This window comes from Hyperoodon ampullatus (genome assembly GCF_949752795.1).
Source record: "Hyperoodon ampullatus genome assembly, chromosome: 7".
Taxonomy (NCBI): domain Eukaryota; kingdom Metazoa; phylum Chordata; class Mammalia; order Artiodactyla; family Ziphiidae; genus Hyperoodon; species Hyperoodon ampullatus.
This window is the reverse complement of record NC_136920.1, coordinates 93916518-94204875: the sequence shown is the minus strand read 5'-3', so window position 1 is coordinate 94204875 and position 288358 is coordinate 93916518. Positions and strand designations below refer to the sequence as shown.

The 288358-nt window shown below is 42.6% G+C and overlaps 4 protein-coding genes across 6 annotated transcripts; all 4 read left to right on the top strand.

Moving 5' to 3' along the window:
- Nucleotides 1-21753: 21753 nt before the first annotated feature.
- Nucleotides 21754-37957, top strand: OAF (out at first homolog; the record flags this gene model as incomplete). The annotated part of the gene is made up of 4 exons (XM_079708683.1): nt 21754-22026; nt 35780-35914; nt 36805-36985; nt 37692-37957. The coding sequence occupies 4 exons, from the start codon at nt 21754-21756 to the stop codon at nt 37955-37957; spliced, it is 855 nt and encodes a 284-aa protein (XP_079564809.1).
- Nucleotides 37958-49975: 12018 nt separating this feature from the next.
- On the top strand, nt 49976-126922 carry POU2F3 (POU class 2 homeobox 3). The gene is made up of 13 exons (XM_079709574.1): nt 49976-50118; nt 56801-56869; nt 80093-80127; nt 107767-107871; nt 109107-109209; nt 111678-111760; nt 114061-114243; nt 114648-114789; nt 116734-116870; nt 118408-118569; nt 124079-124145; nt 125222-125357; nt 126356-126922. Exons 1-13 carry the CDS (start codon nt 50091-50093, stop codon nt 126393-126395), a joined length of 1290 nt encoding a protein of 429 aa, XP_079565700.1. The 5' UTR covers nt 49976-50090; the 3' UTR covers nt 126396-126922.
- A 7152-nt stretch (nt 126923-134074) lies between these two features.
- TLCD5 (TLC domain containing 5) lies at nt 134075-138361 on the top strand (the record flags this gene model as incomplete). Of its 3 annotated transcripts, none has more annotated exons than XM_079707536.1 (3): nt 134075-134100; nt 135851-136050; nt 137823-138361. In XM_079707536.1, the coding sequence occupies 2 exons, from the start codon at nt 135852-135854 to the stop codon at nt 138359-138361; spliced, it is 738 nt and encodes a 245-aa protein (XP_079563662.1). The 3 variants fall into 3 exon arrangements, with proteins under 3 accessions (XP_079563662.1, XP_079563661.1, XP_079563660.1); XM_079707535.1 differs by lacking the exon at nt 134075-134100 and having other exon boundaries at nt 135786-136050; nt 137823-137895; nt 138253-138361; XM_079707534.1 differs by lacking the exon at nt 134075-134100 and having other exon boundaries at nt 135786-136050.
- A 6351-nt stretch (nt 138362-144712) lies between these two features.
- ARHGEF12 (Rho guanine nucleotide exchange factor 12) lies at nt 144713-287501 on the top strand (the record flags this gene model as incomplete). Its single annotated transcript, XM_079708175.1, has 41 exons — nt 144713-144744; nt 209753-209776; nt 211311-211396; nt 213002-213058; nt 231568-231666; nt 232346-232395; nt 234514-234571; nt 237527-237705; nt 239360-239437; nt 239624-239743; nt 241260-241400; nt 246478-246552; nt 249084-249176; nt 250965-251075; nt 251361-251459; nt 256722-256764; nt 257054-257159; nt 257590-257727; nt 258222-258254; nt 258569-258683; nt 259404-259509; nt 260976-261188; nt 265871-266003; nt 266306-266341; nt 266715-266869; nt 267843-267989; nt 269085-269170; nt 271880-272005; nt 273617-273731; nt 275594-275694; nt 277544-277621; nt 278747-278822; nt 279351-279518; nt 280374-280461; nt 280943-281029; nt 281167-281246; nt 281543-281776; nt 283954-284424; nt 285332-285648; nt 286771-286840; nt 287409-287501. The coding sequence occupies 41 exons, from the start codon at nt 144713-144715 to the stop codon at nt 287417-287419; spliced, it is 4635 nt and encodes a 1544-aa protein (XP_079564301.1). The 3' UTR covers nt 287420-287501.
- Nucleotides 287502-288358: the final 857 nt, after the last annotated feature.

The following is a 288358-nucleotide window of genomic DNA, read 5'->3' as shown; positions in this document are numbered from 1 at the left end:
TTGTGGGCAGCCTCTACCCATGGGCATTTCCCTCTGCCCGCGTAGGAGTAGGTCAAGGCATGTGGCCTCACTCCCACCCCACAGAACTCTTTAGCACATCACCCTGTTGTAGTGTATGCATATAGCACTTCTCTAAATTTACTTTGTGTATTTGAATATCTTTTTTTTTTCTTTTTTTTTTTTTTTGCAGTACGTGGGCCTCTCACAGCCGTGGCCTCTCCCGCTGCAGAGCACAGGTTCCAGACACACAGGCTCAGCGGCCATGGCTCACGGGCCTAGCCGCTCCGCCCGTGTCCCCTGCATCTGCAGGTGGACCCCCAACCACTGCACCACCAGGGAAGCCCTGAATATCTATTTTTATCTGTGTCCACCCCTGTAATGTAAGGGAAAGCAAGTCCATTGCACTTCGAAAGGGGTCTGGTGCTCTTTAAATCATGAAAGGAAGATAGAAAGGGAGGGAGAGAAATTGGGAGATTGGGACTGACATATACACACTAATACATATAAAATAGATAACTAATAAGAACCTGTTGTATAAAACAATAAATAAAATAAAATTTAAAAATTAAAAAAAAAAGAAAGAGAGGGAAAGAGACTCATGCCAGCACACAGGGACACGGAATGCATGGTGTGACCGGAGGAAGATGGTGCTGGGCCTTGAAGGCCAGGCTGAGGAAGCCATTAGGTCTGCAGCAGGGCACTGACGTGAACAGACCAGTGAGACCCTGTGTTACAGAAAGTGGTGTCCAGCTGCTCGCCACTCAACAGCCAATAAAGAGGCAAGGCTGGAGGAGAGGAAAGTTTGCTTGATTTCAGAGGCTGGCAACCTCAGGGGGAGGGCGGACACCTGTCCAAAGGCCGACTCCCCCCCGCACCCCGCCACTGACAATCGGTGGGCAAGAGCTTTTATAGGTGGAGGGAGGGGGCTACGTGCAGAAACGGCAGGGTCAGCTCTGACAGTCATCTTGAGATTGGTCATGTGATGATCTGATCCGCATCATCTGGATTGTTTTTTAAGTACAGTTAGTCTTCAGTTCCAGGGTCGGTTTGTTTCCATTTCTTTCAGCCCAGTTCTCAGAATTGTGGCAGCTTATGTCATGACTACAGTCTGCTCATCGTGTAGCTAACTTCTTCCACCTGGTGAGGGTTTCAGTATCTATAAGACAGCTCACAGGCTGTGGCTCAGAATAGTATCTATAGCCCTTGAGGAGGACCTAAAGGTCCTTGACTTTGCTTAATGACTAAAGTATTATTAAATCTTGTTGGACTGTTTTCCTTTGTTTCTGCATTTTCTCACTTCTCCGAGTAAACTTATTCTTTAGCTAAATTTCTTCTACAGACAAAAAGCAGGCTGAGGACATGGGGGTCAAGGACCACAGGGCCCTGCTCTGTTTCACCTGGGCCAGCTATGGAGAGTGCAAAATGCTTTTGACTGTGGGGCATCTGGGTCTCAGGGGGAGTCAGTTGATACGTAAATTCCATACAGTAGCAGGATTCACGTGTATGACCTTTAGCGTTATAGGGTTCTAGATAAACCTATTACAGCATCACAACTTACATTATAGGGGTAGGACAGACCAAAACAGATGATCAAATAAACAAGATAAACTCAGGACTTCCCTGGTGGTCCAGCAGTTAGGACTCCACATTTCCCATGCTGGGGCGGGGGGTGCAAGTTCGATCCCTAGTCAGGGAATTAGGATCCCGCATGCCATGCAGTGTGGCCAAAAAATTTAAAAATAACAATAATAATAAGATAAACTCAGATAAGTCTTCTCTCCTTAGCTTCTCCCTCAGACCAGCCAAGAGAAATCAGTCCTAGGTGGAGATGGGTTATGATGCGAAAGTCCTGTGTTGGAGAAAACACATTTCTATGGAGCAGCCATATCATTGTCTTCATCTAGAGCACAGGAGGAATTCGGGCATTCTCCAAGAGGAGAGTGGCTTAGTCACTCATCCTGTCCTAGGAGCCCCTTTCCACCCTTTAGAGTGTGGACCAAGCCAGCACCCAGGGTCTCACTCTCGCTGGGGAACAGCTTGCTCGATTTTAGAACCAAAAAGGTAGGTGGGAGCTGAGAGAGAATCCTTTTGTGAGCTACCTGCCCACTTTCCCAAGCTGGGCAGGACAAATGCTCTGGGGAGGTTTCGCTCTAAACTTTCTCCCATTGGAGGGAGGTTTTATCTCGGCAAACATCACCCAGGAAGGCCTGGAGGTGCAGGAGCGGGGCCCTTTGGCACCTTCAGCACGTTAGTCTGCCGTCCTGTGTACTGAAGACTCCCCAGCCCTCCCGCTCCCCGTCCTAGAGCCGAGAAGTCCAGCAGTGCACGGGGAGGCTGCACTGTCTACAGCGTCCAGGCCCGGAGCCAGGAGGAGGGATCCTGGGTTCTGGTCTTGACCCCTAGGACTCCCCTCTGAAGCAGGGCATCTCTCATCGCTCTCACCAGAGCCAGGGCAAGTCAGAGAACCCAGGGTCCTGGAGAGAAGGGGCGGAGCAGCAGAACGGAGCAGACAGGAGAGACAGAGTGGGTGAGGGCACAGGCTCTGGACCTGTCAGATAAACGGAACTTCAGCCCCTACTCTAACCCGGACCAGCTCTGCCGTCTTGGTCAGGTCAGTTCTGCTTTCTGCACCACTGTTTCCTCACCTGTGACATGGAGACAACCATCACCACCCTGCCTGCTGCAGAGGGATGCTGGGTAGGTCAAAGGAGACAGGAGAAGAGAAGCATTTGTGCTGCACACAGGGGGCAGATCAGGCTGCTCCCTCCTCTCTTCTGCACTGGACATGGTAGCAGGACAGACTAGAAGGCCCCCCACCCAGAATTAATCAGGACGCTCTTGTTTCTCGACACGTGTCTGGAGTCTGAGTCCCAGCACCACCACTCCCCAGCTAGGTAACCTTGAACCAGACAGCTCGGCGCTCTGGGCCTTTTCTTTGACCTGGGAGAGGAGGAGCTGGTGCCGGATGACTGCTAAACCCTGCCTTTGTCCCCTGGTCCCTCCATCTCAGACTCCAGAATTCTCCCTTCTGTCCTATCTTGCTCTCAGCCCAGGGGAGCCTGTGGACGAGGCAACTGGGCTTCCAGTGAAGGTGCTGGCTGGCTGGCAGCTGAGAACGGCTGCAGATAGCACAGGGGATGGGACAACAAAGGACCAGAAGTGAGCCTTGCAGTGCTCCTCGCGCAGATAGGCAAAAGGTGGGGGGCTGGGGGGTGCCAAAGGGGAGCCCCATTTGTTACCCTGGCACCTTGTCCTGAGCATCCTTTCTTTTTTCCATCTTTCATGTTCATTCATTCACCTGCTTCTGCAGCAAACATTTATACAACATGCCAGGCACCATCCTGGGTGTGGGGAATACGGAAGTGAGTCCGCTCACAGCCTCGTGAGGGGACCACACGAGGTGTAAACAGATGGTTCCCGGCTGGTGCGAGGAGGGCTGGGAGAGCAGCCGGGTGCCTGGGGCATAGGGTGGGCCTGCCCCCGGCCACATGGGACAGCTCTTACCCAGACACGCAGTCGGCTTGCTGCAGTGATGGGAAAATACAGAAATTGCTTGGTGCCCAACAGCTTAGGGGGTAGTAAAAAAAAAAAAAAAAAAAAAAAATGCCAGAGAGAAAGGTTACCGGGTGGGATAATTAATGTTTTGCTAAGGAGGAAAATATTACTGTGTGTTGCTCAGCATGGAAACAACTCAACTAACAAAACGGCTCAAAGAAAACAAGTGGAACCACAGGGGTTTTCTCACAAAAATTTAAAAAAAAAAAGAAAAGAAAAAGCAGTCACAGACATACCTCCTCCAGTGGCTGAAAGGACATTCCCTGCCAGGTGAGAAAACCAAGGCCCGGCGCTGGGCAGGGCGGGGCCTGGCTGCCGCTCTGTCCTGGGTGAAGGCTGACCAGCATCCAAGGCCCGCACTGCAGCTCCTGACCCAGGCTGCCTTCTCATTTCAAGGCACTCATCCATCACTGAGGCGAGGGGAGGTTCTGCCCACGCTGGTCAAGCATCCTAAGGAAATTAGAGATTTCTAGTTCCCGAGGGAGTATTCAGCCAGTGTCACATCTGGACGCCTGGGGTCCCACTTTCATGGGAAGGGTTGCATTGTCTGCAGCTCATGGTCACAGCAGAAGGACCTGGTTAATAGGAGGAGAGAAGCTATTTTTGTTTCTACTTGTATGAACTGTAAAAAAATGTTCAGAATCTCCAGGCGACAGTACGGTCCCAATGAGCCTCTCTCCAGTTTGATGCCAAAGCTGACAGGGGCTGCCAATTAGTGCCAAGAAAATGAGCCAGACCCAACGTGCCTGCTCTCTTCCCCAGGTGCGATTCCAGGGCCATTGCCACTCAGGGGGATGGCTCTAGCTTTAAGCCTCCCTCTAGAATCTGGTCCAGGCCTCAAGAGACAAAAGTTCAAGAAGGATCCTCTTCCCACTGTCTCCAGATGCTTGGGGGCTGGAGCCCAAGGGAACATATATAAGACAGGCCTGTTGCTGCAGCAGCAAGCCGACCTGGAACTCCCTTTTCTGCCCCTGACTACCAGCAGATCAGCCCCAGAGTGCAGGCAAGGGTGAGCCCTCGGCTGTGTGGAGACGAGGGAGAGAGCATCATACCCGCAGAGAAGCCCAGGGAGCCCCCGTCCTCCACTGGGACAGGATCGGGCCTGGGTCTTGCCATCAGGCTTGGGCATGGGTGACCCCTCTTTGTAACCCCAGAGCAGATGCAGAGCCTGCAGTCCCCACCATGCCTGGCCTGTGGGGAGCGGGATTGGGGTTTGCCATTGGCAGCGGCTTAGTGTTGATTGTGGCTCAGCTCCAGGACCCACGGCCAGCCTGAGGTCTTCCTCCGCCTGAGCTGCCTGCTGCCCCCTTAGCCATCAGAGACTGCCACATGCGGCCACTGATCTTCCTCCCTTGCTTCCCCTCAGTTCGTACCCAAGGTGTGAATGCCCCTCTCGTGCGTGTTTACATCGCTGCTTGAGCATGTTAGGCAGGTCTTTGGTTGGCCAGCTCTTTCCACTATAGACCCCACAGGTCAGGGTCCCTCGGCACTTTCTTTTTTTTTTTTTTTTTTTTTGCGGTACGCGGGCCTCTCACTGTTGTGGCCTCTCCCATTGCGGAGCACAGGCTCCGGACGCGCAGGCTCAGCGGCCATGGCTCACGGCCCCAGCCGCTCCGCGGCATGTGGGATCTTCCCAGACTGGGGCACGAACCCGTGACCCCTGCATCGGCAGGCAGACTCTCAACCACTGCACCACCAGGGAAGCCCCCTGGGCACTTTCAATGTCAAAGTGGATCTGCCTTAGAGTCCCAGCTTTGCCAGATATGAACTATTTGGTCATTACAACAATAAAATAGCAAAAATATTATTTTACAGATTTATTATATTAAATAAGACAGTCTAAAAAAATAAAAACCCAGCACCCAGTTGTCGTTGCCCCCTTCTTCTTCTGCCTTAAGGTCCTAGGAAACAGACTCTAAGAGACTGGTACACACTTACTGAGGTGCTCTTGGGATGAAGCTGGTGGGGGAGTGAAGGAAGCAGGACTGGGTAGAGGGAGAAGTTGGTCTGTGATGCAGTGGCATCCAAGGCCTCGGCCGACCCCACTGGGAGCTTTGGAGCTGGGGTGGCCCTGCAGAGAGGACCCACCTTGAGGCAAGGGGGCGAAGCCTTGTACCCGACGGCAGCTGGTCACTGGATGCAAGGTATCCCCCAACCTAGGAAGGGGCATGACCTTGGGCAGTGCAGCCCCCACGCCACCCCACCCCCACCCCGGGCTGAGGGCAATTCTGCAGGGACGTGACTCTAGGCAGCAATGAGCGCCTCCGTCCTAAAGGGGGCGCTGGGCTGCGCACCTCAACACCTCACCCTACAGCCTCTCAGCTCTCTCCTCCTGCCCCAAACCTAATACCAGTTTCCAAGAAGTGAGTTAAACTCACTCTAGTAGGAACACAGGCTGGGAATGAGAAGGCCGCCATTCCTCTCTGGGCCCAAACTCTTAAATGTGGGGCTTTGGACAAGTTCTTTCATTTCCTTTGCCCTCAGTTTGCTCATCTTTAAATAGGCTCTGCTCACTTCTCTGCCTTTCCTAGGGGGTTGCGAGAAGCTTAAAAGGCCATCATGCAAATTGTGAAATGCTCTGAAGCCGGTGGGATTTTTACAACATGGTGCCCACACAGACCATAAATTCAGAGTCAGTCCTAACCCCAGTTACGCTTACTTGTGCGCCCGTAAGCTCATGCCTTCCTGTCGGGCTGTGTGTCTTTCTCTGAGGCGTGGAGCATGGATCACCCCAGCCACAGCCCACCCAGAGGGCAGCGGAATGAGAAAGGTGCTGCTTGCAGGACCCGAATGGGTTTGGGTGTGCGGACAGCAGGGCCCTGAGCCTCTGGACACTGTCCTTTGCTGGGGGGTTGGGCTCAGGCCTGGCTTTTCCAAGAGGCTGAAGAACAGTGTTGCGGTGCCCGGACAGGAGGCAGCAGGTGCCGTGCAATGGGGTGCTTCCTCGGAACGCCTCGTTTCTTGGTCCTCATGGTGGAGCAGGTGGGCCTCCTGGTCGGCTCCTGACCGCTGGGAAGTCTCAGCCGCCACCTGCATCCATCATCAGCTGCCCTCCCTGGGAGTGAGATGCACCCAGAAGCATCCTTTAATCAGCAGGCTGCTTCTACCCACACCGTGTCTGTCTGGCCCTCGACAGAGGTGAGTCACATTTTCTCCCCCAAGCCCAGCTTTGGGCATCATTTCTAGGTGTTTCAGAAGCCTGGTTATAATGCTTTTCCTTTCCACTGATTGTGCCTGGACTCCTCCATCTAAGCCATTTTACCCAGTTTAGTTCCTGCTTCTTTTCTCTCCTCACCCTCTTTTTCTCTAAGTCTTTGTGGTGGGGAAAAGGGAGGAGGACCCTCAAAGGACACTGAATTTCCAAGGCCAGTGCCCTCTGTGGCCGAGGAACTTGTTAAAGGTTCAGGATCGGTGTTCTGCTAAGGCCTCCAACACCAGCTCTTTGCGCATCTGTGAAGGCTGGCCTCGGAGGGACCCAGGTGACTCGGAAGTCTGCACACTGGCCTCTGGAGGCCGCCTCAGCTGCCCATTTGCTTCAGCTGTAGGTCTGCAATAAGAGAGGAAAGGAAGCCTGAATTCTGGCAAGACCACTCCAGTCAGCAACAGCAGCGTCACCTGAGAACTTGTCAAGATTCCTGGGCCTCACCTGAAAACTGCTGAAACAGAACGTGGGTAGGGGGACCCCGCCACCTGTCATTGAACAGGCCCTCCAGGTGACTCTGATGCCCACGGAAGAGGGCCACGCAGAAAGCCCCCTTCATCAACCTCAGGAGAGCATGGTTGGCCTTGACCCTACCTCAGAACAGGCCAACCATTAGCGCCACTGCCACCGGGACTGGAGAGCAAAGGTGGGTGTGGCCTCCCAGCAGAGTGTCTGAGGTTCCTGGTGTAGTGGTGAGGAGGGAGTCGAGGGGAAGGTTCTGGAATGCAGCCCAACATTCCTAGGGACCTGGAGACCTGGGCCATTCCACAGATCCCCAAGGCAGCACCATCCCCTACCCCCCAGAGTCAACATCTTAAAACCCCTTCATTTCCCAGGAAAACCCCAAAGCCTTGGAAAGTTAGGTCACTTGCCCAAAGTCTTTCAGAAAGTTAGTGGCTGAACCCAAACTCAGGCAGAAGGAAAATTGATCCGAATGCAAATCCCAGCTTCTGAGGCTACAGGGATTTGTTAGTTCATTCAGTCATTCAACAAACAGCACCTACAGCCTGCCTGACTCGGTACAAGCTCATCTACACCCAAGCCTGTGTGGCAGAGGTGACCGTTTCCATTTTTCTGATGGAGGGAAATTGAGGCTTCCAAGGGCGAAGTTTCTCTCCCAAGGTCCACAGCTTGGAAGCAAGCAGCAGAGTCAAATTAGAACCCAGACGGCCAGCTACAAGCGCAGAGCTTGACCCATGACTGATCTTTCCCATGAAAAAAATCCTAATGGCCAATGCCAACAGCTCCTCTTGTCCCCGAGAAAGCCCATGAACAGTGATATGTCCCCGGCAGTTCTCCCAGGGACACAAGCCAGCTCTGTTCCCAGCGCCAGCCCGAGAGTGGACAGAAAGGGCAGAGGAGAATCATTACAGGGAGGGGCTTTGGCTGCGCCCTTTCACTTCACTGAGACTGAGCCCCCGCCTCAGGACCCTCGGCCCTCCTTGGCCCGGGAGTCCCTCCCCACCCCCAGTTCAGCATGGCCTTGGGCAGGGCTCCACCATTAATTCCAGACACCATGTCTCCTCTATTTATGGGTTTTTTCTTTGCTCCTGCGGTTCTCCCTGGATGAATGCCCCCTTTCCCTGGATTTATAGCATCCTCCTGCGGTGGGGTTGATGTCACTTTAATGAGAGTTACAGCTGCCTTCAACTGGGACTGCTGCATTCCAATTTATGACTTGGCCTCCAGGAGTACAGCAGGACTTCTCCCTGGCAGGAGGGGTGGCCTGGGATTGGGGTGGAGGGTGGAGGACTGCAATCTCCTCCTCGTGCCTGGGGACAGCCGGCCCCAGCTCGGAACTAGGGCTCCAGGCTGGAACTGGGACAACAGGGAACATTAAGAATGGGGCTGGGGGAGGGCGTGCACTATAGGTTTGGGAAACAAGAGCTCTCAGAATTTCTGGCCACTTCTCCCCCTTCCACGCCTGTGAGAACCGTAGTTCTGAACTGGAGGACCCAGGGCAGAGGAAGGTAGAGGCATTCACAGAAAGCCTATTGTTCTCTAGTTGAATCCAGATGTGGATGGTGGGAGCGGGGAGGGAGGAGGGGAGGGAGGAGGGGAAAGGCGGAGGGGAACCGGGAAAGCGGAACGCCCGGCAGGAGTATCCGAGATGCCCTGGAATTATTTCTGGATCTCAGTGCCTTCTGATTGGGGTCTAAAACTGTCACCCCAAATTGGCCTCCATTGTCTCCAGTTAATAGACAGGAGGCGACATTGCCAATGGCTAAGCACCTATGGAAAACCTGCTGCCCTGTGTAGAGGACTATCAGGTACCTCTTGCTACACAGCCCAGACCTCCAGCTGTGTGGACTTGCCCTCTGCCCAGCACCTCTGCTACAGGCCCAAATGCAGAGGTGAATGCCTGGACATAGAATACAGTACTTCATTACATTATCACAACAGCCCGGGACTTCCCTGGTGGTCCAGTGGTTAAGATTCTGCGCTCCCAATGCAGCAGGTCTGGGTTCGGTCCCTGGTCAGGGAACTAGATCCCATGTGCCACAACTAAAGATCCTGCGTGCCGCAACTAAAAGATCCCACACGTGGCAACGAAAATCCCTCATGCTGCAACTAAGACCCGGCGTAGCCAAATAAATAAATAAATATTTTAAAAAATTATCACAACGACCCAATGAGATAGGAATTATAACTTTTGAGGCTCTCTGTCTCAGAGGTTTAGCTACACATCCAAGGCCATACAGCTGGAAAGTAGCAGAACCACAGTTCAGCCTTGGGGCCGTCTGAGTCCACTGTCCACGCTCTACCACCCACTCTGGAGCCACGGCATTTGCCCGAGACCCAACGTTTCTTAGAAATCTGAAGTTGGCTCAAGTGGGCTCAAAGTTGCCCCAAAGTCATGCTGAAGACAGGCTCCCTGGGGCAAGACCTTGGCCATGTGTTTGTAATGCTCCAGCCCGCTTTGCCCTCCCCCGTGCCCTCCTGGGAGGTGGACTCTGCTCTCCAGTGGCCTTAGGGAGGGAAGCTGCACTGTCCAGGAAGTCCCAGGGTGTAGATTCCCCTAGAGGCCCTTGACCCTGGAGAGGGGAAAGGCCTGTCCCCGCCCTCCCCAACTCCCTGTTGCCTCATCCTCCCCAGGAACAGGAAGTCCATGATCAGGTCCAAAAGCTCAGCTGGGAGTGGGAGCCAAGGGCTACAGCTGCGGGGACATCACCCCTGCCCTCCCCATCTGGGGCTGAGCACACAGGGAACATCTGGCCCTGGGCAAGAGGCTGCGGCTTGGGTGGGACCCAGGGCTGTGCAGCACAGAAGCCCCTGGAGAATATAAGTGGGAGCTCAGACTTCGGAGTCAGATGGCCTGGGTGTGACCCTAGTTCTGCTGCACTAGCTGCGTGACCTTGGACAGAACACTGTGTCTCACTGTGCCCCCCTACAAAGTGGGGGGCATCATAGTTTCTACCACCTAGAGTGCAAGTGGGTATTGATGGGACGCTGTATTTAAAGCTTTTGTAGCAAGCTCCAAAAATGTTAGCTGGTACGTTTCTAGATTCCACTTCCCATGCCACTGCTGATTCCGGCTTCAGTTTCCTTACACTTATTATAGGTAGAAAGATCCTTTTAGATGAAACCATTCAGTTTCCCCAGGTCTCCCCAAACCTTTCATCCCAGGGAGCCAAGGGACCATAGAGGTATTAATTAGCAAAGCCTCGGGACAGGCCCAGGCAGTGAGGGAGCCTTGTTGGCATTAACTGATGCTATCAGACCTTTGCCTAGTCAGGATGGAGCGGTGCAGGCTGCGACAGCCTCTCTGCCCTTGAGATTCACCATCTGCCCAAGACTACACCCCCAGCGTGGCTGTGGTGGGTGGATGGGCGGGCAGCTTCTCTCCTCCCTCCTCTTCACAGGGCCCAGCATGGAGGAGGGCAGGGACGAGCCAGGGGAGAGGCAGGGATGGGGCTACATCTCCTATGAAAGGGTCGGGACCATGTTCTCAGGCCAGCTAACACACTTCATGCTATCAATGCCAAGGGCTGTGAGAGATGCCAGTCTCTGGCAATGGCTCTCAACTAATTTAATGAGCCCGGGGAGCCTGTTTGAAATGCAGAGTCCCAGGCAATGCCCTCAGTGGTTGAGGTCCAGGGACCTGATTTTTTTTGTTTTTGGGGTTTTTTTTTTTTTTGCTATTGAGGGATATTCATTTTAATGACAATTATTTATGAAAAATAACATATTTATTTATTTATTATTTTTTAATCATTAGAAAAGATAAATTTTTTAAATCCAGAGATACTATGTAATATTATTATGGTAACAAGATTGCAAGAAAATAGCATCCAAAGTTGATAGTATTATAGTATTATAAGGAATTGGTATATACATATACATATAACACTTCTGGAAAGCAGTTATGAGTAGTGGCACAAAAAGTTCTTTACTTTAATTCGTTAATCTCACTCTTGGAAGTTCACTCTTTTTTTTTTTTTTTTTTTCACACACACACACTGTATTTTATTTTTACAAGAAATAAATAAACTGACACCAAGCATGGGACCTGTATTTTTAACAAGCACCCAGGGGATTCTGATGAGGCTGGTCTGCAGCACCACACTTTAGAGAACACCGGTCTGAGGTTTGTATGTCCAATATTACTTAGTGCAAAGCCAGGCACACAGTAGGCAACAATAATAAATGCTGATTGAAGAAAAAACAATGAATGAGTGAGTGAGTGGGCAGAATAGAAGGAGACTGAGCATCTGTAGGGTCTTTACCCGAAGATCTGCCTTCCTCTAGGAATTCCCTCCCTCGCGGAAAAGTGGGCCCCTCCTCTCTGGCTCACTCCCTTTTGTGGGTGGGACCAGATTTCTTCTGCTGAAGTTGCAAGTGGCTGTCTAAGTTCTAAGGAAAGTTCTAGTCCACGCAGAAGAAACCCACAGAGTCCTTTTCCCCACCTCAAATCTAACCAGAGAGGTAAGGGATCCCTGAAGATTCTATTTCCAGAAAAACGCAAATACATACAAAGATTTGCCTATAATATCCAGAGTTCTGGATCCTGAAGCTATCCATGGTTAAGGATCCCTACTGGGGCATCCTTTGATCTGTGAGTCATTGTTAACTTCTGGGAGGTGGGCAAAAGGGAGGGGAGGACCCGGAGGAGTGTCTGGACAGAGGGAGAGGCATTCAGGGCTCTGACCCCAGCCGGGGAGAGGGGTGGGCAGGAAGCCAAGGTTTGGCCTGGGTTTCTTTGCTTCCTTCTCCATCTCTCCAGGAGAGCTGAGGGGCAGCTAGGGCAACAGGGGCAGGGCTGGGGGTCTGACAGCCATGGGGCAGGAAGCAGCAGAGGTGACCCAAGAGTGTCACAGGGAAGGCAGTAAAGGAAGGGGAGGAAAAGAAGTTTTTCTAAACTCCAGGTGGTGCAGGCACCGGGCTAATTGTGCATCTCATCACATTTAGTCCCCCATATAACCACTAGCAGGAATTCCTATCCCCTTTTCAAGTGTGACAGAGGGCACGGAGACTCACGGGGCGGGTGAGGGGTATCACGGGCTCAACCTCACACAGCCAGGAAAAGGCAGAGCCACGATTTCAAAACCAGGCCTAACAAACACCAAAGCCACAACCCCCTTAAACTATGGGACGGGACCGTCTCAAACTGCAAACTCAAGGGACAGTATAGCTCTGTGCTCCTCTGGTGCCACTGACGGCCCTTTCTGAGCTTCCCTTCGGTTATTTGCAGGAAATGAGAAGGAGATTCCTTCCCCTCTGCCTTCACCCTGAGGGCCCTGACCAGGTCCCCCGCAACCCACGCAAGGGCTTGGGTTTGAAAGCTTACTTGGTGTCCTCTGACTTGTTCAAGGGCATCAGGGCAACCACATACACACAGAGGGACATTCAGATCCCCTATTTCCAGGAAGAGGCAAAAAGTTACAAATAAAATGAAGAGCTAGGGCTTCCCTGGTGGCACAGTGGTTGAGAGTCCGCCTGCCGATGCAGGGGACATGGGTTCGTGCCCCGGTCCGGGAAGATCCCACATGCCGTGGAGCGGCTGGGCCCGTGAGCCATGGCCACTGAGCCTGCGCATCCGGAGCCTGTGCTCCGCAACGGGAGAGGCCACAGCAGTGAGAGGCCCACGAAAAAAAAAAAAAAAATGAAGAGCTAGACTCTGTGTAGATGAGAGAGATGCCAGGACATTTAGGAGGACAGTAGGCAAAGCCTGAAGCCCAAGACCTTGGAGCTGGACTTTGGTTCCAGGTCGAGTCCCATTCCTTTCTGGTGTGAACTTGGGCCAGTACATTCACCTCTCTGAGCTTCAATTTCTTCACCTATTAAATGAGTAATAATACCTGCCTCCCAGAGATATCATAAGAATTAAGTAAGAAAATGAATCCAAAGTTCCCAGGCTCACAGTAAGCAATCGATGAATAGTCACAGGGCCTCTCACCACTTCGTTTTTTTTGTTGTTTTTTTTTTTTTGCGGTATGCGGGCCTCTCACTGTTGTGGCCTCTCCCATTGCGGAGCATAGGCTCGCTCCGGACGCACAGGCTCAGCAGCCATGGCTCACGGGCCCAGCAGCTCCGCGGCATGTGGGATCTTCCCGGACCGGTGCACGAACCCGTGTCCCCTGCATCGGCAGGCAGACCCTCAACCACTGCGCCACCAGGGAAGTCCACCACTTCGTTTTTAACAAGTTGGGTATTTGGGGGAAGTAAATTGAAATTCCAAATAGGAGACATGTAAAATGAGAAATAATTTTTAAGAGCTGGGAGTTGATTGAATCATCTTCTTTTCTCATCTGTAAAATGGAAATCATAATAGTACCTACCTCAAAGGGCTGTTCAGGATTTGACGAAAATTCATGAAAATCCTCTGACATCCTTGAGCAGAATATTAGTACATATAAGTGATTCCTATAACTGATCAGACTCTTCTGATTTGCCCAGGGATGCTATACACAGGTCAGAGAAACTGTCCGCGCTGAGGAAGCGTAGAAAGCTTAAATCCACTTCAAAGAGATTTGTGTTGTACATTAGAAAGAACATTCTAGTTGAAAGCTGGCTAAGATCCTGTATTTACACAGTAGTAAATGAGTCCCCTCAGGACATAATGGGATCCTTTCCCCTCACAGACATTAAAAGAGAGATGGAACACTCTGTCTCAGAGGCTGCTGTATATGGCCCTGGCTGGAGGCATGAATTAATGTTTATGTCCAGGGAGTCAACCTTTGCAAAGAGCACTGTTATTATTCATATTCCAGTGATGCATCTTAGAATCATATTCATGTCTCCTTTTAAATCTTTTCTGCAAGATCATATAGGAGAAAAATGATAACAAATGATTAGAGTGCGCTATCAACTGTTTAGACATGGCATGCTCCATAACTATTAAGAATGACATGTGGGTCTTCCCTGGTGGCGCAGTGGTTGAGAGTCTGCCTGCCGATACAGGGGACACGGGTTCGTGCCCCGGTCCGGGAAGATCTCACATGCCGCGGAGCAGCTGGGCCCGTGAGCCATGGCCGTTGAGCCTGCGCGTCTGGAGCCTGTGCTCCGCAGCGGGAGAGGCCGCAACAGTGAGAGGCCCGCATACAGCAAAAAAAAAAAAAAAGAATGACATGTGAACTGTGTCAATATATGGAAATACAGGTATGAAATGATGTTGAGAAAAGCAGAACAGGAAACACAATGCTTGCCCTGAAAGCTTCATAAAAGCCCTAAAGCTCAGAAGATACTTTGAAATAAATATTGATCAGGTTTTATTTTCTCTCAAGTAGCCTAAAACCATTGTATGCATTTTGAAATATATAGACAAATATATATATAGGTGAATTATATATATACATATATTCCCCTATGTGATGAATATGTGAGCACAGAGGATTTTTAGGACAGTGAAACACTCTGTATGATACATTATGATATCATCATTATGATACGTAATGGTGGATATATGTCATTACATATTTGTGCAAGCGCATAGGATGTACAACAGCAAGAATGAACCCTAATGTAAACTACAAACTTTGGGTGATAAAGATGTGTCAGTGGAGGTTCATGGACTGTAAAAAAGGTACCACTCTGGAACAGGATGCTGACAGTAAAGGAGGCTGTGTGTATGGGGCGGGGAGAATACAGGGACTCCATACTTTCTCCTCGGTTTTGCTGTGAACCTAAAATCGCTGGAAAAATAGTCTACTGGAAAGATGTTTTAAAGTCCTATTGAGATAATTGAAAGTGCACTAAATGTATGTATTGTTATCATATTGTTTTCCCATGGTGTAGTTTTCCATTTGTTCAGAAAAATAAAATAAACCTCTTTTAAAAAGTCATGACACTGATGGTGGTTCTGAGATCCCCAGTTTGGGGAAGGAGGATGTTCCTTCTTCCATTATGTAAGGAAGAGATGTGATCCCCCACCCCCACCCTTCTGGCCCCAGCTAGGACCTGACCTTCCCTCTTTCGATCTAATTGGAGCCAGAGAAACAGATGCTAAAGACCCTGAAGAGCACCTGTGACGGGAAAGCTGATGACTGGTCAGATATGGCCCCTGTCCAGGCCCAACTCACTCATACTCAGCTCCCTGATGAGAAGCAGGACCTCACCCAAAGCCATAACAGGTACATTCATTTTGTAAGAGCAGTAAAAACCTGGCTAAAAATCTGATTCTTCTAATTTTTAAAAAAATAAATGTATTTATTTTTGGCTGCGTTGGGTCTTTGTTGCTGGGTGCAGGCTTTCTCTAGCTGCAGCGAGCGGGGGCTACTCTTCGTTGCGGTGTGTGGGCTTCTCATTGAGGCGGCTTCTCTTGTTGCGGAGCACGGGCTCTAGGCGCACAGGCTTCAGTAGCTGTGGCACGCGGGCTCAGTAGTTGTGGTTCGCGGCTCTAGAGCTCAGGCTCAGTAGTTGTGGTGCATGTGCTTAGTTGCTCCACGGCATGTGGGGTCTTCCAGGACCAGAGATCGAACCTGTGTCCCCTGCATTGGCAGGCGGATTCTTAAACACCGCGCCATCAGGGAAGTTCCTCCTATTTTTAGTAATAAACTTCCTCAGGGCTTTGCATAAAGAAAAGGATATGTACCCATGAAAAATGTAATAAACGCAAGGCATACACCCTGCCAGGTCCCCTCATTTTGCTGCAGGTTTATTGCCTAAGGTCTCTGCTGGAGCTGAGGGTGTGGCTCCTCAGAGCAGGAGCAAGGCCCCTGTTCTGCAAGGTCTCCAAGGGTGCCCCATGGTGATGGAATTACTGGTGCATGAGGGGACAGGATGCCCTCAGGGACACACATCTGTATCTCCCTCCATCTGTGCTTTCCAGCAGTAGGGAGCAGTGCTGTCCTCTGCAGATGGCCTGAGGGCTTCCGTTTTGATGACGTGGCCCAGCCTGCTACCCGGGGGGCCCTGTTCTCTGTGGACCACATGACCAGTGAGATTCTTGAGAGTAAGGACTATGCCTCAGGTCCTCACTGCACGGCACAGTGCCAGGTACACAGGGCTGTAGAAACCTCATTATTGAAACCCTCTGTGCACAAGGTGCTATGCTGGGCTCAAGGGGAATACAAAGATGAGTCAGTACACCCTGCCCCAGCCATGAAAGGGAAACCCTGTGTGGCATCACAGAGGAGGCTAAAGCTGGCTTCTAATCTGAGCAGGGCCACTAATAGCGGGCCTCAGTTCCTTTATTTATTTATTTATTTATTTTGTTGGGGGGTGGGGCGCACTGCACGGCATGCAGGATCTTAGTTCCCCAACCAGGGATCGAACCCGTGGCCCTGCAGTGGAAGCTCAGAGCCCTAACCACCAGAGAATTCCCCCTCAGTTCTTTTATACCTTCTGGTTCAAGAACAAATGCTGTGGAATCATTAAAACAAAAGGCAAAGGGTGAAAAGTACCAGAAAAGCTACCAAAAAAGTAATGTAAGGGCTTCTTCCCCAGGCTTCCCAATCTCTATGCATGGTGCTGCCCAATGGCCCAAGCCAAATGTCCTTGACCCTCCCTCTCCCTCGCCCCAAGTCCAAAGAAACATCAAATCCTATTTCCAAATTCTAGTTCCAAAATGCAGCTGAAATCCAACACCTCTCTCACCTGCTGCTGCCACCGTGGTCCAAGCCACCATGACCCCTCCTCTGGACTGCTGCAATCCACTTCCACAGTGACCTTTTCAAAATACAAGTCTGCTCAAGTCACTCCCTTATATAATACCTTTCAGTGACTGCCCCCCTTTTCTTAGGAAAACAAAACAATACTCACATCCTAACATTGCCTGCAAGGCCCTGAATTATTTCTAGCAGCTCTCCTCCCCTCATCTCACCTCAGGCACTTGGCGAAGTTTCTGGGAAGCCCGCCAGGCTCAGGCCCATACCTAAGCCTTTCCCTTTGCCTGGAATATCATCTTTGCGTATCAATCCTGATTAATCTTTTAAGTCAACCTAGACATTGTGGGTCTAAGCTAGAGTCTCCTCGAGTTCTCCACAGTACCAGTTACAATTATAATTTAAATATTTGTTTCTGCACTTCTTTTTTTAATGTCTAGTTGCCTTGCAGCTGTAGGTTCCATCTCAGGATAAGGAAATGCTGCATCTGCTTTGTTCCACTGCTGTGACCACAACGTCTAGCAGAGTATGTGACTAGATGACTGACTGGCTGACTGACTGGATGGATGGATGGATGGAGTGATGGATGGATGGATGGATGGATGGATGAGTATCCAGGTAGGAGAGTAAGAAAGGCCCCCGGAAAGGACTAGCATGGAGAAGAAGATGGTTATGTTTGAGAACTTCAAGAGTCCCTGGTCTAGAATCGATGAGCTGAGATGTACCTTCTCTGGCAGTTCTGATCATTCAGGCTTCCTTTTCCTTCCTAAAAGTCACTGACTCAGCCCAACTTCATCTAAACTTCCCCTCAGCCCGATTTTCTGCCTGGGGAGAATGGCTGCTCACCCAGCAGTCCCGGCCTCTCTGCCTTTCCCGCTCTCTATCCTGGCCACTGCTTCTCCAGTTCATTTTCCCACCACGCCCTTGGATTTATGTAACCAAGTAGCTGTGTGATGCTGTAAAACTAATTTGCACTTCTCCTTGGGCAGAGCAGTGACTGGAGCTTTGCAGTGGCCTTGAGAGGTAGAGGTGAGCACCTCACCCCATCCCCAGGTCCCTCTCAGACTCAAAACACGAATGGCCAGTCCCAGAGGCAAGGGCCCAGCACCGAGCAACTGTACCGTAACCCAACCCAAACGCCAGCCACAGAAAGAAATTAAAAGAAAAATCCTACCACTGTTGCAAAGTCAAGCTCCCTATCACATTCTCCCCATCTCCAGATAGAGGTCACTGGTTCAGTTTCCCTTTCAGCCTTCTGCAGGGCTCCGTCAGCACCTGTTTTCTTCGACAGGGATTGGGAGATGGCATGGCATTTCTCTTCCTGCCAAATTGAGGCACCCTAAGATCGAAAAGCAAAGGGGAGGTGCTTGCCCAGGTGTTGCTGCCCACTTCCCAGTTTCAGTGGTCTCGGTAGCATAAACTGGAAGACCTAAAGAGAATAAATAGAAAAAGTGTTCCGGAAGCAGTTGTGCGTGTGTGTGAAGTGTGGGCCGGGGAGGGGGGACCCTGTGTAGGTCAAACAGGGACTTAATAGTTGATATAAGAGGAGTGAGTAAACAGTTTAAAATAATAATAGCCACCATTTCTTGAGCCTCTACTATATGCCAAACACGTTGTGAAGTGTTTTGTACATAATGTTTCATTTAATTTTCAAAACAACCCGGTGAGGTGAGCATATATGCACCCGTTTTACAGATGAAGAAACAGGCTCCCTGAATCACACAGCTCCTGAGTGGCCAAGCTCCAGGATTGAGATGCTGATGCCCTTGCTTTGAACCACGACTCACAACTGCTTTCCTAGGACTAGGGATCAGAAAGGAAGGAAATGGGTTTATGGTGTGGCAGAGGGCTTGAGATTAGACATTAAGAACGTTCTGACAATGAGGGCTGTTTGGTGGTAGTCACAGTAATTGGGCTTGTTAGAGCTCTTCCTCTGAGGGCCTTTACGTGTAAGATGAATGGATGCTTCTGTGCCTGGATGTTTTAAGGGAAGCAGTCTCTGTTCCCAGCAAGGGGCTGTCCTGTTTGAACTGACAGCCTCACTGGGGCACAAGATTGTCACACTTGGAACCATTAGATTACAGAAGAAGATAGCACAGGATGTGTGTCCGAATGGGGTGGAAGAAAGCAAGGACCATAGGCAGGCAGATGCTATTGTGGTTAAAAGCAAGGGGTTTGTGGTCAGGAGGCCTCGTGTTTGAATCCCTGCTGGCTCCCCTACTTGTGTGACCTTGGGCATGCTACTTAACCTCTGGAAGCCTCGGTTTCCTAGTCAGTAAAAGGCGGCTAAGAATAGAACATACTTTGGAGGGTTGCCACGAAAATTAAATAAGATGATACATGTAAAGTGCTTGGCACAGAACTTGGACGTAATAAGAACACAGTGAATGGGAGCTGCTATAATAATTGTTATTGTTGGAGTTCAGAGCCAGGAGAGAATAGTGAAGAGCTGTAGGTCAGTAGCTGAGAAAGTCTTCCTGGGAAACTCCAGTTTTGTCCTGGATCTTGAAGAGTTGGTCAGGCAAAATCCAAAGGAAGGAGAGGGACAGAGGGAGGGCTTACACAGTGGAGTGAGACTACAAATTCTCTATCCTAAAAGAAAAATCTAGTTTGATCTGTGGTTGAACTCAAGAAGGACATTGATTATGGGGAAGAGGTGGTAGGAAGAGATGAGGTCTTCTACCCTTGTTTCCAAACCCAGAATTTGAATAGAGACAAAGACAGCCTACACCTAGAAAAGAAACCAAACACAGGGCTTCTTTGTTTACTTCTTCTGGGATCTCATTGGGGCGCAGAGGAAGGAGCCTAGGAATATGGCTGGGGGCAGAGCTGATGATGGATGGGGGACAGGATCTGAAACAAAGGAAGTTAGGAAATGTGGGTGAGGCCCTAATGACTCACGTGAGAAGACCTATCTCTAAGGCTGGATTGGGATGAGTGTCCTGTCAGGCAGGAGGCCAGTTTTGAGACCCTGGGCACCTCTCCAGCCCTGCCAGCTCAGAGTGGGAAGCCCTAGGGGAGCAGTCTTTGTGCTAATCCACTGTTCTCTGACTGCCTGCCTTATCTCCATAATGGAGAGATAAACTCCTTTGGGACCAGGATGTTTCCCCAGGAAAGATGCTGTTTGTTTTAGATCCTCTAAGCTTAACCCTCTGTCAAGTACCAGCTATCCATCCCTGATATCAAGCATCACTGGGCGTTTGTTTAAAATGCAAATTTCCAGTTCTTTTTCCTAAGGAGTCTGATGGGCTAGATTTAGGAATCCAGGTATCTGTGTTTTTAACAAGCACCTAGGTGATTATTTTGATAAGGCAAATTTGAAAAACATCAAGTTAGATAATCTCTTGAATCACTTTCAGTCTTAAATTTAGGCAGCAAAGTGTAGTAAGAAGAGCCCTGGGTTAGCAGTAAGGAGGTGGGTTCTGGGGCCCACCCTGCAGTTCCAGGGCATCTGGTCTGCTGGTGTCTTCAAGGTCCCTGGGTGCCGGAGTACCTGTTGTCATCTTTGGTACTAATAAGAACCCTGTGCTGGGGAAAACCTAGAAGGGAAGGAGCCTGCAGAGCATAGGAGGGTATTCACCATCTGTGATCAAGACTTTGGAAAGAATAGGGGGTCCTAGAATAAACAGAAGTGAAATGGACATCAAGGAACAACAGGTTCAGAGCATCCCCCTGGGGTTGTCTCTTCCGGGATTGGCCGGACTTTGTATGTCTCAGCAACTCCCACTATACCCAGGGGGACACCTAGGCCCAAAGAATTTTTTAAATGTGTCTAAAGCACACAGTTAATCAGAGAAAGCAGGAATCCAGATCCCTCCTGCCTTCGCCCAGTTCATTGTTGGGGTGCATGGCAGGGCAGTCATACTTTCTTGGGGCTTGTGGGAGAGCCTCTGATGGTCAAGAGCATCTTGAATCCCCAGACATTCTCCAGAATGGCCTGGAATGTAACATTTCCCTGAATCTGCTTGGCCTATTACTGGGAGAGAGAATGGGGGTCTGGGGAGGTGGGCAGGTCTGGGGAAAGGTCGTGAATGGGGGAAGTGAGGGCAACCAGACGGAAAAGAAACTGCACAGGGGTTCACAGAATGCGGGCGCTTTGAGGGCCACCACGTCAGAGAGGTGCCCTGACTGATCAAGATTTCACACCTGACGGATGTCAACGCCAGCAGAACCCCAGCCCCTCTCTCCGGACCCAGGGCAGTCAAAAGGCTGAATGCGAGGCGAGGTCTGATTTTGCAGAAGCTTTGTAGAAATTCGCTGCGTCAGAGAAACTGAAAGACCAAACAAAACCCCTAAAACACCAAGCCCGATTCTTTCATCCACGTGGCACAAGAACAAGCCAAAAAAAGGGAGGCGGGGGAAGAGTCACCCGTCCCGCCCCTGCTGGGAGGAAGGGATTTGCTGGGAGAGTCAACTCCTGGGCCAGCCCGGTCGCTGCCGGGCGCGGCGGGGAGGGAGGGCGATTGAGAAAGCCCTGTTCCCACAAGGCCGCCTTGCACCGGTCCCCTCGGCCCGCGCCGCCCCCGTCCGCGGCCGCCGCCGAGCGCGGGGAGCCTCCGCGGGCCCTTTAAGGGCCGAGAGGTGCGCGGTCTCTTTAAGGCAGGTCCTGGTGGTTTCTGTTTTCTGAAGGAAGTGACGGGGGGTGGGATTGAATGAAAAGTGCAAAACAGAGTCTCGGAGCGCCGGAGTTGGGGGCCGTGGGAGCGAGGGCACTGGGCCGGGGAGGCAGACGGGCCCTTGGAGCGCGGTGTCCGCCTCGGAGCCGCCGGGGGACGCGCGACGGAGCGCAGCCCACGTGCGTCGGCGCCGCGTCGCGGGCGCCCCGCGGCTGAGCCCCTCGGGGAGCCGCGCCCCGGCGCCGCGAACTAGCCTCCAAGTTAGGGCGAAGTTTGGCCGAGCCGCTCCCCGCCCGCCCGCGGCGCGCCGGGACCGCGAGGGCGGCGGTCCCCGGGGATGCGCCCACCCGGCCGCGGCGGGGTCCCCCCGGCGTCCCCTGCGCTGCTGCTCCTGCTGCTGCCGGTGCTTATGCAGCTGCTTGGGGCGCCGCGCAGCGTGGGCGCGGGGACCGGGGCTGGCGCGCCGTCTGAGCTGCGGGTCCGCGTGCGGCTGCCCGACGGCCAGGTGACCGAGGAGAGTCTGCAGGCGGACAGCGACGCCGACAGCATCAGCCTGGAGCTGCGCAAGCCCGACGGCACCCTCATCTCCTTCACCGCCGACTTCAAGAAGGTGAGGCACCCTCGCTCGCCCCGGGGGGACCTGCGTGCCTGAGCGCTCCGGGGTCCCATTCGCACCGAGGCCAGCAGACGGAAGACTGGGCCAGGAGAAGGACGCGACTTAGCCAAGGTCACGCCGGGCTCTTATCCACACCTCTTTGCCCTGCTCCCCAGCGCCTAGACCTGGCCCTTCATTCTCCCCCACGAACTGCTCTGCTGCCTTTCCGATTCTCCCCTCCAGCCTTTCACTTCTTCTCTCTGGGTGCCCAGGCCACCAGACCAGCTCCCCACTTCGTCTTTCAGCTCTCCGAGAGCCCCCTAGGTGCAGACCTACTTCAAGGGAGTCAATGTTAACAACCCCGTCTCCCTTTTTGGAGTCATTTTCTCAGGCTCTATCAGGGAAAAATCCTGGGCCAGGCATCAGAGGTCCTGGGTTCTCGCTGTGTGACTTAGGGCAAGTTCCTTTCCTTCTCCGGGCCTCCTTTCTCACCTCTGTACAGAGCAAGGGGGTGGCGCCAAGCCTCCCAGCCCTGACATCTTGGAGGCTATGTACTACCTCTCCTTGTTTCACTTTCCTGGGCTGGGGAAGGGGGTTCCTGGGAAGAGCTGCTTGTCCCATGTCCCTCCCAAGCCGAGGAGAAGCCACTTCTCCTCTTTGGTCCAAAAGTCTGGGAAACTTGTAGCGGAAGACCTGGGGAGAGGCCCCAGATGAGGTCCCCAGGCTTTGGGAGAGGTGCCACCTCTCACCCTGCTTGGCAGGAGGGCTGGCCAACCCCCAGTTTTGACCTAGATTGCAGGGAAGTGGGTAGAGACAGCGCGCGCGCGCGCGTGTGTGTGTGTGTGTGTGTGTGTGTGTGTGTGTGGTGGAGGGAACCAGTAGGGGGGCCTGGCCCCCCAGGATTGGGGCTGGGGTAGAGAGTGGAGGTGCTGGGCTTATCAGGAAGTGGGCCTGGAAGGGCGGTGAGTGACCAACGGTGACCCAGCAGCAGGAATCCTGGAGGGGAGGAAGGTGGGTGAGGTGTAGGTACACAAAGGGAGTCTCCTGATCACCTAAAGTCCCCCTCCCCAAGTTCCTCTCCTGATAAAGAGGCCCTGTGAGGCTCTGTCTCTGGGGGAGTGGAGAGGTGAGGCCCATGACATAGGCAGCAGCTGGGGAAGCCCAGGGCGGTGGGACTGTTGCCTGAGCCATCTCCCTCTCCTTCCTCTTAGAGACTGGGAGCTGGGGGGGTTGGGGGGGGGTAGAGTTTGGAGTGTCAGCTAGGGACCCAGCAGAACCGCCCGAAGAGAGTACCAGGTGGGAGGGTGGTGATTCTGTGGACGGTGGAAGTGGGGCTTGACGGCCGATCTGTCCCTGGACTACTGACTTTTCACTGACAAGGGATGTAGGGAGACCAGTGGCGGGTGGCAGGTTGGGGGTGGAGGGGCGGTTGAGTGTCGCAATGGGGAGGACTTTGCGACCCTTCCTCACTCAGCAGGCCCAAGCTAGGTCTCAATTCAGGTAGGGGCGGGTGAGTTTGTGTGTGGAGAGAGGGAAGCTGACTGGGCCAGAACACCCCCAGAGTCCCCACTTAAACTCCAGGGGAATTTTGTCAAGTCTCTTCTTTTCCTAGAAAATCCAAATAGTGGCTGGACCCTCCCCAGGAGACAGGGATCTAATCTTCCCCTCTGACCTTACACTGAAGCCCTTTGTCCTTGTGAGCGAGCCTCAGGTCAGCCTATGAGTCTCCCACCTTCCTGCCCACTGCGCATTGTTCTGTGGCTTTGCTGAAACCCTAGAGAGACTTCCCCGACCCTGGCACCTCTCTGGCAGCCAAGGCTGTGGCTAGGACACCGGTGAAAGAGTCAAGGGGTAGGGCTCAGCTTTTATAGCCTCTAGCTGCAGCATGGAAGATTTTATTGCTCTACCCTGAGGGCGAGGAGAGGGGAGAGGCGGGGTGGCAGTGGGGTGAAGGCCTGGGGATTGGGGCTGAGGGTGGAGTAGGAGGCTGACAGCCCAGTTAGAGAATCGATTTGGAGCTGATTGTAAGAGCCTCATTTTTATTTTTTTTTATTATTTTATTTTATTGTTTCTTGTTAGTTATTTTAAATATAGCAGTGTGTACATGTCAATCCCAAACTCCCTAACTATCCCTCCCCCCAAACCTTACCCCCTGGTAACCATAAGTTCCTTCTCTAAGTCTGTGAGTCTGTTTCTGTTTTGTAAATAAGTTCACTTACAGCATTTTTTTTTTTTAGATTCCGCATACAAACATTATTTCTCTTTCTCTGACTTACTTCACTCAGTCTGACAATCTGTAGGTCCATCCATGTTGCCGCAAATGGCCTTAAGAGCCACATTTTAATCCCCACCGCGGTTCAAACCACCACCCAGGTTTCCAGAGTGTGCTTTTCAGGTTAGCCTCTGACCCAGAAGCTGGCATTTCACACCCACCCCTGGCATCTCCAATTTCATCAGCAAGGGAGGGAATTGGGAGTGGAAGATACCAAAAGGGAACCAGCTTTCCAAGGTCCCCTCTGACTCTGGGTTTCTCAGATGGCCTGGGGCAGGGTGGAGTTGGGGAAGGCTGGGAGTGGGGTGGAATAGCCTTTATCTCCACCCCAGTCCACTGTCTGCATCGGCCAGAGCACCTTTTATACGGGATCCTTCTGGGGTGGGTCACCTCTCTTGTTGCCCGCCCAGTCCTCAAGATCTTTGGCAACTTTCCACGAGAAGCTTCTATCTAGAAGTAATGACGTTTCCTGTAGGAAAAAGTCCTGGATGTGGTGTTTCTTTTGTTTCCTGTACCAAGTCCATTTGGGGTGGTTTGGGAACAGTCCCTAGTCCACTTGGGAATAGTGACGTTGGCCATTTTGCACATTTGGGAGACAGTCCAGACTGAAACGAGACAGACCTGGTTTAACCCTGGGCAAGCTACGCGATCTGTCCAAGCCTTCATTTCTTCATCTGTAAAATGGGGATAATAATGGTACCGATCCCATGGCCATTGTGAGAACTAAACAGGGCAATGCATATGAAATACTCACTGTGTGTCAGCTGCTGTACTCAGTGCTCCAGATAGAAGCCAGTAACTTTCATAATCATGGTCCACATCGCATCTCAACGTGGACCTTCCCTGGTAAGCCTGGGTGCAAAGGGGTTGAATGACCGACCCAAAGTCACACGGAACGTCAGCACTGAGCCTGGAAGAGCCTTAATCCTTCATCATAAGCTTCTCGTTGAAGCTCCATTTATTAGTCAGAGTTCTCCTGCAAAACAGAAATAATAGGGTAGAAATACAGATCTACAGAAAGAGATTTTATCATGAGTGGTTGGCTCATACGGTTATGGAGGCTGAGTCCCACGGTCTGCTGTCTGTAAGCTGGAGGCCCAGGAAAGCCCATGTAGTTCCGGTCTGAGTCCACAGGCCTGAGAACCAAGCGCGTTGATGTCTGAGGGAAGGAGAAGATGGATGTCCAGCTCACACAGAGAGCAAATTTGCCCTTCCTCCACCTTTTTTGTTCTATTCACACCCTCAACAGATTGAATGATGCCCACCCACCCTGGTGAGGGCCACCTTCTACCCAGCCTACTACTTCAAATGCTAATATCTTTCCGAGACAGCCTCACAGACACACCCAGAAATAATGTTTTGCCACCTATGTGGGCATCTCTTAGCCCAGTGAAGTAGAAACATAAAGTTAACTATCACACTCCAAAATTGCTGGCCAGCCCCCTAGCAGGGAGCAGCCATCCCTGTCCTGTCAGTCTACTCAGGGCAGCAGCGAGGCCCCTTGTGCTGGATGCAATGCAGCCCTCTGTCTGGATGATCTCAACACACACACACACACACACACACACACACACACACACAACCACCACCACCACCACCACCACCACCACCACCACCACCCCACCCCCGCCCCTTCCACCCTCTCTGTTTGCCTCTGCCGGGACGGGTCTCTAACATGGCGTGGTCCTCCCCACACTGCCACACTGGACCTGAAGCCAGTAAAGCTGTAACAGTAATCAACCTGCTCCAGGACACGTAGCCTGGAGCCCGGGCAAGGATGACGAACTCCGCAAGCAGCTTGGAGCTACCAGTCACCACCATGAGTTACTTTAAGCCCTGCCCACAGGCTGCTGCCCATCAAGCAGATCAGGCTGCAGCTCTCAAAGAAGTGACATAGCTCAGTGACTCCCAAACTCTGCTGCACATTTGAATCGCCTGGGGAGCTTTAGAAAACCCCGAAGCCTAGGCTACACTCCAGACTAATTAAGTCCGACTGTCTGAGGGTAGGAACCAGGCCGACAGATTTTTAAAGAGCTCCTGGTGATTCCAATGAGCAGCAAAGTTTGGGAAGCACTGGCATAGCTGCTCCAGGGAAGGAGGGACGTGGAGGAGGTTTCAGGTTAGACTTAAATGAAGGTAGATCCCAAACTCAGTCACTTAGTTGAAACCTGTCATTCTACCCACAATAGTCCCTAATGTGTTTCAACAGCATATCGAGGCTTCATTCTCCGTGCCCTCAGTGCAGGAACTAAAATTCACCATACCCTCTCAACAAGCAGTGCTCTTCTTGAGAATCCAAAGCCTATGTATGTAATTATACCCAGATGTACAGACTTACTAGGCATATTAATAGCGGGCATGTCACCATCCCGGCTTTTGGTCTGACAGCCCTCTTGGTCCCCGTCCCCCAGGCTGCTGTGCCCGTCCAAGTGTCTCTTTCCCCTCTGTCTCCCAGTGTGAGTGTCTAAAAGCTGAGGGAGGGGATGAGTCATGTTCAGGCGGTTTGGTGCTGACTGGACAGGGAGGGTGGGGCTGAAAGATAAGAGAAAGTCCTGAGCAGCTGCGCAGGGGTGGGGGTGGGGGTCATGGCTGCGATGGGAGGAAGGAGCCACATCCAAATGCGTAGAGGGAGGGGGTCAAGAGGGGCCTCAGGCTGGCGCCAAGATAAGGGGAGCCATATAACAGGGTGGATGAGCTCGAGGTCACTCTGAGGGACCCAGGGAGATTGGAAACTTGCACCCTGCCCTGGGCCCCGATGCGTGAGTGGGAGCCGATGGGTGAGTGGGAGCCGAGGAAGGAACGGTCCAGAGAGCACCAGCGTCCCTGCCCTGGGGCTCCCCATCTAGGTGGGGGGAGCAGCTTCAGCCTGGGAGAGGTAGTCAGCAAAGATGTGGAATGTGCAAATGGCCACGTTGCTGCCTGAGGCTGTTTATTCTAACAGGATATCACATCACGGGGATTGCCAGGCAGGACAAGCTTTTAGAGTCCAGTCTCCCCCTACCCTGCCTGTGTTCGGTCCCTGCAGTTTGGTGATTTGTAGTAGGGGTATTTGTTGGAGAGGATGTCTTTTGGGGGAACAGAGGGCAGTAGAGGTGCTTACAGGAGAGGCCGAGAGTTTTTTGGTATCTAGGGTATTTCCCCACCCTGGCAGTTCATGAGAAGTCACCAGAAAGAATGATCCGGCTTGTGTCCGTGGGACCCTCCGGTCTAACAGCAGTCCCTCTGCCATGTCTGAGGAATTCCTCCCCGCATCAGAGATCGGCACCCCTGCCTCGAGGTTCAGCCCAGCTCCTGGAGTCTGGCAAGCATCTCCCACCCCCCAAACGCCTATGTCCAGATGGAGTCCTGGCAAAAGATCCCGGGTCAGGCAGTGAGGACTGCCACCTGGGACAAGTAAGTGGCCTGTTGGGATGCTGGGGAGAGGCAGAAGTGAGGTTCTTCCTCCGAGGCTTCCCAAGGTGCCCAGAGGTGGGGATGGTAGAACAAGAGGCCAGCTTTGAGGTAAGAATCACATATATCTGTGCCGTCAGTCACACATGACAGTTGCTTTCGCACGCCTGGCCTCATTCGATCCTCACCACTACATCACGCAGCAGGTATTGCTTCCATTTTGCAGATGTGCAAACTGAGGCTCAGAGCTATGAAGCGACTTGGACAGGATCAATAGCTAATGATCCAAGATTGGGACCCAGGGAGCCTTCCACTCTATTCTGACTGCCTGTGCTACTATGGCATATAAATGGGCTCCTTCTAGAAGGCTGAAGAAACCTGAATAGGGGAGGGGAGAAGGAAGAAGGAGACTGAAAAAAGCCTTGGTGCAGAGGAACAGATCGACAGAGAAAACCTCCTCTGTACAGATTTGGGCTGCGCCCCTCCCCCAGGCTCATCACAATCCCCCCACCCCACCCCTCCCACGAATTTTAAGTTTTGACCCCTTCACTGTGCCCGAGACACTCCCCGTTCCCCTCCCGCCATGGCCTCTGGAGAGGTGGGGGGTGGGGGGGAGGGGACCATTTTTAAAACATCTCACAGATACTACTGAGCACTCACTGTACATTTTCCTGCCCTTTACCAAGCTGTGTGACTTGACAAATCCCTTAACCTCTCTGAGCCCCAGGTTCAGACATGACACAAACACAGTGTGATGCTTGCAGGCGTGTTGTGAGAAGTGAGTAAGAGGCCTCAGCGAAGCAGAGGCCAGCGAAGGCACGTGAGAAGAGAAATAGCAGTTCTAGCCAGGGCCCCGGCCCTCCTTCCTCACGCTGTTAAGCAGATGGTTCCTGCTCTGGGGACCAAAGCATTATTAGGACTCCCATCCTTTCAGCTGGCAAGCATTGACGTGGCTGCTACCAAGGTTCCCACGAAGGGCTGGGGGCGGGGCAGGCGCTGGGGCTGGGAATGCAGGTGAGAGGGAAGCGTGGCGCCCCCCTCAGGAGCCCTGAGTCAGCAGGACGTTGGGGCGCAGTTGATCCACATAAACCCGCCCATTGTTCCTGGGGCAGTCGGGACAGTGGCGACCTTTGGGATTTGGCTGACAGAGCACTGGGGGCACTGGGAGCGGGCAGGCGGCACTGCCCCCAGCTGGTGGTGGCACTAATGTCCTGTAACAAGAAGCCTCTGTCCGGGCCCAGCCCTGAGGGTCTGCAGGCATCTCGTAATGGGAGCGGCCTACGTCCCGGGCACCGGCCAGGGAATGTGCTTGGCCTGGCTTTGGGTTGAGTCCATTCGCCTCTGTACCTGCTTGGAGAGACAGGGCAGAGGGGCCAAGGTGCCCCTGAGTGTGCCCCGGGGCAGCCAGCACGGGGAGAAGAGGGCATTGGTTCCTGGCTGCCCCTCCAGGGCGACCCCTCACCTCCCCAGTGCAGTGAAGTTCGTTCCTCTCTATAGCCATAAAGCAGCCCCGGCCAGGAGCAGCGCAATAAATACTTGGGTGGGCTCAGCCCGGGCCTCAGATCACCAACACTCCGGTGTGACGACGGGAAGGAGACCAAGATGGTAGAGGAAACTCTCAGGAGACAGCGTCAGCCGTCCAAGGGCAAAGAGGAAAGCGGGGTTGGTGCTTTGTGGAGACCCTGGAGAGGTGGCCTTCAGCCTGGGCTGTGCTGCCACCGTGGCACAGAGGTGGGCTGGGAGAGGGGCTTTGAGGGAAGAGCAGCTCCGCCATCAGGCCCGCTTAGTCTTCGGGTCCCCTGTGGTGCAAGGCTGGGCTGGCAGCAAGGTCTGAGACAGGACAGCCCCCGCCACCGCTCCCCACGGCGGGGCTGAGGAAGGGCCCTGGGAGGGTGGGGAGCTGGGAGCTGGTGACGGGAAGGCAGCAGGAGGACAGAGGAGGAGGGGAGGTCGGCCAGGCTGAGGCTGGGGCAGCGAACACAGGGGAGGATGCCTACGAGGGGGTGTGCGTGCCTTGAGGCAGGGGAGTGTAACAGCATGTGTGCAGAGGCTTGTGTGTGAGATGGGGTGTGAGACATGGCGTGTGAGACTTTGGGGGAATTCAAGGAGGGAGGGAGGGTGTGGGAGAGACTGTCGGAAGGAGGTGGGCCTGTGAGACAATCTGTGAGGGCTGCCACGTGTGACTGAGAGAAAGGGGGAGATGGGGAGGCTCCCCGGAGACGCTGTGAGGGAGGAAACGTGCTCATAGGAGCAACGGTGTGACGGAGAAGGGACCGTGCAGCCGAGCCGCAGCGTGGGCCCTGGCGGGAGGGGCCTGGGGGGCCTGGGTGCCGCTGGCTGAGGGGTGGGAGACGGTGGGAGAATCAGCACGTCTGGGTGAAAGATTATGGCCATGGGACCCATGAATGGGGGAAAGCAAGTGTCTGTCTGTGCGTACAGTTACGATTCGACTTGGCTGCAAGTAACATAAAACCCCACAGCAGCCGAAGCAAGAGAGAAGTTTGTTTCCCTCTTTCAGTCTTATCTAAGGCTGGAAGCCGGCCGTTGGGCTGATATGACAGCGTCACAGTCATCAGCGCTCTGGAGGGCTCGGTCTGTGGGGTTGCCACCCGTCCCCAACACTGAGCTTTCCCTGGAGCTTCTCCCCAGGAAGGCAGCAGCAGAGGCCTGGCATGGGCTGTCTACTCTGGGAAGTGCAGAGAGCTGCCCCCTGCTTTTCCCAGAACAGCCTTTTCTCTGTGAGATACAGTGGATCTCAGGCAGCGTGGCAGGGAGTGGACGCAGAGAATAGAATATTTGGGAAGGGGCTCAGCGGGGAGCTCAGAAGAGCAGAAAGATCACTGGATTAAGTCAGGAGATCTGGGCTCCTGGGCCTGGCTCTGCAGCTGTGTGACCTTGAAGGTCACGTCCACTGCTGGAACCTCACTGGAGCGTGAACTAAATGATCCCCTAAATCTTCTAGAAGCCCAAATCACAGCTGTAGGACGACCAGCCTGCAGAAGCCCAGTTACAAGGAAGCCCGAGAAGGAAGAGCCGTCTTCTTTTTGGAGGCCCCAGAGCACTGGTCCATTCGCTCAGCTGTGTGCCAGACTCTGAGGATACTGCATAAATAAGTGGAGCCGCTGTCTGGGGCTGCGGCACAACACGAAGGGCCTGGGGGACTTGTTGCCCGGGCAGAAGACGCCACATGAGGATGGGGCCCTCTGCCGAGGCGCTTAGGTCAGATGCACACTGGCCCAGCACAGCTCAAGTTTCTGATTCAGCTTTAAGCCAGAGATCCATTCATGTCCTACCCTGGCTCAAAACCCAGCCATGACGCCCGGTGATCTGCTAGATGAAGCTCAGACTTCTTGGCTGGGCTCTCAGACACTGTGCCCTGCCCTCCTGCCTGCCAGCCTCTTCCTTCCACACTCAGCCCTCCCCTCCCCGGTACTCCCCTCACTTTCCTCGGGACCCTGGCCTGCTCTTGTTTGCCCACTCAGTGCTTCATTTATTCATTTCCAGATAGGTACTGAGTGTATTCAGGGGGTGGGGATACACTGCAAATAAGATACTATCCCAGCCTCAAGGAGTTGAGTCTGGAAGGAAAGAGATCATTGCAGACACAGTGGGATTCGTGCTCTGGAGGCGAGGGGTTGGGCCTGGCCCACTCGGCTGGAGGGTTGGTGAGGGCAGGGGTGATGGATGCATTTGAACTGAGTCCTGAAGGATGATGGGCAGAAGGGGACAGCTCATCCCTGGCAGAGGCATCAGCTCATGGAAAGGCACATGGCCTCGCTCATTCTGGGAACCGCCATCTCTTTGGTTCAATGCTCAGAGCTGTCAGCAAAGATCTGGATGCCAGCCTCTGGGGGGTACACTTTATGGTGAGGACAAAAGGAGCCTTGGAAGGGCACTGGGCCAGATTGTGTGACAGTAGCGTGGAGGGATGGATGGGGTGGGGGCATTAAGAGGCCTTCGTACCTTCCCATCTTCTGTCCATGCCTCTCTCTTTGCTAGAAAGCCACCCATCCTTTGACTGTCCAGAACCACTGAAATGTCCTTCGCTCTAGGAAGCCTTCCCTCCCTCCACCCCTCCCAGCCCCATCCCTAAGGGGACAAAAAATGCTCCCTCATCCATCCTTTGCCCTATAGCATTTTGCATAAACCTCACCCTAGGCCTCATCCTAGTGCGCTGACTTCAGTTGTAGGTCAACCTCTCCTATGAGCCCCTTAAAGACAGGAGCCTTGGCCTTGGTCTTGCCCACTCCCCTGCCCCGCCCTGGCGCCTGTGAAGGCTCTGCCCTGGGTGATGCTAATCAGTGCCGTCCCACAGATTTGCCGATTACCTGCAAGCTGCAGCAGTCACCTGACTTCTCTGGGCCTCAGGTACATCTCTGGGAGAAACATTTTTTGTCCTGCCTCTGCAGGTCTGGAGTAGATCACAGCTGGAGCAAGGCCAGGGATTGCAGCAATAATAGAGGAACTTAAGGAATCCAGCCCACTCTGTTCTGAGACCTTTCACTCATTTTTCCTCACAGTAATCCCTTGGGGTGTAGGTATTGTTAGTTGTACTCATTTTACACATGGGGAAACTAAGATACAGAGAGGTTAAGTAACTCCCTCAGGGTTACAGGGCTCGTATCAGCAAAGCCAGGATTTGGACGCGGCCAGCACTGGCTCCGGAGCCTTTGCTCTTAACTACCGTGCTGTTTGGGAACCTTAAAACCACCCCCAAAGGACTTCGGCAAATGCTCTCTCCGTGGCCATACCCTCTGTGTGGCCCAGTTTCAGCCCTGGTACTGTCCACTCCGCTTCTTCCTGGTGGCCTGTCTCCTGGTGGGCTGGAGGTTCCCGGGAGCTCATGGGAGAAGAAGCCTTATAGAAACTGCCCATCTTGGGAACCCCAGCTTGAGTCCTGGGCCTGAGGAGCCTGCCATGGGCTCTTCCCCAGCTGTGTGGTCTTGCCTTGGAGGGTTAGGGCACCTCTGGGTGGATCATCCCAGGGGACTCTCGGGCAAGCAGGAAACCTGGGGGCCAGGCATGCATCTGGCCTGGGCTTAGCATCTGGCCAGGTGTTCCTTGGAGCAGGGAGACCTGTCCCGCTGCCCTGCCCTCTGTGCTGGAGGGAAAGGGGGCTCTGGAACCTTAGTAGCGAGTCTAAGGTGTGGGGAGTAGAAGGTGGGAGGGACACTGGTCATGATGACGGAGCCAAAGAGATCCAGATGCTTGGGCTGCTGTCTCCCTCCCGGGGCTCAGCACATGGAGTATGGTTTCCCGGAGACATAGGATTAAGAAGGCTGGAGAATTCAGGGCTTAAAGAGGCTCCGGGCAGGGCAGGCAGAGGGCGTAGAAGGGTGATCCTGCGTCATCTCGCCCTGATGTTTGCGTCAGATGCTGTTGTCTGTTAGTCACCCAGAGCCTTGAATAGGAGCCGCCACGTTCCCAGGGCAGGTCTGCAGAGGACATACAGACCAGCGCCTATGGGCACAGCTGGAAGAGGGCACTGCCTTCTCATCCTGGCTCTACCACTCGCCAGCTGTGTGGCCTAGGGCAGACCACACTTTCTCTCTGGGCCTGAGCTTTAGTTTCTTTAACTGGGCATCAAAGAAATTGGACTCGTTGATCTAGGACACAGCTGTGCATTGTGGTTGTGAGAGCTTGGATTTTGGAGTCAGGCTGCCTGGGTTAAAATTCTGGCTACATTTCCTCTTGGTCCCATGACCTTGAACAAGTTATCCATTCCAAACTCGGTAATAATCATAGTTCCTATCTCCTTTTGTTATAAAGATTTTAAACAGGATGATACATCCTTTTTGACTCATGGTAACAATGACTTGTCCCTTCCAGTTATAAACTTCAATAAATCTTTGTCCTACACAAATAAATAGGAGATATAGAGGAAATCTACTGCAACAAAAAAGTTCTCATCCCCTCGCTCCACCCCCAGTCAAGTTCCCATTTTGGTAGCGTTTTGTTCTTGTTGTTGACATTGTTGTTTAATACAGAAGCAGGGAAAATAACAGATTCTGTTCGCCCCCTGGTCTGGTCTAAAAGTTCAAATTCTTCCTCCTGCTAATGGTAGATGGGTGATATCCAAGCAATGAGGCCACTTGGGGCATCCCTCAGACCACAGGCGGTGACACGTGCCTGTGGTATCGGAGAAGATGCTGTGAATATACCAGATGGGTTCTTTTAAAGGGTCATTGCTGAAATTACCCCCGAGGTGGAATTTGGATCCTGCCTGGGGGTCCTGCCAGGGACATCCGCCTGACTCAGCCCCGGGAGGGAAAGTCTGGTATCAAGTCTTACCTGGCAGGAACTGAGCCCAGAACAGAAAATGCACAAGTGTACCAGCCTCCAGTCTCTCCTCAAACGACCTGAGGGGGTGGAAGATTGGATGGCCCAGGCTGGCGGGGCAAGCAGATCCCAGCCTCCTGGCCTGAGAGTGGATTTCCTGTGGAGAGGAAGCTGAGATTATCCGAGCTCTGATTCACTTTGCCTGCAAGTCTGGGACCATGAGGAACCTTATGGAACCTTTCTCACCAGCTGGGTCTCAGTTTCCCTTTCTGCAATCTTGGCGGAAAATCTCCCTGGACACTCCCAGCCCTCAATGCTCCAGAGATCATTTACGGTGAAAGGAAGTAGGGAAATGTCCTTGTAGAGTCAGAGGACTTCCAGAGGGCATGGGGGTTTGTGTGAGGACAGCACTGACTAGTTTCAGATCACCTGGGACACTTGCTGGTCACCTGCAGCGATGACAGTGGCCCCGGCTAGCCCCGCTGAGCACGCACTCCGGGCGGACATGCTGCTGTGCTTTCCCCCCACACTAACTCATTTAGTCTTCACTGTAAGCCTCCAGGTAAAAGTGGCATCATCCCCATTTCACAAACGAGGCTTAGAGAAGGTGGGAGATAGACCTGTATGCCGGCTAATACAGTGTAGACTTGGAGTGGAACCCTGGGCCCCTCACTGCCTGTACTGGAATCCAAGGGGGACCTTCAGGCCCTGTTCTCAGAGCATTTCACTCTGGCACATGGACAGTAAGCGCTCAGTGCATGGGGGCTCTCAGCGGGCGAGGCCAGGGCACGCACATTGAAGGATGCGTAGCTACACAGGGCTGTATCCCCTCCGGGCTGGTGCAGGGCCATTGGGGTTCCTGGTGGAGAACCATCATTGTGGCTTGGGTCCCTCCCAGGCAGGGGGGCTCTTGACAGATTCAGACCACTTCTGACTGGGACCTGCTGGCTTCTCACTGCGAGGTGTTAGCCAAGGCGCAGAGATGGGTGAGAGCAAGGGACACCTCAGGTGCCCAGGGTTCCAGCAGCCAGATTGGGAAGGGGACCTGGTCCCACCGCCCTTCTCCCTTCTCCTTCTGCACCCGCCCCCAACCTCTCTGATTCATGCAGTGCATCAGTGACAGGAAAGAGCCCTTGGCCTGCTGGTAATGCCATTAGTAACCCCGAGGAGAAAGGGGAAGTGGAGAGGGAAGGGGAAAGGTGAGCCATCCCGGCTCCCTCAGGCTAGAAGGCCGCGACAGCTGCTGCTGCGACTGCCCTTAACCCCACCCTGACCCCACTGCCTCGATCTGAGATGCAGGTGGCTAGGAGCCTGGCTGACCAGAAGCTCCGGGGCCATTCTCCCCAAACCTACTGAATGGGAAAGTCAGCGAGAGAAACTCTAGAATCTGTACTTGTAAAAATGCAGCCCCCGCCATGATGCCGTAGTCAGGTGGTTGTAGGGGCCCTGACTCACCCTGATCAGGGTGATATGGGGGTACCACCAAGGGGAAGCATCAGCTATGAATGAACCAGGAGCCAAAAGGGGTGCTGTTTCCTTTAAGGTGACGTTCTGTACTTTTAAACAATTTTGTTTTGGAAAGCTTTCCAGCAGTTCACTATGTGAATTTTCCAGGAGGCTTTGGAACATCTGGGGTATGTTCTTTCTTTTAAGTCACAGGTTTAAACGGGAAAGAGAAAAATTTCCAGGCCAGCAAGAGGGAGGCATCTATTGCAGGGCAGCGTCCAGGCCTGTGTCCTCTGCAGGGTCTGAGCTGAGCACTGGGTGGGCTGGTGAGGAGGCCCCACCCCCTCTGGCCGGTTCCCATTCTTCTGCTTTCTCCATCAGGATGTGAAGATCTTCCGGGCCCTGATCCTAGGGGAGCTGGAGAAAGGGCAGAGCCAGTTCCAGGCCCTCTGCTTTGTCACCCGGCTGCACCACAATGAGATCATTCCCAGCGAGGCTATGGCCAAGCTCCGACAGGTGAGTGCCCACCCCAGACCTGCCCCAGAGCCCTCACCCCCGCAGCCGACTCCTGGCCTGGACCCTACCCCAGCCCCAGTCTCCCACCCAGCCCCTGACCCACCTGATCGCTGGCACCCCACTCTTACACTCTAGTCCCGAACCCTTTAAATATGCCAGACCTGACCCCATAACCCCAGATCCCTAATCTGCCCTGAAACCCCATCTCCCAGATTCTGCCAGTCCCCTAATCTCAGCTCCTCCCCGTTTATGATGGAGGCAGGTCGGATCTGCCATCAGGCCCAGGGCCACCACTCATCATCCCGGTGACGCTGGACAAGTCACCTCGCCTTCAAAACCCCTATTTTCTTACTGAGAGATGGGTTATGGTGAGAATTAAGTGGGATAGTGCATGTTAAGTGTTCAGTGCAGCCTTGGAAACCCTCAGCCTCTTGCCCTCTGCTCCCGGTCCCTTCCCGTCTCCCCGGCCTCATTTAAGTTCCCTGAACTATCCAGCAGGAGCTGTCCGAGGCCCCTCCCTTTTACCTGCTTTTCCCAGAGTGACTCAGTTGCCTGGATGTTGGAGAATACAGGGCCCCAGAGGTCACTGACCCTGGGACAGTTCGCCTCGCCTGCCCACCTCCAACGCCACCCCCCAGCAACGTGTCAGAATTCTCCCTCAGGCCCCAGAGGTCAGCCCGGCGGCCGCTGGCTGAAAAGGCTTGACTGCGCCCTGGGTATCCGTTTCTCCGCCAGTTGGAGGGGGGCTGGGTGCCCCTTGACTGCCACCCTGCCGGTGGCCCCAAGGATCTGAAGACAGCCGGCGTGGGCTTGTCTGACTCTCAGCGACCAGGGAAAGAGTGGGCAGGGGGCCTTGTGAGGCCGGGTGGGAACGGCTCTCCTCCACGCAGAAAAATCCACGGGCAGTGCGGCAGGCTGAGGAGGTGCGGGGCCTGGAGCAGATGCACATGGACGTCACCGTGAACTTCAGCCAGGGGGGCCTGCTGAGCCCCCATCTCCGCAACGTGTGTGCCGAGGCCGCGGATGCCATCTACACCCGCCAGGAGGACGTCCGGTTCTGGCTGGAGCAAGGTCAGCTGGGTGCTGCCCGCTGCCATATCGTCTCAGATATGATGGGGAGCAATGACGAGATATGGGGGGTCTAAACCCAGCTGGGACTGGTCAGGGAAGGCTTCCTGGAGGAAGTGATGCCTGTGTGGCTGTTTACTGAGAGGAGTCAGCAGATGAAAGGAGCCAATTCCAGGTAGGGACGCGGAGAACTATGACTGTGCTAGGCCCCGGGGAGGGAATGCCCAGGCAAAGCCCCCCTCATCCCTGCCCTTCGTGAGAACACAGATGGAACCTTCTGTCCTGGGACATGGGCACAGGAACCAGGGTCTGGATGGGGCCCAAAGATGCCCATTCCCCCCTGCTACCTCTTCTGCCACCTCTCCGAGATGAGCTCCTCCCTCTCCCTTCACACCTTCCCAGGATCCTTGAGAACGCCTCCCATCTTTACACGGTCCCTGCCTTGCCGGCCTGTGGGACCTCACTGCTGGCCCATCTCTGGGTCACCTTTCCCAGGACTGTCCTGAAGTCAGACAGACCTGGGATTCAGTCCTGACTCCCCTACCTACTGTGTGACCTCAGCCAGATGGTTAAACCTCTCTGGGCCGGTTTTCCCATCTGTAAAACAGGGATGATAACACTTAGCCCATAGGGGTGCCAGGATGCCTGAAGGGGCCATGCCAGGAGGCCCCTCCCCTCCCCTATCCCTGACCTCCGCCTTCTCCCCCAGGTGTGGACAGCTTCGTGTTCGAGGCCCTGCCCAAGGCCTCAGAGCAGATGTTGCTGCCTCGCTGTGGGCAGGTGGGGGACTGCGGGAAGCCCTGCGTCTGCCGCTACGGCCTGAGCCTGGCCTGGTACCCCTGCATGCTCAAGTATTGCCACGGCCGTGACCGCCCGACACCCTACAAATGTGGCATCCGCAGCTGCCAGAAGAGCTACAGCTTCGACTTCTACGTGCCTCAGAGGCAGCTGTGCCTCTGGGATGAGGACCCCTAGCCAGCTTGGGATGAGGGGTGGTCCCGGAGGCAGCTGCTTGGGGCCCACTGCTCCTCCCCCAGCCGCCAGAGCGGGTGGCCACCCCCTTCCCTCCTCCTAATCCCGGAGCCTCTGCCCTCCGACTTGTCACTGTGAAAAGGGGTGTGGCACGGCAGGGGTTAACTCATGAAGGCAGCCCCCCCACTCCCATGGGGACGGAGGGAGGAGGGGGTTCTCCAAGCTTGCCACCCCCATCTCCCCTGAAATGTTCGCTTTCAAGCAACCAAAATACGACAGCGTGACTCTCCTATTTAACTCTTGGCAGGTTTAGACCCCGGAAGGTGTCGATGCCTGTGACACCCACCTCCCCACGCCCAGGCCCCTGCCCCACCCTCCAGAAGGAGCTGGCCCCTGTGCACCTTCCCACTGCCCAACAGGGAGGGGATCCTTGCCCCAGAGAGGGGGCAGTGCCGACAGCGGATCTCAACACATTCCTCTCACTACTGGCCTCTGAGGCTGCCCGGGGCCAGCTGGGGGCCCCCCACCCTGAGACAGACCGCAGGTGCCTTTCCGCAGACCTGGACTTTGCCAAGGGAGCTGGAGCCCGGCTTGCACCCTCGAAGCAGAAATATTTTTGTAAGGTTTTGAGGCAGGGAGGGAGCATGAAGTATGAGGAAAACTTGAATCCCAGATTTTTAATGCAAAGTATTTATCATTTGTACCAGAAATAAAAGTTTAAATTTTTACTTGGCTGATAGCTCTAGACTCAGAGTTCTGAGAGAACTTTTGGCCAATGCTGCCACCTGGTGTCAGGAGAACTGTCCCTGTGCTCTTGGTGACCCATCTTGGGACAACAGCTCCTAAAGCACCTACTGTGTGCTCAGCCTTGTGTTGGGGGGAGAGGATGTAGATGGGGGTGGGTATTATTAGGAAAAGATATGACAAAATTTATGCACTTAAGAAGATGAGACATACATAGACGGGCAAGCCAGGCAGTAAAAGACCCCGTGACATAGACTGAGACGTGAGATATGGTGAAAACTCTGGAATCAGACTTCCAGGGGTCAAATCCTGGGCATGATTTTTTTTTAAAATTTATTTTATTGAAGTATAGTTGATTTACAATGTTGTGTTAGTTTCTGGTGTATAGCAAACTGATTCAGTGATTACATAGATATAATAGTTTGCATTTGTTAGTCCCAAACTCCCAGTCCACCCTTCCCCCACCCCCTTCCTCCCCTCCCCCTTGGCAACCACAAGTCTGTTCTCTATGTGAGGCTGTTTCTGTTTTGTAGATAAGTTCATTTGTGTCATATTTTCGATTCCACATGTAAGTGATATCATATGGTATTTGTCTTTCTCTTTCTGACTGACTTCACTTAGTATGATAATCTCTAGGTCCGTCCATGTTGCTGCAAATGGTATTGTTTCATTCGTTTTTACGGCTGAGTAGTATTCCATTGTGTATATGTACCACATCTTTTTTTATCCATTCACCTGTCAGTGGATATTTAGGTTGTTTCCATGTCTTGGCTATTGTAAATAGTGCCGCTATGAACATAAGGGTGCATGTAAATATCTTTTCGAATTAGAGTTTTGTCCAGATATATGCCCAGGAGTGGAGTTGCTGGATCATATGGTAACTCTAGTTTTTGGAGGAACCTCCATACTGTTTTCCACAGTGGCTGCACCAATTTACATTCCCACCAACAGTGTAGGAGCGTTCCCTTTTCTCCACAGCCTCTCCAGCATTTGTTATCTGTAGACTTTTTAATGATGGCCATTCTGACCAGAGCAAGGTGATACCTCACTGTAGTTTTGATTTGAATTTCTCTGTTAGTGAGGTTGAGCATCTTTTCATGGGCCTGTTACTGGCCATGATTCTTTTTTTTTTTTTTTTTTTTTTTTTTGTGGTACGCGGGCCTCTCACTGTTGTGGCCTCTCCCGTTGCGGAGCACAGGCTCCGGACACGCAGGCTCAGCGGCTATGGCTCACGGGCCCAGCCACTCTGCAGCATGTGGGATCTTCCCGGACCGGGGCACGAACCCGTGTCCCCTGCATCGGCAGGCGGACTCCCAACCACTGCGCCACCTGGGAAGCCCCCATGATTCTTATTTGCTGTGCAATCTTGAGTTACTTTACCTCTCTGTGCCTCAGCTCTCTCAGCTATAAAATGGGCTGAATTGTGAGACTGAAGTGAATTTATACGTGTCAAGTGTCCAGCACATAGTGAGTGCTCACTGTGTTAGTTGCTATTAATATAGTTACCATTAGTGAAAAGAGCAGACGTTTCCTCATTTATAAACCCGAGACAGTGGAGCCAGACATCCTGAAGGCCCCTTCACTTCAAGAGTATCTTCTAGCATAAAGAGGCTGTAATATGAAGTGCTGGGCTGGGCACTGAGTACTTCCAAGGAGGAGGGATGTGCAGGCTGAGTTGATTGGGGAGGGTTTCCTGGACGAGATGGGACGTGGGTTGAGGCTGCAGGCTGGTAGGGATTTGGCAAGGTGGAGGGGACCGTGTGGGCACAGGGCAGAGACTGGAGTCTTTCAGGTGTTGGGCAAGTCCCAGGGGTCCCAACTCCTTAGGAGGGAGGAGGCTGGGAGTCAGAGCCTTCCTCACAGGCCTTGGAGAAGGAAGGGGACTGGCAGGGCTGTCCCCCTTACTCTGCTCCCCAGCACCCCTGGAACAGGCTGCTGCTGCCCCTTGAACTGTGCTGGCCAGAGGGGTGTGTTGGGTGCTGGGCTTGCTTGATGGTCAAGTTAGTGGTAGGGGAGCGGGGAGACATCCTTTTCAAGTGGGCGTGCCTCTCTCTGAACCTGTTTTCAAGGACCAGCTTCAGCCGTGCTGGGGGGCAAGTTGGGGAGGCCTTCCTCCCCAAGCCTTTTTCCCCTTCTCCTCCTGCTCAGCCCCTGCTCCGGGTGAGGGAGGGGATTACTTGGAGAAGGCATCTCCCACCCCTCTTAACTCTGTGGGTGTGTCTTCATTGCTGGGGGTGGTGATCCCCAAACCATATGCCTTCCCTACTCACTTCCAAATAGCCAAGAATAATACTTTTTTAAAAAGTAATGTTTTCAAGACTTGGAGTGTTTTTCTGATCTTCTTTGGGGAGGGGGGGATTAGCACCTCCACGCCTGCCTGTCTCCTGCAGGGAGGGGCCTCCTGGACACTGTCACTACAGACCACCCTGCCTGGGGCCCCTTCTCGGTCTCAGGGCATGGAGATGAGGATTAAGATTCCCTGTGACTTTGGCCTGACCCTATGCTCAGACGAAGTCCACGCCTCCCATCATTCCAAGGAACCCTCCCAACCTCCCCAGCCAAGCTCTGGCTCTGCCACGGTGCCTCCAATTGGAAGTCTCCTATTTGTGTGCATCAGACTCAGAGCTTGTTACATAGATGTAGATGGTCAGCTATGTGCGAGATAAGGCTTTACTTTCCTCAAAAGTCCTTTGTGGATGTGAGAAAACACCTGCGAGAGGTAATATACCTACGATAGTACTCATTTCTTCAGGGTTTACAAAGTGCCTTCATACAAATGAGCTCACTTGGCTTCTTTCAGTGATTCTGTGACATTTTATGAATGCGGCTCACCTATGAAACGATGTGACTTGCCCAAGGTCAGAGGGTAGTGAGAGCAGAGCTGGAATCCAACCCCAGCCTTCTTATGCCATGCACACCTACAACCCAAATGGGTTTACCGGATGGGCCCACCGGAACCTCAGCACGGCGCACCAGGGGAGGGTGGGCAGGGCCAGCCCTGCAGCAGCAATCAGTGAGGACTGGGTGGGTGGGGGATTCCCAAAGCTCCCCTGGGACTGATGTTGGCAGGAACAGGCTTCTGATTGGCTCCCTTGGCCAAGGTAAGCAAGGCCCTCGGGTGGGAGCCCAGGAGACCAGATCTCACCAGTGCCTCTTCAAGCCAGAGGAGCTAAAAGTGGTGCCAGGCCTCCCCGGCAGGATCATCCGAGCGTGGCCGGGCCTGTACTTTCTGTGGGTTTTCTTCAGTCTCCTCTCCCTGCGGTCTTGTTAACCACAGGTGGGGAAACTGTGCAGCCCTACAGTTGGAGCCTCTCTGCCCAGGGCCTTCATGGGACCTGGATAGGGTGTGTGGAGCTGTCAAGGAATCTGGCAAAAAGTGGGGCAGGGGCCGCTCCCCAGAAGCAAAACTTGAGGCTAAAAATTCACGTGAGGAATGTGGGTACCGGCCTAGGCCTACCTCTGGGTGACCTTGGGTGGGTTACCTCCCCTTCCAAGCCCCCAATTCCATCATCCACTAAGAGAGAGGGCCTCTCTAGACTGTCTTGCCCGACACTGGCATTCACCGTGTAACTGCTGCCTGGCATCCTACTGCAGATCATTAGCCATTTGGCTACTGATGGGCAATTGACTGGCTCCTATGGCCAGTATTTGGTAGATACTGTCAAATCACCTCCAAATGGTGCTGTCCAAATTTACATTCTCACTAGCAGTGTGTGAGAGGCCCTGTTTCCACACATTCCTGCTGTATCAGGGTTCTCCAGAGAAACAGAACAGAATATATGTATATACATATATATATATATATATACACATACATACATATATATATATAACTGTATACATATATATACAGTTGATCCTTGAACAAGGCAAGGATTAGGGGAGCAAGAATCAAAAATCTGAGTATGACTTATAGTTGGTCCTCCATATCTGTGGTTCCTTAGCATCCACAGTTCTGCATCCACAGATTCAACTGTGGATCGTGTAGTACGATGATATTTACTATTGAAAAAAATCCCCGGATAAGTGAACCCAGGCAGTTCAAACCCATGTTGTTCAAGGGTCAACCACACACACACACACACACACACACACACACACACACACACACACACTCTGATTGATTTTAGCTCACGTGATTGGGGATGTGGGCAGCTAAGTCCTGGCAGCTGGCAGGTTAGGCAGAAGTTGATGTGGCAGCCTTAAGTCTGAAATCTGTAGGGCAGGTCAGCAGCTGGGAACTCAGATTCAATTTCTGTGTTAAGGCTTGAGGCAGAATTCCTTCTTCAGGAAAGCTGTTTTTGCTCTTAAGGCCTTCAACTGATTGGATGAGCCCCACTCACATTAGCAAGGGTCATCTCCTTTACTGAAAGGCAACTGCCTGTAGATGTTAATCATTTCTACAAAATACCTTCACAGCAACACCTAGTCTAGTGTTAGACCAAAAACTAGCATCATAGCCTAGCCAAGCTGACAGAGAAAATTAAGTACCATACCTGCCATCACTTTATATTATCACCAAGCGTTGGTCATTTTGACTGTGAGAAGCATCAAAGCGTTCTAGGGTTTATCCTCGGATATGAACAAGTGACTAGAGAGGTGCCTGGCCGTGCTGTTGCCCCGTCTGCCCCTCGGCCCCTGCATTCTCCACCTCCCTCTGCCCTGCTCTGTGCCCCGGGACTCCGACCTCTGGATCGGTCTCCCCTGGGCTCTCTCACCTCTGGCTCAGCCAGGAAAAGCACCAGACGTCAGAGGGCAGGATGAGAGAGACTCTGGGGCTTGGATTCCCCGCCCCTTACTTCCTCAGCACCACGGGTCTGGCCCTGGCTTCCTTCCTCCAAGGCTCCAGACCTCCTTGCACTCCTGGACAACTCCTCCTCCTCATTCCTCTTCAGCCCTAGCTTCTCAATGTCCCTTAACCCTGCTGGCACCTCTGTAAATAAGCAATACTTCATTAAAGGCCCTCTGAGTTCAGCTGATTGTTTTCCTGTAGAGATCCTGATGACGACAGCGGTCCCAGATGGGGACCCAGAAGGATGGACGGTGGACGGGAAGGGGGCCAAAGTGAGGTGGACGGCACAGGCCCACATGCTTCTCCCTGGGAGAAGGTCCAGACCTCAGGCGGCTTCCGGTCAAACAAGGGAGAGAGAAGGCGGGTCACAAGCTACCTCAGGACCCAGGCCTGCAGAGCCTTTCAGGGGTGGTGAGTTAGTGGTCCTGGCTCCCGCTGTGGGTCTCCCGCTGGGAGAATGTCCTGACTCCTAGGGGGGCGGGGGGCGGGATGAAGGGACACTGCACCCACAGTGCCCTCCTTTTCTGCATCCCAGGAGCAGAAACCTCTCGACCCCCTGCATCCATACCAGCCTTTCAGGATTCCCGCCCGTCCTGATGGTGGGGAAGTGTCCCTTCTCTCCGACTCCAGGGCTTTGAATCCCAGCCCTTCCCCTTCCTCTCTGGAGAAGTGTTCCCCGCTCTTCCCCTGGCATCTCGCTCTTTCCTGCCTCCTGCCCATCTGTGCTGAGAGCGTTTCAATCTTTCCATTTAAAAAAGTGCAATCAAAAGCACCTCAAACCCAAGTCCCACTCCACCTCTGTCCCATTTCTCCTTGTGTCCCCACAGTCAAGCTTCTTGCCAGGCTCCCCCTCCTCCTCTCTCCCCCTCCCCCCACCCCATGCGTGGCACTCAAGCCTATGCTGTGATGCAATCAGTAAAAGTCACCTGCTCCTGAAACTGGTGAATTATTTCCACCTAAGTTAGGCCAGATTCAAGGTCCTCCCTGTGCAAATACCATCACCTTCACTCACTTGTGGTTTTCCACCTCTTGTACCCTGTGATCTAGCCGCCTTGTACCGTGTGGGCTCCCCCCAGGGTGCCAGGCACCCTCCTGGCATATGCTGTTCCCTTTGCTTGTACTGCTTAGGCTCCCTTCCTCCTCCTACCTCTTTCCTGGGGATTTCTGCTTAGAGGTCCCTGCCTCTAAGAAGCCTTTCCTGATGCCCACCCCCAGACTCAGGTAAGACGTGCCCTACTGTGGGCCCCCATAGTCCCCCCTATTTCCCTGGTACAGCACAGGCCCCAGGATGAGGGACTTACTGTTCACTGGTCCGCAAGCATCGCCAGCCTGTGAGCTTCCTGAGGGCAGGGACACTGCCTGGTCTCTGTTCCGTTCCCTGCCCCTAGCCCAATGCATAGCTCCGATGGGTACTCAATTCCCAGCTCCAGATGGATGAAAGGACCAATGGCGCTGTCCTCCTATGTGTGCGGGTGTAGGATCGGCGTGGAGCTCAGAAGCTCCGGAGGGCAATGTGGGATGTAGGACGTTTTAACCAGCAGAGCTGTCCAGAAACAGGACTGACAGCCCGTCAAGGTGGTGACTGGGTGTCCAAAACTGGGCTTCCATGGTAAAGTCTGGCCTTGGATGGGGAGCATGGACTAGAAGACCCAACAGCAGCCTGAAACTAACACTCAGTATCTCCAGCTGGCCTGGAACTGGGGCCCTTGCCTGTGGTTCCCCCAGACGTGGACCGCCACTCACCACAGGAGACAGTGGCGACGAGACCGCTTGGAAGGAGAGGTGGGGGGCGGGGTGGAGGTGTGTGTGGGGTGGCGGGGGGAACTCAAGTCAGGATCATACACGCCTATGACCACAAGAGGGCGCCCTGGGCTTAGACTTGCCCTGAGCGTGCAGTGGGACCAGGAGGATCACCTGGCCTGAGGTAGGCGGGGAGAGCCAGGGAAGGGCTGACTGAGGCAGGGCTCTGCCCCAAGGTGTGATTAGAGTGGCCGGACCCCGGCCCAATGCTGTCCCCGAGGTCAAAAGAGTTCATTGGAGGACAGACTTGTTATGCTGTTTTAAAATTAAATACATATATTATTATCTATTATTCGAAACCTTCAAGAGAAAAATGGGCAATGAGTTTGTTTGTACTCCCCCTAGACGGGTGGGGTGGGATGTCTAGGGTTGAGGCTCAGCATTAGGGATATCAGGGGCAGGAAACAGCTGTGTCCTCTCCCATCCACTTCCCTGGAAAGTTGCTTTATTCTGGTTCCCAGCACACCTCTCACTCTGTCACCCTGTCACGAACCCCCTCCACCCCCACTCTGCAATACTCCTCCTGGCAATGGTGTCGTCAGATTGACTCTGAGGTGTGATTTTTTTCAAAAATATTTTTATTTATGTATTTATTTGGCTGTGCCGGGTCTTAGTTGCGGCATGCAAACTCTTAGTTGCAGCACGCGGGATCTGGTTCCCTGACCAGGGATCGAACCCAGGCCCCCTGCATTGGGAGCGCAGCGTCCTAGCCACTGGACCACCAGGGAAGTCCCTCTGACGTGTGATTTTAAAAGAGGCCTGGCATTTCTCCCTGGCCTCTATCTTCCTTCCATCCGCTCTTTTAGGAAGCCTGAGCACGGATTCAGTCCCCGTGGTCACCCCAAGGCAGGGAGCCGACCCCCGCCCCACATCCCCACGCTCTGGGCCCTACAGCCCATCTGGCAGACAGAAAGAGCTAGAAAGGACTTGTTACTTGGTGGCCTTCCAGGACGCCTGGCTCTCCACCCTTCTCCCAGTCCTGACAACTCACACCAGCTGACATGACAGGAAATGAGACTGAGCAGAAAGGCTTGCAACCAAGGAGGCCACTTTGCCGAGGTAGGGAACAGGGCTGCGGGCCCACCTGGCAACCCGAGCGCCTCCTCCAGGGGTACAGCCTGTTTCCAGCAATGTGTCTGGACGGGGAGGCTTAACTCCTAGAGCCTTCCGTCCTTGAAGCAAAAGAAGCTGCTAGCATGCTCACCTAGAAATGGGGCCTGGGGGGGGCTAGTAACTTCCTAGAGGTGCAGCCGAGGGGATCAGACGTAATCCCAGGAGGACCAGAAGGACCCCAGGAGGGATCCACGTTGATCACAGTTTGGGGACAACAGGATCCTGGAGTTAGGCTTTGGCTGCTCTCTGAAAAAGCCCTCCAGCTGTTGAGAGGGTAGGGGGTAAAGGAGGAAGTGATGGGTCCTTTGCATATCATTTGTATGTAATTTGCATGGTGCTCTTTTGATGTCCAAAGGCACTGAAATGTCCTGTCCTTGCTTCTTTTCCCCTTTTTTTCCTCTGTTCCTTTCTAACCTCCAGGCAACTCCCTATCTCTCTCCTCTTCCCCACAGCTTTTGCTCTTCCTGGCTAAACAGAGAAATGGAGTATTAGGCCACGGAGGTGGCACCTTCCCCACCTCCCATCTGCCCAGAACTAAAAGAGCTGATTTCATGGAGACTGTGAGTGTTCCATAGAAGCACTCATAGTCTCCATGAAGGAGGGAGGGACCAAGGGGTCTTTTGCACTCCCGTTCCAGTTCATCTAGTTGAAATGGTCATCAAGCAAGTCAGAGAGGGAAGGAATAAAAATCATCGAACCCTGCTCCTTGCCCCACGCAACCTTCGAAGGCCCAGGAAGAACATATGAAGGAGGAGCAGAGAGAATAGAGGTCTCTGCTCTGCCTTTACTTGCTGTGTCGCGTGACCTTGGGCAAGTCCCACCCCCTGTGGACCTCTGGTCCCGCATACGATTATCTAGGTTCCTTCCACCTGGAGTTATATGCTCATAGAAGGGAAGAGAAGAGAAGAGGAGACTCAGGCTCAGACACTGGAGGCCAGGATTAAAAGTACCAGCTTTGGAGTCAGGCAGGCCTGGTCTAAGTTTCAACTCTGCCGTCTACTAGCTGCATTAACTTCCGTGAACCTCAGTTTCCTCATCTATAAAAGGAACCTAAAAATTGTATGTTCCTCCTAAAGGTGTGCTGACTAAATAAAAAGGTACATGCCCAGCACGTAGCACTTTCTTGGCCTATAGGAAGCATTCAATCAATATGGATTGAATGAATGAGTAAATGAATGAAGGTGAGGTCCTGTCTGCTACCTCTCTCCCACCCCTCTCACCTTCCCATCCTTCCCCCAATCACCCCCTCCTCTGGTCCGGAACACACAACTGTCCTTCCAACTCTGAAGCTGTAACGCCCCATCTCTTCCCCAATGGGCCCCATCCCCAAGGGTTCCACCCCCACCCGCATCCCCAGGACCCCAGTATCCTAGGCTCCTAGAGCTGGAAGACCCTTAGAAATCATTAGGTACATCCTCCTCTGGCTTCTGGAAAACTAAAGCCCAGAAAAGAAATGTAACTTTGCACATGGAAAAGAGAAACAGGTTCCAGATACTGGTGGTCAGAGAGTCAGACCCTTGGGGAACATGGCTATACAAATGCTATGCAAATAGAGATATGGAAATCACAAGCGCACAGGGGTATATAAACTATGTGCAGGCATTTTTCTAGGCTGATGGTAGGTGAAGTGCAGTTGTGGATAAGAAATGGCCTCAGGCTTGGGGCCAAACCTGAAGTGGAGGAAGGGAGGGAAAGTAGAGGAAAGGAGAGGGAAGGAAGGGACAGTCTGGCAGTGTGCCAAGGTGCAGGGGGCGTGTCTCTGGGTTCACTAGGCCTCCAAAAAGCTACTGATCTCTCTCCTCGGCCAGAAGAAACAGGAAGAAAGTCTCCTCCCTTCTTGCCAAGCGTGGGGGGAAGAAAGGATGGTGCGATTGGGGGAGAGTGGTTTGTGTGGACCCGAAGAAGCACTTGTTAAACACTTTCCCTCCAGGGCCACTGTGGCACCCACTGGGCCCTTTCTGACACCTGTTGTGTACCCTGCACTGTGTTTGGTGCTGTGGGGGCAGCCAATCAGTTAACAGCCAGGAGATAGGATAAGAAAAGTCCCGCAGAGTGAGTCACAGGGCTATTAAGAACATTGAAATATTATGGTAATTTAATAACAGATCAGATCACTTCCAGCTTCAGAAAGGAGGTGGCATTTGAATTGTGCACAAAGGGAGAAGAGTGCAGAGTTTTAGAATAGGAGCCCTGATACTTACTGGAAGGGTAACTTTGGGCACACTAAACTCTCTAAGCCTCATTTTTCCCATCTGTAAAATGGAAATAATAACAGTCCAGTTTACGAGTTGTTATGAGGACTAAACAAGATCAGGTGCCTTTCAAGTGTTGGTTAGCACAGTGCCTGATGCACTGAAAGCTCAATAAATGCTGGATATTATAATGGGGATTATTGGGGTGGATGGTGGGTGGACATACCAACTGGAAAGAACAGTGCAAACAAGCCATAGAGGCAGAAAAGCCCAGGACTTGTTCTGTAAGCAGGTTGATAGGGAGACCTGTCTGGAAAGAAAGGCGAGGTCTGTCCTGCTGTGGGCACACGGCTTTCAAGGCTTATACGCAGGTGGTCTCTTTGCCTTGGCACCTCTTCCTGGGACCTGAAGAGTGGAGGAGAAGGGTGGGGGGGGAGCTCAGGTGACGAGTCTATGATGGGTGCTGCAGAGAGCACTGGAATGGGAGTCCAGAGACCTGATCCCAGCCAGTTTCCTTCCATCACTAGGGAATTGTGTGCCTTTGGACAAGTCACTTCCCAGCTCTGTAAATGAGGAGGTGGCTGTTCCCACAGCCCCTGACACTAGTAAATAGCTTTCACATCATACTCTCATGGAGCCTCGCAGCAACCTGGGACCTGGTAGGGCAGGCAAGAGACACTATCTTCACCCAGAAAATGTGGTAATTAGCTGGGCCCCATCTAGGTCCCAGGATGTGGTGAGGATGCACGGGGGGCCTAGGTGAGCTTGACCACCTGCTAACTTCAGATAGATAGATGCCAGTTAAGATTAACACCTGCCCCGTTTTATGGATGAGTAAACTGAGTTCAGGGAGGTGATGAGCCTTGTCTCATGTCACACAGCCGGTAAGCGGCAGAGAGGTAGGATTCCAACACCAGAGTCTTCCCAGCGCACTCCCGCGGCTTCTCCAAACACTTCCAGAGCTCCTCGCAGAGCTGGGGAGTCTGTTCAGACGGAAGCTCAGCCCCCCCCACCCCATCCCCGCTGGTTAATCTGCCAGGGTTTCCTCAGTAGGGCAAGCTGGCGGGCCGGGCGCAGTGGAGAGAGGCCGTTGGCGGGTCCGAGGCGGACAGGTGTTCCGCAGGGTCAGGACCCGCCCCGGCAGCACCGCCTGCCCCCCCGCCACGGCCCCCGGCTCCCCGAATGCAAATCGCTGCTTTGCCTGGGCCGGGGGCCAGGCGCGGGGGCCCTGCCAGGGGGCGTGGCCCACGGCCCCCGCCCCGCCGCGCCGCGTGCTCACCTGGGGCGTGTGGCAATCCCGTCGCGCCGAGTGCTGCCGGGTGGGCGGGAGGGAGCAGCGGAGCGCGCGACGGCTGCGGCGACGGCTCCGGCGGCGGCTCCCGCGGCGGCGGCGGCCGGGGGCGGGCGGAAGGAGACCCTGGCTTCCCCGGGGCCCCGGCTGGGGCAGCCGCGAGGGGCCTGGGGGGAAGCTGGCTTTGCCCCGGCCTGGGGCAGGATGGTGAATCTGGAACCCACGCACCCAGGTGAGGGGCGGAGGGCGGGAGCTCTGACAGGTGTCGCTGTGCTCGGGCAGGGGCGAAGGACAGGGGCGCCGCTCTCGGGGGGTCTTGTTCCCCAGCGGCCAGGAGAGGGCAGTGTGGATAGCGGGTCACCCCGAGCGGGCGGGCGCAGGGTACATATGGGGGACTTTGGGGAAGAATGAAGGTAGGGGCTACGGTGGAGGGTGGGAGGGCTTCTGAAGCCTCGCATCTGGAGAGCGCTGGCATCTGGAGAGCCGCAGCCGTGTGGGACCTGGGCGTGCTGAGCTGTGGTAGTCTCGGGGAAGTTGCCCTGTTCACGGGTTGCAGAAGGGTGGCTCACTGGCTCAGCCAGGGGTGTGGACCTTGGAGTGCAGAAGTGAGGGAAATACGTGTATCCACATGTTGCGTGTTTGGTGTCCCAGGCATTTACGTGAAGTATAGGGAGAGTGGATATTTGTAAGGCCTAGGGGGTGCCTAGGAAAAGTGAGTGGAGCTGGGCATTTACAGAGGCACACCTGGGGCAGGTGCCATAGTGCACACGTATTGATCAGGGCCTAGGGAAGCATGTGTCCGTGTGTATCAGAGGTGAGTCTACCTGTCCCCAGGTGTGTTGGGAGAGGAGGTGGAGCAGACCCCACCCGTGAAGGTGTACCTGCTCGCCTGCTCCGTGAGTCTAGGCAGTGCCGTAGGCTGGTGCGCGGTGGGGCTGGGGAGTCCACGTGCAGGGGCTGAGCCGGAGCTCTGTGGGACCCACAGGAGGAGCAGCCTGCACAGGGCCCTGTGGGAAAGCGCTTCCATCTCTGTGTCTGGGGACGGGGGCAGTGAGAGATACGTTCTCTGTGTTCCATGTCCCATGGATTTAGATACCAAGCCCTCCTCTCTTCAGGGGTGGGAACGTAGGCCATGGAAATGCTTTTCCGGGAGTCAGTTTCCCCTGCGTGAAAGGTCTACGGGCATGGAGTGAACCAAGGCCCCTCCATTCACCCTGCCGATCCCTCCTTCCACAGCCGGGCAAGGACCGGAGCTCCTAATCTGGGAGGTTGGACTTGGTGTCGGGGTGGGCCTTCTGGAGGTCTGAGGGCCTGAGCAGAGACGGACTGACGTGGAGAAAGCTGAGCCTGATTTGGCCATTTCAAACCAGCAACTTGCCTCTTAAAGGGGGCAACACCCAATGAATGACCTTCATTAAGGACTTCAGGGCTGTTGACGGGAATTTTGTTACCTGCTCTCCTTTCTGGAGGAAGAGTGAGCGAGTCACTTCTCGTGACCTACCCCAAGGCGCAGGGCAGGCTGGAGGCTTTGGCCCTTCCTGGAGCCGCCAATCCTTGAAATCAAGCAGCAGTGGGTGCAGGGGGAGACCCAGTTTCCCAGACGCAGTCCTGGTGGGGCTGAGTGAAAACCAGCAGACGGTGAGGTGTTAGCTCTGAGCGGATCCCCAGGTGCCAGGACATGCCAGGGAGGGCTCGGTGTGGCGGAAAGAATCATCCAACTGGGTATCATCCAATGGTTGGGGAAAGTCCATTTTCAGACCTCATAGCACCAGCATGGAGCTGGACATAGCTGGGGGCAGATCCCGGGTTCTCCTTCCTCCACTTTCCACCAAGGAGGCCTAAGTGTGCATGGCAGCAAGACCTGAAGGCATGCCCCCAGTGGGAAGTTCTTTAGGACCAAGACCAGAGACTTCCTGGGGGTTTTCCACTTCATCGTCTACTGGAGGCTCCTGCTCTGGGGGAAGTGGGAGGAGGGGGGGCAGCTGGGACCCAGCAGGGAGGCCGCCTGGGGGCTAAGAAGATCTAGCGGAGAGCAGGAAAGAGAGGGTGAGCTTGAGGTGAGGAGGCCAAGCCCTCCATGCCTGGCCTGGGAGGAAGCTCCAGGCTGACGCTTTTCAGAAGCCTGGGCACCTCCCCGAGCCCTGTCCCCCGCAGGCAGACACAAAGGGGGAGATTGAGCTAAACCCAGGGTGCGCTGACTCCTCAGGTGGGTTCTCCGTCCACCTGTCTACCTCAGGTGGGTGACCTGAGTCATCTCTCTACATTTGTTTGCCACTGCTCCCCAGCCCACTTCTGTAGTCTATCTCCCCTCAGGGCTGTCTGGCCTCCCTGTGAGGTTTCCTGGCCCCTCTGTGGTGTCTGGTTCCTCTTTGGAGACCTCAAAGGGATCGCTCAGTTTGGGACTTTCTGTGGGGCCTCTCTAACTAGATCTCCATTTGAGGGCTCCCTTTGCTGGGTCTTCTCAGTGGGCTTTTTAGTCCGGGGTCACCTTTGTAAGGTCTTTCATCGAGGGCCCTGCTGTGGGGTCTCTGAGGGAGGATCCGTCTATGGAGTGTCTCCCTGGGGGCCCCTCTCTAGGGTCTCTCAGTCCAGGATCCTCTCTGTGGACATCTGGTCTCTTCTGAGCCCTATTTTTCCCCTCCCAGTGATCCTGTGTCCTGCGGATGCTTTATAAACAGCACCTGCCCTGTAAATCCCCAGTCCTAGGCCCTTGGGGATTCCCCCTCCATTGATCTACTGCAACAGTTTGGGGGGGGGGTTGGAGGGGGAGCAGGGGCACACAAAGTAGTGTGTAAGGTCCCCCGCTCAGCAGCTCTGCAAGCACTGCGGCCCCTGAGTCAGCCCATCTTTTTGCTCTGATAACCTGGGTACCAGCCGTGATTCAGGTTGGCCTGGGACCTCAGCACTTTGTATTTTGTAGAACACCTCTCACGTGGGAGCACAAACACCTGAGCAGGCATGAGGTCACCAGACACAGGGGGAGCACCCTGGCTAAGGAGGGGCTCCTCCCTCCCAGGCCCAATGCAGGTAGACAAGAGTCAGACAGAAAGCTCAGGAGGGAGAGGAGAGATGGGGGAAACAGTGGGAAACCAGCCGGAGGGGGACACCTGGTTAGTCCCAGAGCATCTCTTTTTTGCCCTTTTCCTCACTGTGAGCTGTTCCCTATCAGCTGGGAAAGAAGGATCAAGTCTCACAGACTGATACCAGTTCCAGCTCAGGACCATTGGGTTGGAAGGTCTCTTGAGAGGAAGTGCATTTCTCTTGAAGAAGAGGCGAGAGGCATCTCCTCCAGGGGAGAGTTGGAGCCCTGGCTAGCTCAGAAGTAGGACCGGTGGGCCCCTTGAATTCCCTCTGGTAGAAGCGCCTGCAGCAGTGGGTGTGGGAGGGAGAAGTCAGGAGGGAGTTCCAGTCCCTTCCGAAGAGATGAAGATGGACAGTAGGAGAGAGAGTAGTGGGCCTTTTGCTTTCCTGGCATAGCCTGGACCCAGGAGGTCCAGGACACTGTGGACACTCAGCCTGCAGCCTGGGGAAGTGCTGCCCCTTGGACTTTGCTCCTGGAGGTTCACACACATCCTGGTTCACAGATGTGTAAGGAGGGGCTGCTGCTGGGTCATGCCAAGGCACAGGGAGGGCAAGGCCAGCAGCCAACATTTCGCTCTAGCTTCAGTGGGTGACAGCGCCGGTGAAGCAGATAAGGGGCTGCGTCTGGTATCTGGGTTCTTACACGGAGCAGCTGAGCCTCCCCAGGGAAGGGAGTGATGGCAAGGAGCCTCCTCAGTTGCCAGCTGAGATTAGAAGAGCAGAGAAGCCTGACCGCACCCCACATCTCTCTCACTCACCTCCGGCAAGTGCTGTCCGCCAGGTGAAGGGTTACGGCGTCTCGGCGAGTTTCGGTGTTGGCCCATTTTTAGGCTGAGACCCAAGAGCTCGTCCCACCCATCAGCCTCGGCCTCCTACCCAACAGGAACAGGTTCTCAGTGTCTTAGCATCCTATGGGAGTTAAGAGGTTTTACAGATCATCTCAGCCTGACCCTCCATTCAGACTCAAATCCCTGTCCAATCCCAAAGTGTCGCAATGTTGCTCCCATAATGGGTACATCCAACGAGTAGATGTCCTGTCAGAGTGTGGAGCCTTTGACTCCTTCATAAGTTATTGTTAGACATGATTAGGACTACCTTTTATGCTAATTTAAAAGATCAGAGAGATGGCTTTTGGGTAGAGTTAAAGGTGGTGCAGGGAATGGGTGTTGGAGGAGTGTTTGGGTTACAGGCATAGAATTATGGTTTAGCTAAAAAGTTACCCTTCTTAAACATCAGATGTTTGAAATAAGTTGATTCAGAATACCTGTTCATCATCCCACCCTCCCTACCTCTTAAACTCTTCTTGTCCCCTTGAGCGTTTTTCCCATCAAGTCAGAATGTGGAGAATGCAGATGGCTTCCCAGGTAAAGGACAAATTATGATAGTGCTTAGACAGAAAAACCAAAGCTGTTTAATGTAATGGGACAAGGGGACTCCGATCAAAGCCTAAGTATCTCTTTAGTTAATTCATTGATCACGTGCTTCCTTTGTGCCAGGAACTGTGCCAGGCGGTTTTCATTCAGTATCTTATTTGCTCCTCATTATAACTCTGGGAAGTATCATTTTTCTCATTTTTTTTTTTTTTTTTAGCTGAGAAAACTGAGGTTCAAATATGTGGCCAGGGTCCCCCTGTGCTGGTTAGGATGGCACTGGGATTAAATCCAGGTCTGTCTGCTGTCAAAACCCATGCTCTGAATTCCCGGCGCTACTGAAGCAGCTTTAAAAGCCGACTGAGAGGGCTTCCCTGGTGGCGCAGTGGTTGAGAGTCCGCCTGCCGATGTAGGGGACACAGATTTGTGCCCCGGTCTGGGAAGATCCCACATGCCGCGGAGCGGCTGGGCCCGTGAGCCATGGCCGCTGAGCCTGCGCGTCCGGAGCCTGTGCTCCGCAACGGGAGAGACCACAACAGTGAGAGGCCCGCGTACCGCAAAAAAAAAAAAAGAAAAAAAAAAAGCCCACTGAGGGTGAGCACTCACCCCCTCCCGCCCCTTCCCAGCAGTCTCTGATGTTTTCTCAGCACTGTTGAAGGATCCCTATGGGGAAGTGTGACTGAGCCGACCTGTAATAGGCAATGCCCAGCTCCAGTGTGGGACTTCATGGGTGGCACGAAGCTAAGCCCATTTCCCCACTGGAGCAGAAAGCGTGGAGTAGCAGAAGCCCTTTGCAGGCGTGTCCAGGTGGCCCACACTAGTTACTCTGCATATTCATGCATGACAGACTGTACAAAAAGTTTCAAACTGCAGCAGGAAGGACTTTGGTTAGGCTGGAGAAATGCCTTCTTAAATGTAGCACACTGAGAGGGGTGGCAAGTGTGGCTGCAGGGTTTCCCCTAGAGGCCTGTAACCACGCAGGACAGTGTGGATGTCTGGGGAGGGCTGTACGGAGGAGCTCCAAGTATTTACCTGGGAGTCATCACTTTGACCGGTCTCAAAACTATTCCTCAAACTACAATGGCTCCCAAGGTTGCTTACTCCCTCCCTTGCTCCTGGGGTATTCCAAGGGCTGGAGAACCTCGGGACTCCCCATCTCTGTCTTGCTTGGCATGGCAGTCACCCCTCCCGCATTGCAGTCACTACACCCCCTGGGACCACACTTTAAATCTCTGCCAGAGCCACACACATCATTGCCCTAAAAAAAAAAAAAAAGAAGAAGAAGAAGAAGAAAGAAAAGTCGGTTTCTTCCTGCTTTTCCTGGGGCGGAGGTCCACCCTTCTCCCTCATCCTGATCATCTCCAGACCTCAGGCATCCAGACTGTCAACTGCCTGATTACGTGGCGCAAATTAAGAAGGCCTGCTTACCCGGGATTGGCTGGGGAGCCGGGTATGCAAATTGACTCACCAAGACTGTATCTGGTTTGAAAGAGTTAAAGTGCTGCCCCAGAGAAGGGGTGGGGGTGGGGGGGTCAACACGATTTGAATAAAATATTCTTCTGTCTTTAACGGCTTCAGTATTTGGGTGGCTTCATAAGGAGAGGAGCTGAGAGTGAGTTAGCTCAAAGTTGTCTCTTTCCTTCTCTTTGCTGACCCTTGAGGAGACTTGGGGGCCTCTTAGGCAGTGGCAGCTGTCTGTTGTGGGTAAATGTTTAATTTATTGAAATGAAGCAGGGCAGAGAGGCCAGGCCCGCAGCACTTGGGGGCTGAGACAGGGGGCCTTGTGTAGGTCTTCTCTCTCGGCGGGGCACTGACCCGCCTGCCATCCCTTTCTTACTGAGAACGTTGAAGGGGTAGGAGAGAAGGTAAGGGTTCCCAACGAGGGCCACACAGGAGCTAGGGTTTGATCACCAGACAGTGGGTTGACCTCTGAGAATCAGGCAGAGAATAGAGGCAGGATCGGCTAAAAAAGATGAGAAGGGCAAGCCTTGGTTCAAGGGTACTCTTACCTCTCAAGGTAGAGTGATTATGAGGGGGAGGACGGGAGATGGATATTTCTTACGCTACTTTAAAAAATAACAGACATTCCCCAAATCCCAAAGGAAATGCAGAAGGAGAATGAGAAGCATTCTCCCCCATTCCCCACCCTCTGCTGTACCCTTCCCCTTGTTAAATTTTTACCAGCTGAGCCTGGTGATAGAAGGAAGGGGCAATGAATGATGCAAAGGGGAGAGACCCTGCAGTAGCCCTGGAGAAAGGGGGAAAGGAGGCAAGTCTGGGAGGAGGAGATATGTGCCCCGAGCTTATGAATATTCTAGTAGTTGTATGTTTAGGAATCAGGAATTTGAAAGTCTGATGCTTGTGGTAATTACACATTCATCTTCGCTGTTTAGTTAAAGCCACATATGTCATAGCGAGAAAAATTGTGACCTGTTACTAAAATCAGTTGTGTTTTCCCTGCAGATATCAAGATGAGTGGGGATGTAGCAGATTCTACAGTCGCTCGAAGTGCTCTCAGCCAGGTGGAGACAGGTAAGGGTCTTCTCTTCTGGGAAATGAAACAGAAAAGCAAGGGCACGACAGAGTTACTGGAATTCATCGAATAATGGAATAATGTGGTATCTCTTCTGGCTTGGTCTTTCAGCCAATCAGACCCAAAGGCTGGGTCTTAGGCAATGAAGGGATTCCCTAGAGACAGGAGGTATGACCCTGGAGACTTTGAACAGTAGACATTGGTCTACAGCTGAACAAAGCCTCTGAAACTAGGCTAGGAAAGGGCCAGATCCTTAGAAACAAACAAGAAGTTAGGGAGGAGAGTCACTCTTTTTTGTTTTTCATTTTTAAGTAACATTTGTTTTTTTGCTTTTAGTTTTTTTTTTACTATTTTTTAATAGATCTTTATTGCAGTATAATTGCTTCACAATATCCTGTTAGTTTCTGTTGCACAACAAAGCGAATCAGCCATATACATACATGTGTCCCCATATCCCCTCCCTCTTGAGCCTCCCTCCCACCCTCCCTATCCAACCCCTCTAGGTCATCGCAAAGCACCGAGCTGATTTCCCTGTGCTATGCTGCTGCTTCCCACCAGCCAACTATTTTTACATTCGATAGTGTATGTATGTCGATGCTACTCTGACTTCGCCCTGGCTTCTCCCTCCCACCCCGTGTCATCAAGTCCATTCTCTATGTCTACCTCTTTATTCCTGCCCCGCAACTAGGTTCATCAGTACCATTTTTTTTCAAGACCCCTAGAAGCAGCAGGCTGTGTTCCCAGCTGCTACTGACTGACAGAAGGCAGAATGTGTCTCTGGTGGAGGGGAACTAAGGCCTTTTAACCCCAGATTTCTCAATAATGCTACTCAAGGAACTAATCAAAAGGCCCATGTACAAGTGTTCCTCTTCCAAATTACATGCATGTGGGTGGCAAACAGACCCAGAAAGGAGGGCTTGGTGCCTATAGAAGACTTTGCTTTGTGAATGAAAGGAAGAGGACAGGGAAGAATTGAGAAGAAAGTTTCATAGCTCTCTGCTTTTAACTCCATAGTCCAAACCTGGCTTTGAAAACTCCATATAATTAAAAAGAACTTAAAGAAAGATGAGCATAAATTGTAACACCACCAAATAACTTTAATAGTATCCCAACAAGACCTCAATTAGTCTTTCATCTGGATCATTAGAGGTATTGAAATTAGAAGTGGAAGAGAATTGATGTCCCCCAGAGCTAAAATCTTTTCCCAAGTCTTCAGGTGCGGTCTACTTCCATTCTTGAAGCTAAAAGACTCAGGATCAGGGACATGATAATTGGGGGTCTTGTGGAGGCATCTGCAGCATACATTTACCATAAACTTTTCTGCTCCTCCGCCCTCAATTTAGTATTGAAACTGTCTGTTTACATGGGTAGTGGTACATGTTGTTTTTTATTTTTGCGGTACGCGGGCCTCTCACTGTTGTGGCCTCTCCCGTTGCGGAGCACAGGCTCCGGACGCGCAGGCTCAGCGGCCATGGCTCACGGGCCCAGCCGCTCCGCGGCATGTGGGATCTTCCCGGACCGGGGCTCGAACCCGTGTCCCCTGCATCGGCAGGCGGACTCTCAACCACTGCGCCACCAGGGAAGCCCAGTGGTACATGTTTTATATTTTGCTTTGTGTCTGGGAAGAGTTAAGCTTGGAGAGAGTGGGCCAATTGCAACCATTTGTCAGTTGATTTATTAGCTGAGTACGTTTTACTAAAGGTCTGTGGAGTGGGGTATCTGTTCTCCCCAGTTGTGAAGAAAATTCCCTTTAATCTCCAGAACTCCAGCAAGGCTTTCATATCTGTTTACCTGATGAGTAGTAATAGGTACCTCTCTGCTCTGAACTCTTCCCTAGAGAAAAACCAGAGTCCAGAAGCCTTGATGCAGAAGTTGAGTCACCCTTTCCCAGTAGCAGGCTGGCTAGAGCCAACTCTTCACCTGGGCCAGGTGTATTGCCCCAGGTATGTGGTGTCACAGCTAAGAGAATGTCCATGTGGGTGGAAGACCACGCTTAGCAGGATAGCAGAGCTATCACAAAGTTATGGGACCAAGTCAAGGCAGCTGCGTCAGGAGTGAGAAGGACCTACATGAAACCCTGAAAAGCCATCCAGGAGACAGAGGGAGTTCAGAACCTAGGTGGGGATTAGGAAGGTTCAGGCGTTACAGGCAATCTCAGCAAGTTCTGGCCTCCTGTCTGGGACTGTGGGAGCTTGCACAGACTAGGTTGAAGGAGAAAGAGTCTGAACATAAACCGAGACTTTCAGAATACGAGTGTCATCTCAGTGTCTGCCAGTTCAAAATGTGACCTTGGACCAGCCACTTTGCTTCCCTAGGAGACAGGAACAGATGACCTTTGAAGAGTATGGATTTAGAATCAAACAGACCTGGGGGTAAAAATCACAGCTCTGCTGCTTACTGGTTTATATGATCTGATGAGTTACTTTAACCTCATCTCTTCTATAGAGGACAATTAATGTCCATCTTAGAGAGTGAGTTGAGAGTTAGCTGAGATATTTAAAGCCCTTAGCACAGTGCTTGGCACATGACAGCTGCAGTCATCATTTCCTCTGATGGCATCATTAAGATTCTGTGATTCTGTAATATACACAACGAGACTTGCTGCTAAGTGTTCTGGGGCTGCAGGTAGTTGGGGTGCCCTTCTCCCCTTCACTCAGGCCGAGTGGGTCAACCCTACAGGTTGATTTTGTTCCTTCCACCATTCAGGGAAAGATTCTGTGTGGGTCCTCCTCAACTCCAAGGAGACCCTTTAGTTCATGCTGTCAGAACGCCTCCATTCCCAGATCCTTCACTTCTAGCGGCTCAGCTTGGTGGCTGGTAGCATCCTTACTTAGGTGACTGTCAAATTACTGCATGTTTGTAAGGGCAAGAAAAAAAGAGGCAGCTCATTAAAGTAACCAAACTTCCTGGAAAGTCATTCTGACTCATTTTTTACAGAGGAAAGCTTATCATGAGTCACAGTGATTACCAACTTGGTTTAATGGCTTCCTTTGGATTTTTAAAAGGCAGATTCCCCTTCCCAACAGGGCCTGAATTAAGGGGTGGTTTGTCTCTGGGTTTTAAAGAAACTGTAAACAAAGGTGACCTAGAAAGCCCCAGCTCCCTGAGAGCACCCTCTGTGTTGTGTGAAATCCCCAAGGTACATGAGGTGGGAGCTGGGAAAGGGAAGTGAATTTCCCCTCCACACTGGCCAGGACTGCAAAGGAGAGCGTTCTCTAGTCCAGACACAGACCTCCCGGTTGGTAGAGACCTGGCAGGGCAGCTAGCTCATCCTTTCCTTTCCTGCGATCTGTGAGGAAGCCGAGGCATGGGTGGACAGAGGATAAATTCAGTGTCTTTGTGACAGCACTCGGGACCAGAGAAGGCTCCCAGTCCCCTGGCCAGTGTTGTTTCCACACCCCGCAGAAGATTGAAGCCAAGCTGTTTCTAGATTTCTGAACTATCAGCTTTTCTATCCTTCCTTTTACTTCCCGTTTTTACTTTTCCTTCCTTCTTGAGGCTGACACCAATTTTTTTTTTTTCCGGTTCTCAACTGAGTGGTTGATAAGAACATAGCCTTACCCACATTTCAAAAGCTCCCAGCTCCATAACTGACCATCCCCAAGCACCCAAGCAGATAACCCTATGACTTTTGACCACTCTGGTCACAGTGTAGCCTCCTACACAGGGGAGGACAAATACGGTGGGCTTGGGAGGAGGAAGGGAAAGGCCAGTCACATCCACGGAGCCTCCTGCCCATACCCAGGCACATGGAGCCAACTGTACATGCATTACCTCATTTAATTCTTATAATTGCCATTTTTATCAATGAGGAAGTTGCGGCTCAGAATGAGAAACTAACTAGCCCAGGATCACACAGCTTCTAACCAGTAATCAAACTCAGTCCTGACTCCAGGCTATTAACTCCCTGCAGATTATTGGTCAAATGTTTTCCCACCCAGACATTTATTTTCCTCCCCATTAAGGAGGGTTTGGGGCTGGAGAGTCTCTAAGGGCTGAATTTTTAAAGATGTGTATGCAGCTCTGCTTTTCCAAATTCTCTGCCATCAGTTCCCACACCGTGCATTTGTGTGGGGACTTCCTCAGCCCTGAGCTCTGCCCATCTACCCCGTCACCTCCCTCAGCCCCTATATCCCCTCCTTCCACCGTCCCTCTCAGCCTGCTCTCCTCTGGCTCCTCCAGCTGCCTTGCTCTGTTCAGGCTCCATCCTCTTCTCCGACCTTGCTGGCAGTCCTCGCTCGTGTCAGATCCTGGGCTCAGAAAGATGACGAAACAGTCCCTATCCTCCAGGAGCTTTCCTCCAGGGCTTCATGGTGGAGTGGATCACAGGGCCAACTTGTGTTTGGAAGAGCACGTTCCAACAGTGCATTTGGACCTTACAACAATTCCGTGAGGGTAGATGGCACCATCCCACTTTGCAGATGGGGCAATTGAGGCTGGTTAGCTGGTTTCACCAAGATTCTGTATCTAGCAAATGACAGAATTAAACTTGGGTCTTTCTAGTGACTATTTACCCAGAGATGGTGGTGGGAAGACTGGGGACCAGCACAGGAAAACCAGGGACAGAGGACACAAGAGCGTGGCTGCATCAGGGAGATGCCGAAATTATGGCAGGTGGCTCCAGCCAAGGGGCTTGGCTCTCCTCCTTGGCCGGAGGAGAGCCAAGCCCCTGCTGGGGGGTTGGTTTCATCCAAGAGGCAGAAGCCTTGTCTGGTGCCAAAATGTGCTTGCTGGGGAAGAGAGGGAAAGAGCTGGGGTCCACTTACTCCCCTTGGTGAACTGTGGAGGGTGAGAATCTGGCCTTGGAGAGAACTGTCTCCATCTCTTCTCTCATCCTGAGCCAGCCTCACCAACACACCAGCCCAGGCTCCCCGCATTCTGCAGATTCAGTTGTCATTGGTGGAGTGGGGGATTGCGGGCCCAGATGACAGTGGAGCAGACGCCTTAGGATCCTTGTCCTGCTCAGAGATCTGGGAAGGAAGGGCTCCACGAGGGGAGCCCAGGGGAGGAAAAGGGGAGCAAGAAGGGAGGGGGTGGGGACTGGACTCTGTCAGTCATCCCTTCCTGCTGGCCTTCTTCTTTGCTTCAGTTGCCTAACTGAGAGGTGAAATGGCTCACCGTGTCCCACCGTCTGGAAGGACCATCCAGGGGAGTTAGCTGTGTGGGGACCCTTTGCAGAAAGTCTCCTCACTTAAATCTGGCAACTTTCTGCATGGTTTTAAGACGGAATGGACACGATTATATAGGGGAGGCCAGAGAAGTTAGTGATTCTCCTTAAGGCCCGAAGAAATAATGAGTAACTGACCCAAGAAGAGAAACCCCGTCTTGGTCAGTTCATTCCTGGGGTCTCGCCATCTCCACCCTACTGAGTCCCCAAGAAAAGAGCCAAGGATAAAGAAACTATGTCTCACTGCGACGAAGAGGTGCAGTTCCAGGCAGAAACGGGCAGAAGGCTCTAGAGACGTGTGTGGGTTTTAACCCAAATGTTTATGGAATGAAACTATTCTTTCAATGACAGAGAGGACAAGAGAAGTCTAGGAAGTACCTGGGGTGAGGTGAGACTTGGGGGAAGGTGCGGAACAGTCTCCTATTGACAGCTCTTTCTAAATGAGACACATGGGTGCACGCATACACACACACACACACACACACACACACCCTTTTATGATTAAATGACAGAGTGGGTGTGAAAGCACTTTGCAAAGTGTATGTCACCATACAAATACAGTCCATCATTAGGTTGATAATTATCAGAAATGTTCAGGAGACAAGACAAAGCTCTGTCACTGAGCAGTGTGGGACAAGTCTGCTTGTGCCTTAGACTCGAGTTTCCTTGTCATAATATGGGGTGGGGAGAGGGCTTGGGGGAGTAAAGTGAAGAGAATGAGCTGGGTGGGCTCTAGGATTCAAGCCTGGTGACTCTGGTCCTGTGCCTTGGTCTGTACCCACTCTCGCCTTAACTCTCTGGAGGACAAAAAGGAAGCCACAGCCCCTCCAGATGTCCAGGGGGAACTGATATGAATCCCTGGATTCTGAGAGGATATCTTGTCCATACCTCTCTCTTCCTTTGAAGACATTTCAAAACCATCCCTGGGAAATAAAGGATCCTGTTCTTAGAGCTATTTTCCCCTCATTTATCCTCCATCCTTAAGAAAAGCTAACCCCACAATTTCTCTTGGCCACCTATTCTTGTAGGATACAATTCACAGTGTCGGGAAGTCCTTTCCTATCCCTTGTTTACAACCCTCATGCTGCAGCATAAGTCCCTTGCCCCTGGTTCTGGCCCTCTCAAACCAGAGTGGCTTCCATCTTACCACGTTTCCAGATTCTGTGCAGGGAGATGAAGAGGTACTAATTCACCATCCAGGCTTCATACTGTGGCTGTGTGTGCCAGAGGTCTCGGGAGAGCAGCCTGTGGCGTCAGGAGGTACCTGCCTCTAGCACACAGAGAGCCTCTGCAAATAAAAGAGCTACTACAGCAGCTCCCACCTGGGCCACACTTTCTCACCCATCTAGTCCCAAACCCAACCCCACAGGGCAGGACCATGCTGCTCAGATGAAAGTGTTGTGAAGTGTTGTGTTTTTTTTGTTTTTTTTTTTTGCGGTACGCGGGCCTCTCACTGCTGTGGCCTCTCCTGTTGCGGAGCACAGGCTCCAGACGCGCAGGCCCAGTGGCCATGGCTCACGGGCCTAGCTGCTCTGCGGCATGTGGGATCTTCCCGGACCGGGGCACGAACCCGTGTCCCCTGCATCAGCAGGCAGACTCTCAACCAGTGCGCCCCCAGGGAAGCCCGTGAAGTGTTTTTAACAGCAGTGTGTTTTTTATATGTTGCTTGAAATCAGGAGGTTTATAACACATTCATGTCCAGAAATGAGTGAAGATACTTTAAAGTCTAAGCACACTATATATGAGTGTGTTAGGAGTGTGTATGTCGCAACCTCAAGAGGGGTAATAGTCCATATGGACTAAATTAATACTTGCCTCTGGGTAGCAGGTATGTTTGTAAATATAAAATTATGTTAAACCTTAGCACCAGTGCAGGTGAATGAGCCAAGTCCTGCCTGGCACCCGTCCCTCTTCCTTTCGGAGATCTCTTTAAGGAAGGCCACCTTCCCTGCCCCAGCTGCCATCTCTGCAGCCCCCAGAAGAACATGGACCTCCTTTTCTCTCCAGCCTAAGAGGGAACAAAGCGAGGGGGCCGGGTTGGGGGGCACCTGTGTGCTGCCTTTTACCATCTGGAGTTCCGCTTGGTTTCATCAGCGGTCATTCCTTAGGGCACCGCTTCAAACAACGTGGGCTACAGGACTGGTCGTTTTACTTCCGGTCTGTCACAGAGCAGTCCACGGTCCCACCGTGCAGGACTGGTATGCAGCTCGTACCCACCACGCACATTCAACAGGGCCCAGACTTGTCTACACTGCGTCCACAGGGAGCCCTCACTAATGACGTACTTGGGGTGCTGTGAACATTTCTAAATTCTTACTCTCTGTGTTTGGACACATCTGGTCTCCGACCTTAATGAACAGTTCAGACCAGCCTGGCTGTGGGACCACACTTGGAGGTGCCCTGCATTAGAGGATAAGAGTGTGCATAAGAATGCCCCTTTCCTTTGGCATCCCATGGGCAATGGATACATCTTATGACCTTCTCAGCACCCCTCCTAGTCCCACTGTCGGTGCCGTGGGGGCAATGATGGGGAGGTCCAGCAGGAGAGGTCGGTCCCAGGCTATCCTTTGCTTCCAGGGGTGAAATGACACCCACCCCCAACCCGCTACCAACACACACACACACACACACACACACACACACACACAGAGGCCCTGAGCAGCGTCCAGAGACTCAACACTGTAGCTTCTGGGCCTTAGCCCTTCACTAAGGCCCCCAAATGGCAGCCCCCCCGCCATAAGCTGTGAGTAAATGCTTTTGGTCTCTTGGGTCCACCCTCCTCCTTAAGAAACAGTTACAGTAATGAACACCTGGTGTGGAAAATTGCTGAACAAGTGGAAAAAGAATTTGAAAAGAAATGAGCAGCCAAATTAGGGTTACGTCTTAGGGCTTGAAGAGCAGCCCCAATCCGGACTACTGAAATGCAGTTACACTCGGTCCGCCCCACTCCCAAACACACAGACACACACACTCTCAACTCACACTCACGCACAAACACACACGACTCACACAATCCCCACCTCAAAGCCCTCAGGGCAGGGTGGGCAGTCTGGCGGTGGGGGTACATCCCCTGGCAGTCTTCCTTTCTGGTCAAGGCTCTATCAAAGGCAGGCTGGGGTGGTCGGGGGGTTTGTGAAACTACATGAAGGGCAGGGGAGACGGAAGTTGGAGTCTCTGCCTGCATTTGCTAGTGGGTCCCCCTCGGGAAGGGAAGGGCTCTGCCAGGATGACCCGTCCTTAGGAAGAGCTGCTGAGGGGAGAGGCAGGTGCAGCTCCCCTTGCTTCCTCTCACTCCCCACTCCCCACAGCCAAGGGGAAGAGGGGCAGACATGTCCTTAAAAGGGAAGCAGCATGAGGTCATCCCAACTGGGGCTGTGTTCCTCTCATTGGAGCCTGAGGGTCTGGTAGGACAGGGCTGGGGAGGCTGAGCGAATGACCAGAGTCCTCAAAGGAGACTGAATTTCATTTCTAGAGACTTCAGCCACAGACAGTTCAAAGTCCCCTCCTGGATCCTCCATGGGCTTAGGGCTGACTGTGGGGGAGCTCCTGGGTAACAGCAGGGCCCTGGGAGACTCAGGTAGGGCAGGCCTTTGTGCCAAGCTCGGAGCATGGGAAACAGAACTGCGGGCATCTCCCCAGAAAGCACTAGTGCTGTTGACTCAAAAAATAATAGGTGTTAATTTGCATGGCATTTTACATACAGGTTCCGTGCCCTGCTTTTATCTCCTATCACTGGCACCACCGAAGCCCTCTAGGTCTCTCTTCTCCTGTCACCCCCTCTAGGAGCATCGCTGTGTCCTCCAGACTCCAGAACTTCCTCACCACCATCTAGCCCATCCTCGGATTAGGCTAGCCTGAGAAAAAACAGCGGTTGGTCTCGCTTGGGTGAGACCCAGTCTGGGTCCAGATTTGCACTAGAGAAGCAGGCAGGAAGCCTGGCAGGTCTGGGCCCCTTTGGGCACCTCGGTGAGGGGTGCCCCACCTGCCTGCTGGGAAGAGGAACAAAAAATCTAAGCCAGAGAGCCCAGAGAGGGGCCAAAAGGAGAGGAAACCCAGTGGTTGCTATGACGATGGGGTCCTGGCGCCCAATTTGCATAGGGCAATGATTTCCATACTGCAGGGTGAATTTCCATATCCCTGCCTCAAAGCCTGTTGGGGCAGGGAGTGGGGAGAGGGGAGAGGTCATTTGAAATTCAAATGAGGATGATTAAGGTTTTCTTGAGAAGGGAAGCACGCACAAAAAGGGTTAAGCCGGCTGGGAAATGTCTGCTCTGGACTCCAAGGTATCAAAGGGAGGTGGCACCGGGCTGGCTGCTCCCACCCTGTCCCTGTCCCCTCCCCTCAGGCCCCTGGAGGCTTGAGGGTGGTTGGCTGAGTGGGGTATTAGTGACCTCTGCCTCTGGGGAGAACCAGCTGGGTCCCCATCCCCGCCTAGCCCCAACTCAGTTTACCCCCAGTGTCGTAAGGATGCTTGGGCTCTTAAGGACCATTGAGTGAGCTCTGGTCCTGGGCTCAGGCCTGTCTCCCTCTGCTGACAACAGACTAGTCATCTCAGTTTTTCTACCAGTGAAACTGGAGAAGCAGTCTGCACTTTCTCGTTTGGCTGAGGAGATGTGAGGAGAGATGGAATCTGGACTCATCTCTACCATGAACCTGTGTCAGCAAGTCACCTCCCGTCTTCAGGCCTGAGTTCGTGCATTGGACGAAGGGTCTGAACTTGAGAGTCTCTAAGATCACTTCCGGCTCTAAGATGCTGAGATCTGGGAGCACATGCTGACCCTTTGTGCTCACTGGTTATTATTTGAAAGATGGGGGTTGCTGTACCTCTCAGTTCCTGTGATGTGTTAGGAAGGGCTCTGCTGCCCCCAGCTTACCAAGGCGTAGGCATTAAGGGCATAGACTTTGGAGCCAGAGTCTGTATTTGAATCCCAACTTTTCTACTTACTAGTTGTATGACCTTGGGCTGGTTACTTAATATCCCTGCTCGGTTTCCTAGACTGTAAAATGGAGGTAATAATAGGGATAGGCTCCTAGAGTCGCCGTGAGGATGTTTTTTTGTTTTTGTTTTTTAATATTGTGGAGAGTGAGGAACTATTTTTTTTGTTTTTTCTTTAATTTATTTATTTATTTATTTATTTATTTATTTTATTTTGGACTGTGTTGGGTCTTCGTTGCTGCGCACGGGTTTTCCTCTAGTGGCGGCGAGCGGGAGCCACTGTTTGTTGCGGTGCGCGGGCTTCTCATTGTGGTGGCTTCTCTTGTTGCGGAGCATGGGCTCTAGGCACACGGGCTTCGGTAGTTGTGGCTCGTGGGCTCAGTAGTTGTGGTTCACGGGCTCTAGAGCGCAGGCTCAGTAGTTGTGACGCACAGGCGTAGTTGCTCCGCGGCATGTGGGATCTTCCCGGACCTGGGCTCGAGCCCATGTCCCCTGCATTGGCAGGCAGATTCTTAACCGCTGTGCCACCAGGGAAGCCCCTGCCATGAGGATTGAATAAGCCAACATGTGTAAGGTGCTTAGAGCAGAGCCTGCCGTATAGTAATGCTATTTGCCAGTATTAGTATCAGAAGGACAGTGTCCACACGTGACCCAGTGGCCAATTTAGGGACCCTCTATTAGGAATATGGGCTGTGTCCTGAGTAGACCTACCTGTGAATTCGTTCACTCATGGCCAACACACTGTCCTATCCACCTGCACTTGGGAGTGGGATGCGTGCTTTGGTGAAGGACCCTCAAACAAACTGACTCCAGGCAATCAGGAAATGGCCGGAAGAAGGGGAGGGAGTTGGTGGAAAGACCCCTCCTCCCAGGACCCAATGCTTAGGGATGGTACAGATTCAAGGAGACTAGATGATGTTTATAGTTCTGGAAAAACCTGAAGGTCTTTTTTTTCCCCCCTCAAATTTCTGTGGTGACTCCATATGTGTTTTCATTTGGAGATAGTATGTCAATATATACTGTGGTGTGGTCAGCCTTGGCTGGTGGGCAGACGTGGGCTTGAGTTTCTACTCGGCAATTTACTAATCAGTAACCTTGGGCAAGTTGATTAACCTCTCTGAGCCTCAAGTTTCCTCATCTGTAAAATGGGGATAATAAGAGCACCTACTCATAGGGTGGTTGTGAGGATTAAATGCTGTCCTGTGTATAAAATGTTTAATACAAAGCTTGGTACATAGTAAATGCTCAATAAATGTCAACTATTAATTAATCCCTATTATTTGAAAATAGTGTTCTCCTGCCAAAATGTTTGAAAATTCTCTGATCTAGTCCCATTCTCCTATTTTATGGGGAAAGAGAGTGGGGTCAGAAAAGAGGAACGACTTTCTCAAGATCACAGCAACGGGTTGAGATCCCTGTTTCTTTAAAAGCCCTTTCCCTACCCTAGAGGCAGTCCTCTGTCTTTTGCTTTTGTTTTGTTGTTTCGTTGGACAAAGTCTCCCCCCTCCCCATCACCATTCCCTCAGAAGTGGCCCCTCCAGCCCTAGGAACACAGGCCCCAGAAGGAGAGGAAGCGACATTACCCCGGGTGAGGGAAAGGGCATGGCATGGTGTCTGGATGCGGAAGACGGCTGTGTGACATTAACCAGCCCCGCCCTCTCTGAGCCTCAGTGTACTCACTGGTGAAACAGGAGTTCTGGAATCCCGGCCCTGTAGAACTCACAGGCAGGCGAGACTCTAATAAGGACTGGATATGAAAGTGCACTGCACAGAAAGGAACAAACCCAGTGCACGCCCCAAGACCCATGCGTGTTGGCCAGCGCACCAGCCCTGCAGCCAGAGCCCTGAGACCCAACTTCCTTTCCTCCAGCTCAGGCGCCATGGCCCAGCCTCAGTTTCCTTATCTGTAAAACAAGTCGTGAGGCATGAATGAAAGAAGAGTGTATCTGTGGCAGCTCTCAGAAGTGAGAGCTGTTCTACACATGTGAGATAGCATCTCCCATCTAAGCTTTCTTACCACACACGTGCCCCTCTGAGCTGCACAATGGACGTCTGTGTGCCCACGTGAGGACCAGCACCCGGCTGCACGCCCCTCTCGGTAGCTATTCCTGCTCTTCCCAGTCACCCTTCTCACCCCCACTTCACTCAGTCCCGGGAAGCGGGTGGTGAAGTGCCTCTTACCAACCTTAAACCTCTTTGAATCTCTTCCTCTCTCAGGCGTGGGCAAGGAGTAGAGAAGGGGCTGGTCTGGAGGTGACCTTTAGGGACCCCCTGGGCTATGGTGGAGAGTCAAGTCCGGGCACCGGAGCTCGGGCTTTGTTCCTGCTTTGTTTTATTACCAGTGTGACCTTTAGCTCATCACTCACCCTCTCTGGGACTTAGTTTCCCTACCTGTAAGTGGTGGGTGCTGCACTGGGAGTCTCTGTGTGGTCCCTTCGAGCACAAGAAAGTTATGATAGAAAAATAACGGCCAAGGTGCTTCTCTGACCTGTACTTATTTAGGAGTGATGGGAACCCTGGGTTTCTTTAACAGAGTTTTTCCTTTGAAGTTGGATTTTTATTGTTTTCTAGGGTCAGTGGATTATGAGTGGAGACTTTGCTGGGCAACCTGGCCCTTTGGCCCCATTCCAGGCAGGGGCCTGAGTCCCTGGCTTCTTCAGCATAGCCTCTGATCATGCTGCCCACTTTGGGCCTCAGTGTGAGGCCAGCAGGAGGTGCAGGGGCAAGGCAGGGGGCCCCGGAGAGTCCCATCTATAGCTCAGACTGAGAAGACACAGGGATTTTATTTCCAAAAAAATAGAAGACCTCGGTGAGGAGCCTTTCATTTATCAAAGAATGACGACAGATAATAAAGGGAAGTCGGAGGAGGCTGGGCTTCCCTTTTAGCAAAGGTGGGCAGTGGGTGCCCTCCTCAGCCCCACGCTCCTGACATCTGTGGTAAGGGCCTGGAGAGCAAGGCTTCGGGGTTCAGTCTCATGACTGTGCAGGTGGAGAAACTCCCTGGAATGCTCACACAGGCCGGGTTGCAAGGAAGAACTGAGGTCAGTTGTGTTTACTCTGCCATTCTAGAGAGGAAGAAGCTTTAAATCATGAAAATCCCCAAAGCCACAGACAGTCAGAGGTGGAGGGACCCTGTAAGATCATCCTGTCCTGGGGTAGCAAGTGGGTTTCTTCAGGAGAGCTGCTTCTGATCATCAGTGGTGGTCACTATGCACTGAGTTTAGGAAAAGGAAGCAAGTGAGGCGGTCCATTAGTGATGTCTGCCCTGGGCATGGCGCATACGCTGCATCTTTGCATCTGCTATCCACAGCCAGGGACACTCAGCTGGTGGAGAACTGAAGCTCAGATCTCCCGTCCCCTACGCCAGCGTTTTCCCCACAGCCCATCAAGGACATCCTGTGTCCTGTTCTTCAGGTGGCTTCAGAGGCCAGCCTCGGTTTCCTCCTGGGCATTTCTTTGCTCCTACGAAGAAGGTGGCAGGAATATAGGCAGAATTTTTTGTTGTAACATGTAAGGAAGATTGAAGGCTGTGGAGATCAAGCAGCTTGCCCAAGGTCCAGCATAACACAGCCTTTGAAGTAACCCTCAAGCTCAGTTTACAGTGTGTTCTCTGTACAGAACTCTGACCATTAGGCAACAGTGCCCAGTTCCTTGGAGGGATCTCAAGTAACAAAAAAGGTAGGCATGGTGTCTGTGGGGTCTTGGGGTAAAGTGTTTTGACTGGTTTGACTGACCTCACTGGGAAGTCTCCTGGTTTGCTCTGGAGGCTGCCTGCCCAGCAGTGCTTCCAAGGTCCTGGTTGCTTTAATCACTGCTATCCCAGGAAGTGCCAGCACATTTGCCAGGTGGTCATGAAATGACAGTGGAAGCCTTGCTGGGTTAACCTGGGAGCGGAGCTGGTGAGAAGAGAAGCAGCCCAGAAATGGGAGAGGTTCAGCCGCATTGCAGAATGCTCTCTGCATGTTTACCAGGCAGGAGTGAAAATCCTGCTGGAACAGGATTCTTGTGCTTCCACCTCCCTCACCCAGAGAATTGCTCCCCAGGCAAACTCACATCCCAGCGCTGCCAAAGCATGCAAATCAGTGGGCCTGTGAGGCTGTGGCTCAGAGGTGGGAAAGCAGAGGGCTGGCGCCGGCTCCTCCTGTCTACTGTCGGACAGGGGTCCTTGCCAGGTGGCTCGGACTGCTGACCTGGTGCCCACCAGATGCCAGGGAAGGAGAGGCAGAGGTGGAAGTTGCCTTTGACCCCTGTGCGCCTCCTACAGACTGATCCTTGGCCTTTCTCACGGGGACTCCATTGGGTATTATGGCCATCCTGGCCTAAGGAAATTCTATCCAGAATCCCGGGTCGCCCCGCCAATTCAAGGTGCCTTTTACCCTCTTTTGGTCACTAAATCCCATTTTCTATGAACTGGGATGTTGTCTTCATAATTAACCCAAATCCCTCGAACTGTATTCTCGGCCTCTTCCTTTGTCTGGAGCTCTTTGGTATAGATGAACAGTTCTGGGTACCGTGTGGGACCAGGGAGATTCAGGAGTTGGGGCATTTAGCTGGAGCTTGGGTGGAGTCCTCAGACATTGTCTGAGTTTTAGAGATGCTAGCAGTAGCGTTAACGCTAGCATGGGAAGGATGTACCACATTGGGGTTGGAGACGTGGGTTTTTGTCTTTCCCTGAGGATCATTCCCAACACATGCCCATACTTTAAAAGCTCTGTTACTTCGTACATATTATCACTTAACCTTGTTGAGACTCAGTTTTCTCACTGTAAAATGGGGGTGGATAATAATGCTTCATTTTCCCAAAGGCAGAGCGCTCGCCCTGATGATCTCTTCAGGTCCCTCCCAGCCCCGTGAGCCATAGTTCCAAGGTGTTTGCACTCTGGCTTTCTTGCTAGAAGTTTCATGGTCCAGAGATTCCCAGGAGACCATGAGAACCGAAAGAGGCTTGGAGAGACCTTAGCTGGTGTCCCTTCCAGCTTGGCACCATTCTTACCCATTTGCCCCCAGGACATCCAAAGAGAGGATTCTGAAGCTTCCTTTGTGAGCCCTTTCTGCTCCATCTCTGCCCTCTGTGTTCATATCTTTTAGTTGTGGGCAGAACACACAGGACAGAGGGAAACGGTGGGGAGAGTTCTTTGGTCCTTCCTTGCCTCCCTCTGCAAATGCTACACAGTGACCAGCTTCTGGGAGGGGAAGAAAAAGCCCTGGTACATTTCAATCAGTGGCACTGAATCCTAGCACTTTAGAGATGGAAGGAATTTTCAGTCCTCTGAGATCACCCGAGATCCCCCTCTTGATATTATCAAATTGCCCCTCAATTCAAATACCACTTCTATAACATCCCTGAAATAAGCAACCTCTGCCTGAATATTCCTAGCAATGGGGAGCCCTGTTGACATGAAACTGTGGGTTTCACTGCTGGACAATTCCATGTTTTACAAAATTCTTCCTTATACTGAGGTGAAGCCTGCTTCCCAGGAGCCTCCACCACCGACCTTTTGTGGAGCTGGGTCTTTGGAACTGCAGACTAAGCCTGCTTCACATCCATGCCAATATTTGGGGAGGAAGGAAGAGTACACTGACATTTACTGAAGCACTTACTATGCACCAGGCACTATGCCAAGTAGATCTTTCAAATGTTCCCTCATTGAATTACTTTAAATTTTTTTATTTTGAAAAACTTCAGATACATAGAAAAGAGAAGAAACAGCTTAATGAACAGCCATATACCCAACACCTGGATTTAATAGTTGTTAACATCTTGCCATATTTGTTTCATCCTTTTTGGGGGTAAATATTTTATTTTTAACTTTTTATTTCAAATGCACACAAAGGTGGACACTAAAACGATGAGCCCCATATACTCATTGCCTACTCTCAACAACCATCATGTTTCTGCCATTCCTGTCCCTGGAATATTTTCTTGTAAATTATACACATTATAACTTTTCAATCCTAAATATGGCGGTATGTGTCTCTAAAACGTAAAAGACATCTAAGGGTAAGTGTTCTCCTCTCTAGGCTAAAGATCCTTTCCTCATGTGGTGTGACATCTAAGCCCCTTACCATCTTGGTCCTCATGTTGCACAGCCCAGTTCATCAGGGTCCCTTTTAAAAATGTGGCCCTGGGGCTTCGCTGGTGGTGCAGTGGTTGAGAGTCCGCCTGCCGATACAGGGGACACGGGTTCGTGCCCTGGTCTGGGAAGATCCCACGTACCGCAAAAAAAAAAAAAAAAAAAAAAAAAAAAATTGTTGCCCTGAACCGGACATGATGCTCTCAGCAGAGATCTGCAACGGTCTGCATGCCTACTAATGCACAGGATAGCATTAGTTTTTTAAGCAGCTACACCACACCTGTGCAGCACACTCAGGCCAATATTGGCTTCAGTCAACTGAAATTCTCCCTTTTTTGGTCTCTTTTTCACATGAGACACTAGCGCCAGCCTCCTCTCTCTTCCCCTCCCCACAAGGAACTGCAGTTTGTTTATTTCCAGATACTGTCTGCCAATAAACAGAAATGGGAATCACTTTTTTGGTTTTGTTTGGGAGGGAGAGATATATTTCTTTAGGAGATTTAACCTCTTTGAAAATGTAAAATACAGAGTATAGCTATTTTGATGGTCAAGTATCTTAAATTATGCACACTTGAATTTTTAATCACCGTATGTATCTGCTGTGTTATTCCATTGCTCTAGTTTGAGGTTGGTTATTGGTATTGTTGAAAAAACTCTTTATCAGGTTTCACACTGTAGCACAGAGTCTTTTGTTTAAGCTTTATTGGGGTGTTACTGGTAAATAAAATTGTAAGATTTTTACAATGTACATCATGTTAACATCATGTGATGTTAACATGTACATCATGTGATTTGATATGTGTACACATTGTGAAAGGATTCCCACCATCTAATTAACACATCCATCACCTCTATATTTATCTTTATATGTGTGAGAGAGAACATTTAAGTTCCACTGTTTTAGCAAATTTTAATTATACAGTACAGTATTGTCAACTATAATCACCCTGTTATACATTAGATCTTCAGACCTGATTCATCTTATAGCTGAAAGTTTGCACCCTTTTACCAACTTCTCCCTATTTCGGAACCCTTCCAGCATCTGGCAACCACTTTTCCACTCTCTGTTTCTATGAGTTTGACTCTTTTTTATTTTTATTTTTTTGGAGTCCACATATAAGTGATACCTTGCAGTATTTTTCTTTCTCAGTCTGGTTTATTTCACTTAGCATAATGCCCCCAAGCTCAATTCATGTTGTCGCAAATGGCAGGGTTACCTTCTTTCTCATGGCTGAATAATATTCCACCATGTAACATGTTATATATATGTAACATTTTCTTTATCCATTTACCCACTGATGAACACTTAGGTTGGCTATAGTGAATAATGCTGCAGTGAACAGAAGAGTGAAGCTATCTGTTTGATATCCTGTTTTCTTTTCCTGTGGATATACACCCAGAGTAGGATTGCCAGATCATGTGTAACAGGTAGGCTTAAAGGTAGGGCATACTTTTGAGCAATTTGACTACTTTAGTTGCCTACCCAGTATGAGGTAGAAAATTAGCTTTCTGGGTTAGAGTAGTTGTCAAAACATAATTCCCTAAGTTTAAAAAACTCTTTACTTTTTCTCCTTTTTTTTTGGTGGTAAAAAACATACAATATTAAATTTAAACATAAAATTTAAACATAAAATTTACCACCTTAATCATTTCTAATTTCAGCCTCCTCTTTTATGTATACAATTGACCTTTTTTAACCTAAATGTAGAGCCTAGATTTATTCCTGTTACATTTTATGTTGTTGGTTTTGGCCTCTTATTAGAATCAACCAAAATATTTTCTAATCCTGATTTCATCATCCAGTTGTCTGAATTAATTTCGCTCTTTAAATCACTTCCAGATTTGATCGGCATTAATACTGCTTATTTGTCTAAACTGTTGGTTACAGTCTAATACTTGGTTTTCTCTGTGTTGGACTTGGGATGCAGTGGGTTTATTGGGAAAATTGTATGAGTATGGGAGTTGCAAAATCCAAGCTTTAGTCTGAAATCAAGGTCTCTGAGGCTGTGTGACCACCGCAAGGTGCTCCCCTCTGAGGTTGGACTTCAGTATCTTTCCAATGCTGAAAATAATGCTCCAGCCCCTCTGTGCGTCTGTCCTGCTTTGTTTTTTTTTTCTGCAAGTGGCTGCCATCTTTCAAAGCCAGAACTTGGAGAATAGAATATGAACAGGTTTCTGCAGGTGGTGGCACCTGTGATTTCTTAGACCTGAATAGAAGATTCGTTTCTGTAGGAGTTTCTTAGTGATTTGGATCAATTAAACACATAGTCATTCAGTTCCTACTATGTGTTAAACACTGTTTTAGGCTCTTGGGGTACAAGAATGAATAAGATGTAATAACCCTGGCCTCTAGGAGCTCCCAGTTTCATGAGGGAAACAGACACACAAAACACTGACTTTTAAAAAATGTGGTAGGTGCTGGAAGAGATATAAGTAAGAGAGGTGGAAACACAGAGGAGGAAATCCCTCATTTTGCTTTGGATAAGTTTCATGGAGGATGTCACATCTGAGTTGGGTCTTGGAGGATGAGTGTGTATTTTCTAGGGAGAGAGGGCATTCTAGTCAGAGGGAACAGCATGTGCAAAATCCCTGACGAAGGAGCAGGCTCAGCCTGCTGGAGGAGTGGCCCGGGACGTGTGGAGCCCAGCCCACACCTGGAGAGGGCTTCCCAGCATATAGCTGAGCTTTACTGTATTCCTGGGCGGTGGGTGGAATTGAAACTATGACCTTATTTTGCCATCAAGATGCCTGAGGCTCTGGAGCTTCCTGCCTTGACCAAGGTCACACAGCTTGGGAGCGATGGAGCCAGGACTTGAGCCCTAATTCTCTGACTTCAAGTCCAGGACTGTTTCAAGTATGCTCTGCTACTCCTGCACACCACAGCTTAAAGGGGTAGAAAACAAGTTTCTGATGATTGTGGACCAGTATTTCCCACAATATGGTGATTGCATCCCTTTCTTTCTCTAGGAAAGAGGGGTGCCCTCCTCACTGTTTCAAAAATGAATAAATTGGGTCCTGGGAATGGCTTGTCGGTCACCTCTCAACCTAGAGCATTAGGGCAGCAGCAGAACCCCAGTGAGCTTGATCTTGTCCCAGAGTTCCCAGGCACCACCTCCCAGGCCTTTCCTGTAGGCTGGGTGGGGAGAGGTGCCAGGCGGAACTAGGTCCATGGAACATGGGAGAGAAGCAGGAAGAAGCAGCAGTAAAATGAGGGCTGAGGCCATTTCCCCTCAGTCAGATCTGGAGAGAGAATCAACAGTGTCATCAGAAATGAACTAACGCCTGTATTAGACTATGTCATGGTGTCTCCACCTAGGCCTCCAGATGCTCTGAGCTCCTTCTCCCCAGCGGGGGGGAAGCCATGTCTCCTGAGAATACTCTGACCTGCTTAGCAGTGGAATCGGAATCGGAGGTGAAATCACTTTGGGGGAATGAACCTTTATTCAGTTCCCAGTGCTGAACTAGTGCTGCTCTCTGCTGTCCCAGAGTAAAGGGGTCTGTCTCCTGGGAGGCCCTGGCTGGCCTGGGTCCCTCCAGTCCAGCCATTCAGTCAGCCTGGGACTCAAGGAGGATTAGACAATGATACCGACGCAGGCCAGGATGAGTTTGATGAGAAGGGGAGACTCCATCTTCAGGCTCCAAGCGCAGCAGGTGCGTCTTCAAGGGGAGAGGCCTCTGGAGAAATACCCTGGAGAAACTCCTGGACAAGAGAAATTGTTCTCTTGTTGGCTGGTGGGTTTTAAAATTAATCTCTTCATGCTGTTTCCTCAACTTTTGCACTTTGTGGATCTCACAAACAGCACTCTAACGGCATCCGCAGATATCGAAAGTAAAGACTTTTCTTAATTGTTCACAATCCTGATGACCTCTCCAAGATAGACTGTTTTGGCCCTCAAGGTTTCTCTCCCTTTCTAGGTCTCATTCACATGTATGTTATTACCTCTTCTGGAGGTAATGATATTACACCTTCTCTTGCCTTCCAGACGCCATACCTGCCTGGTCTTCCTCCTACCTGAGTGCCCACTCTTTCTCAGTCTCCTTTGCTGGCCCTTCGTCATCATTCCCAACCTTGACCCTTTTATTCTCCTTCATCTGGACTCAGTTCCTTTGTAAACTCATCAAATCCTATGGCTTTAAATACCACCTATAAGCTGAAAAGTACCCACCCTGTACTTCTGACCTGACACCTATCCTGAGTCCAAACTCCTTTCCCTGTCTCTCCTGGGATCTTTAATTGGCATCTCAAAGTTAACACGTCCCAGAACATAGCTTTTGATTTTATACCACCAGCCAGCTCCTCCCCGAGTCACCCCCATCTTGGGGAATGACTCCACCACTCACTCCATGGAGAAAGCCCAACTCTAGGAATCATCCTTCCTCTCCTTCCCTTGCACCACTCCTTGCAGCCATCAGCTGGCCCTGTCAGCTATCAATTCAAAATCCGGGTCTTTCTCACTATCTGCACGGGTGCCCTTCTATCCTGCACGCTGCCCCCTCTCACCTAGCCCACTGCGATAGCCACCTGGTTGTTCTCCCTTCCTCCTTTCTCATCCCTACAGCTGATCACCGCAGGTGTAAACACTTAAGTCAAATCATGTCACTCCTCTGCTCAAAACCCTCTGATCGCTTCCCAACGTCCTTGGCATGAAAGCTGAAGTCTTCAGCACAACCCGCCTGCCAGATCCACGTCATCTTTCCCCTGGTCACACCCATCCACATCTCTCCAGCCTTGCTGGCCTCATCACTGTTCCTCAGCGGGCAAGCCTGTTCTTGCCTCACTCAGGTCCCGACCCCTCTGTCTGGAATGATCTTCCCAGACCACTCTGCTTATGGACAGCCTCTGACACTCTTCCCCTGACCATGTATTATTGCTCTCCGTAGTAACTCTGTCTAAATGAAATTATATATTTGTTTTCTTATTCCTTTTATGTCTCCTCAACTAGAAAAGAAGCTCCATGTGGTCAAGGACTTCTGTCTATCTATTCCAGTATTATATTTCCAGTGCCTAGAACAGTGCCTGGTATAGAGAGTGTATTTAGCAAATACTTGTGGAATGAATGAATTTGCTCTTTGGTCAAATTTTAAAATCACTCCTTACTAGGCCACCTTTACAATGTCATGAAATAATTTTTAATATAAAAGCAATTTTATCTTTAAGTCTACCCTCCACACACACACACACACACACACACACACACACAATTTTCAGTCTGTGGGCCCTTCCCATCTTAACTCCCTTCACAGATTATCTATTTAGTCTTCGTTAGTCTCAAAATCAGGCTGCTGTTCAAAGATGACTTCCCGTCTCACTAATTTCCTCTTTCTCGGAATCCTGTAGTCCTCAACCTCTGCTGTCATCTTGCTGGCCCAGCTGCTCTCGGAGATACTTCACAACCAATCATACAGGCAAGGGCTTCACTTACCCGTTGTTTAGAACAGAGTAGAGGGAAGGGGGCTTAGGTTAAAGCTCCAGAGGATTCTCCTGGACCCCATTCATTCATCTATCAGGTGTTTCTTGAGCCTCTAACCCATGTTAGGAACTGTGGTGGCCATTGAGGAGAAAAATGAATGTCCTCCTCCTAGTTTTCAAGGAATTCATAGACTAGAGGGAGAGAGAAGCATGCAGACAAATAAAGAGTTACATGACATGTGCCATGCGGCTGGTAGAGAAGCCTGAAGGACCAGAGAGAAGGGGAACCAACTTTGTGGAAGGGAACAGTGCATGGAGGTGTGGAAACGGGAGAGGTGTGGCACGTTTGGACATGAGCGAGCTTTCCATGAGTCTGGAGCACAGGGTACATGGGAGGGAGGGAGGTGAGATCATGAGAGGCAGCAGACAAAGCAGGGAAGGTAGGCAGAAACCAGGTCATACAGGGAATTATATGTTATACTAAGAAATTTGGACTTCATTCCAAAGCTATTGAAGAACCGATGGAAAGCAGAAGAATTTTCTGATTGAAAGTTCTGAATTCATTCACATGTTCATTTATTCATTCATTCAACCAATATAATTTGAGCTCCTATTATGTACTAAGCCTAGTGCTAGGCTCTGGGTGGTATTTAATATCATTTTCTTGCCATTATAGAGCCAATAATCCATGGGGCACAAAGGAAGATTCTTTGGCAGCTCCTGCCCTGAAGAGCTGTATGAACAGGAAATTTAATTATAGCAAAGAATGGAAGCAATTTCCCTAATAACAGGTATATGTTTAAGCAGATTTTGGTATCTCCATAAATGGAATATTATGTAGCCATTAAAAATGATCTTTGCAAACATAGGAGAAAGATTGATGACGTTCCTTAATCGTGTAGGAGAAATATTATGATGCTTACTGGAAAAAGCAGGGTAAAAAATCTATACAGAGCGATATATATCAATGAGGAAAAACAAGCATAAAAAAGACCATAAAATATACAAAAATATTAATTGCAGCTGCCTCTCTGCAGATTGATTTTTCTGCTACTTTTTACTTTTTCTGTGCCAAAAAGTTTTCTCTATTAAGCACACATTTACTTTTTCAACCCAACATTTATTATAAAGGGAAAAAGATGAATAAAACCAAGAATGAAAGTTGGGGTGGGGGTGGAAAGAGGGGTGACACTCATCTACCTGACATGATTTAGGTGTCTTCAATGCTGGAGGGCTGGGATAGTGGGAGGCCTTCCTGCCTTCGGGCAGTTCCTTTAGGATTTGTGGCTGGTCCTTCCTTGCTTTTCCATTACAGCATGTATCACAGCTTCTGTCTGAGGGCATTTGGCTGAAGCAATCTGGTGTGGAAAGTTCTAATCTCAGTTAGACTCTATGTGACCTTGGACAAGTCAGTCTCCCCTTTCCCTGGTTCCCTACCTTCCTGAAGGAGATTTTCCAAAGACTTTTCCAGGAAACAGGATAAGCAAGAAGATTCCGGCCACAGGGCAGGCATTTTGTTCTTTTTCAAAATAAAGATAAGCCCATCCCAACATCCTATTTTCCACTAACTTTCAGTCTCTTCCAATCCTGCTAGCTATTAATGTTTTCTTTTTTTTTTTTTTTAATCTCTTCCAGGAAATGACCGAAACGGCTTAGATTTCAACAGGCAGGTAAGGACATTCAGAAGAAAACCTTTATTCTATAAATTTTGGGGGTCATTCATACTCTGTCAGGTGTGGGGACACAAAGAAGATTAAGGGAAGTTTGAGGGTGTTTATTCATAGACTCATAGCTCTCAGAATTGAAAGGGGTCTTTCAAGGGCTTTTGCATCCAATCCCTCCCCCAATCCACAATCCAACGTCGGGGTCACCTCTTCATTATGTCCTCAAAAGAGTACTGACAGCGCAGCCCTATTTAGGATTATCTGCAGGCTGGATGTGGTCTGGAATCTAAGACCACAACTCTTTTCCCATCAAAGCTCAGCTTGAGTTGTCTCTTGGGCAAGTCTGTTTGCATGGCCTGACTATGTGTAGAGGAATTTGTGGAGGTACAAAAGATGGAGGGTTGGGTTCCTCAGGGAACTCCTGATTTATTTATTTATTCATTTATTTCTAACATTTTTATTGGTGTATAATTGCTTTACAATGGTCAGTTTCTGCTTTACAGCAAAGCGAATCAGTTATACATACACATATGTCCCCATATCTCTTCCCTCTTGCGTCTCCCTCCCTCCCACCCTCCCTATCCCACCCCTCTAGGTGGACACAAAGCACCGAGCTGATCTCCCTGTGCTATGCGGCTGCTTCCCACTAGCTATCTGTTTTACGTTTGGTAGTGTATATATGTCCATGCCACTCTCTCACTTCGTCCCAGCTTACCCTTCCCCCTCCCCGTGTCCTCAAGTCCATTTTCTGTAGGTCTGCGTCTTTATTCCCGTCTTGCCCCTAGGTTCTTCATGACCTTTTTTTTTTTCTTAGATTCCATATATATGTGTTAGCATACGGTATTTGTTTTTCTCTTTCTGATTTACTTCACTCTGTATGACAGACTCTAGGTCCATCCACCTCACTACAAATAATTCAATTTCATTTCTTTTTATGGCTGAGCAGTATTCCATTGTATATATGTGCCACATCTTCTTTATCCATTCATCTGTCGATGGACACTTAGGTTGCTTCCAAGTCCTGGCTATTGTAAATAGCCAAAGGAACTCCTGATTTAAAAGATAGAGGACAAAACAGGGGAGCCAGGACAAAAAGAGCTCAGGAAAGAGAGTGTAACCCAGCTCAGTGGGACAATGGAGATACAAGCTGGGCGCCTTTAAAGGAACGAGCTGGGTGGAGTTCAAGTTAGTCGGGGAGGGTTTCAGGCAGGGGAAGGTGGTGTTGGATGGATTGAAGGGTGGATAGATCTGGATGTGTAAAGAGGAGGGTGAATGAAGAGAGGACCTTCCCATTGAAGTTAGAAGCTGATGGGAAGATTGGGGGCTGAGGGCGAAGACAAGGTGTGATGTCAGAGGCAGATGATGGGAGGGTTCACTGGGGGGACAAAGTCTAAATTGGAGACAAGCAGGAAGCAACACTGGGCCCTAGAGTGAGGCAGAGACGTGAGAATTAGAAACAAAGTCAGAAAGCCTGGGTTTGGGTCCTGTTTTGGCCACCAGCTAGCTGTATAAGTTTGGTCAAGTCACTTAATATTTTTAGTATGAGTTTTCTCAGGTGAAAAATTAATTTATTTCATACATTTGGGGTGGGGGAGGGAACATGTACCGTGCCAGATGTGGGAATACAAAGAAAATTAAGACATGGTCTCTTCCCTGGAGGAGCTCACAGTCTAGATTGAGGAGTGGGGGAGATAGAGATAGAGGGAGAGGGAGAGGGGAGGGGAGAGAGAAAGTCTTGAGCGGATCATTAGAATAACCTCATTCATGCTTCATTGGAGGCGTGTAAAAAGCATGGTGTCCAACAGAAATGAGAATAATTCATTCTTCCCGGTAGCTCAGGGCAGGCTTCATGGAGGAGGTGATATTGGATTCTAGCTCTGAAGAGTCAGTAGACTTTGTCAAGCAGAGAAGAGTGGGCTAGAGAAGGAGACAGCCACGGGGAAGGAAAGACAACCCCAATTTGGGGATACATTTGATACTCACTAGGGGTCCTTCCCACTCATATCCAGAGTCCAAGTTTAGAAGGAAGTCAGGGGTGGAGGTCAAACTCAGACATATGTTCTTCTCCTCCTTTATCTGTAGAGTGATTTGAAGTCCCTACTAACATTTCCTGAAAGGCTTTTAACTCTAGGTACATCCTTCACAGCTGGAGAGGAACAATCTGGAGTCCTAACCCAAAACCTCTTAGGCAACTTCTGCAATTGTGTTCATTGGGGAAGTTTGCTAACACATGGAGGCCAACTACTCGCACCCTTCCCTCAAGACCTAAGACAGAGGTAGGCTTCAGTTAAAGACATATCTAGGTGAGCTACAAGGAAGGACTTGCAGCCAATGTGACTTATCAAACAATGGAAGAGCTACCAAGGGAGGGAGACTGTAGAATCAGCTTCTCTCTCAAGGTCTTTAAAGATGAGACAGATTCTCATCTAAGGGATCGTTTGGCCAGGTTTGTTTCCAGGGCAGGAGGATGGAGGACATTCCCGAGGATTCAGTGATCCTGAAGGAGCACTCGGCAGGTTGGGATGTGGCCTGTTGCCTGTGCTTTCCAAGGGTCCCAGCCCAGGGTCCGCCTCTCATGGTCCCTTGGACGAGATGCACGTGGAGGAGCCCATCCCACACCAAGACGTGGTGGCACCAGTCCAGCCCGGAGGTGGCCCGCTCCACAGGCCTAGTGGGTTTGGCTGCCTGTGTGATCTTTCTAGAGCTTGGGAAACCCTCGTGCTTAGGACAAGGCTAGGGACAGCCCCTCTGGCCCCAGCAGCCTATAGAGAGGCCTCGGCCCTTTGAACATCCTTTGGGGTATGGTTTCCCCACCAGCTGGGAGAAAGTTTCCTGGCTTCTGTCAGGGGAGGGCCTCACTAGCATTCGCTTCCCTTCAATGAGCCTCATGGGAAAGGGGCAGTTCCACCCTCCCCTGGGAAGGGTTTTTGGATTTCTCATTACTGACCAGAACAGACACATAAAGATCTTTTCTTTAAAGAGGTTGGAATTTTGGAGGAAGGGAGGCTCAGCTGGTCACGCTCATTTACACACTTAGACTGGAGCTCTTCTCTGTGCACAGGCACACATGTCACGCCCTCCCCAAGGCCCTCCTCACTCCCTCTCACTGTCTCTCGGATGCCTCAGATACCAAGGCCCACACCCTCACATTCTCACCAGTTCACTTGCAGGCCTGCAGGTGGGCACCAGGATTTCTCAGGCCCTTGCACTGACAGTGATACCCTCGTGCTTCATAACAAGGGAAGTAAACCAACGTTGGCGACCCCGAGGCACTGGGCAAAGTGCTTTTGGCACTTTATCTCATCTGATTCTCACTGTATACCAAGCGTTACTATCCCCCTTATACAGGTAAGGAAATTGCCTCCCAGGCAGCCCCACCTGATTTGGAAAAGGATTGGAGAGATTAAGTAATCTGCTGAAGGTCACGCAGATTGGTCAGCTGGCAGAGCCAGGACTTGAACCCACATCTCTTTGACTCCAGAGCTCATTTTTCCCATGATGCCTTGCAGCATGTCCTCTAGAGTCTCTCAACTCCCCTCTTCCTGAACATACACATCGTCCTTAGAGAGAGGCCTGGGAGCCAGCAGCTGAGTGTGACCTCACCATGACTAACTGGGAGGAAGTGGGAGGTGCAGGGAGTGGGGAGGGGAAGAAGGAGTGTTGTGTAGGAGCGGCCTCTGTGTCTGATACAGAGACGGGGTGGCAGACGCGGGAGAGCAAAGGATGAGTCGCTGCCCTTGGTGAGGCTCACAATGGAAGGCCCCAAGCCATTTGGTGCAGTTGGGAATTGCAGCCAGGCTCTGGGCGCACTGCTGTCCTAAGGTTGCATGAGCGAAAGACGCTGCCTCATCATAAAGTTTCATGCTGAGCCTCTTAACTTTCTGGTCCCAGGAAAGCAGCCTGAGCCTGTTTGGGAGATAATTGGGCTGACCCAGAGACCCAGAAACAGGGCCACCCCTCAGTCCCTAGGAAAGCTTAAGACAGAGTTGGGAGGCAACAGAACAAGGCCAGATGCCTGGACAGGGAATCAGAGGTCCTGGGTGCCAGTGCTGTTTCCACCCTACACAATCCTCTTCTCCTTCCTGGGCCTTGGTGTCCTCATGAATAAAAGGAAGACATTTGCTTGAGATGATTGCTAAGGCCCCTGCGGTCTGTATGTTATGGTCCCATCAATATTCTCATGCCATATTCTGTTTGGTTTTGCTTCCACTTTCCTTTCATGTTTTTCTTTGAAGAGAAATGGGGAAGAGAGTGTCCATTTCTTCACCCTGAGCTGTAGAGAGTGAGGAGAAATATGTCACGTGGAATCTTTCCAGCCTTTATGATCTTGTGTGATCCAGCGAACAGAATCTTTTGAAATTCAAGGGGCAGAGACAGGAGGACCCAGCAGGCTGGATCTGGGGCCAAATATTCATTCTTTGAATATGTAGTCATTCCTAAGAGCTGGATAGAGGGTGTCATTTGTAAGAAGATAAATGGCAATGAACTCTGAAGTGCATTCTGTAAGAGACGTAAGAGTACTGAGCTCTGAGATACCGCCCAAGGATGTCACCAAAGAGATGGTGTTGAAGCGGGTGACAAGGGAAGAGACGGGGGTTTGACTGACTGGCAGAGAGGGGTGGCAAGAATATTCCAGGCATAGGAGAGAGTAAGGGTGGAGCCTCGCTATGTAAAAGGGAGCTGTGAGAAGGTCAGCATGGGATGTGATGGTGGCAGATGAGGCTGGGCCAGATTATGCAGACCTTTGAATACCCAGCAAAGAAGTTTATTTATTTATTTGTTTATTTTGGCTGCGCCGCATGGCTTGTGGCATCTTAGTTCCCTGATCAGCGATTGAACCCGGGCCCTCGGCAGGGAAAGCACAGAGCCCTAACCACTGGACCGCCAGGGAATTCCCAAGAAGTTTAGATTTTATCCTGTGGGCATTTTCAAGCACAACTAGTTTCATTTAATGGAAGAGCCTTAGGAGGGAGTGTGGGTGCGGAGGGCAGGAAGGATGAATGACGCAATGATGCAAGAGAGGCCTGATGGGATGCCATTGTGGTAGGAGGAGTGGGCAATGCCAAGGAGAGGGATTATGCACACAGACTTAGAGCCAGACAACCTGGGTTTGACTCCTGGGCTTGGCACTACCTGGCGGTGTGACCTTGGGCAAGTTCTTCAACTTCTGTGTTCCTCAGTCTCCTCATCTTACAGGTGGGGAGAATAATGGTACCTACCTCACAGGGCTGTTGTTAGTGTGTGTGTGTGTGTGTGTGTGTGTGTGTGTATACCTCTTAGACAATGTCTAGAACATATAAACTGTATAGGTATTTGCTATTATTATTCCTGTGTCAGTAAAGCATGGAGAGACTCAGATTTGAGAGAGATTTTTGGTGTAAAATCAGGAGGATTTAGTCAACAGTTTGGATATGGACAGCTAAGGAAGGGGAAGGGTCCAGCAGGATTCTTAGGTTTCTAGCTTGGGATACTGAGCATTAGTGGGACTATAACCAGAGATCAAGAGAACGGGAGGTCCAGCCAATTTGTCCAGATGATGGGAAGAGGATGAAGGGCAGATAATGGACAATAGGTGCTCAATACGTGATGAGAAATTTGGATCTGCAGCCCACCAGCCAGGTCAGGATGCATACTGAGGGGTCACCATCGAATCGTGTCATCCAAAGTGATGAGAGGGAGGGAGGTCACCTTAGGGAGGGTGCGCAGACTGGGGTGAGAACCCAGGGCAGACCTGGAGAGAAGGAACATGTAGGGGACAGGCTGAGGAACGGGCACCCGTAGATGAGACCAAGAAGGAGTGGTTAAAGGGATGGGAGGAGGACCACGCCCACAAAGGAGAGACTTTCATATGAAGGTGGGGATAGCAGACAGCATCACAGCACACAGAGATATTGTAGAGCCCCAGCCTGGAAGTGGCCACGGTTTGGCAGTGAGGTGAACACTGGTGGCCTCATCGTAGCGTCTCTAGCGTCTGTGGTGAGAGCAGAAGCCAGATTGCTGTCATCGAGGGGTAAGGAGAAGTTAGGAAATGCTGGAGACGAGGACTGCAGATTCCCTTTCAAGGAGTGGGATGATAAAGGGATGCAGATGTTGGCTGAAAATGGAGACAGTGTGAAGGGAAGGTTTTGGGGATGAGGGAGACTTTGGTGGGTTGTGGGCCTGGGGAGAGATAGGAGATGCCATAGAGGAGACAGAAAAGAGAGAACATGGGTGGAGGGTTTAGCCTAGAAGAAGAGAAGGGCTCTTCTGGGAGGGAGGGAGGGAAGGCTGAGTGCCCTGTGGGTGAAGTCAGGAGCCTGAAGGACAGCCTCCTGTTCACAGAGTTTCTCCACTTCCATTTCCTGCTCTTTTTTTTTTTTTTTTTGGCTGCGTTGGGTCTTTGTTGCTGAGCTCAGGCTTTCTCTAGTTGTGGTGAGCGGGGGCTACTCTTCGTTGCGGTGCGCAGGCTTCTCATTGCGGTGGCTTCTCTTGTTGCGGAGCACGGGCTGTAGGCACACGGGCTTCAGTAGTTGTGGCATGTGGGCCCAGTAGTTGTGGCTCGCAGGCTCTAGAGAGCAGGCTCAGTAGTTTTGGCGCACGGGCTTAGTTGCTCCGTGGCATGTGGGATCTTCCCAGATCAGGGATCGAACCCGTGTCCCCTGAGTTGGCAGGCAGACTCTGAACAACTGCGCCACCAGGGAAGTCCCCATTTCCTGCTCTTTCAACCAACAGCTAACTTCAGAAGAACATTAGGAAGTATCATTGGCTTAAAGGGGCTTGGAGGAGTCCACAATGACAGATGCACACCTGGGGAGCCTTGCTTGCCCTGCTCTGTGCTGGTGACATCTGGGCCTCTCGTCATCCAGGGCTGTGGGTGTCTACCAGACCCATCAGAGCGATGTCTCCATCTATGCTGTTGAAAGCTAAGTCTTGCTAGAAGACTTCACAAAAGTCCTCTGGGGCCAGAAGAGAGTCTGAAGCAAGTTGGCAGGTGTCTTTGTCCCTGAGCCTCCTACCCCCAAAGCTGAGACCCAGTGGCCTGGGATTCTATCTCAGCCCCAGGCCTGACAGCATTCTCAGCTCACCTGCGGCCGCAACATTCAGCCCTCCAGTGCCTCTCTCGGGAACCCGTCCAGCTAGTCCAGAGCAGTGGTCCCACTGCGCTCCCATAGAGCATTTGGTTTTGAATCAAATGGGATTTTCCTTCGCCGTTTTCATGACTGTGAGCTACCACGGATTCTTTTTTTTTTTTTTTTTTTTGAATTTTTGAATTTTATTTTATTTATTTTTTTTACAGCAAGTTCTTATTAGTTATCTATTTTATCCATATTAGTGTATATATGTCAATCCCACGGATTCTGGCTGCTCCCGGCATGCGTCGATTGTAGTGTTTAATCAGCTCAATGGGACATCTTCTCTAAAATCAACAAAATTCAGCCTAAGGAAAGGTCTCTGAGGATTCTGAATGATGGAGAGGCTTCTCCAGGGAGGCCCATGATGGAGACACAGAGGCGGCAGGACCGGACTCTCAAGTGAAGGTCTGCAGTGAAGACATAGTGAGCCCCTCCCGCAGGCACCCAGGGAGCAGCCCCAGGAGGGCCGGCACCACAGTAGCTGAGCACCAGAGGACAAGGGAGGGAATTAATTGACCACATTTGACCATTTAGTTGCACAAACCTGTGTCTAGCTGTGAGGGGTCAGAGGGGAGTAGAACGTGGTCTCTGCCCACGGGAGCTCCCAGCTGGTGGGAAGAAAATGTAGCAGAGGCTGCGGAGGGGAGGGAGGGCCCCTGCACTGAAGTAATGCAGATGGGGCTGGTTCAGTGAGTCTAAGAAAGCCAGGCAGGTGTGTACAGCCAGGGGTAGTTGGCCCAATAAGCTGGAGGGAGACTCTGAGACCTCCCTGTGAAAGACATTGGAGGATGAGAATTAAGGAGGCTTGTTTCCCTCTGCTGCTAGATCCTTCTTCTGGTCCTGTACTTCCGGGTTGAGGCAGGATTATTGAGGGTGGATGAGCAGACTAAGAGAAGAGGATGCGGAGCCAGCAAGCCACATTTTGCTCAACCCTAAGCAGTAGGGTTGGGTTTTAGAGTGTTGATGTATAACATCCTTCTTCTTTCCCCCTCCAAGGTACCAAAGCAGTTGAAAAAAACAGATACAGGAGCCTGACAGATAGAGCTGCAGGGGGGACAGGGTTGGTTTTTTGTTTGTTTGTTTTTAGAGTGTTTTTATCGCCAAAAAGAAAGTGACACGGCTACCCTAGGAGACATTGCTATAAAAATCATTTAACAATAAAATTATAAAGACAAAGTAATGACAAAGATGGTGGATAATTCTACCAGAATGCCTAGATGGACAAAAAATGTATAGTGGACATCAAAACATAACTCTTATATCTTTGTCAAACAAGAGAAGAGGAGAACAATAAAATACTGTTTTTAGGAGATACCCTTTAAAAAATGTACAATTTATTCTAAAAGGCTGCACTTGAACAACAGGCCAGAACTTATATTCACTTAACTTGTTGGGGGACATGGCTTTGATGTGTAGCCACAACGGACTTTCAAAGACCTTGCTCCAGAATTAAATACATCCACCTGGCACAGATAGAGCTGGTGGAGAACAGACCTTAAAGTACCCTCCTAGCCAACAGGCAGGTCTCAGAAGGTGTCAAGTCGCACACACCCACTTCCTTCTAAACCTGTGTTCTTAGCCTTATCAGACCCAATGTTCCTTGTAACAAGGATGCTATAAAGCCCCTTTAATATCCTAGAATGAAATTTATAGAAAACATACATAAAAATCGGTAAGATACTCTAATTTGAATAAGGATTCAAGGGAGAATGAAAAAAATTAAAATGATATAATATGTATTTCAGCAAGTAAATGCTTGGGCACATTCCCCTGGAAGGTTTGATGAGATAGTAGGATGCTTGCACCTATATGAATGTGACAGACACAAGTACAGACTGATATTGGTATGCTCTACTGGCAGCTGAAAAGCCATGATTTTCCAAAATGTGAAACAACTCTTGGTAAACTTCCAAACAAAATAAAATATAATCTTTCCTCAATTTATACAGAAAATGGCATCCCGGAAAAAGTCAGTGCATATCAGAAGTGTGCAAAAGATATGTTGTGCCTGCATAAAAACTGGAATTGAACTCTAGGCTCATGTGATACAGGCAGGCTTTTTACTGACACGAGTGTCCAGTGGGGCGTTTGAAAGTCGGATGCGAGTTGTACAGGACACGAACGAGAGTTTCTTGTCCAGTACTGTCTTCTGTGTTGCAGGATGTCTAGAATGCCTGTCCTCTGCCTGGTAAATGCAAATAGAGCCTCCTAATTATTAAGACAGAAAAACCACCGCATAGATTTCAGAGAATGACCTTCAGGTTTGCTGTCATCCCCAGCGAGGACAGCTGACCTAGACTCACCAGGGACATAGGTCACTTCTACCAGGAGGCAGAGGGCGAGATGTTCCTCTAGCTGTGATCCTTCCACACAGAAAGACAAGGGAGTGGAAAATGAAGGTTCCCCAGCACTGGGAAGAGGCACCCCCAAATAATACACACAGACCTGCCCTCAGAGCACTTACTTGCTATCCAATGAAGGAGACAGGTCTGAAAAGTTCCTTAAAATGTCAGAACAAAAGGATATGTAAACCAGTGCAGCTTCAACAGGGAATAAGCTGGGCTTACTGAGTAACAAGGTTGATGGAGAACAGAATTTTCAGGCAGGAGATCATTGGTGAGAAGAAATGATTCCTTTCTCCAAAGCGATTTCCCCATTGCAGTCAAGATAATATAACAATAGAAATAGTTAATGGATCCTGCTGTGCGCAGGCGCTGAGCGTTACTTAGAGCGACACTGTGAGGTCACTGGGATCATTCCAATTCTATAGATGAGAAAACTGAGACTCTGAGAGGTTAAGGAATTTTCCCACGATCACTCCATCCATAAGTGGGGAATTTAAAGCCAGGCTGGCCAGACTCCAGACTCCGTGGCTCTCCCGCTCCACGGCCCTGCTCGTCTTGGAGGAGGCGGTTCCACGTAGCAGCTGAGCCGATTGTCTGTGTTGGCCAACCTCTCTGCGTCTCACAGCCTCATCCAAAAGTGAGAACAGTCATAGAGCCTACTTTCCAGTCATGTTGTAAGGGTTAATTATAGATAAGATACATAACCTAGAATAGGCTCTGACATACAGTCATCGACCAATAAACATTAGCTGCTATTACTTCTGATGAATGAGAACCCATCATTTTCTCTTCCCTGGATGGCTGCTGCACTGGGCTTGCACCAGTTTAGATGGGCTGCATCTAAGCTGGTGTTTAGATGTTATCAGAAAGGAAATGTTTTTCGGAGATCCACCATCTCTCCATCTAAGCTTCCCCCACCTGCCCCAAGTTTGGGTGGGAAGCAAATGATGAGTGTCTTCGCATTTGGAGAGGTGGAAAGTTGTCCTCCTTTGCCAATCATGCTCTGCTCTTTGGCCTGAGGCTCAGCTGTCAACTGTGTCCTGCTTGTGGCCTGGGCAGCAGCCTTGGCTTTAGATGGACTGAGCCTTGTTGAGAGCAGCACGGTGAGGAACAGGTAGGAATGGGAGTGGCTGGGGTTTTCAGGAGCCCCTCCCCTAGAGCACCCTGGTTGACCCAGCTACCCACTACACCACCACAAAGCCTCTCCGGGGTACTGGGTGTCGGGCCAGCTCATTCAGGCTGCAGCACTGGCACAAGCCCACAGTGCATCTCGATGGGGAGTGGAGACTGAATGTTCCTCTCCGCTCAGGGGTGGGGTGGAGAGTGGTGAGGACACAAGCGGAGGAGGGAAGTGTCGGAACCCTCTCCCTGATTCTGCAGGGATCCAAAAGGGGGTTTTCTTTGGAGATTTGAACCTAGTTGCCTTTGGTGGGTGTAGATGCTGGTAAAGCAGGGCCAGTTCATCCCCCTCTCATGTAGGAGTCTTTTTTGGAGCAGGGGTCTTGAAAAGGAAGCTGGATTTGACCCCAGTGGCAGAAGAAGTTAATACCACCCTGAGCTGAAAGGCACTGGGCTGTGCCCTTCATAAGCAGTATCTCCTTGAAACCTTACAGCAACCTAGAGCAGTAGCTTTTAGAACTCCCATTTTACAGATGAGGAAACTGAGTCTCAGAAAGGTCAAGAGACTTGCTTGGAACCAGGGTTCAAACCAAGGATGATGGGATGTGCGAGGCATTTTACCTAAAGTTATATCTTACTTGATATTACTTCATCCTTACGACAGCCCGGTGAAGTAAGCATGATTATTCCCATTATATAGCTGGGGTAACTATAGCTCAGAGAGGTGAAGTAATTTTTACCCAAGGTGGAGCTCAGATATACAACAGACCTGTCTGACTCTACACTGTGTCAGGGTGCTTTTGCGAGAGACAGAGAGATCCTGCAAATCGACAAGCCCTAATGTTGCCCAGAGCCCCTCATCTGATGTCTGCACAGTACTTTTCCACAGGTCCCAAGCCCTCATGCTCACACCGCAGACCTCTCACGGCCGGGGCTTGCCAGCTCGCATGGCAGAGATGCTATCTGCAGGCTCAGGGAAGGCTGCCAGGGGAAGGGTGGGGCGAAGAAGGGTTCCTACCCAGAGGGTTCCCCTACCCCAAGTGGAGGCGCACCTCCCTGGGCCTGTGCGTGAGAAGGGCGCAGGGAGAAGGGGAGCGTTTTCTTGTGTGTGTGCCTGCAGGGCAGGGGGTGGGACCTGCCCTTCTCTTTGCCCCCCTGTCAGAGGGCTGTCGAGGCAGCTCTAGTACCTGGGAGATTCTCCTCCCAGAATCACAGCTGCGGCAGAAAATAAACTTTTCCACCTCAAACTTCCCTCTCCTAGTCTAGCCTGAGAATGGCTTTGGAGGCCACGCTTAGGGCTCAGGAGCTGTTTCCTTGAGGTGAGCTTGCTGGGTGTCTGCGTATAGCGTGTGTGGTGGGCTCCATCCAATCCACTCTGCTAAATATTTCCCAACTTCGCCACTTGCTGGCTGGGCCCCAGGAGTTGTTGGATGAGGCGTCTTAGCTGTTTGCTCAGTGGGTGCTGGGTGCCAAGGTCTACCCTCTAGGGATCCAGGGTCTGCACATAGGACTCTGGCTAACCTAGTTTTTTAAACTCTTTGAGATTGAGAGTTCAGTACCAAGCTATATATCTCAAGCCAGAATAGGCCCTTTACAAATGCCCCTTAGGGAAGACAGGACTGAGGTTCTCCTGGGACTGCCTTCTCCTGGCCACTTCAATGGAAAGTGTGGTTGGGGATATCCAGTGACATCTGATATCCCTGTGACTTTATTTTTCGTCAACTGTGGAGACAAATTTGGGTTGAGCTTCTAACTCTGGAGTGAGTCAGAGACACATAAACCCTTAGGGCTAAAGGGTCCCTTGGAACCTGTCCCCCTGTTCCCAGAAGGGTTCCACAGATCTGTGCTGTCTGGCACCAAGGCTTTCTTCTTCCTTTCTCCTATCCAGTCTGTCGATACACTTATTTATTCATAATATTACATCTTATGGCTAAATTTTCACCATCTACAGTGGCATCTTAAAAGAAGAAAACATAGCAAATTTTTATAAAGCTCAATGTATTCAATTTTAACAGTCTGAGATTTTGCAGTTTTTTGGTATTAAAATATTAATTGTATGTAATGAAATGATGACCTGAGTAGGTGATACTGGTTACTTTAATATTATTTGGCAAAATAAAAGAACACTCTGAACTCTGAAAAAAAAAAAAAAAAAGATTTACTTGTCAGGAGCCTCAAAATCTTAGGAACCAGTGTGATTCCAGCCTAACCTACCTCCTGGGGCACACGTTCTACTGCTGACACCCCTGACAGATGGCCACTGGCTCCACACCTCTGCCAAAGCTCTCCCAGGAATTTGGGACTCAGCACCGAGAATACAGCCCCCTCCAGGGTTGAGAGGGTTGCAATGCTTGGCCATTCTTTCTCCTGATAGACCCCATCAACCTCCCTGTGATGGTCCCCCCGTGGTCATCACTCTGCCTGCCTCAGCTCCAAGGCCCGAGTCCATCCCCTTCACTTGACAGCCGTTCAGTATTTGAGAAGAGTTCTCACGCCTAAGTCTTCCCTTTTCCATGTAAACATCCAGAATTCCTTCAATAATTTCACGTATCAGGTTTCTGATTGCCTTATTTAAAGCAATTACACACATAGTACATGAATGCTATGTATACTTTCTTGTAAAAATATTTAATAATAGAGATAAGCAAGAAGAATTTTGTTCCCTGTTCAGCCTCAGCCCTCTTCCCAGAGGAAATGCCTCTTATTGGTGTGGTGTGTATGTGTTTAGAAGAATCTTCTCTCTGCACGTACATGGATATGGATACAAATGGAAATGTATAAATATACGTGGAGTTTTAAAAATGCATATATATGTACATGTGTAAGTAGGTATAAATTATACAGTGTGTATTCTTTTGAGACTTTCCTTTGAAATTTAAAAATAAGATTTATAGATTGTTTCATGGCAGTACATATAGGATTGATTATGATTATTGTTAATGACCACATACTGTTCTACTGTTTCAATGTAATTTTACTGTTCCATTGCCCTATCAATGGGCATTAGGTTGCTTCAAATATTTTTGTACAATGCTCTATACAAACTCTTTGAACTTGTTTGTGCCTTGATGCCTTTATATGTATAGGTTTCGGTCTGCCAATCACCCTCTTTAAGTGTAGTATCCACAAGCGTACAACATTCAATACCCAGATGACATCTGGCTAGGCCAGAGCACAGTGGGACCCTTGGTTCATTCATTCATCCATTTATTCATTCAGCAAAACTTGGTGGAGCAGGTACCATATCTTTATTGTGCCCTGATTTCTTTCCAAGCCCAGATAAGACAGTGGCAGGCCTGTCCACCTGAACTTGCATGGTTAAGTAGGGGAACCTCCCTCCATACTCTACTGTACTAGGATGGTACAGCCTACCCTACAGATTTTTAAAAAGATAATTGTATCAGTGAACACCTCTCAAGTCTTTTTTTAAAAAATCTACACTGTTGCCTCAACTTGTACAGTTAATTTTCATGTTCTTAGTAAAAGATTCGTACATTTCCTCTTATGTTTTATCTTATTACTTTCTTCCCTTCCTTGCACAATTTCAAGATCTTTTTTTAACCTTGATGTCTTTGTGCAAGGTACCAGCTAGCCCTGCTCCTCATACAGAGATGTATGCGGGGCACATACATCATCATACTCTAAGGTACTGATACATTCTTAACAAGACTGAACAATGAGCAGAGTCCCATGACTTGCCATTGGAGACATCCCTCCTGGATGACATTGATTCATTAACTAACACTATCTCAGCCCTTATGACCCCATCTTGACCTCCAGGGACATGTATATATGTATACCTACAATAATTGCAGCATTCACCTGATCCTCATTTCTAAGAACCCTGTATAAAAGGAAATGAGCCTAGTTTGGCATGCCTTTTTAAGTCAGTGTGATACAATAGAAAGAGGGTCGATTCTGGATCTGGTCAGACGTAGGTTCAAATTCCAGCTCTGCCACTTTCTAGCTGTATGGCTTTTGGGAAATCCTTTGACTTCTCTGAGACCCAGTTTCCTAAATTCAAGGATTATTGAAAGTATTTATACATCAATTCTGCATCTATTTGATTAAGCACTTACTAAGTGGCAGACAAGCAAGATAGGTGTCCCAGGTAATAAATGTGCAGAATCATTAACTTCATATCGTTTTGGTGACAAAAGCAGGGAAAGCTCTTCCTAGAATAGGTTTTATAGACATTTAGCCCTAACTCTTGAGACCTGGGTAAGACTCAGAAATTATTTTCCTTCTATAAGTAGGGAAACAGATATACTGTCAGCGAGTCCCTTGGCTCAAGTTCACTCCGCCTTTTGGCAATAAATTTGGTAACTGCTCCTCAGCCTTAGAGAATTTAGCTTACACTGTCAATTGTGTGGGTTCAGCCAACCATTGTGCCTGGAGCCCTGTCGCAGGCTAATAAGGGTAACAGGATAGATATGTAGTCAGTAAAAATTGAACCAAAGGACGAGCCCCATGTCAAACAGCTACACAGAGCCACTGCAGTGCCTCACTTATCCAGAGAGCCAGCAACCTCACCAATTTAGAATCCAGCTGAGAATAAGAAGGAAGCAAATGAGACCTGGAGCCAAACCCTTTCTCAGAGCCTCAAACTTTTATTTTAGAAACAGTTATAACAAACTTAACTATCTGTTTTTTCTAGCCCTTAGCAAATAGAAGTTGAGAAGTTGAGCTGAAATAGGGGCTGCTAGAAGCAAGGATACCAACAGTAGGATAAAAACCTGGTTGTGAGAAAGGAGGCAGAAAACCTGGAAAAAGCAGAGCTGCAAAAAAAAAAAAAAAAAAAAAAAAGGCAATTCAGGGCCATTTAGTGCTACTGCCAACAGAAAGGCCAAGCACTTCAGTGTCCCCGAGGGCATGATTGCTTTTAAAAAGAGTTCACAATTAAGACTGAGTCATTGACTAAATTATCTTTCAGCTGCTATTCAAGGGAAAGAAGAGATGTATATAATACATTAATAAATATCAAAAACAAAACCAATAAATATCCATCCAAAACTGAAATAAAGACTTGGAGCTACAAGGGATCGATTTCAGTGATTGAAAATCCACTTATTTGGGGAGGCTTCCTCAGGAAATCCTAGGAATTTGAAAGATGTGTTGAATGTTTTTTTATTGAGGCACAGTTGATTTATAATATTATATTAGTTTCAGCATACAACATAGCGATTCAAAAATTTGATACATTATACTTCATTTATTATTATAAGATATTGGCTATTTCCCTGTGCTGTACAATATATCCTTGCAGCTTGATTATTTTATACATAGTAGTTTGTACCTCTTAATCCTCTACCCCTATCTTGTCCCTCCCACCTTTCCTCTCCCCACTGGTCACCACTAGTTTGTTCTCTTTGTCTGTGAGTCTGTTTCTGTTTTGTTATATTCATTCATTTGTTTTATTTTTTAGATTCTAAATATAAAAGATAGCATGCAGTATTCATCTTCCTCTGTCTGACTTATTTCACTAAGCATAATACCCTCCAGGTCCATCCATGTTGTTGCAAATGGCAAAATTTCATTCTTTTTTATGACTAATATTCCATTGTATACATATACCACTTCTTCTTTATCCGCTCATCTGTTGATGGACATTTAGGTTGCTTCCATATCATGGCAATTGTAAATAATGCTGCTATGAACATTGGGGAATTTGAATGAACATTGGAGAATTTTTGAAGTAGTGTTTTCATTTTCTTTGGATATATACCTAGTGGTGGAATTGCTGGATCATATGGTAGTTCTATTTTTAGTTTTTTGAGGAATCTCCATACTGTTTTCCACAGTGGCTGCACCAATTTACATTCCCACCAACAGCATACAAGGGTTCCCTTTTCTCTACATCCTCACCAAAATTTGTTATGTATAGTCTTTTTGATGATAGCCATTCTGACAGGCATGAGGTGATATCTCATCGTGGTTTTGATTTGCATTTCTCTAATGATTAGCAATGTCAAGCATCCTTTTCATGTGCCTGTTGGCCATCTGTATGTCTTCTTTGGAAAATGTCTATTCAGTTCTTCTTCCCAGGTTTTAATTGAGTTGCTTGATTTTTTTTATATTGAATTGTATGAGCTGTTTATATATTTTGGATATTGACCCCTTATCGGTCATATCATTTGCAAATATCTTCTCCCATAGGAGAAAATATTCTCAGTAGGCTGTCTTTTTGTTTTGTCAATGGTTTAGTTTGCTGCACAAAAGCTTTTTAAGTTTAATTAGGTCTTGTTTATTTAATTTAATTTTTTTAAATTTTATTTTGCCTTATGAGACAGATCCATCCAAAAAATATTGCTACAATTTATGTTAAAGAGTGTTTTTCCTATGTTTTCTTCTAGGAGTTTTATGGTTTCTGGGCTTACATTTAGGTCTTTAATCCATTTTGAATTTATTTTTGTATATGGTGTGAAAAAAAAGTTCTAATTTCATTCTTTTACATGTAGCTGCCCAGCTTTTCCAGTACCACTTATTGAAGAGACTGCCTTTTCCCCATTTTATATTCTTGCCTCTTTTTTGTAAATTAATTGACCATAAGTGTGTCCATTTATTTCTGGGTTCTACAATCAATTCCATTGATCTATGTGTCTGTTTTTGTACCATTACCATACTGTTTTGATGACTGTATCTTTGTAGTATAGTCTGAAGTCAGGGAGCATGATACCTTCAGCTCTGTTCTTTCTCTCAAGATTGTTTTGGCTATTCAGGTCTTTTGTGTTTCTGTACAAATTTCCATACAACAAATAATTTTATTTCTTCTAGTCCTGTGAATAATGCCATTGGTATTTTGATAGTGATTGCATTGAATCTAGAGATTGCCTTGGTCATTTTAACAATATTAGTTCTTCTAACCCATGAACCTGGTGTGTCTTTCCATCTGTTTGTGTCATCTTCAGTTTCTTTCATCAGTTCTGAGTACATGTCTTTTACCTCCTTAGTTAGATTTATTCCGAGGTGTTTTATTCTTTTTGATGTGATTTTAAATGGGATTGTTTTAATTTCTCTTTCTGATAGTTCATTGTTAGTGTATAGAAATGCAACAGATTTCTGTATATTAATTTTGTATCCTGCAACTTTACTGAATTCATGGATGAGCTCTAGTAGTTTCTTGGTAGTGTGTTTAGGATTTTCTATGTATAGTATAATGTCATCTGCAAACAGTGACAACAGTTTTCCTTCTTTTCTGATTTGGATAGCTCTTTTTTCTTTCTTGCCTGGTAGCTGTGGCTAGAACTTCCCATGCTATGTTGCATAAAAGTGGGCATCCTTGTCTTGTTCCTAATCTTAGAGGAAATGCCTTCAGTTTTTCACCATTGAGTATGATGTTAGCTGTAGACTTGTTATATATGCCGTTTATTATGTTGAGGTGTGTTCCCTCTATATTCACTTTGTGGAGAGTCTTTGTAAAAGGATGTTGTTGACTTTTGTCAAAAACTTTTTCTGCATCTATTGAGATGATCATATAATTTTTTATTCTTTAATTTGTTAATGTGGTATATCACATATATTGATTGGTGAATACTGAACCGTTCTTGCAGCCCTGGAATAAATCCCACTTGATCATGGTACGTGATATTTTTAATGTATTGTTGGATTCGGTTTGTTAATATTTTGTTGAGGATTTTTGCATCTATGTTCATCAACACACGCACACACAGAATACACATATCTGCATATATGTGTGTTTATTTAGCAAATGTGCCCCTAAACCTCTCAAGACTTCCCTTTCACCAGATAAAGGAGGGAACTGTAACTAACTTGAATACCTCATAAACTAAAAACTTCCATACAGACTAATGAAATTTTGAGTGCTTACTATTTTTAATATTAATTTTAAACTAAGATTAATCTTAATTTTTTCTAATTTAAAATGAATAATTACCTTTAAAAATTTGAACACTGCAAAATATTTGACTTAGAAAGTGAATACCTTCTGAAACCCCAAATACCCTCCACTCCACCTATTATTAGCAGTTGGATTGATTATGTTCTTTCAGAATTTTTTCTGTGTTAGTTCTTTTAGTCCTGCAGGCATTCAACAGAGAATGCCTGAAATAGTCCTTTGTTATAAAGGATAAACCTTTAGGGGTGAAAATACATTTTCTATCCTAAAAACTTGCCATTCTGTCTCCTCTTCTCCGTTCTTACTGTTTTGGCCTTAGGCATGTCCTCATCAGTTCTTTGCCTAGACTACTGCAATAAACAGCTTTTTAAACTAGTTGCCCCACTTACAGTTGTCCTCTCTTCAAATCCATATTCCATACAGCTGTTAACATAATCGAACTAAACAAAAATCTCGCGTGTCCCTGCCCTTTACTTGAGTTACACTTTGCCCCCGAGTCCAGCCTCAACTCCTTTGCGTGACCCACAGGACCTCTATCGTCAGGCCCTGGCTGTTTGCCCAGGCCTCTCCCACCCCAGGCTGCTGCAACGCTGAATAGCTTGTCGCTCCTGAACATGAAGCCCTGTTTCACCATCTGTGACTGTGTACAAACTGCTCCCATTTCCTGGCATGCCCTGCTTTATCTTCTCCTGGTGAAACCATCTTTGTCCTTCAGGGCTCCTCAGAGGCTCCACTTCTCTTCCATGGAGACTTCCTACCTCATTCCCCTTTCACTAGCTATCCTCTGCCCTGACAAAGCAAATCACACCCTTTCCATGTGACCACTGCACTGCCTTCCCATTGCTGTAAGTACTGCACTCTAGGTAATTGCTTTTTTACTTGCCATCTCCTAATTAATCCGGAAGGTCCTATTCACCTTTGTGTCCCAGTTCCTCTTGGTATACAATGGGTGTATACCAAATATTTATTGAGCCAAACTGGGAAGGGGACCTTTATGGGGCAGGAAAACCTCTGTTTAAAGCATGCCACATGGTGGACTGTCTACTCCAACTGCTGTTGGAGCAGACCTGGTGTCAGAGGGCCACAGAGGTGCCTCGTTTTATTTGGGGTACCAGAAGAATACAAGAGATAAGGGCCTCAGCCTTACTTAGAAGACTGTTCTCAAATATGAATGTTACCAGGGAAAAGCCTTTTACATGCATTTATAGCCAACACTCAGGCTTTCAGAGACAGGCTTCCAGGTCACAGGCAGTTCCCCAGGGGATGCCAAAGAGAATCTCATTCAGACTTGTTGAAAGTTTGCTTTCAATAACTATGTCAGCCTCACATCCATGTAAAAGTCCCAGGCTACACTTGTGGATGGAAATGTTTACACCAACTGTGTGCCACATGTGAAAACAGCACGGCACATGGGGAGGCAGAGGTCAACAAGCTCATTTTTACGTGGGAAATTCTGGGTGGCAACCCAATGGGGCCACCTTATAGAGTGGTATAGGCAAAAGAGGGCCTGGAGGCCAAAGACCCAAATAGAAAGTCAGGCTCTGCTTTTCCAGCTGTGTGATGGACATATTAATTCCTCCTACTCTTGGTTCCTACATCTGTAAAAATGGTTGGATAAGATTTTTTCCCTCATTGAATTATCATGAAGAATAAATGATGATACTTTTGAAAGTGCTTTTTAATTTCTAAAATGCTTTAAAAATATTCCTTTTTCCCTATCTCGAACTGACGCTCTTGGAGCTAATCTGTGTAGCGCTTCATAGTCACAAGTTGGTGTGTATGCATGCATGTGTGTGCATGTGTGCCTGTGTGTCCGGGACGAGCAAGGCATCTGTCCTTCCTTTCATTAGTCTCCTTTGGGCCCCAGAGTAAAATGTACACTGGCGTGAGGATTTCATGGCATGGCTGAGCCTTGTCTTTCCCCTCTCTACCTCTCTTCCTCATGATGAGGGAGGAAAAAAGCAAATATCAACCCCCTGGAGTTAATTCGTCCATGTGAGAGTCAAGGGAATACAGAATGCTGGTTCTCAAACCAAGTCTATTAGGTTACACATCAAGTAGATGTGTGCTTTATCTGTGTCCAAACCTTACCCTGTGTAGTAATGGAGAACTCTGAATCGGGACTGAGATTAAATGTTATTAGAGCAATGGGATTAGGGTTACTACTGAGTTACTTGAGGAGCCAGAATAGGCAACAACATCAGAGTGATAGAAATAGAAGATAGAGCCATGCTGCAGTGCAGTGGAATGGACCAAATACTAGGTGGAGAGTTAGGAGACCGGTCCTTAGGGGCCCTGCCTTAGTCTCCAGGCCTGGCTTGGCTGCAGCTCTAGCTGTGTTGCCCTGAGCAGGTGATTTCTCCTCTCTGGACATCAGGAGTCACAGCTGTAAAATGAGCCATTTGAACGAGGTGATATCTACATTTCCTTCCAGTTCTGATGGGGAAAAAAGGGAATCAACACTTGTTGAATGTCTTCCATGCACCCGACACAATCCGCGCTAAGCTACCTTGAAGAGTCTATGATTCTATCACACATGGTAGTCAGGTTTATGTAGAAGAACTATGGAATCAAATAGACATGGATTGAAATCCCAGATCTATTATTTACCAGCAGTGTAATTTTCAGCCGGTTTCCTAACTTTTCCAAGCCTCAGTCTTTTCATCTGCAAAATGGGTCTAGTGACACAATAAACATACTTGTAGGCTCACAAGTCAACGCCCACTCTCTCTCCTATACATTCCAAATTTCTTAAGTAGATTCCATCTCATCTATTTACCTCCTTTTGTGGAGACATAATCTAGGCCTAGATGGATGAGTGAAGTAAATAAATATTAGATCATGCAGGTTTTTAGAGGCAGGGATAGAGCCTGAAGTCAGGTCTCCTGGTTGATTCTGAGCCTTGTACTTATTTCCTGGATGTCTTTTTTTTTTTTTTTCCCCATCCCCTGCTCTAAAAAGGATTACAGAGTCTTTCCATGATAGACAACCCAATGTATGCAAAAGAACACAGTGTGATGACAGCCAGCATTCACACACAAGATGATTCCCAAGAAGAGCCACTGGCAAACAGTTCTCAGAGTCTGATTCTGAGACCGTGCTCAGCATTTCTTACCCCACCCCACCCCACCTCCTGCCATTCCACTTCTTGGGGAGCAGAACAGCCATCTATGTGGGCGAATCAACAGTTCTGTGTGGCGCTCCTTCCCAGCCAAAGAACCAGAGAAGGTAGCTCTGTGTCCTTGTCCAACAGGTAGGCAACCAGGAAAACCAGAAGACTCTTATTCAAGACAGATCAGGGTTGGGAATTCCCTGGCTGTCCAGTGGTTAGGACTCAGTGCTTTCACAGCTGGGGCCCGGGGTTCAATCCCTGGTCAGGGAAGTAAGATCCTGCAAGCTGCGCGGCGTGGCTGAAAAAAAAAGATCAGGGTCAAAAAAGAGAGCTTGCATCAATCCAGCTCCTCACTGGAAGCAGACGCTGCTGGCATCTCCCGAGGGCTGGGAAGTGGTACAATGGTTAAAGGTGTTCAAGTCCTGGGCACCAAAAATATCTAGGAGGATGTGTCCTCAAAGAGAGCACAGCCCCTTCCTAGAGTTTTTAAACTTGAATGCATGGACCTATATGCCAGAGGGAGAAGAAAACTTTTATGGGCTTAAAATGATGGGGGGGGGTGGTTTCAGATATGTGTCAGCACTAGCAGTGCTGTGCCCTAAGAACTGAAGCCAAAGCATTAAATAACATGACTGATAAGCTTTTTGCCTTTCCAGAGGAGGTACAAGCAGGAAAAACAAGGATGCCTCTTTGGAAAGCTTCTTTTCAGGAGGGAACAACTCTAAGTGGCTCCAGCCTCCTAAGAAACCGTATGTTTATTAAAGGGCCCCATGTCTCCTCACTTCCATCACTCTTTTGTCTAGAAGTTCGATGCTTTCCAGGAGAAGATCCCAATGTGCATGGACAAAGGTGTGCCTAGGCTGGTCTGTCGTAGGTCTGACTAGAGACCAGGGACTGGATGAGGCCATCTCCCCAGGTAATTCAGGGGAGCATCCAAAGAGGCAGGAGCCTTGGACTCATAGGGGGCAGCCAAGAGCCATGGAGAAAGGAGAGTCCCCCAAGCAAAAATACAGCCAGCATCTCTTAGGGGACTCTCAGCCTTGTTCATCTGAGATAAGTTACCTGCCTGCCCTACTCTACCGCTTGGAATATATTTTTAGGATCGTTTCACGAGCAAAACGTTTGTCAACCCTTTTATAGATCAGTTACGAAACAGAAACTCTTCCTCACTGCTAGGGAGACGTATAGAAGGGGGGAAGAAAGAAGAAAAAATCTTGCCTGTAATTGAAGGCAGGTTGGGAGATGTTCACGCTTTGAAATTCTCCTTCTTGTGAAATGTTTATGAAACACTTTCCACAAACGAGTTATGCAACTGGCACTACAGCTTTGATCATTTTCATCGCCAGTGATAGATTCCTAAATGTTGAGTTGTTTTCCCCCCAAGAGAGTGCCATGTGAAATGTGCTGGGGAGGGGGCTAAGGCTAAGTACTCCAGCCCCATTGCGTGACCCCAAACAGATGGTTAATAAGGAGGTCCAAGTGTAGGTCTGGGCCAGAACATCACCTATGGTCTGTTCTCTCTCCCACCCCTGGGATGTTTGTAGTATTGTTTTGTAGATAGAGTACCTGGGGAGGGTCAGAGGACCATTCTCTTGTAGCGTTTAGCCAGTGTCTTGTCGTGTAACTTTACACACATCTCTGAAGCACTCCTGGTCTCTGTGAGATGGGAAGATAAACACTCATCCCCACACTTCCTGGCTGGGCGGTGAAGCCAAGTAAGGAATGTATGAAGGGTTTCCAGTTCCTCAGAAGGGGCTCTCTCTTCCCAGAATGAGGCTATTTCTTTCTAAAGCAGGTAATGTCAGGGAGTTCGCTGGGATTAGAAAAGATAATCACCCATGATACCTTTCTACCTCCCTGGTCACTGCCCAAGACTCAGTGTAACACCTTTGCACAGCTCAGTGGGTGGAAAAGATCCTGAACTAACAAGCCATGTCTAACATATGGACGGGATGACCGATGGCTGTGACCAGGTAGAGGCCTCTGTGGTGACCCACGTCCCCAGGGATTAGTCCATCCCAAACAGGGCCTGGAGAAATATCTCACTTGCGTGAGAAGAAGCTCCAAAGGGACCCTGGAGACGATCTTCACGGTTCCAGACAGGCTGTAGGTTTGGTTGGGTTTTCACAAGTACAGGGGAAATTGGGTCTTCATCCAATTTGCCTCCGGTTCTCACATTAGAAGTCAATGGGATCCAACAGAAGTCTATCTCATTTTCCCGATCCACAGCCAACACCCAGTTGCCTGGAAAGGCTCCAATCTTTTCCATTCGACAGCTGTGGAAGGGATTTTTGGATTTGGAAGGGACTTTACTTCTTGATTTCTTATTGTCTTAGCTAGCCCCTGAACTCTCAGAGAATTGTCGGAGAAGCGTGCCGGGGTCGGGAGGGCAGGCAGAGCTGCTGCTGTATCTTCTTCTCCTCCAAGTACAGCTCTGCTCTTTCTGAGACCCACCGACCAAAGTGGAGATTTTAGAATTTGTCACAGGAAAAGCAGTCTGCTTCACTGTCTTTCAAATTGGTTTGTTTAGGATTGTCTCTTTTGGGGTTTACCGTCAGCAGCTCACACACAAGGGGTAATGAATTATGAAAAATGAAAGAGTAAGAGGTCGATAAAGCAAGAACTGAGAAGAGGAACACACAGAGTTGTCAAAACGCCCCAGGCTTACACCCAGAGGGATTTTTTTTTGCTATCAGACACTTCATTTTCAGAAGTGGGAGGTCGGCAGTGCCCCTAAGAGTTTGGAGGGCAATTGATCCAGGAAGCAGATGAAAGAGTGAGTTTTCTTTTATGATGGCGCTGGTTTCTGAAATTAAGTGTTGCAGGAAGACCTGGCACTGATTCTAACAGATAGCACCCAGGTTGGAGGCAAAGCACATGTTTTCAAGCTGTGTCATAGCTGCACCCCCTTATCTCCGCGTCGCGCATAATGAGTCTATAAAGGAACCCTGCCACTTGCCTCTGCGCTGGAGCCGTGCCAAGCTGCCTGCGGTGGTTCCACCAGTGTGCTTTGAGCTCCAATTTTCCATGTTCTCCCTCCATCCCCCTCCATCCTGCCTCACCTATCCCCACTTGGGATGAGGGACGTCCAGGAGAAGGAGGGGGCTGCAGAAGGGAGTTGTGGGGAAGGGAGGCTTCGCTTAAGTAAAATCTCCCCTCTGAGCAAAGCTTGAGATTGGTGGTGGTTTGAAATAAGTAGTTTATCATCTATTTTGAGCTTTTTATTTTTTTATTTTTATTTTTTTCTTTTTTTGCGGTACGCGGGCCTCTCACTGTTGTGGCCTCTCCCGTTGCGGAGCACAGGCTCTGGATGCGCAGGCTCAGCGGCCATGGCTCACGGGCCCAGCCGCCCCGCGGCATATGGGATCCTCCCAGACCGGGGCACGAACCCGTATCCCTTGCATCAGCAGGCGGACTCTCAACCACTGCACCACCAGGGAAGCCCTATTTTGAGCTTTTTAAAACCTGCTAACAAATGTTTCCCCGGAATCTAGGATGTGAAAACTCTAATTCCTGGGGGAAGTACTAGGACGGCAAGCTTCTTAGATGGAGATGCCAAGTGTGGGTGGGGAGAGCTGAAGGGCACTGGGGGTAGGGATGGCGGCTGTCCTGGAGATCACTCCTGGGGGGCAATGCCTTTGGAGTTTTCCTGATGTCTAACTCTCTGCCCCCATTGTGCTACTTCCTGACACTCTCCCTTCCTCTTCTTTGCTTCCAAGACTCCAGAATAGCCTCCTTAGGTGAGAGAAGGGAGGAGTGATTTGTAAAGACTGTCCCTAAAAGGAGCATCCTCTTACCAATTTGGGTGCAACTAGGACTTCCTAGTGCTGTTTAGATCTGCTTTATCTAAGAACACTACAGCAACATTGACTAGCCAGATTCTGCCAAATACACCACGGAACTGGAATTTTATAATTCCATTTTAGGACTGAAAGAAAAATGATGTAGAATCATACAAGAGATGGGGAAACCAAGTCTCATAGAGATGAAACGATTGCTCAAGGTTATATCATCTGTTAGAGTCAGAGTTAGGACTGGAAACAAGTTCTAGCTCCCTGTTTGATGTCGTCCTCGCTGTATCCCACTGAAGGATGGAGAGGTGGATTCCGATTATGTCTTTTATTCAGTTAGCACGCATTCGGTTCCCACTATGTACAAGGCACCATATTTAGGACATGAGCTCCCTCCTCAGTCTCTGTCACTCAACAAGATCTTCCTAACTCTCCAACCAAAGGGAACTCTTGGTTGAGTAATCCAAAGCACCATTCTTCCACAGCGATTAAACACAAGTAGAGCTGTTAGTCTGAACCTTTACCTTGGGTTAAACTAATACAGAAAAGACTCCAGGATGTCAGTGATATTCCCTGTATAGACCATGAAAATGGTTTAAGCCAGGGTCGCTATGGCCAAGAGGTTCCATCAGAGGGTCCCCCAATGTCTTTTATAAGGTATGGTCTAGATCCATCCCAAGCTCCCTGCCATATTATATGAATCCAAGGTCACTTGCATACTCCCTACCCAATGCCCCCATCCCCACAATGGACTTCCTGAAACGCTGCAACAGGGTACAGTAAGTCCCCTACATACGAATGAGTTCCATTCTGAGAGCGTATTCGTAAGTCCAATTTGTTCGCAAGTCCAACAAAGAGAGCCTAGGTGCCCAACTAACACAATCGGCTATATAGTACTGTACTGTAATAGGTTTATAATACTTTTCACACAAATAATACATAACAAACAAACAAAAAATAAAGAATTTTCCCGTTGCGGAGCACAGGCTCCGGACGCGCAGGCTCAGCGGCTATGGCTCACGGGCCCAGCCGCTCTGTGGCATGTGCGATCTTCCCGAACCAGGGCACGAACCCGTGTCCCCTGCATCTGCAGGCGGACTCTCAACCACTGCGCCACCAGGGAAGCCCAAAGAAAACATTTTTAATCTTACAGTATAGTACCTTGAAAAGTACAGTAGTACAGTACAACCGCTGGCATACAGGGGCTGGCATCAAGTGAACAGGCAAGAAGAGTTACTGACTGGAGGAGGGAGAGGAAGTGGGAGATGGTAGAGCTGAAGGATTGTCAGCAGTGGGAGATGGAGGGCAAGCTGCAATTTCACTCACACCTGACGGTGATGGCACAAGTTCTGGTTCCTTGCTGGAACCAGGTGCATGTTCGCATCTCTGAAAGTTTGCAACTTGAAGGTTCGTATGTAGGGGACTTACTGTAGTTGTTCTCAGGTTGGGAGGAGGGGTGGGCACAAGTAGTGCTTCCTGCCCTGCCCTTGGAGACCTGGAAAGCCCACAGGTGGGTGGGTGGTGCTGCCACCGAAGGGTGGTGGAGGCTGGAGAGAGTTTGCAAACCACCACAGTCCCCTCAGGCTGCAACTACAGCAGTGACTATGAAGGAGACATGTCCCTGCCTGTAGGGAGACAGGCAAGGACTGTCACCTAAGCCACATGGCTGAAGAGGCCAGCTGCAAAGGCAGCTCAGCATGCAGAGGGCAGACAAGTGTGGAAAACAAGGGGGAATGGAGGGGAAACTGGTTCCCAGACTTTGGGATTTCGTGGACCAGGAAAATAAAAAACCATAATATAAAGGAGATTGGTAAAGGATTGCCAATTTTTTTTTTAATTTGTGAAAGTGGGGAGTTTAAAAAATACCATTTAGGATCACCATCATTTCCTAAAAGAAATTCTAACATACCACCCCCCAAGAAAAAAGAACATCACCTCGGAATCTAAAAGAAATGTTTAAAGTCACTACAAAAATTCCTCGTTTTTTGGAGTTTCAGTGAGGAAGAGCATATATTGCACCATGTACCAGCACATGCCCCAGAATGGTGCTCGGGAACGATCAATCCAGGTGGATTCCCCAATCTCGAGGATGGTTACTCCGGAGAGACTCTCACCTCTGTTCCTTACCAGCTGCCCCGGCCCGAAGGGCTCACGCAGGCAGGAAAATCAAGCTGCAGCCCAGTAGATGCTGAGCTAGTTCTTTGACTCTCCAGGCTTGTCACTATCTCCTGCCTCGGTCTTCTCTAAGTTTCCACTTCTGTCTGCCTGGGGAGGCCCAGAACTGATGCTCTCCCCCTGCCTCCACTTACAGATTAAAACCGAGGACCTCAGTGACTCTCTGCAGCAGACCCTCTCTCATCGGCCATGCCACCCGAGTCAAGGACCTGCCATGATGCCTGGAAACCAAATGTCTGGGGTAAATGGCAGCCCGAGTCGGGAAGCCCTGATATTCTCAGAGGGCCAGTGAGTTTAAGTCAAGCCTCCTGCAAAATGCTTCACCTCTAGATCTGGCTCTCAGTGAATGCAGATTGGGCTAAAAAAATCCCCTGCAGGGAAACTTGGAGGCCTGCATTGGGAGGGGGGCTGGGTTACAGAACAATCCCCTGAAAGATGAAGCCTGGCTAGTTCTGGGAAGAAGGAGGTCTCCACCTCTCGGGAAGAAAAAGGAGTCAATCTTGCCAAAACAATGGAGCTGCAATGGGGTTAGCTAGCCCCTAACAATGGGGCTGGGGTCTGCCAGCCATATTCAGGGGAGCCTCATGATGACAGCCAGTGCTGTGGTTACAGAGCATCTCTGTCCCCAGTAAGCCCATTCTCCCCCAAGGTTTTGTCATACTAGAAGGAATAAAGAGGCATCTGGAATAGTAACGACAAATGTCTGAGGCGGCGGGTGTCCACGTGGCAAGCCCCTTTCTTGATCTGGATTCCCAGGGGAGGAAAGAGCCGACCCTTCCCTGGAAATATTTAAGACTAGAACGTGCATTGATTCCTTCACTTCTTTATTCAGCAAGGGTTTACCAAGTCTTTTCTTTGTGCACAGACCTAAGCTCAGTCCTGTATGGTCACAGAACCCTGGGGGTCTAGGTCACAGAGGACTCCCAGATCCCCCAGGTATTGGGAAGTAGTATTTCCCTCTTGGGGGCTATTGGGAGGAAGCCAGGGGAAATGGACTTTCTGTTTAATCAAAGTGGTTTTATTAAGAACGAATAACATGCCTCTTCCTCCAGGAAAGGTTCAGGACCAGGAAATGGCCAAGACAAAAGCGGCTTTTAGCATATCAAGTGGTGTGAGATTTTTTTTTTTTTTTAATTAGAAAAATTGGGATTGCATGTCCTTTCTAGGGTAAACCTCTGAGAGATGGGTAATACCCACAGTCTGTGCCCTTGGGGCATTACCAGTCTAGCTGGGAGACTGTTCTGATACACACAAAAGTTAAATAACAAGGCAAAGTTTAAGCAAGGCACAGCTTGGCTGAGTGCAGGAGGTGTAACAACACCATCATTAATGGGGTAGCTGCTATGTGTCAGACACAGGGATACAGAGGCACAGGGCAAGGTCCCTACGGAGACCCACAGGACCGACGGGCGGCGGGCAGATGCAGCCCACACTTGCAGCTTGTAAGTTCTGCGATGCCTGTATCTCCCTGCACAGGACATGGCGTCCCTCCACCCTCTCCAGCAGCTTGTGCTGGTTCCCGGACACCTACAGTCTGTCTCCCAGTTCCTGCTATCTCAGACCCAGCCTGGGCAGCAAGGTGAGAAACCCTGGCGGCTTCTACATAGATGAGTGTGCTAAGGATCTGCTTCTGCCTGCTGGGACCCAAGTGTGGGGCGTGGCTGACTGGCTCACCCTCTAGTATTAAGGGTGGCTTGTCCACCTCAGGGCCCGAGGAAGCGACCTGGTGTGGCCCCTCCAGGTTGAGTCTCCTTTTCTGCGTCCCCCTCCCATCGTCCTCAATTTCATGGCCAGTTGAGACCGAAGGCGCAAGGGTGGCAGGAGCTGAGGCAGAACACCTTGGGAATCGCAGTCCAGATGAGTCCCGGATCCTTGGAAATCTCCCCAGGATGTGGACGTGGACTCAGACTTCCACCCTTGGGAAGCTGGAATTCCATTTGCGTAGAGCGGCAGTGCCACCCACAGGCTGTGGAGAGCATTTTCAGGTTTTCTTCGGCAGGGAAGTTACTCACAGACGACTTCTCCTTGGCCGAGAACAAACAGATTAGAATACTCACAATAATAGCTAACATTTCTTGAACATGATATGCCAGGAGCTCTGCGGAGTGATTTTCCTGACATCTTTCAAAAGAACCTCGTGTGGTAGGTAGTCATATCATGTCACCGGTGACCTGCTAGAAAGTTCCATACAAGTCTGTCGGAAACCCATGTTCTTGGCATTGCACTGTACTGCCTCTCCCTCTCCCATCTCCACCAACCAGGGCTGAAAGTGATGAAGTATAAGCTTCCCTCCATTGTACAAATCCCAAGGAGAGGTTTTGGAAATCCAGAATCCAAAGAAAACGCAACCCTGCCTTCTGTCCTTAGCACCTGCCCAAGTTATAGTTATCCTTAGGTACCAAGTCATCTCAGAGTGTGATTATGATGGTGCATGACAACATATGTGAACCTGTGAGTATTTATGTTAGCTAAACAGTACATATCATACTCCTGGAATAGGAAAGGGAAGGTAACAGTTCATTCTGTTTCTTTTTGAAAGGCAGTGTTGTGAAACTGGCTCAGGCATATAACCAATGAGGTCAGTGTATGACACAGGGGGAAAGAAACAGTTTAGTATTTGGAATCAGAAAAACTCATTGGTTAAAAAAAGTCCCTTGCTAGCTGTGTCTCCTTGAGAAATTTACCTAACCTCTCTGAGGTTCCATTTTCTCCTCCCTAAAACTGGAATCATAGTAAAACTCGGCCTCACAAGGTTATTGAGAGTTATTTGAAATAATGCATGTGAGAAGGCTTTGTACACTTCAAAAGGCAACGTAAGTGTCAGATTACTATTAGTACTCGAGCTTCCGACTCCCAGTACAGGGCTCCTTACAAGAGCTTTTTTGCCTATGTTGTTTTTTTTTTTTTTGCGGTATGCGGGCCTCTCAGTGTTGTGGCCTCTCACTGTTGTGGCCTCTCCAGTTGCAGAGCACAGGCTCCAGATGCGCAGGCTCAGCGGCCACAGCTCAGGGGCCGAGCCACTCCGCGGCGTGTGGGATCTTCCCAGACCGGGGCACGAACCCGCGTCCCCAGCATTGGCAGGCGGACTCTCAACCACTGCTCCACCAGGGAAGCCCTGCCTATGTATTTTAATAACGAAAAATTAAGCCTTGGTTGTTTTAGACTGAGGAGCAAAACGGTCAGCATCAGTAGATCTACACATCAGTGGCCCAGAACAGCTTAGGGGCAATAGAGAACCCAAACTTCTGCTGTGTGCTGAGTGATTGGGGTGACCTGCCTCATCGTGTGCTTCGGTAATTTGATGGCCCCATTCCCACAGTGAAAGTGAGAGTTCCTGGCTGTGGCTCTTCTTAGAGGGAGGCCACTGTCATGACCACCATCCAGGCAGAGCCCTTCATGGACAGTTTTCCTGGAGAAAGCGATCCTCAGGCCGTGCAATGAGCAGGTAGCGTCCATACCACCAGGTAGAGTTGCCTCCTGCTCTTCCCTTCTCTCTCAGCCTTTCCTCCCAAGTGTTCAATGTCTGGGTCCTGCCCAGAGCCTCTGGCGATTGGCTGCTGCCCTTTGGAGCTGTATGGCACCGTTCCCTTGATCCGGCATCTTTGCAAATCTGGCTAGGCCTTTGTAGCCATCCCAGGTGCTTCTGCGGGCAAAATGGAAACCCTCAGCTCCAGCTTGAATTCTTAGTAGTCATCCCCACATCTCCTTCCCTCTTGGGTTTCTTCAGGTCTGGCTCTCAAATCCCAGAGCAGGTTGCCTTGACCCTCCTCAGCCTTTGCACCACTCCGGCAGGCGGGCAAGCAGAAGGACTGGTTTGGGGACTGCTGTTTACATCTGTGTATCCCTGTGTCTGATTCGCCTCCACCTGTGTGTGGCAATCCTGACAGTGCCCATGGGGGCCTCTCCACAAGGCTGGAGGCGGGGTGGATGGACATGATTAGGTAGTGGGGCGGGGACAGTTATCTCGGTTCCAAAGCTGTAGAGCATGTCTTTTCAGCTGGCCTGGATTTGATTCGTTTGCTCCTTTGTTCCTCCCCTTTCACCCAGGTCTGCAGTCAAATCTTCTCTCCTTTCCACAGCAGCAAAGCTCTCTCCTCCTCCCACAGACGGGGCTTGGCCTGGCGTCCCAGGTAAACACCCACGTTCTTCCTGTCCCAGCTCCTGACAGAGTTAAGCTCCTAGGCTTCCCCCACCCCCTTGACGGTACACTTACCCCTCTGGGAAGAGGGAATCGCAAGGGATTATCCCAGTCGGCACGGGGGCAAAATCAGGCCACAGCCAGAGGAAATGAGGGACCCAGTATCACTGGTGGAGCCAGAATTAGAAGCCAGAGATTTCAGCTTCTGGGCTAGCCTGCTCTGTGTACAGGCATTCCACTCCCGCCCCAGTCAGGCCCTGGCATCACTCCTCTGAGAACCAGGGATCAGCCAACTTTCCAGGGACGCCAAGGTGACCGCCAGCCCTGCCCAGGTGCTCTCAAGCGCCAAAGGGGAGACCAGAAGCCCAGAGACCTGATGTCCTGAGAACACCAAGCCAGGGCCTCTCATCTCTGGGCCTCTCTTAAGAACTGCTCTTCTAGACTGCTTCCTGGAGGGGACAAAGCACAGGTCAGGAGGACGGAGGCCTGCGAGAGGGCCTTTTGCAGAGCTGCCGTGGTGCCACACAGCACCTGTTTGCCAGGGAGAAAAAAGGCACCTCTTCCTCTGGCCAGACGCGGCCTCACGCCAGGGAGTGTGGCTTGGCGAGGGTAACAGGGGCTACACTGGAGCTGCTGCTCCTCCCCTTATCTGGGTGACCCGGTGCAGTTAATGCCTGCACCGCTGCATGAGGCGCCTCTGCAGAGCTGGACGTGTGGAACAGTTGGGAATGACTGTAGAGACCCTAATGTCCCTTCTCGGGGCTAAGATCCCCGTGGATCACTCAGGGCCCTGACTTTACAGGGCTGGAGTCCAGTGGAGGCCCCTGGAAGGGGGTGGGTGCCCCCTAGTGGCTAATAGAAATGGGGACACCAAGAGTCCTGAGCTCCTGGACCTTCTGACGGCTCTCCGAATCGCATCATCACAGACTTAGATCTGGAAGGGATCTGAGGGAGGGTTCAAGATCACCTCTCATGTCTTATAACACGAGAGCCGGGCGAGACCAGAAGCAGAGGGACTGTTTGGAAGGTTATTAAGATCATCCTGGGGCAGCAGTAAAGGGACTGGCTTTGGGTGGTGGCAATAAGCATAGAGAGGAGGGGCTGACAGGGGATGTTGGGGAAGTTGACTCAGTGCAATTTGGCCGCTGATCGGATGTGAAGGGAGTAGGGGGAAGAGAGCTCAAGACATGTTTGTGGGATGAAAGAACACATGAGTTCATGAAAAGGAAGGCTGAGAGAGGACCGAGGCCTTGTCCTGAGAGTCTGGTCCACGCCACCTTCTCTCCCGCGCGGAACAGGATCAAAGCCTAATGGTTTCAAATCATTCTGTTCTAAAAGACCCTCCCTCAGGGGAAAAGAGTCTTTAACTTCTCTCTGGTCATCACAAGGCTGCCTGTCTGAATGGGAAGCCTGAATATCTTGGAAGAAAGGAGTAAAGTTAACCCCAGTCTCGGAAAAGAGTAAACTGGAAAGGAGTGAGAAGAGGGTGGACTTAGGCCACACCATCCACATCGGTAGCAGCCCCTGCCCTGGACACAAGCCCACTAGGACCCCAAGCCTAATGGGTTTCTTCTCCTTCTCTGTGGATGGGTTGGATTTATTCCTGACCCCAAATGGGCACAACATGGATTCTAGGTATAAGGGTCTGTTCTCCTATGAAAATGAACTAAAAGAAGAATATCTCCTGACAACCACAAATGAGATCAAGGTGCACTTAGACAGCACTGGAATACCTTTGATTAAAAAACCCAAAAAACAAAATACTCTCCGGAAAGAAGATGATTGTTTAGAAAGTAAAATGGCAGTCACAAGAGTTTGGAATTTTATGGAAATTCCATTAATGCAATGAATTTCAGATGCCCTCTGTTATCTTCAGTTAATGCCTGTTGAACACCTCAGTTACTTTGCTTTGTGGAAAAGAACAGGCAAGGCAAACAACCTTTTCCTTGTCCCGTTCTGAGATCTGTTTTGGGGATCTTTGTAAACGAGTCTGCTAGCTCCTTTTATGGTAGAAAACTGAAAGGAGGAAGTTACCTGCTCAGACTCAAATAGTGAGTCACAGACAAACCCGGAAAGGCCACCTCCCTGTCCCGCACTCCTACTGTTTCTACCCCAGCTACTCCAGCTATTTGCCAGTCCCTTCATGGAGACTCCAATTTCCACTTCCACACCATCGAAATAATAGGAATCCAATCTGTCATCCTCTAAGTGGGCCTATTAGTACAAAATATCAGGAAATGCGTTTGATCTGTTGACTGTTTGTGCGTTGGCTTGGTGTGTGTCTGCTCTTAGGCAGTTGGGTGCCCTGGGGTGCCAGGATCCTCTTTAGAACCGCATCTGGAAGCATCCCAGCATCTCCCAGTCCCCAAGCATCTCCCCAGCTCTGGAGGAGCTGATGAGCCCAGTGACCTGGAGGAGCTGGAGAAGTTTGCCAAGACCTTCAAACAGAGGCGCATTAAGCTGGGCTTCACACAGGTTCGGTTTGGGGCAGGGAGGTGGAAGAACTTGGGTTGAGTGAGTAGAGACTGGGGTTCCCGAGTGGAGGTTTGAAGAGCTCATTGTGTCTGGGGCAAACCCACCGTGTTCCTGCATCCCCTGAGAATGGGGCACAGTTGCCGTTGGCAGGGAAAATGGGAACACCGCTGGTGGAGGGGAGAGGAATGAGAGCCAGGCAAGGAGCTAGGCACGAGGGCACAGCGCACTCAGAGTCTAGGGAGAGAAATAACCAAGTCTCCATCTTAGAGGGAAGAAACTGGAAGGGAACCAGGGTGAGCAAAGGTTCGCTGGGTGTGGATAGGTGCTAGGATGGTGAGGGATGTGCACAAAGGAGAGAAGGGACCTACCTCTCAAAGTCCTTCCCTCTCCATCCCCGCGTGCAGGGAGACGTGGGTCTGGCGATGGGAAAGCTGTATGGCAACGACTTCAGCCAGACTACCATCTCCAGATTTGAGGCTCTAAATCTGAGCTTCAAGAACATGTGCAAGCTCAAGCCGCTGCTGGAGAAGTGGCTGAATGATGCAGGTAAGCCTCGGGGACACAAGGATGGATGGAGCCTTAGAAGGTCTGCAGGGAAGGGGATGGTGACTGGTCTGTGTTGGGGCTTTCTTTCTTTCTTTTTTTTTTAAACAACATTTTAAAATTATTATTTATTTATGTATTTTGGCTGCACCGAGTCTTAGTTGCAGCGTGCAGGATATATTTTTTTAGTTGCAATGTGGACTCTTAGTTGCGGCATGCGAGTTTCTTACTTGCAGCACGCGGACTATTAGTCACGGCATGCATGTGGGATCTAGTTCCCCGACCAGGGATGGAACCCGGGCCCCGTGCACTGGGAGCATGGAGTCTTACCCACTGGACCATCGGGGAAGTCCTCTGTGTTGGGGCTTTTGGCAGTCAATACATAGCACCCTTTCCTCTCTTCCTGAGTCTGGAACCAATTGAGAAATAAGACACAGGAGACAGCCAAGTAGAGATGAAAATGTCAGCTTCACTACCGATAAAGCACATGGAAGACGTAGCTTTAGGTCTGTGGCCAAGAAGACTTGCCCCATTTTATTCCCTACCCCAGACACACCCAGCCTAGACCGTAGGACAGCTCGCCAGAGACAAAGGTCAGGTCTGCAGAGCAAACACACTTACCCAGACTGCTGTCTGGACTAGGTCTAGGTCAGGGGAATAGGGAAGTAGGTTTCTAGGGTTTCATGGCTGGGAAGAGGAGGCAGTAGGCACAATGCAAGATCTTCATCTGGCTAATTCTTGAGTAGGTTTTCAGAGGGCAGGGAGTTACTCCAAGCTGGACTGGTTGGGAAAGCCTTACAGCAAGAGTGGGGCTTGCAGGAGGATTCAGTCAGGCGTGGGGGGCCAGGAGGTCCGGGATGTAAGCCAAGGGCAAAAAGTTTGCAATAATGAATGGAAGAGTTTGGTGTCACGGTATAACATGGGACAGGGTTTCTCAACCAAGGCATTAGCAACAGCTTGGGCCAGATATTGCTCTGTGGCGGAGGCGGTCCTATGAAATGTAGGCTATTTAGCAGCATCCCTGGTCTCTGCCCACTAGATGCCAGGAGCACCCGCCCCCTGTTGAGAGGTGTAAAAATGTCTCCAGATACTGCTGAATGGCCCCTGGGGGAGTGAGGGTGGTACAGAATCTTGCCCCAGGTTGAGAACCACTGGTCTAGGAGCAGAGCCAGTGTCACGGCTGGGCTCTCGTCTGTAGATAGTGTGGGTCAGTGGTTACTATGGAGAGAGAGGAAGGCGGGGGATGGGCAGCCAAGGGTGTGACCCTCTCGGAAGTTGCTCCACGTGGAAACAAGGGAGGAGGTGAGGAAGCTCCCCAGCCCACCCCGCCCCACCCCCGCCCGTGGAAGGCTGATCCTTCTGCGGTTTTACTGGAGCGTCAAAGTGAAAGAGGTGATCAGAAGGTCTTAGAATCTTCGGGAAGGGATCTTGTGGATCATTTCTTGTGCGATTCCCTGGCTGCGCCTGAATCCTTCCTAAGGGACACCCCCGCCAACCCCTCATACAGCCTCAGCCCCAACACTCACACTGAAAAGGAAGTGGCTTCCACACCAACATTCCGCCACCAAGTGCCACCGCCTTTAGCTCAAAACACCAGTCCTCATTTTCCTCGGGATTCACATCTAGGCCTACTTATAAAAGACAGGCTCATGGGCATCACTCATAGGAGCTCTGCCTGCCCCCGCTCACACCCACACGCACCGCTGATGTCTGGGTGTCCCCGAACCATGACCGCAAACGCTGGAGGCACGGCAGTGAGAGGCATGGAGGACCTTTGCCCAGAGCAATGAGGGGAAGCAGGATTCTTGGTCTGTCTGGTTCCCCTGTGTCGGGAAGGGGGCTGCAGAACCTGCCGGGAAGGGTCATTGGACCCCAAGTCCATCGAGCCGGAGCCTGAACCAGCTGCCTTCCCTTCCCTGAGCCTCCTCTGCTCTCCCCTCCCCACAGAATCCTCTCCATCAGACCCCTCCGTGAGCACCCCCAGCTCTTATCCCACCCTCAGTGAAGTGTTCGGGAGGAAGAGGAAGAAGCGGACCAGCATCGAGACCAGCGTCCGCCTGACTCTGGAGAAGAGATTTCAAGATGTGAGCAGGCCCTTTGGGTGGCAACGGGTGGGCCGACTTGCACAGGGGTTGAGCAGACGCACACAAGCCCCTCAGCACCACCCCTGAGCCCCCATACGCCTGCCTTGGGAAAGGGTCAGGACACAGAGACACGCTCCCTCTCCAGGTGCCCCGGTGTTTGAATGAGAGGCTGGGTTCCAGAAACTTCCTCCCCCACTGACCCTTCTCGCCCTGACCTCTGTTTGGTGCCCATTGTCCCTCGAGCCGGGAGATTTAAAGACTGGGGTATAGAATCCCAGAGAAGAGTGTATCTCTGTATCCAGCTGAGATCAAGGGAGCAAAGCCAGGGCATTGTATATAAATTCTTTATTTTCTTTGCATTGTTTTGTATTTTTCAAATTATATATATAATAAATGCTCATTGTAAACAATTTGGAAAATGCAGGGAGGCAGGAAAAAAATCCACCACCAAATGCCATCTAAATGCACGTCCTTCTATTTCTTTCTTCTACATACATTTAAATATTTGTAGTCATATTACATACAGACACCTTTTTGAACTTGCAGCAAAAGTACGTTCTTGAGCCAATATGTGGACACTAATAATACCAGTTATGTGCCCCGGGGGAGCTGGGGAAGAGAAGAGGGATAAACAGGTGTGGTCTAAACAGCCTCTAATCAGGATCCCTTAGGTACCAGGCCCCAGAGCTTCCATCCACACCACATGGTCCCTAAAGGGCTCGCCTGTGGCCTAGTTCCACCTTGCAGGCCTCAGGCCTCCAGGACTCCTGTCTCTCCAGCAGACTCTCCAGCACATATGACTCAGGACTTGATGGCTGCATCCTGCTGGCAGGATGACAAGACCTGGCTTTTCCTTCTGATTAACTTTCTCAGAGCAGCAAGAGTAAGGGAGGGTGCAGAAGGGAGAGAAGGGAGCTAAGGTCAAAGATTGGGTGGGGGTGGGAGGGGTCAGAACAAAGGAGTGATGGATACGTATTGGAATGTGTGTGTGTGTGTGTGTGTGTGTATACACACATGTCTCCTTTATAGTCTTGATGGGTCCACATGTTTTAACTTTATCATTTCCTATTTTAAGGTAGGCAGCAAGAAATGATGCAAGAGAAGGGTATCAGATTCTGAGGAAAGAACAGAAGGGAGCGTGTGTCCTGGGGATTCTGCCTGCCCTACCTAACTCACCAGTGGGCTCCTCTTTTCAGAACTTCTGAAGAAGGAGCGAGAGAAGAGCCTCCACCCTGTGTCAGGCCCTGTGCTTGGCAGTTTATGCACATTTTCTCATTTAATCTTCCTAATCATCCTATACGGTAGGCATTATTTCTCTCATTTCATAGATGATAAGACTGAGGCTCAGAGAGGTTCAGAAAGTTTCCTAAGGCCACAGAGTAAGTGCTCAAGCCACTGTTCCCTCGTAGGTCCGATTCTAATGCTTTTGCTCCATCTATTGTTCTATCCTGCTTCTTTGGAACATCTGTTCCCCATGCACAATCCTTGATCCTATTCCCTTCTCCTCCTGACTACTCTATCCCTTTGGTTTCTGTAGAACCCCAAGCCCAGCTCAGAGGAGATCTCCATGATTGCAGAGCAGTTGTCCATGGAGAAGGAGGTGGTGAGGGTCTGGTTCTGCAACCGCCGCCAAAAGGAGAAGCGAATCAACTGTCCTGTGGCCACACCCAACAAATCACCCATGTACAGTTCCCAGCTGGTGAGTGGCCAGGAGCCAAGCTGCCTGCCAAGCACTGGGGGAGATGAAGCCTGGAGGGCAAAGAGTCCTCCCCGTCCTAAAGAAGATGGGGGTTGGGGAGCAAGGAATAAATATATAAACAAAGAGATGCTGTATACAAAATATATATAATATAAAGAAGCATAAAGAAGGATAAGGAGATAGAAAGTGATTACGGGGAGATGCTTTTATAGTAGAGGGGTAAGAAAAGACCTCTCTGATAGGGTGACGTTTGAGCAGGGATCTAAGTATTGAAAGGGAATGAAATATCTGAGGGATAGAGTGTTCCAGGTAGAGAAACCAGAAAATGAGAAGACCTGACATGTTTGAGGAAGAGCAAGGAAGCCAGTGTCGCCAGGGCAGGGTGAGGAAGGAGGTGAGAAGTGGGAGATGAAGTCAGAGAAGTAACGGGGAAGTAACAGGAAGCCATTCACCACGGTCTCGGAGGCCATTGAAAGGACCTTAGCTTTTAGTTTGAGTGAAATAAGAAGCCACTGGAGAACTGACATGGGCTGCTACGTGGAGATTAATTTGTGTAGAGGCAGGATACCAGCCTGAGAATTACAACAATCAGGCTGAGAGTGGTGGAGGCTTGGGCTAGGGTGGAGATCATGGTGGTGAGGAGACGTGGCTGGATTCTGAATGTATTTCAACCATGAGCCAACAAGATGTGCTGTTAGCTCAGATATGGAGTGTGAGAAGTAAGGCCAAGATGAGCAGCTGGTTGGAAGGTGCTGCCATTTTTGGAGATGATGAAGACTGCAGGAGGAACAGGTTTGAGGGGAAAAAAGACTAAGTATTCAGAGCTGGTCGTATTAAGTTAGACTTACCTCCTAGGCATCCAAGAGGAAGGGTCATGCAGACAGTTATATCTGTGATTCTGGAGTTCAAGGGGAGAAGTCAGGGCTGGCAATAATTTGAAGTACAGGCAGAATGGGAAGTTTGGAGGATACGGAATGTCTTCTCCATCTGGGAGAGAGATGGTGCCTGGTGGGTCGGGGGGAGGGAGAAGGTTCTTCTTCAACCCTAGGGATGGTGATGGTTGAAGGTTAAGGGAATTGGGGATAATGGTGTTGTCCTCTGTCTTTTAGTACTCAAGGATGGGTGAAATTCAGCCTCGTTCTGGGTGGGACATAGCTACTTCATAAAACTCTACTATTGTTTATTCTTTCACCAAACATTTATCGACCATCTACTATGTTTTGGTCCTTGTGCTGAGTGCTGGGGATGCACAAATAAGTAATATTTGTTCCCTGTCCCAGAGGACCTCACTGCCTAGCAGAGGAGACAGACAAATAAACAAATGATAAACAACACGATGATTTCTCTTGGAGAACTTAGGAGTAGCAGCTAACAAAGCCTTGAGAGGTGGTGGTTAGGGAAGGCTTCCCCAAGGAGATAATTAATACCTGAGCTGAGTCTAAAAAGACAAGAAGGAATGAAGAGGCAAATAAGTGAGGGGTGGAATTCCCCCAGGGGGATAGTATGAGAACAGTGGTATGGAGGAGGGAGAAGAGGGCACATGCACGGAATCGCAGGTGGTTCCACGTGGAGGAATGTTGAAAGATGAGGATGGATAGATCAGCAAGGGCCAGACGGAGGGACTATGAGCCAGGCTAAGGAACTTGAAGCCCTGGGGAGTTGCTGAAGGATTTGAAGTAGGGCATTAGTGTGATCTGATTGCTTTTTAGAATGATCACTTTGACTGTAGTTATAAAGGGTGGTTTGAGAGGCATCACATTTGGTTTCAGAGAGACCAGTTAGATGTGACTGCAGTTATCCAGCAGAGACATTATAAGGGCTGAAGCAAACCCATTTGGTAAGAATGAAGGGGATGGGTGAGATTCAGGAGATAATTAGAAGGTAGAATTATTAGGTCTTGGTTAATAAATTGAAAACTGGGTGGGGCAGGGAGAGTGATAAAGGAAAGAGAATACTCTGGGATGACTCTCAGCATTCAGGCTGGGCTGATTGGGTAGAAGCTGGTGCTGCAGATGGAACAATTAAACACAGGGGGAGGAGCTGGCTTAGGAGCAGGAGAAAATGATGATTTCAATTCTTCACATCATTATGATATACAGAGAGGCCTGTGGGACACCCAAGTGGGAATGCCCCTGGGCACTTGGAATAATGGGTCTGGGGGTCAGGAGGAAAGGCTAAGTTAGAGAAATGGGCTGGGAGTCATAAGCACACAGGTGGTAGGTGGAATCCTGGGTAAGGAGGAGCTCACCTGTGGAGCTTGTACAGAGGAAGCAAAGAGGAAAGTTGAGGTCTCAACCCTGGGGAACACGAGCTTTTGAGGGATGGGCAAAGGGAGAGCACCAAGGAAAGAAACTGAGAAGGAGGAACCAGAAAATGCAAAAAATTGCAATGAAGTAGATGGAGGGGTGAAGCAGATGTGAAGAGCCCTGCAAGAGTGCTTTGGGAACACAGATAAAAGGCCGCCAAATCAGAATGGGGTGTGGGAGGGCTAACCCCCTGATTTGTTTGGAGAACAGATTAGGAGTTAGCAAAAAGAACAGCATAGCTGGCAGAAGGAACAGTGTGTGAGAGGCATGGAATTATAAAACAACATGATGCATTTGGGGAATCACAAGCCTTTTGGTCTGGCTGGAGCTAAGGGTTTAGGACTAAGACAGAGAGGTTGATGAAAGCTAGATCATGGTGGGTCGTGGATGCTAAATTACTCTCAAAGATATGAAGAACTGTTGACAGTTTTAGGTTGGGGACAATGCGATATTCATTCACCATTCCTGTCTTAAATACTTACTGAGCACCCACCATCTGTTTGGCACTGGGATATGGTGGTGCACAGGATACTTACTGGTGATCTCTGCTTAGAGTCTAGCAAGGAAAACAGACATTAAACAAATGCGATTTGTGATGAAGCCTCCAGAGAAGATGTGCGGGTATCTGAGGGACCTAACCTAGTCCAGATGTCAGGGGTTTCTCGAGGAATGATGCTCCAATTGACAGCAGAAGAAAGAGTAGACTTGAATGGGGAAAAGGTCTGAGCTGCGGTGGGAGACAGGACGGAAGGGTGGAGATAGTGTTGGGGAAGAACATTCTATGCAGAGGAAACAGTGTGTACAAAGGTTCTGAGGCTGGGGTGGGTGGGGAGAGGAAGCAAAGAAGGTTGGAATGGAACCCGAGGAGTGAGAGAGAGTGTGTGAAAGAGGAAGCTGGAGTGGTAGGTGGGGGCTAAATCTTGTAGGGCGTTGTAGACCATGTTAAGGAACCTGAACCATGTCATAAGAGAGTCAGAATCTTTAAAGATGGGGCTTTGTTTAGAATAGATGGGAGGCAGTTATCACTTTGGTTCAATCCCAGCCCGGGACACCAATGTGGAGGAAAGTGGTGGGAGGCATGGAGGAGCCATAAAGGAGTGTCATGGGTTCTCACCGTGCATTCAACACATATTTACTTAACACTCGCAAAGTTCCAGGCACTGCAGTAGACACTGAGAACACAGCAGGGGACCACACAGGCATCATCCTGCCCTCATGAATTCCCCAGCCTAGTGGGGGAGAAAGATGTTAAATAAATAATCACATTAATCCTTGTGGCATCCTGAAGGAAGAGACTAGAGAAAATGTTCTAATCCTGTTTTCTCCTCAGGTCTCACTGGGACACTCTCCGTGGGACTAGGACATAGTTTCTTCTGCTTCTGATGTGAAATGATCTCTAAGATACACAGTTAAGGGGAAAAAAAACAATGAGACAGAGAGAGAAGGAAGGAAAAAAATAAGGCAAAATTATTCAGACCAGTGTGCACAGAATGCTTCCATTTATATACAAAATGTTAAAGGAACCATATCTATGTCTGCTTGCATATGTATAGTCTGTCTCCAGAAGGAAGCAGAAGAAGCTGGTCGCAGTGACTAAATAATTATTTATTTAACAACAGCAACAAATTTCTGGGGGTGTGGCAGCAGGGAGGGGCGGAGGAGAAGAGAGATTATCGATAACATCTCTTACTTCTTACCACGCTGCTCCACACTTGTCACCACCCTTGGTGGGCCCCAGCCGACCGAGGACGCTCCTTGTACAAGGGCAGGTAAATGAAAGCAGCAGAACCATTGCTGATTAATTAGGAAATGAGTACATGCTGCATCCTGTCGGGATGGGATGTTCCAAACTGGGGAGGGGAGGATCGCCAGTCACAGCTCCCTGAGCAGAACTGCCTTGCAAGGTCCTTTTTAAAGGTTGATCTGAGCGTCCCAGGTCAGCATGAGAAGAATAAGGGGGAGGAAAAGTATGCAGGGTTCAGCTCAAATGAAGAAATAAACAGTTTCTAGCTAGAAACACACAACAGTTGACAGCTTCCTGCTGGAAGGAAGGGAACCAACAGCCTTGCGCTGTTTGCCAGGCATTGAGTTGGAAGCTTTACGGACATTATCTCATTAAATCTTAATTAAAAGAAAATATGAGGGAGGTATTACTGCTATTTTACGGATGAGAAAACCAAATCTCAGTGGGGTTAAGTAACTTGCCCAAATCACACAGACAGTGGTGGAGCCAAGGCTCACCCCCAGATCTGTTGGGCCACAATGTCTATTCTTTTTATTATGTCTTGTTCCAGGTTGTGCTAGGATAGTAATACTGAGGGGGGGATTCCTGAACTGCGTGGGAGGTTAAGCTAAATCATCTTAGGTCCCTTCCAAACTCAGAGTTGATGATGCTGTGAAGTATCCAGGGCAAGATGAAAGGCTTCACAGACTGCAGTTCATCTCCTCCAGTTACCTCGGGAGAGTGGATGGTCCACTCATGTATCAAGATGGGAAGCCTGAAACAGGGTGGTTAGGGCTGGGTCCTCTGCTGCCCTGAGCAAGTGCAGAGGTCTTTTAAGAAAGAAGAAGAGGGACTTCCCTGGTCGTCCAGTGGGTAAGACTCCACACTCCCGATGCAGAGGGCCAGGGTTCGATCCCTGGTCGGGGAAGTAGATCCCACACGCATGCCGCAACTAAGAAGTCCGCATGCCGCAACTAAGAAGTCCGCATGCCGCAACTAAGAAATCCGCGGGCCGCAACTAATACCCGGTGCAGCCAAAATAGATAAATAATAAATAAAATAAATAAATATTTTTTTAAAAAGGAAGAAGAAGGGACTGGAAAATAGGCAGCCATCCAGGAGTGTCAGCCACAGCAGGGTCCAGGAGGCATGTTCCTCTCATCACCGGAGCACTTGAGCAGGGCAGCTTCAGTCTGGCAGTGCCCAAGAGACCTTGCCAGGGGACACGCAGCAGGGAGGGCAGGACCTGGTGTCAGCAGCAGGGAGACGCGGGAGCAGGGCAGAGCCAGAGCTGGGTGCTGTACGTGGTCCAGAGACCTTCCTATGAAACAAGGCACAGAGTGCAGGTTTGGGATTAGGAAATCATCCGGGAAGCTGAGCCCTGTCTCTGCAGAGTCTGGGGCCCAGCATCCTGGGAGAAGTGCCAGAGGTGGGAGAAGGAAGCAGAAGTGGACATTTATAAGCTTCTGTTGCCTTTCAGGTGTCTCCCTCTGGGTCTCTGGGGCCCCTCTCTCTCCCTCCTGTCCACAGCACCATGCCTGGAACAGGTGAGCTCTAAAAATGAGGTTTCTGAATAGTATCAGAATTCTTTTAAATAATGGGATACTAGAACTGAGAGGTACCTACCTAAGTCAGCATTCCCAAAACGTATTTCAAAAGATGTTAAAATCTGTGCTAGGAAGAAAAAGCTTCTGTGATCAAGTAAGCTTGGGAAATGCTGGGAGGGCAACGTTTGAACAAGTTTTTGTTTTTGTTTTAATTGCCACAGTTTCTCCATACAAATGAGCTGTATGGAAGGCAGGGTTTTCCAAACCAATTTTCTAGAGAACTCTATTTTTCAAAGAGTATTCCAAAGCATTTCAAAGAACTAGAGAGGACGACCATATGACAGTCCCAGTGTCTGACAGTCCCTTGTCCTGACATAATTATCAATACCAGTGCCTTCGACCCTTCAAAGCATCTTAGCTTGGAGGCTGAAACATATGTCACCTTCTCCACGGAATGCTGTTTGGGAAACTCAAATACAGTTTAATCCAAATCTGCCATATGACAGAGGTCGAAAAGGGGATGCAGGGAAGTGAAACAAGTTGCCACAGGCCACAGAGCTGCTTAGTGAATGGCCCAGGACTCCTCACTCCTGGTTGTGTTCTTTCTGGAAGACCACGAACCATCTGGAGACGGCAACATCAGAGAGGCTGGCCGTCTTTACCTGTGCTCTCAGCTTCTCTTTTCCTCCCCGAGTGCTTTGCTTTCTTTCCTCCTCTCTTCCTTTCTAAGGCTTCTGGTTCTTTTGCTCATCCTGCCCCGTGGTCCGGGGCTGCGTATGCCCAGCCCAGGGCGTGTCCTGGAGTAGGATGATTTTGGCATCTGTATCTCCTGCATTCGGCTCGTCTGGGACTCGCAGAACCAGCCATGCCACTCTCCAGGGCCTGGGCCGAGGAGAGCGTGTATGAGGAGGGCCCCTTTGGGGCCGGGTGTCGGTGCTAACATGGTAGGAGTTGGGCAGATGGGTGGCAGGTAGGGACAGGGTGAGCCCCCTTGGAGGACATGTGTCTGAATGTCACGAGGTCCCCAGACCCAGCCTCATTGTTTCCCCCTTGTTTTTGCCTCTCCTCATTCTCAGTAACGTCATCCTGCTCCTCTGGGAACAGCAGCAGGCCTTCGTCTCCTGGCCCAGGACTCCACGCCAGCAGCCCTACTGCATCTCAAAATAACTCCAAAGCGGCTGTGAACTCCTCCACCAGTTTTAACTCTTCAGGGTGAGGCAGAGGGGCGAGCCCAGAGATTCCTCAGCGGGGCCAAGGGACATGTGAGAAGCTGCGTCTGGGTCATCACCTTGGGAAGGAAAGCTTGTCACGGGGCTGGACAAAGGGAATGGGGGGGTCAGGGAGGGGGCGGGGTGGAGTGCCAGACTGGACTCTCTCCCTAGGGAGTGGGATTTAAAAGAGAAGCCTCAGCCAGTGAGCAGTCCTGGCAAGGAGCTGATGTCAACAAAGCCAACATTTCCCTCCTCACTGGGAGGGTGGAAATTTCCAAACCCTCCTGTCAGAAAGGGCCAGGTCCTCCACTGGGCTGAGGAGAGTTACCCTCCAGGCCAGCCCCTCTGCTCTGGGGTGTTCTGCCCCAAGCCTGAGCTTCCAGTGTGGCTGACACCGTGAGAGCGGGAGGGTGCTACCCCCTAACCTCGTGCTCCCACCCGGGATGCAGCGGGAAAAGCAGCCTCTCAAGCTTTGATTAATGAAGCAAAGAATCTACTCTAAGAAGTGTTCTCAGCGGATGCCTCAAGAGATCCTTCCCCGATTCAGAACAAAACAGAGATTTGCAGGTTAGGCGATTGGTTGAAGACCTGAGCTTGTCGGAAGAAGTGAACCCGCTTGTCCACACCCAGACTGTTCAGCAAGGCAGCCACCTCTTATGGGCCAATTGTTGCACAGCCCCAAAGGTTGGAGCTCCTCAGCCACCTCCACCAAAAAAAAAAAAAAAAAAAAAAAAAAAAAAAGAGAGAAAAACATATAATGTACATTTTAAAGAATTGTCTTGAGATATAATTCACTTTCCATAAAATTTACCATTTTAAAGTGTACAAGCCAGTGCTTTTTAGTTTATTCACAAGGTTGTGCAATTGTCACCATGATCTGATTCCAGAACATTTTCATCACCCCCCACCCCATACCTACCTGCTAACACTCACTGCTCATTCCCATCTTCCTTCCTCATTAGAAGCTGTCCGATTGACTTGTTTCTTCCTTCCTTCTAGATCTTGGTACCGATGGAATCATCCCACCTACCTCCACTGAGACCAAAAAAGTTTCTCCTATGCCGCCTGGCCCCGTATTCCCCACTGGAAGGATGGGAGTCACGCCTTCTCTGCATGGACAGATCACTTTCAGGAGAGCAGAAGAGGATCTCCACTGTCAGTGAGCCCAAGCTCTTGCCTTCTTCAGGAGCAAGGGCCTCTGGAGATCCAAACTGTGACCGAGCCATGTGCCGGCTCCGAGTGCTCTTGAAACGCACAGCCCGCCTAGGAGTTGACCATTTTTACCTTCCTTGCCTGTGCCCTTCTCCTCTCGTTCCACATATGTCAGATAGCTTCACTGTGACAGTGGTCTTTCAGAAAGGACCTCTTGGGCTTGCCTGGTGGCGCAGTGGTTGAGAGTCCGCCTGCCGATGCAGGGGACACGGGTTCGTGCCCCGGTCCGGGAAGATCCCACATGCCGCGGAGCGGCTGGGCCCGTGAGCCATGGCTGCTGAGCCTGCGCGTCCGGAGCCTGTGCTCCACAACGGGAGAGGCCACAACAGTGAGAGGCCCGTGTACTGCAAAAAAAAAAAGGACCTCTTGCCGTTATTCTCCAGCTCATCTCCAGCTCATTCTGGGCACAGCCATTTGCCTGGTGCCAAACCACCAGAGGGGAGAGAAGGTTTTGACTCTGAACTCAGCCACAATCTCCGAACTGATTCTAGAATCTATGAAAAGATTTGAATCTGATGTCTCCACCAAAGCTCTGATGTCTTCTCTGTTCAGCAAAGCTTTCTGACTGAGTCTTCATGTCACCCTATTTTCTCTTTAGCCCCGCCCCATTTCCAGAACCACATCCATTCATGATTGTGTTCTCCGAATTCCCTCCTCTTTACAGAACGCTGAGCCATGCTCAGCCCCCTGGGCACATTGCTCTGCCCACGTGTGTTCTTCTGTCTGCTCCGTCTGCCCCAGAGTTCAGGAACGCTTGTTCTTTCTCTCCTTTCCTGTATTTCTCCTTATCTCGTCCTCTCTCCCTTCTCCTGGTGCAGAAGGAAGAATGCACACACGCAACAATTATGCTGGCACAATACCTGTATATAGCCCTTTCCTTTTTTTGCATTATGTTCTTCTCTCCTTAATGTGGAATTTTCCAGCAAAGTGTTTAACTCAGGTGTGAATTTTGAAGATCTCTGTAATATTTTATCTTCTTTAACAGAAAAGAAAGGAAAAATAATACCAAAGTGTGAAACACCGTGCTAGCTTCCACAAGAGTTCCCACGTGGGCTGGGAATCCTTGTTGATTTCTGCGGGAACATTCTTTGTCGAGTCTCCTTCTTTTGGGGCCAGTGTGTAAACATGTAACATGAAGCCATTCCAGAAATGGTAACTTTTTTTTTTAGAGATGGCATATCCAAGAAAATGATGAGATTCAAAGGAATCTCTCTGTTCCTAAATAAATTTGTATAGTGATGATATACAGTATTCCACTATTGGCAAGAAGAGGTTTAGATTATTCTGGGTCTTTTGTTGTGCAGGACATGTGAGTGCATGTAATGAAACGGGATGGAGAAAGGGTTCAAATTGGTGGATTAAGTCTTTGACTCCCCGAACTGATGCTAAAGATGATATACATTAATACATGACTCCAAAGAGTTCAGAGTTTCTACTCTTTTTGACAGAACAGCTTTGAGGACAGAATAGGTAAGAGATTGGCTTCCTCATTTTGTAAGTGGGAGAATGGAAAATGTTTAAGGTCAAGTCATTTGTAGACTTTAATAGGTGAAGGCTGAGGCTAATAGTTCATATCTCAGGATGTCCTGAGGTCAATTATTCATTATTCGCAATGGAAAGTGATAGATATTTGAGACAGGGGATAATTCAAAAGTCAAATCTATTTGGCTTTGGAATGCACTGTGACTTTTGATGAGAGGGCTGAGGGGCAAGGAAGCTATCCCTATGGTTTTTCTTGGGTTAATAAAAATTTAAAGAGTTACCATTTTTGAGGCAAACATTGACCTCTGGTGGGAAAGGGAGGCCCTTCAAAAATGTAATGACTGAAGGGAAGAAACTAAAATTGGCATTAAACATTTGTTGCAAATACTAATATCCAAGGGAGAAATCCATACCTAAATAACCATAAGTTAAGTGTTTTTCATGTTTGGATGGGGCTTATACTAAGACTCATATTTCATGTCATGAAGTGGAAGAAAGCCTATTGGTAGTGGTTACTTTGTCAAGAAAAAATCCAGTTGAAAGGGGCTCGGTATGTGTCAAAGAGACAAGAGGAACCTGCAGCAATAATTTAAGTATGTAAAGAAATTACTCTGCCACCCATGAGCCCATCTGTGCATATCTGTGCATACACACACACACGTATGTATGCACTGTTCCTTGCATACTCAATGGGTGCCAGAGCTGATGCTTTCCTGCAGCAGTCTTGGCCACCTTGACATCTTGCTCAGGTGGGTGCTGAAAGCTGATGTCCTGAACTGTCCATGATGCTGGTTTTCACTCATTTGACCCTTTAAAAATACTTTATTTTTTAAGAGCAGTTTTTGGTTTACAATAAAATTAAGAGGAAACTATGGAGATTTCCCATAGACCTCCTGCCCAAACACGTTTGTAGCCTTCCCCATCATCAACATCACTCACGAGAAAGTAAAATTTTTTTTACCAAGAATGAACCTACACTGACACATCACAATCACCCAAAGTCCATAGTTTACCTTAGAGTTCACCCTTGGTGTTGTACATTCTACAGCTTTGGACAATAGTATAATGATGTATATCTCTCATTATAATATCATACAGAGTATTTTCACTGCCCTAACAGTCCTCTGTGCTCCACCTATTCATTTCTCTCCCTGCTACGCCCTTACAACCACTGATCATTTTTTACTGTCTCCATAGTTGTGCCTTTTCCAGAATGTCACATGGTTGGAATCATAGTATATAGGCTTTCCAGGTTGGCTTATTTAGTCATATGCCTTCAAGTTTCTTTCATGTCTTTTCATGAGCTTGATAGCTCATTTCTTGTTAATGCTGAATAGTATTCTCTTGTCTGGATGTACCACAGTTTATTTATTCATTTACCTACTGAAGGACGTCTGGGTTGCTTCCAAATTTTGGCAATTATGAATAAAGCTGCTATAAATATCTGCATGCAGGTTTTTGTGTGGACATAAATTTTCAGTTCCTTTGGGTAAATACCAAGGAGCGTGATTGTCGGATCGTGCGGTAAGAGTATATTTAGTTTTGTAAGAAACCACCAAACTGTCTTCCAAAGTGGCTGGACCACTTTGCATTCCCACCAGTAACATTACCAGAGTTCCTGTTGCTCCACATCCTCACCAGCCTTTGTTGTCAGTGTTCAGGATTTGGTCATTCTAATAGGTGTATAATGGTATCTCATTGTTGTTTTAATTTGCATTTCCCTGATGACACATGATGTGGAGCAACTTTTCACATGCTTATTTACCATCTGTGTATCGTCTTTGGTGAGATGTCTATTAAGATTTTCGGCCCATTTTTTAATCAAGTTGTTTGTTTTTTTACTGTTGAGTTTTAACAGTTCTTTGTATATTTTGGGTAACAGTCCGTTATCAGATGTGTCTTTTGCAAATATTTTCTCCCAGTCTGTGACTTCTCATTCTCTTGATATTGTCTTTCACAGAAGTCTTTAATTTTAGTGAAGTCCAGCTTGCTAATTATTTCTTTCATGGGTTGTCTTTGGTGTTGTATCTAAAAAGGCATCACCACACCCAGCACCATGTAGGTTTCCTCCTTTTTTATCTTTAGGAGTTTTATAGTTTTGTGTTTTACATTTAGGTCTGTGATCCTTTTTGAGTTAACTTTTGTGATGGTGTGAGGTCTGAGTCTGGGTTCATTTTTTCACGTGTGGATGTCCAGTTGTTCCAGCTCCATCTGTTGAAGACACTATCTTTGTCCCATTGTGTTGCCTTTGCTCCTTTGTCAAAGATCAGTTGACTGTATTTATGGGGGTCTATTTCTGGGCTATTTGACCATGGTTTTCATGAAAGAAATAAACAGAATTATAGTCTAACTGCTCAGCCTCCCGTATCTTCCATTGTCCATTGCCTTGGACAGTTGCTGAACAGAGTCAAACCTGAAAGTGGGTAACAATTCACATTTCATGTCTGCAAGATCCTGTAAAACTCATCATTCCAGTCAAGTTTAACGGAAGCCTGGTTAGCTTCTTCAGCGTCTAATTAGGCACAAGAGAATCAAAGGGCAACAACCAGTCATTGTTTAGGAGGAAGGAAAGGGAAAAAGAATTGTTGCCACTGCTTTTTGAACTTGTAAAACTTCGATCTTTAGTTGACTCAAGACTGGTGGGCCCAGCTGTGGGCGCCCAATACTAAGGGCTTTTGGTCCAACTCAGAGAATGAGTTTAGTCACAGTCTCAAATCAGGAATCCTGTCCTGAGGCCCCGGGTTGCCGGTTCAGTGCCTCTTCTCCCTGTGCACTCTGCATCCCCCTGCTTCATTCATGGACTGCTTTTGCTGACTCGCCTGCTTCTCGTGCTAGACTGTGGGGAGCTCCTGGTAGCTGAGTCTGTCTTTTTCTCTGTATCCCCATGACTAGCATTGCGACTAATACATAATACGCAATTCAGGTTTTTAAAAGTTGAATACTTTCTTTTAACCTCTAAACAACTTCTAGTGCCGTTCACTGACGTTAGGAGCTGTGAATATAGAAAAATATAGTACCATCTGTAGTGGAGGCAGACTATCTTGGTGGTTAAGAGCATGACCTCCAGTGCCATATTGCCTGGGTTCATACCCAAATCTGCCTCCTATTAATCATGTCACCTTGAGCAAGTTCCTCAAGTGCTCTGTGCCTCAGTTTCTCACCTGTAAAATGGGGATAACAACAGTATCCATCTCATAGAGTTGTTATGAGAATTAAATAAATGACTATATATATATATATATATATATATATATATATATATATGTAAAGTGCTTGGAACAATGCCTGATACATTAATAAATGTTATCTGTTGTTATCATGACTATTATGATATTATTGTTTTTCAAATAAATTGGTGGAGAGTTTCCTGTCCTCTGCTCTCTCTAACAGTCCAGAACTTTCCTGGGGGACACCACAGTTGACAAGCATATGATTTGGTGGAACAAGGGTTGTGGCCAAAAATATGTGCATTAATAAAATTTAATTCCAAGTAATGGAGCTTGAACCTGGAATCCCAGTCACCCCAGGATAAAGGCCCAATAAAGGCTCCACTGGAAGAACTAGCACCTTCCCTTATCCCCTCAGTCTTTTGACTCCTGAAGCCTTTAATATGTACTCTGTTCTTTCCTGGGAAATGGTGGCAGCAAGAAGATAATTCCAGATTCAGATACTAGAAGAAAAAAACGATACTGCAACAAAAACAAATGGGGAAAAAGTTGAGATGTGCATACTATATGTTCATTTAGTGAAATGGATCTTTCCTTGTTTTCTTCCTGCAGGCTATTACTACCTCTTATCTGGTCTTTTCCAACCCACTTGTGACAGGCTGTCTTCTCCAATTAGTCTTATACTGATTTTCATTGAGTCTCTATTATAGCAGTGATTCTCAACTTTGGTTGCACAATGGAATTACCTGGGAAACTTGAAAAAAAAATTTGACACTCACACAGATTCTGATTTACTTTGTCTGGGATGTGGCCCAGGGAATTGGGATTTTAAACAGCTCCTCAAGTGATTCTATTGTTCTGTCAAGGTTGAGAACCACTGCCTGAATGTGCATACAGACCACTGGGGACTTTGTTAAAATGCAGATTCTGATTCAGTAGATCCGGGATTAGGGTCTGAGATTTTGTGTTTTTAACAAATTCTCAGGTGATGTAGAGTTTGCTGGTCCCTGGACCAGACTTTGAGTAGCAAGGACTTGGAGAGCATGGTAAAATTAATCCCTTTGCCCAATATCACCATAGGTTTCCTATTATCCACATAATAAGATGGCATCTTAGGCTGGCATCAGTCATTTAAGGTCCTCTAACATCAGTGGTCCCCAAATGTGACTAATCATCTGAAGATCTATGGGCAGATTTTAAAAGATACAGGTTCCTGGGCATCACACCAAGCCTACTAAAGCACAACCTTCAAGGTGCGGCCTGAACAAAGGGTATTTTGAAAACACTTCCCAAGTGGTCTAGATGGTCATTAAGGTTTAGAAGCTTCAATATGCTTCCAGTATACATTTCCAGGCTCATTGCCCATTCATTCAACCAGCAAACATTTATTGCACCTGCCTCTGTACCAGGTACTAGGGAAACAAAAATGAAAAGAGTGTGATCCTTACTCTTAAAGGGCTGGCAAGACAAATGACCCCAACAAGACTATTTATTATTTCCCAGACATGGTCTAAATGCTCACAATTCTGCTCAAGGTCTTCTCTTCTTAAGAATGTCTGGGCCCCTCAGCATCCTACCTTTGCCTGTCCTGATCAACCAACTCAGATGCTCTCTTTACCCCATTTGCATCTCCACACATATGTTTGGTTATCTCTTCAAACTTACTTTCCCTGATATTAAAACAGATCCAGAGAGGAGAGAGGATTAACCCAAAGTGAGGTAACAACAACAATAATTAACATTCATATGACGACTTCCATGCACCAGCCATTGCTGTAAGCAGTTTCCACATGTAAAGTGTGTAGAATTCTTGCAATAACTTTATGAGACAGCTATTATTATTATCCCCATTCTATGAATGAGAAAACGGAGGCACAGAAAAGTAACTTGTCCAAAGATACACAGTCAGTAACGGCGCCAGGTTTACCCTTGAGCCTTATACTCTACTGCCAAGTTGGTGACAGAGTTGACATGAGAAGGAATATGTAACTCTAATTTTCAGGCCTGAGCGCTTCCCTGGAAATTAGTTATTTGTGTGCTTGTTTCACAACTTAGACTCAAGCGTGAGAGCAGGGACTATGTCTTTCATCTCACACAGTGCCTAGCAGGGGTGCAAGCACTTAGCAGGTGCTCTGCAACTGGTTATGGGATGGGCTGTCCCATCGTGGGGGGAGAGGATGGATATTTATTCTAACAAACAGACAACAAACAAACACATAAGCAAGGGCAACAGCCTGCAGGTCTCACGTCACCACTAGGTCATCATCACCCCTCACCACCACCGCCCCGCCCCCTCAGGCCTGCGCGAAGAAGGAGGACCCTCCCGCCCGCTTTCCGAACAGTCTCTGGTCCAGCTCTGGCTGTGCGCTCCGTCCTCCCAGCCAGCAGGTGCCCCCAGACCACCGGCTCCTCCTCTGCAGCCGTCAGAGCCTCGTCCTCTCTCCCTCTTTCCGCTGCTTCCTGCTACCGGGATCCGGGCCCTGAGCCCCGGGGCCGAGGTTCCCGAGGCTTCCCGGGGCGCTCGGCCAGGTAACTGCGCGGCGCGGACCGTCCGGCTCCCGCGGCCGGGCTGGGCTCCGGACGTGGATGACCCGGCCTGCGCGGTCCGCTGCGGGGCAAGGAAGCGGGCAGATGGCCTGGCCTGGCCTCTAACGGGAGGGGGGTTCCTTCTGTCTTTGGGCGCCGGCGCGGGCGCCGGGTGGGATGCTGGCATAGCGGTCTGGCCGGGTGGGATGCTGGCATAGCGGTCCGGCTCAGGTGTGCCCAAGCCGGGCGTGACCACAGTGTAGGTAGGCGCGGCCGGGGGAGATGCGCTCGCGGTGCCTGCCAGGCACCGAGGTTGCTGCTCGCTCCAGCCACGCCTGCTCCGAGGCCCAGAGCCAGGTAGGCCCGCCCAGCGCTCCTCCTCCCGAATCTGGCCCTGGACCGGGAGGAGCAAGGACAGGAGCCTTGGAATTCTGAGCTGGAACGGCCATCGGCCATCTAAATACCCTGTCATTCTTTCACCCAAGAGTGAAAAGCCGAAACGCGGAGATGGAGTGACTTTCCCAAGGTCACAGAGTTGTATCTGCCATTTATAAATGTCTATTCTTTTATTTGTTTGTAAATGGGCTACCGTGTCCTCTGTTCTGCCAGGGAATTAGGATTTAGGGAAGAGGACTCTAAAAATACTAATCGGCATATCCAAATGAGCTGATCCGCATTACTGGCCGGTGACCCTGGCCTTTAAAAGGAAGTGAGAGAGGACAGTTCTTTTCACTCTGGGTCCTTTGTACTTCTGGCCCTTGCTCTGAAGATTGGCCTGGATGTTTTACGAAATTATCTCAGAACTCCTTGTCAGAACTGGGCCGGATCGTAGAGTTATTTTCAATCCTTTTTTCGTTCCTTTCTTCTCTCTCTCTCTCTCTTTTTTTTTTTTTTTTTTTTAAACTGAGGCTCAAGAGGTGAAAGTGATTGCTCACACTCTTATGGCTATTTAGGCGCAGAGACAGAACTGGAACTCAGGTCAATGACTGACAACTGCTGTTTTCTAATCTGATTTCAGATGAAAGCTGTACAGCACTTGACCTTCGTAAAGCCCTCTCTGGATAGCATTCTTGGGAGTGGCTTGTGTATTGAAGTGTGTTGGTCCACAGATACTATTTCACTTGTCAGAATAGGGTTAAGCAATAAGTGTAGCCATGCAGAAAATTCCTGCTGAGATGAGACAGATATCTGAAATGTTTTTTACTTTTTTATTTGTACTTTCAATAGAGGAGCTAATGAATATTAATAAGGACATCTTGGTTATTTTCAGATTTTAGTCCTGTCTGACTATATTGACTCCATTACACTCATTCTTGTCCTGAAACATTTATCACCAGTAAAAATTTCAGTCAGTGGCATTCTGACTTTGTTTCATTTTTAACTAAATAATTGTCTTAAAGATATTTTTATATCTTAACAAAAACTCTCCACTTGTACCTCAAAATCCTGCTTCCCCCTTGGTCAATCTTTGAGTTGGATTTCAGAACTGAATAGAACTAGGAGTTTGTTTTTTTTCCCTTCCAAACTATTTAGGTCTTTGTTTAGTTCTGTCTTTAGGTTTACCTCAAGTTTTGATTTTGACTGATAAACCCATGATCCAAACCCAGACTTCAGTTGAGTTTAGTATCAGCTTAAAACCACATTAAACTGCCATGTGTCATATGACTTCTAGCAGAGACCACAAGTGGTGGAGGTTTTTTTTCCGTGAGGGCTTCTTATTGAGATTTTTGAAATATGAACACATTATCTAATACACATATTAAATTACTTGTGTATTGTAGTCCAAGGTCAGTCATCACTGGGAGTTTATTGACATTTACTCATCATAACAACATATACCATATTAGACCATCTGCTAATTCAGAATGCAGTTCCTGCTTTTCGGTTTACAGTTTTGACCAGTTATCTCTAAGGAACATGCAATCAGAAATACAGCCACGCTTCAGTAGAAGATTCTTGGCTCTGTAGATAAGGAAAAAGTGTTTCCGGGAAGGCAATATTTTTGTACTGTCTTAGAGTAGAAATGAAGACGTATACACAAAATGACCCAATGCTGTTTTCTTAGGGTGCATCCTTTGTTTTTCTGGTTTTGGTCTTTTCATCGTAGGATGGCCTTAGCTCTGTGTCTGCAGGCACTGTGCAGCCTGGGGGGCTGGCTCTCGCTCTACATTTCTTTCTGTCGCCTGAATAATCACCGAAGCTATGAGTGGAGCTGCCGGCTGGTTACGTTCACCCACGGAGTCCTCTCGATAGGTCTCTCAGCTTATATTGGCTTCATTGATGGCCCTTGGCCTTTTACCCACCCAGGTAGGTGGGAGACATTAGAGACATTTCCCTTAGGAATTTATGATTTGGGGGTAGTCTTAGAAGGATGGGACTCTTCCACAGAATTTGTATAATGCTGAAGAATATTGAAGAATAATTACTATTATAATGTGCTTTGGGAGTCTCCATTCATCTTCATTGTTAATGCTGATATTGTATGTGTCACCTATTGTTTCTGCTTTTCATAACTCTATTTTTAAAACAAATCTTAATTGCTTTTTATAATTTAATCGATCAAAATGTATAAATCATAAAGCTAATATCAACATCTACCACCAGCCCCAAACAGACACTAATGGACTGTATTATACATACTTTTTGGTAACCTGCAATTTTTACTTGATTGTATATTCAAAGGACATCATCTTTCCATGTCTATGTATATAGATCTTCCTTATCCTTTTCAGTTGTTATATAATATTGTGTTGTATGCATTTACTGTCTTTTATTTAACCAATGCCTCATTATTTGGGGGCAGCTATATTAATTTTTAAGCTGCTAGATGTACTGATACAAGTGTTACTTCCTTAGAATACAAAACCTATATCCCCTTGAATTAGTTTGCTGGGGCTGTTATAACAAAATACTACAGTCTGGGTAGCTTAAACAACAGAGATTGATTTTCTCACAACTCTGGAGGCTAGAAGTCCAAGATCAAGGTGTTGGCGGGTTTGATTTCTTCTGAGGCTTTGCTCCTTTGCGTGCAGAGCTGCCTTCTTGCTGTGTCTTCACGTGGTCTTTCCTTTGTGCCTGTCTATGTCCTAGTCCTAATGTCCTTGTTTTATAAGAACACTACCCTAACATCCCTATTTTAACTTAATTACCTCTTCAAAGGCCCTATTTCCAAATATAGTCACATTTTGAGGTACTGGAGTTTAGGGCTTCAACATAGGAATTTTGGAGGGACATGATTCAGTCCATAAGTCCCCTAGAATATGATTTTTTAAAAATTCCTTAGATTCTTTCTTTTTGTAATTTCTTTAGATTCCCATATTGAGCTTCTGAATTTTCCCCCAAACTGTCAAACTGATAGGAAGCAACTCTTAAGCTTTATATTTTATATGAAGGCTCTTAATGGATTCAAACTTGTCAGGTCCTTGCACCCTATGTTCTTGGACATGGGAACATACTAAGTTTTGGGGTTCTCTCCAGAGTCCACTTTCAAGACGAGTTAAGGCCACCAATGTCCAATAATCTAACCCATTAAGCTAAGAAGTTAATCTGACATTTGGGACAATAACTTTTCCATTATGGTTTATTACAGGATATTGAATATAGTTCCCTGTGCCATACAGTAGGACCTTGTTGTTTGTCCATTCTATATATAATAGTTAGCATCTGCTGCTAGTGGGAGAGAATAACTAAAAGAGTCTAGAAAGAGAGCTTTCGCTGGTTAAAAAAAAGAAGACAAGAAAGAGACTGTGTAGGATTTTAATTGAAAGAACAAAATAACTGGATTTTATGCTGCTACACAGAGAGGACGCTGAGATAATTGCTGGTGCTTAAATCACTCATTGAGATCTGGTGCATTAGAACAGCATTTCCTGGGCCCTGTAACATTGGTTTGATAAAGACCAAAGTTTTAGATTTTAGTGTTTTGGTTTTTTTTCTTTTTTTTGGTTGCCTTTAAAAAGCATGTGCCTGCAATTGTTTTCAGTGATTCAGAAAAGTTTGAGAAAGAGCAACACAGGATCTCTGTGTAAGGTAGCACAATTCCCAGCCACTCAATTTGCTTCTGTCTTGGTTTATTTCAGGCTCACCCAATACACCTCTCCAAGTGCACGTTCTGTGTCTCACCTTGGGCTACTTCATCTTCGACTTGGGCTGGTGCATCTACTTCCAGTCTGAGGGCGCCCTGATGCTGGCTCACCACACACTGAGTATCTTGGGCATCATCATGGCCCTGGTGCTTGGAGAGTCAGGCACAGAGGTCAATGCAGTCCTCTTTGGAAGCGAGATTACCAATCCCTTGCTCCAGATGCGCTGGTTTCTTCGTGAAACAGGCCATTACCATAGTTTCACTGGAGATGTGGTGGATTTCCTCTTTGCAGCTCTGTTCACTGGAGTGAGGATTGGCGTAGGAGCTCACCTCCTCTTCTGTGAAATGGTCTCACCCAAGCCCAGGTGGTTTGTGAAGGTTGGGGGAGTTGCGATGTATGCTGTGTCTTGGTGTTTCATGTTTAGCATCTGGCGCTTTGCATGGAGGAAGAGCAGCAAGAAGTACCACACCTGGAGAAGCAGGCGGAGTGAGGAGCGGCAGCTAAAACACAATGGACATCTCAAGACGCACTAGCCAAGGCTTGCTCCAGACAATGGATTGGGTTAAGTCAGCCACGGGAACCAGCTTGGAGATGTGGCTGTTACAGAATCCCGCTTATGACAAGCTTAGGTTTCTAAAAAGGGCTAAATTTATCCATCCGTTTGCTCAGTCTTGGAGCGGAACACATCCCAGTATTAAAACACTAACTTCTGCAGCTGTGCAGTTGTAGAAAGTGAGACTACCAGCAGTAGTTGTAAGTCAGAACTGTGAGGTGAGCATGCTGCATTCCTTTTAAGTGTGGTGACCCTGGCTCCTTTGTCCCTGGGAGGCTTGATGATCAGACAGCCTAGAAAGGAACTCAGAAAGCATTAGTGCTGTTTCTTCCTTATTCCTTTGAGAAGTGACTCCTTCAACAAATATTTCTTCCTACTTTCTGGGTAGCAGCTTAAAGAAGTGCACCTCATTTACTATAAAGTGAGGAACTTTCAGGAAGATACATGCCTTTGGCATTCTGAGCATTGGATCAGGAAATTGAATGGGGGGACAGAAGGGTGAGAGAAGGATGTGGGTGAAACCGTGACGGTGCGGGGGGGGGCTACTTACTGAGCCTCCCTATACCATATACTTGGTATATACCATAAAGGACTCCCTGTACTTGGGGGTCCCAAGATCACCCTCAGGCTTGGTGCTTCGCTAAGAGGACTCACAGGACTCAGCACGTAGTTGTACTTAGAGCTTTGGTTTATTACAGCAACAGGATACAACAAAAGATCAGCCAAGGGAAAAGGCACTTGGAGCAGAGGACAGGGGAAACCAGGCCCAAGCTTCCAGAGCCCTCTCCCAGTGGGATCATGCAGGATGTGCTTAATTCCCCTAGCAACGATTTATTCACAATATGTGTGAAATGTCTAGAAGGAAGCTTGTTAGAGACTAAGTACCCAAGGTTTTAATGGGGGGGGCTGGTCATGTAGGCAGCCTTTTCCTGACTCCCAGAAGGAAAGGAGGTTTTCACCATGAACCACATTGTTTGTAGAAACAGTTTAGAGCCAGTGAGCCAGTCTCATCGGTTCATGTGGGAACCTTCCCAATGAAATCTAAGTCTTCAGATGTCAGCCAAGGGCCAACCTTGCAAACGGCCCTTTCCAGGCCTACTATATTAACTCTTTTCTGCACAAAAACCATAGAGCTAGAGCTTTGGATGAGAGATGAATGAGGTGTGGGCAGATTTACCGGGTCCTGTTGTACGGGTTCTGCCCTACCAGGAAAACTCTGCCAGTTCTCAGGGCTTTTGTGCATTAATCTCCTAGGCATGAGAGGCTGTGACTGAATTCCATAGGGATTTACCATGTGGATTCCACTGGCTTGAGATGCCAGTTCAGGTTTCAGCTCTGCTATACATACTGCAAACCAGAACTAAAGACCAAATGTCCTGGCCTCAGGGTGATGAGGCTATTTTTTTTTCCATTTCAGATACATTACCTGTTCATCCTGTTACTACTTTTTCTCTGGAAAAGGTGCCACTCTCTCTGGATAATATATTATGACAAGGCCCGTGTTGGAAGGAAAAAATATTTCTTAATCAATAGTCTCTCAGCTAGGAAAAGCAAGAATGTAAGTGTAGACGAAGGGCTTAGGAATCGAGAATTCTTCGTTTCTTTGAACTAATTGGGCTACTCACCTGCCAGATCATTTGGGCAGGTCACTTGTTTACTCTGCTTCAGTTTAAACCCCATTGTCAATTAAGGAAATACCCCGTTGTAAATTTCACAGAGACATTAGGTGGTGTTTTATTAATGCAGGTCTTTAATGTAGGGCTTTTATGGGAAAAAAGGGAAGTTTTATTTATTTGTTTGTTTGTTGTTTATTTATTCATTTGATTGTGTTGTTGAGACCAGTGGTGAGCGAGTAGCTCAGCTGATGAGCAAGGGTATGGGGATGTTGAAGTCAAGGCTGGACGTGAGTAGGAAGTATCAGCCCATTCGATGGTAATCCTAGCCTAATGAGTGGTCTTGAAGATGGACGTCATTGTCCAGGCATGACCAAGTGGTTGGAACTGCATGAGGTCATCATTGCTCTGGGAAAAGCGGCTTTAAAGGCATGTTAACCGTGGGTCTTTTAAAATGACTGTCTTCTGGTTAAGGAGATTTGTTGGACATGAGAATAATCTGACAGTAGCATCTCTCTTTTTTTCTATGATCGGTATCCCTGAAATGCTGGTTAGCTTCTTTCCAACAAAATTGTGGTCCAAGTAGGATGCTGGGGAATGCTGATTTTAGCAAAAGCCTAGTTAGAAAAAAAAGAGTGGCTTGGCACAAAAGAAAAAAAAAAGAAAAGAAAAGGAAAAAGCCGTCTCTTGAGTTTTGGCACAGTGCAAGCTGTCCCATACCAGACAAATGAATAGACTTAATCTGGTACCATTCTTTTCTCCTTCCACCTCAGAACTGAAGGGATTGCAGACCTTGCTCTTTTAGGGGAATGTACTTAGGTTTCTTGAGTTTCGAGAAACCTACCTAGTGACAAGGGAAGAAGAATCCCTCATTTCAGCTTTTCTTGCTGTTGTAGCTGATAACTCTGAAGGAAACTCGCTGAGAGAAAAATGTGAAATGAAGGTGACTCAGCAGTTAAGATGCTGAGTCTGTACATGAGAGGTACATGAAGGGCTAATTAACATGTGGTATGGTTGGACACATGAAGTACTCATTTGCATTTAGATTACTATGTAATAGTCATTAACACTGCTCAAGAAGGATTTATATTTCAGTGAGATTTGTACTAAATTTTATAAAAATAAACAACTTTTTATCAACCCAGAGTCTGGCTTTATGTCTTTGTTCTGGTTCTGCCAGAAGCTTAAAAAATAAAGGCTTTTGGCCTGCAGAAATGTTGACCCATATTTATACTTATCGGTAAAATACTTCGTAGCTGTTCTTATCATCCACCATTCCTAATACTGCTTACTTTTTGAGGCAACAATCTACATACAGAAAACAGTTTGCCAAAAGAAGGAGGAAGAACTTCTTTCTTATTTTGCCACCTGTTTGAGCAGTTGCCTTGGGAATGATGATGTCCAGTTGGGTCCACAAAGACAGGCCCTTCGGACTCTGCTTCCCATGCCTGGAACAGTTTTAGACACATAGTAGGTGCTCAGTAAGCAGATTGAAAGAATGGATGAAGGCATGAGGATGTAGTTTAGAATTACCCCCCACTGGAAATCGATCTCAAAGAGCATGCACAGTAGATGGTGTCACCAATGTCATTTTTCTAGGTAAAGGACTAATGTCCCTGGGGCGTGTGTTCTGCTTAAATTGGTGTGACTCTTCTGAAGGTATTCTATACACAGACTTAAAACAGTCTAGAGCTATCAACAGCTGTAAAGAGGCTTTCAGGGACATTTTTTACCATTAGAGCTTTGTGCCTGAATATAGAGATTTTCATCATTAAAAAAAATAGCTCTGGAGTGAATAACCACTGACTTAATTAAATCCTTTGCTTACCATCTTCTGAAGCTTTCCCACAGCAAATGCCCTCTTTGCTCACAGCTAGAACTTTGGGTCTGTTTAAGTTTGGAAAGATCTTGAAAGCAGCCTGCCAAGAGGTTTTGTATGCAAGGAAGAGAAGGTGAATTAGGAAACTTTCCCAGTTTGTTTTATTCCTGAAGCTCATGTAGTGAGCCATTCTTGAAGAGAAGAGGGGAACTCATTTTTAAAATGCATGATTTGATGAGTCATTGGGTCCAATTAATTTGATACCCACACTATAAAATTATTAGAATAGGGCCAAAAAGATATTTAGTATGTCTAAGAAAGACAAACGTTTGGGGATAAGGTTTGCATTTTGGTCATTTTTTATAGATTGATGGAGCTCTTTCCAGTTACATATAGAAAATGTGCAATTACGAGTTTTCAGGATAGCATTATCATGCTAGGGTACACCAGCAGGTGGCAATGTGTCCTGGTTGGATCATTAGGAAAGTGGCTTGGAACCCTAATCTGCTTCTATTCTTTCCCAAAATAAACATTACAAAATTAGCTGGCTGTGCGCTGAACTTAAAAAAAAAAAAAAAATCAAGTAATAAAGAGTCATCTTTGGCCTCTGTTTATCTTTTTCTTTTTTTTTACCCGTTCTAACGTCAGCCTTAGCTCATGCATCTATTCAGGGATAATGATCCTTTTATGCACTGTTGCGGATTGACTTTTAGAAACAGCATTGTTAAGAAGTAATTGTTTCCCCTCTCCATGTCCACTGTTTGTTAGATTTGCTTTGCCACTTGATTTCTACAAAGAGGCTAAAGACCCTTACCCATCAATACAGGTTTGAACTCAAAAGTCTGAAAATAGTTGGATAAAGAGACAGCCACTTTAGATGTTTGCAGGCGGAATTGAAGAAATACATTATACATGGTACTTGAATCGCTGTAATCCTGAATTATGCAATCCAAACTGGACGGTTATCTAAATCTATCTACCCAGCAGGAAAAAAAATATTATTGGGGAACTCTTCAAAGAGAACTGTAATGCTATTTACTGGATAAATATATTTTATTTTCTGCTCCCATTTCTTTCCCCAACAAGCTTGTTAAGTCGCTGTGGAAAGCACCATGCTTGCTCAACTTGGCAAATAATACATATCATTTTGCCAAGGCAGAAGCAGCCTAAAAGCAACATTATACGAAGAAATCCTGGCTCCAATTCCCCAGCCCTATACACATCCATCCTCCAACCCTCTGCGTGCAGCCAAGACTGGTGCGCGGCGGCCCCTGCCCTGGGATGTGGCCAGCAGGTGCCCCAGGTGAGCGGCCAAGGCCAAAACCTCTCTTTGCTGGGGTTTGTTTCACAAGAGAGGAGTGGAGTCCGGCCACCCGGATCTGAGTTCGCTTCCATCGGCCAAAAGCAGTCTGTGCGTGTTATCGGAAAAGGAAAACAAGTATGCTCCCTTAAAGAATACAAGTTTCGAGGACAAGGGGGTGGGTAATTTCCAAAAAGCCTCTTATCCACAACTCCTTGGGATTGGGGGCGTGCTCTTTGGCGGTCTCAGGCGAAAGCCGAGTTGGTGCAAACTAGACCCCAAAGTACAGATCTCCAGCATTCCCGGGGACCTGGGGACAACGGTGGGTTGGCGGGTGGAACTCCCAGAGCCAGACGGAACCCACCTCCCTCCGCCCCGCAGAACTACTTTTTCGCTCCCTCCAACAAGACTGCGGCGGAGGCGTCCGCGCGGGGGCGGCGCCCGCGCGGGGGCGGCGCACGCCCGCGGTCGGCGAGCGGAGGGCGGTACGCGGGACAGCGAGCGCGGGTCGCGCGGGCGGCGGGGGCGGCCCGGAGCGCCGCGGAGGGATCCCGGGTGAGGCGGCTTCCCGAAGTCAGAGGGGAGGAGGCCAAAAAAGTGGACGGGGGAGGGGAAGAGAGAGCTCGCGCTGGATGCGGCCGGGGCCGGGAAGTCAGAACCGGAACCGGAACCCGTGCGCGCCCCTGCGATTGTCGCGCGGCCCCCACCGCTGGCGGCCTCCTCTGCCCGCCGCGCGCGCTCCCGCGAGGGCCCCAGGACCCGGCGAGCCGGCCCTGCGCTCCGAGACGCCGCCGGCCTCCGGCGCTGGTGCTTCCAGGCCGGGTCGGACGGGAACCTCCCGCCCCTCGCGGGAACCGCCGCCTACCGGCGCGTCGGGGAGGAGCCGCTGCCGCCGCCTGTGCAGACCGCGGAAGAGCCCGGGCCTCCGAGGGATGGGTAGCAGCCCGCGGCGCTGAGAGACCAGGTTCCTGTCACCTCCGGCTGCGGGACCCCCCTTGCCCGGCACCCGCGCTTGTCCCGGAGCCTGGTGGGGGCGGCGAGGAGAACGAGCGGTGTCCCTCGGTCCGGGGCCATGGAGCCGCGCGCGCCTGGCGCGGGGCGGCCCGAGACGCGGCCGAGGCTGCGGCCAAGAGCGGCCGGCAGCCCCAGATAGACAGCGGAGCCCAGCGGGCCCGGCCCAGCGCGGGGACTTTCAGGCCCCCAAGGCCGCGAGGAGGAGCCGACATCCAGCCCCGAGCCGATCCCACCCCGGCCCCGGAGGGACTCCCGGGCCGCCTTCCCCGGGGCTCGCCGACTTCCCTCCGTGACAAAGTTTTCTCCGGTGCCTTCCCGAGGAGGATCGCTCCCTAGCTCTAGAACTCGCCTGCTGGCGGACTTGCTCGGTTTGATTTGGGAGATAACTTGCCTCGCTTCTTCCACCCACATCCCCTTTCCTTGACCACTTCCAGTCGGACGTTCTAGATGACTGAATGGAGTTTTGAGTTGGACTCTTGTGTCCGCTACGGAGTCGGGCCTGATCCCGGAGCGCTGGGGGTGGGGTGGAGGTGTTACTGTAAAATGCAAGTTGGATAAAAGGAAGACCTCTCGCCAAGGGCCCCAATGAGTGGCACACAGTCTACTATCACCGACAGGTTGGTATGAAGCTCCCCCTGCGCTTAGCCTCCCAGAATGGGGCCCGACCTAGCAGGAGGGTCAGTGATTGCTGATTGCCTTTGCCGAGTGAAGTTGACAGGCAGCGGACAGAGGGTTATTTCCGAGCTCTGCAATTAGTCTGGGGTTGCTGCCAAGTTACCCGGTTGATTGAATTTGGAAACGTAGTTTTGTTTTGTTTTTTCTGGAGAGAAACTTTTCTCCAGATTCTCGGAGGAGGGGTAGGTAAAGCCACGATTGTGTTTTTCTGCCCTTAGTGTGCATTAGGATTCTGTACTGATCTTGGAACCAGAGAGAGGAAGGTCATTTTGGGTGAAGGTCAGTGCCCGATGTCGGCTGGGGTATTGGTGCATCATCAGTTTTACTCCTGTCCTGTAGTTCTCTAGAGCCTGTTGCATTTTAGGACTTTCTGTTTGTGAACTTCACTCTGAGACTGCCGCATGATTTATGAATTTGATGTCCTTGAAGCATTGACTTGCACAGTGTTTATTATCTAATAGTTTTCCAGAATGTTGGAAGTACTAGTAAATCACACGTTCCTGGTGGGAACAGTATCAAGGAACTGAAAAAGGGCTTGGAAACATCATGGGGCTTGATCTTAATTATTGCATTTTTAGGATTTCATATTCCAGAGACATTTGCATTTAAGGGGTGTAAAGCCTAAGGGAGTTATGTAGTAGAAGCTGGCAGGTGGATTTGTTGAGTTGGGTGAGTCCTTTATAGTACTTAACTGTGTTGCTTGGTGGTGGTTGGTGAATTGAGCTAAACCATTTGTGGTTTCAGTGGAGTTCCCTTACTCTTAAGAGTTATTCTTTGGAATATTAGGTTAAGTGATAAAAGCATATTCCTTTACTACATTTTATTTCTTAGTTTAACTATGACATTGTGTCCAGGTCCCAAGTTTCTGTCAGCTTTTTTTTTTTTTTGGTCAACCTTCAAGCTATTACATCATTAAAAAAAAAGATCAAATAACTGAAGTAAGGGGCCAAAGAAAGCACGTTGATGAGAAGTACAACAATAGTACTCCAGCAGAAAGTAGTTGAATTTCCTAATAAGAGAGTTTCACCCAATTGTAAGACTCATTTGTTGATTTTAAAAGGGCCAAATTCCATTGTCATACCATAACAGCTACTCCAGAAACAGAATTTCCTGTTCCTGTTGATGCTTTTCAGTATCACGTGAATGTTCACCTAAAAGATTCCATTAAATATTTAAACTATTTATTCTTTGTGTAGTTTTTTTACTGTGTTTAATTTTCAGCTTCTCTGAGAGCACATTTAACACGAGTAGCAACAATGCTTATCTTGATTTCTTCCAGTTATTCCCATTCCTTTTCCTTTCAGGGTGTTTTTTGCCTCTGAGAAATCACTTTCATGGGTGTGTGGGTAATTGTTTTCCTTGTTCATTCAATTCTTGCCTTCTCTGTTGACCCTGCAGACAAGTCTTATTAGGAACTAATGTGGTGTTGGTAGTTTTCATTGCAATAGTAGGGGTGTTTAATTTTGTAGAAACAGAACCTAGGGTCACTAGCTCATTCCGCATGAAAATCACCTAAAAGCCCCCCAAGTAATGACGTTTCTTCTTTGCTTCTCAGAGATTTTCTTCCTCTTTCCATTATCTTGGAAATAAAATCTTGGGATTTGTATTCTTTTTATAATTTAGATGAGATAAAAAATAAGCATGAAATTAATTAATGCCTGTTTTTTGCCAGGCACTGTGCTAGGCACAAAGGATTACGAGATGAATATTTTAAGATGAGTCTGCAAATTGGTTTAGGTATTAATATTCTTGGATGAGTTCAGGTGCTGCCTGATTTCACATATTCTTTAAAAGAAGAAAGACTTTGAAAGCCACCTAATTTAATGTGCATTGCTGAGACAGTATAGATTTGTGTTTCTTTGGAATTTACTACTAGTTTCCCCTCCACACACAAGATTTATTCTTATGTGACCATTGCTTTTTCTTTAAACATATCTTATTCTGTAAATATCAAGCATCCATTGGCTCTTAGGAGAGTAGTTGTCCCTGATTTGAACATAGGTTGGGGTGAAATCTGGAAGTACTGGTTTAGTGTTATTTCTGTGCCAGGATGCCTTAATAAAGTTATGAGTATAGAATAGTTCCTAGCTTCTCCTCAGCCTTACCTACCTCATCCTCTTTTCTCATTATCTGACTCCAGTGCCCTGTAGGTATATTTTGCTGATTCTAGAGCTATTGGCAAATTAACAGTGCCTTTTTAAAGGTCCTTTCAAGTTTGAAGTACTGTATGTGGTGTGGCTTTGTTTTGTAGAGTGTGCTGACCCACCAGGCCAGCTGTGTGAGTTAGAGTTCTTTCATTGTGGTGCTTCTGACTACAGAGTCTGTCTGTCCTCAGTTGAAATCAGACTAGCTGGTTTTGGGCGTTGTTCTGTTTTGCAGTTTGTGGCAGGCGACACATGGCTGAACAAGATAAGAAGGGTTTTATTCTTGTGTTAGGGACGTGCTGGGGCTGGGATGGAATTCAGCTATGTTTAGGCTCTGATTGGTCACTTTGGATACTCAGAACTCTGTTACATCCTGTTATTATTTTGCAGTTAAATTAACACATTTGTTTACTACCCTTTTTTTCCTCTTCATCCTCTCCTCGTCAGGCTCTCCAGCCCCCCTTTTAAAGGCGTAGTTATCAATTTAAAACTCAAACTGTGTGTTCATGGTAGCTACTGTTTTTATGTAGTGTATCTGAACTGTTAAAAAAAAATCTAAGCAGCTTTTGAATACCATCCAATGTCTTGCTTTGTAACTTCTTTGAGACCTGGAGACTATATTTTTCAATTTTTAGAACCAGCGCTTCAAAAGTGGTAGAAATATCTGATTGCTGCTGTTCAGTTTACATTGATTGCTGCATTCAGTCCTAAAATATATCCTAATTGTTTCTAATCCTCCTAGATGCTTGCGTCTCCCTGAGAGTTTAGGGGTCTTGTGGGACTTGGAATTTCTTCTGAGGGATACGAGGAGAGAATGCTTTTTCAACGGACTGAGTAAATTATTTCAGGCTATCTTCTAGAACAATGAGTTTTCAGGGACAATACAGGTGGGATTTTGTTATAAAGGTCTTTGTTGAAGTAAATGAAGTTTTGTCTAGGACTTGTGGATTTTGTTGTTTTTGATTTATAGATAAACAAAGGTTTTAAATATATTGGCTTTTTTTTTTTTTAGCACTGTAAGGTCAGCTTTAAGCTTGTTTAACTGAAGCAAATTTTTTGTTCTTTGTGTTTTTTGTTTTTTTTTGAAGCAAGTTTTTAAAGTGAGTCTGGAAACCTGTGGCTTTATATGCATTTACCCAGTAATTAGCGTTTTCATTCATGATACTTTTTCTGCCAACACTGCCATATAAGAATGCTTTTGGTTAAAAAACAAAACAAAAAAAATTCTGTATGTGTGCTATTTTCAAAGCTGCTTGAGTCATCTGCAAGGTGAGATTATTTGTCACATTCACTTACAAAATCAGTCATTTGATAAATACCAAATTGAAAGTGGGGACCAGGATCACAGTGCTAGCTTTGTATTCAATTTTATGTTGTCTTTTCTTCTAGTTGTTCAGTTTAAAATCCTGATTCATACAGGTATGCAGTAGTACATTCACTTGTACACTTTTACATGAGTCAACATGTACAGTCCGAAGTAAAATTTTTTAAAAGTACAGAGCTATAGTCTTACAGATAAATGGCACATTTATAAGATGTTCATATGTATTCAGTGAGATGACAAGAGAAGCTTTATTTGAATCATTACAAAAATATGTTAACCTGGTAATACCACTTAACACATTAGTGGCTTCCAGTTGTTAAAATGTAGCATATAACATTGAGTTAACATGTACGACTTTTTTTAAATTTCAATTTAGGAAATGATATTTGAGGCATACATTGATGAAACCCATAAATGGTGGATTTTACATATTTTTCTGTGGAGCATTGTGATTCTAGGGAAAACAGTTGGAAAATCTTGAATAAACGAAATGTGATTGCCTCTTCTGAAAGCTGTCTAGAAATGGGTATGAGTTGCCTACCAAACTGATACAGGTTATAGAAGCAGCAGAACATATTAATGGTTTTCCAGAGGTAACTGGAGAAGCGCTTTTACATCATGGTTGTCTAACAAAGTTACTAAAAATGTTTCTTATCCTATAATTGCTTATCTCCTAGAAATTGACCATGCCACATTTTCACAAACAGGGAGCTTAACTTCATTAAGTCTCAACCATTAGAACTTGGTTTGGATGATGTTTTAAAGCTTCATTTGAAGACATGCTCCTTTTCCTTTTAATAATTGAGGGTCTTCAGAATAGTGGTATTTGAACTGAAGTTTTAAAATCAGCAAAATTATAAATATTTTGTTTCCTTTTGTGTGAAATACCCTGATGTATGTAATGATATCCAATAGTAGTGTAGTTCTTCAACTCAGCGTGAGGCAGATCATCACTTACAGTTTAGGCAACTCATAGCACTTAGGTCAAGATTATAAAACTGGAAAGGATAGACCCAAGATACGACCTAGATTTTCTGGCTCTCAAGTCCCCCACTTTTCACTTTAAATTATTGTCTTTCTATGTGTATTTTTTCTGTTCTACTTCTCTTGTAACTTTCCACGCTGACTAAATCAGAGTTGGATTTTTCTCTTACAGGATGCTTTCTAGTACCTTATCCATTCTAATTTTAAGTATCTCCAAAGGATAAAGCTCTCGTCACTTCCTCAGGAGACTGAACAACAATCTGATAGATCTTGTAGTCAGGAAGTTTTTCCTGATCTTTAGCACAGACTTTTCTTTTAAGTTGTCCTGTTACTTGTATATACTTGCTCTACCAGGCTAAATAATGATCTCCTCCCATTTTATGTTTATGTGACTGTGAATGGTTCAGACGGTTATCCACCACCCTTTCCTTCCCCCACCCTTATTCTTTGCTCAGCCAAGTTGTATGTTCTGTTGATTCGTGTCTAAAATTAACCTGTTCCTCTTAATATTCTGTTAACTTTTCTCCAACTGCTCTTCTAGTGCAAAATGATTTTTTTCTTTCGGCGCTGTCCTACTGCAAAGTATGATATTCTATATTTTATGTTTACCCATATGCTAGAACAGCAAGTTCCAGTTTAGTTTTACTGTAATGCAGGGGTCTTCAGTTTTCTCCAGACATCGCCCAAAATTATGAGTAAAGAGATTCTCAAGGTCATTTTAACTCAGCTTTATTTTAGATAGTTTTCAGAATGGATGCAGGAGATGTCACCATCAAAAAAAAAACAAACAAACAGGTTTATATAAACAGCATAATTAGCAAATCGACTAATTAAGCAATTACTCATGTTATAAAAGCCTTGTTTATGAAGTGATTCTTTCCAATATGAGTGCCCCTAATGTAACTAGTGTTATCAATTATGTGTCAAAAGTGTAGCAAATAATAAGCCATCCTTGGTTGAAAATTAATCAGAAATGAAGATGAAACACCTCTGAACTTAGAAGTAAGTGAAGAGATGTGGTTGTAGCTTTAAAGTAAAATATCTGTTACCATATGGTGAGATACATCTGTAAGTTGTTATTCCTTTCTTTTTTTTTTTTTGTGGTGGTTTTTCAGTCTTATCTTAAATTGTGTGTCATTTTTTCCATTGTTTGTGCGTGTGTTGTTTTACTTTATTTTTTCTTGTTATTTCCACATATTGGTGAAAAGAAATAGACTTTCAATGCTTAGCACTATTTTTCAAGTAAGATATACTGTTATTAATGTTGAAATAATGTTTTAGTTTCTTACTGTATTTACAAGAATTGTTATTAATGATAAGTAACAGAAGGAAAAAGTGGGTACTTAAATTATTATAAGATATATATATGTAAGATTATAGAGCTTTTGAATGTTGTATTAGTAGACCTTTATCGTTGATACTTAGTTTAAAATTATTTAAATAGATGTCTTTGTTCTTTTGTGTTTTGCTAGTGATTTTGTTTCCTCAAACTTTAGAATTTTGGAAACAGGCCAGATTTAGGGCATTTTACTTTCTCTACTTAGGGTATCTAGAGTACCAAGATAGCCTTATAAGAAAGAAGTTTATAAGAGAGTTTCTAACTCCAAGACAAACCTATGAAGCTAGTACCAAGAATAATTTTCAGCTTTTTGATTTGCAGAGGTAATACATGATGGTGCCAGAGGTCAGAGGCCTTGCCTAAATTGCATAAGAATGCATTACTGACTTTCAGTAAAAGGAGAAATATACTAAATTTTCCGTACTAAATTAACACGCACCAATGCAGCTGACAGTTTAGATTCATACCAAAACAGGATCTCTTACTAATTCAAGTGCTGAATCCTGGGTTTTGAGATCACAGTCACATGATAGACCTGGGTGGCTTCCCAGTGTTGAGAGAGAAGCAAATCTAATGGCAGTGAAAAAGTAGATTTCTTGTCGTGGGACTGTGAGTAACAATTCATGAAGAAATTGGAAATATGTAAGAAAACCTGGTTTAGTTAATGTTTACTCTTAGCCACTTGTCACACTGCTTTGTCTTTTGATGCCTGTTGTAGGCATTTAAAGATATTGCTCTGAGACTACAGTTTTGGTTAAATATTACATTTAAATGCTGATCTTAGGTTCACACACTCGAGCTTAAGGAGGATTTTGCAGGTCTTCTGTGGATTCAGAAAATGTAGATTATTCTGTTGTTGAAAAACTGGAGACTTCTCAGCGTCTGAATAAATTATATGTGAAATTGATCATACAAGGTAGAAGGTGGCTATGTCTTGTCCAGAAGAGTAACAAGTCCCCCAAATATACTTATATACTTAAATACATATAAGATACCTTGTGAAGGTGCTTAGACATATCCTTCCATAGATTTTAGATGGAAAACTCTGCCTGTGTTCCAGACACAAGCTGATCTGTTGTGGTTGTCCTATACAGTCTCTGTGGTTTACTCAGGGGAAGTGGTTCTTGTGGGTAAGGGTCTGATCTTTTCAGAGATTGTTGGTGGCACATGCACTGTCAGCTTATTTCCTGTCTTATTGGCTGTTTGGGCAAGATCTCCTCAGGGCAAATACTGCTGAAGGGGTATTTAAATATTTTGTAGTGGCAGGATAGATGGTTATAATGCTGTATAATACTTAACACTCAGGAGATATGAGGGTGAAATTAATGTTTGTAAAGTGCTTTGAGATCCTAAGATGAAAAGTGTGGAAATGTCCCTAATCATATTTGCAGGTTATTGCTCAAATTTAAATAAAAACATAGTCATGTAGTAAAGCATTAGTTTATTGGCCTTGAGACTTCTGTAACCATTCAAGTGTTGTTTAATCACCACAAGAGTCATGGTTAGAATTTTTTCTTTTTTCTTCTAATGCTTTTTAAAATAATTTTACCCTATATGGGTTAACTTAGTGGAGTAGATACCTTGTCTATAGTTAAGGCTTGTCTATGGTTAAGGCTTATTCACAAAACTTAACACCTAGAGCAAGCTTCTTCACCAGCTTAATTGGCATACTAAAATAATGTAATTGAGAGAATTTCCTTTGAGATCGGTAGCTGCACCACCCATATACAAAACCCTATATTTGCTTTGCTGAAAGCTTAGGATGAGCAAACTGATAGAATTGCATGTGTTATACTCCTAATTTTTAAAAATGTTGTTTTCGCAGTTAGCCTTTGCCACTTTAAATAATTAACAATGAATGTTTTATGGAAAGAAGTTTTCTTTAAAGCTAAATTGCAACTAATTTTCAAGTTCCTTAAGGGTAGGAGGATAGTTCTTTTTCATTTTTAATCAATTACTATCTGCTTTATTATATTTTTATTCCCTTTTAATGCTAAAAAGCATAAGGAAGAAAAAAAAATTGCCCAAATTATCCAGCTATCCAGATGACGTTATTCAGGTCACACACACACACACACACATGCACACGTACACACGCATGAAAATTCAAGTGATAGATAATATGATATAATACTATATAAAGTCTCCCTCTGATCTTAGCCCTATTCGTATACACCCTCTGGTTCTCAGACTCTCCCCTCAAAGATAACTATAGTTCATTTTTTTGTGTGTCTACTTTCCTAAACATTCTTATAGTATTTTAATATTCTTGGTACCTAGCCTGTAGTAGGTGTATCTATCAGCTTTTGCTGGGTTGTGCTACCATAGCAACACCTTCAAATAGCCGTGGCTTACTGGTTTACTTCTTGCTTACATTGCATCTTGTCAGCTGTGGATTGGTTGAAGCATTTTTGGAACCCAATATGTCATTACTGTGGCGGAGGGAAAGAACAGGAAAACTGCTCATGCAAACATACAATGGCTTTTAAAACTTCTACTTATTCAAGGTGTACATTACATCACTTACATGTCCTTGGCCAAAGCAGTCATATATGGTCACGCTCATTGTCAGTGGGCCACGGATGTATACTCCTCCCACAGGTGGCATTGCAAGTCAAATGATAATGGGTGAGGCTGTATAATCCTCTTAAGGAAGGAAACGGGAGAGTGAATAATTAGGAGCAATAATATAGTCTACCACTGGAGGTGATCAATAAATGCTTGTTAAATGTGAAAGTTTTTTTTTTTATGGAACATTTCAAACATATACAAAAGTACAGAGAATAGTATGATAAACCTCCATGTTCTCATCATTAGCATCAATAACATTTGGTGTATGGAAAATCTTGGTTCATCTGTTTCCTTTCCCTGCTTCTCCACTGGATTATTTTGAAGCAGTTGCTGGATATCATAATTTTACCCATAAATATTTCACTGAGTATCTCTGAAAGATAAAATATGAAAGTGTGACTTCTTGTAGTAAATTCTTACTATTTAGTTGGAGGTAATGGTACTGTGGACTGACAGGTGTCAGTAGGAAAGGATGTTCATGAAGTATGTCTAGAATTTGACAGCCAGAAAGTTGTTTTGATTTCATTTTGAGTATTTCTGGAGGAGGCTTACAGCAGAATGTCATCTATTTTTCCAGTTCCTCCTTTTCTCTACTTTAGTGGGTGTGTGTGTATGTGTGTGTGTGTGTGTGTGTGTGTGTGTGTGTGTGTGGCATAAGCAGGTAATTAACCTCTGGAAAAAATAACATTGCAACAGATTTGATTTGCAGGAGGTTCCATTTCTCACTGAGCCTCTGTTGGAATGACGCCAATTGAAAGGAATCCCAGCCCTTAATGGCTCTAAGTCTTCTGGGAGTTCCCAGTCAGTGATGTTATTTACTCTGGAGACGAACATCAGAATCATTTATAAAAATGCTGTATTCACCTCTGCTGTTTGCTGTGCAGAGAAAGGTTCTATCAAATCTTTAAGGAGATCCCTAAGATGATATAAAAGTATGGAAGTGAGTCTGTCTAATTTTAGTTTAGAAATAATTAAAGTCACTTTCAACTGCTTAGGTTAGTTCATCTGAGGGCCTTTTTAAAGCCTCCATTTTGACTCAAGACTTCATAGATTTTACTAGCATATAGTGTAATATAGTAAGTGTACTTATCATTTCTATGGTTATGGGAGTAATAGACATTATATTATGGATCTAGAATCATAAGTTTCACAGGACATTCTTTGGGGAGGGGGTGTTATATAACAGTGGGAATCAAATTAAACAAATATAATCCCTTCTTCAGTTTGTAGATTGGCAGGTGACAATGAGGTGATCAAAGAGGATTTATGAAGGCTAGTGAATAAATTATTGTATATAACATGATGAAAATAGTTTATTTAGTATAGTGTTGTCTAATTATGTTTTCTTAACTGGCTTCTTTCACTGTGCATAGAAATACTTAGATTAAAGTGGTCTTTCTAGGTATCCAAGTAGTTTTAGTTTTCTTTAATTAAGTTACATTGTTAATCTCATTTCAGAATCCATGTAGTGACTGAAGTAGAAAATTGGCTATCATTGATTTGCACATAAAATTTTATTTAAATTTGATTTTTTCTTGGCATTGGATTGATTCTGGCTTTGGGGCAATACAGTCTATTTTTAATAAGAATAATAATAATAAGTTTTTTCCCATGGAGAATAACTCTTTGACTTGCCTTTTGTTCATATTATTTTTCTGTTGTATCATGATTGAAAAACATTCATTTTCAGAGTTAATAGTTTGTTAGTACCTTTGTCAGAATAATATACTTGCACTTTGGTTGCATTTTAGTTGCATTTGTTAATTGTGTAATTTGGGGAACGGTTTGTGGTTTCTTGTAACTTAGGTATTTGTGTTTACTTGTGTTTCCTGTGTATTTATCCAGAAGCCCTACATGATCAGAATTCTTGAGACAGTGTTTAAAAGTAAATTGAGTGCGTTAGTAAATGGATGTGAATAGTAAAAAAAAAAAAAAGAGAGGTTCTTAACATGCAATTATTGCATAACAGGGTACAAGGTATAATTTGTTTCCAAAAAAAGAATTAAGTAAAATATATCTATTGATAAATATTAGTAATTATATTAATTTTGACTTCCCTGGCAGAATTCTTTTTGAGATTTTTCTCTTTGTTAGAGATTAAAAGTATCTTTTAAAGGAAAAGATATTTTAGCTCTTAATTATATATATATTAATTTTAATTTTTTAGCCTTTGTAAGAGAGGAATAGTAAAAGGGAAATGAATGAGGATGATGTAGAGAAAAGAGCCTGGGTTTTGGTGTGTCAGACTTGTTCTGCTTACAAGCTGGAAGACCTTAGGCAAATTTACGTCTCTGAACAACAGTTTAGTTTTCTCATCTGTAAAAATTGGAATAATATCACGTACCTTTAGTGTCATCATGAAGATTAAATGAGAATGTATTTAACTACATTAAAGAGGTCAGTAAGTTATAATAGCTCTTATTGTTTCAACCTCAGAAATTAGTTAGGTTTTCCTACAACTTTGATCTATGCATTTAAAATGATTTTTAATTCATATGTATTTGCTGCTGCTACTGCTGTGACAGTGTTTTTTCCTTGCTGTGATAATATTCCCTTTCTCTTATATTTCAAATTATAGGCTGTTCTTAGAATTAAGGTGCATTTGGAAGTGAGGAATAGACTAAAGAGACAGTTATTTCAACTCAGACTGTGAAACAATAACATCTCTAGTTACAGAATCAATAAGACTTTTTAGGATTGACAATCAACCTCTTTTTATTTGTTTGTTTTTGAATTTTATTTTATTTATTTATTTATACAGCAGGGTCTTATTAGGACAATCAACTTCTAAATCTGCTTTAGATCACTCAGAATTTGTCCAGTTCTGTCTTGACAACATCAGCTCATTTGTTTATTCATTTGTTCAGTTAAATATTGAATGGCTACTCTGTGTAGGTCACTGTGTTGGCAGAGTTATTTTGTGTTCTTGTTACCTGCTGATTTACATTTAAGAATTAAGAAATTTACCTGTAAGAGTGATATTCATCGATTAGTGTTGAAGGTTAAGGCGAGAAGTCATGTGTATTTTGGTGAAGTAATGGTATGAAATCATAATTAATAGTTAAATTTATATTATTTTTTAAATAAAAAAATTAATGTTACTTTTTATCATATACTGTCTTTTTATGTTTCATTTCTATTTTTCAATTTAATTGTATTTTGGTGAGTTATCTAAACTAAGATGAACAGGGCATGGAATAGGTTGAAATTTAAGAAGCTTTTAGATGTCCATTGCTTTTGCATAGAAGAAATCACATTTTATTGATTAGGCATTGCTTTAGTCACTACTTGAAGGAGAACCTCCCTACTCATTAGCTACCTCTTTGAAGGTAGTAGCAACCCATTAAGCCTATACTTTGTCATCCAGTGATAAATATGGTGATGAGTTGATCAGTGGAAGATTCTGGAAACTACAGTAGTTTGATTATTAGGAAGACTGCTTAAGTCATGATTGCTTGTTGCTCTAATAGTTTACACATTAGAAAAGTGGCAAGGTGGAACTAGGTGAAAAATGAACATTTAAAATGAGATGAGATGAAATTTAGTTTTATAAGGAAATTTGGGATGTGGTAAAGGATTTTATATTTATTGAGTCCATACTAAATGCTGAACACTGTCCTAGGTACTCTCTGTGCATCGTCTTTTTAAATTTTTCTCAGCTATGTAAGTTAAATATCGTTGTTCCTATTTTAAAACAGAAAAATTATGTTCTGAGACCTTCACTGCCTTGCTCAAGGTCACATAGTTTCTAAACAGAAGAATTGCGGTCACATTGTTTCTAAACAGAAGAATTGGGATTATGATTCCAATGCCCACTTTCTTCTGGCCTACTGGTCTCAGGTTTGCTTATACTGTGATTGGCTCATCTGGATCAGTCAGTGGATCTTTTAAATCAGTTGGATGAAACCCAGAAAGTGGATTTTGTCTTCAACAAAACCATTAAAGTGTTGTCTTTACATTATAATGTCATAACTATGTTTTATTCTTTTTCCTCTTAATCACCTATTTACTTATTCCCTTTTCCAGAGGGATTTTGTCTCATTTCCTCTAAAAAATGGCTACATTGTATTTTGGTTTCTTACTCATTTTTTGAAAATATATACATACATCTGTAAACATTGAACTTTTTTGAAGCCGAATATGTGTTGCTTGTAAATCATTTTCCATTATAACTATTCCAAAGTTCTTTTAAGAAGTTGAAGGGACTTTCCTAGTGACGCAATGGTTAAGAATCCACCTGCCAATGAAGGGGACACAGGTTCGAGCTCTGGTCCAGGAAGATCCCACATGCCACAGAACAACTAAGCCCGTGCGCCACAACTACTGAGACTGTGCTTTAGAGCCCACAAGCCACAACTACTGAGTCTGTGTTCCATAACTACTGAAGCTCACGTGCCTAGAGCCCAGGCTCCGCAACAAGAGAAGCCACTGCAATGAGAAGCCCGCATACTGCAACGAAAAGTAGCCCTCGCTCGCTACAACTAGAGAGAGCCCATGTGCAGCAACGAAGACCCAATGCAGTCAAACAAACATAAATAAATAAATAAAAGAAGTTTAAGGCCCATCTAATACACGTTTTATTTATTTATTTAATTTATTATAGGCACACAAAACAGAAGTGACTCAAAAAATTGTTATACTGAGTACGTAAGAGTAAGAAAAGGCAGCAAATGAATGATTTTAATAGTAAGTGATTGGGCCTTTGTGAAACAAATGATATAAGCAAATTGGGTTTAAGTTTTTTCTTAGCAAGTATCTATGTTTGGTTAAGTGGTAATAGAGACTATATTTTCTTTTTAAAGATTTGTTATAGTAATGATCTCTTCTTTGTCATTTAGTTTATATTTTCTGCCACTTAAAGAAATATTATCCCTTTTATTTTAGCTCTAGATGCATCTTCTGTGCCATAATACATTGTTACTTTTAATCTTCATTTCTTCTTTGTAAATGATTTTTTTATTGTTGTTACTGACAGTTCCGTGGCATGAATCATTTTAGTCTAGCCACTCTTTATGCCATAACATTGGAAAACTTGCTTAAGAGATATTTCAGTGTGTTGTTTTTTAACCTAACTCTTTCTAGCTATGAATTGTTTTCTTGCATTTTCTTAGTAACCCTAGAGAATCTAGAACAGAGATAGGCAGGTAGTTGGTTTAAAAAAGAAGCCCACAAACCAAATCATTATTAATAAGTACTGTTTCTAGGTAGAGAAAGGCTAGAGAATTCTAATTTGAGAATTTTACTAGGTTTCAGACTTACAAAGAGGCTGCATGCAAAAAGGCAATGCCCTTTGAAGCATTCTTATGGATGTGGAGACTTTATAGCCCTTAGGGAGATCTACAGACATCCGCTATGCTGAGTTCTGGGAAGCTGCTTTTTCCCATGCTTGCAGCCTCCCTGTGGGGTAAAGTGCTGTTAATTTTGCATAAATATTTACCATATCTCATTTTAGCTAGCATTGCTTCCTCACACTGTTAGCAATAAGGAAATCTTTGCTTATCCAGCTTGCAGAGTTTGTTATCGATATGACTCGTCTGGAGAATGTTATCTTTGCGGGTTGATGAAGTTAAAAGTCACATTGGAAAATATAATGAGGTGGTAGATGACAAATTCGCAGCCCGTAAATAATCTATTTATTATAGAAATATTTGCCCATGCTTATTTTCCGTATTTAAAAATGAGCAGGTTATTATCATACAGACAGTATGATTCACTTCAATCTTGTCACATCTGACAAGTCAAATCATTGTCACTTTCATATATTTTGTCTGTATGATACTAGAGTAATTTACATTTTCATTTACTACACTTTTACAGTTGTTTCCTCATTTAGTAACAATAAGCTTCCATTTATTAAGTATAATTCTAGGTGCTTTATAGGCATTATATTTAATACATACAACAACACAAGACAGATGTTATTCCTGTTTTACAGATGAGAAAAAACTTAGATTCAGAGACATTCATTGACTAGCCCAGTATTTCCCAGCTAATACATATTTGGGACCAGGTTTAAAATCCAGGTCTTACGACTCTTGGTTCATTGTATTTGTTACTGCACATAATTTTAGGTTTACTGTGATTTCTATGAAGTTAGAATCCAAACACAACTAGAAAGTATAAAATTCAAATGAGAGGGTTCAGCCAAAGAAGTTTATTTATTTAGTCTCTTATCTTTTAATGTAAATTACAGCAGCAGTTTCTAAATTGTGTTCCAGAGAACATCCAGGACACTTTAATAGGAAAGTAATTTTTTGTTTTCCATAATTTTCTTAGGAGCCCTACATTGTCTTAGGCATTCAAGGCAAAAGGTAGAATGTAAAATGGAATTAATGGAATTAATATGTAATCCCCCAAATTTTATTATTTTAAAAAGGTCCAATTTATTATTTTAAAAATGGATCAGTCTGTTTTTTTTAGTCAAAAATAGTTCAATATTTGCAGTTTCATGTGATTTATCCTAGGATCTATATGACTACATCTTAGATCGTGTTGTTGCTTGGAAAGATCCCACTTTCAAGTTTTTGTGTTTTTCTACTTCTTACCTTCTACTTCTCCTTCTCCCCCATTCCCTTCTGTATTCATTCTTTGCCTTCATTGTCATCACTGGGCTTCGGATCTCTCCCATCTGACCCCATCTAGAATCTCTCCTCTTCCTCAACCTTTTAGTTTCCTCAACCTTTTATTTATTTCCAGTTGAGTCCTTTTGCCATTCCCTGTCATTTTCTGCCTACATGGTAGATACGTAAGAGGCTTCCTGTATTACTTACCAATTTTCTTTAGAGTAGCCTAGCAAAAGTGATTTCAAAGGTGATACTTTTTATTTTGACCTATCTTACCCTTTCTTTGCCCACCTAGGAGGTAGTAACTCATTAATCTCTTCATCAAAAATACATTTATTCATTAAAAATCATGTAGTAGGCACTGTAGCATTTTATACATAATAGTTTACTTATTCCTTACAATGACACTGTGAGGTAATGGGTTTTATTATATAATCTTCATTTCACAGGTGAAGAAACAGAAGCTCAGAAAGTTTAAGTAGCATGCCTAGTGAGTGGCAAAACTGGGATTTGAGCCTTAAGTTTGTCTGACTTCCAAACCTGCACTCTTAATATTATGCTATACTGCCAGATAGAATCAGCATTGAATTGGATACTCTTTCTGCCTTTTAGGAGCTTCTAGTCTAATAGAAGGAGACAGACATGTAGGCAGCTAGGTACAGGGTGCAGTGGGACTCGAGAAGAATCAATACTTTCTGGACAGATCAGAAACCAGAGATGAATACTTCCATTGAATCCTTAAAGATGGGTTGTAGTTATCAGACAAGTGAGGAATAGAAGATCATTTCAGGTAAAGCAGCAGTATGAACAAAGGCACAGAGGTGAAATAGCTCACCTTTTCTAAGAACGCATGTAGTTCAGTGTGAGAAGAGCATGGAGGTTGACTTCTGTCACAACATTTGGTAAAGTTGCAGTAATAGGAGGCATCATATTGTTTTTATGCTCTTCTGAGGAGTTCGGGTTTTATCCTCTGGATTGTGGGAAACCACTGAAGGTCTTTAATCAGAGGGGTAATACGATCATTGTTATGTTATAGAAAGATCATTTGGGTGGCAGTGTGAAGACTTGATTAGTCTTGAGAAGTTTTAGGGGCAGAGATACCAATAAGGAGACATTTTTCAATAATGAAAAAGAATGAAGTGTTAAAGTTGTAACATTACATTTAAAAGAGAAGAGACAAATAGAGCTATTAAGAAAATGTTAAGAATACCAGTAGTATAAGAAGGGTAGGTGGTGAAAGTGAGGGCCTTTCTGGCTTGGGTGTTTGGATGGGTATTGGTACCATTCACTAAGGTGTGGAATATAAATGGGAGGAGGCACCGTTTTGTTTTATTTTTGTTTGGTTGACTGATAAGATGAAAGATGGAGAAGAAAACAGAGGTAGTAAGGGACAGATTTAGTTTAAGGTACTGTATCAGTTATCTAACGCTGCATAATAGACTATCCCCAAACAATAAATAAACTTGCACTATACAACATGGTAGCCACAAGACACGTGGCTATTGAAATGTAAATTAGTTAAAATTAGAAAAAGTTGAAAATTTAGTTCTTCGGTCACACCACTTTCAAGTGTACAGTAGCCATATGTAGCCAATGGCCACTGTTTTGGACATTGGACCTCGAACTTTTTAATCAGTGCAAAAAGTTCTGCTGGACAGTGCTAAACCTTTATTATCTCATACAGTTTACTGTAAAAAAGAACCTGGGAGCAACCTAGCTGGGTGGTTTGTGGTTCAGCGTCTCTAATGAGGTTGCAGTTGAGATGTCTGCTACTGAAGCAAGGGCTTGAGTCATCTGAGTGCTTGGTTGGACCTGGTGGATCTACTTCCAAGGTGACTCACTTACATGCTGGCTGAGGTGAGTGCTGTTTGTTGGTAGGAGACCTCGGTTTTTCACCGGGAAGACTTCTCATGGTGGTGTTTGAGGCAGCCGGCTTTATCCAGATCAAGTGATCATAGACAGCAAGGTGGAAGCCATAATGACTTTTATGAGCTAGCCTCAGAAGTCACATTCTTTTTTGTAAAGTTCTCTCAGCTCAGCTGAGAGATCAACTCTGTTCAGTGTGGGAGGGAACTATACAGGGCATGAATTCCAGGAGGCAGAATTAACTGGGGGTTATTTTAGAGGCTGCCCACCACAGGTACCTATGAAGCATCCAGGTGCAAATGTCCAGTAGGCGACTAGATGTAAAGGAGTGAGGGCTTGGCTACTGTTATTTGTGTTTGTGATGGTAGTTGAAGTGCTTTGAATAGGTGAGTTCAACAAGAATGAGACTGCACCGGAAGGATGGCCCATATAGTATCATGGGTCACATGTCTTGGGGAGGAGAGAAGTGCTTTCAAAGGCTATTGAGAATCAAAGTTACAGAGAATCAAAGGAATGCTTACAGAGGAGTAAGAGTACCAGGGGAGTACTTTATAAAGGAGCCTTCATGAAGGGATAAAAGTTGGAAGTAGAGTGTAACTAGCATTGCTAAATGATACAAACTAGTCAAGTAAGAGTCATTCTTTCAAAAATTATTTATCGAATATGCTGGGAACCAGAGAAACAAATATAGATGAGTAAGACAAAGTCTCTAATAACATATAATACAGCCTGAGGAGATATGGTTACGGAGAATTTCTTGGAGGAAGGTAATACCTTAGTGTAGAGCCTCTTTAATGTAAGGAGTTGAGTTGGGTGTTAGGTATAGTGTGTGTGTGTGTGTGTGTGTGTGTGGCATGGTCTGTAGAGGTGGTGGTGGTCATAATATGGATAATAGACATTTTAGGCAGAAAGGATGGTTGGTTATGTGTGGGATATTGCTAGAACATGAAGTTTGTGATGAGGGAAGGTGGTGAGAAAAGAGACTGGAAGGATAATTAGAATGGTCTTGAATGCATGTAAAGGAACTTGCCTTTATCTTGAAGGCTGTTGTTTCCCATACTTAAATTATTTGGATATTAACTTAATGACTTAGGTAGTATCCAAATAATTTAATTCCTCATCTATCAGTTACTTAATCTTCTGTAACATTACTTTTTAAATTGAAAATCCATTTCCAAAGGAAACTTTATTTCATTATTATAAATAGAAAATCAGTATTTTTGCCATATACAGAAGGTAACAGTAGAAAAAATTACAAACTATTATTAAATTTAAAAACATAAAAAAGATACAGTAATGCACCCTTTGTTTACAGAAATGTCTGCCTGAAAAATCAGTTCTTCAGTGAAAGACTGCTTTTAGTCAACAAGAAAGGGATACTTTTTGGACATTGCTTGGTATATAACTCACATGAGATTTAAGATCATTGGGACAGTTTCATTTTTAAATTTTGGTGTTAACGAGCACCAAGAATCCTAACTCTCAAGTGTTTGTGGTTGGAAAGATCAGAAAATAGTTAATGGTCAACTTTGTTCTACATTTAAATACTAATAAAAGGCCGTTTATTCAAAGAAACCATCTAACATAATCTTTAGAATCTGTGTCAAGTTATTAGTTCGTGTTCATGAAGTAGAAAAGGGGTTCTTCATCTCCTCTTTGCTGCCATCCAGTTTGGGAAAATTCCTGTGAAAAATTACCAGATCTTCCATGCATCTTTTATAATATTCAGAATACTTTCAGTGGTTTTTCAGAGGAATCCTTAAGAAGTCTTTTCAGAGGGGAACAAGAATCCAACTCACTTATGTATTTCATAGTTCTAGTTTTGCACCTATCTTGTTCACTTTGTTTTGTATGTGGAATGCTTAAATTTGTCAGGATAAATGTAAGTTGTTCGCATGAGCAGATATATTTTTCAAGATGTGCTTATTTGCAGAAGTTGTCTCATTCATGCGTATTATCTCACAAATTGAAGATTTCTTCCAGAAATATTTGAAATTCTTCCTGCAACTCAAATGGATGTGTGAAGACTTTTCCATTATTTCTGCCAAACTCTGTAATGTAGTTCTAGTATTGAAGTTAAGATAGGGAATACTTTTGTAAGATTTTTAATGAATGTTTTTGAGCTGTAATGGCTGACAAAAAGCATGCAAATAATAGTGTTAGAGATGCTGCAAAAGTGCCAAGAAAGAGTATCATTCTTGATGTTAAGATAAAAGTTTTGGAGTGTCTCAAGGTGGCTGATTACATTTAAGGAACTGTTGGAGGAAACATGTGGTAAAGATGAGTGGTCATTTAGGAATTCACAAAATCCTGTAATCAAGAGAAGCTAACATTATCCGATCTTGAAAGATGTGACCAATATATTTAAGAAGAGAGAGGAAAAGTAGTCGTTGAAATCTCTTAGTTAACCTCAATTTAGTGGACTCACTCCATTTCCCCTGTAGAGCATGACTTTTACCCACAGTGGGTTAAATGCTTACGTCTACAGGCTACTCTTGTAGTATGTTTGAATATTTCTACTCCTTGCAGTTGAACTGTATAATCCCAACCTTTTGTACTTGTATTGGAATTAGATAGTTCAGTTAAATATTATGAAAACCGATGAAATATGAGCATAAAAAAGAAAGTTATTTCTATGAAAACTGAGTTGTATGTGCTTTGGAAGTACGAGTAGGGACTTGTAACTAAAGAAATTGCTCTCAAATTAGAGATGGATGAAAAACAACTATTAGCTATTTGGGAAAAAAAAGAGTCCAGGGATTATCTTTCGTTTCTTTGTCCACTGTAAGGAAACTGAAACAGGAAATAAACATAGCATGTGTATTTTAGCATGGTGTATAAAAGAAAGATCATAGGGCACTCCAGCACATTGTTACTTAAAGAAAAGGCCTTGATCCTGCATTTAAAAATTGGCAAATAAATGTACACATACAGGGGCTTCCCTGGTGGCGCAGTGGTTGAGAGTTCGCCTGCCGATGCAGCGGACACGGGTTCGTGCCCTGGTCCGGGAAGATCCCACATGCTGTGGAGCGGCTGGGCCCGTGAGCCATGGCCGCTGAGCCTACGCGTCCGGAGCCTGTGCTCCGCAACGGGAGAGGACACAGCAGTGAGAGGCCCGCGTACCGCAAAAAACAAAACAAAACAAAACAAAAAAAAGTACACATACATATTTTAGATTGGAATCAAGTTTAAGTTGTGTATGAGTGTTTTTTTTTTTTGGAAACGGTTCCTTACTCTAACTGCTCTTTTCCATTAAATGACCAATCACTGGTACCAATTAATTGAATAGGACGGTTTTTACTGTATGGCTAGAGGCATGTCATAACTTTAAGAGATTTGAAGAGAAGGAAACGTGAAATGCTTCTTTTTCAAGGCTGCTATAATGACCATGTTACAGGTGTGCTAATTGTTAGTGTTCCTATTTCCAGGAATGCTTTACTTGCATTTCATCTTAAATTTTTAAAAATTTAATAATAGTTTGTGTATTTTGTCTCTTGTTGCTTTCTATGTCAAATAATATTGATTTTTAAATTTATAATAGTGAAATAAAGTTTCCTTTTGAAATGAAAACAGAACATTAACATGTTATGTTATGTGACTGTGGCAGATGATTACGGCAGAATTTAAGTATTTGGGGACTAATAGCCTCCAGGTTAAAGGCAGGTTCCTTAACATACATTTAAGACCGTTCACTACTTGGCTTTTGTCTGACTTCTCCAGCTTTATGTCTCACTGCTTTCTGTTATCACAAATGTCATGTTGATCAACATAGGGACTGCCTCTTCTCAAGGACTGAGCCCAGACCAGACCCATAAAGTAGTTAGTAGAGAGGGAATTTGATAGCTCTGAGGACAACCCTTTGGATGAAGGAATCATGGAACTAATTTTTTCAGCTTTACTGAGCTTGTCTGTCTTATTCACTTTTGTGTTCCCAGTACCTGGAAGACCGTAAAGTAAATATTTGAATTGATGAATAAATGAACAAATAAATCCAAATAAGAGGTATAGTGCCATAGCATAAGGCATAACTTGGGTACTGAGCAGAAAATTTCTGAGACAGTGCCTTACTGTGTTGGGAACTTCATCTTTTTTTTTTCCTTTTCTAAATTGTAATTTAAAAGAATACTGAATGCTAGGGGAGGATTGTGATAAGGCATTGTTTTTTGTACTCTTCAGTTGAGGATATAAATTGGTTTAAACTTTATAGAAAATAATTTTACAGTATAGCTCAGAAGCCTAAGACGTATTTAAACCTTTTGATCCAGTAATGCCAATTTTGGTATATATCTCAAGACATAAGGGAAGTAAAGATTTAGTTACCAATTTTTATACAAAGATGTCAGCCACACCATTCTTTCTCGTAGGGGTAAAGAAGAACCAGTCTAAGTCAGGTGCCTCTGAAGAGGTGATGGCAAGGAGCTCCCAGGAGACTGGTGTTAATAAATTACCTTATGACATTTGATAGAGATTTATATAAGCACTAAAGACATTTTCAAGTAAACCTTAATAGGAGGGTGTCCATGGTGTGTGAAAAGTAAGAGATAAAACTCCAAATACAATGCCAGTTGTGTTTTTAAAAACATACATATAATATAATGCTTAAAAAAAGACATCTAGGTCATGTGCTAATTTTTTAAATGTTTCTGGGTTGTGAGATTATGAATGATTGTTTTACTGTTTATATTTATCTGTATTTTCCAGGTTTTCAGCCATGAATATATATTGCTTTTGTAATTAGAGATGTTTTATTTTTAAGTAAAAACTCTATTTAGTTTTATTTATTTAATTGATTGATTTTTATTTTAATGAAAAACTATGTTAGTAATTTGATAGAAGATCAGAAGGAAGTAATTCTTGAGACTAGGAATGCAAATGGGAGGCTATAATGGGAGATATGAGAAGTTCCTGCACTAGGGCAGGGCTGATGGATTGGAGAGGACTGTAGTGACCAATGAATGAGCTAGAGGGACAAAGAAAAATGAGGAATCTAGGATGACTCCCAAATTTCTGGGTGTTTAATGTAAAGGTTTTGAGATGAAAGTTTGGCTCTTAAAAAAAGGTATTCTTATTTGGGGAATATTTAAATTTAATGAGGTTATTAACAACTTCAGGTTCCTTTTTCCATTTACTTCAATTCTTTAAATTTTATATGTTGTTGAAGATCTTACTTCTAATTTGTTATGGTTAAGAAGAACAAATAGGTGATATGACTATGAAGTTAATGTGTTTCTGACGTCTGTCACCCTGTGGATTGCCGGTTTAGTGAACCTGGTTATCTTGATAAGTATTAGCTGACTTGCTCACCAATTTATGTGCACCACTCCTAAAGTTATAATCTTAGTGAAAAACAGCACCTCACATGTAGGGAAGGATAATTTTTATGTTAAATTGTAGAAATTACATGTACCCCTGGTAGCACTTTCAACAGCAAAAGCCAAAAAAAAGAAATCCTGCCAACTATTCCTCCATTGCAAGACTCTGGAGAAAGGGTCAATTAAAAACAGAAAATGATACCAAAGGTATCTTTCTTGATGACCTGAAGTTAAATTTAAATTTAAATGTATCTACTTGGGGGTGTTACATTAAAAATTTTTTTAAAGCTTTTCATGATGCTGTGGGCAATAAAATAATATAGCAAGTGTTTTGTTCTTGCATTGCAAATATGAGCTTCCTTATTTTTTCCACGAACATATTGGCTAATCTCTTTCTGGTTGTGAGCAACAGGTAAATAATATGACCACATTCTGACCCCAACCTCCTAACTCCAGTTTCCTAATTCTGAACTTACCCATCTTCCCTTCTTCAGAACTGTTGTGATATGTGAATAATTTTGGAACTTTTCCTATACTTCTGGGGAAAAGCACGTTAATGGGAATTTTTCCAAGGATTATAGAACAGCACAAAAAATCAATAATTTCTGTTGTTTAGATGCTTTTAATAACTTTTTTTAATCTTGGAAACTTTAAAAGTTGGAATTTGTAAATTAAAATTTAGAAAAGTTGGAATACATTTTTAATGATAAAATAAGACCCAAACATTTCATTGTGGAATAGAGAAAAAAACTTGTATGGAATTTAAGGTAGTCTTATATTTGAATAGCATATCTATCTATCTGTTTATTTATTTATTTAATTTTAGAGAGTTTTAAGTCAGTGAACTGGTGGTAAAAGCCACTTAAGCATTATATTTATCATTTTATAGAAATTAATTGGAATTACTCAGTTTTAACAAAAGTATTATTCTGAGATATAAAAGAATGTTTTATTCTTTAAATGAATTCTAAATTTAAAAACTGAAAATACCTGTATTTTCTCTGTTATTAAGTAGAAGTCTCAGCTGCAACATCTAATTTAAAAATTTTCTTTTCCCCTCATTTTACTTCATTGTAGAATATTGCAAGCATAAGACAAAAAAAAAAAAAAGAATATAATGAACATCCAGGTACCTACTATGTAGCATCATCATTTTGGTGGGAAGGAGGAGAAATAAAAATCACAGATAAAGTTGGGGCTCTCCTGCATACTTTTCCCTAATTGTGGTCTCTACTCTTCCTCTTCACTTATACTCTGGTAAATTTGGTGTTTATTGTTCTCATGCATGTTTTTATACTTGTGCTACATAGTTATATATCCTCAAACACTTTAGAGGTTTTTTAGGGGGGCAGATTTTTTTAAGTTTATAAAAATTTAAATTCATGTTATATATATTTTGCAACTGGTGTTTTTTAATTAATAAAATATGAATATAGTATGAGCTAGAGAGTAAGTTTTATTTTCCTTAGAGATTACCAGTTGTCTTGCCATTTGTTGTACAGTTTATCTTTTCACCATTGATTTGCAGTGCCATCTTTGTCATATATCATGTTTCCATGTTTTGTGGGTTCATCTCTGATCTTTCTATTCTGTTTTGTCAGTTAAAGTTTTTCTATACCAACGCCAAACTGTCCAAATTACTTAAGCTCTATAAGCAGAGTAAGTCTCCTTACTCAGTTTTTCTTTTTCAAAATTTTCATTGCTATTCTTGGCTTTTTCTTTTCTGTATGAATTTTGGGATCAGCTTATTAGATTCCATAAAAAGCCCTCTTGGGTTTTTAATTGTACTTGCATTGAAGGTTTAGTTTAGTTTGGGGAAAATGAACATCTTTATGATGTTGTCTTCTTATACCTGAACATGGTATTTCTTTAGAAGTTTCAGGTCTTCTCTTATGTTCTTCAATAATAATTGGTGATTTTGTCTGTAGAAGTCTTAAAACATTTTCTGTTAAGTTTATTCTAGATACTTCATGATTTTCACTGCTGTTATGAATGGTTGGCCTCCCTTCCCGCCCCTCTCCTTCTGTTTCCTCCCTCCCTTTCTTCCTTCTTTCTTCCTTCCTTTTTTTCTTCTTTCCCCTACCATTCCCATCTCCTTACCTCTGTTCTTCTCTCCCTTCTGTATCATCTAATATTTTAATTTTGTGTGGTCTTGGCCAAAAGTTCTGTTTAAAGTAGTGTAGTATAGAGGAAAGCATATGGATGTCAGAATTGCTAAAATGAATCCTAGCTTTGTACCTCAAGGATGACATAACTAAGTCAACTTTTTTGTTCTGTTTTTTGAGCCTAATTCTCCTAATCTATATAGGAGAATAATACTTTCATACCATCTACATCACAGGATCAAATGAGATTTGATTTTTTTTTCTAATTAAAAACTCAATGCAAAAAGTTGTTACTTTGGGGCAGAGGGAGATATTTATTAAAATCAATAATATTAAAGAAAAATGCATGAATACATATACTATTTTGACTTAAAAAATTATTTATAATGTTAATACCCCACTTGCCCAAAAAGGATGTGAAGTGGTTTATAATAAAGAACACACACACATATACATACATCCCAATTAAATACATTAAAAGAAAAATAGGAAATCAAGTTATTACAGTGAGGTAAATGCAAATATTACAATTATGATTAATACAACCATTGTGATTAATCCTCTCTGCTTTTGGGATGCTGTGGGAAAAAGATAAATATGATTTGGCTATTAGTGGGTATATTTCCTCCTTTGTAACGAAGCAAACTTTTTATTATTTGCCATTAAATTCATAAAAAATATTAGTCACATGGGTTTCATGACAATACTGTTTCTCCTACAACAGTTTCATGACAAGTCAAAAGCAATTTTAAAAATGTCTTTTCTAATCACCTTTAATAAAAAACTGAGGAGGTAATATAAAGCATAACTCACTGAAACTGATTCTTGGAGTGGACTAAGCTACTGTCAGTTAGATATTTTGTAATCTAATTTATAAGGCACTAACTTGGATTGTAATCTAGAGAAGTGGTACTCTATATAAACGTTTTTGTGTTACCTTCATACTTTTGAATATTGGAATTTATGGTGACACCCTTAAAGCCACTAAAATTTTCAAGAGAACGCTAGATAAGTAATAGTAACTACAAGATAACCACTACCACAGGAAAAATACCTTATAAATTTCAAAAGAATCCACAGCTATGTCATTATTTAAGTAGTCCCCATTAGCACTGCAATCTGGGTTTCAGGAGAACTATTTATTGCTCTAATAATGTTTTCTTTTGTGTTCAGGAAGCAAAGTTCTTATATGTTCTAATATATATAACATCTTTAACATTGACTTGATGTTATTTAATGTCTCTGAATTATAGTTGTTTGTGCTTCACTACGCACTGTGTCATGTACTAGGCTAGTACAGAGTTCTTTTAGCAAACCTTTCTCCCAGTGTGTTATTAATCAGTTTGCTTTGCAGGGTTGGATCTGCTCTTAAACATATCTTGATCTTCTCTAGGCAAGTGAGCAACAGAATGTAAGAATCCTTTCTTGGTTAACTCCTTGCATTTGAAAGATTTATTTATGGAAAACTGAAGTTTGTTTTTTAGAGGTAAGACAGGTCCTCATTTTTTGTGGGATTTCCCACATTTTTTAAATGTCTCTATAGCAGTTCAGCAGGTTAAGCATTGCTTGGATATTTTATTCTTGGGAGGAGGAGAAACATTCACTCCTTTTGATTTAATTGCCTTTAAAGAGTAGGGAGGTACTTCTGGAGATTAAGTTGGATTATTGTTACAGCTAAGTATGTGTGTGAACATTATGATCCTTGATAAAAACAGCTTCACTGAGCTACTGAACATCTCTAGCTGATTTTTCTGCTCATTTCCATCCAGAAGGTTACAAAGCTAAGAATTTCTTGAAGTAACTTTCTTTCTTTTTTTTTTTAAATTGAAGTATAGTTGGTTTACAATGCTGTGTCAGTTTCTGGTGTACAACAAAGTGATTCAGTTATATATATATATATATTCTTTTTCAGATTCTCTTCCATTATGGTTTATTACAGGATATTGAATATATTGGGTTGGCCAAAAAGTGCCTTTGGTTTTTAAGTAAAAATAAAAGACATATTTTTCATTTTCACCAAGAACTTTATTGAGCAGCGTATTCACCCGTTTGTTCTACTACCTTCTGCCATTTTTCATGCAACTTCATAATTCCACCTTACCAAAACTTTTTTTTTTTTTTTTTTTTTTGCGGTACACGGGCCTCTCACTGTTGTGGCCTCTCCTGTTGCGGAGCACAGGCTCTGGACGCACAGGCTCAGCGGCCATGGCTCACGGGCCCAGCCGCTCCGCAGCATGTGGGATCTTCCCGGACCGGGGCATGAACCTGTGTCCCCTGCATCGGCAGGCGGACTCTCAACCACTGCGCCACCAGGGAAGCCCCCTAAATCTTTGTTTTATTTATTTAAATCTCTATTTTATTTCCTCTCTGATCTTTAGTATTTCCTTCCTCTGCTGACTTTAAGTTTTGTTTGTTCCTTTCTAATTCTTTTAGGTGGTAGGTTAGGTTATTTATTTGAGATTTTTCTTGTTTTATGAGGAAGGCCTGTATTGCTATGAACTATCCTCCTAGAACTGCTTTTGCTGCATCCCATAGATTTGTATGGTTGTGTTTTCATTGTAATTTGTCTCAAGGTATTTTTTCATTTTCTCTTTGATTTTTGTTGACCCATTGATTTTTTAGTAGCATATTGTTTAGTTTCCATGTAATTGTTTTTTTCTTGTCTCTCTTTCTGTGGGTGATTTCTAGTTTTATGCCCTTGTGGTCAGAAAAGATGTTTGAAATAATTTCTTTCCTCTTAAATTTGTTGAGGCTTATTTTGTGGCCTAGTATGTGGTTAATCGTAGAGAATGTTCCATGTGTACTTGAAAGGAACGTGTATTGGTTTTTTTTTTTGATATAATGTTCTGAAAATATCAATTAAGTCTAACTATTCTATTGTATCATTTAGGATCTCTGTTGCCTTATTGATTTTCTGTCTGTAATATCTATCCATTGATGTGAATGAGGCGTTAAAGTCTCCTACTATTGTTGTATTCCCATCAGTTTCTCCCTTTATGTCTGTTAGTATTTGTTTTATGTATTTAGGTGCTCCTATATGGGGTGCATATATGTTAGCAAGTGTAATATCCTCTTCTTGTATTGATCCTTTTATTATTATATAGTGTCCATCTTTATCTTTCTTTATGGCCTTTGTTTTAAAGTCTGTTTTGTCTGATATGAGTATTGCTATCCCTGTTTCCTTGTCATTTCCGTTTGCATGAAATATCTTTCTCCATCCCCTCATTTTCAGTCTATGTGTGTCCTTTGCCCTAAAGTTGGTCTCTTGTAGGAAGCATATTTTAGGTTCTTTTTTTTTTTTAAATCCAGTCTGCCAGTCTGTGCCTTTTGATTGGAACATTTAGTCCATTGACATTTAAGGTAATTATTGATAGATATGTGTTTATTGCCATTTTAAACCTTGTTTTCCAGTTGATTTTGTATTTCTTCTTTGCTCTTTTTGTTTTTCCTTTTGTGGTTTGATGGTTTTCTTTTGTATTATGCTTGTGTTCTCTTCTTTTTGGTTTTTGTGAATCTGTTGTGTGTTTTTGATTTTTGGTTACCCTGTTTTTCTTTTTTTTTTTTTTGTACTTGGACATATTTAATTACATAAAATTATAGTTCTTTTTTTTCTTTTTTTATTTATTATTATTATTTTTTGCTTTATAACAAATTTAATCAGTTATACATATACATATGTTCCCATATCCCCTCCCTTTTGCATCTCCCTCCCACCCTCCCTATCCCACCCCTCCAGGTGGTCACAAAGCACCCAGCTGATCTCCCTGTGCTATGCGGCTGCTTCCCACTAGCTATCTACCTTACGTTTGGTAGTGTATATATGTCCATGCCGCTCTTTCACTTTGTCACAGCTTACCCTTCCCCCTCCCCATATCCTCAAGTCCATTCTCTAGTAGGTCTGTGTCTTTATTCCTGTCTTACCCCTATGTTCTTCATCACATTTTTTTTCCTAAATTCCATATATATGTGTCAGCATACAGTATTTGTCTTTCTCTTTCTGACTTACTTCACTCTGTATGACAGACTCTAGGTCCATCCACCTCATTACAAATAGCTCAATTTCGTTTCTTTTTATGGCTGAGTAATATTCCATTGTATATATGTGCCACAGCTTCTTTACCCATTCATCCGATGATGGACACTTAGGTTGTTTCCATCTCCGGGCTATTGTAAATAGGGCTGCTATGAACATTTTGGTACGTGTCTCTTTTGGAATTATGGTTTTCTCAGGGTATATGCCCAGTAGTGGGATTGCTGGGTCATATGGTAGTTCTATTTGTAGTTTTTTAAGGAACCTCCATACCGTTCTCCATAGTGGCTGTACCAATTCACATTCCCACCAGCAGTGCAAGAGTGTTCCCTTTTTTCCACACCCTCTCCAGCATTTATTGTTTCTAGATGTTTTGATGATGGCCATTCTGACTGGTGTGAGATGATATCTCATTGTAGTTTTGATTTGCATTTCTCTAATGAGTAAAGATGTTGAGCATCCTTTCATGTGTTTGTTGGCAGTCTGTATATCTTCTGTGGAGAAATGTCTGTTTAGGTCTTCTGCCCCTTTTTGGATTGGGTTGTTTGTTTTTTTGTTATTGAGCTGCATGAGCTGCTTATAAATTTTGGAGATTAATCCTTTGTCAGTTGCTTCATTTGCAAATATTTTCTCCCATTCTGAGGGTTGTCTTTTGGTCTTGTTTATGGTTTCCTTTGCTGTGCAAAAGCTTTTAAGTTTCATTAGGTCCCATGTGTTTATTTTTGTCTTTATTTCCATTTCTCTAGGAGGTGGGTCAAAAAGGATCTTGCTGTGATTTATGTCATAGAGTGTTCTGCCTATGTTTTCCTCTAAGAGTTTGATAGTGTCTGGCCTTACATTTAGGTCTTTAATCCATTTTGAGCTTATTTTTGTTTATGGTGTTAGGGAGTGATCTAATCTCATACTTTTACATGTCCCTATCCAGTTTTCCCAGCACCACTTATTGAAGAGACTGTCCTTTCTCCACTGTACATTCCTGCCTCCTTTATCAAAGATAAGGTGACCATATGTCCGTGGGTTTATCTCTGGGCTTTCTATCCTGTTCCATTGATCTATCTTTCTGTTTTTGTGCCAGTACCATACTGTCTTGATTACTGTAGCTTTGTAGTATAGTCTGAAGTCAGGGAGCCTGATTCCTCCAGCTCCATTTTTCGTTCTCAAGATTGCTTTGGCTATTCGGGGTCTTTTGTGTTTCCATACAAATTGTGAAATTTTTTGTTCTAGTTCTGTGAAAAATGCCAGTGGTAGTTTGATAGGGATTGCATTGAATCTGTAGATTGCTTTGGGTAGTAGAGTCATTTTCACAATGTTGATTCTTCCAATCCAAGAACATGGTACATCTCTCCATCTATTTGTATCATCTTTAATTTCTTTCATCAGTGTCTTATAATTTTCTGCATACAGGTCTTTTGTCTCCTTAGGTAGGTTTATTCCTAGATATTTTATTCTTTTTGTTGCAATGGTAAATGAGAGTGTTTCCCTGATTTCACTTTCAGATTTTTCATCATTAGTATATAGGAATGCCACAGATTTCTGTGCATTAATTTTGTATCCTGCAACTTTACCAAATTCATTGATTAGCTCTAGTAGTTTTCTGGTAGCATCTTTAGGATTCTCTATGTATAGTATCATGTCATCTGCAAGCAGTGACAGCTTTACTTCTTCTTTTCCGATTTGGATTCCTTTTATTTCCTTTTCTTGTCTGATTGCTGTGGCTAAAACTTCCAAAACTAGGTTGAATAAGAGTGGTGAGAGTGGGCAACCTTGTCTTGTTTCTGATCTTAGTGGAAATGGTTTCAGTTTTTCACCATTGAGGACGATGCTGGCTGTGGGTTTGTCATATATGGCCTTTATTATGTTGAGGAAAGTTCCCTCTATGCCTACTTTCTGCAGGGTTTTTATCATAAATGGGTGTTGAATTTTGTCGAAAGCTTTCTCTGCATCTATTGAGATGATCATATGGTTTTTCTCCTTCAATTTGTTAATATGGTGTATCACGTTGATTGATTTGCGTATATTGAAGAATCCTTGCATTCCTGGAATAAACCCCACTTGATCATGGTGTATGATCCTTTTAATGTGCTGTTGGATTCTGTTTGCTAGTATTTTGTTGAGGATTTTTGCATCTATGTTCATCAGTGATATTGGCCTGTAGTTTTCTTTCTTTGTGACATCCTTGTCTGGTTTTGGTATCAAGGTGATGGTGGCCTCGTAGAATGAGTTTGGGAGTGTTCCTCCTTCTGCTATATTTTGGAAGAGTTTGAGAAGGATAGGTGTTAGCTCTTCTCTAAATGCTTGATAGAATTCGCCTGTGAAGCCATCTGGTCCTGGGCTTTTGTTTGTTGGAAGATTCTTTATCACAGTTTCAATTTCAGTGCTTGTGATTGGTCTGTTCATATTTTCTATTTCTTCCTGATTCAGTCTTGGCAGGTTGTGCATTTCTAAGAATTTGTCCATTTCTTCCAGGTTGTCCATTTTATTGGCATAGAGTTGTTTGTAGTAATCTCTCATGATCTTTTGTATTTCTGCAGTGTCAGTTGTTACTTCTCCTTTTTCATTTCTAATTCTATTGATTTGAGTCTTCTCCCTTTTTTTCTTGATGAGTCTGGCTAATGGTTTATCAATTTTGTTTATCTTCTCAAAGAACCAGCTTTTAGTTTTATTGATCTTTGCTATCGTTTCCTTCATTTCTTTTTCATTTATTTCTGATCTGATTTTTATGATTTCTTTCCTTCTGCTAACTTTGGGATGTTTTTGTTCTTCTTTCTCTAATTGCTTTAGGTGCAAGGTTAGGTTGTTTATTCGAGATGTTTCCTGTTTCTTAAGGTGGGATTGTATTGCTATAAACTTCCCTCTTAGAACTGCTTTTGCTGCATCCCATAGGTTTTGGGTCGTCGTGTCTCCATTGTCATTTGTTTCTAGGTATTTTTTAATTTCCTCTTTGATTTCTTCAGTGATCATTTCGTTATTAAGTAGTGTATTGTTTAGCCTCCATGTGTTTGTATTTTTTATAGCTCTTTTCCTGTAATTGATATCTAGTCTCATAGCATTGTGGTCGGAAAAGATACTTGATACAATTTCAATTTTCTTAAATTTACCAAGGCTTGATTTGTGACCCAAGATATGATCTATCCTGGAGAATGTTCCATGAGCACTTGAGAAAAATGTGTATTCTGTTGTTTTTGGATGGAATGTCCTATAAATATCAATTAAGTCCATCTTGTTTAATGTATCATTTAAAGCTTGTGTTTCCTTATTTATTTTCATTTTGGATGATCTGTCCATTGGTGAAAGTGGGGTGTTAAAGTCCCCTACTATGATTGTGTTACTGTCGATTTCTCCTTTTATGAGGTTACCCTGTTTTTGAATTAAGTTTCTTACTTAATTCAGAATTCAGCAATACAACATATACAACATTGCAGAAATTACCTTTCAGTATATAAAATTAACCTTGTGAATTTTGATATAACATTCTCAGTCCTCATAAGTTGCAAACTTAGAAAAAAATATTTTTAAAAACAAATTTCTATTTGAATAGTGAAGAATTTATGCGATGGTTTTAGCAAAGAATGTGTCTTGATGAATAACTGATTACACTGAATCATGTAGATTAGTTATTTAAATCACCAACATAGCTCTATTAAGTTAAATCTATGATACAGAATACAGATATTTTGGATTTTGAAGTTTCAAAAACGTTGGAATCCACCCTCAATTTTGAAGGGCACACTAACAATTTGCTTTTACCCAACCAAATCTTTTTCAGACTTGTAAAAGAAATGAAAGAGATTGGTATTTCACTCTGGTTTCCCAGTGAAGATTCAGAATGAGAAGTTAAATGACTTAAAAAGCTAAGAGAGAAGACTTAATTTAAACTTAATTTAAGCATGCTTCGAACTACCCTCTCCATTTCTGCCCTTCCTCCTCCCATAGTTTGCCACTATAATTCTCAGAGTTTAAGCAAAATTAGTTTTCTCATCATGGAAACTGTTGACATTCATTAACAAGTGGTTTTACTTTGAAATTTATACAGCAAACACCAAAGAGTGAATTGTTGCTATAATCCATGGGAGTCTTGAGATTGACGTCAAAACACTAGTACAGCTGTATAAGCAGTGGGAAGAGTATTTTTAACATCCTTGTTAGATCATCTTTTGACCTTTTTTTTGTGCATTCTTTTCTTCCACTAAATAGTTAAAAAAAAAAGGCTTCACAATGTAATTTTCTACCAAAGCTGTAATGATGTTCTTTAAATTAGCACCTGTACCATCCTTTTCTTGATCCCCTTCCTGTTGTTTCTTTCCCTTGCTTTCCTGTAGTGTTCTAAGTTTTTCTGATGAGATGGACTTTTTAATTTGGCAATGGGGGAATGGAGGAGGGAGAGCTTTTTTTAAGAGTTTATTTTTTAGAATAGATTACATTTATAGAAAAATTGAAAAGCTAGTACAGAGGGGAATGTGTATCCCATACTTGACCTCAGATTCCCGATTATTAACATATTATCTTAGTACTGTACATTTGTTACAATTAATCAATGAGTTTTAATACATTATTATTAACTAAAGTCCAAAGTTTATTTTGATTGCCTTAGTTTTTACCTGTTCTCCTTTTTCCAATCTAGGATCACACTCAAGATACCACATTACGTTTAGTTGTCCTGTCTCCTTGGGTTCCTCTTGGTTGTGACAGTTTCTTAGACTTACCTTGTTTTTGATGATCTTGATAGTTTTGAGGAGTACTGGTCAGGTGTTTTATAATATGCCGCTACATTGGAATTTGTCTGATGTTTTTCTCACAATTAGACTGGAGTTATGGTTTGTTGGAAGGAGGATCTCAGAGATATAGTGCCATTTTTATCATACCATATCAAGGGTATATACCATCAACATGATTTATGACTGTTGACAGTGGTATTGATCACTGGGCTGAAGTAGTGTTTGTTCGGTGTCTCCATTATAGAGTGTTGGAATGTTCTTGTAAGAATATCCTAGTTATGGGAATTGCTCTGGTAATTACTTGGCTTTAGCTATTAAAGTAAGTCATCAGGCTTCCCTGGCAGTCCAGTGGTTAAAACTCCACTGAAGTGCTTCCACTTCAGGGGGCGCGGGTTCAATCCCTGGTTGGGGAACTAAGATTCCGCATGCCACGCAGAGTGGCCAAAAAGATCATCATATTGATATAGTGCTCATTGAAATGTTAAATATTTTTACAAATAGTATTTTCAGAGCTAAGAATTAAATTTTTAAAATGTTCAGCCTTTCAAGTTTTATTTTTGAAATAAAAGTTTATTTTCCTATGTCATTCTAAAGATTTTAAGTTTATCTAAAGCAACAATTAAGGTTTTAATATTTTAGGTAGGAAGTTACAGAAGTTAGTCAATTTATAAGCTATTTAAATTCTGGACTTACTCTATTTTATCTTTTAAAAATAAACTTATTTTGAGATGCAGTTTACATATAATAAAATTCACTCATTTTAAGTGTATATTTTGATGAGCTTTGGCAAGTGTATATAATTTTTAATTAACCCTACAGTTTAACTAACACTGTAGTTTAACTAACACTGTAATTAAAATACAGAACATTTCTGTCACTCTCAAAAGTTCTCTCATGCATTTATTCACCTAAAGCCATTGATCTGCTTTCTGTCCCAAGAGTTTTGTCTTTTCTAGAACTTCATGTAAATGAAATCAAACAGTGTATAATCTTTATGTGTCTGTCTTCTGTAATGCTTTTTTGATTCATTCAAGTTGTTACATATCATAGCAGTTTGCTTCTTTTTCATGCCATATAGTATTCCATTTGTGTGAATAGTTTCTTTATCTATGTACCTGTTGATGGGCATTTGGATCATTTCCAGTTTGGGCTATTTCAGATAAATCTGAACATTTGCATATGAGTTTTTGTGTGATACACATTTTCGTTTCTTTCTGGTAAAAGCCCTGAATTAGGATTGCTGAGTTGTTTGATAAGTGTATGTTTAACTTTACAAGAAACTGCCAAACTCTTTTCCAAAGTGATTAGCATTTTACATTCTCATCAGCAAGGTAGGAGAGTTTCACATGTTCCACATCCATATCAATACTTGGTATTGCCAGTCTTTTTGGTCATTTTTGTCAGTGTGAATGGCCATTTCATTGTATTTTTTATTTACATTTCTCTTAAGATTAATGATGTTGAGGACTTTTCATGTGCTTTTTGCCATTTGTTTTCTTTTGTGATGTGTCCGTTTAAATCTTAAAAAAATGGCTTATCTTGTTATTGAGATATAAGATATGAGCCCTTTATCAGGTATGTTTTTGGTAAAATTTTCTCCCAGTGTGTGGCTTGTCCTTTTATTTCCTTAACAGTGTCTTTCAAAGAACAGACGTTTTTAGTTTTGATGAAGTTCAATTTATTAACTCTTTACATTTTTGCTTTGTGGATCCTATCTGAAAAATCTTGACCTAACCCAAGATCACAAGAATTTTCTCCTGATTTTTTTCTAGAAGTCTTGTAGTTTAACTCTTACGTTTAGGCATTATGATACATATCAAGTTAACATTTGTATATTGTGTGAGGTAAGGATTGAGGTTTGTTTGTGTGTGTGTTTGGTTCGGCGTATGTTCTAGTGCTCTTTGTAGAAAGGACTATTCTCTCCTTATAGAATTACCTTGACATCTGTGTTAATAACTTACCATCTTCGCCTGGGTCTATTTATGCTCTCTCTGTTACGTTATTATTATTATTTTTTTTTTGATAAATATGCCTATCCTTATGTCTTGTTTTAGCTTTACCTTAAATCTTGAAATAAGATAATGTAAGTCTTCCAACTTTGTTGTTTTCCTAAAAATTCTTTTGGCTCTTCTAGGTCCTTTGTATTTTCATATGAATTTTAGAATCAGCAAGTCAGTTTCTGTTTTTTTAAAAAGTGCTGTGATTTTGAGTATGATTATGTTGAATCTAGTTGAGATTGGGGAAAAACAGTATTTTAACAGTATGAGTCTTCTGATCCATAAACATATTCTCACTCTTCATTTATTGAAGTCTTTAGTTTCTCTCAAAAGATTCTACAGTTTTCAGTGTACAGGTTTTGCACATAGTTTAACTTCATCTCTATCTATTTCATGTGTTTTGAGCTTATTTTAAATGGTATTTAAAAATTAATTTTTGATTTGTTGCTAGTAATAGAAATATAATTGCTTTTGTTGTATTGATCTGTGTACTGTTTTCTTGCTAGGCTTATTAGTTCTACTAGTTTTTAAAAATAAATTCCTTTAAATTTCTTACATTGATGACCACCTTTCATTAAAGAAAATTGTACTGCTTTCTTTCCATTCTGTGAGCCTTTTATATTTTTATTTTTATTGTGTTACTCCTCTGACTAACATGTTAAATGGAAGCTGTGAGAGCAGACCTGTAGACATCCTTGCCATGTTTTTGATCTTAGAGGGAAGGCATTCAGTCTGTTAAGTATGATGTTAATGTGTTTATTTATTTATTATTTTTTTTGCGGTACATGGGCCTCTCACTGTTGTGGCCTCTCCCGTTGCGGAGCACAGGCTCCAGACGCGCAGGCTCAGTGGCCATGGCTCATGGGCCCAGCCGCTCCGCGGCATGTGGGATCTTCCCAGACCGGGGCATGAACCCGCGTCCCCTGCATCGGCAGGCGGACTCTCAACCACTGCGCCACCAGGGAAGCCCCTGTGTTTACTTTTTTATAGATGTCCATTATCAGTTTAGGGAAGTTACCATCTATCTTAGTTTGCAAGAAATTTTATCATTAATGGGTATTGAATTTTGTAAAACACAGTTTCTGTGTTTACTGAGATGATCATATGTTTTTTTGTTTTTTTATTTTAGACTGGTGATATGGTGAATTACATAGAATTTTGAATGCTGAGCCAACCTTGCATTCCTGAGATAAACCCCATTTCATCATTATGTATTATTTTTTGTATATATTGATAGATTTGGTTTGCTAATATTTTGATAAAGATTTTAACATCTGTGTTCACAAAGGATATTGGTTTTTCATTTTCTAGTAATGTCATTGACTTGTTTTGATATCAGGGTAATGTCGGCCTCAGAAAATTGGGAATTGTCAAAATTGGGAAGTGTCATCTGTTTTCAGGAAGAGTGGGTATAGGATGTTATTGTCTCTTTCTTTTTTTTTTTAAATTTTATTTATTTTTGGGTGCTTTGAGTCTTTGTTGATGTACGTGGGCTTTCTGTAGTTGTGGCAAGCGGGGGCTACTCTTCATTGCAGTGCGCAGGCTTCACATTGCGATGGCTTTTCTTGTTTAGCACAGGCTCTAGGCACACAGGCTTCAGTAGTTGCAACATGTGGGCTCAGTAGTTGCTGCATGTGGGCCCTAGAGCACGTGGGCTTCAGTAGTTGTGGCACGTGGGCTCAGTAGTTGTGCCTTGTGGGCTTCAGAGCGCAGGCTCAGTAGTTATGGCGCACAGGCTTAGTTGCTCCGCAGCATGTGGGATCTTCCTGGACCAGGGATTGAACCCGTGTCCTCTGCATTAGTAGGCAGATTCTTGACCACTGTGCCACCAGGGAAGTCCCTATTTCTTTCTTTACGTGTAGGTGAGAATTCATCAGTGAAGTCATCTGAGCCTAGAATATTCTTTGTGGGAATGTTTTTAACCAACAGTGGCAGTCACTACCAAAGAGTACCTACTATTCTGACTTTAGCATCATAGACTAATTATTCAATAACCTTTTTATTTTGGAATAATTTTAGATTTAATGAAAAGTTGTGAATAGTATTGAGAGTTTCCATATACCTCATACCTAGTTTTCCTCATTGTTAACATCTTACATTACCGTGGTACATTTGTCAAAACAAAGAAACTGACATTGGTATTAACTACACTACAGATTTTATTTGGATCTCACCAGATTTTTCATTAATGGTCTCATTGACCAGGGTACCACATTGCATTTAGTTTTCTTATTTCCCCAGCCTCTTCCGGTTTGTGACAGTTTCTCAGGCTTACCTTGTTTTTCATGACCTGAACAGCCTTGAGGAGTCCTGGCTGGGTATTTTTTAGAATATTCACCAGTCTGGGTTTGCTGCTGTGTCTCATTATTAGGATTATGCATTTGTGGAAGGAATACCCAGAGGCAAAGTCCTCTTTTCACTTCATCTTATCAGGGTATATGACGTCTACATGACATTCATATAGCATCACTGATGGGATTAACCTGAACCACTTGGCTAAGATATTGCCAGGTTTCTCCACTTTAAAGTTACTCTTTTTCTCTTTCCATATACTATTCTTTTAAAGCAAGTCACTTAACTCCAATCCACACCTGAGGGAGAAGGAAGTATCTACATATTTGATTTGGAATTCTTCTGTAAGGAAAACTTACGTCTTCCCTCACTTATTTACTTATTCAATTATCTATATCAATATGGATTAATGTATATTTATTTCATATTTTGAGTTCTAATCCAGGACTGTGTTTTTATTTTGTTGCTCATATTGTTCCAACTTTGACCACTGGAAAGGCTTTCAGATTGGCACTTGCCCCTATGCTTTTGTTTTTTGAGTGCTTCCTTACTTCCTGGTACTGTAAGATGCTCAGCCTCATATTGTATATTCTTTGCCCTGATTATAGAATCAGCTGTTTTCCCAGGGAGCTATGATTCCTTTTATTGGAGAATGGTTTTTAGAAGCCAAAATGTGGGCACTGGGTGTGCTCATTGCTTTTGAGGTGCCATTGCTTTTAGGCCCTCTTGAGGGGTAGAGCTAATAATGTATGTATATATACACACATATCTATAATTGTTTCTGTATGCATTTGTATCTGTATTAAGTTGAACATGAGTTCATACTGATCTCTGATTTTAATCCAGTACCACAGGGTTCACTCTATTCTTCCTTTCTTGTTTATGTGTAACTTCCCTATCTGACAGTGAGAAACCTGGCTCTGACCATCCATTATCCATTAACTTATTTGTTCAACTCCAGTATACATGAAAAGCTATTTTAGAACCATTACTCCGTATACCCACGAGAAACACATTTTCCATTGAGAGTACAGTGTTTATTTTATTAGCCTTACAATTTCCAGTCAAAACATTGTTTTCCAAAGTTAGTTAGGTCAGCTCCTCCCCTCCCCCATCCCTTTGGTCCAGGTATGTCATAATTTGTAATGCTGTTAGATTCATTCATCACAGTCCACATTTCATCTTGGAATCTTCCAACAGTCTGATTGATGGTTTTTGTTGTTGTTGTACAGTCAGCATTCAGTGAAGTTCACTCTTCCTAATGTGCAGTTCTGTTGGTTCTGACAAAAGATTTGAGTCATGTATCCACCACCCTAGTATTATACAGAACAGATCCTGCATTCTGAGTGTTCCCTTGTGTGTCCCCTTTGTAGTCAGTCACTCTCCCCTCCCCTAGTCCCTAGTAATTGTTAATCTGTTTTTTGTCTTATCTGTTTTTAATTTTTGCATTTTTCTAGAGTTGCATATGAATGGAATGGTATGAAAATCTTTGGATTTTGCATCTGCCTTCTTGAACATAATAAAATGCATTTAAGATTTATCCATATTGTTGTGTGAATTAATAGTTCATTCTTTTAAAATTGTTAAAGAGTATTCTGTTGTGTGGATGAATCATTCCGCCATTGAAGGACATCTTGATTACTTCCAGTTTTTAGCAATTATGAATAAAGCTGGTATGAACATCCATGGACAGGTTTTTGTGTGAACATAAATTTTCACATCACTTGGGTAAACACCTAAGCGTGATTTCTGGTTTATATGGTTGTATGGTAAATCATATCACTACTTCTCTATTAAGTACTTAGAAACCATAAATTCAGTAAATCTGTCCTTTAATATTGCCCAAGGAGAGCACTAAAATCAGCCTCTCATTTAAAAACTCTGTAAAATCTACTAATTTATCTATCCTTTCGTTATTCTTTTGTTTATTTTTTACAAGCTACATTTGCCATAGTGTGCTTTCTTAGAAGGCGATTCTTCATAGGTCACTCTTTGTGGTTCTGAGATTCTGTGAATTCATCCATAAATTCACAGAACTCTGGGCTATAATTTATGTGAATGACATGATTACTGGGTTTAAGTTATAATTAGATATATCCAAATGTTTTAGGGAATGTGTTTTATAAAACAAAGAGTATGTTTTTCATTCATTACTAATGTACTGATCCCAGAAATTATGTGTGTGCAAATTGTCAAGTTGGGTTGATTGTTCAGAAAAGGAAAATAGAGGCTAATGAGTCTTCTTAGTGTGGCAGTGCATTTGTTAGAGAACAGTGTTTGGGGGAAATTAGTGTTATAGAAGAATTACATGGCTCTAGGGATTAGATTGAATGAGTGTGTGTATTGTCCCTCCCTCATTCTAGTGTAAGTGGCAGGGATGCTAGTTAACAGAATGCCAGACATCATAGTGCCTGGGGCATATTTAGAGACCAGGGAAGATTTACAATAATCAAACACAAGTTGAGAGAGTAGCATGAAGAAATTTCAATCCTCTCAGCCTTGCTTACAAACTTAATTAGGCTTATTGGGTCAGAAAATATTTTTCCTCCTCCCATATTTTATCTGTTTCTCTTTCACCCCCACCTCTTGTTCCAGAGTATCTTTGAAGGGGTCACACTACCAACAAAAGGAGACTCTTTTGGTTAATCCTAATGTATTTGGTTTATTTGGCTTTAGGGAAAGGAACAGTGGCAACAACAAAATTTTAAGATATATGAAGAACTCCGTTTTTCATAGAGACACTATATGTTTTTCTAAAAATCATACTTTATTCAGGAAATTATGAAGAAAATTAATTTTTTGTGGCTCTAGAATTGGATCTTTTACAAGTATTTTTAATTTGTTGGAGCTGCTTGGCCCACCCCCTTAACATATTGCCAGCTGCATCTTTGCTTTATTTATCATTTATGTAATTTTACAGTGTAATCTTTTAGAGCAGTGTATGTGGATGCTGTTCTTTGCGTTTCCATTAGCAGCACAGTGTTGGGCTTCGGTTGATGATGGTGGATGATTGGGGGGTGGAGAAGAGGTGGAGTTTCTTCATATCATCCCTCTTGTGGTCAGTAAAATCATCCGACAAATGCCTTTCCAAGGATGTCGAGTATATATAAAGGAAAAGCCTAGGAATGCTAAGGGAGTGGTGTTTTAGTGAGGATTTCATTCTCCTCTACTCCATGGAAACGAGCCTTTTGAGCTTTTACTTGTCTGCTGATTTGTCCGGTGATCCAGGTAATCTATAGCAGTCTTTGTTTTCTCGGTGGTGTATGAAATGTAGCAAAATGGTAGAAAAATAGCTTTAGTGAAAGGGATATACTTATAAAAGAGGAATAAAATTTAAAAGGAAAAGGGTCTTTTTACATTGTTCATTATTCTTAAAATAGCTTTTAAGGTTTTTTTTCATGTTTAAAGAGACTAATTTGACCTAAAGGAAGAAAATTCCTAGTTTTAAAAATCTGTGCTTTAATTGCTTAGCTTGAGAACAAAGGTTTTAACATCCAGCATTGCAGGGATATTTTTATTCAAAAGGATAGGAAGCAGCATCCTTCTTTTACCTTTTTAGAACTGAATTAACATAACTTTTCTTGAATCTTAGCTAGGGACTCTGATTTATTATTCTATAAATTGTGAGTTAATTATCTGAAGCTTCAGGATGCTTGTTTCGTTTTGATACCTAAGAGACCTCGGATGGGATATGAGGGGGCCAGGGATTAATCCTATAGTGGGGGAAGGGAATGTTTTTACAGAGTAATCTTCATGATTTTTCTTTCATTTGAAGCTAAATTGAAATATACAGTCATTTGGAAATGGCGATATCCATGATACCAAACACTCTTATCAATTTGAATTATTTTATCCTTTGTTCAGTTTGTGGTATTTTTGCTCTTATCAGCTAAAATGTTGGTTATAAATAAGAAGAAGCTGCCAGATTACTATGTGATGGCATTGGAATTGCAATTCTGAGGGCTTTTTTTTTTTTTTTTGCATTCATATCTGTGAATACAGGAGCAGAGGCATGAATGTAAAAAGTAGAAGTGGTATAAAATGCTGCAGACTTTTTTGTTTTCTTCTGAAGGTGTTCTTCATGGTGGAAGCTGTTTTATTTTAAACAGAAAGACCCAGGACCATAGTTTATGATACTAAGAAGTGTTTAGTGCTACAGACTTTTCTGTTGAGAAATGACAGACCAAAAACATTTTAAAGTATACTCTGAAGCTTTCAGTTAGTTTGATTATCTCCATCATAGTGATATGAGTTATCATACTATTTGCCACATTTTGAAAGCTGGTTGTTTCCTTAGAATACTAATAAATTAACAAATGCTCATTGAGTTTACATTACGTTTAGTGCTTTAGATATAAACATGGTTTATAGTCTAGCAGAGGGTATAAAAAACCTATGCATATCATGCACTATTTTTTTTATGTGTGTGTGTGCTGGAATACAAGTATTGGTTATATACTTACGTACTGACATGCAGGTATTTTAAATAAACTACTACATTTAATCCTCATAATAACATCATCACAAAACTATCTCTATCCCTCTTTTATAGATGAGGAAATTTATATTTTGAGAGGTTAAATAATTCATCATAAGTAACAAAACCATAAAGTGATGAAGCCCAGGTCAGTCAAACTCTAAAACTCTTTCTGTAGTTTTAATATGAGTGGATTAAAACATTTTATCACAATTATTTTACATCACAAAGAGTGAGTGATGCCAATAGAGTGAACAGGAGATCCTAGTCTCTGCCAGGAATTGAGTGGATAAAAAATTTAGCATCATATTTATAAAATGTCAAGGTTGGACTAGGTCCCCTAAAGTTCAGTTCTAACATTATATGATTGTATTCCATGTAAGAGACTTTCATGTGTGGCTTATGGAAACAAATATCATTACTTTCAAGTTTTTATTATAAATATATTTAGTTTCCATTCCTGATCCTTTATAACCTGCTCTACTTTTTCTTCAGGGGCTCTCTGTAGTGCATATCACCACCTAATATATTACAGTATACATTTACATATTAAATCATTGTTGTTTATTGTCTCCCTCTTCCCTTTCCCCCAGATACATTGCAAGGACATAGACTAGTGCCTGACTACACAGTATGCAGTTTTAAATTCATTTATTGAATGAATGAATGAATAATAGACTTTTATAGTACATTGGTAAGATATATAAGTAACCTCATACTTTTTAATACCAACAGATTCTCTTGGGGCTAACATTATTCACTTTACTATTACAATGACCATTTAAGGAACTAATTAGTGTGAGAATTTTGAAAAGAAGAAAACCTACAAAACAATTGAGTTTAGGCGAGTAAACTTAAATTTGTTGGAACTTCCCCATACAAAATTATTGATAGTATAGAACTTGCCAACCATAGGTTTACCCAATATTCTATTTTAAAATATTAAAACATTTTTAGATTCTTTCACATATGCAAAGAAAAACACAGTAGCAAAGTCCCTTTTTGGTTTATCTGTTAATTTATGTATACTTTCAAATGTTATTAATTTACAATGGATAGAAAATATTCAGACCCCATTGAGTCTTTTACTTAAAAGATATTTCATGACATTATGTATGACATTATGACATTATGTCATATGACAATGTATGACATGTATGACATTATGAAGTATGACATTATGTTAACTGGTAGTTTTGGTTCATTTGAATGTTAGACTTTCTGAGATTTCAGTAGCTTTATTGAGGTAAAAATTGATGTATAATAAACTGTATATGTCTGAAGGATAAAATTTGATATGTTTTGATATATATATATACACACACACACACACACACACACACAACTGGGAAACTGTCCACCCCAATCAAGATAAGAGACATATCCATCACCCCATACCTTTTGTAATTCTTCCCTCCGAACCCTCCCCACCCATCGTCAGGCACCCACTGATATTGTCATTATAGATTAGTTTCTATTTTCTTGCTTTTTGTCATTTAGATTAGTTTGCATTTTCTTGAATTTTATATAATTGGAATTTTACAGTGTATGCTCTTTTTGTTTTTCTTTCATTCTGCATAATTACTTTAAGATTTGTCCATGGTGTAGTGTGTATCAATAGTTCATACCCTTTTTTTTTGCTGAATAATATTCCAGTGTATGGATATACCACAATTTGTTTATCCATTTATCCATTGATGGACATTTGGGTCATTTTCAAGTTTTGGACTATTAAGAATAAATTTGCTTTGGACATATAAGTCTCTGTATAGACATATATTTTCATTTCACCTAGGAGTGGAATGGCTGAATCATGTGGTAAGAGTGTATTTAACTCTTTCAGAAACTGCCAAACTAGTTTTCTGAAGTGGTTTTATTGTATTACATTCCTACCAGCAAAGTTCCAGTTGCTCCAAAGCCTCACCAATACCTGGTATTGTTAGTCTTTCTAATTTCAGTCATTTTAGTGGGTGTGTAATGGTATCAGTGTAGTTTTTATTTGCATTTCATCTCATGATCAGTGACGTTGAGCATCTTTTTATTTGTTATTTACCATCCCTGTGTCTTCTTTCATGAATTATCTATTCAAATCTTGTTTTTAATTGTTTCTCTTTTAATATTGAGTTGTAAGAGTTCATTATATATTCTGGATATGAGTCCATTATTATATATATGGTTTGGAAATATTTTGTCCCAGTCTGTAGCTTGTCTTTTCATTTACTTAGTATTCTCTCTCTTTTTAAAAAGCTTAATTGAGATGTAGTTCACATTTCAAAGATCAGAAGTTTTTAACTTTGAATCTCAGTCTGTCTGTATTTTCTTTTATGGATTATGCTTTTGGTATATCTAAGAAATATTTACCTAACTGATATTTTTCCTATATTTGCTTTTAGAAGTTTTATAGTTTTAAGTTTACTTTTAGGTCTGTGATACATTTTGAGGTAATTTTTAATATGGCTTGAGGTATAGATTGAAGTATATATTTTTACATATGACTATCCAAAAGTCTAGCACCATTTCTTAAACTATCTTTTCTCCACTTAATTCCCTTTGAACCTATGTTGGAAATCAGTTGTCCATATACATGAAGTCTCTGTTCTGTTCTATTGATTTCTTGGTCTGTCTTGACCCCCAAACCACACTGTCTTGACTACTGTAGCTTTATAATAAGTCTTGAAATCAAATAGAGTTAGTCCTCTTTCTTCTTTTTTCAAAATTGTTACCTGGTCTAGGCCCTTTGCATTTCTACATTAACATTGGAATCAGTTTGTCAATTACTGAAAAAAAGCATGTTGGAAATTTAATTGGTGTTACGTTGAATCTGTAGATCTTGTTGAATCAGTGTTGTTAAAATGATGTCTTAACGATATTGAGTTTTCTAGTCCATGAACATGACATATCACTGTACTTATTTAGGTCTTAATTTTTCTCAGCCATGTTTTCTAGTTTTCCGTTTTCAGGTCTCATATATCTTTTGTCAGATTTACCCTAAGTATTTAATATTTTAGTGCTATCATAAATAGTATTGTCTTTTCAATTTTAATTTCTAATCATTCATTGCTAGTACAATATACAGAAATACAATTGATAATTGACTTTGAATCCTACAGTCCTGTTAAGCTTATTAATTAGTTCTAGTAGCTTTTTTGTTGATTTCATAGTTTTCTACATAGATCATCATGTAGTCTGTGAATAAAGACAGTTTTACCTCTTCCTTTCCAATCTGGATACCTTTTATTTATTTGTTCCTGACTTACTGCACTGGCTAGAGTAGTACAGTGTTGAGTAAACGTGGTTAGAGGAGAGATATCCCTGTCCTGTTCCTAATCCTAGGGGGAAAGCATTCCATTTTTCACATTAAGCATGATGTTAGCTGTAGGGTGTTTTATAGATGCCATTTATCAGGTTAGGCTTTTCATGAGTGTTTATTGTTATAAGAACTAGAAATGTAATTTATAACACTATTGCTCAAATTAAATAAAGGTTTTTAAAAGTAGAAAAGATCACATTTACATTTTTTAAGAAGAAAGGCTTTCGGAGTATTTTTCAATATAATACTCTTTTAACAGGTGAATTCCACCACTGCAATATTCTGGCATTGCAAGGGACATCATAACTAAACAATTTTTAGTATTTTTTCTGCTATGTAATTGTTGTGACATAAATCTGAAGTCAAAAATACTATAAGAACATGATGGGGAAGTAGAAACTATAGATACATAAAATATCCTTTAAAATAAAGTTTTTTCTTAAGTTTATGGATATTTTGATTCCATAAAAATCAATAATAAGGAGTAAAATCATATAACTTTAGCAGTATATCTCAGATTTAGTCTAACCCTTACATTTTACAGATGATGTTAAGTGAATCTCTTGGGGAGTCTCATGTACTTTCATGATTTCTGCTATCATGCCGATGTCATCCAAATCTGAATTGCCAAATCAGTCTCTTCTCGGAACTCCAGTCCTTAGTAGACATGTCTCCTATGATGTCCTGCAGGTACCTTGACTAACATAAAACTGCTTATTTCCCAAACCTGCTCTTGCATTTCTTTCCATGGTGAGTGGCACAGTCAAATGTCTTGCTATCTAAGCCAAAATCCTTTTCCACCTTTTTTCCTAAATCTGCTGGAACTTCAGTGCTTATTTTCATAGTATTATTTCTGGTATTTATCCCCTTTTCTTCATTTCCTTTGTTATTGCACTCTTCATCATTTTTTAATCTGTAATATTATTATTTTCTAATTAGTTTTCCAGCACTCAGCTTCATACCTTTCCTGCCCATTCTTCATGCTGTTTGCAAGGCAGTATTTCTAAAATACATAATGGATCATATTACTGCCTGGCTTACAATCTGTTGGTGTTCCTGCATTGTCTTTAGGAGTGGTTTTTTGGAGGAAGAATGTTATGGACCTCTTTTGAAACCCTCTCTAGAGAGTCTCATAGTCTAAAATTTTCAATACCTATAGAAGCTGAAACCTGGATTAAGAACCTTTCTACAGACCGAAGTGTGAATTCCTCCGTATGGTATATAGACCCCCTTTGATCTGGCTACTGTTTATCTCTCCAGACATCATTACTCTCCTCCCACCCAACACCCATACTCCAGCCATACTGAGCTACTTGCATTTTCTCCAAACACATCAGCGTATGCTTCTTCCCTTGCTTATAATTTCTCTGGTTGACTCTTTTCTTTGGTTGAATTATTAATTCATTCAACAAATATTTATTGAACATTTTGAGGAGCTATGCCAGGTGCTGGATTTACTGTGTACTTACAGAGCTGTCTAATGATATAGACCAACATTAAACACAAAATAATTAAATAATTATAAAATGTGGTAAACGGTATTAAAAAAGAAAGAAAAGGGTAATTATGGGAGACAGTAACAAGAGGAGCTTAATTTAAATTGGAGAGCAGAGGTCAGGAAAGGCCTTTCTGAGGTAGCAACCTTTAAGCGGAGACCTAAAGTATACGCAGGAGTTGGGTTGGTAGGTAGAGTGTCTCAGAGCAGAATACAAGTTATCCTTTTGGGGGGAAGCATGCATGTGAAGCACTAAAGGTAGGCCATTGTGGCTGGAGCATAGGCAGTGAGCAGGAGAGTGGTAAGGTTGAGATTAGAAAGATAACAAGAGTTATGTTTCATATTTGGGCCTTGCATGTCATGTTTGGGGTTTGGATTTTTTCCTGAATGCAGTGGGAAAGAATTTAAGTGGGGGAGAACATGATAAGATTGGTGTTTTGAAATTATATGGCTGCTGTATGGGAAAATGAATTGGAGGATGTGTGCAAGACTAGAAGTGGCAAGGCCTGTTAAACTATTGCAATAGTCTAGGTTTGAGATGAGATGGCTAGCTCTAGGCTAGCAATGGTGAAGGTCAGAAAAAGACAAATATGAGATATGTATCAAAGGTAAAATCAGTAGACTTTGACGATGAATGTTAGTTAACTCCTTGAAAATAGTGACATTTATTTTGTGTCTTCAATTTCTAGAGCAGTGCCTGGTATACAGTTAATGCTCAATAAATATTGTTGGATGGATGGAGAGTTGGATGCATTGGATGTGGGGCCTCACGGAGAGGAAGCTGTCATTAATGATTTCTAGATTTCTGACTGGATCAGCTAGGTGGATGGAGGTCTGTTTATTGAGATGGAGAAGCAGGTTTTGAGAGGCAGAGTAAGAATTTAGTTATAGATTTATTGGATTTGAGACGGCAGTGAGATATCTAAATGCATATGCCCAGACGGCAGTTGGTTAGGGCCCAGAAGGTAGAGGCAGTCCATCTGACAATGTCTAATATCCATTCTTTCATTAGACAAGTATTTATTGAGCACCTACTCTGTGCCTAGTACTGTCCCAAGATATAGCAGTGAACCAGAGATCCTTACATCATAGAGTTTATATTTCTTCAGGTTAGGGGTAGGATGGGTGATAGATCAACAAATAAATGCTTTAAAAAATGAGTACAATATGGGGTATAGTGAGGGCACAAGATTAAGACAAATTCTCCATTGAGGAAACACTCATCTTTCACTGGATGGCAGTGGGGGGTGGCTTTTCTAACAAGTATATATTAATTTCTGTATGTTAGTTGATTTAGTGCTTACCCTCAGTTCTCTTAACCTTAGTTTCTACATTCCTGAGTTGTTTATTTTGACTATTTTTTATTGGATGGATTTTAGCTTTAAGTAGATTTTCCCTCCTCTCCAAGAAGAGCTCATAGGTGCTTTATTACCTTATTTCTCTAAAGATTTCTTTTATTTCTATTTCCAGTATGTATAAAAACTTTTAAAGGAAATTTAGACATTGTATCATTTCTCTTCTCACACTGGAGTCATATCTTCTAGCATGTGGGGTCTTACAGTGGAGAAATCTTGAGGCTAACTTAATCTTTCCCATTTGCACATAACTTACATTTATTTGTCTAGGTGCTCATATAGCTCTTTATTTAAAAACCTTAAATTTCTATAACTTTAACAGTGTATGTGTTAGGGTTGATTATTTTGTGCCTGTTTTTATAAGGTGCATTGTATCCTTCCCATCTTCAGATACAACTTATTCTGTATTTTTTTGAATTTTTAAAAATATATTTTTGAATATCCTTTTTATCCCTATAAAGCATAATGGTTACAAACAAGGCTCTAGAACTGTAAGGTCTGGGTCCACAACTCAGCTTCCCTGCTTACTATATGGCCTTGGGCAAGTTCCTTAGTCTTCCTTAGTTTCTTCATCTTTAAAACAAGGATAATAGTAGTATTTACTGAGGATTAAATGAATTAATATATATATAATGCAGTTGCAACAGTTACTGGCATATGTTACATGCATGGTAAGTGTTAGCTATTACTATTAACTATTCCATTTTCCTGTTATCTACTGTTCTTTTCTGTTAGTGTTCAAAAGGCTTGTGTGGCTCACAGCAAAGTTCTTGAGGTCACAGGGTTTTCTGTGTTGTGTGGCAGTTGCTCTGTGTTTCTGTCGAGTTGCTCTGTGTTTCTGTCGTTATCTCCACTTTACCTCCAGCATTTTTCTAAACCTAGGAATGTTTCAACATGTTTTGTTTTGTTTCGTTTTCCTTTTAATTTTACTTCCTCCTGTTGTTGTTCCTACAGAGACCCGCTATTCCCTTGTTCTAGCCACACATCTGGATGTTGTGTTCCTAGTCAAAGTATAGTTAGATCTTCATTTCAGATCTGTGATCCTTAGGCTTAAGGAAATCTGATTCCTGTTCAGGTCTGCTAAGACTTCCTTGGTATGCATCCAGAATTTAATAGATTTGGCAAGTATGTTCTGTAGTTAGTGGTTTAAGGTTATATTCAGGTCCTTCTTTCATGGAAGATGGATTTTTTTTCCCCCTCTATTTTTGCTTTTAGTGTTGAGGAAGGCTAGTGGAGTAAAATTGCTTTTGTTCTTTTCCATCTTTACCTGGAGTTTAATGCATATTTATTGCTTTGAAGGAATGAGTGGTTTGTGAGAACATTGCCATGAATAAACACATTCAGGTGGAAACAGATTTCATCTTAGATGCATAGCTGGCAAGTTGCCCATGTGGCAAGTAGATGTTAACTACATTCTCAACCAAGCTTTGAGATTTGGAGACATGGATTCTGTAGGGTTGGGAATTCTTTCATAACCAGTTTTTATTGGCTTATCTTTGCCTAAAACGAATAAAGGGTATGAATACCTTTCTAGCTAAATATTTTGTAGTTATACCAGATATAGTTTTCTGATTCTCACTCATGTGAAAACTTTTAGTTAACTGTAAAAAACTATACAAAGGGAAGATAATGTTTTGTTGTAAGGTAGTGGTCTAGAGGTTGAGAGTAGGGACTCTAGTTAGACTGTGAGGGTTTCAGTCAGAAGTCCTCCATCTACTAGTTATGTAACTTGTATAAGTTACTTAATTCCTTTGAATCTCACAGTTTTCTACTATAAAAATAAGCTAAAAATAATATTTCTCTCTTTGAATTTTTGTTAGAATAAAATTAACTAATATATACGTATAAAATACTTCATTCAGAGACTGGCATATGGTAAGTACTCAAGTACGTTTTAGCTAATATAATCATGATTTTAACTGTTAATGATTACTCTTATCCTGGGTAATGGAGGACGTATATTTGGAGCAATCTGCCTAGCATAGTTTTTAACAAGTGTAACCTGAAGGTATTGAGTGTTCCTCAACTAATAACCATTCTTCCCAAATGAGTATTTTTCAGGGAATCTAACCTCAAGAAATATGGACCAGCTTACTGTGTTATTCTTTTTTTTAAATTTATTTATTTATTTATTTATTTATTTATTTATGGCTGCGTTGGGTCTTCATTGATGCATGTGCGCTTTCTCTAGTTGTGGCAGGAGGGGGCTACTCTTCGTTGCAGTGTGCGGGCTTCTCATTGCGGTGGCTTCTCTTGTTGCATAGCACGAGCTCTAGGCGTGCGGACTTCAGTAGTTGCGGCATGCGGGCTCAGTAGTTGTGACTCTCAGGCTCTAGAGCGCAGGCTCAGTAGTTGTGGCGCATGGGCTTAGTTGTTCCATGGCATGTGGGATCTTCCTGGACCAGAGATTGAACCCGTGTCCCCTGCATTGGCAGGCAGATTCTTAACCACTGCGCCACCAGGGAAGTCCTACTGTGTTGTTCTTTACCTCTCTAATTTATGCTTACTTCCAGCCAGTTTATCTCTTCTTTAAAATACAAGTTCAGCAGAACGATTTTTCTCATAAGAATTCAGAAACCTTTGTTCTGATGATGAGCCCATTTACGTTTGGGTTTGGGCACTGATAGAAAACTAAGCTGGATTCCCTTAATGGGGAATCTGTCCATTCACCCTCCCAGGGTAGAATTTTTCTCAGGAACTAAATAGCTTTATCTAGCAGGGTCTTCCTGCCATTAGCAGTGGAACAGTACAAAGGCCACATTGATCATAGCTGCTGGGGAAACCTTTTTCCTTCTCTGGCCTGTAAATGCTGTTCTGTCTCTGTGAAAAGCCCTGACATCAGCTCTTGGAAAAATCCAAATACTTGTGTTAGAACAGGGCTAAAGCACTTGCCTGGGCAGAGACTAAATGGCTGAACTATGGTTCCAAGTTTACCAGATGGCTCTCAGTCATGTTATGCTTAAAAAAAAAATTGAGGGGCTTCCCTGGTTGTGCAGTGGTTTAAGAATCCACCTGCCAATGCAGGGGACACGGGTTCGAGCCCTGGCCCAGGAAGATCCCACATGCCACGGAGCAACTAAGCCCGTGTGTCACAACTACTGAGCCTGCGCTCTACGGCCTGTGATCCACAACTACTGAGCCCGCATGCCACAGCTACTGAAGCCCATGTGCCTAGAGCCCGTGCTCTGCAACGAGAGAAGCCACTGCAATGAGAAGCCCGCGCACCACAAAGATGAGTATCCCCTCCTTGTTGTAACTAGAGAAAGCCTGTGCACAGCAATGAAGACCCAACACAGCCAAAAATAAATAAATAAAATAAATATAAAAAATTGAGTCTATGAGTTTCAGACGTTATCTAGAGAAATTAGGATAGAAAGGACAATCTAACAGCTACCCCCCTTTCTTTGCTAGTTTCCTCATTTTATTCTTTTTCCTAACTTCAAGATAATGTGAATTCATGCTTGGTGGGGACAGAATATATCAACATTATAAACTTTATATAGTATTCTCCACATATTAGGTGCCTCATAAGTATTTGATTTTGGGGGCAAAATACACTGTTACTGTAAACATAGATTGAACTTAACTTTCTTAGTGTTCAAATCTATGGAATATGAAAGTTCATTCATCAGAGGGCTCCTTTAAAACATAAATCAGGTCATGACTTAAAAACCTACAGTGGTGTTCCATTGTACTTTGAATAAAATCAAAATTTGTTGACATGGCTCATATTCTTACATTATCTGGTTCCTGTCAAAAGATCTGTTGATCTTGTCTTAGTACTTCTCTCTTGGTCTTTATGCTCAAGCCACAGTGGACTTTGTATTTCTTGAAAACAGTAAGCTTCTTCTCCCTTGTGACCTTTGTACTGGCTGTTCCCTTTGCCTGTAAACCTCTGGCTCCAGATCTTCTCATGGCTGGCTCCTTTACCTCATTTATGTCTCAGCTCAAATGCTTTAGAGGTCTTTTTTGAGTACACTAAATTAACTCATTTAATCACAGTTACATGTCTTTTATTTTTCTCATAGCGCTTACCACTATCTGAAATTATTTGGTACAGTTATTTGTTTGGTCTGTTGTCTTCTTGTAGAATGTAAGCTTCTTGAGAGCAGAGACCTTATCGGTTCACCGATGAACCTCTAGTGTCTAGAACAGTGCTTTGGCACAGATTGCTGTTCCTGTAACTCAGTATGCATTTGGCTGCCTGTAACAGGAACTAAGCCAAACTGACTTAAGCAGTAAGGACATTCACTGGCTCACATAAAAAGTCTAGAGATAGGGTTGAGGGATTTTTGACTTAGTGGCTTAACTGTGTCAGTGGCCCAGGTTCTTTCCATTTTTCCACTTTTGCCATCATTGTCAGTTTCATCTTCAACTAATCTTTAAGATTGGATGCTAACTAGCAAGTTAGGGCTACTCGCTTCCTCATTCACATCCAGTGGGAGAGGAAAAGAAGTTTCATGTGGTTCTCTCTTAAGAGTAAGAAAATACTTTCACAGATGTGTCTGATAAACTTTGTTTCTATTCTCCAATTGCTTTCTGAATCAGTCACTTACCCGAGAATGGAATTACATTAGGCCAAAAAGTCCCATCTCTTTTGCTGCAAATGGAGTCATCTGGGCTCTGAGGAAAGTAGTAGATAAAATAGTAGTAGAGTAAAATTATGGTTTCTGGATTGGGAATCACTTATATACTCCGTAATTCTGAATAAAATTTTTTTTAAATGAATGAATTCATTTAGTAAACCTGTATTGAATTGTCAGATATATGCTCAGCACTCTACTAGTTAATTGGAATACAAAATCAGATAGAACATGGTTTTCACTTTCAGATAATTTAAGGTTTAGTGAGAGAGTCAAACAAGTTAACAGAATATTAAAATTGTCTTAAAAATCAACATGATGCACCATGATGACTATAGTTAACACTGCCGTATAACTTATAGGAAAGTTGTTAAGAGAATTAATTCTAAGAGTTCTCATCACAAGGAGAAAATGTTTTTTCCTTTTTTCTTCTTTCCTTTTTATTGTATCTTTAAGAGATGTTTGTTAGCTAAACCTATTGTGGTAATCATTTCACAATATGTGTAAATTAAGTCTTCATGCTGTACACCTTAAACTTATCCAGTGGTGTGTGTCAATTATTTCTCAATAAAACTGGAAAAAATCAATCGATTAATTGATTTAAATAATTGAATCCAAGAGAAAGTGGAAAAAAGTGAAAAGGGGAAACAAAGAACAGATGAGACAAATGAAAAGCAAATACCAATCATGATAGACTTAAACCTATCCATATCAGTAATCACATTAAAGATAAATGGCCCAAACACCTCAATTAAAAGGCAGAGATTATCAGATTGGATAAAACAGCAAAGCCCAACTGTATGCTGCCTACAAGAAACACATCTTAAAAATAAATACACACAATTTAAAAGTAAAAGGATAGAAAAAGGTATGCCTTGCTAACACTAATCAAAGTAAAGTTAGCATGACTACATTAATATCAGATAAAGTAGATTTCAGAGCAAAATTATTAAGAGGAATAAAGAAGGTCAATTCATAATGATAAAGGGGTCAATAAAGAAGAAAACATAGCAGTTGTAAACTTTTATATATCTATTAACAGCGCTTTAAAGCTCATGAAACAAAAACTGATGTAACCACGACAGATAAATCTATAATCATTAACAGTGATTTCAATATCCCTCCATAATTGAAAGAAGTAGACTGAAAGTCAGCAAGGATACAGAATACTTAACACTATTGACCAATTTGATCGAATTGCTTTTATAGAACACTCTAGCCAACAACATAGTACACTTTTTTTTTTTTGCAAGTGCACTGTGGAGCATTTACTAAGATAGACCATATTCTGGGCCACAGAATAAGTTTGAATAAATTAAAAAGATTTAAGTCATACAAAGTATGTTCTCTGACCACAATGGAATTAGGTTAGAAATCAATAAAAGAAAGATTTCTGGAAAGCCCCCAAATATTTGAAAATTAAACAGCAGAATTTTGAATAACCCATGGCTCAAAGAAGAAATCAAAAGGGAAATGGGAAATTATTTTGTGCTGAATTAAAATTAAAACACAAAATATCAGAATTTGTGGAATGCCACTAAAGCATTACTTAGAAAGTTATAGCATTAAATACCTATTAGAAAAGAGGAAAGGTCTAAAGTCAGTGACATCAACTTCTGTTTTAAGAAACTAGAAAAATAAGAGGAAATTTAAACCAAATTAAGCAGAAGAAAGAAAAAATAAAGATCAGAGTAGGAGTCAATGAAGTAGAAACAGTAGAGAAAGACAGTGAAAGCAAAAGCTAATTCTTTTGAGAATATCGGTAAAGTTGTTAAATCTCTAGTCAGGCTGATCAGGAATAAAGGCGAGAAGACAAACATTACCAATTTCAGGAATCAGAGAGGTGATATCACTACAGATTCTATAAATATTAAAAAGATTATAAGGGAATATTACGAATAGCATGCCAGTAAATTTAACAATTTAGGTGAATTATGGTTTGGAATTTTATAAATCCCAACAATATTAATATATAATACATAAGTATATATACCTATGTATTATATAATATATAAATAGCATATAAAATACATATATATGAACACATAAAAGACATGTATATGTGTGTGTGTGTGTATGTAAATATATACACATATACATAGATGGGAGCTGGATTTCTCACTTTCAGATTGGGAAGTTAAGCAAAGAAGGAAGGTGAATGAACTCTGTAATACTGGATTAGAATCAGAGACATCAGTATGAACTCATGTTTAGCTTAATAAATATGCAGATGGATAGATACTATACATGAGTTAGTATACACACATGAATTTCTTAGCTTTGTTTGCTGAGAGGGCCAAGAAATGTTGACACCCCAGTAGCAGCAAGTACACTCAGCACCCAGATCTTGGTTTCTAAATACCATTGTCCAATAAAATGACTCCTTAGAGAAATGGTTGATTCTAGGGCTGGAGTAGGGAAGATATAAGATGAGCCTAAAGCACTTTGTAGTGCCAGAAACAGGAAGTGCTCAAAAAATAAAACAGTGGGGGCATGTCAAAGGGATACAGGTGAAAGAACTCTCAATGGCTGAAGCTGAAATCATTTGAGCAAGAAAATAATGTAGTATTGGATTAGAACTCAAAGTATAAAATAAGTATACATGAGTTCATGCTGATAGAAATTATTGCATAAATAAGAGGAGAAGACACATTTTCCTTATGGGAAGAATTCCAGGTAGCATATGTAAATTCTGCCTCCTCCAGGAGATGGAGCTTAATCTTCCCAACCCCTAGTATGGACTAGATTTAGTGACTTACTTCTAAAGAGCAGAGTATGGAAAGGGGAAAAAAGGAACTTTACAGGGAGAAGTCTGGCAAATGCTAACTTAACCAAATGACCAAGGTTAACATTGCTAGTGATGTCACGTTGATATTGTACATCCTTTGATACGTGATAAGACATTTCACCTCTGTGGTATTCCAGAAACAGGCCCACATATATACGTACAACTGATTTTCAACGAAAGTGTAAAGGCAATTCAGTAGAGAAAGGATGGTCTTTTCAACAAATGATGCTGGAACAATGGGATATCCATATGCAAAGAAAGAAATTTCTAACCATACTCATGCCCTATACAAAAATTATTGCAAAATATGTCATAGACCTGAAAGTAAAATTGAAAATCATTAAGCTTTTAGAAGAAAATGTAGGAGAAAAGTCTTTGTGACTTTGTGTGAGGCAAAGGTTTCTTAGATATGACACCAAAAGTGTGTGTAAAAGACTATTTCCAAATGAGATCACGTTCACAAGTACCAGAGGTTAGAACTTCAACATATCTTTTTGGAGGACACAATTCAATGCATAACAAGTGTAGTGGTTCCCAGTTTAGGGATTGCTTTTATGTTTAATGCAGGGGAACTGAGAATTTCTCTATATACTAAGTGCAATTCCCATACTGTGTAAGTAAAGCATCTTCCATATCTTTGCTTACTTTTCTTTCAAATGCAATGATGGTGTTGTAATTAATAAATACAAGTTCATTTGAAAATATTATGAGTTTGTTGTAGCTTTTTGGCATTTATTCAATTTGTGGATAATATACCTCTAACTGCTATTATGTGGATCTCTGCTTTGTCTGTTTTTACTTTTAACAGCAATAGTCTCTTTCACCTATTTTGTGCCAAACTTTGACACTGGGACACCAAAATAATGTTACCTTGGCCCTTTGTCTTACAAAGCCTGTTCCTAAAACAGCTCCTTCAGCTTCTTGCTTCTGTGTGTTTCCTTAAGGGATAGAAATGAGTTCATGGGATTGAGCTAGGGGACTGCTGTGTCTTCTCTTTTCTGTTTACCTGGTACACACAGAAACTCCTCTTTACTTCTAGCCAAACTCCCATGCGGATTCCTTACTGTAGATAAATTTATCTTAAGGAAGAAATCAAGAGGGAGTGCATAACTTGAATTACAATGATATTTTGTTACAACATTGTTTATTATACTAAAAAGTGGATGTACCTAAATATTTACAAATGGGAATTGGTTAAATTAATTAAGTTAGCTATACCACAAAGCACTTTGCAGGTATCAAGAATTATCTAGAGCCCTGTTTTTTAAATCTTTATCTCATTTGTAAGTTCAATATATAAAATAAATAAAAGCTAAGCAGCTCTGAAGTATGGGGAACCTAGAGTCTTCATCTACCCAATTTTGTCCTCTGAGGGACCTCTTTCGAACCTCTAGGATTTTATGCAGCACAGTTTAAAACCAGTGCTGTAGTGAAAAATGTAATGATGTAAAATTATGTTGATGTTAAGTTAAAAAAATTACCAAAACAATATGTCCAGTATGCTTTAAGTTTTATAAAAAGAACTTTTATACACTGTGTTTATACTATATACAAATACAGCAATCTATATCTTGAGAAAAGATGGGGGAAATATTCATTAAAATGCTAGGTGTTGAGATTATAGCTGATTTTTGGTTTCTGTTTTGTCTTTTTAATTTTTAAATTGTGTACATGTATTTCTTTGGGAATAAAAGATATTCTTTCATATTAAAAAGTAGAGAACCATTGCTTAATAGGAAACTTTACATTTTGGGAAAGATAACAGTCTCATTCCTCAATCCCTTGAGAGAGAGGAATTATCTTGAAAATGTTATAAAAATGATATTAGTAGCATAGATTTATTTAGAAATTATTAATATCAGTAGTCTTATGTGTTAAGTATGTTAGGATAAGTCACATTTTTAGCATCTAAGGGAGAAAATGGAACTGAATGTCAGTGAATTCAGAATGAACTGAACTTTGTAAAGCAATGATTCTCAATTCTGGGATGATGTAAGAAGAATGTCAAAATAATTAAAACACCCTTTCTCTCCACCTTTCCAGATTAAGTGCTCTGATGAGCCATTACTGATAAGAGTATACCTCAACTCTAGTTCCTTGGTTTTAGATCAAGAAAAACTTCTGTAGAAGAAAGGGTGAGATGGCATGCATATCACTAATTTTCTCACCTTTACTCCACAAAATCAGAGGTTTTTTTTTCTTTGCAGTAGTTTGAAAGTTTGGGGTATTCGGGTTTGGCAGCAGAAAGTGTGGTTTTATGGTAAACGAAGTGGACAGTTAAGAGGAATTGAGGAATTGTTAATATTTGATGGCAGAACCAAAGTGTTTATGAAGAGAAATGTCTCTAGTTTAAAACAAAAATTTTCATCAGATCATTCATTGTATACATAGACAGTAAAAGTATTTTCAATGAAAAATAATTTCCTCAGAAGAAAACTAAACAATTTTATGGAAGTAGAAGGTGTGTTATATAGAAAGTTTAATTGTAATGATATTGGCTGTGATCAGTTTTTTTAGTAGTCTTATCTTTACCTATATTTTATTTTATTTAATTAATTAATTTATTTATTTTTGCGATAGGCGGGCCTCTCACTGTTGTGGCCTCTCCCGTTGCGGAGCACAGGCTCCGGACGCGCAGGCTCAGCGGCCGTGGCTCACGGGCCTAGCCGCTCCGTGGCATGTGGGATCTTCCCGGACCGGGGCACGAACCCGTGTACCCTGCATCGGCAGGCGGACTCTTAACCACTGCACCACCAGGGAAGCCCTACCTATATTTTATATCCATATAGCCTCTAAATTTTCATTATTTATAGAAATATTTCACCAGCTAAGGAATATGACTTAAATATAAGGATATGTAATCAAAATACTTACCCATAAAGCATTTCTTATAAAATTTATACAAATCGTAAGTAGAAAACATAGAATATGCTCAATCCTTATTCCCTTAGAGTTCTTCCTGGAAAGTGTATGAGGTTTTTATCTCCTAAAAAGAAATAGACATATGCTGGTTTAGTTCAAGGAAATTGTGAACATTTTTAGAGTATGTGGGAACTAAGTTTATACTTTTCTCATTCCCTATATTTTCTTGTGATTTTGGGGGCAATCCTTGTCATTTAACTTGGGTTAAGTATAGCTATGGCAGTGATTAGCCTTCCTGTATTCAAGGAATGAGTGCACACCGAGTACCAACACCTGAAGGTAAGCAGAGATCAAGAATAATCTTTTGTGATTTGGGAGTTAGTGCAGTTTTGGTTATTTTTCCTTCTCCCAAGATTTTAGAAATAAAAGAGTCCTATTCCTGTAATTATGTTGACACTTGATAAGAAATGTTTAGGCGCACTTAAGATAAATCCATTATAATTTGTTTTCTTGTTTAATTGGTATTCCTTGCTATAGAATTCTATTTTTTAACTGATACATAATAATTTAAATTTTGAGTAGAACTTTTTTATATAATAGAAAATAAAATATTATTTGACATTTTATATTATAATTTTATATTTTATGAAATTGTCAAGCTCTGATTAATGCTGAAGCTTGTCTCAGTGACACCTCAGTGCAAAAGGTAAAAAGCTAATAACTAAGACTTTCTACTTCTTCAGAAGCACAATTGTATCTTTCTGCAGATTTGCAGAAAGCAGCTTGTCCTAACAAATTTTGCACATTGTCACTTCAGTTTACAAAATTTGAACATTTAATATTAATATATGTTATGTAAAATCTTGTTGGGAAACATGCCTATCCCAGATTGAGGCCTTTTATTCTCTCTCATTTTTATTTTCACAAACATATCCTGAAATAGGGAATTGTGAAACAAGATTAAGATTTAAATCCTTATCTAAAGAAAATCATACATTGTCCCTGATTTATAAGTCATGAGATTATTCCATAGAGTCCAGTTTCTTGCTGATATTTGTTTAATAATGGATTTGATGGTTTGAATGGTATTTAATGAGATGAGGATACTTAAGTAGTTTGAGGGTCTCAGACCTTTTCAAGTTTTTTTTTTTTTACTCTTTTTTTTTTTGGAGTGAATAATTTGAAGTCTAAAAAGACACTAAGTTAATGGTGATACTCATGATCTCAAAGGAAATTTATTTAGAAACCTTACAGGAAATACTCACAAAAGTGATAATGTTCCAGATTGTCAATAAAAAGATGAAAGTTTAATAAGCTGTTATTTTTATTGTGAATTACTTTTTCCAGTTCAGAAACAACCAATAAGTAGTTTATAATAGCTCTGGCAGAGGGAATTAAAATAATTTAGAATTTACTATTTGATTTGTCAACGTATGTCCAAGAAGAGACATTTACTTAGGGTCTGTCTTGTGTTTAAGTTCTTCAGTAAAAGTGGCAGTATACTAAGCTATGTTTTAAAAGTTAATTTGAGATCTTACATTACATTCTAGTGAATCATTTTTGGATTTTACACAGAACTGAGCTCCTTGTTCCTTGTCATTCTGTGGTTTGTATTGCAAGATCCACAAGTTTAAAGCTAATAACACCATGAAGAATTCTCCATGAGTCATCCTGTCAGCTGTAGCTTCTGCTTTAGAGCCTGTCTGATATAACTAATTAATGTTTTATTGCCAGCTCTGCTAAACTTTTCATGCTTTGGATCTATATGCTAATAAAAAAGTACAATGGTAGATAATGTTCAGACTCTTTTTTTGGCTAGTTCCAAAATTTTTAGTTCTTTTAGTGACTCTAAGCTAGAACAGTTATAAATTATAGGTGGCAAAAGAATTTATGACTGGTGTTTTTTTTTTGGCGGGGGGGGAGGGAAGTGGTAATGGTCATTTACTACTTTTGGTTCTATGAATCTTGCTGTCCAGAGATCTAAAGATTGAATTAACAGTTCAGCTGAACTCAGTACTATGGTCTGAATCCCTATACTTATGGACGCTGTGTATTGTAGACAAATGTTCTTTTAGCTGTTATGTTTGTTATTTTGCGAAAAATGATATAATACTTGAGCTAGCTGGTTCATATTCATATTAGAGTAATTTCAAAATTAAGTGCTATGCTTCAGGTTATTTAAATTATTTTATAGAAATATATAAATGAAAAACTCGATTTACATCTGGGACACAGAATGCCTTAATCATTCTTGATATTTTAAAGGAGATGAGGAAATAATGGACTTTTTTGCTAAGTGGCAGGTATGGTCAACATAATTTCACTATGTTTAAAAAAAAAATCACTGACCTTACTTGCCAGGAAAATTAAAAGTTTTGGTCGTAACCTGATATTTTTTCTTACCCTGTAGCATCTGGGAAGTTTGTTAACTTGAGTATTGCCATTAATTTTATATAATATGACTTGGCAAGTTAAGTTTATAGTTTCATCACTGGCTTTGAATTATGCATTTCTGTGGATTTTACTGAGCTAAAAACCAATTGGAAAATTGTTAGTCTTTATTTTTATTTTCTATTGAATTTGAAGTCATGCAGCTAAAGTTCAGATTTTATTTTTGTTCTCCCTAATAGGTAATAATAATTAAGTGGTTACTATGTACTAGGCAGTGCTTCTCATTTAATGCTTCTCATTTTCTGATTTAATCCTCAAAACAAACTTGTGAGGTAGGTCTAGTATTGTCACTGTTTTACAGATAGGTTAAGCAACTTGCCCATGTTCAAGTACCTTCTCATTGTGAAACTAGAATATGAACCTAGTTATATTTTTTCTGAGGAGTCCCTGAACCTAAGGCCCTGAGATCACTTGTAATTTTCATTGACTATAACAATATTGGAATAGTCTGTTTTTTTCACTATTGTGTATTATCATTTTATGAGGGGTTGAGCCTTAGAATTATCTTAATTGTTATCTGTTTTGCAGAGTGCTTTGTCTAGTAACTCTCCTCACTGGAGTGATTTTTTTTCCCCTGCATTTTAATATCACTAAAATCAGGATGTATCTTACAGTGGAATTTTTGAGAATTCTAAATTTAGTAGCTAACATTGTTAGTAAAAGCTTGACCACTATGCAATGTGGGTAAGATTTCCTTAACTTCCTCCCCTTCATTTCAGTTATCCAGTATTAAGAACCATCTAACTCCCAAATTCCTCATCACAACTAAACCCAAGGGAGAAAAATCTAGTATCTTGGAGGAGGCAGAGAGTAGGAATTGAGGTTGATTGTGATATCCCTATTTCTTCTTTCAGAACACTTCTCACTGGAGTAGTATCAAAAGGCTAGCTCTTTTCTCACCAAAATCAATAAAAGGAAAATACAATTTCTAGTAGGCTATTTATTATAAGCAAATATGTGATGACACAAAACTTTGGCAGTTCTTTGCAATATTTTAGATCCAGAAGAAATTCTGTTTAACGATCTTAAAAGTTTTAAGTTTTAAAGTCTTAAAAACAATTATAACATCGTGTATGTGCATGTATATTGTAGAATAGTTAAACCTGTCTGGTACTTCCCTGGTGGCACAGTGGTTAAGAATCTGCCTGCCAGTGCAGGGACATGGGTTTGAGCCCTGGTCCGGGAAGATCCCACATGCCGCGGAGCAACTAAGCCCATGCACCACAACTACTGAGCCCGCACTCTACAGCCCGCGAGCCACAGCTACTGAGCCCACATGCCATGACTACTGAAGCCTGCGTGCCTAGAGCCTGTGCTCCACAACAAGAGAAGCCACCGCAATGAGAAGCCTGTGCACCGCAACGAAGAGTAGTCCCTGCTTGCTGCAACTAGAGAAAGCCTGCACGCAGCAAAGAAGACCCAACACAGCCAAAAATAAAAATAAATAAATAAATTTATTTATTTTAAAAACCCCAAAAACAAAAAACAAAAACCTGGCTAAAAAATGGACGTTTTACTCCACTATATATTAATTATAGGTTAGGGTTATTTAATTACCAAATCACATTTCCCTCTATAATAACATATTGGGAGGAATGGGAAAATAAAAAATTGGGGGGAGGCCTCTATATATTGCTACCTAGTGATTTAATACTAGTGATTTAATAACAAGGAAAAGGCATCCTGAGTCAAGTGAGTGAAAGTATTGTGACATTTAAGGCCCTTGGTTAGGATTTTTGGTATACAAATATGCTTAGTATAGGTAATCAAAAATAGGGGCATCTAGTCACCTTATCCCAATGGCTCAAATTCCTGATAACCCTTTTCTTTACATATTATGGTTCTTCATATTGGCAGTTTGACTTTGTCTTATAACTAGCAGAATACATATACACATATATAAATATGCACGAAACATGTTCATTGTTGGCTAAATGTCCACGTCATCAATATGATACTTTCAAAAGTCAGACACATTTGATTAATTAGGCATATCCAACATGTCAGCATTCAAATACAGCTGTTCTACTTAAATATCTAACCAAAGGAGATTTTCACAATTTTATGATTGGACTATACAATGGACAGGGACTTGAAAATGGGATTTTGTATACCAGAATTGTTTCATCAGCCTTGTGTTGGGTTACTCTGTTGCTTAGAATATGGCCATTTCTTAGCCCTTAGACCTACCTTTCTGTAGCATTTGATAGTATTATCTCTTCTTTATTGGTTCCTAGGACAACCCTTTCTCTATTCTGATTTATCTTCTTAATTTCCTTCTTTGGCTCTCACATCCTTTCTCAGTTGTTCAGAAGCTAGGTTTCTTTTCCCCAGGATTTGATTCTTGCTGTTTTCTCTTTACCTGCTGTTTTAAATTTCAATGGCCATAGTCGGTTGGTGACTCAAATCTACAACTCTAGCCCCAAGTTTTTCTTTGGGGTTCTAGCTTTCTATTTCCAGCTATCTGATTACATCTTCATCTAAATATCCAGCAGATGGTAGGGATTTTACAAAACCATGGGATTCTCTTGGTGATTTTCTTAGCTGGAGCAGAGGGAAGAATGAAATAGCCAGGAGGGCCCTTGACTTTGTTACTTGCATACATGCAACTGCACATACATAGGTACATACATATTTGTTTGTTTTACCACATACTTTAAAGTGGAATTCGGTGACTAGAGAAAAAGTATTGTGATGTAAATAAAGATTTTCTTGAGAAAAGTTCTTTGTACTTTATGAATATAGTAAGTCGATTATGATAAGCGAGTTATACTGTAGGGTGGGCCTTCTTCTTTATCTTCTCATTCCATTTTTGTCCTCTTTCCCTTCCTTTCCATTCCTTTGTAAGAGAAAATAACTCAGGAAACTGGTTTACAGTCAGTAGTCTGGGAACTTCCAGGTTTCTTTACCAGAATCTCCCTGGGTGATGCAGTTTCTGACGCAAACAGCATTGTTTTTGGGTAGGAGTTTTTATAATGGCTGTCAGGCCAAGTGGCTAAGGTTGCTAACTGCAGGTATTATCCTTTGCAGAAATTCAGCTGGGAATTCTTTTCTGCCAACTTTTATGTTCATCTTTAAATTTAAATCCCATTCCCTCCCACCTCCCCCAACAAGTAAGGACGGACTACTTAGGAACTCTTATTTCTGAAGGTTTGGTAATCTTCTGTAATCAGTATATTCTCTAGAGCAGTGTCCTCTCTTTTATCCCAGAACCCCCTTTCCTTATTATCCCTAACTTGGTCGTAAGTTAATATGCTATCGCTTATTAGGGGAGTTTTTAGATTCTCTGTCTTTTTCTTTGAATCAATTTTTATTTATATAGGAGTTAAAGGGATTTGTAATTAAAGTTATATTTAGACTAAGGTTTTTTTTTTTTAAACTAAACTACCTCCATGCCAAATAAAATAGGTATCATTTTATGTTTATTTCTTACTACCGTTACTAGTAGCCTTAAAAAAATTTACTGATATTCTCAATAAGCCCTGTTCTTATCACCTAAATAATCTTTACATAAAATGTTATAGGTTGAGGTAATTCTAAAAAGGACATAAATGAGAAGAGGAATGGGAGGATGTTTGAGAACACTCTTTTAGACTTAGGTTAGCATTTATGAATAGCATCAAACTCTTATCAAGAAGCCTCCAGTAATATTTCCTTTAAAAAAGACAACCAGGAGAAAAGGCTATAGTTCTTTTAGCTTACAGAACTGAAAAAAAATTTAAAGTACCTTTGTTTTCTACTTTTGGAATATATTTTTAATAACTGATAGTACCCCAGTGGTAATTTTTTGTAGATTTCTTGTACTACCTAAACATAAATAATTGAGAATAATTATTTAATCATGATCAGAGGTTAGACACAGACCAACCAATAGAGCAGTAATAAGTATCCAGATATTTTGGATGGGGAAAGGTGAAGAAGGAACTTTTCTTACTGGGGAAACTAAATATAATATTTCAATGGTAAAATATTTCTCTTTGCTTAAGTTTTTTTAATCTGTAAAATGGAAATAATATCTTCATAGTTATTTTTTAGGATTAAAAAATAACACAAGTGAACAGTTTAGAATAGTGCATCTACTAAGCTCTACTTAGCATCTACTAAGCTCTCAATAAATGTAGCTATTGCTATTATTATTTGAATTTTTAACAAGAGAACCCATACTCAGGGACAGCTGATGGTAAATGCACCTGCAATTTAAGATTTAACAAAGTAGTTAAGATATTAAAAAATGGTATCCAACTCCACCTGTTTGTTGAATCTTACTTTGGGAAAGTTAGTATAAGATTTAAATCCCTTATTCTGGTTTAGTAGAATGAATAAGCTTAATAAAAATCTTGCAAGTGAAATAACTACATCTATTCTTTTTGTTTTTTCTTTGTTTCAGGTTTCCCCTCAAAAAACCTATAAGGTAAGTTGTTCAGTTGCACTTCATATGTTTAGGTTAAATTTTACTTAGAAGTGTTCCTTCAAAATTATGGTGCATTTTTGTGGTTTTAGAAAATGTGGATTTAAGTAGTTTAAAGTTTCAAAATGTTTTACAAATTTAAAATATAACAGGTGTTGCATATTTTTTCTGGAAGACAGCATTATTTTGATAACATTTCCAATGTTTTTAATATAAGCATTTTAAAAGTTTGTTCAAATTGATACTTAAGATCACTCCCTATGAAGAGATTTAATTTTAAAATCTATTGTGACTGTTTTCAGTTGTGAGTAGCTTGGGGAGTGTAAATGGATTGCCAGTTTTTGATGTGTTTTATCACTTGGGTAACTGTAACTGCCTTTTTAGTTAATGAACTTTGACAAACTGGATCAGTCTTAATTACCCTAAGACAGTAAAGGAAAAAATCCAAAATGCCCAAATATGTCTGTGCCTATATCTGTATCTCCATATTTATTCATTTCCTGGGATTAAATGCCTCTTCCTCAGTACTCATTCTTCAGCATCTTTTTTCTCTTCCATCTTAATTGTTGTATGTATTATTTAAAATGTAGGTAGTATGTCATTCCTAATTATTATAGTACTTTTATCATTTCTAGTGATGGCATAGTCCAGGATACCAATGTTAATCTTGGCATTTCAAGTAATTAGAAGTGTGTGTATTATAGTAGTGGTCTTGTTTGCTGCCCAGCCATTATTTGATCAAGTATAATTCGGTAGGTCATAGGAAAAATAATAATTCTTATGTCATCTGGGCCTTGGAAAGACTTCTGTGGCAAGAATTATAGGCAGGCTTTAAGAGAGCCTTGCCCTAGAGAACAAATGTATGGACACCAAAGGGAGAGAGCAGGGTCGGGGGGGTGGGGAGTGGTGGGATGAACTGGGAGATTGGGATTGACATGTATACACTAATATGTATAAAATAGATAACTAATAAGAACCTGCTGTATAGCACAGGGAACTCCACTTCACTGTACAGTAGAAACTAACACAACATTGTAAAACAACTATACCCCAATTTAAAAAAAAAAAAAAAGCCTTGCCTAAGATTTTTCTTCTTTAAAACTGTTCTCATCCATACTGTATTTACGTAGTGTTTTTGAACCTGGCCATAATGTACATAGGGTTGGGGAATATGTTTAACTACTTTTAGGTACTGTTCTCTTATCTGTTAAATGGAAATAATAGTGATTAACCTGTGAAAACCACTAAAAGGTTTTAAGCAGTTATTTCTCAGAATAAAATAGACTTTATTACTAAATACCACTCATTATTTTTAAGCACTTTTTATAACCAGGTAAATAGACTCTGTATTAAACATAGTATAGACTGAATTTTAAAACTTCTTGAAAAATATAAATTGGAGAGGTTTATGAGACTGTGTAAGGTAAACTGATTTTCTTGGTTTCTCTTTGTAAGACACACCTGGGATCTTTAAATTAAGTTTTTATTCCAATTATTTTCTTATAGTAAAATATTTAATTGCTTTTATTTAATTTAGGCATGGAAGTATTTTGAACCGAGAGTCACCAACAGATAAGAAGCAGAAAGTTGAGCGCAGTACATCACATGATTTTGACCCCACAGGTAAAGCGCTTTGTTCTGCCAGAGAATACTGAGAGTAGTGAAGTTTCCAGTAATAACACTTTAAGCTGCATGACCACCTGAAACACCCAGCAGTAGCTGTTTGATCTGTTTAAGCCTCTCCTTCCTCTTCAATTACATAATATAAAACCTTTGCACTCAGGAGGAATACAAGCATTTTTAACTTTCAACACTATGGATTCCACTATGGAAGCATCATTATAGACTCTACTATATTTTAAAATAATGATGATAATAGAAATGGTTATTGTATCATAATTGGAGATTTTGGTCAGACCAAGAACTTGGGTAAATCCTAGGTATGAACAGTAGTATGTTTATAAAATCAAGGCTTGATAACAACTACATATTCTATAGTCATCTAAATATTCAGGTGTGATCATGGTAAATTGGAGTATTAGATAAAATAATTTAAAATTAATGATCATCTCATTTTAGAATAAACAAATGAATAGAAATCTCTTTTTCTTCAAAGAGTATTCTAAACTCAGACAGCTGTCTTTCAACCTCAGTAGTGTTGACCTTTCCTAGAGTTTTCATGCTGGTGGACTTTTGACTGTTTATATTCTTAATTTTGTATGCATAGGTTGAGCCCCTCTTGTAATATATAGGCCTTTGCTTTCCCCTTGTAAACCCACTCAGTATTTAATTTATAAAAATTGCTTGATAATTTTGCTTTTGTCATTTGAAACTTATTCTTTGTTCATATACTTTTTTATTACTTGTATGTTCCTATGACAAAAGATGAAGTAAGTAAATGCTAAGGTCTCAGATACATAAATATATCTATTTTTAAGTATTTTCACTTAGAAGTAAAATTTTTAATTTTTAATGGAGTATTTTTTGTGTCTAATTAAGATTGTTTATACTTTTAGCATAGACTGCTAGTTTATTTTGAAAAATATAAATATTATCTAGGAAGGGAAGAATGGGAGGTGAATAGCTACTAAGTTACCTGCATCTTGGGTGGTAGGTGAAAAATGAAATCCCAATCATCAATTTAGGAGGCTTTGGTGGTGGAAGTATGTAATATGTAACTTCTTGCATCTCCATTAAGAAAAATTCTTTATTTCTGACACCTAATTTTGATGTCATAGGGCTCAAAGGCTTTCATTTATATGATTAGTTACTGTCTTGATAATTAGGGTCACGTGTTTCTGCCCTATGCTCATCGAAGCATTATAGTCTTGTTAGATTGACTTAACTCTGTATTGGTCATCTGTGATGTGCCTATCTCCAAAGACAGATTAGCAAAGTGGTATTCAGTGCTTCCTAATGAGATTATTACAGCTTTTAGTGCTTTTGTCATCTCTACAATTGTCAGATGATATATTTTGTAGACTTTTCATGTATTGTTTTGTTTGAACATATTTTTATTGCACTGTCTTTTCTTTGATAAATCTAAAACATGTCATTACCTGTGCTGTTCGTGACTATTCTAAGGGCTATCCCCTGTGATGTTCATACTTTGTGTTTGCACGATTTAACTTGATCATGATTCATTCTTTTTTTCCCCCATGAATTTTTCCCCTTACATTGGTCTCTATATTTTCTACATCTCTCTCCTTTTCTCCCGCTCCTGTGCAGATAGCTCCTCCAAGAAGACAAAGTCTAGTTCAGAGGAGAGTAGATCCGAGATATATGGTAAGCTAATGTAGCCAATTCAGCCTTGCACCTTCGGAGCTTGCTTCATGCTGTTTCTTTTTTTTTCTTTCTTTTTTTTTTTTTTTTTTTAACTGCAGTCTCTTGTGTCTGCTCTGCATGGCATGATCTACTGCAGGGAAAGGGAGCCTGGGGTTTTAATGTGGCTGTGATGTGGAAGCTTAAGGTTGCTAGAAACTAACATTGTAGAGTAAGAATAGGCACATTACGCATCTTCTCTTTCGTCTTGTTTATGTTAGGAAAGTGATTATCTCTCATATGTTTGGGTCAAGTTTCTCCAAATAACATGGATGAGCTTTGAATTCTTGGCATTTTCTTCCCATGTCCCGTTTGCAGAGTTTGGATCATGTAGAATTTCATCAGTGCTACCAGTCTTTTTCTCTAAGTATAGTACTGGTATAGTTTGATGTGTTAGCAGTTCTTTGGAATTTTAGTTTTATTTTTAATTGTTTCTTTATTTTTAATTGCCTCATCATCTGGAAATGCTGTTCTTGTGTAATTTATCTACAACAGCAAAAATAGCCTAAGTATTTTATTTTTGTAGCATGAAGAATGTCTCTGCCTTTCATAAGTTTCCCTAAAGCTTATTCTGAATGGGAAAATTTCAAAATGACACCTTTAAAAAATAATCTTCACAAAGAGCAGCTTAAACCTGAATGGTCAAGTTTTGCAACAGATGATTAAAACACTAATATTTCCAGGCTACGTCCTCTCTTCCAAAGATAATATAAACCATGTTTGTGAATTTCAGACATATTTTTCCTTTTCCTTTTCTTCTGCATAGTTTTACCTGTCCTCTTTTCTTGATTTGGCATCTTTTTTTTTTTTTTTTTTTTTTTTTGCTGTACGTGGGCCTCTCACTGTTGTGGCCTCTCCCATTGCGGAGCACAGGCTCCGGACGCGCAGGCTCAACGGCCATGGCTCACGGGCCCAACCGCTCCGCGGCATGTGGGATCTTCCCAGACCGGGGCACGAACCCGTGTCCCCTGCATCGGCAGGCGGACTCTCAACCACTGCGCCACCAGGGAAGCCCTTGATTTGGCATCTAATTAGTGTTTTGAGAAAATTGGATAAGAGAAGCACTGCCTGGAACCTAGACTTTTAAAATAATCTCTGAAAGACCAGTAAGTCTTTTTTTTTTAAAAGAAGATTCCAAATTTGGCCTCAAAGGAAAACGAGATCTTCTCCAATAGAGCCAAAAGTCTGTCAAGTGGAAGTTTCCCTGGGTGTAGCTGTTTCCTAGCTTGATATACACGTGAACGGAAAAAATACATGAAAATGCCCCCTTTCTCTTTTAAGACACTTTATAATTTATATCTCCTGACACTTGACCACATAATGTCGGATACTATTTAGTATTATGAGGCCTGTGTTTGGTTATAAATCAGTTAATGCTTCTGTGTTAGATACATACATATAGTTCTTTGCTTGGGTTTATGTGACCAGTACTTTTTCTGTGTAGTTAAACCTTGTACAGTAGTTCAACAGGAAATGTGTACCATGCCCTACAGCATGTCAAGTTCATGCTTTTTCTTCCTTCCAAAGTATTTGGCTCCTCATAAGTTCTTGAGACTCTGTCTTTCTGTTCTATATAAAGAACTTCCTATGGTTTATTCTCTTCTTAGGAATGTGAACACTATCTTTATAGCACCATTCTTTTCCAGCAACCTTTGCAATGTTGTAATTTCATCTCCCCCACCATTTTCCTAGATCTGTGGTATGTATGCAAAAGCTTGCTGTTTGCTTTGGATGAGACTAACAATTTAGGAATCCATGACTAGAAATAGTATACTAAGATTTTTCTTACCAGAGATGGGAATATTAACACTAGTTCAGACATGCCATTGGCTTGGTAGTAATAGAAACATTTTAAGTGGTAATGGGGAAGTAAGGTGTGGCTTCTCTGTGTTTGTTTCCTGAGAACCCTTGAAATACCTTTTTTGGAAGGAACTGAGCCATGAGTTCTCAAAAAGAGCTTTTGAGAGAGATGAGTTGATCAGAACAGAGTTAGCATGCTAAATTAAATCTCTTTGACATTACAAATATTTTATCACCTGTGTGAGTAGACTTCTTCAGACTGTGTGCAGTTAGCGTGGGTGAAAAGGAATCTCTAGAGAGTTATGAAAAGCTTGGAAATACTGGAATATGACTGAGTAGAATCATAGCAACTGGTGACATTGCTTTAGTGTAGGGTCTCTTAACAAGCCCACTTTTAACTTTTAAGATTATACATTGTCTTCTCTTGGGGTAAAATTGTTAGCTGGGTACTTCACACAAATACTAGTCATTCACTTACAAATTATTTATTTAAACGTCCCTAGCCATTTTTAGAGCCATTTTGTGAGATAGATTTACTTTGCTCATTTTAAGAGGAAATCAAATGTTTGTTTTGTATTCACTTCTTTGTTAAGTTTCTGCCCAGCGCAGTAGGTCAATATTTGTTCCTTTTCCCCTTATTTTCCCCTCTGAACCTTTTGGAGTCTGTTGACCATGTACAGATATATTTTCTGATCTGCAGTTTTAATGATACTTAATTTTCTATTTTCCTTACTAATACTGTAATGGAGAAATTTTGTAGGGGGTTGAGGAATATGAGAGATTTAGCAGGGGAATTTTGAGTTAGTCTACAGCTTCTTCCTAACTTCTGTCTTGGTGTCATGAAGAGATTACAGCTGATGATATTATGTACAAGAAAATAAACCATGTCTTTTTGAAACTGTCTTAGTCTGTTTCAAAAAGACTTCTGTAACAAAATACCAGAGGGGCTTCTATAACAAAATACCAGAGACTTGGCTTAAACAACAGAACTTTATTTTCTCACAGTTTTGGAGACTAGAAATATGCAGTCAGGCTGCCAGCATTGGTCAGGTTCTGGTGAGAGCTCTTCTCTGGGTTTAAAGACGGCCACCTTCTTGCTTTGTGCTCACATGGTCTTTTCCTTGGTGCAAGCACGTGTAGAGAGGGAAAGAGAGAACAAGCTGTTTGGTATCTTATAAGGATACTAATCCCAGCATGAGGGCCTCACTCTTATGACCTTATTTAACCCCAGTTCCTCCCCAAAGGCCTCATCCCCAAGTACTATCATGTTGAGGGCTACGGTTTAAACATATGAATTTTGTGGGGTTGACACAAACATTTAGTCCATAACAGAAGCGAATTGTTAGTACTTGAAATATCCAGGTTTGGATACTTCAGAGTGTATTTTCCTTTAATTCATATATTTTTTTTTATTCTAGCTTCTCATATCTGTAAAATGAAAACTTCTTGGTTTGATTTTTACTCTCACCAAGTTATTATTCTCTGTTCTTTCTTCAACCTTGCAAAGAGCATTCTACGTGAACCTTCTGTGTCCTCATAAATCACTCACTTCCTAACCTCTTAATCTGACTTCTGAACACATACTATCTGGAAGGTGAATCAAAATATCCAACTTGAAAATTTATGAACTTTTTCTCAGTTCTCACCTTCCCCTTGTGCCATTAGGCAACATTGATGCCCTTTCTTTGGTGTATATAATATTAAATCAACCTGTTTCTTTTCTCTTTATAATGGTTTTGTCTTTTCTGTACTTGATTTCTTTTTCCTTCTTATAAATATAGGCATGACTCAAGTTTCTGTCCCTGATCTTTCTCCCCGTTTCCAATCTCATATTTATAACTGTTTGCTGAATACTTGCACTCTAACTATCCTTCAAATCCAAATGAGCAATCTGGAATTTATCATTGTTAACTATGGCTGGAAATCAATCTTCCCCTTGATTTCCCTGATTCTTTTAATGGCATGGTCATTTTCCCATTTACTTAGTCTTATTTTCTTAAATTTATCTTTGACTTCTCCCCTTCTCTTGTCCTCTATTGTCAACTACTTGTCAGGTTTAATTGGTTCTGCCATCACATTATTTTTCACCCCCTGCTGTTTGTTTTAATCTCCACTGCTTTGTTCAGTTTGTCATCATGTCATTAGACTATTTTAATAGACTCATAACCTTCTTTCATGTTTATTTCACATTGATTCACTTCCTTTTCTCCATTCTACTGCATTCAGTCAGATGAATGTTACTAAAGTAAGGATTTGGTCATTCACTTTTTGGGAAAGTACAAATAGTTATTAAGATATGCCATAATTTGTTTCCAATTCATCATTCTCCATTAATCTAGTACTGTTCACCCAAAGGTACTAGACTGTCCTCCAAATTTTCCTTTCCCAAATGTGGCTTGGTCCTCTTTCTTTGCTCATGCCATTCCCATTGTTTTGAATGGATTATCTCCTATAACTCGCTATTAGAATCCTCCCCATCCTTCAAGGCCTAGGTTCAAATACTGCCTCTTTCATAGGGCTTTCCTAGGTTTACCCAGTTACTTTTGTTGTCTGAACTTTGACATCCTGCTTTGTATCGAGTTATTTGTATTTATATTCATCTTTGCATCTCCCATAGTGCCTGACACACTGGAGTCACTCAATTAAGTGAGTTTTGAATGAGTGGTTGTTGAGATTGGGATAAAGTATTTTAGTAAAGAGAATTGATGGAATACAATGTTGATTCATCATAATTGGATTTTTCTTTCCTTTGAAAAATTTTAAGGTAGAAGAAAATGTAACTTTGAAAAGAGACTTATTGTGGGTTATAGTCTAAAAGAATGAAATCGGCATGCTTGGAACTTAAGCCTCCTCTTGCTGGCAGCATTATGCGTTTAGAATCAAGAAACTTCTTAATCAAAGGATTATCTGAGGTCTAACTCATAAAACATGATGTCTGGCAGCAGTTTAAAAATGAGCTGTTTTTATGGAGTTGCACATGGTCTTTCTCCACACCCTTCCCTGAAGCTAATTTTTAAGAGGTGAGACTTAGAGAAGTTTGGTCATGCAATAAAATTAAAGGTGAAGAAAGACTAATGTGCTTTTCCTAAAGTAAATGCAGTATGAAAGGTTTAGCATGTTGCCTTGCATTTTCATTAGTTTTCTGTTGGGCAATATAGTTGTTGCATTGTTCAAGGAATGTATTACAGTGAAACTTGAGAGTACTTTTTCACCTTTTTCAGAATACCTTAAAGACTTCTTCCCCTCCCCACAGCAAAGCATTAACAAAGACTTAATTTTTTTCACTTTCAAAATACAATCCTTGGTAATTCACTTTTGAGTAAAAAACAGTCTTTTTTATATGGGTTTCGAATGCTGCATTGGAAAGGGGGATCAAGAGGGTGGAGTAAGAGGACATGGAACTCATCTACTCCTAAAAACATGAAAAGTACATCCACATGAGGAAAAATTCTCACTGAAAACTAACTGGAATCTGGCAGAAAAACTCCTATACAACCAAGGCTGCAAGAAAGATTCCCACATAATTGGGTAGGACGGGAAGCAAAACATCAGGCTGAGATCTCTGCCCTTAGAAGGGAACTAAGAGGAAAAGGGAGATAGCATGGGTGGACACTCACCCTGGGGATCCACAGACTGGGCATCCCAGTTCTAGGATCCTGTGTAGAGGAGACAGGCCTCCTTGGCTGCTTGGAGAACCAGTGGGACAAATAGAAAGGCTGGAGAAGCCTAGACGCCACTTAAGAGGAGTATGCAGGTACTGGCTTGCCAACAAAACACACACTTAAAAGGAACAGAGCCAGTTGGAGCCTGACCATCAGAGATTCTGCTCCAGCAACTTGAGAGCAGACTCCACCCCTGACAAGGTGGTGACTGCCACTGAGTAGAGAGGAAATCTAACCTTAGACCCTGTGCAGCCTCTAGTTCCCCCAACACCAACCACACCGCCTATCAAGGTGATAGTGGCTAGCATACCCTGAGGAAAAATGTGACTGGCATCTACATCAAGTTCAGCCCTCACACCAGAGGCAGTGGCATATACAGTCTACAGTGGGGTGCTCCGAAATAAAAATATCCCTCAAGACCACAATGGATAACTGTTTCACCTAAATTCATAGAGACAGAGAACATTAAGTAAAATGATAAGGAAGAGGAACTACTCTCAAAAGAGCAAGAGAAAATCCCTGAAAAAATAAATAATGAAACAGAGATAACCAGTCTACCAGATAATTAATTCAAGAAGTTTATAATAAAAATGCTAAATGAATTAAGAAAGAGAACTGATCTAAGCACAGATCATTTTAACATGGAACTAGAATCCATAAAGAAGACCCAATAAAAAATAGATAATTCAACTTCTGAGATAAAAAGCACTCTAGAAGCAATGAATAGCAGACTGAATGACACAGAAGAATGCATAAGTGATCCAGAAGATATAATAATGCAGATCACCCAATAAAACAGCAAACAGAAAGCCAAAAAAAAAAAAAAAATGAAAGCAACATATGAGAACTTTGGGATAATATAAAACATGCCAATGTTTATATTAAAAGGTTTCAGAAAGAAGAGAGAGAGAGACAAGGGGATCAAACATGTATTTGAAGAAATTATGACTGAAAAATTCTCAAACCTAAAGAAGGAAACAGATACCCAGATACATAAAGTACAGAGGGTCTCAAACAAGAAGAACCCAAACAGACCCACACCAAGACATATCATAATTAAAATGGCACAATGTAGTTAAAGGTAAAGAGAGAAGTCTAAAGGCAGCAATAGAAAAACAAAGAGGTATACACAAGGGAATCCCCATAAGGCTATCAGTTGATTTCTCTGCAGAAACTTTGCAGGCCAGAAGGGAGTGGCGTGGTATATTCAAAGTCCTGAAAGGGAAAAACCTGCAACCTAGGGTGCTCTACCCAGCAAGATTATCATTTAGAATAGAAGGAGAGGTAAATAATTTCTCAGAGAAGCAAAAACTAAAAGAATAAAGCAATACTAAGCCTACCATAAAAGAAATGTTGAAATGTCTTCTCTCAATGGAAAAGAAGTAAGAATCTACAGGAAAGGGAAAATCCCGATGGGAATGGTAAATATACAGTAAGGATTGAAGATCACTTTTAAAAAATTGTAAAAGCAACTATAAATACAATAAACAGTAAAGGGATAAGCATGAAGATGTAAAATATGACCTCAAAAACATAAAATGTGTAGGAGAGGAGTAAAAAATGTAGATCTTTTAGAATGTTTGAACTTAAATGATTATCAGTTTAAAGCGAGTAGATATAATTATGGGTCAATATATATGAACCCAGTGGTAAACACAAATCAAAACCCTACAGTAGAGGGTACTGTAAAAGAAAGGAAGAAAGGAATTCAAGCATACTACAAAAGAAAATCATCAAACCACAAGGGCAGAAACAAAAAGAAGAGGAAATGAACAAACAACTACAAAAACAACTGCAAAGCAAGGACTAAAATGGCAATAAGTATATACCTATCAGTAATTACTTTAAATATCAGTGGACTAAATGCTCCGATCAAAAGACATAAGGCGGCTGACTGGATTAGAAAACAAGAGCCTTCAATATGCTGCCTACAGGAGACTCACTTCGGGGTGAAAGATGCACACAGATCGAAAGTGAGAGGATGGAAAAAGATATTTCATGCAAACAGAAACAACAAGAAAGTGGGGGTAGCAATACTCATATCAGACAAAGTAGACTTTAAGACAAAAGCTATAATGAAAGACAGAGAAGGGATAAAGGAATCAATACAAGGGATTATACAATGAAGAAGGGATCGATACAAGAAGAGGGTATTACACTCGTTAAGGTATACACACCCAGTATAGGAACACCTAAATATACAAAGCAAATACAGATGTAAAGGGAGAAACTGACAGTAATACAGTAATAGTAGGAGGCATTAACACCCCACTGTCCTCAATGGACAGATCATCCAGACAGAAAATCAGTAAGGCAGCAGAGGTCTCAAATGACACAGTAGATCACTTTGACTTAATTGATACCTACAGGACACCACATTCCCCACCAAAATGCAGAATACACATTCTTTTGAAGTGCACATGGAACGTTCTCCAGGATAGATCACATACCAGGTTACAGAACAAGCCTCAACAAATTTAAGAGCATAGGAATTATATCAAGCATAATTTCCAACCACAACAGTATGAAACTAGAAATCAACTACAGGAAAAGAACAAACATGTAGAGACTAAACAGTATGCTACTGAAAAACCAATGGGTGAATGATGAAATCAAAAAGGAAATTGGGAAATACCTCGAGACAAATGAAAATGAAAACACAACTTTCCAAACTCTATGGGGTGCAGCAAAAGCAGTTCTAAGAGGGAAGTTTTTAGTGATACAGGCCTTTCTCAAGAAACAAGAAAAATCTCAAATGACAACCTAACCACCACCTAAAAGATTTAGAAAGAGAACACACAAAGCCCACAGTCAGTAGAAGGAAGGCAATAGTAAAGGTTAGAGAGGAAATAAATTAATTAGAGATAAAACAATAGAAAAGATTAATGAAACCAAAAGGTGTTTTTTGAAAAGACAAACAAAATCGATAAACCTTTAGCCAGATTCACCAAGAAGAAAAAAGGATGCAAATGAGAAATGAAAGAGAATAAAAACAAAAATAAATAGGACCTGTTCAAACTTATAAGCTTTTGCACAGCAAAGGAAACCATAAACAAAATGAAAAGGCAACCTACGGAATGGGAGGAAATATTTGAAAATGATGTGACCGACAAGGGCTTAATTTCCAAAATATACAAACAGCTCATATACCTCAACAACAAAAAAAAACAAACAACCCAATTGAAAAATGAGCAGAAGGCCTAAATAGACATTTCTCCAAAGAAGAAATACAGATGGCCAATAGGCACATGAAAAGATGCTAAACATCGCTAATTATTAGAGAAATGCAAATCAGAACTACAATGAGGTACCACCTCACCCTTGTCAGAATAGCCATCATTAAAAAGTCTACAAATGACAAATGCTGGAAAGGGTGTGGAGAAAAGGGAACCCTCCTACACTTTTGGTGGGAATGTAAGTTGGTGCAGCCACTGTGGAAAACAGTACGGAGGTTCCTCAGAAAACTAAAAATAGAATTATCATATGTTCCAGCAATCCCACTCCTGGGCATATATCCAGACAAACCTATAATTCGAAAAGATACATGCACCCCTATGTTCATAGCAGCACTGTTCGCAATAGCCAAGACATGGAAACATCTTTCATTGACAGATAAATGGATAAAGATGTGGTACATATATACAATGGAATACTACTCAGCCATAAAAAAGAACAAAATAATGCCACATTTGCAGCAACATGGATGCAGCTAGAGATTATCATACTAAGTGAAGTAAGTCAGAAAGAAAGACAAATACCATATGATATCATTTATATGTGGAACCTAAAATATGACACAAACTAACCTATCTATGAAACAGAAACAGAATCACAGACGTAAACAATAGACTGGTGATTACCAAGGGGGAGAAGGGTGGGAGAGGGATAGATTGGGAGTTTGGGATTAGCAGATGCAAGCTGGTATATATAGAATGGATAAACATTAATGTCCTACTGTGTAGCACAGGGAACTATATTTAAAATCCTGTGATAAACCATAATGGAGAAGAATATGAAAAAGAATGTGTATATATGTATAACTGAGTACCTTTGCTGTACAGCAGTAATTAACACAACATTGTAAATCAACAATACTTCAATTAAAAAAAAACCCAAAAAGCAAAACAAACAAATAAAAAAAAGAAATGAAAGAGGAGAAATAGCATCTGATACCACAGAGATACAGAAAATCTTAAGAGAATACTATGATCAGGAGTATGCCAACAAATCAGACAACCTAGAAGAAATGGACAAATTTCTAGAAACATACAGCCTGCCAAGACTGAGTCAAGAAGAAACAGACAACATGAATAGACTGATTACTAGAAGTGAAGTTGAGTCTATAATTTAAAAAAAAAAACAAAAACTCCCAGCAAACAAAAGTCCTGGACCAGATGGCTTCACAGGGGAATCCTACCAAACATATAAAGAACTTATACCTGTCCTTCTTAAGCTATTCCAAAAAATTGAGGAGGAGGGAACACTCCAAAATTCATTCTATGAGGCCACCTGATACCAAAACCAGACAAAGACATTATAAAAAATTACAGGCCAGTATCTTTGATGAATATAGATGCAAAAATCCTCAACAAAATATAAGCAAACGAAATCCTACAATACATAAAAAGGATCATATACCATGATCAAGTTGGATTTATTCCAGGGTCACAAGGATAGTTCAGCATACACAAATCAATGTGATACACCACATTAACAAAAGAAAAGACAAAAGTCACATGATCATCTCAACAGATGCAGAAGAAGCATTTGACAGAATTCAGCATCCATTCATGATGAAAACTCCCATCAAAGTGGATATAGAGGGAACATATCTCAACATAGTAAAGATAAAACAAACACACAGCCAACGTAATACTCAACAGTGAAAAGCTGAAAGCCTTCCTGCTAAATTCAGAAACAAGGCAAGGATGCTCACTCTCACCACTTCTGTTTAACATGGTATTGGAAGTCCCAGCCAAAGTAATCAGACAAGAAAAATAAATAAAAGGTATACAGATTAGTAGGGAAGAGGTAAAACTGTCACTCTTTTCAAATGACATGATACTCTATATAGAGAATACTAAATTCTCTGCTAAGAAACTACTAGAACTAATAAATGAATTCAGGAATGTTGCAGGATACAAGATTAATATACAGAAATCTGTTGTGTTTCTATACACTAATGAAATACCAGAAAGAGAAAGTAAAAAACACAATTCCGTTTAAAATCACATCAAAAAAATAAAATTACTAGGAATAAACTTAAGCAAGGAAGTGAAAGAACTTTACTTTGCAAACTGTAAAACTCTGATGAAGGAAATTGAAGATGATTCAAAGAAATGGAAAGATATCCCAGGCTCTTGGATTGGAAGAATTAATATTAAAATGGCCATACTATCCAAAGTAGTCTACAGATTTAAATGCAGTCCGTATCAAAGTACCCAGGACATTTTCTGCAGAACTAGAACAAATAATCCTAAAATTTATATGGAACTACCAGAGACCTCAAATTGCCAAAGCAAGCCTGAGACAAAAGAACAAACTGGAGGTATAACCCTCCCAAACTTCAGACTATACTACAAAGCTATGCTAATCAAGACAGCATGGTATTGGCACAGAAACAGACACATAGATCAATGGAACAGAATAGAGAGCCCAGAAATAAATCCACGCATCTACAGTCAATTTATCTACAACAAAAGAGGCAAGGTATGCAATGGAGAAAAGACAGTCTCTTCAACAAGTTGTGCTGGGAAAGCTGGACAGCCATGTGTAAAACAATGAAATTGTAACATTCCCTCACACTATATACAAAAATAAACTCAAAATGGTTTAAAGACCTAAATGTAAGATCTGAAACCGTAAAACTCCTAGAAGAAAACATAGGCAGAACACTCTTTGATATAAATTGTAGCAAAGTTTTCTTGGATCAGTCTCCTGAGGCAAAAGAAATAAGAGCAGAAATAAACAAGTGGGACCTAATTAAACTTAAAAGCTTTTGCACAGCAAAAAATGAAAGGAGTACCTATGGTGTGGGGAAAAATATTTGCAAATGATGTGACCATCAAGGGGTTAATATCCAAAGTATACAAACAGCTCATACAATTCAATATTGAAAAAAACAAAACAAAACAAAACCCAAACCAATCAAAAAATGTGCAGAAGAATTGAATAGACATTTTTCAAAGAAGATATGCGAATGGGTAACAAGCATGTGAAAAGGTGCTCATCATTGCTAATTATTAAGAAATGCAAATCAAAACCACAATGAGGTATCACCTCACACCTGTCAGAATGGCTACCATTAAAAAATCTACAAATAACAAATGTTAGAGAGGATGTGGAGCAAAGGGAACCCTTGTACACCATTGGAGGGAATGTAAATTGGTGCAGCCACTGTGGAAAACAGTTTGGAGGTTCCTTAAAAAACTAAAAATAGAACTGCCATATGAGTCAGCAGTTCCACTCCTGGTTATATATCTGGAAGAACGAAAACACTAATTTGAAAGGACATGTGCACCACAATGTTCATAGCAACACTATTTACAATAGCCAAGATTTGGAAGCAACTCAAGTGCTTGTCAGCAGATTATTGAATTAAGAAGATGTATATAGCACAGGAACTACACTCAATATCTTGTCATAACCTATAATGGAAAATGTGAAAAAATATGTATATAACTAAATCGCTTAGCTGTACACCTGAAGTTAACACAATATTGTAGGTCAACTATAGTTCAATTTAAAAAAAGGATGCCTTGTGTATACACATACATAGAGACACATACACACACACCAAGGAATATTACTCAGCCATAAAAGAAAAAGAAATAATGCCATTTGCAGCAATGTGGATGGACCTAGAGAGCATTATGATTAGACAAATACTATATGATATCACTTATATGTGGAATCTAAAAAATAATACAAATGAATATATCAATATATGCAAAACAGAAACAGACTCACAGATATAGAAAACCAACTTTTGGTTACCAAAGGAAAGAGGGAAGGGAGGAGGGACAAATTTGAGGTATGGAATTAATAGATACAAACTACTATATATAAAATAGATAAGCAACAAGGATATATTGTATAGCACAGGGAACTATATCCCGTATCTTGTAATAATGGATTATAACAAAAATACTGAATCACTATGCTGTACACCTGAAACTAACAGAATATTATAAATTAATGGTACTTCAGTAAAAAAGCATTTAAAAAGAAAAAAAAGCCACATTATTATAACAGGAACACATGTCCTTTGTTTCTAAAGAGAAAAAAAAATAGGAAAGGATAATATTTACATAAATTTGATAGACCATCTGTCTTTGCTTCACTGATAATATGAAGCATGACATTCATTATCAGCTTCCAGGTGAAATATCATATTCCTTAAAAGACAGGAAGTAAAGAACTAGAAGAGTTATTTTAGGGTAGATGGAGTATCAAATTACTTTGGTTAGAATTTAGCCAGGGCAGAAGGTTAGTATCTGTGTAGAAGTATTTCTCTACTTGGCATAGTTTTCATGGATATGATTTTACTTTTTCTTGAAAAGTGACTGAGTATGATTTTTTTATAAAATAAGTTCAGATTTACTTAGTGAATATTCATGGAGCACCTATTATATGCCAGGTACTATGTTAAGGGATAGATATCAAGATAATAGGAGACTGTACCTGCTCTCTAGAAGTTTACGGTCTGGTACAAAAGAAGTGCTTTTTTGTAAGTATGATAATAGAGATATGCACTTGATTACCAATATTCCATATGCACTTACAAACTAGATAGTTATGAGGCTTCCCTGGTGGCGCAGTAGTTAAGAATCCGCCTGCCAATGCAGGGGACACAGGTTCAAGCCCTGGTCCGGGAAGATCCCACATGCCACGGAGCAACTACACCCATGCGCCACAACTACTGAGCCTGCGCTCTAGAGCCCACAAGCCACAACTACTGTAGCCCGCGTGCCACAACTACTGAAGCCCAGATGCCTAGAGCCCGTGCTCCACAGCAAGGGAAGCCATCACAATGAGAAGCCTGCACACCGCAACGAAGAGTAGCCCCCGCTCGCCGCAACTAGAGAAAGCCCGCGCAACTAGAGAAAGCCCGTGCACAGCAACGAAGACCCAACGCAGCCAAAAATAAATTTATTAAAAAAAAAAAAACTAGATAGTTGTGGAAAAAAATGTTCATATGGCTCTAAGAACAATGAGAGTGAAGCAATATTCCTGTGACTACATTTCAAATTTAGGCTTTATCGTTACCTTACTTGTTGAACACTCTCTCTGCCTGCCTTCATACAAAGTGCTTGGTTACAGCTCATGTTAAACAGTTCATATTAAAGTGATTTTGTGACCTTATAAAAACTTATATTCAGAGATAAACACACTTGTATGGTGATTATAATTAATACTCTTTATACCAGAGAATAAGGGAATTAGCAAAATAAGCCAACAAACAAACCATGGGCTCTATGTGTTTGTAAGAACCAGAAAAAGTTAAAATGATGGAAAGTTTTTTTTTTTAATTAGTGAAATTCAAAAATGGTTATTTTGGAATTAGGAGTCCACCTTTTCTTTGTCCCTTCTTTAATAACATATAGGGCCTGTTATGTCATTTTAGTTTGATGTTGCCATTGTTTCCCTATTTGCTTCTCTATTATCCTTCCCTTTCAAGATTTTAAGTTCTTTGAGAGCAAAGACTCCTAGTTGTTTTGTATTCCTCATAACACCTACAGGTTACAGTGTTAAATAACTAGCAGACAGATGCTCAATACAAACTTGCTAAAACAAAGTGGATTTTTTTTTTGTCAAAAAGGACATTTCAAAAATATGATAGTCAGTATTGGTGATGTCAGTGTTAAGGGTGGAGTTTATACTGTGTGGTGGGTTAAAATAGCTTCTGGTCTACAATAAGTAGAACATTTCAGTAATTTGAATTCTACAGATTCTGAATTGGCTATGTATGTATGTTTTCTTTTTGTATTGGTAGTCTAATAATTCTTAGATATTCAAGTATATCAGAGTCTCAGATTAGTAGATGGACTTAGAATAATAATATTGATAAATGGACAGTGTAGTGGGGTTGAGGAGAGGAAAGAGATGAATATGATGTTCACATAGCTCTTTCCCTTTTTCCTCTTCTTTGTTCCTTATCTTCTCCTTTTAATGTAGAATTAAAGGGGAAAGTTATCATGCTGAACAATTTTGAATTGGAGAGTACAGGTTTGCAGTATTCTGAGGCAACCCTAATAAATTTTTTCAGTACTTAGCAGTCTGTTAGGACCCTAAGCATATTTGCTAAAGTTAACTGTGTGTAGTGGTATTTTTTTTCTCTCTGATCACTTCCCTTTCTGAGCTTCCGTTCATCTCTAGACTCCTATACTTTTGTGATTTTTGTTAATTCATTAGCAATTTAAAAAAATTGCCTTTTATGCCAGAACATATGCCAGGTCCTGAGATAAGTTTGTAAACAAGATAGAGCCCCTGAACTCTTTCAGGGGAGTATTTAATCTAATGAGAGGATAAAAACAAATACAAATCAGTTGTGAGTGATAAAGATACTCTGAGAGTAAATAGAGGGTGCAGTGGGAGTCTAGAAGGGGGCACCTAACCCAGTCTTGATATTTAGGGAAAGTTTTATAAGAGGAGATGATTTGTTTCTTGAGGGCGTCATGCTGTCTCTCATCTTCTAAAGTTACCTATCACAAGAAGCTCTGTAAAATTTCCTTACTTCCTTCCCCATCTCAAAGTCACTTGCTGGTCTATTAAACCAAAACAAAATTCACACAAAGACATCATAAATGAAAACTGATCCTTCTAAGGAGCATTTACATTAATGATAGGAGTTCGTTAACACAAATGTATTTTTAATTGATGGCATGGGTTAAACGAGTTATATATTTCTGAGCAGGAAAATCCAAGCGCAACCCACCCCTAGTCATAATAAAATAATACCTAACATTTATGAGCCCTTTGTATTTGTCAGGCATTAAGCTAAATAGTTTAGGTACATTATATTCAAGTGAAATACATAAACATAGCAAACTCTTAACCTCCACTACTCCTCTCCCTCATTGTGTACAAGTACCCGACTCTCTACAGGGACCTGGAAGAAAGTCTGCTTAAGAAGCCCAGTGGCTTAGCACAGGAAACATCAATATTAGAATCTTCCAGTTCACTCATTTTCAGCCCTTTGGAAGTGAGATGAGATAACTGGGAGGGATGATTATAGCACGAAAAATACATATATTCAGTGCTGCAGTTGTCTTGACTTTTAAACATTCAAAGTATGTAATTTATTTTGAAATTTCAAATGACCATAAAGAAGATCATCAGATGTTTATGTTTCTAAAAGTTCGTGTGCATTTTAAAAGATTCCTGTAAAACACTATTCTCTGATACTTACATTTATTGTATTATGTACTAGAAATTTATAAAGAATGCCTTTTTCCTTGATTTTATGTATTTGTACCCATTCTATTTAGGTTTTTCCTAATTAGTTGAAGGAAGCAACATTAAACAAAAGAAAAATGGTTAAATTCTGATGGGTTATCTTTCCTCTGACCCCATTACAGTTTCCTATTTTGTAGGAGTGGTGACACTGTGAATTCAAATACTGTTTAGTATTTAGTAGTCTCTAGAATTGAGGTCTCACTCATTTTTTAAATGTTGAAAATTAACTTTTTTGAGATCTAATTTACATAAAATAAGATGCACTCATTTTAAGTGTACAGTTCACTAAGTCTTGACAGATGAATACTCATGTAAGCATTACCTTAATTAATGTATAGAACATTTCCATCAACCCAAAAAGTTCCTTCATGTCTCTTTGCAGTCATTCTTACCTCTCCACCCCATCCTGCCCCTAGGCAACCACTAATCTGCTTTTTCTTACTAGTTTACTTTTTGCCTGTTCTACATTGGAATCATGTAGTATGTACTCTCTTTTGTATCTGCCTTCTTTTGCTCAACATGTTTTTGTGATTCATCCATGTTTGTTGCCTGTGTGAGTAGTTCCCTTTTTTTCTTGCTAAGTAGTATTTTATTGTAATGGCTATACCACAGTTTGTTTATCCATTTGTCTGTTGATGGACAATTGAGTTGTTTCTAGTTTTTGTCTCTTATGAGCAAAACTGCTGTGAACATTTGTTTACCAGTCTTTATGTGGACATGAGTTTTCATTTATCTTAGGAGTGAAGCTGCTGGGTCATATGTAAGTATATGCTTGCCTTTATAAGAAATTTCCACCATTTTACATTCCCACCAGCAATGTATGAGAGTTCTGGTTGTTCCACGTCCTTGTTAGCACTTGGTATTTATCAGTCTTTTAATTTTTAGCCATTCCAGTTAGTGTATAGTGGTATCTCATTATGGTTTTAATTTGCATTTTCCTGAAGACTGCAGATGTTGAGCACCTTTGCATGTGCTTATTGGCCATTGGTGTATCTTGCTTTGTCTGTTCAAATCTTTTGTCCCTTTAAAATGTGTCTTCCATTATTGGATTGTAGAGTTGTTTCTTTAAATATATGTCTGGATACCAGTGCTTTATCAGATAATTTGTAATGCAAATATTTTCTCCCAGTCTGTGCTTGCCTTTTCATTTTCTTATCAGTGTCTTTAGGAAAGCAGCTATTTAAAATTTTGAGTCCCATTTACCAGTTTTTTCTTTTATGGATGCATTTTGCATCCTAAAAGATCTCTGCCTATCCTAAGGTCTTGAAGCTTTTCTCCTATGTTTTCTTATGAAAAGTTTTGGCTTTTATGTTCAGGTCCATAATTTGCTGTAAATTAATTTTTGTGTAGGGTTATAAATTAAGGTTCAAGTTCGTGTTTTCTATTCTGGGATCCAGTTATTCTAGTTTTTCATCTGTAGTAGGCTCATACTTGTGTCATTTCATTAACAGCAAGAAATATGCATATATATTAATTAACGTGCAATCTTTAGCATTTCCTTTGTTTTGTACATCAGACTTATTTAAAAGATCATGGCTCTTTGTATAAAAATCTTAATTTTGAAGTAGTTTTTGTTTTCTAATCATCATTATACTTGTGTTAGTTTACATGTTTTACATACTGATTTTTGGTAAAACACTTAGATTCTGAAAAGCTGGAAGTATATATTAAATCTTTGGCTAACAAAGAGTTCAGGATCTTCTGATCTTGATCTACAATAAAACAGCCCTGGGCACTAATCAGGGTTCTGTTTTGGGACGTCCCTGTTCCTTTGGTTGTGGTCTTCTTTTTCTCACCTTGCCTTGACAATTTTTGTTTGCTATTTAACTAGAAGGAAAACAAATTCTCTGTAGGAATCAGGTAAGTATATGAAAGAAATCAAAGAGTTGGTTGAACTCACAGGTTCTTTCTTTATCTTTCCTACTTTCTTTCTCTTTTCTTTTTATTTTTTCTACGAGCCAAAGTCTTTCTTCCCTTGGACTTTTCCTTTTCTTTCCTTTGGACTTTTCTTTTTCTTTCTCCCTTTCAGGAGAAGAGCTGCAGGTGCTCTGTAAGCACTTCCTTCTTTTTTATAGTGTGTTTTTTTGAGTATATTTTATTGAGAGTAGGGTTGGACTTCTCTAGAGTTTACCATGGGATGCTTCTAGCCTAATGTCCCAAAATATTTGATTATCTTGGGTTTAAACACCAGTTAGAGCACCAAAAACACAGGGAGCTGGGGGAGGATTTTATACTACAAATTAATTGCATAGATGTGAATGGGCATTCTGTCTGTCTCCTCTCTAATACTTCATATTTTCCAGTTTGCCTTAGCTGTTTTTAATCTTGGAGCAATTCTGCTGTACCTCCCCTGTGAGAAACCAGTATATATGATTCTTTGTGATATTCTTGTGTTTGTTTTGCTTATGGGGTTAGTGCTCTTATTTTTTATATGGGTTTCATGTGCTACCTTGTGTTTCTCCAGATAGACTACAGTTCATTACTAATATGTAATTATTGTCTTTTTCTCTGTTTTCTCTTTCCTTCTCTCTTTACCCTTTGGTTCTTGTGCAGGTCTTGTTCAGCGTTGTGTGATCATCCAGAAGGATGACAATGGATTTGGGCTGACGGTCAGTGGAGACAATCCAGTGTTCGTACAGTCTGTCAAAGAAGGCAAGGCATTTTTAAAAACAGTCTTGTCACTTGGGAGCAAACAGAGTAAGAATAGAATAGTTTAAAAATGTCTATTGCTTAGAATAAAATAATCTCATACATTACATGTCACATGGCCTTATTGTGCTAGAGTTGTCTCTAGTGTTACGGTTATAGGCATGAATTTACCCCAGTTGATTTTCTTTTGTACTTTATGAAAAGAAAACAGTTCTTATATTGTTTGAGAAATCATATGACTCCTTAGTCATGATACTTTACTCATCATCACTTATAGAAGTTTGTGGAATTTTATTTCTTAATGGCACCAGAGATATTTGGGTAGAGACAGATTAAAGAAGTGGTTGTAGACTCAAAAATATCCATTCTTTTCTCCCAAATGTCAATAATATCTTGAACTACTATTACCATATATTGAATACTTCCTTTATCTTGGTTGCTATAATTTGAGGTAGGTACTTTTTATCTCCATATTACAGGTGATATCGAGGCTTAGAGTAAAAAAACCCATAAAATCTGTCCATGGTCATCCAACTAGTGAGTGGCAGAGGCAGGATTTGGACCTAAGTCTGCCTGACTTTACAATCCATGTTTTTAACCATTTTGTTACACTGCCTCTCTTTCAAGAAGATTATCAGTGAAGGTAAATGAATTACATTTTAAGAATTAATTTCTCTTACAGATGGAGCAGCCATGCGGGCTGGCGTACAGACAGGTGATCGAATCATCAAGGTAAGGAAAAGACTTATGGAATTTATGATAGAATTAAAAAGCAGCATATATTAGCCATACTTTGATTTTTTTAACTCGGATTTTTATTAAAAGCTACAGATTATATATGATGGATTTATTGACTATAAAAACTTACTTCATTCATTTTAAAATTAACGTTACCCTTTACTGAAAAGCATAATAAAAGGCTTGAATAAATGGAGTCATAACTCGCTGTTGTAAAGATCATATTTCTCCAAATTAATCCCTTAGCAAGAAATTCTCTTCAAAATATATTAATAAATTTGGAGAGGTGTGCCATTCCTTATCAAGCTTCCAAATGATTATTTGTTCTAAGTGAACTTTGCAAAGGTATTATGTGTATGGGTAAGTGTGAGGTGAGATGGTGCAGATTAATTTGAAGCAAGTGACTCTATTATACCTATGGACCTATCTGTGGAACACAATAGGGAGTCCAGAAACAGCCCTTAAGTTCTGATCAGTAGGGAAAGAATGGATTAGTCACTAATTACTCTTAAGACAACTAACTAATGTGATTACTTAAAATCAAATTACTATACAGGAAAAGACACCATGAACATATTTACAAAGAACTATCTGGAAATAAATATTTGAAATATATTACAGAATATGATAGCCTTAATTGTAAAGAGCACTTTCAAATTACTAACAAAAGAATAAATAGTCTGACAGAAAAAAGGGCAAAGAATTTTATCAGGCAATTCTCCAAAGTAATTGAAATAATATATCAGTGAGGATATGTCCAACCTCACTGATAAGAAAGAAGTAAAAATTAAATGATAGGTGAAAATATATTTGGTTGTCAGAAATTTTAAAGATTAATAATATACATTTGGCATAGTTTGGGTATGGTAAAATGGCTACTCTCATAAACTTGTTGTGAATATAAATTAGGTAAAATCTGTTTGGATAGAAATTTGTGAATATGTATCAAAAGTTACATATTTTAAAAACGTATATAACCTTTGACCACAATTTTGCTTTTAGGAGCTTATCTAAGGTAATAGATGTTTAAATGTGAAGTGATACGTGTACAGGAAAATTCACTTAAGCTTTATTGTATCGAAAACTTGTAAACAATCTAAATATGCATATACTGAGGACTAAAGAAATAAATTGTATTTCACCTCCAGCTTTTAAAAAGAATAGATTAGGTCTGTTTGTACTTATATTGAAAGACATCCATAATATAATAAGACAGTGCTTTTTTTTTTGCAGAAAAAGGCAGTTACAGAGTATATGTATGTGTGTCTGTGTATCTGGTGTGTGTATGCTAGAATATGTCTCAAAGATTAAACATCATGCTTAACAGTGATCATCTCTGGTGGGCATGACAAGTGTACTTTTACTTCCATTTTATACCCTGATATATTTGAACTTGTAAAAATTAGTGTTACTTGCATCAGAGAAAAAATAATGTTAGATTCATGTTTGATATTTTTACCTTGATTTGTTTGGTTTAGTGGAAACTTTGGATAACACTTCCTACATTTAGCCTGTCTGAAAATTAGTTTTCTTTGTAAAGGTTAGGTGATGATTGGAAAACTAATAGTAAATTGAATATTATTGGAGAAATATTGCTTATTCATCTTTTAAAAAATTTATTATGCCTTTGGAAAATCAGTGAATTTGTAATTAAAAGCAAAGGGAGTTTTTAATTTGTGAGGGTTCTTCACTGTGAAGGATTTGCAAATCTGTTGCATAGTATGTTTTGTCATTTTTCATGGTAAATAAGTTATAATATCCTTTTTATTTTTTTAAATGTCTTTATTGGAGTATAATTGCTTTACAATGGTGTGTTAGTTTCTGTTGTATAGCAAAGTGAATCAGCTATATGTATACATATATCCCCATATCCACCCCCTCTTGCGTCTCTTTAAATCAAGGCCTTTTTTTGTGCTCAAGTTCATTTTGTTGCTGAGCATACCTTACAGAATAGTGGTAAAAGTGACTATTGAACCAAATATATATGCATTTTAATATAGTCCTGTTTACTATGTTATAATTGGTTGTATTACATATGATAATTCCTGAAGTCAGTTTATCCATTGTCTCAACTAGAATTATCTGACAGACACTATTTTCATTTTCTTACAGGTGAATGGAACTCTGGTGACTCATTCAAACCATTTGGAAGTGGTGAAGCTAATCAAATGTAGGTGAATGTTATCCTCAGTTTTGTTTTCTGAAACACTTATAGCAAAGATAAGCAAACATTTTCTGCAATAGGCCGGATGGTAAATTTTTTAGGCTTTGTGGGTCAAATAATCTACTACTCAACTCTCATTGTAATGTGAAAGCAGCCATAGATGATGCATAAATGAATGGGTATGGCTGTGTTTCAGTAAAACTAAATATTTGCCAAAACAATCTGTGGGTTAAATTTAATCCCTTGGCTGGAGTTTACTGACCCCTGTATTAAAGGAAAGTCTGAGGTGAAAATTCTTAATTTACTAATAATTATCTTTAGTCCACTTCATTTATGTGGTTGATTATAATGTCCTTGTTATTCTTGGTAATAATGACAGTATATTTGAAAGAAATGCATGAGTTGACCTGAAAGAGAAGAGGTTGAGAAATCAGACACAGTGGCCTGGATGAACTGAAATGGAACTTTCAAAATCATGTAGCATAATCATGTTCCCTCAGATAAGTAAATGATTAAATAATCCAGGGGAGTGGTCTTCTCTTGGAAATCTCCAGGATTAAGAATTTGTAGGGGGCTTCCCTGGTGGCGCAGTGGTTGAGAGTCCGCCTGCCGATGCAGGGGACACGGGTTCGTGCCCCGGTCCGGGAAGATCCCACATGCCGTGGAGTGGCTGGACCCGTGAGCCATGGCCGCTGAGCCTGCGCGTCCGGAGCCTGTGCTCCGCAAGGGGAGAGGCCACAACGGTGAGAGGCCCGCGTACCAAAAAAAAAAAAAAAAAAAAAAAAAGAATTTGTAGGGCTTCCCTGGTGGCGCAGTGGTTGAGAGTCCGCCTGCTGATGCAGGGGACACGGGTTCGTGCCCCGGTCGGGGAAGATCCCACATGCCGCGGAGCAGCTGGGCCCGTGAGCCATGGCCACTGGGCCTACGCGTCCGGAGCCTGTGCTCCGCAACGGGAGAGGCCACAACAGTGAGAGGCCCACATACCGCAAAAAAAAAAAAAAAAAAAAAAAAAAAAAGAATTTGTAGTCTTCTGCATCAGACTATTCCACAGTGTAATAGACTACAATTAAAAGATAGTTGTTTATGGCCAAGCAGAAACACTACTTTTTTATTTAATATTACTTCTTTTCATTAAGTGGACATCTTTAGAATAAATTTAATAAACAAATCGTTCTTGGCCTTATTATTGCTTAGATAAAGCAACCTGTGAATTCCTTTATCTCTTCATCAGAGTACCAGTGCTCTAAAATGATCACTTTGATCTTAGTTCTTAACTTTAGTACATTTTAAAAAGCAATGGGATGATCAGAATTAGATCCTCATACTAGAATAAATTTGATTACTTATTTAATGAGATTGTGATTTATGAATTTTTATGTGCTACATAAATATGATGGTTTATGATAATAAATATATGCCTGGTAACTAACTGTTTTAGAGTATAAAAAGATTATTTCTTCAGCTTTTTAGGTTATATATTTTACTTGTTCCAATATCAATTTTACTTAAAAAATTAATTCCTAAGACTGTAGCAATAGATTACTTATCCAATAACAAGAGCCTAGCTAAAAACTCAAAATAAGCATAAAACACTCGAAGTATTGAAAACAGATATAAATTTTTTTTTTTTTTGCGGTACGCGGGCCTCTCACTGTTGTGGCCTCTCCCGTTGTGGAGCACAGGCTCCGGACACGCAGGCTCAGCGGCCATGGCTCACGGGCCCAGCTGCTCCGCAGCATGTGGGATCTTCCCGGACCGGGGCATGAACCCGTGTCCCGAACCCGTGTCCCCTGCATCGGCAGGCAGACTCTCAACCACTGCGCCACCAGGGAAGCCCAAAAACAGATATAAATTTGAAATGCCTAAACCCTGGGTGCTAATACTTGTAGTAGAGCTCCCTCATGTCCTACTCTTCAATGCATATTCTAGACATAATAAAAGTGATTTCAAATCAAACCAGTTTAAAAACATCTAAAGAAGGGAAGGGAAGAACGAGGAAGCTATGAGAACCAAGCACGTGGATAAGTCAATAAGATATATTAGATGACTTTGTGACAGAGAGAAATATGACTGAAAAACTTTAAAAAGTATATGTGCTTAAAATCTCCCCAATATCACAGCATTTGTGATCATTAAGTATAAAAAAAATTTTTAGAACCCCAAACACTGTGAAATAATTACCAGCGAGTTTCATGGGAGGAGTAAATTGGGAGAAAAAGTATGAAATACAATTTAAAGTCCTACTACTGAAAAGTCTAAGAGAAAGGTTTTGTCATTAAAGGTCAGTTGTCTAGAAAAGTTTTTTATTTGGAAAGCATTATTTCTTCTTGATTCTAGATAACTCATGAATGTCTGTTTCAGAGTCTTTCTGGTTATGGGTAATTTTGCTTTCCATAGTTTTTTCCCTGTAAAATGCCTAGTGAATTTGTCTTCTCCAAATTTTTAAAATTAAAACTCACTACTTATTTGTTGTGTTTTTTTTTTCTGGTTTTTGACAGATATTTTTTGTCACACTCATTTTTTAAAGTTAATTTAAAATTGCATCATTACAGAAAATTAGTTAAACCTTGTCTAATTAGTATCATCTTAATATGGTGATTTTTAAAATTTACATTTGAGAAATTGATTGAACATAGCCATTAGTAGATAGTTGATAATAACTCATTCTTCTCTAAATTTAAAAAAAATTTACTGGGGTTATAAATCTTACTTGCTTTTAAGTAATATCTGACCTATGAGTAAGTAATTTGCTATCTGAAAATTGCATTGTTCTTTTAGAATTTTAAGGGAGTCATAAAAGAGAAATGACAAATAGGATTCTTTTTCTGTGGAGAAATGATTAGCAGATGATGAAACTTTCTCATATAACTGGATCTTTTAGAACTATCAAAGATTAAGTAAAACTTTTTTGACAATGTTATTTTCCCTTCCCTCCCCTTTCTTCCATCTGCCCACCCCAAGCGGGTTCCTATGTAGCTCTCACTGTTCAGGGACGCCCACCTGGGTCGCCCCAGTTTCCACTTGCTGATTCTGAAGTAGAGCCATCAGCCGTTGGACATATGTCTCCCATCATGACATCCCCTCATTCACCTGGAGCATCTGGGAATATGGAGAGAATTACTAGTCCTGTGCTCATGGGGGTAAGAGTGGGAAAACGTCTTTGTAAATGCTCAGTTGTATAATAATGCCTTTGCTTTATGTTGAGTTTCAAAGTGTTGAGTTGATAAACAAATTTAAGTTTCTAGAAAATAACTTGCTGATAAAAATAATTACCTAATAATTTGGAATGCTTACAGGGTATTGGGATAGCAGATTTAATTCAACAAATATTTAACACCTACCATATACAAAACAGGGTGCCACCCACAAAAATATAATTAAGATATCCTATGTTCAAGGTCCTTTGTTATCTTAGAATATATACTCTAAGAGCACAGGGTTTTTTTGTTTATTTTATTTATTGTTGTGTCCCCAGAGCCTGGAATATTGCTTGGCATATAGTACTAAGTACTTAATAAACCTTTGTTGTTTGAGATTGAATCAGAGTATACAAGTAATTTTACTACAAAGGCAGCTGCAGACATTATGAGAAGGAAAATATTAAGTTCTGTGAGATTTCAAAGGAGGGAGAAAGCACATCCAGTTGTGATAAGGAACGACTTTATGGAAAGCTATTATTTGAATTGAGCCTTGAAAAACAGATAACATTCTAATGGTGGCAGTGAGGAAGAAGGCGACCCAGATAGAGGAAGTAGGATTAACAGAGGTAAAGAGCCAAGAAAGCATCAAGTGTTTGGGGGAAATAGCCAGGACTCTTGTTTGGCTGGTTGTCCATTAAAGATTTATGAAGTAGGAGATGAGCTAGAAAAAAGTAAGACTATTTATTTTGAAAAGTCACAACTACGAGGCTAATTTACATGTAACTGAATGGGCAGTAAGAATACATTACACATTTTTTGAGGAAGAGAGTGATGTGATTATAACAGGATTTTAGGAAGACTTATTTGATAAAATAGTATAGGGTTGTAAAACAAGGAGAAATGACAGGAGATGAATTAGGGATCTGTCTTAATACTTCAGGTAGGAAATACTGGGAATTTGAACCATGCACGGGGGTTGATAGTAAAAATCCAAAGGAGGGAAAGTGTAAGATATTATTCTTTTTTTCTTTCTTTTTTTAAAAAAATGTATGTATGTATTTATTTATTTATGTCTGCGTTGGGTCTTTGTTGCTGTGCTTGGGCTTTCTCTAGTTGCGGCGAGTGGGGACTACTCTTCGTTGTGGTGCACAGGCTTCTCATTGCGGTGGCTTCTCATTGCAGAGCACAGGCTCTAGGCGCGTGGGCTTCAGTAGGTTGTGGCACGTGGGCTCAGTAGTTGTGGCACACGGGCTTAGTTGCTCCATGGCATATGGGATCTTGGTGGACCAGGGCTCGAACCCATGTCCCCTGCATTGGCAGGCGGATTCTTAACCACTGCGCCACCAGGGAAGCCCAAGATATTAGTCTTATACTTAAGGCAACTTCATTTCTTCAACTAATATCAATATTTAATGTTTTTTGAACCTAGTTTAGCAAAAGTGAAATAGAGGAGTTGACATTTCCCTGTAACCTTTTATCTTTAAGTGTCATGTCTAAAAGTTTGTCTTCATAACCACCAGAAATAAAGAAAATCCTGATAGGTATTGAAAATTGGAGCTGAGACGTAACATTGTATGACTCATTTTCGATACTTAGTTTCACTTTCCTTGTATTGGTTCTTGTTTTTTTGTTTGTTTTTTTAATCTTTTTCTAGGAGGAAAACAATGTGGTTCATAACCAGAAAGTAGAAATTCTGAGAAAAATGTTACAGAAAGAACAGGAACGGCTACAGGTACTAAGTTAGAAATGGGGCTGTTTTATAGGCCAGTAAAAACGTGAGTGGGCATGGTTGAGTTGGTATTTATTATAATCATAATTAAGCACTATTGTAATCAACGCCATCAGCTATTTTATTGACTTTTAAAAGATTTTCTTGACGTAAGTAATTAATTCTTGAAATATTTTTATAACTTTTCAGTTATTGCAGGAAGATTACAGCCGAACACCTGCCCAAAGATTGCTAAAAGAGATCCAAGAGGCCAAGAAACACATTCCTCAACTGCAAGAGCAGTTATCCAAAGCCACAGGCTCTGCTCAGGTAGCATCGCTATTAAAAGTGCTACCCAACCTTTTGCAGGAGAATTTTCTTCTGGGAATGTGTCAGAGAGTGTTGCAGTTGCCTTTTTTAAAAGTTATTTTTTCTAGCATAGGCCAACAGGATGTCCTGTGTTGGATGTTACAGAAATAATGATTAACTAAAAGAAATGTGGGCTTCTGATTCTTTGCTTGCTCAAGATATCATGCTTCTTTGTTCCACAGTAATTTTAGAAAGAATTGAGTGTTTTTGCTTTGATATCACAAATTACAAAAATATATTTAGATACATATATTTACATTTTTGAGATTTATTCTGCCATTGTAAAACAGAACGGCAGTTATGTTTTTAAGTAGGGACGTACGATTTTTCTTATTTAATCTACACAACACCCTTTGAGATTAGATGTTACTGTTGTTTCCCCCCATTTTACATAAACACTTAGAGAAACTCAGAGAAATTAAATAACTTGTCTGAGGTCATGTAGCTCAAACGTGATGGAACTGGTATGTAAACCCAGTCTGATGAATTCAAAGCACATTCATATTAATAACTATTTTTATTCTAATTTAAAAATAGATTTCAATAGATTTGCTATATAGATACGATTTGAAGATGGTAGTCTCACTAGAAAAATAGCTTAGCATTTATACATCAACCAGATTTATGTCCTGTAATATTTAGATTGGGGATATGGAGAAATGAGTAAAAGCTGCTTATTTGTTACTCTTCATGAGTTAGGTCTGTAGGTTCACAGAACTAAAAAGGATTCTTTGAAATCATCTATCCTAATCTGCTCATTTTAAAGTTAAAAAAAAAATCATGCAATGGTTGAGAAAACTAGGGCCTAAATTGGTTAAATGACTCAAACAAGGTCACGCATCTGTAAGGCCTCCCGACTTCCTGGTTCAGTGTACTTTTCACTACACATTTTTGTTGTTGTTGTTACTTTTAGTCCCATTAGCTATATGAAGTTTTGAGTATTCTGCCTCAGTAATATCGACAGCTTATGTTGTGGTTATTACTGAGCAAAGACAACAATCTTACTCTGTTTGAAGAGTAAAACTGTTGTTCCTGATTTAAAAGCTTATAGTAATTTACGGTATAGCATTGTGTCCCAGAATTGACAATTTATTGAAATTCTAAAGTGTTGGAAGGCACTTAACCACAAGTTATAGTGTCATAATCTTTACTAAGGGGCAGGGAATATAAATTATATAAGTTGAACTGTTTTATCGTTTTGCTTTATTTGAAGTTTGAGCTTTTATTCTCTTTACTGAAATACCACTTTCCCTGTCTTTGAGGTCATGCCATTTGAGAACCCCAGAATTTGTAGTCATGTACGCTTTTGACTTTTAGAGCTTTAAGCATTCTTGATTACATCAAACTGGGTGAATTTAAACAGTCTCCATTGAGGTTGCAGTGCAACTCTGTTTCTTCATACAGTCCATAATGAAAGGGTTTTTTGTTGTTTGTTTGTTTTTAATGTGTGTCTGTGTGTGTGCTTGATCTGTTTTAGGATGGAGCTGCAGTTACATCCTCCAAGCCATTAGGCGATGGGCTAGCAGTCAGTGAAACAGAAGCAGATCCTGGTGATGGACTAGGCAGAATTGACTGTGGCAGTGGAGATGCTTCTCGGCCCAGTAGTGACAGTGCAGATGTAAGTGTTCTACACTTTTATCTTCTTGTATTTTTCTCTACAGCCTCTTTCTCGATTTGACTGTAAGTTTTGTGAGCTACAGGTGTTTTCTTATTACTTACTTTTTTATTGCCACCACCTTTAATATAGCAATTTGATGAACAGAAATTCTGGATACTGTTGTATATGAGCTTTTAATTCCAGACTTCGCTTGTTCCCTTGGACACCATTGCCAAATGTTTCTTTTGAGGAGATGGAATTTCCCAGCAGGCGTCTTATTTGTGGGTAGAGAAGTTAATAATGCCAGTGCTTTCTTACTGAACCGAAAGGCCAACTGTTGATATCTTTAAGAGCATGTTAATATTCCATTTGTGGTCAGAGTGACTCAGTCTTGAATCATGGGGCACTTTGCCATTACAAAGAGGAAAAACCTTAGTCCTCTTAGGTAGACTTTAGTTAATAGCCCATGTTTAGTAATGCTTTCTTGATTAACCCAGAAATTACCAGATGTACATGGATTTTTGTTAAGAAGATGATCAGAAAGTATTTTAAGCTGAATATGATGTAGCACCATAGTTATATGAATACTTAAAAGCTAAGTTCAGTGTTACTTACTCAGCAATACTTTGTAAGTAGTGTGCAATAATAGGAATAACGAATTAGAAATAGATCACCCTCTTTAAAAGTGATGAGGAAAGTAATCTAAATCAGTTTTTTTTTTCCCAATGTGGGTCATAAAATCAATTTAGTGGGTTGGGGCCAGCATTTTAAAAAAATAATAGGATAGGAAGTAAGAGTACTTTTCATGTAGAAGAGCTAAGTGTTACTTTTTTTGACTTTTGTTGTACACACACATATATACACACGTGTGTATATGTACACATGTATCAGTGTGTGTGTGTATGCAGGTGTGCGCATGCTGGTTAGCAGTGTGAAATTTCTCTTATTGGAGGTTGTAAAAAAAAAAAAAATGGGGGCTTCCCTGGTGGCGCAGTGGTTGAGAGTCCGCCTGCCGATGCAGGGGACACAGGTTTGTGCCCCAGTCCAGGAAGATCCCACATGCCACGGAGCGGCTGGGCCCGTGAGCCATGGCCGCTGAGCCTGCGCGTCCGGAGCCTGTGCTCCGCAACAGGAGAGGCCACAACAGTGAGAGGCCCGCGTACCGCAAAAGGAAAAAAAAAAAAATGAAAGCCACTGGTCTAAGCCATCATTTAGGGTATCTTTTGAGGCTTAACGCTCAGTGACTCAGTTCCTCATGCAAGGAAAATTTGAGGATTTTTTTTATTTTTTGAAAGATGTTGATAGGAATCTTATGATTGGATAGGCTGTCTTAATGAAAGATTTCAGTTTTGACTCAAAAAAGCAATTATAGTAGTTTACGTTTATTGGGCATACATACCATAAGCTGTAATATGTGTTATACATTTTTTATCTTAGTTAATTCTCAGAACAGCCTTATGAAGTAGTAGTATTGTTATCACAGCTTAACAAAAGAAATAACTGAGGCCAAAGTGAGTTAACTAGCTTGCCAAACTCACCCAGCTAATAAGTGATCTGCCTCTACCTAGTTTCAAAATACCAGTACTCAGAGGCTCCAAGGTATGCAAATGCATAACATTTGGGGAGAGCAGTGAAAATTTTACAGGTATACTAGGATTATAGATGAAATGGCTGGAATTGATCTTAGAAACAAAGCCTTGAGTCCAAGTTATAACTTGTTCTAGCAGTACTGCTTTTGGGAATCCTCACATTTTTCCTTTTTGATTTAGTGCTGGTTCTCCTCTCTGTTTTCATGGCTTGTCTCTACCATTAGATGGAGAGTTTCTTGAGAGCCAAGCACACATCATATTTGACTTTATGTCTACAAGAACTGGCAGATTGTAGGAATTCAGAACAAGTGATACAAATGAAAATTTTGAATTTTATCTTATATTTAGAGAAATGTTAACAATAAAATCTGTGGCTTAGAAATATAACTTTATGAAATACAGAGTGAATTGGCAAGTGTAGGAACAGGCATTCCAGTGAATTAAGACTGCTTGACACATGATTGGTGTTTAATCGGTATTTGAACAACAGAATGAATGAGTAAAGAGTTTGGGCTTTTATCATGCATGCAGAAGAGAGGCACAGTCAGAAACATGTCAGTGTGGAAAATGAATTGGAGTAAAGAGACAGGGAGATCAGCAAGAAAAGAAGACTGCTTGGCTTAAGAAGAACTTAACAAATATGTGTTAAATGGCTGATAAATTGTCACCATTTATTGAATACCTACTTTGTGACAGTGGTTGTACCTAATGCTTTACAGATATTCTTTTTAACTTTCATTGTAATCTTAAAGAAGCAATATCACCATTTTATAGATGAGGAAATTGAGGCCAATTAAGTGGATGTTGTGGAAATCCAGGTGAGAGATGCTTTGGTGCAGACTAGGATATTCACTGAACACCTAACAAACTGGTGTAATTCCTGCAGGTGTCTTTTTGAAGCTAGAGACATGCTGCTTTTAGCTTATGGATTTCCATGTTTGTTTCAGTTGTACTGTATTAAGATTGTAGGAACCAATCAATGCTTTTAATTTATTTTTCAATTTTCTGCTCCTTTTTTATAAAATAATCTCTTTATGGTGTTTGTGATATCATTATCATTGTAAAATTCCCTGCTTTTGATCACCTCAGAGAAGACTTTAAAGAATACCCACATTTCTGGTTCTCACAAGAGAAGCAACCTGATCACAAATCATCATCTAAAACTTAGAACATCTGCCTCTCTGATTTTCATTTTGCACCTGACTTTTTAAAAATTATTTTCAAAAATTTCAAAGCTATTCAAAAATAGACTAAGGTAATGATCCCCCTCATGTACCTAATCATCCAGCTCAGCAGTCATCAACAAGTGCTCAAACTTGTTTTTGTCTGTCTTCCTTCACTCCTCATACCCTCCAAATGCTGGATTATTTTAAAGTAAATCCTAAGACATTATTTCATTAATATGCATCTTTAAGAGAAAAGAAGACAAAGAAATGATAGCCATAATACCATTATCAAATCTTAATTAATATTTTCTTAATATGCAATTTGATTACCCCAATAGTCTTATAATGATCTTTTTTCAGTGGGTTTATTTGAATCAGGATCCAGTCAACATCTTCAGCCTTTGGTTGATAAGTCTCTTAAGTTAGAATAGTTCCCTCCTCTTATTTTTTTTTGCTATTTCGTTGTTGTTGTTGTTGTTAAACTGGGTCACATGTCCAGTAAAACAACCCACATTCTAATTGTATTTTCATGGTGTTGTTTAGCATGTTCCTTGAGTATATATTTGCTGAAAATTGGTAGTAAGATCTAGAGTCTTGAACAGATTAATGTTTGAGAGTTGTTTGGCAAGAACAATTCATGGGTGGTACTGTGTATATCCTGTTATATCACATCAGGAGGAGAATGTCTGGTTGTCTTTTTGTGATTGTTAAGTTTGTATAAGGTGTTCAGATGATGTCAGCATGATTCCTTCATTATAAATTTCTCCATTAAGCTTTTATCTAATGTTTTTACCTGCCATTGATAGCAAAATGCCTGCATCCATTATTTAATTAGAGGTTTCAAAATGATAATATAATATTGTCATTCATTCTGTATTTATTAGATGGAATTATTTTATAAAGAAGAATTTTCCCTTATTAGTTGTAAGTTGCCCTAAAATATAGCTTATATATAAACATTTGATTATTTTCCTTTATGTATGTGTTTTCAGAAGAGTTGATGCCCTAACATACTCCAAAGGTCACTAATGTGGGATGTGTGCCCACATGTGTGCACATGTGTGTACTTGTGTAATATTTTGAATTTATAGATTTTTAACATATTTGCTTATTGCATTTCAGTCCATTGCAGTCATTATTCTTTTTGATACTTATTAAAATTTGTCCCTTTTTTTGGGCTGGTGGTAGTCTCCTCAATTTGTTTTCTATGTTCTTTTGACATGGCTCCCCAGTAACATAGCTTTCTTTCATTTTGGTGTGACAAAATTATTCTCGCTTTATCTTTTATATCTCTTGACCCAGAGTCATCCATTTCTCCCAGGTGGGGCTTATATTGAAACTACTGTTTTCTCTATCTTGTGGTATCTAGGCATGTGTATAGGTAGCATATATCTTCCGTATAGGCATTCACACAAAAATCTCTTGTACCTCATTTTCAGCTGCTCTGAAGAATGGCTCACATTGCTTGGGGTGTTCTTCATCCCCCCAAAATTGAAGTTCTGTGTATCATATGGTTTGTATTTTACATTAGGTCATCCCAAACATACCATGTAAAGTTTATAAAAATCCATAAATCAGTTTACATGAGGTAGTAATGGAAAAATAGAAGCTTATTTTCATTCATATAAATAGGCCAAAATGCTTTTAACTTGGTTAGAAAGAATAGTTTGGGGCAGAGAGGTTTAGAGGAAATGGATAAAGATACAGTTTGATTTTGACATAAAGAATTTTTTTTTTTTTTTTTTTTTGGCTGTGTTGGGTCTTCGTTGCTGCACACGGGTTTTCTCTAGTTGTATCCAGTGTGGGCTCCTCTTCGTTGTGGTGCACGGGCTTCTCATTGCAGTGGCTTCTCTTCTTGCAGAGCACCGGCTCTAGGCATACGGTCTTCAGTAGTTGTGGCTCGCAGGCTCAGTAGTTGTGGCACACGGGCTTAGTTGCTCCGTGGCATGTGGGATCTTCCCAGACCAGGGCTCAAACCTGTGTCCCCTGCATTGGCAGGCAGATTCTTAACCACTGTGCCACCAGGGAAGCCCTGACATAATGAATTTGTGATATATAATATATCTGGTTAGAGTTATTTGATAGAAATTAACCCTCAGGCCTAAAGATGAAATAAAACTATTCTATATTGTTTTATCAACATAAAACTAAAAAGCTAAGAGAATAAGTGACTTGCCAAAGTCACGTAAAAAGTAGCAGAGCCAAGTATTATATGAAAGATATTCAGTAGTTTCAAACACAAATATGAAATTCAGAACATTATTCTTTCACACAGTTTTTCTTTATCTCCTTTGGTGAGCCTATCGAAATGAAATGAATGTCTTTTTTTTTTTTTCTCATTAGAGTCCCAAGAGTGGCCTGAAAGAGAGGATTTATCTAGAAGAAAACCCAGAGAAAAGTGAAGTAATTCAGGACACTGTGAGTATGAACTCCATGAAATTATAGTGTTTTCTTTAGCTTTCCTTATACTTAAGTGACAGAGATATCTGATATTTGTGTGTGTGTGTGTATGTATATATATATATTTTTTTTTTTTTGGAGCAAAAGCTTAAACTTATTAAAGGAACTTAATAAAGATTTGATAAATGGAGAGCTACTCCATAGTTAGTAATATTAGGTGGTTAAATTTTTTTTATAGTAAAGTGTACATATCATAAAATATACTATTTTAACCTTTTTAAAGTTCATTGGCATTGTTACATTCACATCATTGTACAGCCATCACCACATCTATCTCTAGAACTTTTTCATCTTTCCCAACTGAAACTTGGTGTCCACTAAACACTGTGTCCACTAAACACTAACTCCCCATTATCCTCTCCGTTCAGCTCCTGGCAACCATCACTCTACTTTCTGTCTCTTTGCATTTGACTAGGAAGCACATATAAGTAGAATCATACAATATGTGTCCTTTTGTGACCAGCTTATTTCACTAAGCATAATGTCTTCAGTGTTCATCAATGATTCAGCATGTATCAGAATTTCCTTCCTTTTTAAGGCTGAATAATAATCCATTTTGTGTATATACCATATTTTGTTTATCCATTCATTCATCAGTGAACACTTGGGTTGTTTCCACGTTTTGGCTGTTGTGAATAATGTTACTCTGAACATGGATGTACAAATAAATATCTGTTCAAGTTCTTCCTTTCAGTTCTTTCGGGTGTATACTCAGAAATGGAATTGCTAGATCTTGCATATTCTTAATTGAATACTTTTAGCATTCTGAGTTTATTTTTTAATTAGGACTTGTATAAAGTTTTATAGTAAAAGATTTAACAGCATATTGTGATTCATCTATTATTAGCAATATAAGGACTGTTGAAAAATCAGAAGCATCACATCAAAATAACAAAGACAAAGACAAAATAAAAAGTTGTCTCACTGATACTCTAAACAAATTTCTGTTGTTTTACCTGATTTTTTAAAAAAATTATTAAAGGCTTGTGGTTTAAAAAACACGAGTAAAAAAGGCAGAATCAAGTTCAGGAAATGCAAATACAGAGTTGCAACACACTTAAGGAAGAAAAACTACAGCTATGTATTATTCACTTAATTTATAACTTGTTGGTCCATGTATATAGTTTCAACTGTAACTACTGTGCAGATAACTCCCAAATCACTATCAAAGAGAGCCTCACTCTCTTTGCTCAAATCCAGATCGTACAGCATTCAACTGCTGTCATATTTAAGCCAAACTCATTTTTTTCATATTTGTTCCAAATTTTCTATTTCTCTTAATACTGTATGGTCTCTGACTTCAGTGTTGGTAGTATTCAAATATCCCATATTTTTTGCACTATACAGTAATGTTTCACCACTGCCTTTTTCATGTGAAATCCAAATTTGTAAGTGAATTGACACATAGATGAGCTATTGCACGGGAGTGAGATCTGCCGACCTACAATTTATTTTTACAGTCTTGTTGTCATTGTTTCTATAGCAACGTTTGTGTGATTACTTGAACATTTTATTACATTATGGCAGTGATTTTCAACTAGGAGTGATTTTGTCCCTTGGGGGACATTTGGCAATGTCTGAAAACATTTTTTTTTTTTTTTTTTTTTGTGGTACACGGGCCTCTCTCACTGTTGTGGCCTCTCCCGTTGCGGAGCACAGGCTCTGGACACGCAGGCTCAGTGGCCATGGCTCACGGGCCCAGCTGCTCCGCGGCATGTGGGATCTTCCCGGACCGGGGCACGAACCCGTGTCCCCTGCACCGGCAGGCAGACTCTCAACCACTGCGCCACCAGGGAAGCCCTGGAAACATTTTTGATTGTCATGACTGGGAGGCTGCTCCTGGCATCTAGTGGGTGGGGAGAAGCCAAGGATGCTGCTACACACTTTACAATGCATATGACAGCCTCCACAGCAAAGAATTATCTGGCCCAAAATGTCAACAGTACCGGGATTGAAAACCCTGCATTATGTACTTATGAAAATGAACTTTAAATGAAAAAAATAAGGTTCAGTGACAGCTTTCAATTTATGACCTTAATAGAAATTTTTGTATTAACCTCTCTGCTAAACTTATTTCTATTCTCATTTTTCCTTTGTCCTGTTGTCTTCATTCACTTTTAATCTAACTTTTAAAAATTGTTAACTATTTATGTAAGCCAGCTTTATTTCTTTCTATAATAAGGTCTAGATATGTATGAAATAATAAATGAAGTATACAGAGAGGGATTAGAATCAGATAACCAAGGGTGTAGTAAGCAAAGGGTGTTTATTATTTCCAGGGGAAATGTTCTCCCCCGCCCCCGCCCCCAAGAAACAATCAACACTGGAAAATTTGAGAACCACTTTGAAAATAAAGTACCTAAAGAAAATAAATAAAAAGAAATCCAGTCAGTTTAGTGAACTATGTCTTTCTGATGGTTTGGCTTTATCCTGTCTCTGAAATTGACCACTGGATAATTTTTCTGTTCCTTTTCTCTCAATGTTACCAGGACGCTCAATCACTTATTGGGAGTCCCTCTACCCGTATAGCACCTCATATTATTGGAGCAGAGGATGATGACTTCGGTACTGAACATGAACAGGTGATGACTTTTTTTCTAAAAAACAAATTATTAATTTTCTGAGATGTTTTGATTTCTTGCAAAAATGAACACTTTCTGGAGACTGAAATTATATTTATAAGGATTTGAAGCTAAGATCTTAGAACTAAGATTAATTAATTGGCTAATTGCCCAGGTTAATTGCTTATTTTAGCTTTGACCAATAGAAATGGCTTTGCTTTTGAAGCTGATAAGAAGTCATTGATTTATACCTAAGTATCTCATCTTGGGAGAGGGGTATGTTATTATAATTTTTTTTTAATTTCAAATTCCAGTTGTTTATTGATGGTATATAGGAATATGATGGGCTTTATTCTTGTCCTGTATCCCATGATCTTGTTAGTAAACTCACTACTTCTAAGAGCTTTTTAAAGTAACTTTTTAGGATTTTCTATATAGACAACCACGAACAGAGACAATTTTTATTTCCTTGTTTCCAATCTGTTTATCTTTTATTTCTTGCTCTTACCTTTATTGTACTAGTTAGGATTTCCAGTATGAGGTTGAATCAGTGTGGTGAGACAGGACATCCTTGTCTTATTCCTGATCTTAGGAAGAAAGCATTGAGTCGTTTATTATTAAGTATGATGTTAGCTATAGGTTTTTTGTAGATACTGTTTTTTTTAATTGAGAAAGTTTCCTTCTATTCCTAGTTTGATAGGAGTTTTTATCATGAATGGATGTTGACTTTTGTTGAATGACTGAGATGATCATATGTTGTTTTTTTAAATTTAGTCTCAATATGGTAAATTACATTAATTGATATTATGAGCATTTTGAAAGAGCTTTGTTTTCCTGGGATAAACCGCAGTTGGTCATAATGTATTTTCCTTTTCATAATAATGTTGGATTCAATTAACTATTATTTTGCTGAGGATTTTTGCATCTGTGTTTATGGAGGATATTAGTCTGTAGGTTTTTTTTTATATATATAATGTCTTTGGTTTTGATACTTGGGTAATGCTGAACTCTTAGAATGAGTTGAGAAGTGTTACTCCTCTTGTATTTTCTGAAAGAGATTGTGTAGAATTGGTATTATTTATTTAGATTAACTTATATGATTGTAGGTTACCTTAAGTTTAACTATTGCTGTTTTCTGTGTTCAGTGTAGTTTGGGAATATACAGGTATTCTAGGAGTTGTCTTATTTAAAATCATACAGCTCCCTTTCCTACCACCATTTCTACGATTAGCTCGAAAGGAAGACAGCTATTTTGTTATTAGGCAAAAAAGCCTTCCATTACATTTTTAGAAGTGTTGTTAACCTGTTTTTTTTGCATACTGATTTTAGACATGTGAGCTTTTTTTTTTTTTTTTGCCATACGCGGGCCTCTCACTGTTGTGGCCTCTCCTGTCGCGGAGCACAGGCTCCAGACGCGCAGGCCCAGCGGCCATGGCTCACGGGCCTAGTTGCTCCGCAGCATGTGGGATCTTCCCGGACCGGGGCATGAACCCGTGTCCCCTGCATCGGCAGGCAGACTCTCAACCACTGCGCCACCAGGGAAGCCCCATGTGAGCTCTTTGATAATCATCTTCTGGACTTTTATTCTCCCAGGATGGTCTTCCCTCCAACCTATTCCCAAGAGATTATTTTCAGAGGAGGAGATTCCATAGCCTGTATTGCTAATAAATTCTAGTGAAATTTTTTTAAATCTTGAATTTTTTTAGGGTAGGTTAAAGTGATATTTGGATAGTTACGTTTAATTGAGCTGACATTACATTTTGCATTTATATATTGGCATTATTGATGTATAATTACTTCTTTTTCTAGATCAATGGGCAGTGCAGCTGTTTCCAGAGCATTGAACTGCTAAAATCTCGCCCTGCTCACTTGGCTGTTTTCTTACACCATGTAGTTTCACAGTTTGACCCTGCAACATTGGTAATATATTTTATGATTTCACCAATTCAGAGTTCTTACATTGATTCATATACCATAAAACTTTTCACTTCAGCAAGATGAGTGGATGGACTTCTTTCAGTTTTCTAAACATATTAGATATGAAAGATGATTAAAATGTTACTAATTTATTTTTTATAAGACTTGGTTATATGGTAATAACTACATTGTTTATGGTGACCTACTTGTTCAAGGCATTCCTACTCAACAAGGATCCAGCAGATTACATTTTTCATGATTTCTCCCCCATTTCTTTCTCTACTACAGCTCTGTTATCTCTATTCAGACCTGTATAAACAGACCAATTCCAAGGAGACTCGTCGTGTCTTCCTTGAGTTTCATCAGTTCTTCCTGGATCGATCTGCAGTAAGTTACCAAGTTAATATTATAATCTTTGCTTTAGTACATTGAAGTATTGGCCTCCTACTTCTAGTCTTCTCTCACATGTTTTTGGACTTCATTGCGCTTTCTGACATCTATATTATATCTCAATTACTGATTATTCTTGACTATAATTTTTTTTATCATTTCTAAGTTAGTTGTAGGCATATGAATTCTCACGGTAGGTTTTAAGGGATATATATGTATATTTGGGTTTATACATGTGCATATTTAGGATGAGGGAGTGAAAAAGAGAACATAAATTATATACATATATATATTAGGATTGAAAGGGCAATACTTGTATAATTGAACTCTGGTTGGCCTCTTTGAAGTTTGGAGGCACAAGGTTAACTGAAAAATGATGGAAAAGATCTTACTAGTATAAATGATAATAGATAATAGTAGTGTTTTATTTTACCAATAGAAATCTTAGTAAGGTTTTAAAGTAATATGTTTTTGTTTTTGTTTTTTCTGTAATTTTCTTTTTTTGTAGTATCTGTCTGGTTTTGGTATCAGGGTGATGGTGGCCTTGTAGAATGAGTTTGGGAGTGTGCCTTCCTCTGCAATTATTTGGAAGAGTTAGAGAAGGATGGGTGTTAGCTCTTCTCTAAACGTTTGATAGAATTCACCTGTGAAGCCATCTGGTCCTGGGCTTTTGTTTGTTGGGAGATATTTAATCACAGTTTTAATTTCATTACTTGTGATTGGTCTGTTCATATTTTCTATTTCTTTCTGGTTCAGTCTTGGAAGGTTATACCTTTCTAAGAATTTGTCTGCTTCTTCCAGGTTGTCCCTTTTATTGGCATAGAGTTGCCTGTAATAGTCTCTATGATGCTTTGTATTTCTGAGGTGTCTGTTATAACTTCTCCTTTTTCATTTCTAATTTTATTGATTTGAGTCCACTCCCTCTTTTTCTTGATGAGTCTGGCTAAAGGTTTATCAATTTTGTTTATCTTCTCAAAGAACCAGCTTTTAGTCTTACTGATCTTTGCTATTGTTTTCTTTGTTTCTATTTCATTTATTTCTGCTCTGATCTTTATGATTTCCTTCCTTCTACTAACTTTGGGTTTTGTTTGTTCTTCTTTCTCTAGTTCCTTTAGGTGTAAGGTTAGATTGTTTATTTGAGATTTTTCTTGTTTCGTGAGGTAGGATTGTATTGCTATAAACTTCCCTCTTAGAACTGCTTTTGCTGTATCCCATAGGTTTTGGATTGTCCTGTTTTTGTTGTCATTTGTCTCTAGGTATTTTTTTATTTCCTCTTTGATTTCTTCAGTGATCTCTTGGTTATTTAGTAACGTATTGTTTAGCCTCCATGTGTTCATGTCTTTTACGTTTTTTTCCCTGTAATTTATTTCTAATCTCATAGCGTTCTGGTCAGAAAAGATGCTAGATATGATTTCAATTTTCTTAAATTTACCGAGGCTTGACTTGTGACCCAAGATGTAATATGTCCTGGAGAATGTTCCGTGTGCACTTGAGAAGAAAGTGTAATCTGTTGTTTTCAGCTGGAATGTCCTGTAAATCTCAATTAAATCTATCTAGTCTATTATGTCATATAAAGCTTGTGTTTCTTTATTAATTTTCTGTCTGGATGGTCTGTCCATTGGTGTAAGTGAGCTGTTAAAGTCCCCCACTATTATTGTGTTATTGTCGATTTCCTCTTTTATAGCTGCTAGCATTTGCCTTAAGTATTGAGGTGCTCCTATGTTGGGTGCATATATATTTATAATTGTTAGATCTTCTTCTTGGATTGATCCCTCGATCATTATGTAGTGTCCTTCCTTGTCTCTTATAACACTCTTTATTGTAAAGTGTATTTTATCTGATATGAGTATTGCTACTCCAGCTTTCTTTTGATTTCCATTTGTATGGAAAATCTTTTTCCATCCCCTCACTTTCAGTCTGTATGTGTCCCTAGGTCTGAAGTGGGTCTCTTGTAGACAGCATATATATGGGTCTTATTTTTGTATCCGTTCAGTGAGCCTGTGTTTTTTGGTTGGAGCATTTAATCCATTCACATTTAAGGTAATTATCGACATGTATGTTCCTATTACCATTTTCTTAATTGTTTTGGGTTTGTTTTTGTAGATCTTTTCCTTCTCTTGTGTTTCCTGCCTAGAGTAGTTCCTTTAGCATTTGTTGTAGCGTTGGTTTGGTAGTGCTGAATTATTTTAGCTTTTGCTTGTTTGTAAAGGTTTTAATTTCTCCATCAAATATGAATGAGATCCTTGCTGGGTAGAGTAATCTTGGTTGTAGTTTCTTCTCTTTCATCACTTTCAATATATCGTGCCACTCCCTTCTGGCTTATAGAGTTTCTGCTGAGAAATCAGCTGTTAACCTTATAGGAGTTCCCGTTCCCCTGTATGTTATTTGTTGTTTTTCCTTTGTTGCTTTTAAGAATTTTTCTTTGTCTTTAATTTTTGTCAGTTTGATTACTGTGTGTCTCGGCGTGTTTCTCCTTGGGTTTATCCTGCCTGGGACTCTCTGAGCTTCCTGGACTTGGGTTGCTATTTCCTTTCCCATGTTAGGGAAGTTTTCGACTATAATCTCTTCTAATATTTTCTCGGGTCCTTTCTCTCTCTTTTCTCCTTCTGGGACCCCTGTAATGTGAATGTTGGTGCATTTATTGTTGTCCCAGAGACCTCTTAGGCTGTCTTCATTTCTTTTCATTCTTTTTTCTTTATTCTGTTCCACAGCAGTGAATTCCACCATTCTGTCTTCCAGGTCACTTATCCATTCTTCTACCTCAGTTATTCAGCTATTGATTCCTTCTAGTGTATTTTTCATTTCAGTTATTGTATTGTTCATCTCTGTTTGTTTGTTCTTTAATTCTTCTAGGTCTTTGTTAAACATTTCTTGCATCTTCTCGATCTTTGCCTCCATTCTTTTTACGAGGTCCTGGATCATCTTCACTGTCATTATTCTGAATTCTTTTTCTGGTCAGTTCCCTATCTCCACTTAATTTAATTGTTCTTCTGGGGTTTTATCTTGTTCCTTCATCTGATACATAGTCCTCTCTGCCTTTTCATTTTGTCTATCTTTCTGTGAATGTGGTTTTCATTCCACAGGCTGCAGGATTGTAGTTCGTCTTGCTTCTGCTCTAATATGTTTTATTATTAGCCTTGCTATAGGGTAAATAACAGTTAGCCCTTAATACCGCTTGAAGAATCATGCTGCATGTCCCTAGTTCTTTCATACTTGCATTTCTCTTAGATGACTGTTTCACACCTCTTCTCTCTTAAACTCTCCATCACTTCCTCTCCTGTTCTTTTCTCAACTGATGACCTTGCTGTTTCTTTGAGAAATTTAAATTATACAGAAGATAACTTCTACCAGATATATCATCCTACCTCTATCATACCATACGCTCTGCCCTCTCTCCTGGTGCTGTGTAGGGATTGTTCTGCTTTTATCTAAGGCTACCTCTTCCCCTGTTTATCCAGAGTGTATTTTCTTATACCTACTTAAAGATTAGTTATTCTAGCAGTTCTTCTCTCCTGCATCATCAGTTTTTTTGTTTTCTACTGAATCATACATATTAGCATGCAGGCATGGTTAGTTCTCCTATCTTAAAACAAACTCACATAGAAACATTTTGGCTCCATTTCTTCCTCCAGCACTTGCCCCATTTTCTTTGTATTTTTTGCAAAGTTACCTGTACACCTACACATGGCTGAATACAATTACCTTCTCAATGAAGCCTTCCCTGAGCGATTTACTTAAAATTTCATCTCCCCCCACTTTCTGTCACCTTTCCTGTGTTATTTTTGTCCATAGAATTTATATTTTCTTTTTTTATTTATTTTTTGTCTATATTCCTACTCTTCTACCCCAAATGTAAGCTCCATCAGGGCAGATATTTTTGTTCTGTTTGTTCACTGCTATTTCACCAGCACTGAATAGATCCTGGCAGTGTGGTCACTCAGATAGTTACTGAATGGATTAGTTAGGGTTCTGATTATACTGCCATTGTTTAAAATATTACATAATATATTTATTAAGATAACTTTCTTTCATGAAGAAATGACAGTATATTTGAATTTCACATTTCTTAAGAGTGCTTGCTCCATGCTAAGTCAAAACTTTATATTTTGCTGCTCGTGATCTGTATAAGTTTATCAAAATGAAAGTGTAAGAACCCTATAGATTAATTTGCTCATTATTCTTTTATGCCACAGGTCATATTTATTTCATATAAATACCCACATACAGAAATGAACATACATATACTTTTTTGCATTTGTGCTAGAAATACTTTTAGGAAAGTTGATTTGAGCTACTTTACGGCAACTACAGTTAAAGAGAAAGCCTTGAAATCCATTTCACTGTTCTTCAAATAAATATTAGAGATCTCATAATTTTTAGCAGTGACTTATTTTCAAATGTAAAACTTCAGGTCTCATGTTAATTGTGTAAATTCTGGAAGGATATGACTTAAGTAGGTGTATAATACAAAGTAAACATGAAAAAGTTAATATATTTTCTCCAAATGCAAAACAATTTTTTTCCAAGACATTTCCCAAATTAACAGGAGGTAATTATCTGGTAATGGGACCAAAAACTACAGTTATTGTGTGAACAAATCCTAGCTAAGAAGAAGTAAATTATGACACAGTCATCTTAGTTTAAAAGTAAGAACTACACATGAAAGAACTAGAGATTCAAGACTCCAAAGCCCCAACATTGATATCCAACACTTTCTCATTGGGAGTGTGACTATTACTGTGAGGGTTCTTTAGCTTTACATAGCAAAATGGTTGGGAATATCATGGTCTGTAGTGTGAGTATATCAAATACAGCAAATAAAAATCATCATTATATATGAGTAAATTTTTCATATGATATACACATAGTTGAGGTTTTACCTATATTGATTCAAATGATGTATAACTGATTATCTTAACCAATGATTCTAGAAAGCCCAAGCCAATTTTGATTCATTCTAGAAAACTAAAGCCAACAGGAATAAGTAAGGCACAGAAGCATTCAGTCATCTAGTAAAACAACTGTAGATGTTTCCATTATAACATGATCCTTGGGAAAAAGGCTTATTTTCAAGTTTAACAATAGAACACTCCAGAGCTATGAAATTTAGATGGGTGAAACCCAAAAAATGAGCTTATACATGAATATTCTTGTAAAAATAGATATTCAAGTTGTATCTCTTTATTTTGTATAAGTCCTTATATGCATCCTGAAAAGCTCTTAGTACTATTTCACTTTTTGTTTGCATTTTTGTTTTAGCACCTGAAAGTTTCTGTTCCTGATGAAATATCAGTAGATCTAGGTAAGTCTGGAGCACCAATATGCTGGAGAATTACATCTCTATAGATACGTAGCTCAGCTCCTCCCTAAGGTTTCTATCTGTTACGTGGTGACTAGTAGGTGATATGGCTCACAGCGGAAAAAAAGCCTATAATACATTTCAGGGTAAATGAAAGATGAATTCTGAGATGAAATAGATAAAATGTATTGAACTTCTCTTTGTCTTACTTCAAGTTAAGTTTGCACCAAATAGTGCCAGTTATAATGCAAAAAATATGCCTTAGATCAGGTGACTTCTTCTATTTATGCAGAAAAAAGAAGACCCGAGCTTATTCCTGAGGATCTACATCGCCACTATATCCAAACTATGCAAGAAAGAGTCCACCCAGAAGTTCAAAGGCACTTGGAAGATTTTCGGTAAGCTTGGTGGTAAGCTGATATGGTTGTTCTGAATTAATTTTCTTTTTAGGTAGGAAAACGCTATACATTAAATCCTTGGCTTAGCATATCGTCTTTAGCACTGTTACTAAAACCTAATGCACATCTGCAGTCAAAAGGTTGGCATGGTACTGAGAGTGCATAGTCCCCATTCCTTATGCTGTCAGGAATTGTGCTTAGTATTAGTACTCTGTGCTAAGTGTGTCCTTCAGGATATGTGCTCTGTTGAGTGATTGCCTCTAGAATTTTCTTCCTCCAGTGTCCTAGGTGAGATGGGCCCCCAAATAGAAAACTGTGACATTTTGCCTGTTGCTAGAAATTCACAGCTATGGAAACTCTGATGAAACATCTCCAGAGGGAGATAGTTTTTCTCTAGGCTACCTCAGGAAATTTCTCCTATTCCCTTTAGACAGAAACGTAGCATGGGGCTGACCTTGGCTGAAAGCGAACTGACTAAAATTGATGCAGAGAGAGACAAGGACCGGGTAACTCTGGAGAAGGAACGGGCATGTGCAGAGCAGATTGTTGCCAAAATTGAAGAAGTGTTGTAAGTAACAGAAATACATGTAGAAAGGCCCTCTCTACTAAGATGCTAATTGTGCTTAAAGTGAACAAATTTAGAAGGGGGGTCAGGTTGTCTATGTGGAGCTGTTTATTCTGTCATAATACTTGAGAAGCTGTAATTTTAAATTTATGCTGATATTTTAGATGACATTCTTGTATTTCTTTTTCTGGATATTGGTAAAATGAGTAACTATAAAATTTCTAACTGATCAAAAACAGGTTGAATACTTATATTGGCTTCAATTCACAGACTTTGGAAATGTTTCTTGCTATAAAACATTTACAGTTGATGACATGAGTGTGAAAAGCATATGGTTCCTTCAGGGATTAGAATTTTTCTGATGTTTTATTCCAGGTGACAGAGATTTGGGGTGGGTCCCAAAGCATTTGGCTCTGTTCTGCTGTTTCAGTTATGTCAGTTTAATAACAACTCTTTTATTAAACTTTAATATTTCATTTTTAAATTTTAATTTTTAGGATGACTGCTCAGGCTGTAGAAGAAGATAAGAGGTAATATAACTATTTTTTTCCTAGAATTTTAAGGAAAACAGAAACTATCTTGTCTCCTGCCCTAAATTATGATTTATTTCTTTTAACATAAAAATATAGACTGTCTCCCTCTGGTGGCCTGTATTTTACTTGACTAATATTCTAGTATCTTGAGTAGAATCCTTTACTATTCACAGTGAATAGATAGCTCCTTACTTTTCACTTGATGAATTCTAAGAATTTCAGCATTGGGGTTTTGGAAGTCATTTGATATCTTTATTCTACCCACCATCCCTTCCCAGAAGTCTTATTTTACTTAATCCCTTCTCCCTCAGTTCAACAATGCAATATGTTATTCTCATGTACATGAAGCATTTGGGAGTAAAAGTGAAAGAACCTCGAAATTTGGAGCACAAGCGAGGTCGGATTGGATTCCTTCCAAAAATCAAGGTAAGACTATAATAATAATAGTGTGTTAAGGTCTCCATTGCTTCTTTACATTTGATTGCAGTGCTTTCCTTCTTCTTAGTATTTACTTTTTCAGCAAATTAGTGCTAGGCATGCCAATAGGAATAAGATATGGTTCCTGTTCTCAAGAAACTCAAAATCTAGTGAGAAATCCAGCCACACAAACTAATTTATTAGGCAGTGTGAAAAATGAAACTAGTAGTTTATACAGAGAGCTGTCCCTAACTGTTCTGGCCTTATACTTTTCTTTTATGGTACCTGTCAGTGTTTGTAATTATGTATGTTTTGGTTTCATTTTTGTTAGATTGTAGATCTGGATGAAGATAAGGACCTCCTTCATTGTATCCCCAGCTTTTAGCATAGTGCCTTCGTACATTATTAGCTTAGTAAATATTGTTCAACAGATGAATGAATTACTTAGAACAGGCTCCAGAGCCTGTGCTATAAACCTACCTTTTACTTTCCAAAATTGTCAGTTCTGAAGGGTTTGAAAAGGCATCTTGAGTTTGGTGTGTACATAGTACTGTGTGCCAGCCTCTAATGAGTGCCCTGTGTGTGTGTGTGTGTGTGTGTGTGTGTCTTTCATTTACATTTAACCAATTTCTTTCAACTGACCGTTAGAATGTGTTTCTGTTTAAAAGCAACAAAAGAAATCTACTCTGTTACGTATCTCTTATCTTTTTTATTGTACCTCAACTCTAGCAAAGTATGAAGAAAGATAGGGAAGGCGAAGAAAAAGGGAAACGAAGAGGATTCCCCAGCATCTTGGGACCCCCAAGGAGACCAAGCCGTCATGACAACAGTGCAAGTACGTTGACGTTTAAAATGCTGCATTCCCACCATTCCATGCCATCTTTACATTTAGGCTCATTTAGCTAGAATGGGTTGCTGGAAAAAGGTGTTCTAGCAATGTTTCCACTGAACTTCCGTTGTTTCTATTCAATGTGATTTCTGAACTAAAGCCCCGTGTGACTTCACAGTTGTCATAAACATCTTATTTAATGTCAGTAGAGTATTCCATTAGCTGTCCATAACATAATTTATTTACCTGTTCTGATTTCGTTTGCATTCAAATTCAGATTGTTAAATTTATAAAACAAAATGTGCATGGATTTCTCCACCATACTTTGTTTTACCTCTTTATACATATATTACTCACTTTCTCCATACTTCTGCAGTTTTTCCACCTCTTCATTGTGTTTTATTTCCTGATGTCCCTCCACCCTCAGGCCTACTGGAGAGGCAGTCTCCTAGAGAGGGCTGCAAGAGAAGTAGGGGTGGGCGTGCTGCTGTGGGGAGAGGAAGTAGTTCATATAGTGGTCTTCAAGGTGACAGGTACCACATTTGAAAATATTGGCACGGTTGGAGTTGGGGGTGGGGTATTGTGATACAGTGAACCTGAATGTCCCACACAATGAGGAAGTCTCACTCAAAATGTCAGTGGTGCCCCTTGCTGAGAAACACGGAGAAGATGAAGGACATTTTTGGAGAAGAGGTTGAGGAGAACAGAGCATTTCAACAGATGCTGACCATGAGTTCCAAGGGATACAGAAGAGGAATTGTAGGAATTAGGGAAGGAAGAATTTTAGGGTTAGAGATGTACAAAGCTGTGTGAGGATGTGCCAGGTTATGGGGGGTGATGACCTGAGGGTCTTTAGCTTCTCGTGGTGACCGATGTGAGCAGTGGTAATGAGCAGCACAGGGATTATTCTGCACGGTCTCCGAGGCATGTCGTGATGACGAAGTTGTGAGTGTCAGGGAGAAGCTAGGGGCTTGCTCAGAGCCCACAGAGCTGAAAGGCTTCATCTTCTCTCTTACAAATGAATGTAGCTTCGTACGTGTCCATCTCTGGCTCTCGGCATCCCCTCTGCCCCCACCCGCTGTTCTCTCCGCAGCTCCTTTTCTCATGACCCTTCTTCTCCTGCCTCTTCTCACCCCCCTCGTCTTCTACCATCTCCCACCCTTTTCTCTTCACCCTCCTTCACCTTCCCCTGCCTTTCTCTCTTTCTCTCTCTCTCTTTTCTCTCTCTCTCTTGCTCTGTCTTTCCTACCTCCTTCCTTCCTTCCTTCTCTTTCTTCCTTTCTTTCCTTTCTCTCCCTTCCTTTCTATCTATCGATCTGTTTATCTATCTATCCCTCACTCTGTATAATAATTCATGTTATATTTTTCTAGGGCCCGCCATGTTCCAGACATTTTTCTGGATTCTTTTCATCATCTTTTTTTTTTTTAAGCTGTTTTGCAGCATGGATTATTAACTATTGCTTTCTGTTCAGTTGGCAGAGCCATGGAACTACAGAAGCAGCGCCACCCTAAGCACATATCCACACCCTCATCTGTGAGTCCTGAACCTCAGGACTCTGCTAAGTTGCGCCAGAGTGGATTAGCAAGTGAAGGAGCAGACATTGGATACCTGCCGGCCAATTCCATGTCCTCCATGGTTTCAGGGGCCACTCTTTCCCAGGAAGGAGGGAAAGAGAATGATATGGGTGAGCTAATGCTGTAGTTCAACTTAGCTAAGTATCAGGATTTTAAAACAACTATACTGAGAAATAGAGTGGCAGATTATTTAAATCAAGACTGAATCCCAGTTTTAGTTTTAATATTTTAATGTTGTATAACCAGTGACAAATCTGTGCTGAATGGTAATTTTGAGTTCTTATCCATTCAAAAAATATTTATTATGGACTTCTCTGTCAGGCATTAGCTCTGTGCCAGATGTTATCATACAATAATACATAGATTCTTGCCCCATGCAGCTTAGACTTCTGGGAAGATAAGTCATACAAATAAAAACTTCAAATCGTGGGGAGTGTTGAGAGGACTGGTCAGAAGTTAGAGGCAGATGTGTGTATGCGGGGAGGCGGGTGCATCTAAAGAAGACTTTTTTAAAAATCTGAGATTACCAGCATTTTTTTTTGTTTTTTTTTTAAATGCTAAGGGGAAGCCAGTTGAGAGGAAGAGGTTGAAAATGCAGGAGCTGGACTATGTGTCCAATAGAACAAAGTTTTGAGAAGGAGAGAAGCGATGGTATGTGGGGTGTATGTGAAGGGCAAGGTTATTAGCTGAGAGTTAGGATTTAGTGAGAAGGGCAAGGGGATTTGAAAAGTAAAGAAAGACAGGAAGTAATTGTAGATAATTGAGGAAAGAGCTTATTACCATATTTCTTCATACTCGTTATAATGGGTTTCTGAAGCAAGTGAGCTGGAAGAATTAGGTGGTTTTATTTGGAGAAGGAAATGCCTCTCCATATTGGTGATTTTGGAAGCAGTTCAATTTCTGGTATGACAAGAGCAAGGATAAATCTGTGGGAGTGGTCACCAAGGTGGCAAAGAGGGGGTTACTAGAGAGGAAGAGGGTAAGGAACCAAGGAACCAAGGGTTTGAATACCTTTATACCACAGACTTTGAGATCACTGCATGTGATAATAGCACAGAGAGGAAAACTGTGAGCCAGCAGCCAAAGGTTCAGTGTTGCTAGATGGCTGTTGGTAGGGGGAGAACATGTGATATTATTCAGAGAGTGAGAGCCTCAGCAGACCAAGGGATTTTTATAAGAAGGTAAGATAATAGTCTAAAAGTAGTACTGAGGAAAAAGAAGGGTCTCTAGCTCATCTCCACCCTGCAGTACACAGTGTATGACTGAAACATCAGTCTCTGTTTGAGAGGGCTGTAGCAGAAGAGGTTACCTTCCATGGGATAGGAAAGTTTTGACTTAAGACAAAGCAGTAGGGGTGACATTTGTAGAGAAGTCTGGAGATTCTGTCTTATATGGAATTCTGAAGATGTTGGATTGAGTCATGCATTAATTCATGGCTCTCATGTCTCATTGAAATAAAAGCATGGTAGGTAATGAATAAACAAAAATCATAAAGAGAAAAGAAGTAGAGGAAGAAAAGATATTATCATTCAGTAAGAGATTTCATCAAATTTGGGGGAGATTGAAAGTGGGCAAGAGTGGTTTGATGGATAAAACAACATAAAGGAAGTCAGAGCTTGTAGTTCATTTAAGGAGTCCAAGGTGGGAGCCAGTCTGTCCATCAGAACCCAGGAGAGACTTTGGGCTCAGAGTTGGCGTAAGTTACGGAGTACATGAGTAAGAAGTAAAGCTGAAAATGATGAATTAATTGAAGGTCTGTAATCAAAACAGTTACGTCAGCAGCGTCTGATCCTTACATTGTAGAATATAAGCAGTCTGTCATTCCTGTATCAGCAGAAAATGAATATGCTCTTTGTTAAACAAGTTGAGTGAATTGTATAAGAAGTTAAGTCCTCCATGGTATTAGTGCCCTGGAGCTCACTTTAGGGGACCTGGAGCATGATAATAGGCATACCAGGGGCTTACCCTGCTCTGAGGAGCTTCCGGCTGAAACGGCCCTACTTCCACCTAGCAGAACGGAAGGCCAAGTCAGCTGCCCAGTGTTTTATTCTTACATATGAACAGCATTACTCACTTTTGGCAAAAGTTATTAGAGTCCAGACCTAAGATAATACATAATGCCAAACATATTAGTGGCATAAAAAAGAAAATACAAAATAAACACAGAAACTGCCACTAGCAGAAAATAATTTAGGCGATAAGTAAGAACTTATAAAGATACCTCTAAATTAGATAGTATTCTTGAAGAAATTAAAGAGGTTATTATATCTAAAGCAAGAATAGAATGTTATAAAAAGGGAGCAGAGACCAAAACGTTTTAATGTAACTATTACATATAATAACTGTTTTATTAGTTATTAATTGCTTTGTGATAAATTACCCCAAACCTTAATGGCTTAATACAAAAAATATTTACTACTTCACATTTTTGGTGGGTAAGGAACTCAAGAGCAGCTTAGCTGGGCAGTTCTGTCTTGGAGTCTCTCATAACGCTGTAGTCAGGATGTCAACCAGCCATCTGAAAGCTTAAGGGGGCCAGGAGACCTCTTCTGTGCTTCCGCAGGTGGCTGGTGGCAGGAAGACTTAGCTCCTTGCTGGAGGCCTCGGCTCCGCACCACATGGGATTCTCCATAGAACTGCTTGAGTGTTCCCTGATGTGGTAGCTGACTTTCCCAGAGTGATCCGAAGGAGAGCAAGAAAGAAATCCCAGTGTTTTTCTTTATGACTTAGTCTGTATGGATATACCCCCTTATTTCAGCAAGTTAGAAGCAAGTCACTAAATCCAGCCCACATTCAAGGGGAGAAAAATTAGGTGCCACTGCTGAAGGGAGGAGTGGCAAAGAATTTGTGGACATATTTTTAGACCACCACAGCTGCTAATAATTAAATAAGAAGAAAAAAAAGAAGTCCCTAAAAATAAAGTCAAGGAAATATTTCAGAATCTATATCAGAGATATCAAGAGATAGAAATTGGAGAGACAAGAATTATGTAGAGAACCACCACAGAGATTCAACATCTTCTCTTTCACAAAACATCAGCAGAGGAATTGGAGGAGAGGCAGTTAGAGAAATGATAGAAGAGAGCTTCCCAGGGCTGAGAAAGAATACATGTCTTTCAAACAGAAAGGGCTCACCCGGAACCAACTACAATGAATCATAATGTTTTAAAAAAAGACCCATGCCTAGAGTAGCTTAGGAAATGTCAATGCATCAGAGATAAAGAAAAAGAATCCGGAAAGCTTTCAAGAGAAAGAAAATGGAGATTATGCTGTGTCACATTTCTCATAACATTAGGTGCTAGAATACAGAGGAGCCATGCCTTCAACTTGCTGAAAGAAAATGGTATTGAACTTAGAATTCTATATCCATCCAAACTATCCATCAAATATGAAGAAGGATATAAAGACATTTTCAGATACTCCAGGATTCAGAGTTTAACTGAAATGCGCCCTTTCCTTGAAAATAATTTAAGATACGCACTCCAGCAAAATGAGAGAAAAATTAAGAAAGAAAATCTCATGGGGTCCAGGAAACAGTGGAAACAACCCAGGAAAGTGGTGAAGGGCAGTTCTAGGATGATACTAGTGTCACAGGCCAAGGGAGCAGCTGTTCCAGATTGGAACACAAGAACCTAGGGGATAAGAGAAAAGGAGATTTTAAGCAGTTTATAGTAACAGATGAAAAAGTTTGTGACTTGATAAAATTATATTACTTTGACAGCAATAAAAGAAAGGCATTTAGAAATGCTAAGAAGAACAGAATTGTTCAAGAAAGTTGTCATGATTTGAACATGAAGCAAAATTTAAAAATGGCGTATCTTAAAGTAATTGATGGAGTATATGACTTTAATGTAATAAATACTCTGTTTCTAGTGGCCTAGGAGTTGTATCATTGGACCAGTAGAAAAGAAAACATAATCCTAGCTAACATGCCTCTTAACCTGGCATGAATAATATGTATATGTATGTTGTATTACAATATGTGTATGGTCATAATAATGTAAGCACACTATTTGTTTTCAGACTTTTAGAATCAACCTAATAGGCAAAGCACAGAATATTTAGTTGTGGCTGCAGGTCAGAATGGAAATGTAAAAAACCCTCCTTATGATACAAGTAAAAATGTAATTGAAAGAAATGAAAGGTAAAAGGAAAGAAATATAATTAAAGAGAAGGTTATGGACACTAAATACCTAATTTGACATAGAGGAGAATTAAGATACTAACACCTGTTGGAACAAAGATATATATATAATTCTATCATTTAAGCTTAGAGAATAACAAATAAGCCAACTAGGAATAATAATATAGTTATTAAACAATGGGAAGAAAAAGGGGAGGGAAGTGAAGATGGGGCATATAAGTGAGCAAAATCCTCAGAGGAAGAAGAGATAGATATTACCTAAATATGATAAATCAAGAAAAAGAAGTATGAGGTTATTATTTGGAGGTGGACCCCCATAATAACTAAAATTTGAATGAAAAAGATTGGCACTGGGGGTAAAACAGGATAAAGTAAGAGAATGTTTCTCCTTATCATATGCCCTTCTGAGTTGTTGCCATATCCTATGTTGATTTTTTTAAACCTGCTTAAAAATGATTTTCCTGTTTATTTTTTAGTGCATTTAAAAATTTTATATTAGAATTTTGTTTCTAGCTAACCTGCAATTGTTTAAGTAAGAATTTGGCTATGGGTGAGGTTGAAACTTTCTGGGTTACTAATTCTTTTTTTTTTTTTTTTTAATCATTGTCTTTAGTAACACCATCTGAATGTCTGACTTGTGTCTTTTCAGGATCAAAGCAAGTTGGAGAAACACCAGCATCTGGAGACTCCTTAGATGGCACACCTCGTATTCCCAGTACCATCTTTGACTTCCCACCTCCTCCATTAGATCAAGTGCAGGAGGAGGAATGGGAAGTGGAAAGGTAATTCAGTGATATCTTAGGGGCGTTTAGGACATTGCTTAAAAGTTTTTCACTGTATAGTATGCCTACACTCTGTAGCATTTTTTCCCCCATGTGTTTTTTGGGGGAAGAAGTAGAACTTACTGGTAGTAAATACTAGATAGGTACTGAAATGTGTTTTAATTTATTTGATACTAAATCATTGCAATATCCAGAATTATTTATCAGCCACTGTAGTTTAACACAATTTTGAGTACCTTTGTCATAAATTTCTTGATTTCCATTTTGTTTTTGTGTTGACTCTCTGTTCTCCATCATTTTAGGGTGACTGAACATGGGACACCAAAGCCCTTTCGAAAGTAAGTATTCCTAAAGTAGCTTTCAGTAGGGCATATTTTAAGAAATATGTCGTTTTCCCCAAAGTCCTAGTTTTAAAGGAAAAGAAACCCTGTACACAAATCTGTTAGATAGTATAAAAGAAATTTCTTAATAAATGCATTATTTAAAAAGATATTTATAGAGGTATTGATAACACACGTAAGCTGTTTTGTAGGAGAGGATGATGTATTTATAACACATGTAAGCTATTTTGTAAGAGAGGATGATGTTTCAGGCTCTATGCTAAGCAGTACTTCAGAAATATGGCGGATTTACTGTAGTGTAAAGACTTGTGCTGTTTCCCATTGTCCATGTGATATCCTCAAATAGAATCCATTATTTTTTCTTCATTAGGTTTGACAGCATAGCTTTGGGAGAAAGTCAAAGTGAGGATGAACAGTTTGAAAATGACTTAGAGACAGATCCACCCAACTGGCAACAACTCGTTAGTCGAGAAGTGTTATTGGCACTAAAGCCTTGTGAGATCAAAAGACAGGAAGTAATTAATGGTGAGTTTAATTAGTTTTTGTTGTTGTTATTCACATATATTGAGTTTTATTAGAGTTAAACCAACCCCTGAGCCTTGGAGTTTGCTTCGAAGTGTCTGCTAGCCTTTTGTTTTGAACAGAGAGGAAATTAAACTAATAGATCGACGATCCTTGAACTTTCCAACTTAAAAATGCAAATGATTGTATGATTCTTATTGATAATTTAAAAGGAAAATGTATTTAGCATTCAGGTTATTTAAAATTCATAGCATTATAGATCTTAACCTTGAAAAATCATTGAGACAACATTTGTCCCATCACTTTACTTTCAGGCTAAATTATTTTTATGCATAGATTGTAAATGAGGAAGCTAAGGCTCAGGATGAGTGGTTGAATTAGTCAAGATCATACAGCTGATAAGTGATTGGAAGAAAACTAGAATCTAGGTCTTCCTTTATCCTCGTGCATGTTCTTTATTTTATCCTAGCATATATGTGACAGAGAGATGACATGGAAGCTGTACCTGCTACTGTCTTTAGGCTGTGATTTGAATAAATATCCTTCCTGTCTCTAGCAGCACTGAGACATAGTGAGATTATAAAGTCTGGCCTCAGAAATAAGAGTTTATAGGCAAATTAGGTAACAGAGTGCTATTATTTCTGAAGAGGGTTCAATTCAAAGTCTGTATGCTATTTGGGCTTACAGTTTTCTAATGCTGTAGTTGTGATTGGTTGATGCTACCAACCAATGGATTTTGGAGTACATTGTTAAGTTTTAAGTACAAAATAGTTTTGATGATATTTTTCATTTGCCAGTATTTATAGCTCTGTAGGAGAGTTGAATGTAATCAAGAAGTGACTTCAGAGATACTATATCCTTTCAAAACTGTAAATAATTATTATATAACTCATTTGCTCCTTAATTTCAGCCAAAGCCTATGTTTGATCCCATTCTAAGTAAGGTAACATTTTATATTTCCTTTTTTTCTGCTTAGAATTGTTCTACACTGAAAGAGCTCATGTTCGAACATTGAAGGTTCTAGATCAAGTGTTCTATCAGCGAGTTTCCAGAGAAGGAATTCTGTCACCTTCAGAACTACGGAAAATTTTTTCAAACTTAGAAGATATTCTTCAACTTCACAGTAAGAGAAATTGACTCTGATCTTTGTCCCTAACATTTCCAATAGATAAAAGATTGTGAGTATGTAAAGGGACCATAACAGTAAAATCTTATAAATGTATCCATGTGTTAGCTTTCCTGAAATTATATAATTAAATGTGAGCATAACATAAAGAAATGATTGGATCTTTGAATTTCTCCCCAACCCTTTACCCCCACCCCACGCCCCCATCAGCCTTTTTTATACAAAGTGTTAACACAGGACTTCGGGCCTAAAGTCAATGTCTGAGATGAAAAACATGAATAGCTAAAATTACCCTTGGAAATTCCCTATGGATTACAATATATATGTTTTTAAAAAATATATTCTATATAATAATATATGTATAAATGTATTTTGTAAATAGTAATATACAGCATATAATCCCATGGTGGGAATATTTTCAGGAATTAAATTATTTTATTGTTTTGTTGCTTGGAATGCTTGAGTGAATACATAAAACATCTGTCTTGCTGGCTTTCCCTGGTTGTAGTTATCTTGGACTTTTGTAGACAGTGGTATCAGTTCCTCTCTTTTTAAGTCACTGTTTCTCCAGGACCCTTAGTTTTCAGTCTTTCTTTCATCAAGGATGCCATCACCACCTACCAACACCCTCCCACCAAATGGTTGCTTTTTGCTCCTTTGTGGGTGATCCTAGATCTCACCAGTGTGCACGGACACATTCAAGCATGATGATATCCATTGCCTGGGAACACACACATTTTGAGAGGAACAGTGGACGGAGTCATCTGTACCACTGAACTTTGTTTTTTACGAACATGGTTGGTTATAGATGGAGTCTTGAGGTTAAATGCGTATTTGATGCACCTATACTGTGTATAATGTGCTAGTTTCCACATTGTTTTATGCTTTGGCAACTGTTTTTCAGATAGAACTCAAAACATTTAGGTTTATAGGAATTGGGTCCAGATTTGTATTTAAGGCGATCAGAAGCAGCTATATACTACTCTGAAAATCCTTTTTTTTTTTTGAAAATTTAGGTTCGTGTTATTACCAGTATCTCAGCCTGAAATGAATGTATGCTTAATTTTTTTCATTGTTTTTTACCTCCCTTAGTTGGGTTGAATGAGCAAATGAAGGCTGTTCGAAAGAGGAATGAGACATCTGTTATTGATCAGATTGGGGAAGATTTGCTGACTTGGGTAAGGAGATTTGCTATTTAATTTAAAAATTTTCATAGACACTTGATCAGATTCAAGGTTAAGTTGCTAACCTTCCCAAGTATGCAAACTCATCCATTTTGCAAAGCTAATGTAAAGATGAAAAGGGGTCCAACTGTGTATTCTTACTTATTCTTCTAATAAGTGCCCAATCAACTACATGCTCTTTTCTCATCAAATTAAAGGTACTAGTTCTTTGTGTTTAAAAGAATGTAGAGTAACATGGATATTGATAAAAAAGAATTTAACTGATGTAGAATTTTTAACTATCTTCTGTTGTCAAAATCTCAGAATGGTACTGTAAAACGTTAGACAATTGTAGATCCAGAGCTACCATCACAAAAGTAGAAAAGTGAAAATTACTTAATCTTATGTACCAGGAAAGAGTTCAGAGACTATAGTAGCTGTTTGTCAAACTGTGTTTATGTTTCCAGCTGACTCTTTATCAGTATATACTCCATAATATATACTTACGTGCCGAGCACTGTTCTAGGTACTGGGGATGCAGTAGCAGTCAAAACAGATATGGCTCCTGTGCTAGTGGAGCTTATAGTCAATGGGAAAAAAAAAAATAAAAAAACAGTCATTAGTTATTTCAAGTGTGATTAGTGTTACAAAAAGGGGAGAATACAGGTTATTATGGGAATAGATAGCAAGGAGACCTGAACTGGAACATACAGAAAATCTTCCTAGGGGAAAGTGGGTTTGATCCAGACATTTAAAGAAAGTACTATAGTTAAGGCTGTGAATAATAGTAAAATATGTGATGTAGTTCTCAAAATTTTAACACTGGTTGAACAAGAACTGTTTAGCTATGCCGACAGATATTTACTTCAATATGTAGACTGAGGAAATGTCACAAGATTTTGGTAATTTTGCAGTGATAACTTTTTGGTAATTTTACAATGATTGATAATTTTACAATGATTAAACACTAGAAAGTTGACTAAAACAATCTTGATCCTACTCCTTTCATTGATGGTGAGACCGTGACTCAAAATCTACTAATCTATTAGTAGAGCTCTTCTTAGCCATTAGCCACTTGACAGTAGAACAAGATCAGGGAATCATAATCCAGTCTCATCTTGCATTTACTGAACTTTCCAAAGCATGTTCTCCTTAGGCCCACGCTGGCATCATTGTTATTAAGGAGACTTAACATCCTTGAAAAATCCAGCTTATTCTGTGGCTACTCTGTGATGGTGGGACTCATTTTATTTCTTGATCTCTGAGTTCTGTTGCCTTGGCAGCACCCTACTCAACTTGAAACAAAATTCGTAGTATGACATAACATAGCATCAATTTCCTTGTTAAGTTTGGATTAAAAAGTTTTAAGTCGGGCTTCCCTGGTGGCGCAGTGGTTGAGAGTCCGCCTGCCGATGCAGGGGACGCGGGTTCGTGCCGCGGTCCGGGAGGATCCCACATGCTGCGGAGCGGCTGGGCCTGTGAGCCATGGCTGCTGGGCCTGTGCATCTGGAGCCTGTGCTCCGCAACGGGAGAGGCCGCAGCAGTGAGAGGCCCACGTACCGCAAAAAAAAAATAGTTTTGGAGAATATTTTTCCAGTATTGGTCCCTTGAGATCACCTTATATATACTTATGCTGCTAGTAAAACCACTGTAAAACCGCTTGAGGCTAGGGCGTTATTTTCTTTTGTAAACAGCCACTGTTAGTAATTGCGTGGCACCTGGATTGACTAACATACCAAAAATGCTGCCAGTCTCATCTCTAAATATGTTGAGTGTTATATTTATAATAGAATAAGAATACAACATTGGAGCAACCTATTAAAATATCACTTTGTATGTGTCATAGTTGAAGAGAAAATACTCTGAATTTATCTACAAACGCCCTACAAAAGGATTTTTTACAAAATACCTTCGTGTATAAACTTTTGGAAATATGGCTTTAAATGGGAGATTTTTATGAAAAGCTTCTTTATAAACCATAAAGCAATTACTACAAATATAAAGGTTTTTAAAAATCATTTATTTGACCTGTACTTATAAGAATACCTATCATGAGTGAAGCACTTGTTAGGTGTCTTATAAGAAACCTTAAAATCATGGCATATACAAACTTAAATTTACAAATGAAAAATATCAGTAAAAAGTATAATTTTTAGTAAAAGAGGGTCATAGGCTCATGAATCTTCCCCAAGAGAAATTCAAGGGATGGATCCCTACCTTCTACATAGGTGAAGCAGCAGTGATTTAGTTTTGTTGTGACCCAGAAAAGTTATGACCTGCCCCAGATTTCACAGTAAGAAAGTAAGCTAGAATCCCAAGGATTCTCTTCCTAGAGCAGTAAGACAGTAATTTTTGTGAAGGTGTCACAGTCTAAGAAAATCAAATTTAATCCCAGTCTTTAAGCATTTTGTGTCTCATATTCCCCAAGTGTCAACGTTTCTATCTGATTTAGAAGTGGAATAGACTGAAAAAGTAGTAAGTTATGGTAGGCTGCAAGCTAGAAAATATTGGACTATGATCAGAAAAGGTCTGGATATGTCAGGGTCAGACCCTTTTTAATGGAGAATCATTGATAATCCACATAAAATGTGTAGATTTCTGTTTCTTGTCACTTGAGGATACTTATTGGAATACTGGAAGGATTGTGGCTGTCTCTCATTTTGCCTGGCCTTATATAAGCTCAGTATCCCATTCTCTATTGTGTTCTTTGCATTCTTGGCACAGTTCAGTGGACCCGGTGAGGAAAAGTTGAAACATGCTGCTGCTACCTTTTGCAGTAACCAACCCTTTGCCCTGGAAATGATCAAGTCTCGTCAGAAAAAGGATTCTCGATTCCAGACTTTTGTGCAAGTGAGTTGAGTGTGTCATGTAAGAAAAAAGAAATGCAATTTTTTATCAACTATGGAACAAACTAGGGGAATCCTAAGACTAAATTTTTTACAAGGATGATATCTATGTTTACGTTTTTAAAGCCATACATTTTCTCTTAAATTACTGGAGGATATAAAGATGATATTGGAATGGTGAATAATAAAGAATATATGGCAGGATTACAATACTTGACATAGAAGTCAATACTGTCAGGAAATGGCCCATGTACACTATTAAAATAATACCGTGAAAACATCAGAATGGCCTTATATCAAGCCCAGGGACGAGCATAACAAGCAGTCATGCTTACTAGGGTATATATTGGTGTAGACCAAGGGTCAGTAAACTGTAGCCCACCAGCCATATCCAGCCTCTTCCCTGATTTTGTAAATAAAGTTTACAAAGCTGTATTTACACAGTTTATATTTTATTGCTGTATAACAAATTACCACAAATGTAGCAACTTAATGCAAATGTATTATGTCACAGCTTTTATAGTTTAGGAGTACAGATATAGTTTATCTGTGTCCTTTCTTCATGCTTTCACCAGGCTGAAATCAAGGTATCACCTGCAACTGCAGTTCTCATCTGCCACTCTTCTAAGCTTACACGGGTTGTCAGCAGAATTCATTTCCTTGTAACTATAACCGGGAGCCCTGTCTTCTTGCTGTTGTTGACTAGGAACTGCTCTCGGCTCCTAGCGAATGCCCAAATCTCTTTGCTACGTGGCCCTTGTAGGCAGTTTACAAGATGGATGTGTCCTTTTCTTCCAGGCCAGTAGGAATGCGTCTCTCTGACAGAGCTTTCTTTTAAAGGCTCCTCTGCTTAAGTCAGACTCACCTAGGACAGTCTCCTTTTTGATTGACTCAGCGTTAACTGATAGTCACCTAATCACAGGAGTGATACCCCATCAGATTCATAGGTTCTGTCCACACTCAAGGCTGGGGGAGGATTATATGGTGTGTACGCCAGAAAGTGAGAATCTTGGAGGCCATCTTAGAACTCTTCACTACACATAGCCAAGTTCATTCCTTTATGTATTGTCTGTGGCTGCTTTGTGTTAAAACAGCAGCGTGGAATAGTTGTGACAGAGACGGATGGCGTGCAGAGCCTAAAATATTCACAATGTGGCACTTTACTGAAAAGTTTACAGAACCCTTTTACAGTTGAGCTGATATATCGAGACTGGTGATCTGTTGTGCCTACTTGGAGTGGCAGATAACAAATTAACGGACTAGCTTTTGTTAGGAATGCCAGTCATTGAAAAATGTAACTAGATTTTTTTTAATATGTGAAGATAAAACTTTTTTCACAAGAAAGAAATTCTTAGAGTTGATTATGGATGCTCTCAGTCTTTGCTTGAATAGATAACACAGAAGCCATAGGCTGAGCGATACAGGCAACGTTATGTGATTAAAGGAGAAAGCAGAAGTGTAGCCTGGCGGTGGTATGTCGTGGCAGGTTTTAAGTCTCGATTTAATAACCAGAACTGTGTTGCTGTAGACAGTTACATGATGAATATGTGGTATGTGTTAGGTAATCATAGTCCTAACAAGAATTACAAATTCACTTATTTGACTTTAATTTTAGGATGCTGAGAGTAATCCACTGTGTCGTCGTCTGCAGCTGAAAGATATCATTCCCACCCAAATGCAGAGGCTTACCAAGTACCCTCTTCTATTGGATAATATTGCCAAATACACAGGTACAGCATTCTCACTGAAATTAAAGAGCTTAGGAACAACAACAACAAAAACACATATTCTGCTGAATAATCTCTCACAGCATCCTGGTGTCTGGACATTGAATTTCCAAATAGTACGGCCAGATGTTCTAACAAGATTCAATCCAGTCTTCTTTGGGCAATTTGATTTAATGTACTCCATTAATAGCTCTAGCACAGGGTTTAGCAAACTCTGGATCACGGGTTAAATCTGGCTCACCATGTATTTTTGTAAATAAAGTTTTATTGGAACATAGTCATACTCACTTGTTGAAATGTTGTCTCTGACTACTTTTGTAATACAGCAGCAGAGCTGAGTAGTTGTGACAAAGACCATATGGCCTATAAAGTGTACAAAAATTGTTTACCAATACTTCCTCTAGCATATATCATATTTGCTTTGAAGAAGGCTTATACTGGGTTGCAGAGATGTTTTGTATCTACATATATACTTTCATTAAGTCCAACCAGTGCATATCATTCCAACTCTCCTGTTTTGAAATGTGAAGTGAATCTGCGATTCTCAATTGAGCTTTAGGCTCTTATACTTAGTTCTCATTAATAATTCTATGCAATCAAATGCCTGTTTCTTATGCCTGGGAATTTGAAAATACTCATACACATTACCTTTTATACTTTAATATATTTATTCAATATAGTTGGACTATTGTTTGGAGGATAGTAATTTCGAATATTCTGATTTTGGTATTCTTTACCAAAATAGAACCTCAACATAATCTCAACACATTTTGGTGAAGTTCATCTTCTTTTAATGATACAAATGTTGTAAACTACTTTCTTTCTTTAATATAATACCAAATTCAAAGAAACATATTTTGAAGTTTTTTTGAATTGTTTATCATTCAAAATATATTGTTTAATGGGTCCACTGTCCATAATCATGTAGGCTGTGCACTTTGATAGGGGGAAAGGGGTCCCATTTACATAGCTTACAATGTGAATGAAACCCACTCCTTTGGGTGGGCCTGATACTTGATATAAAGCATCTCTTCTTGGATTTGGTTTCTTTTTAAAGGTTAGTATTGATGCTTAAAGTACTATGATAAGAAGTCTTACCTGTCCAAAAACTATCTGAATTGAGATTCTGCTGTAGGATTTTAGCCTGGTATAAAAATATTCAAGGTCTTGGACTTCCCTGGTGGCACAGTAGTTAAGAATCCACCTGCCGGGCTTCCCTGGTGGCGCAGTGGTTGAGAGTCCGCCTGCCGATGCAGGGGACATGGGTTCGTGCCCCGATCCGGGAAGATCCCACATGCCGCGGAGCGGCTGGGTCCGTGAGCCATGGCCGCTGAGCCTGCGCGTCCGGAGCCTGTGCTCCGCAACGGGAGAGGCCACAACAGTGAGAGGCCCGCATACCGCAAAAAAAAAAAAAAAAAAAAAAAAAAAAAGAATCCACCTGCCAATGCAGGGGACACAGGTTCGATCCCTGGTCCGGGAAGATCCCATGTGCCACGGAGCAGCTATGCCCGTGTGCCACAACCACTGAGCCTGTGCTCTAGAGCCTGCGAGCCACAACTACTGAGCCCACATGCCACAACTACTGAAGCCCGTGCACCTAGGGCCTGTGCTCCGCAACAAGAGAAACCACCGCAATGAGAAGCCCACACGCTGCAACTAGAGAAAGCCCGTGCACAGCAACGAAGACCCAATGCAGCCAAAAATAAAAAATAAATAAATAAAAGTTAAAATAAATAAATAAACTATTCAAAGTCTTACTATGCTTTTATAACTGTTGAAATAAAGTGGTATCTCATTTATGTATATACTTACATTCTTTTCTTATTTCCTCCATTTTTCATTTTGGATTTCTTTGCCGTATTTAGAATGGCCAACAGAAAGGGAGAAGGTGAAGAGAGCTGCAGATCACTGTCGTCAGATCTTAAATTATGTAAATCAGGCTGTTAAGGAGGCAGAAAACAAGCAGGTAAGAAGGAAAAAGCAAGAAGACAGGATGACAGTGAGAATAAGAATATTAAATTAGTGTTACCTGGAATCTGTTACTACATAATTGAAGGGCGGGATATTTGTTAGCTATTCATGTAGTAGGTGGGTCCAGATCAATTTGGGATAGAACATCAGAGTTGTATTTGGCTTTTTTGAGTATCTCTAGCTGTTTGTTTGCTTATTCATTCACTCTGTTGGTGAGGCTGTAGAAAAACGGGAACTTCCAAATGTATTGTTCGGAGTGTAAAATGATAAAAACCCCAGAGGACAATTTGTCAATTTATACTTAAATTAAAAATGTACGTATTCACACATCCATTCTTTGATCCAGCAATTCTCTTCCTGGTGATTTACCCAAGAGAAATGAAGATACGTGCCCATAGACTTGTACAGGAATGTTTATAGCATAAACCAAATGTAAATATAGTCATAAAGTAATACTAGCAGTAATGGATGACTCTCACAAACATTATACTGAGTGAAAGAAACCAGACACAAAAGAGTACATATATGTAATTCTATTTATGTGAATTTCTAAGGCTAAACTAATTCATGGTGGAAAAAATCATAAAAATGGTCGTCACTGGGGATCTGGGGAGAGAGATTAGCTAGGGAAGAAGTATGAGGGAGCCTTCTGAGGTGATCGATGGTCATATTTCATATCTTGATAGGAGCTTGATTACACAGGCATATGCATTGGTAAAAACTGGTGGAAAGGTATACTTAAAATGTGTACATTTCACTGTATATAAATTTTAATTTAAAAAAAGAACTGTCAATAAATATTGAACTCTTATTAATGATATGCATGCTAAAATGTTTAGAGATAAAGTGTCTTATATTTGTAACTTACTTTGAGACATGTCCAAAATATAAGTTGGATTGATGGATAGACAGAGGGATGAATAGCTGGATAGGTATATGATAAAACAAATATAGCAAATGTTAGTTGTGGAATGTAGATGGTGGGTATATGGGTGTTTACACATTCAGACTTTTCTGTATATTTGGAAATTTTTATAATCTTGCGGAAAAATATACCCTTTAGTCTAACAGTTGTTTCTCTAGAAATTTATTCTAATATACATGTCCATCGGTAAGGTGTAGTTAAAGAAACTATAGTTCATTCACAGAGTTGAATACCACGCAGCCACTGGAAAAATAGACTACTCTCTCTCTATGTGCTAATGTGGAACAGTCTCCAAGATATATTGATGAGTGATACACACACACAGGGAGAGAGAGAGAGAAATGTGTATATGAATATATTGCATTACCTTTTGAATGAGTAATACACATATGAATGTATTATGTTACCATATATTTCTTTTTAAAAAGCTATATCTACATGCAACAGAGCCAAGCGTGCTTACATCCATATGTATTCCTTTTTCTTAGAGTTTTTCTCATAGGCTACCCAAGAAATGGGTATTAGAGGTTTCTTCTTTAGGGAAAATTGGGGCTGGGAAGGCAAGAGGACAGGGTTAGAGGGAGACTTACTGTTTATTGTGTGCCTTCTGTTACCTTCTGAATTTTGTACCATGTACATTATTTACATATTTAGAAAGTAAATATATGCTAGTTAGCAGCCAGAGAGTTTGAAAAGAAGATTGGAAAAGAACAGCTAACGAGGTAGGAGGAAAGTTAGGAGAGGGTAATATCACCAAAGCCAAAAGAAGGGAGTGTTTTAAGGAAGAGTGAGTTGTCGGTTGTGTCTGATGTTGCAGAGAGTTCAGCAGAATGCAGGTACAGTGTCCATTTGATTTAGGAACAGGGAGGTCATTGATATCCAAAGCAGTAACCTTAGCTGTGTCCTGTCTCATTTTCAGCGCTTAGAAGATTATCAGCGTCGCCTTGATACCTCCAATCTGAAGTTGTCAGAGTACCCAAATGTTGAAGAGCTCAGGGTAAGGGATGGTCTAATCATAATTTAAAACATAAAATTTGCTAAAGACTTGGCAGGTAATTAACATTTTAGTGGGAACATACATCGCCTGAAGGAGTTCTTGCATCATGGATTGTCTGTATTTATGGTTCTTTTCTTCCTTTTAAATGTCTTGGTCTGTGTGAGGATTGCTTTAGTCTTTCAGTACGGGAATATTTTATGTGAAACTAACTTTTTGTGACAAGGATTTGTAGGAGACTAAGGAACATTACTTATTATTAAAATTAATTTTATTGTGTTCTGTAGTTTGAATAAGAGTAAGCCTGTTTGTTTACTGTGGGAACTTTCCAGATTTTTGAGAAAAGGAAGATAATTATTTTTCTATGAAGCTCTTCAAAAGCATAAAAGTTGAAACCATTACAGGAATGATAGAAAAATATTTATTAATTGCCCCTTCTAGTACATGGAGCTTTTGTATTGAGTAACTTAGGATTTTAAGTCTTTCTTATACTATTTCACTGGTTGCTCTGGCAGATTTATTTGGTGGCTGTTAAAATAGACTTTTATTTATTTATTTTTAGAACTTATCAAAAAGCATGCTAATATGCTGAGCCACTTAACTTCCAGAGAATGAGATTTTTCTAGAGCTACTTATGCTAAAAGATGATTCTCTTATTAAGTTATTAATATTTAGAGCAAGCCTCAGTACTACCTGGACTTCTGTGAAATGCTATTCCTTAGAACTTTTTTTGGACTGAGAGCCTAGATCAGAGGCTTCTTATAGATAAGCTATACATCATCCTCATCTAGTTAGTTATTCATAGAAAAAATAAGGAAGGGGTTGAGAATCTAGTAGCTGAATATTTGCAGCTTCATTTTCATTAGCTATTACCATCTGTTTAGAGTGAAATTTGGAAGACAGTACTCCTGAATGTTTTTCTACAAGATGCTTTTTCCTTTCTAGAAAATTTTATGCAGCTTACTTTAACCTGATTTTTATTCCATTTTCAGTAGTTGACGGATATCAGTAATAGTGAATGTAAATGGTATCTTTTATAGTAAGAATTTCTGGAAAGGAGACTAAATGGAATATCATCTCACTAAGTGCTTGGAAATAATTTGTGTGTAATTCTCTTTATTTTGGCAGAATTTGGATTTAACAAAAAGGAAGATGATTCATGAAGGGCCATTGGTTTGGAAGGTGAATAGAGATAAAACTATAGGTAGGTGTACTGTCTGTTGGTTTGGGGGAGAGTGGAGAAAGGAAAAGAATAGGAAGTTTTCCTTATGCCAAAGAGAAGAGGTAGCCGTTCACATTTTTCAGTGACAGCAGTTAGCAATGGTACTTTGTGTTATTACTCATTTACAGAAGATCTGCTTATGTTATTTTATTATATGTGAAGCATGCTAAATACTCATTTAGGGATGAAGCAGAAAATTTTGTCATGATTCAGTCCTGTCTCCATCCTTGTATTCTAATGAGTCTCAGCTTCCTTTAAACCACTGTATCTCAAACTATCTGTGGTGAAGAACCAGTGTTTTTTATCTCTTGTCAGTCACAAGCTGACACTTTGGTGTAATACATTAAAAATGAATTATTAAAAAATGAAATAAAAAAATACAATAGCAAGTACATTTTTAAATTTTACTAGATTTAACAGAAATCAGTTTTTGATGTCAAACTGTCATAAAGTTTATAAAACACATCTCAATTTCTGTACTAATCACCTCTCCTACATTTTTATTTCTAGATCTGTACACTTTGCTGCTGGAAGATATTCTTGTATTGTTACAAAAGCAGGATGATAGACTGGTGTTAAGGTGTCATAGTAAGATTCTGGCATCTACAGGTGATAGCAAACACACATTTAGCCCTGTCATCAAGTTGAATACAGTGTTGGTTCGACAAGTGGCCACAGGCAAGTATGTCTGCTGAATGACGCTAACCTCCAGGTTCATCGTAACGTTGCATTAAGATACTCAGTGTCGTTGAAGTAGCACAACTGGCGTAGAGTTTTGTTCCTTTTATATTCTTATACAGATTAAATGAAATTTATTTACTGCTTAGAACGTGAATACCCCAAAATTATTCAGGATGCTTAGATTCTCTGGATACTTTTCTGCATTTGAAAATTTTCTGCATATTACTTTTATCTTTATGTCACGTTCAAATCATTGATGACACTCGTGAAGACAGTAAATTGGAGGTAATCCCATTGAAAAGGTTTCATTTTTTGATATCGTGGGGAAAAGGCAAAAACTGAAGAAGTAGGTATGGTTTAGGTTTTTAAAAATCAGTTTCAGTTAGGAAGTTACATATTAACTGTACTAATAAGGAGATCCCTTTTAAAACTTGTTAGTTCCATAGTGGTAAGATAAATGTATGACCTCTTTTCTCCAACACCCACTGAATGTTACTAACCGTTTAGCAAAAGGGCAATTCAGAATAAATGCAAAAAGAGCAATAGTGTTTGTAGTTCAGTCATTTAGATACATTGACACTTTCTTGTTTTTAATAAATTACTGTGGAATTAGTGCTAGCTTTTATAATCTTTGTTTTATTAAAGTATATTATATATAGTATAACATACAATGATGTGCACAAATTTTAAGTTATAGTTTGATGGGTTTTACAAAGTGAATGTGTGTTTACAAAGTGATCAGGTGTAACCTTTACCTAGATTAAGATGCAGAATAATACCGGGACCCTAGAAACATCTTTCCCAGCCTCTGTGAGTCATATTGTTAGAGTAATTTTTGTCTTGTTTTCCCAGATAACAAAGCTTTATTCGTCATCTCCATGTCTGACAATGGAGCCCAAATTTATGAACTGGTGGCACAGACAGTTTCTGAAAAGACTGTGTATGTACTGGATATAGCTACCTTGCTCTAATATGTTTTATTATCCTGAATATAATATTCCACAATTTAACTGCTTTTGTAAAAGAACTTTGAAAACCAAAAACTATGTGGAAACACGTACTTCCTCTATATTCTTTGAGAGGTGTTCTTCTAAGAATTTGTTCCTTTTTAGATGGATCTCTCTTATTTTGGTTCTATCCTATTGAAAGTATCTTTCCTAAAGAAAAAATTCTCAGAAGTGTCGTGAAGTTTTTTTCATGGGTAGTGTATCCATAATGTTGTTAGGTTTTATAATCTCTACTTATTAGTATGTCACCAAGATAAAGATATTCTCTGGCAGAAATAGTGTTTTATGACTGTTGGTTTGGTTTGGCTTCTGGTATGGTTTGTTAGTTTTTATTTTTGCTTTCTGAGTGTATTTAAAGTGTGTTTCTTTTTCCTTTCCCTCCTGTGTTTTGTATTCTTTTCAAACTTCCTGCAGCTGGCAGGACCTAATCTGTCGGATGGCTGCATCAGTGAAGGAGCAGTCCACAAAGCCAATTCCACTGCCACAGTCACCACCTTGCGAGTGAGTGTGCCTTTGCTTCCGAGTAGGAACAACTTTGTGGTTTTGGTCAGAGAAAGAATGGATAATTCTTAACATTTTGTTGCACTGATGTTTAGGCACCTCATGAAGCTGAAAGATTTTTTTTTTTCCTTCCATAGAGGAGACAATGATGAAGAAGAATCTCCAAAGTTAAAAGTGGAACATCATGGCATTTCAGTCACTGGTCTGCAGAGTCCAGGTAAACTGATCTGTTAAGTTAACCTGGAAGAATGGAGTCTACATATGACTCAATAAAATGTGAAGAAACGTTAACTCTTTTGGTTTATGCAGGATCTGGCATCAGCTATTCACTTTAACAAACTTTGCTTGTGCGCCTTCTGTGTACCATTATCACACCGCACTAAGTGCCATGTATTTTACTTAGCGGACAATCTCTGTAGCTCGTGCGGTTATTTTTTTCCAAATATTTCCTGTATGCTTCACGTTAAAAGTTTTGTTAAGATAACGTTCTACTTTTTCTGTTCCATTGAGCAGACAGAGATTTGGGATTAGAGTCTCCTTTAATGTCGTCAAAACCTCAATCTCATTCACTGGATACCTCTGGGAAATCAGAGGTGGATGATCTCTTTGTGGCTGAGAGACAGTTTGCAAAGGAGCAGCATGCAGATGGAACTCTAAAGGAAGTTGGAGTCAGTTATCAAATCACAATCCCAGATCCACACTTGCCTGTCTCAGAAGAACGGTGGGCGTTGGATGCACTAAGGAATTGTAAGTTTTATTCATAAGTTAATACAGATACTTATTAAGCACCAGAGTTTTATAATGTACCATGAATTTTTCCTTCAAGAATTTTACAATCTAGTTGGGAAGATGAGAGAAAACTTTCCCTCACCTTATTAAGTAAAAAAACATTATAGGTATGTCAAAATTGATCTGGTTGGCGTGACCAGAGAAGGGAGGCATTAGAAAACAAGAGAGATGTGATTATTGCCTTGAAGAATGGGTAAGATTCAGATAGGTATTTAGCAGAATATATAGAAGTTAGTCAGACAAGAAAAATGGTAGGACCAAATAGGACCAAAACACAGAGGCAAAAGCTCTGAGGGTGTTCAGAGAGCAGTGGGTAGGGCAGCTGGCCTGGGGCAGACCGCACAAGCTAAAGGAGTCACGGCGGACAAGGTTAGAAAGGTGGAGGATGCGTGTTGAGCCCGGCTGTTATGGACCTTGAAGAGCAGGTTGAGTCCTCCGCACATGAAGGGTGGCAGGCTGCAGGGTTTTGAGGACTTCTTCAGGCTACAGATATTCTTCTGTTTTCTTGTGGAGATTGTAGTATTCTTCACCACGACCCATCCTTCTTGCACACGCACTCGCACATGCACACACACACACGCACACACGCGTGCGCACACACACACGAAGGGGTGGTCCTTGCCACTTCGTTAGCCACCCACTCCCTCTCCAGCCTGGTTGAGAACCACTGCTACAAATGGGAGTGGATCACACATCTCAGGTGTATTGGAGGTGGGAAAAAGGCTGAGAATGATTGCTTTAGCTGCAGAGTAAGAAGCATTTGAAGTTGCTAAGCTAGGGTGTATGACTAATGGAAAAAGATTACTCCGGCTGAGAGCTGCGAAAGGATTTGAATGGGAATAGAGTTGGAGTGGGGTGGTCTGGGCTTGAGGCTAAAAGGGTTTGGGCTAGAATGGTGTTAGAAGAATAAAAATAAAGTGTGAAACCAACAGATACTTAAAACAATTGACTTCTTTGGTTGTGAGGGCAAAGGTAAGGGACTATTTAGAGATAATTTCAGTATTTTTGTCAGAAATAAAAATTAGAAGAGACCACCACTGCTACACTTTCTTTTTTCCTTCTTTTCTTTGCCATAGATTATGGGCTTACTTTTAAAACATGTTGAGATTATGGTAATGAATGGCAAGCCATTTAAGAGGAAGGATGAGCTGGAAGTTGAGAGTTTTAAGACTGGAATTTTGGAGGAGGTCAGGGAGAGAGATGGATCTGAGTGTCAAAGCCATAAGTATTCATAGCGTCTCTCAGGAAGTGACTGCAGAGCAAAAAGAAGGAGGGTCAAAGACCCAAACCTATGTGGAAACTTTATTTAAAGAGACAGAAGATAGAAATTAAGGCCGAGTTGAAAGTACGGAATTGGTCAAGTTCTTTAAAACCTAATTTATTCTAGACTCAGAGAGAGTTAACATTGGTAATGATTTCTGATGGTTCCACTGACATTGTCCCAGTGTCCCTCTCATTGTGTGAGTGACCTCACAGCATGCACTTGCCCATTTAAAATTAAATCCATTCTATATTCAACAACCAAAGGAAGCTGTGGTACTAGTGAGGTCATTTTTAAAAACTAATAAATATTTCCTTATCCTTTGAAATTATGCATGCTACCAAACATCGGAATTAAATTTACAGGGCAGTTTTATTTTCTTCTTCACCATTTAAGGAGATTCTTTGGGTTATTATAGATGATAAAATAAATGTTCTCTGTGTCTAATAAAATTAGAAAAATATAATGCCTATGTAGATAGTGTCTGCTTCTGGAAAAAGCAGAACTTTCAGGTTCTTTTGTCTAGATTAACACGGCTTTTCAACATCCTTTTAAGAAGTACCTTTGGGGTATTATTCCAGTTATATGGTAGAAAATGTGGAGAGGTAGGCATATAGGAGAATAATAAGAGAATCCCCACTGAGAATTCTTAAATTTTTTTAAAGTCAAGTTTGATGTTAAATTTTCTCTAGATGGTGTTGTATTTCATTTCTCAAAACAAAAAATGACTGTATGAAATTAATATTTTTGCCTGTATGTTACTAAAAAGGTACTTACTTTAAGAGAGAATTGATAAGTCCTCCAATTTAATTCTGTCCGTTTGAGGGTATAGTTGTGAATGCGTGTGTTTTTCCCCCCTTCCTACATCTTCTAGTGGGTTTGTTGAAGCAGTTGCTGGTACAACAGCTGGGTTTGGCTGAGAAGAGCATTCAGGAAGACTGGCCACATTTCCCAAGATGCAGGACAGCCTCTCTGGGGGTGCAGGCAGACAGTGGAACCCAGAACCCTGAAAATATTAAGGCCTATCATCCTTGTGAAGGACAGATGCCCTTTAGAACTGGAACTGGTGACATTTCAACTTGTTACAGTCCACGGACTTCAACTGAATCTTCTGCTGCACGGGATTCAGTGGTACTGGCATTCCAAGAGAGCCAGGCAAGTAACATTTTAGTAATGGACCACATGATTATGACCCCAGAGATGCCTCCCGCAGAGCCAGAAGGGGGTCTTGATGAGAGTGGAGAGCACTTTTTTGATGCCCGTGAAGCACATAGTGATGATAATCCATCAGAAGGTGATGGAGCAGTTAAAAAGGAAGAGAAGGATGTTAATTTGCGCATCTCAGGCAAGTTCCTTTCACATTTAAACTTTGATTTCAATCATTGTTATTTGTCCTATGTGCTGAAATGGATGTCGCTCGGGTATCCAAGCATTCTCTCGTGTGTGTGTGTGTGTGTGTGTGTGTGTGTGTGTGTGTGTGTGTGTGTGTGTGTGTGTGTGTAGTATCTGTTCTTTCATGCAATAAATAAATACCGAATCTACTGTATGCCACACCCTATCCTAGGTGCTGGGAGATATAGCCTGGAATAAAACACGGAAAAATCCACCATTGTCATGATGCTTAAGCACTACTTGGGGAAAGAGTAACTAACTGTAAATGAGTTAACAGATAAATGGATGTCAGAGAGTAAGAATTAGGAGGAAAAATAAGTCACACTGAGGGGCAGAGGGTAATGGGGGCAGACAAGGTGATCAGGGAGGAAGGCCTCTCGGGAGGTAGCATGTGAGCAGAGATCCAAGGGAAGTGAAGGAAGAAGCCGTGTGGGTACCTGGAAGTAGCGTGTTCCAGCAGAGAAGAATAGCGCCCAGGCTGTGAGGCAGGGGCAGGCGTGCTGTGGTTAGAGAGTGCAGGGTGAGGGAGACAGCGGTGGGAGATGAAGCAAGGCAGGTGTTTGGCAGGCAGAGTGGTGGCAAGATCATGTAGGGACTCGGTCATTTTCAGCTTTTCACTTTTAGAATGCTAACGAATATGAAGTTACTCAGAAATTACCAGGAAAGTTTGCTAAGTGTACCTTTAACCTGATGTAAGAAAATTCTGAGGTACTTAAAACTTAACCTGGGGAATTTAGGAATTAATGGCCTTTCCCCTTCTTTAATAGCATTTAAAGTTGTCAGCAAATCACCCCACGTCTGTTTTCTGATGTGATGATGGCAGCACTAATCTCATCAAACTGTTCTGTCTCTATCCATAGGAACCTGTTTGATCCTTGATGGCTATGAAACAGTGCAGGAGAGCTCCACGGACGAGGAGATTGCTTCCTCGCTTCCCCCGCAGCCCGCGACAGGCATCCCCTCTATGGACTCTACCTGCCGGCAGCAGCGTTCTCCCCAGAATGCTCATTCTGATGGGGCAGTTTCACCTTTCACCCCAGAATTCCTGGTCCAGCAGCGCTGGGGAGCTATGGAGGATTCCTGTTTTGAGATCCGGAGTCCCTCCTCCTGTGCAGATTCACAAAGCCAGATCATGGAGTACATTCGTAAGATAGAGGCTGACCTTGAACACTTAAAGGTACCTCAGACTTCAACATCCTTAGGACTCGGATATAAAAAACACATTTAACAGAGAGGAAGTGTAGAATGATTAACATGCTGTTGTCCGTAACCTTGCTCAGGGTCTAGATTTTTGTATGTTTTCTTTGACGATTGTCTGTGAATAGACCTGGATGAAAAACTGATATCAGCATTTTTTAATCTGATCACAAGAACAGAAAAAATTGTAGCTCTGTAAACTGTGTGTTTGTATGGGTTTCTAAGTTTAAGCACCTAAATATATTTGGGATGATTGGCTGGCCTCCATGAGAAGATGTGGGCAGTAAGCTGAGGTAGGTGGGGTTTGTGTAGTTAGGAATCTAGGCTGGGAAATGCTTTAACTTGCCATAACCTATTAATTATCTGTGAATTGTTAGGTGATGTTGGTAGTTTCCCACGTGCTGTGACAGATAGAAATTGTCTCCAGTGGCTCCTATAATTTAAAGGCCTCCCTATGAGTGGGAGTTTTGTAAATTGGTAATTGAAGATGTCACTGCCTAAGCCACCATTGCAAAACTGACCTGTGTGGTCATTTCTGACAACAGGACTTTATAAGTTTGCCATCAGTAGGCACAGCTGCTAGAGCCCAAATGTTTGTCATGACATCATTTAGTAGAGGTTTCAGGGACCAGAGTTTAAAGTGTCCTTAGCCTCTTAGCTAAAGACTGGTCTCCCTTAGTTTTTCTTTTAACTTCATGTGGTAGGTTTTCCCTTCTTCATATGGTTATATGTAGGGTCACCCTGTGGCTGATAAGATTCGAAAAGACCACTGAGGGCACGTTGGCTCTAATTTAGTTCATGCCGCATGTGGGACCATTTTCAGGGTGACTCCGGGCGGGGAGGGGGGGCAGTGGGATAATCACCTCTACCGGTTGCCCTCTCCTCTACTTTCTTCTATATGGGAACATTTTAAGTTATTCACTCGAGAGAAACAAGTAAAAGGAATGAAATTTACTTTTTTCGCCTACTAACAAAATTTTTAATGATGTTAATGTTGAAATTTAGAAGCGTGTCCCTATAATATAAAAAAGCCTTCTTTCCTATTTTGAAAATAAATTTTTCATGATGTTCAAATGAAAAACCTATGGGTTTTATTTTACAGAAGGTGGAGGAAAGTTACACCATTCTTTGCCAAAGGCTGGCTGGATCAGCCCTCACAGACAAGCACTCAGGTATGTGAAAACTGTGGATTTCAGACTCAAGAATCATCCTGCCTGGACAGTGCATTGAATGAAATGATTTATTATTCTTTAAAGTGGAAACCTTCTGAGATTCCATATCTTCTCTGTCTTAGAAAAACTGCTTGTTTCCAAACATCATATATCAAGCAGAGGCCGCTGTCTGCTGACTCAGCTCTTGTTTTCTAAGAGAAGCTGCAGTTGTCAGTCCCCACACCACCCTCCTTCTGTCTTTCTTCACCTTTGCAAAAGCAGAAGGCAGAGCTGTGGTGGCCCCAGGAAACTGAGGCTCCCTAGTGGTGGAGGCAGGTCCTCCTCAGGTCTTGCTATGCTTTTGTGTCTCCCCTGACGGCGAAAGCAGTGTCCCCCTGTGACTACAGATGGATTTGTGTTCAGTGCAGCAATTTGTACTCATTTGCTTTCATGCTTTTGGATGAGGCTATTCTGATCCAGAAGCAAAGGTGTTACCAGTGTCCACAGATTTCAACTATATTCTCTAAGTGTTCATTTTAATTCGTTCTTTCTTCCTAATTTGATCTCCACATCTCCTTGTTCTTTCCAGATAAAAGTTAGAGCCGTGTGTCCTGGAGGTGACTGCAGGTTGTCGGATTTGAGCATCGGCCTTGTATCACCACGTCCTGGCTCCAGTGTGGACACAGAGAGAGTGTGTGACAGAGGATCTGCCTGCGAACACCCTGGGGTAGCCACGCCCCAGGGGCCCAGAGCGGGACTGGTTCTTCAGAGCCTGGCAGCTGCACTAGTCTGTCGATGAGGGGACATCCGTTCTCTCACTCTGCTCTCCTCACTATCAGAAATTCATTTTGATTCAGAACAAAAACCAAATGTATAGAGCTTTGGGTGTAGAATATGAAATTTTACTTAGACGTAAGAAAAAGAGAAAATCAGATGTATTTATTTGACTTCATTCTGTATTTGAAAGCACATTTTAATTTTTATTTTGCCATGTTTTGTTTTAACTGAGTAGTGAGAATTTTAGCCCTTTGTATCTAGTACACCCAGGCATCGATCGCTCCCGAAGCAGAGAGTTCAGTGTGGGGTGTTAGGAGGTGGGGTGGAGAGGTGAAGAGGAGGAGGGGGTAGGCAGGGCAGGGAGAAGCATGTGGCCTCCACCAGACTGTATCCCGTGCCCTCTGCCGTCCAGCAGGCTGCTTGTCTGAGGGTCACCTCCAAAGTGTAGTCTGCTGGGACTCCTGAGCGCAGAGGACTTGAGCTCTGTGCTCCCAGGTAGGGCTTCCTCCCACCCGAGGCCAGCACCTCTTCTCTGTAGCTGGGATCCACTCCCAATGAACAGGAATCCTCAATGTACTAAAGAGCAGGCACTTGAAAATGGGTGTATTTTCTTCTCTTGTCTCCTTTTCTGTTGAGGGTTGGGATTTGGGAGGGAGAGGAAAGCAAATTTTATTTTCTTGACTATAAGTTTGTTATTCTTGGTATTGTTTCATTTTTATAAGTATACATTAGACTTTGGCACTTGGGTAAAATTACCCCTGC

Bases quoted from the DNA above. Each gene is read 5' to 3' on its own strand.
- POU2F3 (XM_079709574.1), top strand. From the start codon at position 50,091: ATGGTGAATCTGGAACCCACGCACCCAG. The intron at 111,761-114,060 runs GTAAACACCCAC...GTCTGCTCTTAG, and splicing joins GGCTTGGCCTGGCGTCCCAG to GCAGTTGGGTGCCCTGGGGT. The intron at 114,790-116,733 runs GTAAGCCTCGGG...CCCTCCCCACAG, and splicing joins GAAGTGGCTGAATGATGCAG to AATCCTCTCCATCAGACCCC.